The sequence below is a fragment of the Notolabrus celidotus genome, chromosome 15 (genome assembly GCF_009762535.1).
Source record: "Notolabrus celidotus isolate fNotCel1 chromosome 15, fNotCel1.pri, whole genome shotgun sequence".
In the NCBI taxonomy this organism is placed as follows: domain Eukaryota; kingdom Metazoa; phylum Chordata; class Actinopteri; order Labriformes; family Labridae; genus Notolabrus; species Notolabrus celidotus.
In genome coordinates this window covers 11916579-12161225 of record NC_048286.1, presented here as the reverse complement: position 1 = coordinate 12161225, position 244647 = coordinate 11916579, and the positions used below count along the sequence as shown (strand labels likewise).

Genomic DNA, 244647 nt, shown 5'->3' with positions numbered 1-244647 from the left:
TGATCTGTTTGGATTAGTAAGATCCAACTAAGTGAGTCAATCAGTGCCACACAAATGCAGTGTAAGGTCAAAAGTGAGCCATCACTGTGGCTAAGATGCCTTGATCAAGTAACTCAAAGGTCAAAGGTTTGATGTACACTACAGTCATATCTTTATTAGAAGCCACGAGTCCTACCAACGATTCTGTGCAAGATAAAGGCTCTTTCACTGAATGTTTACTAAAACGGATATTACAGTTGTTACACACACATTCTCCAGTACTAAACCCCAAATCATGCAGCCTAAGTAAAGGCTTTTCAACAGTTTTAGCTTACTCCCTTGAATGAGGCAATTTCCACTTTCGACCTGCAAAAGAAAACTATTGTTATTAAGGTAATATTTTTGAGTAAGTGGCTGAATGTTCAGAGCACAGTTAATGTCATATCAGAATTTCTAATTTCTCCCTCAATAGATTGCATTGTCTGTCCAGGGGTCCCAAACACAATTAGATTCAGGTATGTGTGGGTTCTTGGCCGGTTTGTCTATAAAACAAAAAAAAGGACTTACATATTTAATTCATTAGAAAAAGTTTCTCTGTCAGATTATCACTTTGAGTTAAAGTAGGCCTAGCGGAGTACTTGCTTTTAAAGATACTTAAGTATACAAAGTACATCTTAAAAAATCTCTAAACGTTGTATTTTCACAATACATAAGTGCAGTCAATAATACATAGGAGTACATTTTGTTACATCATGTTTACCTAAAAACCATTACTTGAAATCTCTAAAAACTATACCATGGAATAAAAACAGCAACTAAGTTACTCCAAGCACAGACAACTTAGTTTGAAATGTTCATCTGGAATGAAACAAATGTTACATAGCTCAACACACTTTATCAGGTTGGACTGTGAATTTTTGTTTGTTTGGGCAGAGTGGGAAACAGGGAGAACATTTCACAAGATACTTATCATTCTTAATTTCAAAAACCTCTAACAAAGGCTGAAGATATGACCATAGGTGCTCAGATGGAGAATTATAGCCATCATTACCACCTCTAAATGAACTGATCTGAGTGAAATTTGCTCTGTGTTTGCTCCACGTTCAACTGAGGGATCAGATTTCAGAAAAGAGAAGGAAATTCATGAGCTGACTTCAAGGCAAAAGTAGTGAGTAACTAGAGCACTGATAGAAATGTAGTGGAGTAAAAAATTACAATAATTGTCTTCTGAATGTAGTGGAGTAAAAGTAATAAGTTTCCTCAAAAAAATAATACTCAAGTGAAGTAAAGATACTCAAAAAATGTACTTAAGTACAGTACTCAAGTAATTGAACTCTGTTACTGTCCACCACTGTTTGTGACTGAACTACACATCGACAGAGTCTATTGTTCACCCAAGAAGGGATGAAGTGGCACTTTGGCGCTATCTAACGACAGGTAGTGATATAACTAAATCTAAATGTATACTTGTTTCAACGGGACAGGTGTTTGTGCTGATTCGGGACACTTTCAGTTTTCTACATACAATTACAAAATCAAAAGACTAAGAAAATGAGCGGTATTTACTTTCTGCCCTGACAGTATAAGTCAGAGGCATCCGGGGGCTCTGTCTCGATTATTGTACCTGAACTCATCATGCATCGACTCGTCATGTCTGCTACAGAGCCGAGGATCCGTGTGCGGTCCCGGTCCGTCAAGTAGACGCCGCCGCTCTCACTTTAGTGGCGTGGTCTTTGTCGAGGATTTTCTTTTCATTTTTAGACCTGATCAGCCGATTTCCTCGGATCAGTCATCATGGGTAAAAAAGAAGAGGAGGATATCATCAGAATTGCAAAGAAGATGGATAAAATGGCGCAGAAGAAGAACGGGGTGAGATGTGTGAGAAGAATGAATGCCGACCTGCTGGTGTTGATGTTTAGCTAACGTTGGCGCTATTAAGATGTAGGGTTAGCTGCAGACTGTCTACTTAACTTAACCCTTAATGATTTCAGCTAATGCAGTGCAATAATGCATCTCAGTGCCATTCAAGTGCAGAATATTCCCTAACTGGCAATAACACCCTTACCCACAACTTTATCCCCAAGGCTTCGACATTTGTTGTGGCTAACTGGTTAATAATAGCAGCTAGCCACATAGCAGCACACTAGCTTTCTGCCTCTCGATACAACCTCCAGCACGATTTGGTCAATTTAAGATGAACAAAAATAACTTGCAAGATGTTAGAAATTGCATTAATTTTTTAAATTTCATTTACATAGTGTTGCTGGACTTTGTAGCCGGCATAGTAAGCGTTAGTACTTAAGCTAGCTAGCTAGCTGTTGTGGAAGCTCAGCTGTTAGCCGCGCAGCCTCTGTAACTCTACTACAAATACTATATATCGTGGAAACCTTACAAAGTATGTTAATGAAAATGGTTTAAAATACTCTCCTGGTCTTCAAAATGCTGTGGGTTTGAAACTAATGATAATAATAACCCATCACATTCACTCAGCCTCACTGGTAGCACATTTCAGATGTGTTTACTACAGCAGACTAGAAGCCCAAAACCAAGAGGCATCTGATTTTATGTGACTTAACTTTCATTAATGCAGTGAATCACAGTTAGGAAGTTACTGAAAGCTTATGTTTGTAGAGTTTACTCGATTGTGGACTGAGAGAAAACATTACACTGAAATGTAAACAGTAAGTTTCATTTTCTGTTCATTGAAAAGTCAGTGCTTGAACTTGTGTATACTTTCTGACAAACAAATTACATATTTCCCCCTTCATATAAGGATTATTAATAGTCATCAACTCCATCATACATTTTTTTTCAATACTTTATTGTTTTCATTTTTGAATTCAAAACACTGACAAAAAACTTTTAACTTCCCTTTAACCCCCTACATCTCTTCACTTAAGACAGAGCATAAGAGATCATGTGTTCATACAACTGCAAATTCCATATGTGTATCTTTTAGAAATAAAGCATAACATTTTATAGAGGGATAAGCAGCCCGTAAACTTCATGATATAGTTAAAAAGAAGACATGATAAAATAAAAAATCACAATAGCAAAGTAAGTAAAGTCTATATACATATATACATACATATATACATACATATTATCACATACTTGGACACTTTTTACTCTTACTGATCTTGTTTCCTCTTGTCTAGATACTTGCTTGTGTTGTTCTTGTTCTCGTATGTACTTCGCTTTGGACAAAAGCGTCTCCTAATTAACACTGTAACATACACACATATTTATGCATATATACACACACACATACACATATATACAAACACATTAAAAGAGAAGAGGTATTTCATATATTTAGACAAAGTCCAAGTTCAATTTTCAGCTAATCAACAAGCACATTGCTCAAATCACTGCGTTCCAAAAAATGCACAAAGGGTTCCCACAACTTTTCATACAGTGTCAGTTTTCCTATATATATGTTTTTTTTTATAATTTATTTATATAGTATTGCTGTTTATAGCTCAAGTAGCAAAGGTCAGTATTTTTTTTAAAGCTGTAGGAAGAAAAAATGTGACAAACTTTTCATTTTAGTGTCTTGCTAGAAAAAGTGAATTGGTGTATAGTTAACAAGATGTACAATTTGTGGATGTGATTGCAGGCTGGGGCTTTGGACCTATTGAAGGAGCTGCGCAGTATCCCCATGACGCTCGAGCTGCTTCAGGTATATTTTCTTGTTTCTGGTGGGGTTACTATTGACCAAAGCAGTGTTTGAAGCCCTGATGCACTCTTGACTGAACATCTCTCCACAGTCCACTAGAATCGGGATGTCCGTTAATGCTATCCGCAAGCAGAGCACAGACGACGAGGTGACGTCCTTAGCCAAGTCCCTGATCAAATCATGGAAGAAGCTTTTGGGTGAATAATATTTTCCAGTTCTACTTTTGTGTGATAATTTGATCTTTTAAATGTGACTTTCTAAAGTTTTGTTTTTTTTTTACAATGTGTTACGTGACTGTGATAGATAATTATGGACCAATAACTAAACAGACACATATTGGCAGGAAATATTTTTTCAATGAAAAAGGCAGCAGTACTTCAGAGAGTTAAGGCTGATTTATACTTCTGCGTTGAATCAACGGCGTACCCTACGCCGGGGGTCCGCGTAGCTCCCGTACCTACGCCGAGGCCTACGCACGTAGCAGACGTGCACCTCCTCCAAAATGTAACTCCCCGTAGAGCCGACGCGGACCGCAAGCTCTGTGATTGGTCCGCTCGGCGGCTTTGTCCTTCCCGCATTTACAACACTTCCGGGATCCAGCACATCGGCCGTGTATTTCATCTCCTCCTCTCTATTCTTCATGTAATCATGTCTGTATGATAAACAGCAACATGTATAAGCTGTAGATTAACATAACACGCTCTGAAACTCTATGGAAAAGTAAACAGAGATCGTAGAGGGATCAGAAGCAGGCGGCCGGCTACCAGAGAGACCACACTGCCCGGCGGAGAATTGCTGCGCGACACAGACACACCGACTCACAAGTATGTGGGGCTCATGTCTGCGTCAGCCCCTGCTGCGTAGGGGCGACGCAGAAGTATAAATCAGCCTTTAAACTCAAACAGGTTACACGACACCACTTAAGTGATATTTTGCAGCTAAATTCAATTCAAAATGTTCCTGCCAGCTGTTGTTATCTGCCCAGGCTAAACAGACATAGACATTATCAAAACAGAGACGACACAGCACAACGCAATGTTTCTAGAAAAGGGAGGCTGAGCTTTTTTGCAGTGCAGAGCTTGTCAAGCTTGTAAAAACATTACGTTTGCTTTCTATCAGAATTGCCCCCTTCTCTCGTCATTTTCTTGTGTTGTTTTCTCACTTTCTTGAAACGTTACTTGTGCTCCAGATGAGCCTGGAGGTGCAGACAAATCGTCAGATGAAAAGAGGAAAGAGCAAACAACACCCGTCGTTTCTCCATCGCAGGGAAGCCCAGAAGCAAAAGAGGAAAGGTAACAAGAAAAAAAACATATATCATGATACTAATGGCACTGTCCATAGTTGACAGCTTTTTAAATCTATTTTCGATGTGTCGATTATATCCATTGACTTTGTTAAACTTTTTTTCCAAAGTTGATTCAAAGCTCTCCTCTTTTATCTTCTCACAGCAGCTCCAGCAGCAACTCCAGCAGCAAAAGTGAGCCTTCCGAAGTTTCAACCAACACATTAATCAACACTTTTCCTCGTGCACCCGGCACCTCTGACTCTGTCAGGATCAAGTGCAGAGAGATGCTGTCAAATGCTATGCAGTCTGGAGGTAATATTATTGTAGTGCAATATTAAATAATTTTCAACTTTCCTCTTCTTCTAACTATCAGCCTAAGTTTTGCCTATGTTTTTTTTTTCTCCCCTCCAGATGACTACATTGCTATTGGTGCTGATTGTGACGAACTCGGAGCTCAAATCGAGGAATATATCCTTAACGTTTTCATTTGTGTGGAATAATACATGATTTTGTAATAGAGGTAGTTTGTTTTAGATGCTAGAGAGAAATCAGATGTTATCCAAATTTTTTGGGATTAATTAAACATTTTTTGTTTAAATCTTCAGATTAGTGAATCTAACAACAAATAGTTATTTATTTGTTTTTGATTATAAGTAAAAGTCTTGATTCATAATCAGAATTGTTGTGGTTTCATTTTAAGCCAATCAATTGATTATTATTACTTTGTTACACATTATTTCATGTTGGAGATAAAGTTTATGAATTATAAATAATGTAACAGAGATAAGCCTAAAGAGTCAAATTGCTTGTAAAGTAGCACCCTCTAATATATTTCAGGAAATCAAGTAAGTAACAAATTTTTCTGACAGATACAATTATGAATTGACAGATCACCTCATTTTTATTTTTTGCCTACAATTTTCAGGCAGTAATTGGACCAAGTTCAAGACCAATTGATTGGTTAGAATCAGGTGGTGCTTACAAACAACCAAAGAAGACAATAAAGAAGTACTTATTTAAATATAAGAATTGTTTTTCACAGGATTTACATTTTTTTTTATCAAGACGCATGAAAATTGAAGTGGAAATAAATTCCTTGACCTGCTATCACGTATATTCCAGGAGTTTAAGAACACAGACATGAAATATAAGAACCGTGTGAGGAGCCGAATCTCAAATCTAAAAGATATGAAGAACCCCAATTTAAGGAGGACTGTGCTGTGTGGGAGTGTGACTCCTGAGCGGATGGCTAAGATGACTGCAGAGGTGGGTTGACTGTTCATAGCTTGGGTTTGGCATAATCAGATGTAGTTACATGAGCCTGTTCTAAAGTCTCTGCCACTGTTGAAGTTTTATAAATCCTATCTTAATCTAAAAGGCTTTACTTCATTAATGAATGTGTGATTCACTTTTCCCGCCAATTTGAACAAGTTCACTTAAAAACGTCAAAACTGATGTTCTTCTGTTTCCAGGAAATGGCCAGTGATGAGCTGAAAGAAATGAGGAAGAATTTGACCAAAGAGGCTGTCAGGGACCACCAGATGGCCACCACAGGAGGCACCCAGACTGATCTGTTCACCTGTGGGAAGTGCAAGGGCAAATGCTGCACCTACACACAGGTACAAATGTCATTTATGCTTCAAAGCAGACAAGGCAATGGAAGGAATATGTGGTTGCAACAGTTAGGGCAAAGTTACACATGTATTAATTATTATGTGTAGAGTCTCTTCATTTCCTAATATAGACATCTCATTATTGCTTGTCGAGTTGATGTAAATCCCTGTGTAGTTTTTCCGCTGGTTAGTCATATCAACATTTTGCTAATGCTTGTATGACGCTAAGGTTAATCAGGTCATCTATTTGCAACAGTTTTGCTGTATATCAAATGTTGTTACTAGTTTTTCCTGATAGTGTAGTAAATGGTTTGTGCATGTTTCTGTCATTCCCAGGTTCAAACTCGAAGTGCTGATGAGCCTATGACCACGTTCGTCTTCTGCAATGAATGCGGAAATAGATGGAAGGTATGTTGGTTAGCGTGGGCTTTCATTGACTAAGTCCTGCTCTGACTTGCAAAGTTAGCCTGCGAAGGAAAAGTGTAGCCCCTCCCACTAAGCCTAGACCTGTGTTTTTATAATACATCTTGTTTCCTCGCTTCACTCACACAAGCAGCATCAATACTTTTTGAAGGTATTATTCAGCCAGTTTGGTTCTCGTCCACTCCACAGGCAGACTGTTTACTTTCACACCTGTGTTTCAAGAGGAACCTTTACTAAACTCATTAATACTCCTCAGTCTGTAAACGATAGCCCTCATTTCTCATGCCCAAATATTGTTGCTTACGAATTCAAGCCTGAAGGGATACTTGTTAGATTGTGGGCTCGCAGAAGGAAGCAACACATTTGAGAATCATCAACATTTTTCTGTCTTTATCCAAGCACAGATAAAAACATGTTCTTCTTGTTATGTCTTTGATTGGAAGATTTGCAGTGACCTCTTTAAATCCCAGAGAATGAAACAAATTATTAGATTATAGAATATTTATAGAGGCTGATATATTCAAATAACCTTACAGGTGTGTTTTCTATATGTACGTTATACAACACAATTGGCGATACTGAAATTTTAAAAAGGAATAATTCTCAGTGGTTTTGATTTTGGATCTTGTTATCCAACTCTTATTCGTATGTCTTGATCATCAGTGCACAGTGTAAATGTTCTAATCCTTCTCCTTTGTATGTTTTGTGTCTTAGTTCTGCTGAATCGGCGGGTGCTTCCTTGGCACTCCGACAAGTAGCAAAATTCCCGGACCAGGTTTTGTCTTTCTGCAAAAGATTTTTTTTTGCATTGTGTGGTACATGGTGCACAACTTGCCATACACAGATGCCACAGCGGTTACCGTTTGAATAAATATCATGTCCATAGATTGAGCTCGTTGTCGGTTCCCACGACACCCCGCCCCCCAAAATCTTTTACTATTGTTATTAGTTGTTTCTCACTGTCAGATATATGCGATCCGTCTTGTATCATTCTTTTATCTGCATTTTTTTATATGTAGTTTTAACATTTTGGATAATGTTGTTTTGCTTTCCCCTCACAACATTGCATTGTTTTATTTAATTTCCCAATAAAAGTGTAATCCATTTGATTAAAAGAAGTGCTTTTCATTAGACTGAAGTATCTTCTGCTTACGTGAACATTATACTTGTGCAATTAAGGATCTGTGTGTATGTGTTTGTAGGAGTGTACATTTGTTGTCAGTGGAATATTCATCACATCAAAGTGAATGCTGATGAATGAATATTCATCGGTCCAGAGGCAGCATAATCTCATTGGCTTAAACAGGGAAGACACACAATTGTGTCCCTTTGCTCAAGGTTTTTTTAATTGCCAGGTGCAACCACTCTGTGTTGACCGGCTGCTGTGCTGCTTTCTCACACAGACTAAACCCAGGCAAGTTGCACATGTTGGTGTAATCACTGAACTTAAGAGAATCTGCATAGTGAAAGTTTTATACAACATGTTGCTGTATGAACACATTTTCTTATTAAGGTATCTTTTAGATGACTCACTACTACTCATCTTGTGGATTATCTAGTAAGAGTCAACTTCACATTTCTTCAAATATTCACTTTAAAAAAAACAACCCCAATTATCACTTGTTTTTCTCTCTCAATACATCTGTTGTAAAAATGTAAATTCAAACTAATACTGCCTTACAATATGTTCTCTTTTTTCACTTTACTGGAGTTTTGACTTTCAAAATTTAAAATTGGAGTAGAAACCTATTGGCTGAGAATAACAATGACACCAGACAGAGAAACGTTTTGTATATATATTGGTTATGCTTAATAATTCTCCCGTATGTTTCACAAAATGTAATTTACTGACAAAAACAAAATAAAAAGTACTTGTATAAATTGTTGTTGAACAGTTATATCAGTCTATTTATGCAGGGCAAATTAAAAACAAATATTATCTCTAGACGCTTTACAAAAAGAGCCGGCCTGCTCTGTATTCTTTTATGATGAGCCAACATCAAGTATCCTATCGTACAACAAAAGACTTCTCTCAAGTCTTCTGTCATCTTCTTCCACCATGAGCTGAGCATGTTGCAGCATTTAGCAAGTTATGGTTGCTGTGCCAGTGGTAAAAGTATGTGTACTATTTGCAGGAAAAGTCAACAGGTCTCATAAGCCTGTACAATAATGATGTTGATAACAAAGGCAGGAATGAAGGTGTCAATTATAGTAGTTAGACTTGAGCTGTTCTAAAATTGATATTAGCATTGCGACTGATGGTAATGATGAGACTGATATTTATAGTTGTAGCAGCTGGAGTCTGGCAGGTCCACAGCAGTGATACAGAGGAACCTATGAGACAAGAGAGCTCATGGACTCCCAGAAAGAGCTGTTGTCAGTGACATGCAGACAGATAGAGGAGAGAGAGCCCAATGTGCCAGTTCTCCCTGGCAGTCTAAGTCTATAGCAGCATAACTAAGAGCTGGTCAAAGCTTGAGCCAGCTCTAACTATAAGCTTTATCAAAAAGGAAAGTAGAGAGGGTGTCTGCATCCCGGACCCTAACAAGTTGGTGATTCCACTGGAGCTGGGCCTGATAACTTAAGGCTCTACCTCTCATACTAATTTTAGATACTTATGGTATAAAGTGCAGACCCTTATAATGACTTGTGTATATATATACAACAGGGTTTTTACCTGTGATTTTCTTTATATTGATTCATGTTGATTTGACAGAGGAAGCTGCTTCTGTTATTCATTGAACACACTTGAACCTCACTCTGGTAGAGAACCTTTTTCTTTATGTTCACCTTCATACCAATGTATATATGTATATGTATATATTTTTTTGCGATTCATTTTTTATTGATCTTTTATGACAGCATATACATTTATGAAGCTCATGTTTAGGATTTACATAGTTTGTAAACAACTCAATTTTTTCATTTATAATCAGGTGAATAACATCTGTGTATAGCTGTTCTTCACATAATCCATTCCCACTCCTTCAACCCGTTATATTTATCTGCTCATCTGCTTAATACTTTTTTCACCAAGTTGTGAAGTTACTTCAGTGAAAGTCTTGTTGTTTCGTTCCCAGGGAAGTTCAAATAGGCTACTTCATGTGTCTTTGTAATGAAATCACTCCATATTCAGTAAAATTATTGTGCTTTATTTTATCTCAATCAAAATGCCCACAATTAGTTATTTTCTCGGAGAGTAGCAGAAAAAAAACCTAAACCATATACTGTAAACATTCACATTATTTGTCTTTTAAAAATGTATTCTTCAGTAAACTCAGCGCAAAGTAACACATTTAATATAGTAAACAGAAGAAGAAACAACATTTATAGGCATCACTCCAAACCATTGGCTTAGATTGTGTTTTGAGGTTGATCTGCGCAGTGTACCCCACAGCTCAAATTGCACATAGTAAGTTAAAGTTAACTCTAAGACAAGTACAAGTGCCACCGTGAAGCACTGGTTGGCAAGTAGTTCAGATCAACCAGCCCTATCCATTGATCTTTATTTGCCCTCAGCAAATAGACATGTGTTGTCACCAGAGTCCTCTATATTGGTTGGTAGCTCTACCAAAAATGGACTGATGGAGTCACGACTTAGGAATTAAGACAAAACACATGCAATAATTTGGCCAAAGAGAGGGACAATATCTTGTAAACTGGCCTTGTACTCCAGTATCCACGCTTACAGCAAGAGTCTGAAAACAACTTGCCCATGAGAAAGATGTCATAAAATTGAATGTCAAGGCACTTCCCCATGTGAGGATCTTGTCTTTGAGTGACGTTTGTGAGGCAACAAAGTAAACTACAACTATATCAGAAAACATAAAAAGTATTCATAACTTGGCAACTCCAATTTTAGTCAACAGAAACACTCTTGATAAAGAGTACGGACACAGTTCACGTGGTAGCTTTGGTGTTGCTGCCAACCTGGCCTGACCCCCCCAATGAGAGTCTCAGTTGGAACTGAATATCATATTGCAGGAGAACGTTTGAAACAAAAGTTGCAGGATGATGCACATATGACTCCGGCTGCTGAGAAGATAATTGTCAATGTCAGAGATTTGGGTAACACTTTATTTTCTTTTCGTCTTGTTATAGTGTAATTTCCAAGATGTTTCCTAAAAAGAACTGCATCTATCAATTATGGTCCAATAAAGACAGCTAGTTGATATGCTTCAAATTAATTAACATAAAAAAACAATGTATTTGTCTTTAGGTGGTCAGACTTAGTCAGATAAGAATTTGTTCTTGATGACTCACCTGGTTAAATAAAGTTTAAATAAAAAAAAAATAAAAAACTAAGTTAAGCTAAGTTAAGATATCCTGTCTCTGGCTATCACGTGGAAACAAGAGAGATGTAAATCCTTCGATCGAACCCTTCACTGGCAATAAAATAAAATAAAATCTCTATAATTTGATCTAAAACTTGTAGAGCTTAAAGAAATTATAGAGGAATTGCAGACGTGTAAATTTAAGTGTTACCTAAATCTCTACATTTCTTTACACAGTGACCTAGAAGAATAGTTCACATAATATTTTAAATAAATATATTAATAAATAAATATAATTCATACTTGATGGTTTTTTGTATTGGCAATAGAGCAATAAATAATAAATACTCTTTCTGGTAAATAAAAAGACTTAAGTTCTTATATCACACTGGTAAAAAATATAGTATACCTGTAAGGTGTGCTGTGAGTAACACTTGAATTCAAAATAACGGTTTTAAATAGGCAGTTCTCTGGTTATTGTTACATAAAGAAAGCTTAAATACTCTTCATTATTGATTTCAGTTTCTTAAGAAGACAAATTGCACACTGTTACAAGAGCTATCCTCATTTTCTGTTACTTCACTGATAACCACACCTGCAGATGTTTCACTCTCACACATTTTCTACATGAACTGGAGTTGCCAAGTCGCTGTCACAGGTACCAAAGTGTGAGGTTAGATAACGAAACAAGGGGAAACCAAGGTAGAATCATACAGTACCCCACAAAGCTGCCTGCAAGTAGAGCTAACATGTAGCCTTTGACTTGAGCTTTGATTTTCATACGCAGTAAATAGAACCAGGCGTCTCTACATAAAATACCCACAATTCCATTTTTACTATTTACAAACTCATAAATATATAGTCTACAATAGGAATTGTTTTCTCCCCAAACAATCATACAAAAAAACAACGGACCATAAAAAACTCTGAACACAAATAAAATAGATTATTTCTATCAAAAGAAAGAAAACAGAAACAAAATGTAATCATATTCCTTTGGAGTGTTTTGCTATGTTGATCTGTAGCAGTACTTGTGATGTCAAGCCCTCGGGTTTTGAGACCTGAGTGTCTTCGGTCAGGTGCAGATCACAATAGCGCTAATATCCCTGGGAGGGGCCAGACCCGAGGCCCGTAATGTAATCCTACACTGAACATACAAAGAAAATGTTTTTAAAAATGGGTTAAAGGAAGGAGGGGTTTTGGGCTGAGGGGGATAAAGAGAGTTAAAAGATCACAGGTCATCACCACCCTAAGTTTCGGGGGACTGCTCTGACAGAGTGTTGAGCAGGTTTTTGTAGGCTGGGGAGTTCATATAGCGGGGATATGAGTCTCTTTGCATTAGTGTGTAGATCTGAAGTTGGGCATCGTCGAACGTTTGCAGGTTGGGCTCCTGCATGTTCCTGTTGATGGTCTCTCGCACACGGGAGTCGAGGCTCACCTGGCAGTCAAGGAGGGGGGAAAATTAGCAGGAATAGATTGTGCACCTTTTTAAATAAACAAATTTTTTTATGACATTTTGACATATATCTTTGACATATCAAACTACCATCGACAACCAGCTAGACAGGGAATGAAGAAAAACTGAGCCAACTAACCTGGTTTAGTCTAAGGATGACATAATTACACAAGAAGCACCCCTTACATACATTTTTTACATCTTATGTGTTTGATCTCAATGAAGACAATTTTCTATATTACAATGGGTTATGCTCTGACATATTTCTTGTCAGGGGTAGTTAACTTCAAGTAGGCTTGGCTATTTGCCTGGATCAACTTCTCAGAGCTGGGCAGTAAGTCAATCCTGTAACTGCCCTTAAAATGGCAAATTGTTCTTTTAACACTCTGTGCAGATGAAGCAAACCAGATCCTACATGTCAAAAAGAGAGAATGAAAGGGGCTGAGTAGACTTCTCAACCTTTAAACAGAGCCATGCCAACACTTTTCCTCTTTCCAGTTTGTTACATTAAGCTAACAGGCTGCAAGCTGTACATTTGTATTGATCATGAAGATAAGACTCTGATATTAATCATCTAATCTTTTTCTGGGTGAGATATTTGATATTAGCCTTTCCCAAACTATCAAACTTTCCTTTAATTTCAAATCATAAAGTTATCCTTAATCACACAACCCACTTTAGTAACAGTGAACTATAGAGCAGCCAGACCTCTTTAGGCGAGAGAATGGAGATGTAGTCCTCGTAGATGACCCGAGCCTTCTCCTCTACCACACTCTTATTGGCCTCTTGGCTGAATTCCTCACAGGCTAACCAGAAGAGCATGTTCTCCTCGCTGAACTCAGTACGGAGAAACTGTCGGAAGGCGTTCCTCCCAGCTGGGCAGCACATCAGCTTGTCAAACGACTGCCCCCATAAGCGAACGTCCTCCAGCGTGGGTTTAGGACTAGCAGGTAGTGTTGGACAACATGAGAGTGAGTAGTTTCAATAACTTTTTCATAAACATGATAGGTAGTCAGAAAAAAAAATAACGTACCAGTCTTCACAGTCTGCGGTCCCTTCTTTAACGTCATAGGAAGCCTTTCGATTCCTGTCATCCCGGTCTTCATTCCTGAAAATGACATGAAATCAACCATCTTACTGTACATACACATCATCATATCAAATTTTACCAAAATAATAGATGTAACATCATTCCATTGTAACAAGCATAAGCAGGTTTTAGATACAGTTTGTACTGCTGTAGAAAAATCACTGATACATCCATAAAAACACCTCTTTAAAAAGAGCTTCACTTATATGTATCCTTCACTCTTAGTCATTATCTCTTAGCACTGTAAACTGTAGAGCTGAAATGATTGCTTAAATAGCTTATCAAACACCCCGTTTTATGCAAAAATGTCAATACATGTCTGGTTTCACATTTTCAAATCTGTATATTTCTGGCTTTCAAAGTGTTCTGCGTGCTTGATGTCCAGGTTCAAAACGGAAGCTGTGACAAATGGGCCACTTGAGGATTCCACCTTGAGTATCAGTAAGTATTATAAACATTTATCACACTCTACTGACATTTCAATGACTGAATGATTAGTCACCTATCAATGATGAAATTCTCATATAATGCAGAAACAAAAATGCTAATTACACACACAAATATCTCAAAACAACTTACAGGTTTTCATTTGAGTGTTGCTTTTTTTTTTTTTTTTTTTTAAAGGCAAATGCTGATTAACAGTAGCATGTTTGTATCTGTTCAGTGCAAGACAGAAGACATCCAGCAATCACAATCCGTACAGAAAGCAGAATCTAACTATATAAATCCAACCAATAACCTCACATTTATGGAGGACCATAAAAGTGTCCTCCTCTGGTTTTACTCAGTAAAATGAATATTCTGCTGTTCAGCTCTTTCCTGTAAACAGTAGATAAGTCTGTTAAGGTTAGGCTTAGATTTTTAACATCAGCTCTTTGTCTGTATCTGTTTAGCCTCATGAAGTTCTTCACGGTTATGTGGTCAAGTATAATAAGATTTATTTTGAAACTAGGTTCAAATTCCTGGGGGGTAAATTTGTAATTTGGCTTGATTTCATTCACAATAATCTCTCCGAGCTGAAGATACGTGTAAAAGCTAACATTTCTAGTATGCACAGCAGGTAATGTATGATTTAAAAGGTGTGTTTTAAACCATAATAAAGCTGCTGCAGGTCCACATGTCACAGGCAAAAAACATAACCAACACAACACAGTAGCTGAAGCCTGCTGCTGAGTCTCAGTTGCTCAGGCTGTGCTGGCCTGTGTGCAGCAATATCGGCCATGCTGAGCCACGATGAGTGACTTCTCAGCTGGAGAGAAGACCTACCAGGAACAACTACAGCAGCAGCACCAGCAGAAGCAACACGCGTTCGAGCCCCGTTGGTTGGCCTGGCCCGGCTGGCCCTGCTGGGCCGGTGCAGTTCCCCCTGCTGCCGACTCCTGCTGCACCGACATCTGCCTCTTTCGCATCTCCATCCGCTCTGATCCCATGGGCTGCAGACAGAGCAGAGGGGAGAGGAACTGAAATGAGTGTGAAGATGTCAGGAACAGTGGTTAGCTCAGATTTCTTTTAAAGCATTTCACTGATATAAAGACTTCACTAACTTTGCTGTTATGAGACCAAAGACCAGTGTGAAATCTGGACAGTGCATCCATTTTTTACCAGGGCTTTGATCACCCTCACCATGGTAACTATTAATTAGATTTATTTAATTTTCCACCCACAAGTTGCAGTATGTATTGGTTTTGTGTGCTGTGGTGCTTTCTGGTCAGATCATGTGCTGGCATGCCCAGAGATCATGTAGTAAAGGAATGCTGTTTGCTCTATTCAGGGTGAAAGTGTGGAAAAATAATTTGCTGATTAAATTTCCTTCTGCCTCCAAATATGCACCCTCCAAAGCACATTTCCGCTCCTCTATTTAGAACTTGCTGCATGTTCCTTCTTACACTCGAACTGCATGTGTGAAAGGGACAGATGGTTGACCATGAGCTCAATGTGCATGATCTAAAACTTGAAATTTAACATTTCGGAAAGACTGAGTGTAAAAGCAATACATTTAAGGATATACATTGATCATCAGAAGGCAGTGAATTAATGTTACTGAAATTAATGTAATATTTCAGGATTATTACTCGGGAGGAGCCCATTAAGCTTTGCAGGCCTGCATGGACTACAGACACACTCTACTCACAGAATGACTTCTTGTCTGAATTTAACAAATGTGTCATCACCGGGTCAGACACTGACAAATCCTGTCAGATCATTTATGTAACAGAGCTGTCGCTCACAACACACGGCATCATCCAGCTACTACACCTGACACAAGAAACGATGCTTTCAAAAAAAAAAAAAGGGAAAAAATGTCAGGAGATTTTGTACATGGGAGGGGGGCCGAAGGCGCAGCTTGCAAATCTATAACCGCAGCATCGCTCTATCACAGCCTTTCACTGAATACAATACCATTTGGTCATTTCTAAAATGGATCCGCGCGCTGGTTTTTCACACAGATCCAGAGCTGCAGATCTCGTGCGCCTTGCCAAATGGCATATTTTACGCGTTGGCTGTCGGGAGCTTCAAAGCTGACACAATTGCAGTACGCTATGGCTTGACTCAACAGCTATAGACGATGAAATGGGGGGTGGGGGTGGTCGTATCCATTCAAAGGAGAAACCACGATAACACCAAATAAAACCATCATTCTTCTACAATCTCACTGTAGCACAAAATGTGATCGACACTTTGGGATTCAATGACTCCTAAACGATTAAACGGCAGAAAGCATTGCATTAGCAGCTCGTACATCACATCAATGGAAAGTGCCACCATGAAGAACCGTAAGAGCTTCATCGCCCTGGACAACCACCGAAAAGACACTGCCTAGATCTGTTAAAAGCCCACTGTACAGCACAGATAGTGACATGCCCATGTAAAACGCCTGGAAACGGCGTCAAACGCTCCGATCAGCAAATGTCCGTGCAATGATACATCTGTTTGCCACCAGTACTTACAATTTCACCATGTATGCACAGCGAGAAGAGGTAATTCTTTGCCTTGATTACATCCGATGGCACATAAGGCTTTTTCCCCCCCGACCGGCTGCTTCAAGTCAGTACGCATGCGTCTTCTCTCTCAACTCGTAGTAGCCAAGTGAAGAGCGTAAAGCCCGGCAGTCAGTGTGGCACAGGTTGACTGTGCTGGTCCTTTACTCTGCCTTGTGTGAGACTCCTGAAACTACATGTTCAAGCCAAAAAGGCTGCGTCAGTTTGATTTTTAAAAAAGGAGGGAAAAGACTAAGAATGACGCAAGATCCTTGAAAAACCTCCACAACCTTTAACTGAGCTCTCTTCAAATTTATGTAACAACATTTGAAGGAATATGTAGAAATGTGACATCCACAAGTCGTGTTTTCTTTGACACAGGCCCTTATGAGGCTTTGCCTGCAATCGCTGTCCAGGGTGCTGAAATAGCAAGAGTGCAGCTGAATCTCACTGAAGGATAACATGACTTTCACTGGCAGTGTTGGGTCATGTATGAAGTTTCGTCTTACATTTCTACTCTGAGTTAAGTGCATTCACATTTAACAAAGAGCTGATGGTGAATTTTAAACTGCTTGTCATACATATTGAGTGCGCTCACATCCTGTCTGCATATTCCCAAAGTCATACATAAAAAACTCAGGATCCTTCATACTGCTGATGTTAGACCCTTGCTGTTTTTATCATGGCTCTTTTGCATTCATGTGTGGTTGTTTTGTTTTACCTGAGTTTTTGAAGACAGCTCAGAGAATGGAGGGTTTTGTGGCTGCAATGTTACTTATTTTTTGCTTCTCCTTATATGCTACAACAATAGTCTGTACTAGGTTAAGACGAAAGATTACTTTATGTACTGGTTGAAGTGCTGATCATTTTTATAGTAGATCACATCAATACATTTTCAATCGGGGCAATTGTAAAATCAAGAAAAAATCAAGAAATGCTCATCATCATAATTGAATAGCTTTTTTATTCCAGCCAACAGTCAGAAACCCAAAGACTCTTCATTTACTTTAGTATGATGGAAGAAAAATAAACAAAGAACGCAGGAAGTCCTTCAGACTCACACAGTTTTAAAAAGAAAGCATGGAATCAATTTTCTTTCCGTCATTTGATTGATCAATGCAGCTCTAAAAACATGAAATCAAACCATAAGCTCCCACATGTCCATTAATAATAATTTGGATTGCATTTCAGCACATGGTAGGAATTGAGCATTTGGTGTCTTCTCTTAGAAAGTGAAGTGTGATACGCCTATGTGCTCTGTAATGTGCAGTTAAAGCCAGTAACCTGTGCTGATGCAGATGACAACACTGCCATCTAAAGGTAGCTTTAACGACACACTGGCATGATGTTCTCCATGCAAATGATGATGAAAATACTCACCTACAAAGCTTCAGTGGTCGTATGATTTTCTAAAACATGGCTTTGTTTTAAGGATACAATCTCCTAAATAAGCCCAATATTTGACATTATGAAGTGACGGTATACTGTGCTAGTGTGAATGCTATTTGATGCAAAATCAAGGCAAAAGAAGTAGGATGTACATTTTCATGCAAATCTTTGCAGAGCAGTCTAGTACAAGGCAGTAATGATCCTTTGCTTTGAGATCATATCTTGCTTTGTTCAAACACCAGATGGCGCTCTGCCTATCCTGCAGAAGTGCAGTATACTATAATGTATGTTATCTGCTTATCTACCTTATTTTCACATATGTGCATGCTCATGTCACATTGTTATTCAAAATGCTTTCTGACACCAGGAGATTTAATGTTACTAGACTCGCTCTATTAAAAGAAACAAACTGAGAGCGCCTGTAACACAAAACTGACTTGAGAACAGTTCTCACAGTGTCCGCACAGACCTTCTACTGAACTATGATACTGGAGAGACATTCCTCTGTGCTGTTCTCTTGTCAAAAGAGAAGGAAAGGAAAGGATGTGTGCTCTGCTATGTCCAGATGAGTTACTTTGTGTGTCTGTGCTGAACTGGGGGGGTTACTCTGAGCATCCACACATCTTTATCCCCCTCCAGAGATGCGGTCATGTGACTTTCCTCCACAACACTTCATTTAACACCTTCCCCTGTGTTCATGTTATGCAACACATAGCCCACAAATAGCCATGTGAGATTGATACAAACACACGCAAGCAAGGAAGGAACAAATGATACTCTCTACAGTTGTAATTCAACGATTATATGCGCACAGACTTCTCCCTGTGAGGGCAGGAAGCCAAGAGGAGGAGGGAGTCTGCACACACAAGGTCACAACGAGGAGGAGGCCAGACCTGGGTGACAAGATGAATAAAGTCTTCTCAATGTGTGATTAAGGGGGATTGAAAGCATTGTGAAGCTCTGAGGAAGATTGAATTAACTGTAGATTCAATCACTGGAGCTCAACATGCTGATAGGCACAGGAGAGGAAGTGTGTTACTGACTTAACACCTACACTGATCACGCACGGCTTCTGTGAGCATTCGGAAGGGGTGGATGAAAAGTGAAGACTGAACAAAAATCTGAGTCCCTCTGTTTGATTTGATCTCCTGCTCATATTTTTTTAAATTAATGAATTTGTTCTCTCTCGGGTGTGTTGATCAGTATGCTCTATTGGTTGTGATTGTCAGGCGCAATTTAATTAAACACAATAAGTGTAGTAATCCTGGGAACCAAATTACCCAGCCTTCTGTTCTTTTAGAAACTTTAGCATCATATTATCCACATGATGAGAGGTAAGTTTCCATGCATTGCATTCCCATCAGTCTCTTTCTCTTCAATATCACCGCTAGAAATAATGCAGGAAGCTTTGTGTTTGCACATTTTTTCTTTGTTATTCTTAAAAAAAATCCAATCTAATGTAGATATGGAATAGAAAATGAGGGTGATAACCCGAAACACCAACAGTAAAAATGCCATCCCTCGCCTTTATTTAAAAATTGTTACTCATCTTAAAGGGTTGAATATATAAAAGACACGTATTCATTGCTAAACATCTCACCATGAGATTTTATCATATTAAAATGCACAAGTGTAGGGGCGCCGTTGGCCTTGTGGTCTAAGTGCGCACCCCATAAACAGAGGCTATAGCAGAGGTCGCAGGCCTGATTCCAGCCTTGACCATTTACTGCATGTCCTCCCCCCACCCTCTGCCCCCCACATTTCTAGTCTCTCTCCAGCTGCCCTGTCCACATTAAAGGCAACAATGCCCCCCCCCCCCCCCCCCAAAAAAAAATCTTGAATATGTACCGTTCTTTAATGGGGCCTGTGTAATTTTTCAGTAGATTTTTTTTTCCACTTTTTCTTTTGGATCCCGATTAGCTACTACCAAGGTAGCAACTTCTCAAATATAAACGTGTATATGCCACATTTGTAAGTTGAATTACACATTAAGATTTTGTACAATCTTAAAAACATCTATAAAAATGTGCAGGGCAATACAAATAACCCAGAGATGACACAGTGCAAGACAAGGATGAGGTTATAGAGAAAGCAGATAACATTTTGAACCTCCCTTATGAAAGCAGTACAATAATATTTTTTTTAAAGCTCCTTGTTAGCCTTTGTTTTGCTTCCATACATTCCCACTTTCCCAACTACTTTCTTTTCAAAGATAAACGCACCGAACCCTCCAAACTGCCCAAGGGTCACCAAACCTGGACTCACAGTCTGAATAAAATCCTTTCAAATGATATCTTTGTGCATCCTTCAAATTACATGAACAAATGCCTCCTTTCAAAATGTGCGCCCAAGACCATTGATGATAATTCAGAAGAAGAAGACCTGCAGACAATTACTTTGAAATTAAGGGTTAAGAGGCATGCTCTTTATCTTGACATGGCAGTTATCTTTTCTCTAATCATGTCTGGATCGCACAAGTTATTAAAAAGATGTGATGCAGCAGGACTGCCTAATATAGATGCATGTATGACTTTAGCATGACACAACTCATGGTTGGACTGCATGGACAATCACATCTCATACTTACAACATACTTTTTATTATGTATGTACAGTTATCAGAAAAATCTGTAATTTAGTGTAAATTATACTTTCTTCATTAACATGAGAATAAAATATTCAGCTTTGTATTGAATTAATTCAGAAAATAGAACATATTTTATTTTTTTATTTAGAAAAACTTTTCTCATAAATTCGAGATAATTTTCTTTTTAATTTAGAAAAACAGATTTTTTTTTTCTCATGTGAATGTAATATGCTTCTGTAAAATTCTGTTAAGGTTTTTTAATTTAAATGAGGTAAGGTTGTGCTAAATGCCTTATGGTCTAAGATACTGACCACTGAAAAGCAGATGTTGAAATGATAAAACTAACAGGACCTTTGTTCCATTTAAGCATATGAAAAAGCTCATAATGTGAACCACCTTTAAAATATCAGGACGATGAAACCAGCTCCGGTAGTTTGAGGCCATCTGGTTTTTGCATGGCATAGGCCTACCCCTTTTCTCTGTCACTCCTCCTGTAAGCTCTCTATTGTTTTCAATCACATAAAGGCAGATATAAGTTACCTAGTGCAGTGCATGTTGTTTCACTGGACTAACTTACTGGACATGTAATAGAACTGACCAATGTTAGTGTTGTTAACTACACCTGAGCTTTCTCTGCCATTTGAGGTTTAAATATCTCTTCTTGAAATATGAATAGGAGTTTTAACCATGCATACATAAATAACTTATTAACTAAACAAAATAAAAGCTCAGAGTCTTCCAAAAAAAGTCATTAGTATCGCCAAAAGTGTTTGTGTTGTTCAGTGTGTTGTTCACCCAAATGGGAAATTGTAATTTCAGTGAGATGTTAGTGATGTCTGACAAAGTGCCTCAAGTAATGTCATTAGAGTCAGTAACAGTCGATGCTGAAAAGTGAAAGTTCAAAGAGTAAAAAGTGTATTTGTTTACCAGACCTATGCGGCTAACACCTGATCTCTGCTTCAGGCTAAATGAGTGATGCTACATCAGCTACTAGCATAACACACCTGAATGTCAGGCAAAATGTTTGGGTACATGGTGGGTATTTTTTCACACCAGGTGTTGAAGTGGATATTTGGAATGAAAAATGCAGTCTGCTTCATCTATTTAAATCCCTTATGTTCAACTTTTAATTATGAGTGAGAATTATGCTAACAAGCTGCAATGCTAACTTGGTGGAGTATTATTGGAGTTTTGTGTTGCAGAATTTCAATCCAGTTAAAGTTGTGATTTAAATGCATTTGTATCAATAAGATAATAACATTCCATCTCTGCTTCAAACAACACATTTGTGTAATGAATATGTTGATGACACTGCCTGACTCCTCTGTCCTCAAACTCATTTCTAGGAGCAGCTTCTGTGTCTCGATGGCTCTCTTACAGTCACTTCCTGTGCTATAGATAGTGACAAGGTTCTCCTTACTACAGACAGCTATTGGAAATCTTTATTTATCCATTTACTGAGAATCATTCTGCTGCCAAACTCACTGCAAAAGCCCCAACTATTTTTAGAAGTGCATACTCCTCCCTCAAACAGTTGTTTCTCATTCAGTTTTTGCTTTGGGATGTTAATCATGTATCGTATCTGTCTGTGTGACTGACTGCAAAACTGTGTTTAGAATTTTAATCACTGATATTGTACTATTTAAAGACCAACCATGTTCTTTTAATCTTCTTAAGCATCGTTCAGACAGGAGGTACTTCCCTAAATAGAAGTTAGACGAGAAGTAAAAAGAGCTGCTGCTTGTGCAAGAGCAGTCTACATAGTTGTAATTACAACACGCAGAAACAAGGTTATGACAGATGCCTCATTTAATGCACAAGGTTCATAATAAAGAAAGAAAAATAGAGAGCTTTTATGAGTTTGCGAGATGTGTAGATATATACTGTAAACGTATTTTGCTACTCTGCACCTCACAAAGCAAATTAGGCTCCTTTATTTCAAAATTTTCAAAGGCTCAGTTCTTTTATTGTCTTTTTTAATTTATGGCTGCTTTTAGAGCAACAGCAAACAAAGAGAAAGACTCAAAGTTTCTAAAATATTGCCTCTGCGCAATAACAAGTAAACTTTTCTGTATTTTTACCTGACTGCTTGGTGACTTTTACTAACTTTTACTGTATTTGCTCAGTGAATTAGTTCTGCCACAGCTCATCTGTGATAAAATGTGTGTCATAGTTGTATCATAGTAGTGCAAATTGGTACAAAATGTGAACTTGGCCATACCTCAAGGCACACCATCTCCTGCTCTTCTTGGACCGAGTCATTGTAGTTCACTCTGTACCCCACACTGTGTCTGCAGGCTCGGGCCAGTCTACGCATCCGCTGCCACATCAGGGCCCTGGTGCGTCTGATCCCCAGGAGAGCGGACGTGGGCCTGACCTCCCACTGCCTCAGTGGTCTAACGCATGGCATGCTCCGGCCATGAGCCCTCACCCGCCTTGTGAGGTTCAAGTCTCCATCCGGTCATAAGAAATCCACGCACCTTGCTCCTTTCCTCTATGTTTTCCCGATGTCTCCTCTGAAATACATCTTGGTGGAGATGGATGGTGGAAAAAAAGCATCAGTGACCCTGACGAAGAGAAGAGTGTTTACAAAGAAGAGAGCAGAAGGGGATTAGGACGGCGTTCCCACTGGATGAAATCCTGATTCCTCTGTGCTTTGCTGCGTCTCACCAGCTTAGGCCAGATTAAGCCAGGAGGTCTTAGTGTCTGACTGAGATGGACGGAAAGGAGGATAGTGTCAGACATGGATTCATTTGTGATTATATGTGCTCCTTGATGAATTCTAGTGTAATACAATGGATTAACACACATTAGTAAATTGACTATGGAGAGGAAACATATGGCTACAATGTCAATACAGCACCATTAGTATATATGAGGTGCCAGTATTAAGCTTCTGACATGCTGTAGTGTTAGGATAAACAATGATCAAAGCTCCTCAGTGTGAGAAATCAACCGACCTCAGCTCTCTGTCATCCTTACAAACATGATACAAGTCTCTGTCTACTGATTACACAGTTGATTGAAGTTGATTGGCTGAAGTCACATGTTGTGTAGCTCTCATTTTCCATCTTATCAGGGTGCTGACCAAATGTATCAAACAAAAATTGACAGTAATAATTTTGCTGCCTTACATCTTCTCTCTCTACTCTATTTGTAAGCCTACCAGAGCTTTGGCATAGACTCTCATGGTTGTATTTATTTGATATTTTACAGGAACAGCCCTCTTTCAGGGCAAAGCTTGTGCTAAAGCTGAGTTATTTAAATGCAAAAAAGGGAGTTTTGTTACTAAATGATTAACTAAAAATGCTATAATTTTTTAAGTGTTGACTAGTATGCCTTTTGAGGAGGCATATTGAAATAAAAGTAGTTCCTAAAACAGTCAATGAACATCAGCTGAAGCAACGTGACACAATAAGAATCCCCTTTACTTCTAAATGAACTCCAATTTAAACTGTTTGTTACCTTTAGAGCAGGGGTGTCAAACATGCGGCCCCGGGGCGCAGAACGACTTTGCAAAGTGAAAATTTACAGAGAAGACAATGCAATTTTGAAATAAAAGTAACTACTATTTCAAATTTGTCCTCTGGAGGTCGCATAAAATCAAAGTGCTGACGGAGCACACCTGAATGGCGCTTTTTTTTCCTGGACTTTTTTTCTCAAAGTAAGGAAATAGATGACTTGCTGTTTGCATAATCCAGTTGAGATTCATAAAGACTTGTTCGAGCACTATAAGATGATCAACTAACTACTAACACTAGCACTACACCCCTGCATACAAACTGTTACTGTTGGAGCTGAGGGGTCCAAAATAGTCAACTTTAGCTTCTTCATTATTATAATCTATCTGTTCTTTTGCTGTAAACATTACACTCTGTGTCAGGTGAATGGGTAACCTGTGTGTTTGGTGTGTTAGCAGCAGGTTTCAGAGCTTAAAGAAAAAAATATTCTGCCCACTATGAGACACATCATGGCAAAAAATACAACAACTGTTTTTGTAGAAAGATAGTTCATTAAGTGTGAACATTTTCATGTACTTGTATTTTTTTGCACTACAACAAAGGGAAAAATTCAGAGTTGTTGTTATTTATAGGTTATTATGTTTAATTTTACTGGTCCGGCCCACTTCAGATCAACTTGTGCTGTATGTGGCCCCTGAACTGAAATTAGTTTGACGCCCCTGCTTTAGAGCATATGCCCATGTTATCATGGACTTACTATACATTTGCATATTATCATGACAACCCTGTTATTTCTTTTTATTTATAGTATTTTTTTATTGATCATCCTCAAAGTCCAACAAAAGTTTAGTTTATTATGAAGTTGCAAGCCGCTTTAATGGCCTCATCTGCATATTAAGCCTTGTAACTCAATGATGTGTCACTGAAATGGCTTTAAACAACGTTGTGTGTTCAACCATTTTTACACACAGTTCTAAGATATCCCTATTTAATGATAATCCTGTTAGCCGAATTGCCAACAGATGCTTCAGTATTGATAGTTGTCATTTATTTGATGTGACAAACAATGTTTTTTGTCAATTTACTCAATGCCATTGTTGGTAAACTACCATCTTACATAACTATGATGCTGGATTGGAACTCCCTTTCCTATCCAACTTGTTTAAATGCCTGTCTTACACTAAAGGTCCACAGAGTCCACCCTGAATGTGGAAAATCTGCCATTTCCTGTAGTGATCCTGATTCTTGGAACAACCTTCAATATTCTTTAAAGAACATTCAACATTCTTCCAAACCAAGTGTATCATTCTGCAACTGTTTAAAGTGAATGCATTTGCTTTATCATGTGTTTTATCATCAATCAATCATTTTTTATCATTGCTTTTGCATTTGTGCATTTTCCTCTATTTTTACCTTGCATTTTGTATTCTGTTGTGTAATTGTGTTTTTGTATTCTGTTGTGTAATTGTGTTTGACTTGTGTGTCACTCGACGCCACTGTAAATGAGGGGCAAACTCAGTGAATTTTAGAGTTTAAATAAAGGTTATAAAATGACCATTATTAACAACCACATTAACTACATTAAAATATCCTCATAACAAATCTGTCTTACAGGCAACTCGCACTGTTTAATAAATGTGTCCAAACTTGTTGTGTCATTCCTTGTTAGGTTCAAAATATGTTGATAGAATTTTTCAGAAACCCATTTGTAAACCCAGTTTTTCACACTAAAACAATGTAAGAATAGTGGTTTGTATTCAAGCATATGTGGCTTGGATAATTCCTAACCCTGTAAGTTACACTCTTTAACTCAGGGGTGTCAAACATACGGCCCGCGGGCCAAAACTGGCCCGCCAGAGGTTCCAATCCGGCCCATGGACGACTTCCCAAAGTGAAAAAATGACAGATAAGACATTAACTGCAATTTTTCAATAAAAAGTAACTTCTATTTCAGATTTGTCCTCTGGGGGTCATATATAATCATAGTGCTGATGGAGAGCACCTGAACGGCACTCCGGGAGAATATTTGCAGTTTGCATAATCCGATTTAAATTCATAGACTTTTTAGAGCACATCAAGGTCCAATCAACACTAACATTTACATATATATGAACTTATAACAGCAGGAACGGTGGATCCACCTTTTTCGAAAAAAGGAGCCACATAACGTGCGCATGCTTACCATGTGTGTACGCCATAGGTGCGCTCCGTCACTACTAGCACTACACCCCTGCATACAACACTGTCCAGCAGGCAAACTGTTCATGCTGGAGCTGGGGGGTCCAGATAATCAACTTTACCTTCTTTGTTATTATAATCTATCTGCTCTTTTGCTCTAAACATTACACACTGTGTGGCAGGTGACTGGGAAACCTGTGTGCTTAGTGTGCTCGCAGCAGGTTTCAGGGCTTAAAGAATGATATTTGGCCCCACTATGAGACTCATCATGGAGAAAAATACAGCAGCTTTTTTTGTAGAAAGATAGTTCATGTAATGTGGACATTTGCAGAATTTACTTGTACTTTTTTGCACTAAAACAAAGGGAAAATTTAGAGTTGTCATTATTTTTAGGTTATTATGTTATGATTTTACTGGTCCGGCCCACTTGAGATCAAATCGGGCTGTATGTGGCCCCTGAACCGAAATGAGTTTGACACCCCTGATCTAACTTCTCTGTGTTTACTCAGGAGTATGGACTGTATGAAGTCAGGCTGTAGTTCATGTGACTGTCACATGACAGAGCGTGACGCCGTGTTGTAGTCAGTCAGCTGTTCACACAGTGAGAAGCTAGGTAAGTCTCTCAACCGACGTTTTCCTCCTCATTTATCGTGAGCTCTGCATTAAATTACGAGTGAAATTATTTGTTTCCTCTTATAAATCTAAATGTCATCACCTGTTCAGCTGCTGTCACTTCGACTCGGTGATAGAAAGGACCTGCAGCTGTGTTAGCAGAGCTAGTTTGGGTTAGCATCCTCGGCTTATTTTGCTGTATGTCGCTAGCTAACACGGTGTCGCTGTAAACGCTGCCATCTGAGGGGTTTAATGTTAAGTCTGTGGATGTAGGATTAAAACAGAAATCTCGAGTAGACTATGAATTGTTTTGTGTTATCACGATTCAAACAGACCCATCATGAGATGTCGTGACATTGGGTTTAGCTAGTTAACTTGCTAGGAGCTTGTGCTAGCTAACAACCAACCTTCAGAAATCATCTCAATGTTTGATGTTTAAAGTTTAATATTCAAGACTCGTGTGGAAATGTTATATTATTGGTAAAGCATTTGTAGCTCAAATGTCCCTTTATATGACACAGCTGTTCTCTTGGTAGCTAATGCTCAGTAACAGCTAAACAAGCTAACCAACCTTACCAGTTAACCAAGGAGCTTCATTCGAGTCATCAGCATTAGGAGTTATATAGATCATAATACATCAAACAGTGAATCTGCAACATATCATCTGTCCAAACCAGGGACACACCTTCTATGACGATAATGATTATCCTTGCTGCTGTTGGTTGTGTTGTTTTCCTTTCAGGGGGAGTTGAAAACATAGTCACATAAACTGTACTAGATCATTTCAAGATGGATATCCGCGGGGCTGTGGACGCTGCAGTCCCCACCAACATCATCGCCGCAAAGGCAGCTGAGGTGCGGGCCAACCTGGTCAACTGGCAGTCCTACCTGCAGTAAGTAACATCACACAATACACAAGGGTTGCAAACTTTCTCACTACCACACAAGGGACAGGTGCAGGTGCCATGGTGGTGTGGGCATGATGTGTGAATTCAGTGTATATTCATATTCTGATTCACCTGGAAATGCAGAAAGTGTGTATATTCCCTTTAATCCTTACTGTATCATTATGTAACCTAATATGAATAAACCTCAAAGAAATCACAATTTGGCTCTTTACATCAAAAAACAGGCAAAAGAAAAATGAAATGCTAAGGAGGAGTATGACTCACCAAATGTACTTTTTCCATGGATACTTTTTGCTGCTCTTGACTGACTCAAGCAGTCTTTAGTTCTTTTGCACAGCCAGAGAGAAGTCCTTACATGACAAGTCACAGTTTACACATATTTGAAGTTCATTTTTGATCAGCTCTGTGCTGCATCTGTTTCTTGAGTCTGACCATATATAATAATAATAATAATAATAATAATAATAATAATAATAATATATGTTATTTATCACACACTTTACATTTGGAACAAATCTAATTTACAAGAGTTAATAGTCAATATACGGGACAATTGAGGTCTCATATGAAACAAACCAATTTAGCCCGATATACGGGATGTTCGGCTAATACGGGACAGTTGGCAACCCTACAATACACAGAGCACTGACACTTTTGTTTTTTTACAGCGTATGACTCTACTCCTGTTGGGATGTTCACTATACTTCAAAGCCTCTCATAAGACAGGAACATGAGACTTTAAAAACTGCATGTTTTTTCTTAATAAGCTGACAATTTTGCTATTGCTCTATTGATTGTATTAAAACTATCTTAGCAACTTAATGCACTTGTTCTGTGAATCTTTCTGGGGTTTTTATTTTGGTGTAACAGTTTCAAGTTTGAAAGCTTTGAGCAAATCTAAATGCTGTGGGGAAATCTGCTCTAGTTCCTGTGTTGTGAGTCAATGTCTGGTGTTACACTTCCTCTTGAGCTCCTATCTTTTAATACAGTGATCTGAATAATGACTCACTTTAGGATTTACAAAAAAAATCTAATTATGTCAGGTTAAGTAATCCTGTTCTTGTCATAGCAGTCTACCACTGTGGGCCATTAATGGTGTTGTTTTTGCCTTAACTACAACATGTGGCATTTCCATGTTATTTGCCAAGATAGTGGAGGCCTCCCTTGTAATTAGAAGCAGCCTGTTAGTGACTAGAAAAAGCCCACTCCTTCAGTGAGGGTAGCGGCATACATATGTTGTCTTTCTCCAATTGCTCAGGATACTTTTTGATATCATCTCATGTTAGTCTCTGATTTTTCCATCTAAAGCAGCTCTAAATCACTGCATCCAACTATATGTTTTCTAAGAATCATGCTGGTAACTGACTTCATTTTAGGCTGAACTCTTAGGTGCTGCAAATTGAACCACAATAATAAAATCAATCCATTGGATTTGCTGCTGTTCAAAGTTAATAATGTTGTCAGTGAATTAAGCAGAGTAAAAAGTAAATATCTGGATTTATTCTCTTGTAGGAGTCAGATGATCTCTGCAGAAGACTGTGAATTCATCAAAAAGTTTGAGGTGGCCAGCTCTGAGGAGAAGCAGGTCATTCTCTCCAAAGAAGGACACCAGGTAAGACTTCTTTTGTGTTGTATGTGTATTTATGGGGATTTCAATTTATCAATTCAAATAGATAATAGTATCACAGCCAAAAGGCACATTATCCTCTTGTTGGGCTTGAATTAATAAATGCTAAGACTAAGTGGATACATTGGAACTGCCATACCATTAACCATACAGCCAGAGTTGCACAATGGCTGCAGAGTTTTTGACCTATACTGCAGCCAGCCACCAGGGGGCAGACACTTTGCTGTAAGCTTCACTTCCAGCCAAGCGAGATGCACCCCTGGTCGGAACGCAACGGATCAAAGACACAAGACTTCTATTTTTGCCGAATGGCGGAGCCCAACACATCAATCAACACAGAGCAGATGGAGCGGGACAGGAAGTCAGGCACCAAAACAAAATAAAAACATCCGGTTAGTTTTCAGAATAAAACACTCTGTGTTATCGTTAGATCGTTTTTAACTTAACTATGACAACAAAATATCATTTAGAGCGGAGGCAGGCCTGGAGTCAAAGGGTCAGAGGTTTTCAGAGGACCATAAAGACAACATGGATGAGGAGAGGTGGAGGAGAATCCTTGATTCAGTGATTGCTGTGGGAAAACCTAGGTCACATGACTTCAGGTGTCCGGAGGTCCTGCTCCATGGGTGTTGAGGGACAAGAGAGCACAGAGCCTGACCGCAGCTGATCGGAGACGGACCAGACACGGATCTGGTGGAAGTCCCGTGTTAGTCTAACTGGTGCACAGGGCCTACCTTTAGGTCGGTCGAAACTTTCTGACTAAAGGTTACACCCAGGCGTACGCCCAATCAGAGCACTCAGCCCCTGATTCAATCCCAGTGCCAACACGCCCAGCCTTTGCTGCCACTCACATTGTTTAGCTCTATTGTTACTGAGAAAAATTCACCATCGCAAAATTGATTCCAGTAAACCTCTGACCCAACATCTTTCATTTTACTGATCTGAATCAGTCTGCAGACTATTTTTTAGAGGTCTACAGACAGACAGAAAAGAGAAAAGCAATGGCTGTTTGCTCAGTTTATCAATAAGCACACGGGCGGTGTCTTTTTGTTTATTTCTGTTTTGTTTTATCGCTCAGTGTGCAAAGACCTTTCTGAACCTGATGGCTCACATCTCCAAGGAGCAGACGGTGCAGTACATCCTGACTCTGATTGATGACACTCTGCAGGTATGCAAACAAACTCACTGACAGTGGACAAACAGGACATGCATGCACATATATAAAGAGGATTTGAGAAGACAGCTGGACTATTGATAGAAAAGTCAAGTCAGTTTTTATTTTTTTAGCCAGATATCACTACCTCTGTCCTTGGACACTCAAAACACATCAATTTACCCAACAAAGGAAGAGTTGTGAGTTAGGTTGGATGTAACTTAAGATTTGTGGTTAAATGATTGAAAACACAAAAAGAACATGATTGTAAATTGCATAACACAAGATGAAGCATCTCCCTTTTGCTTGGACATTAGGAGCAACTGAGGGTGGTTCAAGTTATTATTGCTCTGAAACATGACTTTGAATTTTACACGTGTCAGTTAAAAGTGTTGGATTTGAGGAGCTCAACTGAGCTCTAATTTTTTTAGTGTCCTTTATTTTGCTTGTTTTTGTAAGCCACAAATTAATAGATGAAATCAGCTGTGAGTGTGTAAACAGTCAGAGAAATGCCATTAGGGAAAATGATGAAGCAGAAATAATTTTGTTATATTTTACAATTTAAAAAAGGTAAATGCTAGGTAACATATTCATGAATGCTTCCCTTCTTTCACATGTCAAATTATCATGACTTCAATTTGTTAAACATGCAGGGGAAACTCTGCATCATTGTGAAGTTTCTCAGTCTGAATCTTATTAACAAAGACCCAACATCAAGACAGGATAAGATCCAGTCCCATTTTACAGACAGGACTCAGTCTGATCTCATCTTAATCCACCATGAGCAGAGCACTTTGCAGAATTTAACAAGTTACAGCGTCAAGGACAAACTTCCTTTAACAGGCAGAAACCTCGAGCAGAACCAGGCTCATGTTAGACAGACATCTGCCTTGACCATGTTGGGGTTGGAAAGAGGGATAGAAGGACAAGAGGAGAGAGAGGTGATAGTGTGAGACGGATAGTGGTAGTTGTAGCAGCTGGAGTCTGGCACGTCCACAGCAGCAGGCCGTCTACAGCGAACGACTCAGAGGAACCTACAAGACAAGGGAGCTCAGGGACTCCAGAAAGGTCTATGGTTAGTAACTTTAATGGGACAGGAAGAGTTAAAGTTAGTGATAGGCAGAGAGAGGGAAAGACAGGATCCCAGTTTGTCAATGTTCACAGCAATAAGTAAGTAGTCCTACACACAATGGATATTAAGCCAGAGATGAGGACGTCAGACTTGTAATACAAAACATTTGATGTTAGAAAGTTCACTTTTCATTCTGCTTTTCTCAGGGATGATAATATCATTAATTAGTTACTTGAATCAATGATTCCTTAATTAGTCACTTCAGCTGAGCATAAAAGTTTAAACCTCTGTTCACAGTCCAAGAGCTCATCTCATATCTTTTATTATTATTACTCAGGAGAACCATCAGCGGGTGAGCATTTTCTTTGACTTCGCCAAAAAGACGAAGAACACCGCCTGGTCCTACTTCCTCCCCATGCTGAATCGTCAGGACCTTTTCACCGTCCACATGGTGAGTGACAGCATATTCATACTCCTGTTACTCTCTTTCAGAATATGGAGAATGCAACTGCAGGAAAAGCTGATTCATGTCAAACACAGAACAATGCCACAACCTTTTATTGTGATACGTATGATCAAATCAAAAGGGTTATTGTTGAAGTAGACAGGGATATTTAGCGGCATTGAGCTACCGCATCTTTAATTTTTGTCATAGCAGGGCATCAATAACTCCTCAGACAGCAACCTTGCACCTCTATGGTTAAGAAAAGCAATTACTGTAATGATTTATACCTGTCTTCTCTTTCTGAGCACATAAGCAGCACTTGCAAGTTAATTAAGAATATCTCCAGATGGCCTCCAGCAGGTGGCAAAAATGTGACCCAAGGCCCGTGACAATGTCCAACTGTCACACTGACTCTTGATTTTAAATTAGATTCTTGACATTTCAACACATCCTGTCCTGACAAGGGGCAAATTAGAGGGCATAATTTGTTCCTGTCTTACCTCCCGTCACAAGAGTGTGGCCGGAGGTTTTTTTATTTTACCTCATTCAGGGTCACAGGTATTATGTTCAGTTGGTTTATTGCTGGAGTTTTCAAAACAAGGTCACCGTGGAATTTAAAACTGAAGAGGCTTCAAAGCGTCAAAGGAATACTTGATTATACAGCTGGTGCCACAAAAGGGGAAAAGATGTAGCATTTCAGCTCTTTTTAAAACAAAGCACTCCTAATATACGTTTACTGTATGTTTATAAATGTCACATAAAAAGAAGAACTTTCAAAAAGATATAAACTTGCCTCCACTAAATATTTGTGCTTCATGAATTCAAAATGTCCTTCATTAGGCAGCGAGGATCATCGCTAAGCTGGCTGCCTGGGGCCGTGATCTGATGGAGGGAAGTGATTTGAACTACTACTTCAACTGGATCAAAAGTCAACTCAGTTCACAGGTATGTCGATCAGGAATGTTGCTGCTGAAATTTCTTGTAATACTTTAAACTCTACTCTCTGTATCAGATCACAGATGGTGGTGTCGTTGCCTTGAGAGGACAAAACAAAAAGTCTATAATTCTGTGTTTAACATACGCTTCAGTGTGGACATGTGGCCTGTGAAACATTCTCTCATTTTAAAGTTCCTTTTTACAACAAATTGTGTCGTGTCTGTTGTCTTGAACTTTTAAAAAAGCAGCCGTGCGGGTCGAGGGAAGGCATGTTCCACCCTGGAGACAAATTAAAAGAGGAGATGCAGGTCAACAAAATGTACAAAACGATCTTTAATAAGGTCGTAAACACCAAGATGAATACTCGCCTGGTGTTTATGCTCATTTGAAGATGAACATTGAGCTGTAATGGATCTGATGAAAGCAGGAAGGCACTCAGAACGAACACACGAGTCGAGTATCTGTCTGTGTTGTTTTTATTTCATTATATAAGTCTATGGTTTTCTTTTGTTTTACTGATCATGTAACTGGTCGATGCATTCTCAGAGGTAAGAACGTATGCTTCCTCCCACCCATACTGAGATCATCTCTACATCCCTTTTTCATGTCTTACACTCGGTGGTGTGGAGTGTTATGAGAGCTCGTCTGACTGAATGTAATCTTCCTGTATCTATTCAAATTGAGTTTGAGCAGGCTCGACAGACCTTGAGATGTCCCGATGAAACCTGAAAGTCCTGGCTTTGCCTTGGCAGATGTATAAAGTGAAGAGTGGGCTGATGATAAAACAGCTGAATATTGATTTACAGTTACTTTTGTGCTTCTGCAGAGCACACCAGAATATTTAAAAATACAGAAGGTCAGTGCAGGTGTTGCCAGCTCTTCCCTAAAGCCTGATATCTTCATCCTCTCTTTGTTTTAATACCTTTTTGTTGAATATGTCTCAAAACAAACACTGCTTCTTGACAATTGTTTTTCTCTCCTCAACAGTCAATCAGCAAATGAGTGAGCATCTGAAATGGTCTTATGATTACATCCAGTGCGTCTCTAACTGTAAAGCTGGATGGATTATGAACAATTCTGCACTTGTTTTTTGTTTGTTTGTTTATCTCTCATTAGAACCTTCATGGTACAGGTCCAGAATCAAGCTCAGGAGCAGGAACAATTTCCCCCAGTGAAGTGAGTATGAGTGAAGTGCATCTTCAGTCCTCTGGAGCTTCAAAAGAGAAACTAATACAGGGGTTTGTGGAAGCTGGGTCCTGTCAGCTGTCACTGAACTTTTACATATTTTCTTCCCCCTCTTCATCTCTCCCATCCTGTTCTTGCACTCAGTGATAATTTCAGATTTTACAGAGACCTGAGTCTGTTAACATTTTTTAGAGGAGTCCTCTATTTAGACAGCATGGTGTTTGCTGCCACTGGTTGGTTTCTAATCGTACAAGTGGAAATTGCATGCAGTAAGCCACTTTTCGTTAATGCTAAAAGCGCATGACAAACAGCTTTTCCCGTGCATTAGGGTAACGAGGGAAAATTGGAATAATATTTTCACAGCAGCAGCATCCTACCATTTTAGCGCCCATATTTTCTCAAGCATAGCGTGATTATTCTGAGAAATGTGCTCAGAATGCTGTTTGCACAAGCGCTATCTAATAACCAAACATCGTATTTTCCTCTGCATTTTCAACCAGGTAACCTCCACTCTTCTGCTCTTCTGTCGTCACTGCTGCCTGCTCTTTCTGCTGGACTTCTCTGCTTCTCTTTAACTCTCTCTCTCTCTTAATTAACAGATTAATGTGATCTATTTTCTCCTCTCAGCTTTCTCCACTCTAATCTCAATTGACATTCTTCTGCTCAGGTGTGGTGGGACACTTTTCCCCACTGTGGCACTGTATTGTTCTATTGGGTCTGTGATCTAGCATGACTTGATATCCACTTGAACACAGTAGGCTGCATGTGCAATGCGTCAGGTTTTGATGGGTGACAGTAATGCAAGTTTTGGACTGGCCTTCTTCTATGTGCTGTATCTGCTTGTCAACTACTCTGTGTGTTGCAGGACTGCACTAATTGTACTTGACCTTCTAACACTTTGTTTTCCTGAACAAAGGTTCTCCCGTCTGTTTGAGTAAATGTTTACCTCTGTCCTTCACAGAGCTCTCAGTATGTCCAGTGTGTTGCCGGTTGCCTTCAGCTGATGCTGAGGGTCAATGAGTATAGGTTTGCCTGGGTGGAGGCTGATGGAGTCAACTGGTGAGTTGTGCCTCCTTTTTAACAAAGTTTTGCATTTAGTGGCCAAAGATTTCAATGTGATGACATTATCTGTGTTTTTGTTTCAGTTCTGTTTTCCCAGTAGATTTTATTTATCAATTTGTTAAAATGACCGTAATGAGGGTCGCCGTTGGCCTAGCTGTTTAAGTGTATCTTGTATCCAGAGGCTATAGTTCTCGTTGCAGCAGTCGCGGGTTTGACTCCCAGCCTCGACCATTCGCAGAGAGTGTCTTCCCCCACTCTCTGCTCCCCACATTTCTTCAGTCTCTTCAGACAGCTGTCTCTCCTCACCTGTCCTATTGAATAATGCAAAAATGCCCCAAAATACAACTTGAAAAAATAATAATTATCATAATGACCCCAATATAAGACCATCTTCTTTCTTAAAGTACTGTACAATCCGTGTTTTGGTGCCATTTTTTGTTCACAACAGTAAAATCAATCAATCAATCAATCAGACTTTATTTATAAAGCGCTTTTCATACAATGACATTGTAACACAAAGTGCTGTACAAGAAAAACAACTTGAAATAGAATAAATTAAGAAAAAGGTCCCAGCCCCAGCCCCGACCCCAAACCCACCCCACAATCGTAAGGTTAACAACACAATATGCAACAATAGTAATAAAAACAATAAAAATAACATAAATAAATAAAAAATCTACATAATTTGCTGAACGAACTGAGGAAACGCTCTGATAATATCTTAATGAGGAAACACTGGAGGTAAAATAAGAATTTAAAACTCAAAACAGGAAATTAAAATTACCAAAGTAAAATACATATCTAAGATAATAAAAGACTAAAATATTAAACCATTAAAAGAAAATAAGATGTGAGACTTGAAATAAATAAATAAGTAAATAAATAAATAAAGTAGAATAAAAGTGACTAAATTTGAAATAGATAATAAATAAATAAATGAATAAATAGATAAAACTATTAAGAATAAAAATAAAACTTAGTTAAAAGCAAGACTTAAAAGGTAGGTCTTGAGTTTGCCTTTAAAAAAAAAGGCAAGTAAAACGACTCACCTTGTGACAGCTTTGCAGCTGGAGAATGAAAGATGGAGAGAGACAGTGATCGTGCGGAACAAAGTAGCACAGAGACAGACTAAGTTATTCATCGGCTGAGGCAGAGTTATGATACAGATGCCGCACAGTCATTTGACGGCTGTCAGTCAGTTAAGACGTATGTTGTCACAGAGAGTCATGTGAGAAATTGAAGGTTGGTGAAAAATGAGACAAAGGCCTGCACATTCACAGTGCCGTCATACACCTGATAGACTGAAGGTCGTCTTCATTTTATTTATTTATTTATTTATTTGTTTGTTCGTTTGTTTGTTTGTTTTGTTTTTAAAAATATATTCTGGCATTTTTGCCTTTATTGGATAGGACTGCTGAAGAGAGAAAGGTAATGTGGGGAGTAGAGAGCAATGGTCGAGTCCAGGAATCGAACCAACGACCGCTGTGACAATGGCTACTACCTCTGTATATGGATCATGCCCTTAAACAGCTAGGCTAACAGCACATCATTTTGTGGTATTTAAATACCAATAACAAAAGTGCTTCATTTACAAACAGAACATTTAATTTAATTTATATGTGACAATTTAATTTTGAAAGATATTGTAACATTATTGAAACATCATTTTATTTAAAATGTGTTTAAAAACAACTGCACACCTTGTGGTATTCAATATTTTAGTTCTATCATTATTTTGGATTTTAAATTATATTCAAAGATTTGGTCTTCAGACTGTCTGTTTCTTGAAGAGGAGGAGGAGGGGTCACCTTGGGTTCAAGAGTGAGAATGAAGGATGCAATGAAGGCAACATCCACTTCTACTTAACTGTCACTTAGCATTCACTAAGGTTTCAGAGCAGGTTATACCTCATTAGCCACGAGGCTCATGGTTTAAAGTACGTAAGTTCCATTAATTAAGTAGAGTTTGAGTGTCCACTGGAAGCATCCTGACAAATATGCAGCCATAAACTTAATTTAAAGTACAGGAAAAATACAACAACTGGAAAATCTCTGAGTCTCACAGGTCAGCTCCACTCGTGCCATTATCCCTCATTTAAAATAATCCAGAGAGAGCAGTCATCAATAGTAAAAAAAAAAAAAAAAACCTCAAGGGCCATCCTGTCAGATCCTCAGTGAGGAACAAGTCAAAGTACATTTCCTTAAAGAGCCAATTACTGAAAAAGTGGAAGACCTCATGTATCTGTTAATGCTGCTTCAAGGAAGTTTCACTGATGGAAGCAAATGAACCTTACTTTTTGAGTTCAATAAGAGGAACTGAACTCTCTTTATGGCTCTGAATGAACACACATTGATTCTTCAGTGTGATGCCTGGAAACTTCATAACATAGATTTGTTTGGAAATTGTATGACATCCTCAAAACAAACCTCACTTTGGCTCAATAATTATTGTACATCCACAAGCGAGACATCCTTGCACTTAGCAGCTATTTCTGTAAATGTAGGACACGCCGGCTCACTGTTGTCATTAGTACTGCGTGTTTTTTCAGTTATCTAAAGACTGTCTGATGATGGTTATGAATGAAATTTTGAGAGATAATGGACGAGCAGCATGAAGGCACATGGTTGTGAAAGCTGTTCTATTAGTAAAAAGGTGGTCGACGGAGATGTTTGTCTTTTTTTCCAGCACTTTCCCTGCCCCCTGCCCCCTCCTCCTCCCCATATTAGACATTATTATTCATTCTTTTCTTTTTTCCTCATAGCATCACAGCCGTGCTCAGCAACAAGTGCGGCTTCCAGCTCCAGTACCAGATGATCTTCTGCGTCTGGCTCCTGGCCTTCAGTCCTCAGCTCTGTGAGCAGTTGAGACGCTACAACGTGGTGCCCGCTCTGTCCGACATCCTGCAGGAGTCTGTCAAGGAGAAGGTCACTCGAATCATTCTGGCTGCCTTCAGGGTACGTGGAGAATTTCTCAATCACTCTGGAAGGCCTATGAAATACCAAAATCTCTCAAGTTTGAACAAAAATGTTTGAACGAAGCTGGTGAAATTGCTGACCTGTATTGTGGGTGTGTATTGAAAATGCATGCCTTTGATAGGAACACACTCACAGGGCATTAATGAAAATATAAAATGATCAGAAATAGATTTAAACACACTCTATTTAACCTCATTATAAATGCGTTCAGGCAGAAGCTAGGATTATGGCGAAACACCCTCTCTAACATTGGACTTCCACCAGATCCATCTCTGATCTGCTGCAGTCAGGCTCCGTGCTATCTCGTCTGTCAACACCTGTGTTTTTATAACGTAGCACAGAGCAAGACCGCATGACAGCTGGAGTCATGTGACCAAGGTTTTCCCGCGGTAATTACCGAATCAGCAATTCTGAAATTAGACTGGATGCTTTAATTTTGTTTCGGTGCATGACTTCCTGTCCTGTTCATTCTGCTCTGTGCACTTCATGCTCCGGCACCCGGCAAAAATAGACGTCTTGCGTATCTGATCTGGAGAGCTCCAGAGCTCCAGAACGCTGGAACACAACAGATCCAGTGGAAGTTAACACATTGACTGGAATAGAAACCAATCAGATCAGGTGCTGTGATGGATCAAACCGGACATGGCTCTGGTGGAATTTGGCCGTTTCAGTGTACTTTGATCGCTAAAAGCCCCTCAGAGTCCTGGGATGTGATCCAATCTGTCACTATCAATTAGGGCTCAAAAGGTGAACCATTAAGGAAAATGTCTTCACTATGAAGTGTTGCTGGGTTTTTATAATGTTGGAGGATTCTGGTCCAGATGTCCTTTTTTTGCCCAAGATTGAGCTATAAAATATTTTTAAGTTGCTTCAAAAGTTTTCAGACAATTTTCACGCCAGCACTTTTATACTGATGCAGGACACTGTGAGGGTACTTGCAAAAACTTGCAGAGCAGTCAATCTTGCATTCAATTAGGCCATATACTTTATCACAACAACATTAAACTGAAATGGGAACCCTTAAACATCAGATGTCACAGTCCATAAAACAACCCAACCCATAAAAGCTACATGAATATGATTTATGAGCTTGCTGCCCTTTCAGCTCCCGACTGGTATTGCTCAAACCATCCATTGAATATTGAATGTAGCTCTAAAAGCTGCATTCCAGACTTGCTCTGTTGGTTTGAGTTAACGCCAGGTAATGAATTCCCCATGCTCTGTTTATCTCCCCGTGCTGTGGTGCTTGTTTTACTGGAGGAGCAGAGTGAGTCTAACACGGGTCCAACGGGCATCTCAAACTTCTGAGAAAGTATCCAAAAACAAGTGCTGACTTCCAGATCCTCACAGGGTTGATTATGTTTATCAGAGGATTGAAATGATTGCTTGGTCCCAGGTCTCAAAGGCCCAATAGCACAAAAAGCGAGATGTTTTGTATGAAGTTTTTTTTTATGTCATAATCCTGAACAAGACTGAAAACACTCACCATAGAGGAACGCACACACACCAACAAGTATTAAAAATCCTTAATCATGGGTATCATGAGTATCATGAGTAAAACTTTGTATTACTTAACATGATGCACTGATACTTAGTTATGACAATGCATAGCCACTTTCAGCACAGATCATATGAACACAAACCAAATGTTCATGTCTTGCCAAAAAATCTGTCCCAGAAGAAGAATGTGTGCTTCCTTTAAGTTCTGTCTTTTTCCAGCCTGGCAACACTTTAGTGACAGACCCTGAGCACAATGGTGAGGTGAGTGGTGCTGATTACATGACTGAAACATGAGCTCAAACTTTAGTGAAGGAAAGTCAACTCTGATTCAAGCCCGACTTTAAAGTTGTCAGTGCCTCTCAGTCAGCTGCTTTTCCACTTTCATATTAACCTTGGTCAAAGGGCACCTCATGTCTTTTATCAAGTGAAATGGATAAATAAATAATATTAAAAGATAAATAAATCTGTTGGAACAATTATTTTTGGACCATGTTGTGTTTTCCTCCATGGACTGCATGTGATCCCATTCATCACTGCTCTGATGCCAGCCAAGCTGTCACATTGAGAGTTGTGAATGTGCCCATAAAAAGAAAGGTGTTCTGTTTTTAATTGGATAGACGAGTTTGTATTTCAGTTTTACATCACAGCCAGTTAAAAGAAATGGTCCGCAGTGAAGGGAGACCCTGATGCATGTTGACATTGAATGGGTTTTCACCAGTGCTGTTAAAGTTACCTCATAGTGGGTGTGTCTGTCATACTCAACTCAACTCAAACTTTATTTATAGAGCACATTTAAAACAACCGGGGTGGACCAAAGCTCTCTACAGATCAAAAACAGCACAAATGACAAAGATAACATAAAATACAATACTAAAATACGTAAATACAGTGCAAATATATAATAAAATAAGATAGGATAAAATAAATTTAAATCTAATTAAGGTTATGCCAGATGTCCACTCAACTTTGATTAAAAGCCAGGGAGAAAAGGTGTGTCTTAAGAGAGGATTTAAAAACCTCAATTGATCCCGCTGAGCAGATACGTTGGGGCGGGTTGTTCCAAGGCCGAGGGGCAGCCGCCACAAAGGCTCATTCACCACTGGTTTTAAGCCTCGTTTTGGGAGTGATCAATAACAACTGACCAGATGACCTCAATGTCCCGGCAGGGAAATGATACTGGAGGGCTAGGCCATTAAGAGCTTTAAAAACAAACATTAAAATTTTAAAATCTATTCTAAAAGCAACCGGGAGCCAGTGGAGCAAAGCTAGGTCAGGGGACAGTAAGGACAGTATGAGGGCGCACAAAAACAGGTTTTGTCAGAGGTGCAGATTTTGAGTTTTCACTCACAGTAATTTAAAATGTCTTTATATAAGAGAGGTTTTCATCCTGTGTGATACATCTTAGTTAGCGAAAAGGCTAGCTTTGGTTGTCAGTTTTATCACATTAGTTTTGAAGCATCCTCCAATGATAGATGTCACTTATAAGTAATAAAAGCAAATCAGTGCAGTCAAAAAACATGAGCAGACAAAAAAAACTCAAAGTACTCCACATTATTCTGCATGAAGCTAATTTCCCAAATGTCCTCATTATGCAAATGATCTGCTCACCACATGGGACATGAAGTGTGACTTCATTTACCCTAACTATGTGGAAGTCCTTGAACACATCCTCTAAGGCAACACTACAGTGTTTACCATGAGTTTGCCTTTACTCACCTCTGGGTTTAAAAGTAGTTACTTTATGAAAAACATGTTTTCACACTGCATTTCTTCTAGCCATAGGTTGTGTTTTCATGTCAAGCAGGCACACATCATCAGCTATAACCTGGTGAATTGAAATATCAAGCCAAACATTATGATCTTAATGAGGCTAAATGTCCTAATCAGTGATGGTGAGTTCACTTATTCCAGTCTCACTTAATGTCTTTGACTCCAAAATGTTTTCAAAGGGTTTCCTGCAATAATATATTTATTATTGCCAAGCATTCAATCAATCTTGATGTTTGTAATATGATATATAGGTTTCTCGGTGCATATGCAGTATACTCTCCCTAATCAATAAAACTCAACTTTAAAATTCTAACAACAAAGACAGAAACTCAGAACAGAGCAACTAACATATAAGCACCACTTAAGCTTCATAAAAGTGTTTCAAGATCAAATTCCATACATGAAATGTGACACAGAACTCTACATCTAGCCATCTGGATCTTCTATTGAATGAAACTTGCACAACAAGATCATCATTTAGATTCTGACCACTCAGTAATTATATATTGGGGCGTTGTGTTCCTGCAGCACAGCTCTGCATTCATCCCCTCCGTACTTCTCTCATTACACCTGAATCTGAATCCTGTTAGAAAGGGGTAATTTGCTGTATCTACTTAGGAAGAAATTCATGACTTTAATGATGGTTTCTGACATGAGGTATGGGAAATCTGGGTGGAATCTTCTATCACTGTATACTCATGTTAAATGTTAAGATAAAGAAACTGACTATTCTATGGGCTTGCACTTGAGAAAAGGAATAGATCTTCAACTGTGTCACCTCCATCTGAGAATTAACAGAGAGAGAATGACGGCCTGAAACGCCTCATTCAGAGTCGTACGTTTCCTAATAGATCTAATTTGATTTTGTCAATGAAAAAAACTCAAACTTTCAAGACTCAAGTGTGACTGAAATGTTGAACACATCATTTGGATATCGCATGTCCTGCTTCTAACAGATATTGGTTATCTTTTTGCAAGTCCCTGTCACAGTTTCTTCTCATTATTCAAACAAACTTCTCACCTATGAAAAGAGTAATTAACTTACCAAACCTGTTTTTCTTTTCGGCAGAACCTCCTGGAGAAATCAGCGGAGAAGGAGACTCGTCAGGAGTATGCTCTGGCGATGATTCAGTGCAAGGTGCTGAAGCAGCTCGAGAACCTGGAGCAGCAGAAGTACGATGACGAGGACATCACGGAGGACATTAAGTTCCTGCTGGAGAGGCTGGGAGAGAGTGTGCAAGATCTCAGGTACTCAGAGGACTTTTTCTTTATGAATAATACTCAAATACTCAAAGTTCACCAAACATCTCATTATGAGTTATGCCACAGAGAGCAGACAGAGAAGAACTGGATTATATACAGATAAAAGCATAGCACAAAGCTTCAAAAGAATGAAGCATGTGTCTGTCCTGTACTTCAACCTTTTTCTGTATGGAGGCTTTTATTTTCTGTACATATTTTTATGAATGCTATGCATTTCCTGCCCTATAAGAAGTCATCTCTTGTGTTCACTTGAAAGTATTCTTTGCCTTTATAAGCTACTCTTTACTAAGGAAGGAAAGAAAGAAGCCTTTCCAGCCAAACAAACATGTAACAGCAGTGACCTTTGTACTGTCCTTTTCCTCAGTCTTCTTTTTTTCTCTTCAACAGCTCATTCGACGAGTACAGCTCTGAACTCAAGTCTGGCCGTCTGGAATGGAGTCCGGTGCACAAGTCTGAGAAGTTCTGGCGTGAGAACGCTGTCCGCCTGAATGAGAAGAACTATGAGCTCCTCAAGTAAGCATGATGCATGACGTGTACCAGAAAAAGTGTGGTTACTCTGACAAGTAGTGTCAGCAATGGATGCATCTTTGAGGTACAAAACATTCAGGTACACAAAGGTAGGAGATAAACTTTATGTTAAAGGGATACTTCAGTTTTTTTGAAGTGAGGTTGCATGAGTTACATGTCACTATTGATTGTACTAGACATAACGGATGCCGCTCAGCTCGGGCCCTGTAATGAGAACCTGCTGGGAGAAACAGCATGCAAGCTAGGCTACAGTTTTCTGTAGATGGGGGCAATTCTGCCGCAACCTGAACAGCTGATCAGCAGAAGATCATGTGCGCAAATAGTTAACAAACCAAATTGCCTTTCTGGTGGCACAGTGAAGTCCTGAAAAAAATCCCAGTGGAGCGTACACCTAAACCGAGATGAGTGCGTGGGTTGTAGTTTCCCAAAATTAGCTAAATGACGTGACAGAATTGGCCTGTCCGCAGATAACTATAGCCTCACCTGCGTGCTGTTCCTCCCAGCAGTTTCTGACTACATGGGCTGAACTGACTTACCGTAATCCTTGTAATCGATTACTCAAGTTTCCTAATGAACGATTACTCGAGTACTCACAATTATTATTATTTTTTTTAACCATAAACAAAAATAAATAAATAAAAGTCCATCGCACACAGACCTACAAGACCAGAATTGTAGTAAGTTCTGCTGCCTTTTCTTCAGACATCTTTTCCTCTCTCGTAGTTGTTGTTCTCTGTGATGGTAGCTTGTACTCCGGCTCGACTAACACAATCAGCTCTTTGAAGCCTTCTCCTTTCACAAAACTTAATGGTAGCATATCTCCAGTTACCATTTTGGTTATTATCAGGCTAATCTTCTCCGCTCTGGTTTCATCACAACGACGTGTGTTAACAGGGCGAGCAAAAGACGTGATGCGAGACTGCCTGTTATCTGTCTCCTCTGTTTTCTCCTTGTGCTTTAAGCGTATGTGGTTAAGCATCAAACTAGTATTTCTATGCTATGTAAGTTTAACACCACATATCTTGCACTGCACATTAACTTCATCGTTTTTTCGAAGTACTTCCAGACATTACTTTTTTTAATTGACATGTCGCAGGTGTCGCAGACAGTTCTTCCTTTGTTGTGCTTTCGCTTTCGGTTGAATAACGTGTCCCTAGAGAGTTGCCATAGCCGCCGTAAAATAGTTGTTTTTGCTGAAATCTGTCTCGGTGTGTTCTAAAGCTGAAGCCGTGGCCGGAGAAGTCAAACGTTTATATCGCGTTAATTATTTTCATACCTAGTATATTCAGTTAGGCGAAAACAAAAAGCACATGGTCACACATGTAACACTGTATGATTATCTTGCCAGGTGCGCGAATAACAAAATGCTATTTGAATAATGGGGTCAACGGCGAGTACTTGAGTACTCGTACCCATCCCTATTATGAACGCTATTAAACTTCTTTTATGCATGTCAGTAGGGATTCTAAAATGTAACATGAAATGATGTTGATGAAATGAATCTCATGCAGTGTGTAGTTTATTTAAACACTTTTTACGTCCTAGAAAGTAGTGGTTTCGGAGATACAAGGTTTCTGCCTGACAGTGACGAGATGAAATAAAGCTTTGAGGCCTAATCAAATTTTAAAATGTCACGTCTAACGACTGAATAAGGGCGTTTTGTGGAGACCAATACGGACATTAATGGTCTGCAGAGGACAGCAGTTTAAGGGTTAATTTGTCAAACACTGTTGTTACTGACCAAATGAAACCTGACAAATACTGAATACATTTTTATATCTCCGTTATTAACTGTACTTCACATATGACTGCACTGGTTGCCAGTAGAACTCAGATTTCACAGCTTAGTTGAGCTGAGTCAGAACTCTGTAACTACCTTAAGTTGTTTTCACTCCATATACCTCACTTAGATTGATAGAGATAAGGTCAAAAATTCAACATCCCTTCCACAGCTACAAAAGTCACATCCGCTTTCAAGATTGCACCCTCTTAACATTGTTTTTCGTTCTATTTGTGCGTGACCAACCTGAGGAATCAGATCACAAGAGATGAAACATCAATTTGTGTCTGTGCTCTTTGTTATTCCAGTCACTCTCTCTCTGTTGGGCCTATTACCATTCAGGAGAAATCCAGATCTGCCCATCTCATTGTCTCATCACACTCCTCTCTCTATGAAAAGCTCAGGCATCATCTCAGCTTAAATTACCCTCCTTATTTTTGAGTCTCTTTCCCCTGACTCTTACTCATGCTCTGAATGACTTGAACCCTGGGGTGACACATTTTCACTCAATACTTTTTCTCATGTCCTTGGATGTCGGTTTGAAAAATTCAGTTTTACCTCACTTTTAAACTGACACCCAAAAAGGCTTTCAGTAAGATCAATGCTTAGACTTATCTGCCTGTTTCTTCATCAGGATATTGACGAGGCTGTTGGAGGTATCTGATGATCCTCAAGTCATCGCAGTGGCAGCTCATGACATTGGAGAGTATGTGCGACATTATCCACGCGGAAAACGGTAAGGCATTCCACGTAGAAGACAATTTATACTAAAGCTTTAAGCCATTATGTGCAGAGTCTTACGTTGTTACCCCGTTGTGGTAGTATCAAGGGACATTCACATACACAACAAAACAGGCTGCTTCCACATTTGAGAATCCTAAACAGCAGCTCATTAAGAGAAGAGCTGGAGGTGATACTGTCTTGCTGAGTGGAGTAACACCAGAAACAGAGTTGACAAAAACAGTGCTGTACCTGTTCTTCTGCTGCTCAGGGTGCAGAAATATGCCTGCAGTAGTCGGAACAAACTCCCACTCAAACTGGAGACCTTGATCATTTATTCTAATGCATGCATGGTCAGGCTGGTGGTGGTAGAGGTTTAAATAGCACAGCATGTCTGAGTGTTGTCCCTACAAGCTACATCTTGTGGTAGAGCATGACATGTCACAGATAACGCACCTTTTGGACAGAGTGATTTGACAGTGTGCAGCCAAGACATCTGCTGAAACTTATCATGTGAACCTGGTCCAGAATCTGCAAGCTATGTTAGAGCACCTTGTTGAAGCCACACTGAAGTGAAGCTCATCTAAAATGCGAAAAACTAGAGCTCAGAAAAACTCATGCATGTTTTTCAGAATTCATGTGAAGTGATAGCTTTGATAAACGTCTTTTCTTATGACATGAATGGTAAGAGAATTTTCAAAACCCTCTTCTGGTGTGATTCGCCCCCATTTATCTATAAATGTGATGAAAAAACACAGGCTTCAATCTGATTAGATCTGTGTTTCTGCAAAGAACCTCTGGTCAGATCACATAAAAAAATGAACTCAAAGTGGGGCAAGATTTTTCCAACGCCTCTTCATACACCCATTTGTTCCATTTAGTGAAAGGGCTGATTTAAAAAAAGAGTAAAAGGTTGCTGCGCACAATATCTCAGTACTGGACCTTATAAAAAAAAATTTCCACATGTATTCTGGTTGTTTTGAGTAACAAGAACATTTTTTTCAGGCTTTTATTCCTTCTTTTAAAGAGGAAAGTGCAGTGGATAGGGCAGGAAACAAGGACTGTTGCCTCATGTACATGGGGTGCAACTTAAGCACGAGGCCAAACCTGCACATGAGACCTGCACTTTGATAACCATTCCTCGAGTGTCTGTAATGTGCCTAAATAAAGTTTTTTTGTGTGTGGGCCTGAAGTTAAGCTTTGTTTTGCTGCGAACCCTTTCTTTGTTAATATCCCCTGCATCTCATTAGCACTTAAAGTTCACATGTTTCTCAAAAGGATGTCTAACCATGAGATATAAATAAGCTTAAAGAGGGGGCGTTATGCTTTTTTTCAGGCTTTATACCATCCCTCTGGTACCTCTGTTCCACAGCTAAAAAAAATCTCTATTTTTCTCACTGGTGTTTTAGAAAACCCTCATTTCAGCTTCTGACTGAAACTCTTTGATTTAGCTGCTGTCTCTTTAAGCCCCCGCTATTCACAACCCCCCTTTCCTCTCATTGGCTAACACTCCGGGGCCTATTGGGGACAAAGCTATGGGCAGACCGTTTCCTTGTGTGTTGTGGGGTTGTGCTGTTCTGCACTTTCAGTAGTACAGGTGAACCAGTTAGGTGATCTCTATATGATGACCTAATCATTTCGTCAAGTCTTCACAAGATCTTCTCGGGACTTGATGACTCGAGGACTGACAGATCAATCATGGTTTTCTTGTCTCTCTATCAGTGTGACTTCCCTGAAGTGAAGTCTCAGGGTTGAAATGCCCCATTTCTGGTGACTGATGAAGTCACATTGAAGGTGTGTGGACAAACATTTTGAAGTCCTGAATGTGGAATTGTACCCTAATAATGCATGAGTATAAGCTTTGATAGAAAAAAAACAGATGAGTCATTTGAAGGACTTCAGTTTTTGTGGTTCCAGGTTCAGCCTCAGTTTTCAGCCCTGAATTGTCTCTTTGTTCACATCAGTGAATATGTAACAGCGGCTGTATTGTCACCTGAGTTTCTTTCCTCTGTCACACCATGTACTGTATTATTATGAGCATTATCTAAGTCCATTTTCCTCTGCAAAGCATTACCACCACCAACTCTTACGGGGCCAGCAATCTTTTGTCAGATATTTAGAAAATTTCCAACAGGCTGGGTGCAATTACCCACTGAACTGACCTAAATGTGAAAATAGTACCTGTTTCCTGGGTGTATAAAGGTCTTCATTCATTCAGGTTTTCTTCTGCTTTTGTTCTTCCTATTTCAGGGTGATTGAGCAGCTGGGTGGAAAACAGCTTGTGATGAATCATATGCACCACGAGGATCAGCTTGTCCGCTATAATGCCCTGCTGGCTGTGCAGAAGCTCATGGTCCACAACTGGTATGAACACATTTGTAAAAGCATTTATGTTTTGCATTCTGTTCAATAGAAACAAAACAATTCATCACAGAGTTAGTGAGGAAAGTCAGACTCTAAGATTTAATCAGAACCAAGAGTTGGATGCAAATCCTTCACATTTGCATACAAATTATAAAAAGACCCTTCACAGGATTTTATCATTTCTTTTGTCTGATTAGACGTCTGATTAGGTCGAAAGTTGTGCTGGGTCTTATGTCAAGTAGGTGTATTCAGGTATTCAGTGTATACTGATAAGAAAGTTAAAAGAATATTTTTTTGCACTCTCCCTGAATAAGCCTGTGTACCAAATTATAACAAAACGTTTCCAGTCCAAAAGTACTATCAAAACATTTTTTGTACAAAGATTTAGAAAGAAATTACTATCTTTCCGTTTGGACGAATACAATATACGTTAATGCAAGTATCATAGTGTTTATAGCGGATGCTACGAACATTACACATAAATACATTATGTGCTATTTGCCCTCAGCAATAACAATAATACTTATTAATACTTATTATCATTATTTCTATTTCTATTATTATTATAATGGTTACAATTGTTATTATTATTATTAATGTTTATGTTTAGTTATTATTTGATGATTATAATAAATTATTATTAATATAATTATTATCTACATTATTAGCAATGTCATTTTCATTATTATTATGTTTATTATTATACTATTTATCATTATTAATATTAATAATATTAGTAATGATTTCTGATTATTTATGATAATTATTATTTTATGGTCATCATCATTATCATTATTTTTATTCATTTATTTATTTATTTATTTTGTTATTGTATAAAACTAAGGCCTGACTTAACACATTCAAATATTTATTATTATCTCACATAAATCTTTTTTCAAACCCCTCACCAGCACTGAGATTGATTATACTTGCCAGTTCAGATTTTCACTGGGTCCAGTCCAAGCAACAACCTCCTGGGGAAGGGTATTGTGTTTGAAATCCTACTCTGCAACTGCTTTCCTTTCTCTGCGACCATAATGTTGAGAGTAGACTGTATGTTTGCTCGAGTGTGGGCAGAAGTTAATATATTCACCGTAGCACAAATGGTTTTCAGTCTGGCTCCAATGGAAAAAGAAAAGTGGAGCTGATTGTCACTATCATGAGCTGGTAAGGATCAGCCTCCTGTGACAGCGACACTGTAAATGTCAGTTATGACATCAAATACCTGCTTTAAGCATGTTCCTATTACACAGACATGTATGTTATCAGACCCAGCAGCTTTACTCATTTCACCCTCAGCAGGACATCTGATGCTGAAGCCTGTGAAGTTGTGGATCACTTCCTTCACATCTCTGCTCTAGTGGGAGTGGAGGTCTCTCTCCCATCTCTTCTGGCGATTCTTCTTTGCCTCCCTCGTGGGAGATTTCAGTCTAAATCTAGCAGTGTTATTATGGTTCCTCGTCACCTGAACAAACTGCTGCTTTTGTGGCTTTTTATCTCTCCTTTCATTTCATCCTGGTTGGGGAACGATTTCATTCGAAGCCTGTTATCACTAAATCATCACCATTTTCTGCTTTTGATGTATTCTCCTGAAAACTGATGTAGTCCTCTTGGATGGAAGAATCTTTGATCATGTGCCGGTAAGGCTGTCAAAATGTAGAGATCCTTTCTGAGACCACATGATATTAAACGATAGGCCTTCCATTATTTTTTACATACAGTAGTATATGGATATAATGGAGCTTAACAAAAAAAAAGGTCCAAAGTTAATGTTTTAAAAACAAATCTGCAGTGAGAGAGAAATAGTAATCGAGTGAGAGAGAGACCAAGTAAAGAGAGCGAGTGCTACTAATGAAAACAATGTGGAAAAAACAGGAATAAGAAGCTTTTTTCTAAACTCTGCAAAAACAGTCCAAAACTTTGCACCAACCTGCAGAAAGGAACACAACTTGGTTAAGATGCAGCCAGAGCCATGTTTCTTCCTGCTTGCTCTGTGTCTATGTGTGTGTGTGTGTGTGTGTGTGTGTGTGTGTGTGTGTGTGTGTGTGTGTGTGTGTGTGTGTGTGTGTGTGTGTGTGTGTGTGTGTGTGTGTGTGTGTGTGTGTGTGTGTGTGTGTGTGTGTGTGTGTGTTTGTTTGTATGTGTGTGTCTCTGTGTTTGTATGTGTGTGTGTGTGTGTATGCTCTGCCCTCAGTTACGCCTGCAGCTCTCATACATCCACAAAACAGTAAAACAGTAAAAAAAAACACTTGTTAGAAAGCAAAATACTTCAATAGATATCTAACCCAAAAAAATGCTCACGGTCTGATGCTCCTATGAAAAAGTTTTGATTTGTTCTTGTTTGGTTTTGTAGCTCATGAAGAGGCATTAATATAGATTCCAGTCTGTTTCATAACCAGTTAAAGACTCCTCACAGGAGCTTAAGTGCTGTACACAGATATTAAACTACAAAAAAATAAATAACAGGGCCAAGACTTGCCCATAAATTATAGTCCAAATCGAAGCCTTGGTAATATTCACACACGCCCTCTAACTCGAGAAACTGTTCATCTGATTAGATATCAAAGTCGATATCTCTATTCACAGCTTGTTTCTTAGCAGCATTTAAAAGCTGAGTATACATATCACGACTGATTACATTTTTCTATTCTTATATCATCTTCCTCTTAAGTCTTAATTCGCCCACACATGCTCGTGTAGAAATTCAGATGTGCTGTACTTCCGCCGATTCATTTGTTTCAGTGTCAAATAAATCTCCGGTCACTGTGTCGGAAATGTGTCACCTGCTTTGCTGACGGTGTGTGTTGTTTTGAAGGGGACAAGCTGGGTTTGGACAAGGTTGCTTCATTGCCTACATGGAAACAGAAGTGCAAGAATGTGGCTGTAGAATAACACATCTGTTGTTATTATTTATTGACTGACTGATTGAATTTCAAACAACCTAAGGTCTTTCTCACTTGGCACTGAAGATTGTATTTAAGATCATTTCAAAGAAACCACCGTCCCCCTGAGTTACTTGTGTCATCACCGCTCGTGCTTTGTGAAGAAGCTCTCATCCCCGCCAATTGAAGGCCCCCGCTGTCATGACAACAGTAGAAACGAACGTGTGAAACTCTTACTTATCTCTGTGCCCTTTGGTCTACTTTGAAAAGCCTTTTTCTTTGACATGCTTGCAGAACTTGATAACTTGAGAAGAATGACATTCACGCCACTCGGCTCTGTACGTATTGATGGTTTTATGCTGTTTTAAGTCTCATCAGCTGCTGAGTCATTCTGCCCTTGTGCTGTTTGGCCCCAGAGACTCAGTCCTTTCAGCAGAAGTCTATAGTTTCATGATATATCATAAGATTACAGTTCAAACACAAGCCTAGCTATAAGGCCCAGTAGAATACCCAAATGTCGATTCAAGATCATCGTGTGCTGCCTTGAAAAAGCTGCAGGGGGGGGGGAAATGGAAGAGGGGGAAATTGACCTTGATGAGGATTTCATGAGAGCAAACGCCCTTAAACTCATGTTGCTCTCTGTAGTCTTCTTTTTACTGCACATTTCACTGAATAGGTGATCAGTTTATCTTCAGTTCTTCTGTATCCTCCGTGTAGCTGTCTTTTTGAAAAGAGACAAACATGCTCAACATGTAGGGCTTTGCAAACCAGAGGTGAAACTGTATTTTCAGTTTAAGAGGCAATTTTACGTCCGTGATCCTCAAATCTGTATGAATTGTATTATATTTCACCCCAACATCCTAATGAGACCTTTTGTGAAGGCTTTTTTTACATTTAAATTTTCATGAATAGACAGCATACACATTTCCAGATGAATTTGTCAAATCGAAGCAATATCTCTTCGACACTTTGTGATCAGGTGCCAACAAAAACACGACCACAGTACAATCTAAAGGTTAATATTTGATTAATTATGGTTTTATTCCATAGAGCCACCAACATCAATCAATCAATCAATCAATCAATCCATCAATCCATCAATCCATCAATCCATCAGTCCATCAATCCATCAATCCATCAATCCATCAATCCATCAATCCATCATTATTTGTATAGCCCCAAATCACAACAAACATTATCTAAAGACGCTTTTACAAACAAAGCAGGTCTAGACCGTACTCTATGTTAAATTATTAACAAAGACCAAACATCAAGACAGGATAAGACTAAGTGTTATCTCATCTTAATCCACCATGGGCAGAGCACTTCGCAGCATTTAGCAAGTAACAGCAGCAAGGACAAACTTCTTTTAACAGGCCGAAACCTCGATCAGAACCAGACTCATGTTAGATAGCCGCCTGCCTCGACTGAGTTAGGGTTGGAAAGAGGGATAGAGGAGATTAACATGAAAACCAAAAACAGAAGTGGACCAAACTCTAAAAACTGGAGACTTTTAAAACATCAGGGATCTAGACATCTGAATTGTATTAAAGTCAGTGTTTTAAAGGTAGATTTTTCTCCCTGTGAAGAAGTACATGTGCAAAAAAAATACGACTCTTATGAGGAACCGTGTTGAAATGGGAATTTGATTTGTGTTTTAAAAACTTCAGATATTTCCATGTATATTATTTCATTTCTTGGTGTTTTTGAGCTCCAGCCTTGAGTTTGGTGTGTTTTTTAATTAGATTCCTACATCAGAAATTCATAACGGAGGCCCATCCTTCCATTATGCCCCTTAATAAGAACCTGGCAGCTCTCTGGATTAACATAAAGCCAGCCACTGACGACTGAAGAGAAGATTTGTACTTCTTTTTTCTTTTAAGATCTAAATTTCTTCATGAGCAAATAAGGGATGGTCATCTACAGATCAGATCCTGACACCTGTTGAGTTTTATTCATCAAAAGTCAGAATTGTGTTCCATGTAGAGGATGCAGGTTTTCCATTCCAGCCTTAAACTAAGAATACTCTTTTGAAACCCCGTCTTGAATTAATCCCCAGATGTGGAAGCAGACCTTTTCCTCGCAAAGCTCTACGTATTCTAGCTTAATCTGTCTCCAAAATCCTTCACTGTTCATCAAGACAGGGTTGATAGACAGCCATGAGATGCAGTTTTGAAGTGCAGGCTTGGAAGCATTGCCGAAAGATGATTAACGGTTTGAATTTGAAGACAAAAATGGAAACATGTTAAAAAAAAAAACAAAAAAAAAACAGGATGATGAATCAGAAAAGGTCATTTTGCTGCCTCCACTGACCTCTGCATTTACTCACTGCTGTGAGTCATACTTAAATAAGTGTAAATACAGAATTAAAAAGCATGTCACAAAGAGATCCTAACAGCTGTATTTACCTGAAGAGAAGATTCTGACAGATTATATATTTATTAGCACTCACTGGTCTTAAATTTTAATATAGTTTTCTTCTCCCAGAAGATATGTTAGCCTTTTAAATTTAAAGGTTTGATAACGCACGTCTAAATGTTACCACCCCCTGAAGATATATATGACCTTTCAAAATAATGACTTTATATTTCACCTGTGGGACGAACAGCATGTCTGGATCACCAGGAGAAGATCACATTCTAAAAGAAGGGGACGTCAGATAAAAAAAATCAAGCGCTCTTTCTAACATTAAAAGATAATGAACTTCAGCACAGTTATCAGCTGGATAGAAATGAAAATGCATTTCAGATTTATGCCACTCTCATGTCTGTCCCTTTAATTTGAGGACGGACCTGGGAGCTTGTCTTCACATTAATACTAGAAATTAGGAGGGGTCAGTAGCATGCTTACCTCCCTCATGAGTCACTGATTATTGCGTCCTGTGTTTGACCCTTAATAAAGCTGCTAAGCGAATCAACACTGTGTCCAGGAAATCACAAACCTGGAATCACCAAATTGGAACCTTTTGGCTAATTTTTTCAATTTCTAAAAGGCTCCCCAAACAGACACAGAGCAAAGAGGTCAGGAAAGCTTCAGCCAGTCAAATGTAGGATGATAGGTAAGGTAGCTAGTTTGCATATTACACAAACATTTAACATAAGCGAATTCAAACCTGCTCACTTCCTGGTACATAAAACAGAATTGGTCTCTCTTTGATGACTGGACAGAGTTGAAATATGTTTTATTTTTAATGATCATCAGTTTTTATTGTTTTAACAGGGTGACACAGTATGACTAGGATTCACAGTAGATACTAAATATAAACCCCTTGAGCTATCATCACCATACACCTACTGTATCTGAGCTGTCATTAGGCGAGAGGCAGGGTACACCATTTAAACCATAACCACTCACACGCATACTTGCACCTATGGAAGACTTAGAGTGACCAGTTAACCCAATAAGCATGTTTTTGGACTGTGGGAGGACGCACAGGGGGAACATGCAAACTCCAGATAGAAAGACACCTGCTCAGCCTGGGCTTCAAACCAGGAACCCTCAAGCTGTGAGGCAACAGCACTAACTGGTTTCTTGATTAGCCTGAAGGAGTCAGCATTTCAGATATGGGGGCTACGATAAAGGGGGCATACGTAGGGCGGCTGTGGCTCAGTGGTTAGAGTCAGTGGTCCATCAATCGGAAGGTTGCTGGTTTGATCCCAGCTCCTGCAGTAACATGCCGAAGTGTCCTTGGGCAAGACCATAGACTGTATAAAATATGGAGGTAGTATCCCGTAGTATCCGTGACGTCACCCATCAGTTTCTGAAGCGCTGTTTTGAGACTAATCGTTGCAGGAGCCATATTGCTGCTGTCGAGTGATTGTGAGGTAAAGAGGCAGGCTTTGAGCCTCCTCGCCAACAGCTACAGTGTTCCCGCCTGTCAATCATGTCAGCTTTGCCTCTCATTGGAAGACTCGTAATCTCAATATCTTCAAAATTGCAGCGTTAGGAAAAAATTCACCCCCCCTACAGTGTGTGCTGATAGAGAAATTAGCTATCCAGACTACACTCATCTTTTATCCCGGCTGTAAACATGTTTATTTCTGCTGTAAAGATTGGCTTTTTTGAATTGGTGTGTATGTGGTTTCCTGTACTTCCGGAGCCAGCCTCAAGCGGAACTGCAGTTTTTTCAGCACTTCCGCATTGGACTCATATTTTTAGACCGGAGGTTGCCGCTTGGGCAAGACACTGAACCCCAAATTGCCCCCCCTGATGTTCAGTGGTGTGTGACTGTGTATGAATTAGATGAGCTAATACCGATGGTCACTTACTATCTTACTACAGGGTTCCCACACGTCCTGGAAAACCTGGAAAACCTGGAAAACAGTTGACCAGTTTTCCAGTACTGGAAAACACCTGGAAAATGGGAGAAACAGTCAAATATCCTGGAAAATCACATATAGTCCTGGAAAATTATTCCAACATGGCTGCGTGCGACCTGACCCTATTAACAAAACACATCCCCATTCATTGAAAGTTGAGTGCACGCTGTGCTGGAAAAGACAGCGACACTGCACAACTTTTTTCACATCTTTTCTCCTTCACTTCATAATCATGCATTCACAGAAAACAGGGGTATATTGTCTAGTTTTATGGTACATGAACCTTGTAGAGTGCTCTTTTGATTCAAAGAGTCTTATATTTAAGTTATAGTGTGATCAGTGGAGTCAGGCAGAGAGCTTGGGGGTCTTTGTCTCACAACTTTCTCTGCAGGCTGAGACCTCAATTACTGTACTCTAGCTCAGTTGTTCTCAAAGTGGGGTCCTGGGACCCCTGGTGGTCCGCGAACAATAGCGTGGGGGTCCGTGAAATAATTTGAATAAATTTCTAATAACTTATAAAATTGTGCTGTGTCATTACAAAACAGTATGTACACCATTGTTATGATACCATTTGGTGGCTCGCAGGGATATGTGAGTCTTGCTACTGTTAATTTTCTGAAAGCGTTTAAGATCAATTACTTGAAAAGTATAAATGCTGTCATGTTGAGTCCACAAGGAATGAAATGACCCTCTGTTTTAAAGTATCCAAGTGGTATTTACTTGATTCAAATTGAAGTGTTATCTGTTTATCACTATGGTACAGGTCTGAAGTATTTACATTGATGCGTTTTACAATACAAATAGTTCCAAGGGCAACTAAGAGTGCAAATGGTAGTAAGCATGTGCTTTAGGGATGGGAAGTTCGGCTCTTTTCAGAGAGCTGGCTCTTTTGACTCAGCCCCCAAAGAAGAGTCGGCTCTTTCGACTCCCGAACTGCTCCTAATTTAGCCTTTTGTAGCCGTATATTTTACCTTAACTTTGCAAAAAATAATGGTTTGTGTTGAAAACCCTTTTACGTACTGTGTTTTTATGAGAAGACTTATAATCGACCAATTTTGTGCATTTATTCTGTTACAAAACCATTCTTACCCTAACCCTAGGGTTAGGGTTAGGATTAGGGTTAGGGTTAGGGTTGTGATTAGGGTTAGGATTACAGTTAGGGTTAGGGTTAGGATAAGAGTTAGGGCTAGGGTTGGGATTAGGGTTAGGGTTAGGGTTGGGATTAGAGTTAGGGTTAGGGTTAGGATTAGAGTTAGGGTTAGGGTTGTGATTAGGGTTAGGATTAGGGTTAGGATTACAGTTAGGGTTAGGGTTAGGATAAGAGTTAGGGCTAGGGTTGGGATTAGGGTTAGGGTTAGGGTTGGGATTAGAGTTAGGACTAGGGTTGTGATTAGGGTTAGGGTTAGGGTTAGGATTAGGGTTAGGGTTAGGGTCAGGGTTAGATTAGGGTTAGGGTTAGGGTTAGATTAGGGTTAGGGTTAGATTAGGGTTAGGGTTAGGATTAGAGTTAGGACTAGGGTTGTGATTAGGGTTAGGGTTACGATTAAGGTTAGGGTTAGGATTAGGTTTAGGGTTAGTATTAGGGTTAGGGTCAGGGTTAGATTAGGGTTAGGGTTAGATTAGGGTTAGGGTTAGGATTAGAGTTAGGACTAGGGTTGTGATTAGGGTTAGGATTAAGGTTAGGGTTAGGATTAGGTTTAGGGTTAGTATTAGGGTTAGGGTTAGGGTTAGATTAGGGTTAGGATTAGGGTTAGGGGTAGGATTAGGGTTCGGATTAGGGTTAGGATTAGGGTTAGGGTTGTGGTTAGGGTTAGGATTAAGGTTAGGGTAAGGGTTAGGATTAGGGTTAGGGTTAGTGTTGTGATTAGGGTTAGGGTTAGGGTTAGAGTTAGATTAGGGTTAGATTAGGGTTAGGGTTAGGATTAGGATTAGGGTTAGGGTTAGGATTAGGGTTAGGGTTAGGATTAGGATTAGGGTTAGGGTTAGGATTAGGGTTAGGGTTAGATTAGGGTTAGGATTAGGATTAGGGTTAGGATTAGGGTTAGGGTTAGGGTTAGATTAGGGTTAGGATTAGGATTAGGGTTAGGGTTAGGATTAGGGTTAGGGTTAGATTAGGGTTAGGATTAGGATTAGGGTTAGGATTAGGGTTAGGGTTAGGATTAGGGTTAGGGTTAGGATTAGGGTTAGGGTTAGGATTAGGGTTAGGGTTAGGACTAGGATTAGGGTTAGGATTAGGGTTAGATTAGGGTTAGGGTTAGGATAAGGGTTAGGGTTAGGATTAGGGTTAGGGTTAGGGTTAGGATTAGGGTTAGGGTTAGGGTTAGGATTAAGGTTAGATTAGGGTTAGGGTTAGGATTAGGGTTAGGGTTAGGATTAGGGTTAGGATTAGGGTTAGGGTTAGTGTTAGGGTTAGATTAGGGTTAGGATTAGGGTTAGGGTTAGGGTTAGGGTTAGGGTTTTGGTTAAGGTTAATATTAGGGTTAGGGTTAGAACCAGAACTTATCTTAAGCAAACAGAACCAGAACCAAACTCAAGCAATCCCAACCAGAACCGCACCAGAACCGCACCAGATCTGAACCAGAACCGAACCAGAACCAAACCGTATCAGAACCGAACCAGAACAGAAACGAACCAGAACAGAACCAGAACAGAACAAGAACAGAACCAAACCCAACAAGAACCAAAGCAGAACCGTACCAGAACTGAACCAGAACCGTACCAGAACCGAACCAGAACAGAACCGAACCAGAACCGAACTCAAGCAAACCCAACCAGAACCGAACCAGAACCGTACCAGAACTGAACCTGAACCGTACCAGAACCGAACCGAACCAGTACCGAACTCAAGCAAATAGAACCAGAACCAAACTCAAGCAAACAGAACCAGAACCGAACTCAAGCAAACCCAACCAGAACCGAACTAGAACCGTACTCGAACCGAATCAGAACCAGAACCGAACCAGAACCGAACCAGAACCGAACTCCAGCAAACCCAACCAGAACCAAACCAGAACCGTACCAGAACTGAACCAAAACCGTACCAGAACCTAACCCGAACCGTACCAGAACCGAACCGTACCAGAACCGAACCGAACCAGTACCGAACTCAAGCAAACAGAACCAGAACCAAACTCAAGCAAACAGAACCAGAACCGAACTCAAGCAAACCCAACCAGAACCGAACCAGAACCGTACCAGAACCAGAACAGAACCGAACCAGAACTGAACCAGAACCGTACCAGAACTGAACCAGAACCGTACCAGAACCGAACCGTACCGTACCAGAACTGAACCAGAACCGTACCAGAACCGAACCGTACCGTACCAGAACTGAACCGAACCAGTACCGAACTCAAGCAAACAGAACCAGAACCAGAACCGAACTCAAGCAAAGAGTGGGAACCCTGTTACTACCTTACTAGCAGCCTCTACCATCAGTGAGTGAATGATGTGTGATGAGTAGTGTGAAAGCGCCTTTAGCCTCCATATCTTCTCTTTAGAAACCAGTGACATCACTGAGACTTCATCCATGTTTTATACAGTCTGTGGTTTGTTGTGACATGTAAGTTCAGGTTTAGTAATAACTGTAGGTGTTGGTTAGTGAATACACAGTTTGTTAACTACTGAAGTAAAAATGATCATATCACACACATCAGAGGTAACCATCTTGGTTGTTTTTTTAAATTCCAGCCTATCCAATACTAGGCAAACCGATGTGATTGGCTTTACTGGAAGCAGACTGGATGAAATGTACTTTGGCTAATACCTGCTGTCCCCCTCTTGTTCAGACAGAATGCTCAAGTTTGCAGAATCTTCTACAATTTCCTGAAACCTCCTGGAGTTATTGTAAACAGCATAGACTAACAACATATACTTTGTCTTATGTGGTTACATATCAGAGACTTCACTAAGCTAGGCTAACTGGCTACAGTTACATATTTAGCATAGACATGAACTCTATATCCAGTCTTCTTGTTATTTTTTGCAGAAAATCTAATAAACCAAAATGAATTGAAAGGATTTAAAAGGTTGTTCAGTGGGTGAGCAGAGCACTTTGCAGCATTTAGCAAGTTGCAGTGACAAAAACAAACTTCCTTTAACAGGCAGAAACCTCGAGCAGAACCAGACTCATGTTAGACAGACATCTGACTCGACTGTGTTGGGGTTGGAAATAGTGATAGAAGGAGATGAAGAGAGAGGGATGATAGTGGTGAGACAGATAGTTGTAGTTGTAGTATGGTCTTTTGTATAAATATTTGTGTTTTTGATATTTTCAGCTACATTTTCTCCTCCTTTCTTTCACAGGGAGTACCTGGGGAGACAGCTCCAGTCCACTGATCAGCAGCAGGCTCCAGCCGTGGCAGCTCGCAGCTGAACTGTTACCGTGCATGGATGTTTGTGTATCACTGTGTGGATGAGTGTGTATTGTCTGTATATTGTACTTCACCATTTTAATAATCAGGGCTTCATTCTGTGTAATGAATTGAAACTCAGCGCGGTGTAGTTTCCTCCCCCCACCTTCCAGCCGGATTATCCTTGATATGTGTTGATTTGATCGTTGTGCTCCGTGTTGTGCCCTCAGCTCAGTGATGTGTGGTGATTGAAGATTGAAGTCCGTGAAAATGTACAAAACTGCAAGTTATTTAAGTCTTAAGTGTAAAACATTGTATGTATCCCAATAAAGATGCTTCTCTAATGTGCTTCTGCTCTGTGTGAGCATTTATTTCAGTTACAACCACAGAAAAACAAAGAGAGATGACCAGCTTTATTTCATTAGAATGTCTCTCTTTCATGTGACTCACACAGTCAGACAGCAGATGTCAAGGCTGAGCAGCAACACGTGGTGTTCGAGTGCTTCGTTGTTGTCCTGTTGACTCTCATTGGCTGTTACAGGTTGAATGTAACCTTCATTTTGATTAATTTCTATTCATACGTGAATGTGTGCCTGAAGCAGAGAGTGAAAAATAGCTTCTGAATGGTAGTTAAAAAATGATTGACGTGTGATAGTTTCAGAGCTTTTTCTGAGGTGAAAAGCATCGGTAATTTAACTTTTCATGACTTTCATTTTAAAATACACCATTAGGGATGCAAATCAGACAAAAACAGCCTCTTTCCCAATGGATGTGCTAAAAGCATGACTCTTACAGGGGAAACAATTAGCTTCCAACCCATCATTTCACTTCTTTTAAAGTTGAATTTTGGGCTTTTATGCCCTTACTGAGAGGATGGAACAGTGGAAACTGGGAGAGAGAGAGTGGCATAGGGCTGCAAGTTGGCATTGAACCAGGTCTGCAATAGCTCTTGTATGTGGGGCATTTGATTTAACCACCAGACCAAAGCAGCAACCCTCATCCTTTTACTTTTACAGTGATTAAAGAGTTAAAAACTGGGTTTCCATTGTTGAATTTGACTGCATTTTTATGCAGCCTTTTAAAAATGTACCCAAAATAATCTACTACAATTTTTGGTGACTTTCAATTCATAAGTATTTATATTACTGAGGTCGCAGTTATGTAGATGTTATACTTGATTTATCCGGTGGGAAATTCAGTCATTATAGTATTAACAGAAAGAGCACAAATAAAATACAGAATAAAATGAATAAATGTCAAATAATAGAGTATTTACAATTAGAAATCTACCAGGTGCTAAAAATTAAAGTGATATAAACAGAGCAAATGGTACAGATATTACAAACGATAAGGATATTGCACAGAAACAAAATGGTTGGGATATTGCGAAGTAAAACAAGAACTGGTTAACAATCAGATTAAATCAGTTGTGTCCTCAAACCTCCTCTGAAAAAGAAACCAGTCCAGTAGCTTTAAACTAAAGTTTATTTATCAAGTACTTTTCCACACGGAGTTACAAGGTTCTTCACAGATAAGGAAACGAAAACTGCACATAAAGAACAGCAGATAAAGAAAAAGAGGAAAATGAAAACATCAAGAGGACTGTAAAACATCAGGAGATAAAGAAGGTGTGGAGAAAAACAACATGTAACCTTTAGATGAGTCCTTTTAGATCAAGATCTCCTTTTCAAGGAGACCTCGCCATGATAGCTCGGTATGACAAAGTTTAAGGAACAATAAAAAGGTGCCAAAACACAGACGAAGGACAGCTTTAATAAAGCGTGAACGCTAAACAGATCAATCATCAATCATCAATCAAGCTTTATTTATACAGCATCTTTCATACAAATCAAATGATATTCAAAGTACTTTACAGTGATTGAAAAAAGGAAACTCAAATATATTATGACTAATCATACACCAGAAATGGATTCAAAAGTAGAGACTAATTCACATCAATTGCAATAAAATGTATATCAATAAAGAACAAAGGGTAGTTAAGAAATAAGTAAATAAAGCACAACAACAAAGGTAAAGATGAAAGTAAGATAAATAAAAACACAAAAAAGGACATAAAGATAAGTAGGTAGATATTAAAAAATGAAGAATTCAAAATAAATAAAACTATACATAGAAACATTTAAGTTTTGTTTCTGTGCATTTTTTTTGCATTTATTGGATAGGATAGATGGAGAGAGACAGGAAATGTGGGGAGCAGAGAGCGGGGGAAGACATGCAGCAAATGGTAGAGGCCAGGAGAAGTACTGTAGCCTCTGTATATGGAGCGTGCTTGGACAGAGGCCAACAGCACCCCAACAATAGAATATTAAAATAAATGCAAAGTGACATTATATGAAGCTATAAAAACACTATATAAAAGCCAAACTAAATAGAAGGGTCTTTAATTTACTTTTAAAATTCTCAATATTCAAGCCTTTGATATTACAAAAGAGGCTTTGACAGAAACTGCCCTGTCAGCTTGTTCTAACATCAAACTGTGATGTAAAAACAAGTAAAAACCATCTCTATCTGTGTCCTCAGAGCTGAAACAAACTGCAGTATGAACACTTCGAAGACAGTAAGTGAACACACTCATCTGAAAAGGCATCATAAAGCTGACTCTTCAGACAGAACAGCTGTTCTGGCCCGCATTAAACCCAGAATGTAGAGCTGTTTATAATGAAGTAGCAGCTTATTGTACACAGTGATAGACTTGAGAACATTCACCTGCTTTGTTATGCATCACATACAGAATCTTTCCTGGAGAGCTGTGCTGAATAGAAGACAAGGTAACGAGTGGATGATTAATTTGCAACACACAAGTCATTTTTTAGTCTTGTACATCAGTGCTCAGGAGTAATTAAAACCTCACCTTGACATTATTTACTCTCTGGTAATTTTGATTGAACAATTAAGTCAATTAACTCAGAAGGAAGCAATTTCATTTGCAGCAGCTTTTCCAAACTCTGTCATTATGTGTTAGAAAAAACAAGTCTCTCCAGTCTTCTGTAATCCTTTCGTTAGTTATTCAGTCGTGATGCAATCCTCGTCCATCTCCAATCTCATCCATCTCACATCTCGCTGGCATGCAGACAAGAAGATAGTGCAGTCTGAATAAAGACAAATACAGACTGCAGAAATGATACAGTTGACATGCATGATGAGAGGACAGGATGCTTTTTAATGTGAGCTCATATGGTTTTTATTTTTTGCAAAAGTTTCCAGCTAGTAAAAGACGACTCACCATTTTTCTAAAAGTTGTATTTTGCAGAGCACCTCTATCTCACTGCAGGGTTTTGTCCCCGAGCAGTTGCACTGAAAAGCCAAAACCTTTGGACCTGACACAACATTTATTACGTCTATCTGCAATCTCCTCCCAAAACATTACACTGACCCATTTGTTGTGGATGAGTTGCTCTTGAAAGAAAACTCCTCTGGACTATCTCATTCAGCAGTGTTTTGTGTTTTGCTGTGTGCTCCATTAGAATTTAAATTAAATCCGAGGTGTTTGACCTTTATTCACCTCACCTTGACTGTGCAAATGCTTCCCAGCACTTTCTGTAGTACTTCAGTTTGTTCAGCTTGCACGGTCGAGGTAACAATCAGATGTAAACAGGCAGAGTTTTCCTCAGGGAGCATGTGTAAATGTGTCTGAATCACAGGGTGTGAAACTGAGTTTGTTTTTACATCTAAGACAAAGCTTTTAAAGTTTTTGGATATTCACTTTCAACTTTTCTCTTTACTTAATGAATCCCTCATGAACAATGCAGACCTGTCAAAGTAAAGAGGTATGACAGGCCTGCCATGGGTGTAATTACTCCCATTCTTTTCCTCTATTAAACACTCAAAATGACTTCTCCTTTATTCACTTGACTCAGCTCCCCTTGCAGCCCGATGATCTCTGCATAAATATTTTCACAGAAACGTGGAGAGATTTTATCCTCCTATACTGCAGACACACAACGATCGCATACCATATCTCTATAACAGATTCTGAATATAAATCAGCAAGCTTCGTCTGTGTGCAGGATAACTGTCTGTTCCAGCTTCTACACAGCAACTCCACAAAAGCTCTGGCACAATGAATCACACAATGCTATAATATCTCTGTCCCAGTGAGAGATTTCACTCAGCTGTACGTCACTATGAGAACAAAAAAAAAAGGAGTGACGTGTGAACTAACATCCTCACATACACTGGCATGTTGTTCCATCCTGCCTGCTTTGACATTCACAGTGATACCATTTTGCCTCTGTTGCTACCTTTGATTATGGCGGAAAAGCTTTGTGCCACTATTATGCATCTGTTCTTCTTCCATTCATACCAGACGGGGCTTGAGAGAAGTGTATCAGCCCTGATTTGAACAAGAAGTGTTACAGGTGGTAGTGTGGGAAGCTTTAGAAGTGAAATGTAGTTAGGTGTAATGTAATCATGGATCCTAAGAGCAGTCAGCTGACAGTGATTCAGCTTCAATCAGTGTCTACAAACAGATATCTTGTGATGAGTTGCATGGCACCTAATGAGGACTGCACCTTTCAATTTTGTTGTACTTGTTGCACTGACAATAAAGGCATTCAATTCAATTCTATTCTATTCTCTTGTGAGGTTTTGTTTCTTTCTTGTTTTGTATGGGTATGTTTTTGCCTTTTGTGCCATGTCTTGTGTTCCTGTATTCCATGGCTGTTTTCGAAACCGCCTGCTACATACTATCTACGAATGTAGTTTGTAGTGTTTGAAGTTAGTATGTAGTATGTCTGTTCTGTTGGATCTGTTTTGCATTATGCTGGGCCAGGCGTCGCTGGATTTCAGGTTTCGGAAATTGAAAGTAAACAACGGCCGAGCTTGATAGCGAAACTGCTTCTTTAGCATCCACAAAAAAATTCAAAAGTTAAAAAGTGGTTTATAAGGACACCGTTGGCGTGTGCCCCATGTACAGAGGCTTTGGTCCTTGTCGCAGTGGTCACGGGTTCGGCTCCCGGCCTCTGCCATTTGGTGCATGTCTTACCCCGCTCTTTACTCCCCACATTTCCTGTCTCTCTCCAGCTTTCCTTTCAATAAAGGCAAAAAAAAATCATACCTTTAAAAAAAGAAAAGTGGTTTGTATGGAATTTAATGATTTTCACAGCACCTAGACATTGAGTGTCCCCCCTCACAGACGTAAGTGGAACATTAGTGCTGTGCATTGTGGGAAACAGTATGGGAGAGAGACTGGTCCGCTGCATTCTGAGACATTTTCCTGAATCAGTATGAAATCCAGGATGTTTCGGCATACTGTAGATTTTCCTCTTGTTCACATACTGCATACATTGTGGCCTAATCAATACTTACTACTAGTATAGTAGTCTATTTATTTTCATCCATGTTTTTTAAGTCTTTAGTGTTTCCTGTTACATTTTGTAGTTTTTGCCCTCCGTGTGTTGGGTTAACCTTCTGCTCTTGTGTGTTTCCCTCCACTTTGATTGCACCTCCTACGTTTCACCTGTGTCTTGTGCCCACACCTGTGTCTGATCACCTTGTGTGTATATAGGCCCAATCTCAATGTCCTCCCTAAGCCCTAGTACCTGAGCCCTTCTGGACTTCAGCTGCAAAGTGATTGAGGGCAGGAGGCTGTGAGGGCTCAAAACATAGACTGTATAAAATATGGACGTAGTATCCGTGACGTCACCCATCTGTTCCTGAGCGCTGTTTTGAAGCAAATCGACGGCGGCAGCCATATTGGTAATGCAGAACTCAACCAGGCAGAGTGTGACGTAGTGTGAGCCTCCTAGCCAATAGCTATGTGTTCCCGACCGGGAGATAAGTCAGTCATGTCCTTATTTGGGCAAAAACTTGTACTCGTAATATCTTCTGAACCGTCACGTTACAAAAAATATAGGGCCATGACGTTTTTTGAATCAGGCTGTAAACATGTTTATTAATGCTGCAAAGATCTTCTTTTTCCCATTCATGTCTATGTGGTTTCCGGTGTTTCTGCAGCCAGCCTCAAGCGGACTTTCGATGTATTGCAGTTTATAACACTTCCACATGGGCTTCATCGTTTGAGAACGGAGTTTGCCGCTTGGAACTGTAGAACTGGGAATGGGACAGCACTTTAAGACTTCTCACGTGACCTGCATGACGTCATGTAGCTCACCTTAGCTATATTAGGAATTTTATTGCAAGATTTTTACTTTCCTCAAATTCAAGGCGCTTAAAGGACTGACTGCCTGATTGTCATGTGATCCAGGCTCTTACCATACAGACTGCTTAACCACACAATTTAATATAGACTATAGGCTATATAACCATAAATATATTAATATATAAACTTTTTTGCCTGTAAATTTCATTGCAACTTTCATGCTTCTTTTTTATTGTCGCGTTTTTGGCGCTCTTTTACCCTTCCAAGCTCGCTGGCTTCCCCTGGGAATCTCGTGTTTGATGTCACAATGCTATGAACTATGGGTAATTCCCTTACGCTAAATCTGCAAAAATGCCCACTTATGGAAAGGGGGCATAAAGGGCTTGAAAAAGTCAGTGAGAGATCCCTCACATACTTGGCGCCCTCGCAGACTTAGCAGGAACACACCTCAAAGTCAGTGAGTGTTCGAGTGTGGGCATTGAGATTGGGCCTCGATGTCCACACTCACACACTCACTGACTTTGAGGCATGTTAGTCCGTGATGACTTGGGGCTGTCTCACATTCAATTCTCAAGTGCGTGAGGGATCTCTCACAGACTTTTTGAGCCCTGTATGCCCCCTTTCCATAAGTGGGCATTTTTGCAGACTTGGCATAAGGGACTTACCCATACTTCATAGCATTGTGACGTGAAACACAAGATTCCCAGGGAAGCCTGTGAGCATGGAAGGGTAAATGCAGCTGTAACATGAAATAATAATTGAAAAATCGACAGTAAACAAGAAGTATGAAAGGTGCAACCAATGTTGGCATTTCGAAATATTTTGCCCGTAAGAATAAATAAAGAAAACAGCCGCAACCAGCCTAAATCTTTTTATCTTCACACGTATGTGTATATACAGAATAATTTATATATTCACAGTTATATATTTAGATATTTTAAATGTTGTGTTTAAGCAGTCTGTATGGCAAGAGCTGGGATCACATGGAAATCAGTCAGTCAGTCCCTTAAGCACCTTCATTTAAGGATAGTAAAAATTGTGCAATAAAACTTTCTAATGCCGCTAAGGTGAGCTACATGATGTCATGCAGGGTATGTGAGAAGTTGCAAAGTGTCGTCCCATTCCTAATTATACAGTTTTGAGCTCTCACAGCCTTATGCCCTCAAACCCTTTCAAGGTGACGTGAATAAATTCAGAAAGAGCTCAGGGTTTAGGGTTTAGGGTTTAGGGAGGATATTGAAATTCTGCCTCAGTCTCTTCTGTGTCAGTTCATCATCAAACCCGTCCCTGTGGAGTTTCTTCTGACTCTTGTTCCTTTGGATTTTTCTGTTGGAGTGTTTGGATTTCTGTGATTTGGACTTCTGAAGTACGTTTTCTTTGTTTAATTACTTCTATTTTTGTGGTCTGCGCGTGGGTCCTCCTTGTTTTCATCACTCATGACATATCTGCATGTAAGTAGGTCTAGTAATCCACTCTTAAGACATAATCTCTCAGCTCTTTCTCCATTTTTGCTTGTTGCTGAGTTTGTAGTCAAACTGTGATCAACCTCTCTTGGTTTCATATTGCATATAAACTTGCAAACATGAAGTAAATTCTCATTGCCAGCAACATCTGCATAATCAGAAGACATTAGTGTTTACAGAAGTTAGAGCTGCACAGACAGACAGAAGGCCATGCTTACAGCAGCACACCCTAGAGTACGTTGCTTCCAGAGGCAGTGCTTCAGGGCTGTTGTTAACTTAATAAAGAGGAGGAAACGTGTTCAGCCCTGAATCCTCTGCAGAAATCCTGCTGTCATACTCTCTCAGACTGTGAATGTCCACACACAGCTGAACAGACAACTTTCAATGTCACTCAGAAAACACAAGTTTCCTCCAATAGATCCTCGCCGCTCCTCTGAGTAACACTTCTCAGCCTTGGTAGATAAAGAGCGCACCTACAGCATTCACACCTACAGCCTGTTGATCATGTAACTGCCCTTCAAATTTCTTAGCAAGTATTCAAATCAGGTTTCAATCTGTCAAACGGTGCTGCACTCAGCCCTCCAGCTCTGATGTTTAAAAGGTCTTGAGCGGTGGGATGTACACAGAGTCAATATTTATGTAGAGGCTCACTGCCTCTGGTTGCAGCTGCCGGGCTCTGCTCCACTCTCTGAGCAGTATTTACAGTGGCTGGCTCTCAGAGCTCTCTGTGAATGCTTTCCTGCAACAACCCTGTGAACTCTGGACCCTGAAGCAGATGGTTTTTCTTCCCCCTGCTGCCTTTTTTTTAATATGCTACCCACAATTGTCGTTCAGGGTCAAGGAAGCAGGTGGACTGGTTGTTTGTGTGTATATTCAGCCTGTGAGGTTTATGGATGAAAATCCCCTGAGGCTATGGCTGCTGTATGTCTTGTCCCAACTTTTCTGGCTCTAATGTCTCTTGTCCCAACGTTTCTGTCTCTAATGTCAAGCATTACAGTGAATATTTAGGTAAATGTGCTTGTAAGGAGCAAATTAAGTGAAGCCATTGTTTGTGTTTACCTCCTCATCTGTCCTGCTTGGCAGACTTTTCTATGAGACCACAGAGAGGAGTATTGCTGCGCCGTTTCATCGATCAAATCCCTTTGCTCTTGTTACCACAGGTCAGAGACTGTTCGTTTCCATAGTGACAATCAAAACAAGTCTGCCTACAAAGCACCATCCTGCAGCATCTGAGGAGAATCCCAAATACCACAGTGTCTGCAGCTCATCCTGTCATAATATATCACACCTGTGTGCGTATTATCTCGTGCTGTGAAATGAATTGTGTCCGTGCACACTAAAACAAGCTGATGCCTAAATGTTTCAGCGCTGGAGTCCATCCAGGTGCACAGTTTTCCTGCTGTGTTGTGTGCAGTCACACCTTCAGGTTGTTATGCCTTTGTACGGGGCCCATATTTTTTGCGATGCCACCTGTTTAAATTAACTGTTTCGCTCATGTTGCTACAATGCAAAAAAATGACAGTGCTTTCAGTATCCACTTTAGACCTGCTTTAAAAGCAGAGGAATTGCTTCAGATCTCATGTTGAAGTGCCCATCTCTACAGCAAGATTAGACATGTTTACATCCAGGCAAGAAAACTGTTTTGTGCAAATGTAGCTCATTTATTTTTTCATACACACTGCACAGGAAGGGATTTTTTTAGGACACATCAGTTAAGATAATAAAAATGAGTTGTTCACATCAAACAATAGGAATGTTGCCTCTGTCGTGTTATTTTGTAACACTGAGCAAAAACTGCATACAATATTGTTACATTTGTTTGATACACTGATTTAGTACTGCAAGTAGATATTATTAGAGGAGACTGGAAGATGCTCAGCACACACATGCTTCATGCAATCCCTGCAGAAGTCGATGCTCCAGCTGGGCCACCCAAGTCGAAAGACTTTGGACATGTCCCTGCTGCATGAGACCCTTATTTGCACAACTTGCAGACCATGTAAATCTTGAAAAATGTAATCTTCTCTTGTGTGAACTCAGTGTCAGTACCCCATGCTGATCTTTGGGATTTGCATTTAGAGCATAAACAGGTCAACCTGATGTCAGCACAACATCCATGTTCTCGTCTGTATAAAAAGCTTCTCTCACACGTAGGAGGCGCAAACATGTGGGGCTTGATTATACTTCTACTCATTGGCTTGTGACATCCATGCTATGATCTCCACGTGACAGCATTTATTGCTGCACAGATGAGGCTATTTTTGGGCAAGAATCAGGTTCTGACAGAGAGACTGGACTATACAGGAAACTAGTTTCTTGATTGACTCTTCGAGAACCCTCTGAGGTGAAAAAAAAAAAAAAGAAAAAGAAATGTAATCTTCTTGCTCTCGTCTTTGTATCAGTGATTCACCACTGTAGCTCCTACTCCAGTGAATCCTCCCAGCATTATATCAGTTTTGGAGTGTCCTCTATATGTCTTTTTTTTCATTTATCTCCCAGTAATATAGGTTATAGTTTAAGCCTTCAAAATTCTTAAAACAAGAATATTCAAAATTCTGTTTGGTAATTTCACAAATGAGCTGTGACAAACTCCAAACTTATTGTTTTTCTGCCTTCGTGAACAAATGACACCGAGAAGATAAATGTTATCGACTGGACACTAAAAGAAAGGCAGTTTCATCCTTCTTTCTTTTTTTTTTTTACCTTCTCAGGAGACTTCAAACAAAGCCATGTGATGAATATCACTCCAGCAGTAATGAGACATTATCATGAGCTGAATGCATATTGATCTTAATGGATGTGATCTGCAGTTCAAGAACCCAAGAAATTATGCCTTATCTCGACAATAGAGACAGATTACTACTGCCTTACATCCATTAAAGCATGAAGAGAAACTTTGTGTTATAAAATGTAGTCATACAGTCAGAGGAGGATTTCTTTTATAGTGGTACTACATTGTGATAAGACATTTTTATGGGGTGTAGTAACTCCCCGTTGTAGCCTGGAAACATCCACATCACTAATTCAAAAAATGCATTCAAACCCATGCTTACACTTCTTCCCCTCTTATCCTGTAATCACTGCCAATCTCAGCTTACTACTCACATGCACCCCTTCATCAAATGCTATCTGGAGAGGGTGTGAGAAGAGGGAAATGAGTGGGTGCAGGTATGCAGAAAGAGCATGAGGCAACATCTTCACTGATTTGCAGGAGTACTGGACATATACTGCCATGAAAAGCAGAGAACTGATGGCATCTGTCAAGTAAAGGATAATGTATGGTTAGCAGGTAGTTACGGGAAATAAAATCCTGACAGGGTGAGACAAGACCCTGACACGAAGCGAAGGGGTCTTGTCCACCCTGAAGGGGTGTCGCAGCTTTTAACACTGCTGCTGTCATCCCCACCGCTCATGGTTTAAGTTTCTTTTTAGCAGCCGGTAACCTAAAGTTTCACTCACCTGCTCCCCTGACATTGCTAATATTGATGGACAGGATCCAATATGATAATGTCCGTATAGCCTGCCAATTTAGCATGCTCACTAATACTAACGTTTTAGCCACATTGTTTTGATATCAATGGAAGCTAATGGTTTTACCTCACATTACAGTCTATGGTGTCAACAAACAGAAGCAAAATGAGCCTGAACTCATTTTCCGCGGATTTATTTGACATGACATGTGTCCGTTTACCTCTGGTGTAGCTCATGTTAGTCAAAGTTAATAGCCATTTTCAAGGGGTTGTCAATGGGTTTTGACCAATCAGAATCCAGCATCTTACACAGCCGGAAGATTGGTAAGAAAGCTTGGTAATAAGTTAACATAGATTAATAATGCAATTAAAGAACCGGGAGTCAGGTCTGTAAGGTTGCACACAAGTAAGAGTTTAAAGCTTCAATACGATGTGTAAAATATGTAACAGCTCTGAATCAAAATGCCTGAAACCAACCGGATCTAAGTTAAACATTTTGTCGTGTTTTCTTTTCTCTCTTATCCCAGTTATTTTTTTTAAATTTAACTCAAACCTCCTAATTTTGACCCTAAAAACGTTTTGTTTAATTTGGCTGCCTTTTCTCCCGGTAGACCCAGGAAACACTGGATGAAATATGTGCACGAAGGAAATCACTGAACTGTGTGAAAAACTGACAGCACTTAACAACCGGACTACTGGTTTAGCTCAGTGGTTAGAGCACACGTCACACATAACCCATAGGTTAAATCCTCTCAGCATCATTTCACCCACATCTTCTCTTCTTCACATTTCCTGTTTCTCTTCACCTTCTAACAAAAGCAAAAGGCCAGAGATGTAACCGTTAGAAGAATACTCTGCAGCTTTATGATTGGAATGGAAAGACAAAGAAAGTAGGCTTTCCCCTTGGCCTTAGTTAATTCTCATTCTCAGACTTCTTAGAAGTTAACCCCTGAAGCCTGTAAGTCTATAGTCCAGAGTAATCCTGACATTTGGCTTTCAGACTCACTTTTTTAAACTTTGCAGCCATTAAAAAAAAATTGATGCCGTACCATAAACCCATAACTTCTTGGCAATAGAGCAACCCCTATGTGCTGATCTCTAAAGCTGATAGTCAATGTTTGTTTATTCACAATGGATTGAGTGACCTTGTGTAATGTGACAGGGTTTTACTCTAGAGCAGAATGTGCAGAGAAACACTAACAGACTATGCTGCTGCTGCTGCACTCATCTGTACTAGCATTCTAGCATCTTTCAGCTCATTGTTTTGGTTTTGGGACTCCAAACTTTTCTGTTGTGGCTGTCAGCCCCCAAAGGCTGTATGTAAAGATGGTCAACGCCTCTCCAACACTTCACATTGTACAAAAGTGAACAAAACACCCCCCACTGCAATCTGTGCTGATATATTATGCCAGTGATGTAAACAGAGCCATTGGAGACTGAGGTGAAGTCAACAACAAAACAGCTGCTTGTGTTGGTTTGACACACACACACACACACACACACACACACACACACACACACACACACACACACACACACACACACACACACACACACACACACGGTCATTAGGCAGAGCTTCTTATGGTTTGGCTTCATTTTGGGGAGCTGTCATGTTATGCATGTTTTATACAGTCTTTCATTTTGTTTGTTATTTACTCACTTAGAAATAGCATGTAGGTTTAATATTTGGCTCATTCTTTGCTTGAGGACTGAGGGGTTGCTGGTTCAATTCTCTGCACAGACTATGTGCTGTCCACTTCCTGGGTACTGCTTGGGTTCTCTAGAGTAAGACATCACATTCCCAACTGCTTGGGGCGCTTCATGCTTGCAGCCCCCTCACTCTAACATTCATCCATTGGTGCATGTCCATAGGATCCTGTATGTGCATGTGTGAGTGTTTTTCAGCCTTTGTGTGTATGGCATGTTTAACACCAGAGTGAAAAAATGTTTTTCACCTTGGGAATAAATAAAGAATGTCTACCTCCTCTATTATTTGTTATTTCTATTTAAATCTTTAAAATACAAGAACTTACAGCTGTGATAACATGTGGCTTACATGCACTCTGTGGGCAGTGTTTCCTCTTTATGTAAGAAGACTGGGGCGTTATTTTGACATATAATCAATAACATAGTGCTGGGATCAGATCAGTGTTGCATTGAAGATGGGTTTCATGTTGTTTTTGCCACTGTGGGAGAGAGCTTCTTTAATCCTGAAAGGCTGCAGGGAAATCACGCCAGCTTTTTCTCTTGTTGATGCAATATGGCGATGAATGTTCAACGAATTCCACAGGGAACTAACAATGCACGAGGAGGGCTCTGACAGTTTTTTAATTCAGGAGGATACATGAAAAAATGCCAAAAAAATGAGACTGTAATCAGTCGGCTAAGCTCTCCTGGCTTGTTGTAGAATCATTTGGGAGAAGTTTTTACACATGGTAACCTGTCTTTCCTGCAGATATGAAATGAGGAAGCTCTAATGAACCCCCTCTTCAGCATGAAACCATTAATTGAAGCCTTTCATTGAACAGACAGCACCTCAGGTCATTTGCAAAGGGCGGTAAAATGTAAAAAGGACTTTGTTCTCAACCTCATCAACTGAAGGTTGCACGTCAAACATTTCCTCTCTTCCTCTGAAACTCACACAAACCGGCCTGGTTCAAGTACAAGAGGAGGAACACAGCCGATGATGCACTAGCAGGCTGTTTTATTGGGGTTATGGGTAAACAGAGCAACCATCTTTGCCTCCACCTCAGCTCCCATTTTAAAAAGATATGATTCAAACTGTAATTTCTTCCAGCTCTCTGTAGAGTTGTATCAAATATTTGTAACAAACACAGCCAGCTCACAGAGTCAGGCTGCCCTTAACAATAGCAACACACCTACAAAAAGGCTTTGTCACTCAAGCAACACCTGGCCATGATGGGTCTCTAAGCAACTGGAGTTAGTGCACCAAAGGAGGGAAAGGAAACAGCAGCCGCTTAATTGCTCTGCTGGCTTAAATCTGTTGGGGGTCGAGAAAAAAAAGGGAGAATTATTTGGGAGGAATATCTTGTCATATCTGTCAACAGGGATACCAATTTTTAAAGCTAGATTTGCTTTTTATTTTGGGCTCTCAGTGCTGCTGCTTTTGTGTTTTTGGGAGGAATGATGTGTTGATTTGCTTTCTGTCAAGCAGTAAGAACATGTTTCATCAATATAATACAGAAAATTAGCATGAGGAATGTGTAATCAAGGATCAAGCAGAGATGGAAGGAAATCAGAACTACTTTTTCCTTGAAAGCTTCTGACCCAAATCAAAACAGTGAGATAATCAGCAGTTTTTATTTTAATGGCCAAAAAAAAAAGCCCCCGAATTATAGTATTAATTTCTGTCCATGTCATTTTACACAGAGCTTGTTATCTGGAGCTGATTGTGGGATCAGATGCAATCATCTGAAGGTTGCTGTTAAGTGTCCTTCTTACTTCATGCCTCTTCAACAACTGGGAGAGGACTCTGTGTTTGCATTGCAGGGTCAGTTCTTGAAGGAGTTGCTAGGGAACATCTTATTGAAGCATTGATCGGGATTTAAACATTTTGAGGGATAAATATGCAGAATGTGTAGCGTATATTTAGTCTCACTTTCGTAGTCTCTCATTTTTGTCAATTTTCAATGAATGAACTTTTATGAATGTGAAATATAGTCATAATAGTTACAGGCTCTTTGTACAGATGTAGCAAGAGATGCATTGGTTCATTTTGCCAGAAATTATTTAGGGACAAAGATCTAAATAAAGTCTTACTATATGTGTTGGATATATGTTTTCATTGTACTGAGATGTTTACAGGATCAGACCCTATCTGCCGGCTCGATCCTGTCACATCTGTTGCCTCAGCCTCTGATGTCACTGAATGAGCAGTGCGGGCTTCCAGTGCGCACCTTCGGGGACGCAGCAGTGGCACAGGCAGCGAATTCTCTCCTCTAAATCTCCTGTTTCTCCCTTAATTTCTGCATCCCGATTGCACTTTGTGGCTGCGCATCGTGAAGAAAACTCCTGGTCTGTGTTGCGATATTTGAGTGAACTTTTTGGAAGCAGAAAACACGGCTTAGGTGTTCTGGGCTGCTGTTGTCCTTGAGCGCCGGTTGTTGCGCTTTGTTTTAATTCACTGGAGCACAAATCTATGCTGAAGGAGAACTTTGCTGTTTTATTCTCGCAGCAATCATTTGATTTCAGCAGTCTCAATCGGTGTTAGTTGAGTTGATCAGTCGTCGTCCAGCCACAGCAGAAGCAGATCGGCCGGTGCCGCCAGCAGCGGTTCGGCACCATGGACAGCTCCGTGGTGCACATCTACAAAGAGGACAGGTGTCCATCAGGGCAGCCTGAGGAGTGCATACCTAACTTCACTTGGCAACCCGGCGCATCGGACGTCTTCAACTACACACCCAACGGCACCTGGGACTCTGAGCCCGAGCCCATGTCTCCCCTCATTCCCATTATTGTGGCAGTTTACTCCGTGGTGTTTGTGGTGGGCTTGGCGGGCAACTGTTTGGTGATGTATGTCATCATTAGGTGAGTTTCAGATCAAGAACTAAAAGCCAGTCATCTCTTTTAATGTGAAATAACACGCATGCATGTGGCTGAGGAAGCATCTGGAAATTCGTTGCGTTTTAATTGTGAACAACTGGAGTTAATAGAGGTGAAATTGCTCCACGCAAGTGTTTGTTCAGCTGCTATCGTGAATGTAATGGCTTAAGGGTCACTTACGGGTCCCTGCAGGGCCATAAATAAAGACAGTTGCTATGTGATGCTGAAGCTTTGAAAAAGTATACTTACATTTGATTGAGGTTTTGTCTTTATTTGGTGTTTCCTGTTCATATGCATGTATTTATTGCACATTTTCTTAGCCTTGAAAGCTGCTAATTTGGTATCGGGAGTGCCTTATAGATTGTAAGCAGGTGAGCAGGTAGCATGATGTTATTGTCAATATTTCTCATGATCACTTATTCCATTTGATGTTGAGTCCTGTTTTAAGCCTCATAAATGTATTTCCAGAATACACTATATAGCTTTAGAACATCAGTCATCTCCCCCTTTAGCTCCCCTTGTGTGTATTTATAGATAAATATTCTATACATTTATATTTGGGTGCTCTGTTTTTAATAATAATAAGTAATCCTTTCTCAAAAAAGTGATTTCATTAACCTTGCTCCTCTTCAGAAGATTGTAACAACACAAAAACTGAAAGAAATGACCCCCAACTGTACAATTTTCCCTTCCACAACAGATACACTAAAATGAAAACAGCCACCAACATCTACATCTTCAACCTGGCTGTGGCTGACGCTCTGGTCACCACCACCATGCCCTTCCAGAGCACCGACTACCTGCTCAGCTCATGGCCATTTGGCGAGGTGGCATGCAAGGTCTTCATCTCCATCGATTACTACAACATGTTCACCAGCATCTTCACGCTGACCATGATGAGCGTGGACCGCTACGTGGCCGTGTGTCACCCCATAAAGGCCCTGGATTTCCGCACCCCAGTGAAGGCCAAGATCATCAATGTGATCATCTGGGTGCTGTCGTCTGCTGCCGGGGTTCCTGCGATGATACTGGGAGGCACCAATACAAATAATGGTACCTCCAGCTTCAATAAACGTACACTTTTATACACCTGTGTGACTCCTCTTAAGATATTTTAGTCTTCCAGCTTATAGTCTTTAGATTATTTTACTATTTTTTCATCTCTGTCTAATCCAGAGACACAGATGGGAAAATAATAACTGTATACTTGTGTCATCTCATTCGACTACAGGAAGCATCCTTCAAACTTCCTAGAGGCTCTTGAGGAGAGCTTCTTGTAGGATAAAGATATGACATGGATGAAGCATGATGGGGCCTTATAGAGAATATAGAAGGGTTTTTTCTCAGGGACAGAATGCATGTTTGAACAATGAATGAGCCCCATTCAATTATCAAAGTGCACTCTACCCATGGTATGAGACTAGAGGATGAAGTGGCTTCAGGGTGTCATCACTGTTGTGACAACCTCACTGTAGGAGGATAGGATATAAGGATTTTAGCTATTCTAGTCAGTCAGTGTACATGTGTTGGTGTGTCTGTTCAAACCGATATATATTTACATTTACTGGATGCTTTTTGATTAAATTATTCTGAGCATTCATGGTACCCAGAGGATGAACCCTTCTGATGTTGATGATTCCCTGAATCAACATTTCGGGCCAGGCTGAGGTTGGCTTCTTTTGATTAGGTGTGAAACGTCTTCCCAACTATTGGATGTATTGGCATGGAACTTGATCTGACAATTATGTCCCGTGTATGATGAATTGTGTAACATTTTATAAGTCAACCTTTTGGCACCAATGTTCTTTGAGTCCCCCAGCTAAACATTACATACAAGAAACACCTTATATGTCGTTTTGAAAGAAGTTATAATGGATAGCAAAAGCCACACATAAGTCAACCTTAGAGCTCCAGTGAGGAACTTTTAGTTTGTGTCGATTTTGGCGCCCTCTGTGGACAAATTGGTACCACTTATCTCTCGGCTGGTTTTGTCCTGCATGTGTGAGAGTATTTTTTGTTAAAATCATATTTTTGGGGGGGCTTTTCACCTTTATTACAGAGGAGAGGACCGTGGATAGAGAGGGAAACAGAGAGAGTGGGGGAATGACATGCAGGAAAGGGCCTCAGGCCGGAATAGAGCCTGGGCCGCTTCCTATATGGGCGTGATTTGACCATTAGGCCAAATCCATGCTCCAAAGTATATATATTTTTTAAACAAATAACTCTTTATTTCCTTTTCTTTAATAATCAGCGTCACTCGTCAAGAATCCTTGGGGTAAAAAAGTTGTTTTTTAAAATTGTCTCTTTCATAGCGTGCAGTTAACTGCATCATCCTAGACCTAGCTGGCTCCGGCAGTTTTATGCATTAACAATAACCATATATTAATAGTCACTGTTCATCACTACAGTCTTATTTGCTTTTGCAATTCATAGGAAACATTCAGTATTAATTTCAGTCTGTTTCATTACTAGTCAAATCTCCTCACAGGATTTTTGAAATGAACTATTAAGGACTGTACAGTTACATTATAGTGCATAAAAGCAATGCGCAGATATGGCTATACACTGCTTTAGATTTACAAACTATGTAATTGATTCACTTTTAATGTAGCATCATTTCAATTTTTTTTATGGTCCCATATCTGTAAAGCCACTGCACATGCTAACAAATGTAGTCAACAAACATAATGTATTAACAATATAGCATTAGTTAAAACATTTAGCAGTCATTTTGTGCATGTAAGCCCTCAGCATTTAGCAAACTTTAAAATTTTGCATTTAGCTTAATGCACAGAGATGAAGTTAGTACAAGAGGATCATGTTTGTTTCCTCAGTACAATGGTTTGAAATGTTTCCTTCTCTCTCTGCTTCAACAGGGACTACAGAGTGTGCACTTCAGTTCCCCGAACCCTACATCTACTGGGACACCCTGATGAAGATCTGCGTCTTCATCTTTGGCTTCGTAGCACCCGTCATAATCATCACCGTCTGCTACACGTTGATGGTCCTGCGGCTGAAGAGCGTCCGCCTGCTGTCCGGCTCTCGAGAAAAGGACCGCAACCTGCGTCGGATCACGCGCCTGGTCCTGGTGGTGGTCGCTGTCTTCGTGGTGTGTTGGACACCCATTCACATCTTTATCTTAGTCAAGGCCCTGTCAGGCAACGTCCCTGAGACCACCCCTGTCATGGCCGCCTACTTCTTCTGTGTGGCGCTGGGCTACACTAACAGCAGCCTGAACCCCATACTCTACGCCTTCCTGGATGAGAACTTCAAGAGGTGCTTCCGGGACTTCTGCTGCCCCGGCGCCCAGGGACACGGGGACTGTCAGGGTGTGAGCCGGGTGAGAAGCACTCTGAGGGATCACTCATGTCCCACAGAAGGCCGAGGAGGTACTATGAGGCAGGCCAGGCCTGTATGACTAGCCATGGAAGTGTCCTCCATGCCTTATCAGGGCTCAGAGGACTCCAACGATCTGGGATTGACTCAAATCACCACCGCAATCTGAGGGAGGGGCTTCAGAGAGTACTAGATTTTTAAAAATGTAATGTATTCAGAATATTTGTTTAGGACTGGAAAAAACTGGTCATTGAATAATAATACAGTTCGATTAAACCCCATTTTGTATTGAGAACAAATCCTGTAAAATCCAAAACCATCAAAGAATTGATCCTACACGCCACATGCTGTCTGTATAGCCAAAACATTTTATTCAGTCACTGATGTCTGAAAAACAAGTTAAATCTCTAAAGACCTGTACAGAAGCTTTGGATGAAACCCCGAACTTATAAGAAAACCAGAGGTTGTATCCGAACAGCTATTCCCTAGAGTCCTACAACTCCTACACAGAATCTGAGACATACACAACCCTGTGTGTGTAACTGCACCACACCACTAACAAACCAATCCCATACAAATACTACATGTATTCATTCTTGTTTGATATATATATACAAGACTCTTCCTCTTTGAAACCACTCAATTTTGGTGATACACACGACAGACGAACAACCGCTGCCTCTGTACTGAAGGGCAGGGTGACAGGGACAGCTGAGCAGTTGTTACCTGGCTGTAATCTACAACACGGCCATTAGATAGCACTAAATCCTGCACACTGAACCTTAACAATGACGAGAACAGCGCAGATTTGTGAGACAGGGATTGTCAAAGGACACGAAGGCCTCTTTAAGAGAATTTCAAAATGTATAAATATGTATAAATCTTGTATAAAGAGTGATGTAAATAAAGCTAAAATATGTTTCATTTTTTATGATGTCATTGTCTATGGGATTATTGTCAAGATGATGAAAAGTTTCACAAAACAAACCAAAACTATTCTGCTATGTAGCGCCATCACAACCTGTTCCTCTGACCTGTAAATTGTCTCTGATATGATTCACATGATAAAGATCAACTTGTACTTTGTAAATAGAATGTACAGTCATCATTATGAGCCTTGTTTTAAATGGACTGTGATTCTAGTTTGGTGCTTTGTTGTACTGTAAAACTTTGTGAATGGTCTTAATCTTAATGAGGATTCTCTTTTAGGTAGCAAACACATGTAACTCATATTTCATAATCTCTCAGGGATCATCCTCTGTAATTCAACAAAAGAATCAAAGTGTTTTCTCCTTGACGAGCTGGCTGGTTCTAATGAGGCCTCAGAGTACAAACATCAAAGGCCTCAGTACTCAAAAGCTGGAGCTTTGAGAAACTATTATTACATCTGACACTGCTCAACTTTGAACACATTCATAACTGTGATCTTTTTTGAGCAGATGTTGATGTAGAAATGTACATAGAGCTGCCATCCTGGCGCCTTGTCAGAAACACTGGTGTGTGTGAAAAAAGGTCAGAGGGCTTGGAGGCAACATTTGACAAGACAATGACACACTTTACCTACACACATGGCTTTTGGTGTTAGTTTTTACAGCACATCACTGCTTAACATGTCATATTTGATGTTGAATATCTATGCATTTTTGAGTTTTGGTCACATGAAAGTTTCCCTCAGAAAAAAGTAATATGATTTAGTACTGTCTCTGTTTCCTGAATTACTACTGTAGCTGTCAGAGGAGTCAACAAATCAACCTGGATTCATACAATCACAGGCTTTCGAACATTTTTCTGGACTAAGAGCAAACTATCAACATTTTCTTACATAAATCTGATAATTATACAATAGTTAAAGCATAGAGTGTATTTTTGTGCCTTGTTTTGCGTGCCTTACCCCAGCTCCTTAAAGCTCCTGTACCTCTTTTTCTTCAGCTGGTTTTGTCCTGTACATGCTTAAGTCAGGTCTCATTCCTCTTTCTCTTAACAGACCAATATATAACCGTGAAAAATACATTTTCTAAAAAGGCTCTTCAATGTGTTGTTTGACACCTACCCCCTTGCAGTGTTTTGAGGCACAAAAGTAACAGCACAGAAAAAGACAGTCTCTTTGCTGATGGTCTTGTTTGCTTTTGTAGCTCAAAATGAGGCATCTATATTACTTTGAACTTATTTCACAACCAGTTGCAATCTCTTCACTGGAGCTTTAACTTTCGTTTTCTCTGAAGGATGACTGCTGATGAAATGTGATGACTTGTATTCCCTTAAAGAGTGTAACAGTATATCTGGTTATTGCTAACTGCTTCATTTGTAGCATAATATTGAAGAAAATGAATGTCTTACTGAAGAGATCCTGTTTTTGACTTGGTTACACTGTGTGTGTCTTTTCCTCCAACACTGTTATTCAAGTGACTAACATGGATGTAATTATTATTAAATAATTAGACTAGTAATTTCAGTCCAAGTCAGACCGCCATAAATAAGTAATGCCGTGTTTCATCTGTTTTGTACTTTGCTGTATCTCTGAGCTTTGAATGTAAAAACATGCTTCACACATGCGCAACTATTCAGAATAAAGCTGTCAAATGTGAGACTGATGTGGTGGATTTTATTCCTGTGCTTGATGATGTCAGGTGGGTTCAGGGAGAAAAAATATGAAACTGCATCAGAGAGAAAAACATGGAGATAATAACCCCCTCCCCTCGAGTCAATCTTTATTTATTTTATATTTTAATTCTTTTCAGCTCAGACTCAAAGTGTTTCCATGGTGAGTGCACGGACTGAACGCTGTAGTCCAAGGCTTATTTTACTAATTATGAGATGTTTTGTGTCTGTGGCCTTGCAGAGGAATTTGCATTGACTGCAAATTCAGCCTGAGATGCCTCTCTTGTACTAGGTTTATCTGTTTTATTCAAGAGTGTCACCAGAAATGATGGGCTCTTTAAATAGAATAGATTAGAATATTTGTATTGTCATTGTAACATATACAACAAAATGAAGTGCAACGCTAACTTAGTGCAGAAGTTAAAGTACAAATATGATATAAACATATGCTAAAAATACATGTCAGACACCACAACACAGACATTTACATTCAACGGTTATTGCACAAATCCCTTAGGTAAGGTTTGATTTTTCATATGAATGATTTATGTTTCAGCAGCATTTAATACATTGATGGCGGTGCGGTAACACTTAACTCAACTCGACTCAACATTCCTTAAATAGCACCTTTCATATATATACAAACTTGCAGCCCAAAGTGCTTCACAAAAGAACAGAGAGACAGAAAACAACAGAAATTGATAAGGCAGTAAAAGACATAATCATAGAAAATACTTCAAAATAAGATAAAATAAATACAGTAAAATTAATTTAATAAGTTAGAGTAGAAAGCAGAATCAAAATCATTTAAAGTTAAAAGATCAGCTAAATACAATAAATGAATAGATAACTAAATAAATAAGGTAAATAATAATAAGAGAAAACGATTTCAGTCTGTTTGTTTTTGTTTTTATGCACCTGTATCGTCTGCCTGATGGCAGCAGTTCTCATTTTTTGGGCCTTCCTGAGGCAGCATGAACTGTGAAGTTCTTCCAAAGAGGGGAGAAGGCAGCCTATGACTTTCTAACCTTTGTAACCCCTGGAGCGCTTTCCTCTGTGCCACTGCGCAGCTGGAGAACCACACACAGAGACAATAGGTCAAGATGTCTCTATTGAGCAGCGATAGAAGGACACCAGCACTTTTGGGGGTGTTGATCTTCCTTAGACCTCTTAGCAAATTAAGTCTCTGCTGGGCCTACTTCACCAGCTCGACTGTGTTCGTGCCCCAGGTCAGGTCCTCCATGATCTGAACTCCCAGGAAGTGGAGGTCTGATACCCTGTGGAAGTCCACAATGAGCTCATTTGTCTTGGTTGTATGTAGAAGCAGGTTGTCTCTGCACCACACTGTCAACTTCTCTGTAGGCGGACTCATCCTCCCAAGAGATGAGCCCCTCTATCCTGATGTCATCAGCGGCAGACTAGGTCCAATTACCACAGCCCAATTACTATAACCACACATCCATTGCACTCATGGCTCATGAACAGTTGTAAATAAATGTACCTTTGTGTCACAACAAGAAAGTTGGTGATCAAACTTATCTAATCAGCCACCCTACTAAAAGGCGGCAGTCTTAAACACCATACCACTATACATTCTAGGGGTTTCTATACCCTCCAGTTCATCACTGTGATTCAATAGCTTCAGCCACATTCCAGTGAAGGGAAGCAGGAACATTCCAGCTTCACACAGAGAATACCTTGACCTGCAGTCCACATATTCAGGTAGTTTGAAAAAAAAGCTCAGATTCCCTGTGATAAAAAAGCCAGAACACTCTGCACAAAGGTAGTGCACTAAATGGTAGTAGACACTCATTCATCCCTCCGTTATCTTTACTGCTTCTCCTGCTTGGGGTTGCAGGGGGAGCTGGAGTCTATTCCAGCTATCAACGAGCAAGAGGGCAGGGTGCACCCATGACAACTCGCCCACCAATCATAGAGCTGATGTGTTATGTTACTGAACAGTGTTTTCTTTTTCAAGTATACATACTTTCAGAACATTTTGGTGATTTGGCAGAAAATTCTAGCGCCACATGAGAGGGCTGCCTCTGGGATTTGAACCTAGCCTCTACTCACCCTGTGACCACTCTGTTTACCGAAACAGCTCTCAATTCTTCAGGTTTATCTACTTTCAAGTACATTGAAGTACTTCAAACACATGGTGGGTGGTGCAGTGATCGATAGCCAGAACTACTAGCTCCACATGAGAGGGCCCCCAATGAGATTTGAACCTAGGATCTACTTCTTGTTAGGCAACAGTGCTAACCAACATGTAGTTGTAGCTTTGCAGGTCCTTTTTCAGGTTCATCTGCTTTTGAATACACTATGTTGATTTAAAAGCTTGCTCTTTACTTCGATCAGATGCATGTTTTACATTCCTGTGGGAGGCCATAGATAATCCAAGTCAGATTACTGGCTGACCACCTGAATGCTGGTATGAGCTTTTTCAAATTATGTGAGATGTGATTATCTTCTTTTTCAAAATAAACTATGTAAAAACACATATCCCCACCTGCTTTCTCTTTGTTTCCTGTCTTCTTTCGCTCTTTTGATTGCTCTCAGAGAGAAAGACTCCACATTATTCCTGATAAAGAGTTCAGAACCATGTTTATTCCTTCACACAATGTTACTTTACTGTCAAAATGTATAACAGAGAAGAAAAAAAACCAACTTGCCCCTCTTACTCTTTGGAGTCCCACTCTCCCCTTCACTACAGCCCCCTGGATTTATTAGGTTATTTAAGTGACAGATGAGAGGAGGACCGCCTTTCTGCAAACAGCATAATATTTCCTGAAACTACTTTTATGGACTCTGAAAAAGACAGCTCTAGAGTTTCTACATACTGTATCTACCAGTCTAACTCTGTATGCATTTCAGACCTCATCACTGAAACTCTGCAATTGTGCCTCTGCCAATTTGGAAGGAAGGTAAAAAATACAACTGAATTCTGGTGGACAAGGTCTCTTTTTCATTTCTACAGTGGGAATTTGGTTGAATGTATGACATTCACTTAGTACTCTGTGCTGCAGCTGACAGCCCAAATGGAGTTCAGGGATTACTAGAGATTTGAGAGGCCAATTAAATCAGTCTGTCCTCGTGTGCATTGATGAGGCTGTCAGCGATAATGATCGAGATTGCTTCACTTTCTTCTACACTCTGTCCCTGCCTTTCAAAAGAAGTGCATTAGAAATCCATTCAATATAACAACTCCAGTAAGAGGTTCTTGTGTCTAATAAGAACCTAATGGGCTTCATTCTTATAAGGAAATCTGGCTCTCATCTCTTGCTTCTTTAAAAAAAGAAGAAGCAGTAACAGATTTTTAGTTTGACTAAAAATCTTGTGAATCTCTTCTAAACTTGTATTAAAAATTAGATTTGCATTTACTTTGATTATGTAATTCCTTAAAGCAAACTGCTGGATCTGGCTTTAAAATGTGAGGATCTGATGCTTTTACACTGTGTTGTTGTATACTTGATAGAAAGCTGAATATATCTCTGGGTTTTGGACTGATTAGCAGATCCCTCAAAAAAAGAACAAAATGCATAGCCCCCATAGGTTGTGGGTCGCTATTCTTGAATTATTTCACTTATTTCTGTCACTATGTAGACAGAAGTTAGTTTCTAACTTTAGAAAATAACAAGACCTGTTGATGTAAAAAAAAAAAAAAAAAAAGTTAGCTGGAGTCCTATTTTTTGCAAAACTGCTCAAATAGGTCAGATTATGTTTGTTTACCTGATTAATTAACATAACCTGATTGATCATATAACAGTCATTTAGACGTATGTTGTGACTCTGCGGGGTCCAAGGCTTGCTGCAATAAATTACCAAAAGGTATCAAAATTAGTCAACACTCTACATTAACATTTAAACATTGATGTCAACAGTGCTTTAATGCCACATATAGCTTAATAAAATCAATCTGAGAGTCATGTGAATTGAAAAATACACACTCATTCACACCACAAGAGACAAAATGGACAAGACAATACAATCAATACAATCAATTGTCAAAACGTATTAACAAGTGGAGAAATAATAGAGCAGAGTGGGAAAAAAAATGAACAGGAGAAAAAAAAAACTGAGTCAACAACTCAGTAGTTCATTGGTTGTCAGCTTCAATATGTTAGTTATCTATATGAAGTAAAAAGGGTTGCCAGATTTTATGGAAGATCTGTAGGGAACCTTTCAGGGAGAATCAGATTTTCTCAAGTCTTACGCATTGTAAAATTTCTTGAATCCATATCCTACATTTGTAACCTCAATATACCTGTACATATTTGTAAGAGGGACATTTACACTTGAATATAACTGAATCTGTTAATAACTGATCATTGGAGTATTGATATCCGGTGTATGAATCTGTTATAATGCTGTGAGATACAGTGTGTGAAGACTTTAAAGTGTGCCCTTTATAACAAGGTACCAATTAATCCGTACCTATGATCAGCTGCAGTACATATTTGGAATCTAAAATTGTATGAGTTAATATTTGTATTTACATTGAGGGCCTATGGGACTAAAATGTCCCATTTAACGCCCCTGTTATCCTCAAATTTTACTGAGCTGTGCATTCTTCTATATGTCAGCTTTTGTGTGAATCATCAATGTCTTCACAGGGCAATATTTCCCACCCCACAGTACAGCCAATATCAATGTTCTCATGTTGTTTGACTTATCAGAAGCTCTCAGAGTACGACAGATATGGTGATGTCAGGTTAGGGCCCTAAAGCAGAGTGAGGTTTTCCTAGATAATAAAATTGTATGTTAAAACAACCATAACAAATATGTGTAAAAAGTAGATATTGCTTATGTTTTAAACAGCTAAAACAGTCAGGAGTCAAATTGACCCCAAGGAACACGGATGTGTATAAAATGTGTGGAGGAAATTGGAACATAATCATCATATTCATTTTTAATTTTTACCCAGGTGTCCCCTTTGAATTAGGAAAAGTCATGAAATGTGAAGCAAAAAACGTCCCTAAAAATAACATAGCTAACATTCAGAAATATGGCAAACATATTTTTAGGGACGTTAAACATTGAATGGGGTCAAATCGACCCCAATGATAACAGGAGGGTTAATGTCACTATATCTCAAGAGTGGAGGTATAACAAAGAGTATTCAACGGGACAAAGCTTTCCCTCCAGCTGCAGTCCCTCTTGCTCGCCACACGGGGGCAGGCGTGTATCACAACCATGATTGGTCCGAACTGTTTACTCCAGCCAATGAGAAGCCTTCGTGTCTGAACCGTTACTTCCGGGTGTCTCTACTGTGGAAATCCTTTTGCATTTAATGTTTCTAGTATTTTCTAAGGAAAGCTCGTTACAAGTTTAGAAAATGAACAGAATATTCGGACGTGGAAAGCCGAAAGGGCCTCCTCCTAATCTGTCGGACTGTATCGGCAATGTGAGTACTGAGAGGCGGGTGTGTTGTTGTTTGTGTCTTTATTAAGGGACATAACGGCACCTTTAACTAAGCTAGCATGGCCACAAAAGGGCAGTCACATTGCAATGCTAGTCAGCTGTATGCTACAATCATTTGGCACTTTCTAGCTCAAAGAATACATGATCCAAGTGTAGCATCTCTTCCCATCTATTTCAGACGCCGCGACATTAATGCATTTGTTTACCGCAGCCACCTATTAGATTTAAGCCCTCCAGCTCCCTCCCTCTCTGTGTTTCCTTTCCACATAAACAGCACACGCACCCTGAACAATGTCTGTTTGATGTGCAACGTTACACGGACCACATTCCACCTCAAATATTGATTACCTCTTACTTCCTCAGGTGGATGCGAGGGCAGAGTCCATAGACAAGAAGGTTGCCAGACTAGATGCTGAACTTGTGAAGTATAAGGATCAGATGAAGAAGATGAGGGATGGACCCTCGAAGGTAACACACACAAAGTTAACCGTATGACCTGTGAAGGTTATAAGATGGTAATGCAATTGTTATAAAAATCTGAATAATAATTTCCCTTGTGTTTTTATACCATCAGAACATGGTCAAACAGAAGGCGATGAGAGTCCTGAAGCAAAAGAGGATGTGAGTTTTACACTGCATGAATGTGACACTTTGATGTGTTTGATACTGTGGCCCTGAAGTGCAAATCACAACAGCAAATGAGGAAACACTACGGCAATTCAGAAAACACTACGACAATTCAGAAAACACTAAGACATTAACCCAACCGGAAGAAGTAGGTACGCTCATGACTCGTTGCTGTTTGGACTGGTCTATCCTTTGACCCTGATTTGCCGCTGTGTTTCCTGATTTGCCGTTGCGATTTGCACTTCAGGGCCACCGTAGTTTGAGCACATGTACAACAAATATTAAGTTAAATAGTCAGATTTCTAAAATACTCATTTATCAGTGTTGAAATATGCAGTATCTATAGAGATCCAACAACAGGTGAGCTGTTAAAAAATACCTATATGCTCCAACAAATGTTCTAAACCCAGCTGTGTTTTGTTTTGAACAGGTATGAAGGTCAAAGAGAGCAGCTTTCTCAGCAATCTTTCAACATGGAGCAGGCAAACTACACAATACAGACTCTAAAGGACACAAAAACAACAGTAAGCTCCACACAAATTGATGACAACACTCTTTTTTTTTCACGTTTGATTACTCTCTTGTTATGCGGCTTTCTGACTTCCTCCATATTAGCAAGTTTGTTTACCAGGACAGCACATACACCTGAAAAGAGATGAAACTCAGTGATGATGATAGAGTCCTCTTTACCTGTGGCTAAGCTAACCTGTGGTGTTGCTGTGTGTTTCTGTCCCCAGGTGGAGGCCATGAAGATTGGTGCGAAAGAAATGAAAAGAGCTTACAAGGACGTCAAACTTGATCAGATCGATGTAGGTTTGTTATGGGACACTTCAATGTTTTTGTTATTACTGAGCAGTTACATATTGATGGGTGAGGCCACTCAAGGTGTCAGTACTTCCACATCCGGCTGATACAGAAATACCTCTTTGGTACATAGTATGTTGTCTTTATATAAGATGTCTATAACGTTTTCAGTATTCTCATTCCCCTTCTCAAAAAACAGTGATACAATTATTAGAGGATTTAGTACTTTACTTAAAAGCACAATAGGTTTTTACATTTATATTAAAATAAAGGCTGAAGAAGAAATATACTTTTACAATGGTGTTTAAATAGAGGTTAACTCTTTTGACAATGAATGGATACAATCCAGTGAATTTGCTGCTTTGTCAACATTTTTACAATGTTCTAAAGTAAACATCAATATTCTCTTTTTTGCAGAAAGAGATTGTGGACATTAAAGTGTATTTGTGATTTTAGGATCTTCAAGATCAGCTTGAGGACATGATGGAGGAGGCCAACGAGGTACAAGAGGCCCTGAGCCGCAGCTACGGCACTCCAGAGATCGATGACGATGATCTTGAAGCGGGTATGCCTGATTCTCTCCTACTAGTTTCTTGAAAAATATTTCAAACCAAAGAGCAACATAAAATGAAAATAACTACAACATATAAAAAAGCAGAAAGAAGTGTGGTACAAATCTGTCAGCTTACTGAGGCTCATAATACTTCGCTCATCTGTTATATGGTTGATAATTTTTCTGTACCTGGTATGCAGCATGCAGTCTGTTGCAATTGCTTACATGAAGGACAGCAATTTCGTCTTCTACATCTGGACAGAAGTTTGCATTAGAGCCCTTTGATGCCTCTTCTTTGTTCTAGAACCCTTTGTAGAAGTGTAGCCTCACCTGCATGCATCTCTCAAGTCTGTAACTCAGCTGTGTTGAGTGCTGCAGTGACAGCATGTCTGTGGTTTCAGAGCTGGATGCACTGGGAGATGAGCTGCTGCTTGATGATGACAGCACCTACTTGGACGAGGCCTCAGCTGCCCCGTCTATCCCTGAGGGAATGCCCAGTGACAGCAAAACAAACAAGGTAACAGCCATTATGGCTCTGTTGAGCACAGCTATCTCTAACTGATACACTGAGGACAGGGAGCAGTGTAGGGTAGGATAGATAATTGGGGCTGAAATGAAAAGTTATTTTTGTTTAAGATTAATTTGATGAGTAATGCTTAAATTATTCTGTGTGTAAAATCTTAGTGAAGATTTCCCAAAGTGGAAGGCAATTTCTTCACTACATTTATGTGTATGCTGGGGATGTAAATTTTAAGTAATTTCCGTGATCAATTTTTGGAAATGTTAACGATCAATAATCCATTAGTCAATAAAAAAAACATTGAGTGTTCTTATGTCAAAAACAATGCCAAATATGTTTTTTCCCCTTAAATTATATTTCTCACAGCAAAAAAAGGCATACAATTGAGGGTATTGAATATGGGTACATGTTTAACACGCTGAAAATCAACGATCAGGCTCATAAAAATATTCTCCATGGACATTGTCTTATAAAGTGAAGGCTCATAATACTAACAGAAAAGTAATACAGACTCACAGTGTCCAGTTTTCAGGTGTCAGCCAGGAGCGCAACCGGGTCATAATCAGTCCAAGCTCAGACAGCTCTGATGTTGCTGGTCTGCAAACATAGCGTATTAGCAATTCCCAACAATCTATTGGATTTGTATCCAAAGGTTAAAATGTCCTGTTTAAAGTTATCAACCTTCGTGTCCGTGTCGTTGTTAGCAGCAGTTGTGTATTGAGCCTCTTTAAAAAGCACACATGGGGACCTGACCCACAGCCTCCGCCGCCAGCTGAGCTCCTCCGCTGTGCACAGCACCTTTAACAGCTGATTCACATCGAAACATGCTTTAAACTTAAAACACCTCCCTGATAGCTGAGTGTAATATGAAACCACATGATGTTTGTTCCACGTGACAGAAAATTGAAAACAAAAATGCGTGTTTCGAGTAATTTCGTAACATTCAATTAATCTATACACGATTAATTGTTTACATCCCTAGTATACGCTATACACAATATGTACCAGAAAAGCAGGAAATTGCTGTCTGTTGGCTGTTTTTGCAGGAAATTTCCTTTTAATTTTGCAATCCATAAAACAAGTAACCGTAGCCGCCCTCTTGAAACCACAGATATCTTTGCTTGTGTTGATATCATGTCCTAAAGTTTCTCAGACCAAACAATATTTTCAAGGTTTACCCAATCTTCTTTGCATCGTTATATTCCCATTTATTTTAAAACAGAAACTTTGTCAGCATATTTTGTCCTTCTCAAGCAAATTGAGTTTCTTTTCAAGGCAGAGATCTAGAAAAACGTCATTTAGGTGTCTGTGTTAAGAAGAGTTCAGTACTCTGAATTTAACCAAAAATGATTATAAAAAGGACTTTGATAAATATAAATATTCCCCAAACCTGTTTTATCATTTAATTGGACTTTCAATTTTAGTAGCAACTCTGAAAGCAGTGAACATGTTTATTTTAGTGTGTTAACCATAATACTGGTGCCATTGTTAAGGATATGCTTCCTGTTGTGTAAATGAGTAAGACAAGGGTTTCTCAGTTGTTATAAAGCAGCTCTGACTGAGTCCATGGTGTTAGACATGAACTACGAAAGAACAACATATAAAGGTTAGGTGTGTACTGAGACGTTTGCTCCTGATCACACTCACCAAAACAATCTGCTCTCTTGTTTTCAGGATGGAGTTTTGGTGGACGAGTTCGGTCTGCCACAGATTCCAGCCACATAAATCAGGATTGGCTAAAAACTGCACTTCAAATGAAAACACTTTTATATGTAAAGTAACATTTATACATGCAGAACCATTTGACCTGAGAACACTACGGTTGTGAAGCTGTGTTTGGGTTGTGTATTGGTACCACTACTGTGCTAGCATGTGGCCTTGGAACATAAAGAATCTTTTTTAAAAACAATAATCACATTTTCTCCTCTGGTATAACAGTTCTCAGATTATCTCTTTAGCAGCATTACCTGGCTTTATTTATTTTGAATGGTTTTACTTGAGTTTTGTGTGTTGTTTAGTCATAAAACATTTGTTTAAGCTGTGGAGATGTTTCCACTGAGACTGATCAAATCTGCAAGTTATTGGAAACATGCTAAATAAACGTGTTTTAATGAAACCTCTAACTGTTGATTTTCTTTTCCTCTCATACTTCCTGCTTCATTTATGATTTTATGAGTATGCTGGGATTTTTTTACTCATTGGTACCTTTGGGCAATTGTGGATTTAACTCTGTCGACATTTTGTGATTAAAAAATCTGCAAAAAAAAGTACTTACTTATAAACTAGCATGGAGGCCCCATATGACATCTGAAACGTGAAATCTTAGTTAACACACGGACACAATTCCCCAGCTAGTTTTTGTCCCAATGTCTTCTAACAAGTTGTATTCCTTTCCTGGTGTGTGCCTCTAGCTGTTAAAATATTTAAAAATGTAAAAAAAAAAAAGTACTTTAGTAGAATTCTGTCAACTACAATTATAATTCCTCTAAACATTTTCAGACTTTTGGAAGAACAGATATCCATAGTATTCACATACAGCATCTTGAATTTCAAATTCCCTGACAAACCTCTAGTGCAGGCATGTCCAAAGTACGACCCGGGGGCCAATTGCAGCCCGAGGTCCATTTATTTATGGCCCCAAGCTTCCATCTTAAATTGTGTTATTTATAGCAAAGAAATTAATCACCTTCTGAATCATCTGTACATTTGCAGTTTCTTTCAAGCACACAAGCAAAACTAAAGTCAATCCAGAAATGTCTCAAAAAGCTTCATATGGACTACCTGTCTAAAGCCAAAGCACTGGGAATCCTGCAAGATGGCAATAAAGAAGAAACACAAGAACTCTTAAAGCTGACAGGTTTTCAAACTAATGTTTTTATCATGATGTGAAAATGTTCTTGATGAACACTAAAAGTTCAGAAGACACAAAAGAGGACACAAGACAAGATCAAAATTATGAAATGGTACAGAAAATGCTAAATTAGGTGCATAAAAAATGTTCAGAACTCAGGAAAAGAATTATTTTGTTCTTAAAATATTGTCTGCTGATCCAAACAGTCTTAAAAACAACATGAAAAAAGAAGTGTGATGAAATCCAGATTGTGATCCTGTCTTATAAAAATAATGAGAAGCTATTTTTCCCACATTGCCTGATCCTAATGAAAAACATTTTCCCCAAGAAGAAGATAACATTTGCTAATCTTTACATGGTACTTCCTAGTTACTGAAAAAACATTTAAAATAATAATTATTAAATATTTCATAGATAATTTTTATGATTCCTAAGTCACAGTAGGAGCCACTGGCCCTGAGGTATTCTGACAACATCATATGTGGCCCTCTTTGAAAAAAGTTTGGACACCCCTGCTCGTGCCATCATGAGGTTCATATTTGTAATCTGAGTACTTCTCAAGAGCTTTTCAAGATTCTTTTGAACTTTTGTACACAACAGTTTTCTCTGAAAAACTCAATTCAACTCAAACTTTATTATCATTCATCTGGATAGCTTGTATACAGCTGAAAGAAATTTCGTTCCTCACATGGCAGGTGCAAAGCAGTGCAAGTGCAAATAAAACGACAGACAAACAATACACTGACAACAAAGAAAGAATATAAAAACAAGACGAAACAACAACAACATGAGGACAGACTAGAAAGGGCTGACTATATGAGTTAAACTAAGCTAGACTAAAGGATAATGGAGTGAATAGATAAATAGTTAAAACAGTAAGTGAGGTAGTGCAGGGTGCAAATGTTGCAATATATATATATATATATTGAATAAGTAGAACAGCTAAACTATTGAATTGAAATAAAAAGGCAGTAATAAATAGTTATTAAAACACAGAAGGCACAGTGGTGGTCATTGTCAGTGTAGAGGCAGGGAAAGGTTTCCCACTTTTCACTTGGAGTGTGGGTGTGTCTGTGTGGGTGGGTGTGTCTGTGTGGGTCTGTGTGAGTGTGTGTGTGTGTCACTGATTGCCTAATGAATAGCACCTGCACTGCCTGTGAATCTGTTTTCTTGCCTAGTGCAGGGAGAGAGGAGGCAGGGTGCTGCTATTTCTGTTGACCGCTTAAACTTATTACCACCACATAGTCGAATTCTGCAAGCCTACCTTCATGAAGTATATGTTTGAATTTATGTTTATCGAGTAGGTCAAATAAAACACTCAAATTGCAGTAATGGCTTCATGTTTCCTCCCTTTGGAGTCAGCGCGTCAACAAGATCCCTGTATTCCCCTCTGTGACTAATCTAGTTTTTTGATAGTCATGCATACAGTCAGTATAAAGTGACATGTAACCAGTATAAAGTGACATGTAAAAAAATGAGCTACCCCTTTAAACATTAGTTAAAAGATTAGACGACTGGTATAGATGAATAACATTAAAACAACTTTTTCATAACTCATAGATCAATGTACTTATTTACTTTTTACTATTGGTCACGAGTTTAACTGTTTGAATGTCGGGAAGGGGGTTTCCATACAAGCGTCAGTGATAGTGGAGATGAAACGACCCTGTCAAAAGCACCGACTCTGGTGGGACTCGAACCCACAACCTTTGAATCACTTCTCAAGCGTTTTACTAGAAGTCCAATGCGCTATCCATTGCGCCACAGAGCCCGTTGGAACGATATCTGTCACGAATTTTCGATTTATATCGAAGATATACCGAATGTATTGCGTATTTAAAACTTACTTTATGAGATTTAATGACATCTCTTTGGAGATACACCTTAGTTAAATGATTGAAAGCAAGAGCAAGGGGAACTTTCAGCATTCCAGTTCTAAAGTGCATGTGTGCTTGTGTGGTCAGAAAAACGTCCTGGGTTTACTTTCTATGGTTTGTAGATAGCTAAAGTTCTGTTACAAGAACAACAGTGAAACATGAAGATGTTGTATTTCACTGGCCGAATGCACTTTTCGTAAAAGTAAAGTTCATAGAAAAAAAAACTCAACTCGAAGTTTTCTGTAATAAAATGTAACAATACACTAAAACCATTCAGCTTTCTTCACAAACCAACCCCTTAATGTTCTTCGCATTTGTGAATATTACCATTGTCCAAAATGCTTGACTTTATATCGTCTTCGTCTCCTTCTTCTTCTTTGCGGTTAATGGCGGACCGCAAACAGCTTTTAGGTGCTTTTCGCCACCTACTGTACAAGAGTGTGAATCATCATATAATTTACTCATTAAATTCTTCCTATCAGTCTTGTGTCCGATAGGAAGATGTAGAGCGCCCTCCTGACTGCTCTTATACCTTCTCCCCCTCCCTCTGTTCCCAGCAGTCCTGTGAGACTCCACTTGTGTCCTGGAGCTGCTCTCGCTCAGCTGCATACCTGCTACAGTTCAAAATCACATGCTCAACATTCTCTCTCACTCACTCCACACCTCTCACACCAATCAGTCATTATTTTGCCTAATGTATATGTTGCAGCCAAGAATACAGTCGGGCGCTGTACGGACGTTTCACTCGTCTCAACTTTATGTTACCTTCACTGAACTCTTTCGACATATTCTCCGGCTGCTCCCTGAACACTGCAGCTTCATGCTAACAGTATCTTTCAGTTACAACGAACCCTATGCAACGAACTATGCAACGAACTATGCAACAAACTATGCAACGAGCAATATCAAAACTCTTCTTCTCATAAAACGTCTGTGTATTGCTCCGTTCCTGACTCACAAGCACCGCCTTGTGGTGTAAATAATACAGCGCATGTAATCACATGTCAACATCAGCTGTGAAATGAATACCGCAGTTCAGGAAAAATACATTAACTTCTCAATTTCGAAACACAAAATGACATATATAAAACTATAACAAATTCCAGAAGGAATTATTAAAACCAAATACTTATAGGGTCCCTTATTAACAATCTCAACTCAAAAGTCCTTGTTGGATGTCTCACATATACAAAGTGTCATTTAGTCCTGTATGTCCCACTCTGAGTCTCATTATGATAATTCCCTCCCTTCTTTTCCTTTCCTTACAGTTCTTTGTTATTGATATCTATATTTTTAGTAAAAGCTCCCTCCTTTCTGGTCTTCTTCCCATCTTTTCTGCCATATTTCCATTCCTTTCTTCTTAATCAATTGCTTTCCCTTCTCCTGTCCCAAGCTTTTATACAGTCTATGGTCCCAAGAGGTATTTGGACTGTTATTCTTCCCCAGTGCCCCTTTTGCTAGTTAGTCTGCTTCCTCATTTCCTTTCACCGCCTCATGTGCTGGCACCCAACAGAACTGTACATCTACCACCCCTGTGAAGTTTAAGCAAACTGTGTTTAAATCAATGAGTAAATCTTCTCTTAGTGTTTGATGTGTGAATGCTTTCCAAAACTGCAACTGAATCTGTGCACCACCCTGTCTGGACTTGACCTCCTCCACCCACTGAAGACTGATGATTATTGCCACCATTTCTACTGTGTACAGTGAGAACTGATCAGATAGCCTTTTAGACTAATTCATTTCAAATTCTGGTATATACACACCAATTACCACACAGCCACTTGCGCTTTAGATCCATCTGTATATATTTTAAAGTAACTGTAATAATTGCCCTTCAGATACACACTTGTTTTTACTCCAACCTCATTCATTCTCCATTCTGTCTTCATTTCTATGACACTCATGTCCATTTTAACGGGGTAAAGGTAAAACCACGGGGGTATATTTTCTTTGTTGTTTAATGACGGTTGTCAAATCATAGTATAGGCGCATTACCGCCACCAAGTGGACTGGAGTGTGGAACAGGAACTATAGGTAGTAAAAATCCATAGACTGTATAAAATAAAAATCAGACTGTAAATAAAAATGAATAAATAAATAATCAAACATAGATCATTAAATTTATCAAACAAAAAAAAACAAAACAAAAAATATTTTTGACCAACCACAAGCATGTATGCACCTTTTTATTTACAGTCTATGGTATGCACATATACGGAAGAGGAATAGGGCCACTGGGAAAAAAAAGGAAGGTCAATTTTTTTTTTATTCTTCCTGTTATTCTGAGAAAAAAGCAAAAAGTCAGAGTTCTGAGAAAAAAGTCAGAATTCGGAGATTAAAGTAAGAAGTCTGAAAAAAAACCTGAATTCTGATATCAATGTCAGAAGTCTGAAAAAAAATCAGAATTCTGAGAAAAATTCAGAATTCTTAGATTAAAGTTTGAATTCTGACTTTAATCTTAGAATAATTATGATAATAAAAAATATATTTCTTGGCCCTTTTTTTTTTTTTTTTTTAAGTGGCCCTAACCCTCTTCTGTCAAGAGTACCCTACTGCAGGCAAGATGGCGCCGCCACAACATCCACACCGGAAGTCCATACCGGAAGTCCATACCGGAAGTCCATACCGGAAGTCCATACCGGAAGTTACAAAGCTAAAAATGTTGCAATAACATCCGCACCGGAAGGCCATACCGGAAGTTACAAAAATAAAAGCCTTCAAAAAAATAAAAGCCTTTGAAAAACAGGAACGTGAACGCAAAATAAAAGCCTTCTATGAACTTTTTTGCACTTACATTTTAATCGTATCAGTATTATTGACTAGTTGATTGACTCCAAAAGTGTATAGGCTGTTGAGAATTCAAGTTACTTAGAAGCCTGCACGAATCACTAAGTTATAGTGTTAACGTCTCAGCCATGCACAGCCTTTTGTTCCGAGTGTGTGTTGAAATTCTTAAAGCTGATTATGATGCTGCCGTGATGACATCTGCATATGCCTCTCTTGTTTTGTCTGGGTCATATGTTATTTTATGTTGTGTTAGCCTGACTGTACCTCACCTGCCCACCAGTTCCCTGTGGTGTGTGTCCTGCCCCTGCACACCTGCATCCCTTTGACTGATTCCCCCAGTGACCCCTCTTCCTTCCTGCACAGCTGTTCCCCACAGGTTCATTATGATAACTGTGCAGCGTGCAGGAGTCTCTTTCCATGGGGACTTGTCACATTATCTAAGTTTGCTGTAGTGTTTGTTCCAAATTACCTTGCATGCTGTCTGCCTATGTGATCACATGTATAGATTAATGAATGAATGAAATACAGATCCAGAGTAGATCCACAGTCACGAGAGAAGAGCAGAATGTTATCTATGGTGCAGGGGCGAGTGGAGGAGGAAAATGTAGAGGTGTGTGGTGACTGTTTCTTTTTTAACATAATTTGTAACACGTTACAATGACACAGTGACAGGGGTGTTCATTAACCACAAGAACAAACGGAGGGAATGGTTTCTCCTTCTATTTTGAGACATTAGATGGGCGTAAACACTCTGAGCTTCACAAACAGTTTTATTCAGATTGAATGCTTGATGCATGTACACCAATGTCTTAACAAGATCACTTTATTTGGCGTCCATGAAAACATTGAAGTTGGAACCTTCAATTAGAATGACTAGAAAAACTGCAAATGTATACATAGCTACTGTTTCTTTCCATCCAACCCCTACTTGAAATGTAGAATTATACTTTATTTTATGTTCTTTTAATGTTATATGTATGATGTCTTAACCCTTTTGTATTGATAATGTTGTACTTGAAAATGAACAATGCACTTTTGCTATTACAAACTCCAAATCAACATAAAATATTAGGACTAAAATATTTCAACTTGAGGCACCACTGTCAGCCACTGATGATAGATGTACAGTACACATTTCTGGGGAGCCTCTGTTGTTTTTGTGGTGAATATAGATCTCTGTGTACAGCTTGAGTGTATTTTCCCTCTTACTTACAGTCTTTTCCTTCTCACCCCCTCCCCCCACACACACTAACACTCTACATTATTCTGTTCTTCATACACAGCGGGATCTCTCTCACTCACTCTCTCTATCACAATTAGCTTTCTGCTAATTGATTTAGCAGCGACAGACTAATGCAATCAATACGCTACACGAAGAAGAAACTTCCAGTTCGAAGCATCCGGCATTGGGTAGAGAGGGGGTTAAAGAATCACTTCCGGTATGGACTTCCGGTATGGACTTCCGGTGTGGATGTTGTGGCGGCGCCATCTTGCCTGCAGTAGGGTGCCTCTCTCTTCTGTAGAACTTGAAAAGTTGAAAAAAATAATTCCTCATGATATTTCATTTCATACAATAGTGTGATGCATATTCAAATGTTTCAGGTTGATTACAATGTGCGCATGTTCCTGTTAGGTCAATTTTTAATTAATTTAATTTTTGTTCCATAATTTTTCATTTCCGGGTTACTCTTCTTCACCGTCTGTGCCCCGGATGTAGTTAGCTTACAGAATCTGTATCCTGCGGTCTGATTCATGTTGTGATTAAAGGACAAAATAAAACAAAATGTCAGGGCAGACGCTAACAGTGACAGTTGCTTACGGTAAGAAGTTTTTACATAATGTGAATCGATTGTTGAGACATGATGGATAGACGTATAAATCTAAGTTAGCATACATCGAACGCATCGGTGGAGCAGGAAGGGAACGATCAGCGAATGTAGCCTCGTTAGCTCTCAGCAAACATTGACGAGTACCTCAGTTTGTTAGTCAGCTTTGACTCCACACTATTCTTAATCCTCACTGAACACTGGCTTCAAAACAGTCTGATTGCATGTTCTCGAATAGAATAAAGGTTTCACAACTGGGATTCTGTGTTCATTTAGAATTGAGTCCAGGTCTGAGAGGTGTATGTATGGTGGTTCTGATCAGCACCAAGTATAATGTGGTTTATATACCGTTTAGAAAAGAAATGAACGCGCCTTTTTTCATTTTCACAATTCTAGAACTGTGTTTTCAGAAGTCTGTAGATTGTCTTATAAAATATAGTCCAGATCTGACATGTCCAGGTGAAGTGGTTTTAGATCAGGACATTGTTTCTATAACCTTCCCCGCAACTCGTACGAATAAGATGCTTTCTTCAGAGTCGCAGATTTTCATTTGGGGAGATCTACAAGTTTACTTTATTGTAGATATGATGTAGAATCAATTATAATTGTGTAACTTTTTGCTGAATAATCTATCTATCTATCTATCTATCTATCTATCTATCTATCTATCTATCTATCTATCTATCTATCTATCTATCCATCTATCTATCCATCTATCCATCTATCTATCTATTTCAAAATTTTGCTTCTGCAATATAACCTAGTAACTGTAATGTATAACCTTTTTTGTAATGCTATTATTTCTTCATTATTTTGCTGTACTGGGTGAATCAAGTCTCACAGCCGTACGTTATAGATTTGATCTCAGAATAAAAAAGAGAAAGATACTAAGGTTGTTAATCATGATAGATATTATGCTTTTGTTTTGTCAGCTTTTATAAACAACTTTCATTTCATAAAGTATCGACTCACAGTTGCGTAGGAGCAATCAAAATCCCTCTTGTACCACAAACAAAGTGTTTCCCACCTTGGGATGTGTTTATTTTTGTGATCTCAGAGTTGCAGTTAAGGTTTCTTTCTCCCACTCCAGGATCTACGAAGCACAGCATCACAGTAACTGGCCAAGATGATGACAAGAGTCCCACAGTCAAAGACCTGGCAGATGCTCTCACACAAGCCACGGGAGTCCCTCAAACCTCACAGAAACTGATATTCAAAGGTAGGCTGTAGGTCTTCCACGTCTTCTCCAGCCACGTATGCTTTAACACATCTAACCTTACCTCATTCATCCTGGTGTGTCAGGTAAATCTCTGAAGGACATGGAGGAGAGTCTGACCAGCTATGGAGTAAAAGAAGGCTGCAAACTCATGATGATAGGCAAGCGGGTAAGACCTTCACATGTGTACTGTATTGTTTTTTATGTTTGAATTTGAAGGCCATTACTCATTATACTGTTATCTGCACACAGAACAGTCCAGAGGAAGAGGTGGAGCTGAAGAAGCTGAAAGACATCGAGAAGTCTGTGGAACAGACGGCAAAGAAACTGGAGAAAGTAGACGGGGAGCTGACTGGGCTCAAAAATGTATGTTTTCTATAATGATTCTAGATATGTGTAATGTTCTCTGACATATTTACATTGAAATCGCTGTCATCAGTTTTGATTGTTAATGTTTTCTTCCTTGCAGGGCTTCCTGGCTAAAGACCTCCAGGCAGAGGCGCTGGGAAAACTAGACCACAGAGTGAAAATAGCTGCAGAGCAGTTTATGAAGATCCTGGAGCAGATTGATGCTTTGGTGATCTATTCAGATTTAACTCTTTAACTCTAATATCATTCATATGCTTATTTTTCATGTCTCATCCTGGACTGTTCCTTGATTTTCAGACTCTCCCTGAAAACTTCAGTGACTGCAGAATGAAGAAAAAGGGACTTGTGAAGACAGTCCAGGTAAACACTTTTTCAGTCACACTAAAACTATTGAAAATATTGAGATGCATTATTTATATTACAATTATGTTTCCTCAATAGGATTTCCTGGCCCAGTGTGACAAGATTGAAGCTTGTATATCAGACCACCTATCAAAGATCCAGTCGAAAAATCTCGCTCTGGCCGAGTAGAGCTAGAAAATGTCCAACTTTGTGTGATATACATTGCTCTGTGAGCAACTGCAAAGTGTACAGTAAATATGGAGCAGATCCTTGATTATTTATTGTTGCTGTGATGTGTGTGAGAGAGCCCTCATCCTAGATGTTGAAACCATGTACATCTTGGATATGTCATCAGGGTTGAAGATTGATATGAAGTGCCCCTTAAGATATTCATACCACAGTAGCACTATGAAAGGATCAGTGGTGCTTTGAACTGTGGCAGATCCCCTTGATGCAACCAAAACTGGAGCTCAATAAAACTGCCACAGTCTAATGATGATCAGCGTTCTCCATAATGATGTCAGAAAACTGTTTCCAGTTTTTCCACCCAATACCTCACCATCTGTACAGTAACGTAAAGAGAACATGTTCGGTTTTTCTTGTATGTTCAAACTGTTAAGTGTATCAAATGGCAGTTTTTACACACATGGCCAAAAGTCTGTGGACACTCTTACATTAATTTGCTGTTCAACAGCCTTTATTCCATATTATTTTTCATAATTTGGGAACATGGCTGCAGAGATAATCATTAAGAGCTGGTGCTGCTCTGAGGGTCAGGCTGTGTACTATCAGAAGCAGGGAACCCCTTTACTCATCCTGGTTTGTGCATTTTCATGTTGTTACAAGAACAGTTATTCTCAGCTTGTTTTATTTGGGGCTTATAATTAATGTAAAAGCATCAAGAAAACATAAAGAGAATTTTCACTTGTTCAATAGATTGTATTAATTGAGAAATCACTCACCCAAGCCCACAGCATAAAAAAGCCTAAGAAGAACTCAGCGCTGTTCACATACTTCTGGCCGATCGTGTATGTATTTATTTTACACTGAGAGTCAACGCCTTTTGTTTAATCCAGTGATTCCCCCTGTGTAATCTTGTAGCTCCAAATGATTGTGAACTGTGGAATGGGTATGACTTTGAACCAACATGAACACATCACATCTGTCAGGATCATTTTAAAATAAAACCTTCTGAAAATTTCAAGAACCTGTGATTCATTTCAGACCACAATTTACTCTACATGGTTGTTTTGTTTTTTTAAAGAAAGAGGTAACAAAAGCAAAGCAGCCATGAGAACAGACTTCTTGTTTAAGTTTATTTCCAGCTTTATCCATGATAGCTTATATAGACCCCTAAGTGGTGTTTTCACAGATGTGCAAATGAGCTTTGAGAGTAGGGTTGAAGAGCTGGAGGGGGGTCCAACAAGCAGCTTAAACAAATGACCTTCAGTGAGCCATACCACAGTGAAGCTTCATCATGTGCCATAATACAGGATACAGCTGTTCTCAGTAGAGACCATTTTAAGATACACATAATACAGAATGAACCTCACACAGAGCTGCCCCTGTCATTAATCATCTTTGTCTTTGGCGCCATGCTTTAGTATGCGTGTGAATGCTACATAGTTGAAGTTCCCTTTCTTGTCAATGGGCGCCTCTCTGAAGAGCTCGTCCACTTCTTCATCTGAAAATCTGTCGCCCATTGTGGTGAGCAGCTCCCGCAAGTACTCCTCCTGGATCATACCTGAAGGAGAAAACAAACATTTCTAATTAAAGGAAAACAACTTTAAACAGTCTGCATAAATGGTGTCTAAAATGCCATTTTATCAGGCAAAAAAATCAGCTTTTAATATCAATGAATTTGTTGCAGTAGCAGACATCGAACGCAGTGCCTTTAACATGTATTCTTCAACCGACCTGTGCCCTCCTCATCAAAGCAGGCAAAAGCGTTGCGGATCACATCCTCAGGATCTGTGCCGTTCAGCTTCTCTCCAAACATGGTCAGAAACATGGTGAAGTTTATCGGGCCAGGTGCTTCATTCATCATCGCCTCCAAGTACTCATCTGTGGGGTTCTTACCTGGGAAATGGGCCATCAATGAGATTTACGGCACTTGCTCCAATACACCACCCACCCTTACTTAAAGAGGTAAAATGCTCATGCCTAAATCTTATTCTAATTCCAACTCAAAGAAAACAAGAATTGTATCTGAACAAACTGCCTCTAAAGTAGTAGTGAAACTGTGTGTGTAAATAAAACATTTACCTAAAGACGCCAGCATGTCATGAAGGTCTTCTTTGTCGATGAAGCCGTCCCTGTTTTGGTCGATCATGTTGAAAGCCTCCTTGAACTCCTGAATTTGAGACTGATCGAACATAGCGAACACATTGGAGGTGGCCCGCTGAGGACGCTTCTTGGTGTTCTTTCCCTTGGCCCTTTTGCTCGACATGTTGGCAGTTGGTTGGTCCCCCCTCCTATAACACAGATCATATGAAGGCTGTCAACCAGAGATTACTACTACAAACTAAAATGAATCAAAAATAATACAATCTACTTAAGATAAACATAATCTTTATTTTTCTGGCAAGCTTTGGGTTTGAAATTAATGCAGCATGATTGAAGAGCTATGGAAGCACAATGCAGACAGGCATCCATACATTCTGTTTGGATAAATGTTTATTTTATCAAAATTTTAACTTAACGCCATTTGTTCCCAACATATATCCCACAGTTGCAACTGGCAAACAAACAGAAATAGGCTTAACTAACCTCGTATGTTAGTAATGACCTGCCGGAGGAGATCAGGCAAGTCACGTCCTTGTCCTCTTTTGAATCTCTTTTAAAAACACACTTTTTTAAATGTGCTTTTACTTCTTAACCCATGACTGACTTTTTAATTGCTGCATGGTATTTTTTATTGTCTTTTACTCAACTCATTTTGTTCTCGTAAACCATTGTCATGTGCTTTTGTGTTCTTTCTCTCGCTAGGTCTTGCACTCTGTAAAGCACTTTGTAAACCTGTTTTTAAAAGGTGCTATATAAATAAATGTATTATTATAATTATTATTATTATTATTATTATTATTATTATTATTATTATTATTATATTTATATTTTATTATTATTATTGTTATTATTATTATTATTATTATTATTATTATTATGTCGTCTGGCCTATCTTAGAGACAAGCCTCTTGTTTTGTCTACTAGATAGCAAGAAAATGATTCTGTTACCACAAAAAAGCTTTGTTGAGATAACAACAATAATGGTGGGAAAATCAGTGTTATTATTAATGACACAAAGAATCTGGGATCTCAATAAAACAACTGAAATTAGGTCGTAATCATGGGAAACTGAGTATATCAAAAGTATGGATGCTTGTCCACTTGAGGCTTCCGTAATCAACATGTTTCAGCTGTTCTTGATAAAGTAGGACTAGATATACTCTATTTGTTTATTTAAACTGTATTGAGAGTTAATATTCAACACGGCGAGAGAAGTTTAAAGAAATTAATTCAATGTTAACATCCAGCTCAATGTCACATGGTTTGCAAAAGACAAGTTGATAGCTTTAGCCTGATACACAGTAGAGCTACAAACAAACATTGAGCAGCAATGAATGAAACACTAACTGAGGTGATAAGGTGATTCTGAATTTTGGGGTTGACATCTCAAGTCCTTCACAATAACAAATACGTGTGCGTTGCCTTAACATGTCATTTATTTACGAGCATTACGAAGCGAGCTAGCCCTGTGTTGACCTTAATAACTGACTAACTAGGCTAGCTTCAGCAAGCTAACCGAGATCAATTCACAGGTAAAACATTGATCCAGGATTCACAACATTCACAGGAAAAACACCCCCCAGAGAGATGAATGACCTACCTAGAAGAAAACCGGTGTATGGCACAAGGCTGTGGACAGCTATCAGAGGAGCATCCACAGGCTGATGAAGATGAGAGGAACCATCAATGTTTTATTTCCTCTTTCTGAAACTGACCAATCAGAGCAGAGCGGGAAGGAGCCAACAGTCTGGAACATTCCATGTCATCTTCACCTTCATGTGGTTATTATACCTAATGGGTAAGTAAAATAAAGATACGTGGGACAAACGCTAAGATAATTAAGACTGTTCCATCCACACTACTATTATAGCAGCTTCATTTGATAGTCGATATTTAACATTAATTATGTAGTTTGTGTGTCCCTCCACTAGGTGGCAGCAATTGCCAACAATCGCATGACATGCCCAAAACAGTTCTGCAAGATGTCTGTGAAGGTTTTCATTCATCCAGGTCATGGTAATCCAAAGCTTGATCCGTAAGGCAACTGGACTGGTAGAAAGCATTGAAGATGTTCCACCTCTCCTCCAAAAGGCTTCTTCAGTTCAGTACATTGGTGAAACAAAACGAACCTCTCCACAGATATATGGCCCAACACAGAAGAGCCAGCTCCTCAGGCCAAGACTCAACCATACCTCTGCACCTCAAGGACAAGGGACACTCCTTTGAGGACAGCAAGGTTCAGATCTTGGACCGAGAAGAGCGTTGGTATGAAAGGGGGGTCAAGGAAGCCATCTATGTTAAGCTTGAACACCCTTCTCTCAACAGAGGTGGTGGACTAAGACACCATTTGTCTCCAACATACAATGCTGTTTTGAATTATCTGTCAAAACAAGTAAGACCACACTCAACCCAGACATCATGTGACTCTTAACGACCCACAGCTGACCCATCACCCTAACAACTGCCAGGAACTAGACTAACGACCTAGGACCCTTTTGTGACTACCTGGATACACCCACTACTGTTAGAGGCTTATATTTTCAAGCTCTTCTCCAGTCTGGTCAGAACTGAAGAAGCCTTTCATAGGGGAGGTGAAACGTCTTCAAGAATTTCTACCAGTCTAGTTGCCTTACGGATCAAGCTTTGGAATTTTGCAAGATTTATTTATTTGCGTGTCTCCCTGTCAGAATTCACTGTAGTAAGGCCAGCTGCTACATAATTACACAAAGTATGGGCTGCATATTCATGGTTTAAATAAGTTGGGCGACTGAACCAAAATGAAATGTTTAACAGTCACATTTTGTTGCAGCCCAAGTTAGGCCTTGGTTACATGTGTTAACCCTCCTATTATCCTAGGGGTCAATTTGACCCCATTCAATGTTAAACATCTCTAAATTACTGACTAATATCATTTTTTAGGCTTCATATTTCATGACTTTTCCTAATTTAATGGGGAAAACTGGGAAAAATAAAATTAAAATGTTTATGTTCCAATTTCCTGTAAAAAAAAATTCTTGGGGTCAGTTTGACCCCAGGCTGTTTTAGCTGTATATAACATAACACAACATTTTACACACATTTATTTTGGTTGTTTTTGGATGATGTTGAGGTCTCTATAACCAAGGACACTTCCACATGTGACTGCAGGAGCTGGGAACCGCCAACCTTTAGATTGAGATATAATATTTCCAGCCACCATGTCTCTAAAGATATTCAGTGATGTGTCCTGTGTCATACGTTTTGATAACATAGAAACAAGGCAGGACCTGGGTAACAATCAATTTCTGGAGGCTTAAAAAGCTGGGGTTAATTTGACCCCAAGGATAAAAGATGTTAGTAAATTTGAGGGTAACAGGAGGGTTAAAATAAGAGAAACATGGCAGCGTTTGTTTCAGGTTCTTCACCCATCTTGAAACTGTAATAGTTATACTGAAAGAAAATGCTTTGGACAAACTTATGCCATCCTATTCAACAAGTAGCGTCAACTTGATCACTGCAGCTCCTCTTCGATCCACTATGATTAAATGGATCTTAACACCCCAGGAGTTCCCACAACCCCCCTTCAGTAGCTCCTGTTCACAGTAGGAAGTCAGGCCTACTAGAGGCTCCTTGGCCTGCCCCTTCTCGTGGTCTCATGGTCTAAATTTAAATCCGTCCCAGCCTTAAAAGGTCCTGACGGTGTCTTGTGCATTCTGCCGAGTGGCAGCATTATTTTTGTTCAGTGGACTGCTCTGCTGTCCTCTGCCCCTCACCCTGCTGCTTTGCCTGGATCTGGACTTGCTTTAGCTACTTTTGGAATAGCACCCTTTCTCTTATTTTCAACTAGTTTGGATTTGGGATTTTTTTCAGGTTTGGTGAGTGACATATATTTATTTTATTATATATCAAGTAATTCTGTATCTAATAATGAGTAGCCTATGTGTTGTTCTCCTCAATGTCTTCTTTTAAACCCCTTGTTTCTTGTTTCTTGTTGAATATGATGTTTTAATTCTCACTGTGCCTTATACTAACAAGATGTGTCCTTGTAGATTAGTCTGCATGTGTCATTGTGGTGAAATCACCCTAAAAGAAGACCGGATCTATCCATTGCACATTTGCTTTGCATAAAACAAGATGTTATTATGACTCAGATCCTCTCTTCATGAGCTCAGTGCCTTTATGGCCTTCATGACAACACCGTTTACAGTTTGTGGCTCATTATAAATGCAAGGCGCTTAGTCCACTGGCTGTTGTAGGTGCTGCTCAAGGTCTTAACAATCAGAAAGTAGTTTACAATATACTGGCATCAACTGCAGTTCTTTTAATAATGTTATTGATCTGTGGTCACACCAGAAGAGGTATTCGCATTAGCTTTTAAAGATGTCAAGCTGTGTGAGCTGAAGTGATTGATCAGTTGGTTAATCCACAGGAAATTGATCAGCATCACCCTGATGAATTACTTGTCTAGATTATTTTGTAAAGCAAAAGTCAGCCAAGAAAACTGAGGGTCTTTTGTTGTTACTTTTGAATGAGCGGTGTATGTCAGCACTGGCATTAGGAAGTTAAAGACAGCATTTTTCCTATTCATACACCAAGTGATAGTTTAAAGAATGAACAGATTAATCAACATCTGTCTGTTTTATCCTGAGTACCAATGGAGTGTTATATAGATTTATTTCATTGGTAGGTGTAAAGTATTTATTTTAGCCCCAAACTACTTAAGGTATCCCAAAGGTAATCGTCCACCATCACTGTTTGACATCACTATACATTTAGATTTCCAGTTTCTCACATTCATAACTTTTATATATCTACCTACAGTTTTGATTGTCTTGAATCAAGTCAATCTAACTTCTATTACCTTTGAAGACTGAAACCAGCTTAGAAAGCAGAAGAATCAACGCTGCCTTAGTTCATTTAGGACCTGCTGCTTCTCTATGCGACAGTAGAATTAGATCTTAACCAGAGCTAACACTTGGACTACCCTCATCAACCAAAAATCATGATTCCATCTTAACCGCTTTAACATTTCCTGGTTGGCTAAACCACCATCCCTAATAGCTAATCACCATCTCCTGCCCTAAACTAACCCGACAAGGGTGTCGGTCTGTAATAATAACGATGAGATTGATTCACAGAGCTGGTTAAGTAAAGGGAAGTCGTATTTCATAAGTTGGTGGAGAGGACTTCAGGATGTCAGAGTCAATACAAGTGGCGCGGAAGCAGCTGAAGCAGCATCAACAGATGCAGATGCTGCAGCAGCATCAGTATCAACGACAAGAACAACATCAGCAGCATCACTTTGAGAGCAGCTGTTACCTGAGCTCCAAGTCGTCTCTTAGCCAGCAGTCGTTCTCAGCTTCCAAGACTTCCAGCCGTCGGTAAGAGTTTGGGAGTGACGCATAACCTAAGGATGGTTTATGTATGCTAGGAGTAACATAAAAGTGAGTTTCTTTCTGTGTAACCTGCCACATCTGTAGCCTCTGAAGAGATGAGTGCACTCAGGCTGATCTTTCAAATATTCAGCATGGGCCTGGGTGTGCTGTAGCCCTGGTGTGAAGTGAGTTCAGCAGCTGGAGTCACAATATATTGAGGACATGGATGCTGTGTCTGTGCTGGTCTTCATCTGCAGAGCTATGTTCATCATAATGAAGTCAGGGGTTTTGCATTTTAGTAATAATACATATCAAACTCCTTCAGGCTGCTCCGGAACAACCTGTCTAGTTTTTGGGGCCAAGTTCAAGTCAAGTTCTAAGTGTTTGAATGATATCTAAAAGTCTTTTTACAAGTCCTCATGAGCTGTGGGACAATGCAAGGTTTGTGCATTGTTGTTTTAGTTTAATAGCATTTGTCCGTACATTAACACGTCAGAAATTAAGATGGGAGGAGTCCTTATGCTTATAAATTTACTGTAAATTCATTTTTTAAAAGGATTTCAGTTGTAAGTAAGTGAAATCTGATAGTGGTCAATGCTAAGTCACAGGAAATACACAATAACACAAAGACTGTATCAGTTAGAAATCTGGCAAAATGAATTGTAAGCTATTTAACAGCAACAATATTCTTAACAAATGAACCCCTTTAGTATTTTCAAGTAAATACTCCTTCAAAGCTTCTCTATTGTAGAGACTTTCAAATGTTTTTATGGTGTTGTAGTTTTAAGATGTTTTGGTGTATATAATTATGATTTGAAAGTGTGTACTTGGATGTTGCAGAGAACATGAGGTTAATCAACTAAAGGGTCTTCATGTGAAAAAATCAATCAATCAATCAATCTTTATTTAAATAACGCCAAATCACAACAAACTTTATCTGAAGACTGTTTACAAACAGAGCAGGTCTAGACCGTACTCTATGTTATATTATTAACAAAGACCCAACATCCAGACAGGATAAGATCCAGTCCCCTCTTACAGACAGGACTCAGTCTGATCTCATCTTAATCCATCATGAGCAGAGCACTTTGCAGAATTTAGCAAGTTACAGTGGCAAGGACAAACTTCCTTTAACAGGCAGAAACCTCCAGCAGAACCAGACTCATGTTAGACAGACATCTGCCTCAACTGATATGGGGTTGGAAAGGGGGATAGATGTGGATAGTTGTTAAAGAGGGATAAAGACCATGGCTCTCCTGCTGCAGGAAGAAAATATGCCAATAGAACAATTAGAAAACTTGTGATATCTTATTGTACATGGCTCTATTGGTATTGGTATTTCGTCTTACTGTCAAACCTCCAAACAGGCTTATTCAAAGCAAACACAAAGTTGTGTGTATGTGTTTATTACACTTTGTTTTGTGTCTTCCACTGTGTGACAAACTCCTGTCAACATGTGATGTTTCTTTGTTTCCTTGTCCTCTGGGCTTCAGGGTTCACTGTTCATGTTAGAAGTGTGATAGCTTGTTAAACGGGGTCAGAGGAGGAATGTCAGCTGTAATGAAGGGCTGCCAGATATATTCATGGACAGCTGAGCTATTCCTGTCGACAGGACATGAGACGTTGCCATCAGGCAGACTGTAAAGCCAGTGTAAGGAAGTCATTTAACTGTAAACGGTTGCACAGTGGCTTCCACAGTCCTTCAATACTTAATGTTTCCTGGCCCAGTTTTCACAATGAAGTTGAGTAATGATTTCTAAAGATTTAAAACTCGTCCTTCACCTTGGGTCTGTTAAAAAGTTTCCATTTGGTTATTCATTATTTAAATCTTATGACACATATTGTGGCTTCTCTGATTGTTAGGGGTGAAATTCTTCCATCAGCAGGAAAACTTTTCTTTAGACTGAACTAGAGACTTCTTTTTAAAAACACCTGGTGAGTCAGCGGTAGAGAAAAACTTCTCTGCTGTGCTGAACTCTTCTGAGACTTCCTCCATCTGTCTGTCACCGTTGTGTGATCAGTCTCTTCCATCGACTTGATCTTAGCCTGACAGTGCAGACTGCAGTTTATGTTATGCCGCTTCCTCTCCAGGCTAAATGGATAGAGTTGGGCAGACTTGGCTGGGGTTAGTAGTGAGAGCAGAGCTTTAAAATGAACCTTTCCCCCCTGAAGCATATCCATCACTTCCCACTCCATTTATAAACTTGGCTGACAATACAGTGCGTGAATGAGTCAAGGTGAGATATTGTTCAGGGTCATAGATGGTAAACAGAAATACAACTGTCATTTGTGAGTAGCTGGACTCAAGCTTTTTGGAATATGTTTTAATATAATAAACAAACTTACTTAAAGTTTATAAATGCTGAGAGGCAGTGTGATTCATGTGGAGTACTTTATCATTACTTTTAGATTACACAGCATATTGAAGAAACTGCAAATAAATTAGTTCAATAGACCTCTAGTTCAACGGACTACACGAAAGTGTGTGAATCTGCCTCTGTCTAATTTATTCAATTACGGAAGTATGTCTTTGATACGATAGGACAAAGACAGATCATTATTAGAAAAATTATAAATAATAATAATAATTATTATTTATAATAATAATAATACGTATCATTACTATTATTATAAAACATTATAATAATAATAATAATGATGATAAGAATTATAATTTTTTTATAATAGCTATTTTTAGCTAATTTCAGTAAGTAGAATAAGTTATATCTGCTAACACTGAGTTTAAGCAATAGGATCTGTCACTATTAATTACTTCCCATGATTTTCATTAATTTATATTGCTGATTCTAATTTTGTCAGTTCCTCTTATAACTAGATGAACCAAAGTCATGTTCATCCTCTGATACTTTATCTCCCCTACTGTGAGTGTTGAACATTCATCTTTGAAATTGTGTCTCAAATTCGTAGTTTTATTAAATGAAAAGTTCAGAAAAACTCGAAACTTCTGGGAAATGTAGTTTTTAGCAACAGTTACTTTTACTTAATTTTGAATAGTTCTGAATAGTTGATGAATAGTTATTTTTTAGGGGGCTGTATTTACATGCAAGTGTGAACCCCCATGGTAATGTTCATGATTCTGATGAAATATTTCCTATTATTTAAAGTATTTGTAAAACATTGTAAGTCTACGGAACAGATGAGAGTTATGTCAGTATGAGTACAAATGATTCAATTATATTTTTGCCTTATTTGTTTATTGAAAGTAAGTTAAAATCCTCTGAGGAAAAGTGTAGTCTTTGAGAATCAAAGCTTGGAAATAAAAAGCCAAATGTGTTTGTTTTTAGTTCAAGTGTTCTGACTGCTTTCTCTTCCCTATAAGCCTGAAGACCTCTGTGAAGACAGAGAAAGGGCTGGAGGTGGTTAAACTGAGCCCGCTACCCAAGAGAGCCAAACGCACCTACCTGGCAATGGACAAGGACAAAGAAGTTATCGGCTATGTAATCCCCGTATTCAGAGCCAGGTGAGTGAGGAAACTGCTTTGATTTGACAAAAAGTAACCACCACTTCATTGTAAGTCTGAACTGCACTCATATGTTGTTGGTTTGTTGTGTACCAGTCATGAGGAAGTTCGTGGCCTGATAGAGGCTCGGGAGGACGATGTCACAGAGGAGGGGATTAACTACGTGGCCATGAGGAACCTGTTTGTTCGGGAATCGAAGGAGGCCATGCAGGTTAAAGTGGTGAAGAAAAGCAGAGAAACGCATGTCAGGGAATCAGCCGAACGTGTGGAACTGAGCAGGACGGTAAGTCCTCTTCATTCTTTTGTGTATTATGGCCCCTTTTCAAAATCATTAAATCTCTCACATGAAGCCTTACAAACCCGTTACATGACAATCTGGCTTCAACCTCTCGCTACAGATGGAAGAGTGGTCCGAGTTCAGGAAGAAGATGAACCCTGACAGCCTGACGCACCGTCCTGAGTTCATCGTCAAGCCCCGTGGACAGACCGTCTGGGAGGGCAATACCGTGAAGTTACATTGCACTGTGGCTGGATGGCCTAAACCTAGGATGGCCTGGTAAGATCCCCAACTTCTGTGAGTTACAAAAAAAAGAACTACAACAGAGATCAGTCGAGTGTGTGTGTCTCACAGAGAAGTTGCCATCCAAAGCTCCTGTCACCCACAAAAACTGTTATCCCTCACTCTTTTCTCTGCAATCAAAGACTCTAGGAATGACGGTAAAAATAAACCAGCTGTCTTTTTCTGCTCTCTTCAAGGTACAAAAACAATGTCCTCATTGATGCCAAGGCCCACCCTGAGAAGTTCACAGCCGAAAGCAATTACAACATGCACTCCCTGGAGATCAAGAAGTAGGTAATCATTCAGCTGCATGGCCTCAGTCAGATTTTGGAGATGTACCCACAAAAGCTCATAAATGAATGTCTTATACTAAGAATATTCCTGGACTTGTAGGTGACTCACTGAATCTACTTCTCATTTTCTTTTTAGCTGTGATTTCTTGGACACCGCAAAATATCACGTCTCTGCCCTCAATGTGAAAGGGGAATCTTCTTCTGTTGCTCATCTTGTTGTCAAAAGTAGGTGACTTTTGTAGTTTTTGTCAGCCTCCTTTTTCTTCAGTAAGAGGTCAAAGTTTATAGCAAGAGTTTAAAATAAGACCACTCTAAGCCTCACATGGTTTTAGTGCTGTTTCTAGCTCTCCAAATGTGAATTTATTAGCACATGATTTGTTGCAGGAAAGTCTCACAGCTTTTCTTCCCACTGTTTATCATGTATTACAGCTGTCAGATATGTAGCTCTTAATGCTGTTGTTATCAATACCACAAGGGTGCTGTATTGTCAATTTTTCTCCACAGGGTTCCAGGAAGGCGAGGAAGCAGGCCCACTTGATCCTAAGCCACGTGAGTAAAATAAAATATTTCCTCAAGCTTGGTAAGGTTTATTGTTTGAGGCTTTGAACATTAATATCACAGCAAACAAGTGCTATGTGAACAGACAAAGAAGTACCCTTACTTTTTCTGGTCCCACAAACGCAACATTACAAATCGTAAAATAGTAGAATACTTACTATTAATATTACATGATTGATTGTCCCTGAACATTTTAAATTCAGTCTTACAATGAGCTATGAGGTATATTGAAAAAACAAATGTCTTTGTCAATGGAGTCCAGTGGCCTAGGGGAATATTTTGGTGAGCAATCTTATTTGTTCTACTATTAATACTACTACAATTGGTTCTGGAGGTTTATTTAGAGTTTAAAGCAGCACCTACTAACAGTTGATCGAGACAGACATTGGATGGGCAACTCAGAGAGTTCTTATTTTGGCTCCAATGTCGCCCTCAGCTCTGCAGAGAGTTTTCCAACAAACAATACAGCAATAGCAAGCAGCTGTTTGAAGTGGAAAGCACCAAACCCTTTGTGAAGCACCTGCTCCCCTTTAAAAAGGCATACGGTCATTGTTTCAGACTGTGAACACAACTTTACATTTGTTGATATCTTAACATTTTACTCAAAAGCTGCTGGATTGTGATGGGCAATTTCACACAAAAAATGTGCTACCTCAACGTTAGATTCACAGCTCACATTCATAGTTATTATTTTATGTTTTTGGTCTACGTTCTTAAACTAAAAGAATTCAAGTATTCCACTAAAGAATCCCAGATATTAAGTTTAAAAGTCAAGAATATACCAATTAAATATAGGACAAAATCTACAGTTTTGAAACTTAGAAACATGCATATAACTAGAATTTGTTGGCTGAATATTTGCCTGAAGGTTCCAACTTTAACACCCAAGTACACAGGCAAAATTTGATAAAAGACAATGTGGGTGAGATGGTTTTAACATCCCCTAAAACAAGGCTTAAAGGGTAAAGAAGCACTGAAAAACACAAGAGGTGATTTTTTCTCCATTCTCAAAAGTGACACCGCTCTGAAACCACAATGCACAACATTGCTGGTGGAGACCAAAAACAGAGCTATAAATAATCAATGTTGGATCAAATGAATTAGAGCATGTTTTGGATTTGTGAAAAAAATGAATGATGACATGTTGCTGTTCTATATTGTTCAGAAGCCAAAAGTTAAATTTTTTGATAGTTGTCCTATTACCTATTTATTTTCCCTTTATAGATGGTTATAGTGCTGAGCATGGTGTTACCTTTGAAACCACCATCATTGATAAATTTGAAGTGGCCTTTGGCAGTGAGGGTGAGACGATGAGTCTGGGCTGCACTGTCATTGTTTATCCCACTGTGAAGAAATACCAGCCTGAAGTCGTGTGGTCCAGGAACTGTAAGTAGAAAAAATATCATACACTAAACATCAACTCTACCACTATATGTATTCTATCAAATATATACTGTCTGTGACTTCTCCCATCAGCTGTCCCCTTGAAACCCTCTAAATGGGTACACACTCACTGGTCTGGGGATCGTGCAACGCTCACACTTGTCCACCTGAACAAGGAGGATGAGGGCATGTACACCCTGCGTGTCAACACCAAGTCTGGCTTTAACAGCTACTCTGCTTACGTGTTTGTCAGAGGTAAGATGCTCTGTGGATATTTTAACAGTAACCTTTAATGCAAGAAATGTTTATTAAAATACATTTATAAAGCCACTTTCCCTCAAGTTGTTGTGTAATTTTAAAGCTCTCAAAAACAATGATATGTCAAATTGAGGCAATATATTACAGATGAACCCATGCAGAGATGTGGGAGGGAACTGTAGGAGGAGATGACAGTGTGGGTCGCTGTACTCTATGTTATATTATTAACAAAGACCCAACATCAAGACCAAATAAGATCCAGTCTCATCCCTCTGACAGAACTCAGTCTGATCTCATCTTCAGAAACCTCGAGCAGAACTGGACTCATGTTAGACTGACATCTCCCTCAAACGAGTTGGGGTTGGAAAGAGGGATAGAGGGAGACGAAGAGAAAGAGATGATAGTGGTGGGACGGATAGTAGTTGTTGTAGTAGCTTGAGTCTGGACCATCCACAGCAGCAGGCTGTCTACAGCAGCGATCAAGAGGAACCTGCGAGACAAGGGAGCTCAGGGACTCCAGAAAGGTCTATGGTTAGTAACTTTAATGGGACAGGAAGAGTTAAAGTAAGTGACAGGCAGAGAGAGGAGAGAGGGGAAAGACAGGATCCCAGAGTGGCAGTCTAAGCCTATAGCAGCATACCTAAGTGCTGGTCCAGGCCTGAACCAGCCCTAACTAAAAAGCTTTATCAAAAAGGAAAGATCACACTTAAAAATCAGCAGCTTCATGCATAAGTAATAATCTTCAAGAAGCCTTTTACTGTGTTGGTTACATCAGTCTTTCCTAGCTAGCATCAATGCTAACACTGTACTGTAAGGGTGTAAGTAGGTCAGAAAACTAAAACTGAATATGTAATGGAGATCTTCCTGATATAGAAACAGCATCACTCACAAGAGCATGTGTGTGTGTCCTCTTGGATTTGTATGTATGTGTGTGTGTGTGTGTGTGTGTGTGTGTGTGTGTGTGTGTGTGTGTGTGTGTGTGTGTGTGTATCTTGCCTTGCCAGATGCCGAAGTTGAGGTGGAAGGGGTTCCCGTGGCCCCCCTGGATGTGCGTTGTCATGATGCCAACAAGGACTACGTGGTGGTAACCTGGAAGCAGCCAGCGGTGGAGGGCAGCAGCTCCATTATGGGATACTACATCGACAGGTCAGTCAGACGAGTCTTCATTCTGTTATCTTGAGCAAGCACTTTGTAGTAACCCAGATTTCCTTGATTTAGACTCTACCATGTTTCAGATAGCTAAAACACATAAAAACACTCCTGCTTGTCTTCTGTAATGTTCAATTATGTATTTATTTACTGTAGAGGTCATTCATAATGCTAAACTCAGCTAAATGTAGCTTGTGCTGTTCATAAAATCTACTTCTTCTCAGGTGTGAGGTGGGCTCTCACCACTGGGCTCAGTGTAATGACAATCCAGTAAAGTACGCCCGCTTCCCCGTCACCGGACTGGTGGAGGGGCATTCATACATCTTCAGGGTGCGGGCCCTGAATAAGGAAGGAGTCAGCCGTGCGTCCCGTGTCTCCGAGGCCGTTATTGCGATGGATCCCTCTGACAGAGCCCGCCTCAGAGGTAAGGGACACACCAGACAGAGTCCTGCTGATATGTTTCATAAAGCCAACAACTGAGACTTTGTAATGTGTTTCTTTGATTTTACCTCTCACCCTCAGCTGGTCCCTCTGCTCCTTGGACTGGGATGATTAAGTTTACAGAGGAGGATCCCACTGGTATGACAGCTTCATACTCTGTTATTGATCTGCACTTAATGGAAATAGTATTAGCTTGGTATTAGTGACATCCCAAGTGATATCCTTCAACTAATAATGCTCCATCCTCCCTCCTCAGTGGGCGTCATCCCTGGAGAGCCCTCTGATGTTGTGGTTACTGAGGCAACCAAGAGCTACGTGGTGCTGGCCTGGAAGCCTCCAGTGCAGAGGGGTCATGAAGGAGTCATGTATTACATTGAGAAGGTGAGGAGGAATGGATAACTGTCTCTTGAATTGAATTAAATTGAATTGAATTGAACTATTTTTTTTCGTGACATCAAACTAAAGATCATTATTGGTCTGTTTACTGGCTGTTCATCATACCAAACAATCATTTTGGTTAGGGTTTGCTTACCCACATTAACATGAACAACAGCTTTAGGTAGCACCATATACCTCTTGTGCACTGCTTTGTGACTGATCTACAACTGATATGTGAAGACTATTGTAAGGAGGCTGAAGCATCCTCTGACCTCTCTTGTGTATGTGTTGAACACAGTGTATGTCGGGTACAGATACCTGGCAAAGAGTGAACACTAGTATGCCCGTCAAGTCTCCCCGCTTTGCCCTGTTTGACCTGGTGGAGGGTAATTCCTACAACTTCCGCGTGCGCTGCTGCAACTCTGCAGGTGTGGGCGAGCCCTCTGTGGCCACAGGAGAGACCACGGTCGGAGATAAACTGGGTGAGCATGCAAAAGATGTATAGCATTACTCATTTATAAGTTAGTTTCCAGACTGCTGCTTCTTCATTCATTACTCTATATTAGGAGTAACCATATTTGTCATCACTCAGTGTATTTGATTTCCCTTTCTTCTTCCTGTCTTGTTTAAAAACCCTTTTTTTCCCAACAGACCTTCCCTCTGCTCCAGGCAACCCAGTGGCCATCAGGAACACCAGTACTTCAGTGGTGGTCATCTGGGGAGCCTCCAAGGAGGTCACACAGCTGGTCGGCTACTATATTGAGTGTAACGTGGTGGGCACTGATGTCTGGATGCCTTGCAATAACAAACCTGTCAAGCAGACTAGGTAGGTACAATGCAAGATATCTTTTTATTTTTAATTCAAGGTCATTCAGTGTTTTAAAGATGCATAATTAAAACGGACTCATTGACATTTTTTACTAACTGTCTGAAAATCACAATTTTATACAAACATTTGCTGTTGCAATTTAATAACTGAAAAGCAAAGCTGAAAGTTCAGAGATGGACAAGTGGTAAAATAAGATAAGATAAGATAAGATAAGATAAGATAAGATAAGATAAGATAAGATAATACTTTATTGATCACCGGGGGGAAATTAGGTTGTTGCAGCAACTCAGAGATAGTAGAAAACTAGTACAAGAATATGGGTAAAAAGATTGCAAATAGAGAAAAACAATAAAGCAGAAATAAAAATAACATTAATAATGATAATAATAATTATAATACAAATAATGATATTGATAATGATAATAACGATAATGATGATAGTAGTAGTAGTAATAATAGTAATAATAACTATCATTTATTGTTATTATTATTATTATTATTATTATTATTATTATTATTATTATTATAATTAACATTAATACAAATCGTCATCATAATAATAATCATAGTAATGAATAAATAAATAAATAAATAAATATGAATTTGTGTAATTAACATTGTATATAATAACATTGTAATATATAAAACATGTCAAGTCCCACTTTGAAAGTGGGTCAATAAAGCTAGCAATTTTAGCTTCAGGACGTAGCAATTATGCTAATGCTTAAAATAATCTGTGCTGTATTTTTATTTTTATTTTTTTGGATTAATTAGAAAACAACATTATAGGATATATGAAAGGCATATCTGTTTTGTTATATATATAATTGTGAATTTCTTTTGTAGTTTTTACTTCACTGATAATGAATTAAACCACATCTGCACTGTTTCAGGTTTGTGTGCCATGGCCTGACTACTGGAACAAACTACGTGTTTAAAGTCAAGGCTGTCAACGCTGCTGGATACAGCCAGTGTTCCCCTAATTCTGATGCTGTGGTCGTGCAGGCGGCCGTCTGTGAGTGTCCTTACAAATCTCCATTATTCACTTTGCCTGTAGCATTCAAGCCATATTCTGTCCCTCTGCTCCATCCATTCTCTCCCCTTCTCTGCCACATCCTCCCAGCTATTTTTAAACATTCATTTATCTGGGGAATGATTGCTGACACAGTACAAGAATGAAAGAGCTGCTTTAAATTCAGATAGTTGAACAAATATCCTGCAGCTATCTGTCCCTGAGTTTCTTACTAATCTTATTTCATGAACTTTGTGAACTTTCAGTCACCATGTTCTGTTTCCTAACCAAAAATTATCCAGCCCCACTGTTTTATATTCTCAAAGAGTTTGTTCTCATAGACACTTAATATTTTGCCACATTAATAGAAGTGGTACATGTTAACACATTACTGCTGCTTAACTGCATGTGCATGCCTGACATACTCATTGCTAACATCGTCATTTTGCCCTTTTCCATGATTTGATTTACTCGATTAAATAACAACTAGATCATTCTTACACTGCTTTTACTGTCTGTAGGTACTGATTACTGTATACATTTGCTTTTGCTGGTGTTGTCTTTTGCTATTTGATAAGTCTTTAGGGGTGCCTCTTGGTGCATGGCCAAGGTAAAGGCTAAGAGTTTGTGTTCTAGAGAGCATGGGCCTCGACTGGCTTTCTGACGTTTTCGTAGAGTGAAAATTATCCTGCTTCTGACCTGGAGTGTAAGTACTTTATCCATTACATTAACCCTAGAAAGAAAGCGTGTTGCTTGTGTACTTAAAGCATGTAGCATGTTTAACTGTATCACAGCAATAGGTTACCACTAATGAAAACTAAGATCAGTGCAATATTTGTCTCAAGCTAGATTATATGTATGAGATTAGAGGCAGGACTGGCATTCTATTGAAGCAAATACAAACACATAGGGTGTGAGTAATTTAAAACTATCTTCTTTGAGTACACTTCTTCCCATTGTTAAACCTATTTACCTTCTTTCCAGCCGTGCCAGGAAAGCCCACAGGTGTGACCATGCTGGAGGCTGTGAAGGACTACATGGTGGTGGGCTGGACCGCGCCTGCTAATAATGGAGGGGCCGATGTCAGGGGATATTTTGTGGACTACAGGACTGTGAGGGGAGAAGTCGTCGGGAAATGGCATGAAATGCACCTAAAGGCATTGACTACTACCTCCTATAAAGTAGGTTCACTTACTTTAATCACACGTGAACCAAATTCAAATATAACTGTTTTGTTATTCTCACAGTGTGACCGCTGGCTGCTTTTTTCAAACTTAGACTTTATTTCATGTCCTTAGGAATTGATGAAGCTCAAATGAGTTTATCTTTATGACTGAGGTTTTGTGGAAGTTTTTTATGATTGCAATTTTCAAATCATTTCTCATTTTCTGCACGTGTTTCATTTAGGCCGAGAACCTGAAGGAGAACGTTCTCTACCAGTTCCAGGTGCGCGCAATGAACATGGCAGGTGTGAGTAAAGCCTCTCTGCCCAATGCAGCTCTGGAGTGCAAGGAATGGACCATTACTGTGCCAGGTATGAAATCACGACCAGACAGGTGGTTTAAGTAAGCATAAGAAAGCAAACTGATAGAGGATTAATAGATTAACTGAAGAACAGAAAATTATGATAATTTTTTTGAAGTCATATTTTTGGGCATTTCCCCCTTTAATGGATAGGACAGCTGAAGAGAGACAGGAAATGCGGGGAGTAGAGAGTGGGGGGAGACATGCGGCAAATGGTCGAGGCCTAGAGTCGAATTCACAACCACCACGGCGATTACTATAGCCTTCGTATATAGGCCGTGTGCTTAGACCGCTAGGTAGTGCCCTATAATATTGATTTTTAATCACTGATGATCGGTTGATCAGCACTGATTTTTTTTTGCAAAAACAAAAGACATTATCTTGTTCTTGCTTTTCAAATTCTTATTAATTTGATTTAATTTACATGATTTTGGGCTGTACTAAAACAGCAAATGTGAAGATATCAATTTCTGCTTTAAGAAAAGAAATGTTAGTTGCAGTGATGCTAGATTAACAATGACAACAGTTACCTCAATTTGGATTTGCCGCAATGAATTTCAAACAGAAAGCTGTTTCATGAGATCATCAGAATGCATTTAGAAATGTATCATGTGCTATTCGAAAAAAGTTTGTTTATTAATGATATACTTCCACCCTTCCAGGTGCTCCTGTTGGTCTCCATGTGCTTGAGGTACGTGACACCTCAGTGGTGCTCCTGTGGGAGCCACCCGCATTTCACGGTCGCACTCCTGTCAACGGCTACTATGTGGATGTTAAGGAGGCCTCTGCTGGAGAGGAGGGCTGGAAGGCTGTTCATGAGAAGGTCAACAAGTTGAAATACATGAAGGTAAGGAAGATAGTTTGAATCAAAGTATTACTGTTGTGTGGCTGGTGTAAAAAGCACAAAAAGTTTTTAAGTAGGTTACCCTTTGAAAGTCGTTTGTTGATGTAGGTTTCAGGGCTGAAGGCTGGAGCATCCCTTCTCTTCCGCGTGCGTGCTCAAAATCTTGCTGGAGTTGGAAAGCCTTCAGCAAACTTAGGTCCAATCCTGGCCCAGACTCACCCCGGTGAGTATGAAAGTTGTGTAACTCACACATTTAGTCACATTGTTTTCCCATGTAGGTCTGAAAATTGTTAAAAAGTAGGAAAAATCGTACTTTCTTTCACATTTGCACTGATTGTCACATCTTATATTTAATTATTTGCTCGTGTACAACTTTAATGTTTTTTCTAAAGCCGAAATCCAAATTGCTTCGAATAAACACACCCTGTAACCAATTCCTCTCTCTTTCTCAGGCACCAAAGAGATCTATGTGGATGTTGATGATGATGGTGTAATCTCTATGATCTTTGAGTGCTCTGAGATGAAAGAGGGATCTGAGTTTGTGTGGTCCAAGAATTACCAGGCTATGACAGACACCTCTCGTTTGACTATTGTCACTGAAAAAGGAAAGTGAGTATTCTTCATAGCAATGTGTCTATCCAATTTCATGTGCAAGTTTCAGGGCACAAATTGACTCTATTCCTCTAGCTCAAGGCTCACTCTAGGCTTTTCTCACAGCATTGAAAACCACCTCTCTTGTTAAATCAGCACACGTTCTCCCTCTTTCCACATCAATATCTTGTTATACCCATATGCCTCTTTCTTTAGATCCAGAGCTATCTTCAACAATCCCTCCCTGGAGGATCTGGGCACGTTCTCCTGCATGGTCACCAACACCGATGGCATCTCCTCCAGCTACACGCTCACTGAGGAGGGTGAGTCAGCCCACACTCTCAGAACCTCTGCTCTAGTATGCCTGAAACTTGATTCCCTTGTTATTTGTTTGGATGACGTCACTGCTAAAGCCTTAAGGGGGGGCTGAAGGACTGTTGATACTCCTCTCTGTTACTCTTTTCCAACAGCTGCATCAAATTGACCTCTGAGTATACGAGTGTTTGTTCTGAAAGCTGTTTCAATTTCTGTAGTCCAGTATGTCTTTGATAGTGGTTAAAACTAGAGGATGTACTTGATATCATCAGTAATGTGGTTATCAAAAATACTACTGAAACTGCTTTATTAAACAAGTAGTAAAGAGTTCATGCTGAAGGGTTTTGCAAAGCATGACGTTAACCCACTTTGCCTCTAATGCTGTTTTTTTTCCCCTTGACAGGTCTCAAGCGTCTCCTGGATATCAGCCATGAGCACAAATTCCCTGGTAATTATCCCCACAGAAACCTTGTATTCTTTTTAAATTCTCAAGACTACATTGAACAAATACTGTGTTATGTTTGGAAATACAATATCCATTTCTATACATTATCTCCTGGGATACCCATCCAGGGTTACTTGTACTGTTGAGATACTTTAGAATTTGTTGTTCTTATGTTTTCTTTTATAACAATATAGTAGTATTGCCAACAACTGGCCTTAAATAAGTAGTCAAGACTTAAAACAAGACAAGATAAAAAAAAATAATAATACTAACAAATAAGTTACATTTATATTAGTTAAAAAACGACAACAAAAACCCCCACAATAAAACACATTTCAGCTGTAAACTTCCACAGTTGTGAAGGATTAAGTTGACAGATTGTGGATTAGCTCATCTAATTTGAAGAATAGAAATAAGGATTTCATCTAGAATAGTTAACCATATATTAACTGTAAGTTTGAATAATACATATTACAATCATGTAGGAGTAGGTGAAAATAGTTGGCAAGTGCACACAGGTCTAAATTGGCAGCTGAAGGTAATGGTAAACAGCTTAAATGCTTAGCTAAAACTCATGAATTAAAAGTTGAACTAGTTATCTAAAAGCATTGGCTAAACAGTTGAGATAATTAGCTAAATGTAAAGGTTAAATGTCCAAATGGCTACCTAATGTGGAAATCATTAGCTAAAGTAATGGATACATTGTTGATGAGATAGTAAGATAAAGCACACAGTTGGAGTTGTTAGCTAATATCCAAGTAGTAAGCTAAAGTGCGGAACAAAGGGTTAAAATAAAATATAGTGATGCCTAAATGGCTGAATGAAATAGTAAGGTGAAAATAATGAAGAGAAGTTAAGATTTTACCCAAAGAAATAAATAAATTGTCTAAAACAGTCCCTAAGTAGCAACTACCTAATGGTGAAATAGTAAGCTAACAGTTGCAGTAGCTAGCTAATGGGGTTGAAATATGGCTTAATAGTAAGCTGATGTGTGGCAGTGGAAATTATTTTGAAAAAAGTAGTGGATATAGAGGCTAAATGATGTTGCTCATCTTAAAGCTGTGGATAACTGGTTGAAATAGTTGTTCAGCATTGAAATGATTAACTAAATTAATAGATAAACTGTTTAATAGCGTAGTTTGAACTTAGAATGTTAGTAACACTGGCAGCACTGTCCTTATTATTAAAACAATTTAGTGTAATTTTTCAAAATTAAATGAAAGTGACCGTGAATTCATTGGGCTTTGGAGATACCTCAAGTAAAAAATGTTGTGAAGCTACATTACATAAGAAATATTCTTAAAAAGCACAGTTTTTTGCAAGAAACATTAGTCTTAAAGTCTTGATTTCTTGCATTGCAGTGATTGAATGTGTAACTGGTATTATAAGACATTGCCAAAATGTGTTTTCCTCCAGTTATTCCCTTCAAGAACGAAATGGCCATGGACCTGCTCGAGAAGGGTCGCGTGAGATTCTGGACTCAGCTGGAGAAATTTACTTCCGCATGCCAAGTGGAGTATGTCTTTAACGATGTCATCGTTAGTCAGGGAAAGGTAGGGATCATACTCTTACAGTCTGTCTCTAAATTTCTATATTTCCGTTTCTGTGTGAGTGCTCCTGTTTAACACTATCTTCATTATCTTATCAGCTACTATATCTGGGTTGCACACACTTTTCTTTTTCTTTCCAGAAATACACAATGAACTTCGATAAGTCCACTGGGATCATTGAAATGTTTATGGACTCTCTGGAGGTCACTGATGAGGGAACATTTACCTTTAACCTGGTGGATGGAAAGGCTAAGGGTACAACCAGTCTGGTGCTCATTGGAGATGGTAAGATATCTTTTTCTGCAGTTTGTGTGTGTGTCCATCGAGGGGCAGCAGAAGACAACCTTATTTTACTGTCATGCCTACAGTATTCTTGTTGCAGCTGGCTTAAGTTCACTCAAGGATTTTAGTGCTAGTACTGAGAATTGGGAATGAAACACTTTTTTGTTGTTGCTGTATTTCCAGAATTCAGGGAGCTTCAAAAGAAATCAGAATTTGAGAGAGCAGAATGGGTCAGGAAACAAGGTAAGACATTTTACTAATTGCATTATTCCAGTTTAACACATTACAAGATAAGTATGTTTTAATAATTACCACAATTGATTGTTCATAGGTCCTCACTTTGTGGAGTACCTTGGCTTCACTGTTACTCAAGAATGTAATGTGCTGTTGAAATGCAAGGTAAGGAAAGTAACTGTGAACTTGTGTGCAGCTGTATATCTGCTTTTGAAAAGATCGATTGCATCACTACGGTTGCAATCTGGATGAGCCAACCCACTCCTACTCCCTCTGTCATCAGATAGGAAATGTCAAACCAGAGACTGAGATCACCTGGTCCAAGGACAGCATTGAGATTGCCGAGGATGACGAGGATGCCAAGAAAATCGAGAGGCAGGACGGCGAGCTGATCTTTAATATCGGAAAGGTCAGCCCATTAAACGGAGGCCATACTTTGTCAAGAGTCGTGAGCTGCTGAGTAAAGAGCTTAAAGCAATGCCTGTGATGCAGCCATGCTTCCATTGTAGTGCTATGCTAGATGCTATGCTAGCAACCATCCATCTTAAACACACAGAATAATAAATGATGAAACACTTTTGAAATGTTCCTGAGTGCTGATGGAGTCAGAACGTCAAGCAGCATTCAGGAAATTCAGGAAGTATTGTAGTATGTATTGAGTTCAGCTGACTCTCTAGAATAGATTTTTCTCGTAAATTCTTGTAATATACATTTTTATGAAGCAGAGTAATTGTCTGTATATTTCAACATTTATACCCATATAGTGTTACTACAGTATATGGTATATCTGTGTGATCATTTCATCAACCTCATCTCTAACACGGTTCAATTTAACTCCTCCGGCAACCTTATGTAGACATTTTAAATCTGGAAAACTCTCCTTTTTTCAGATGTTAATCTGGTCTGTCAATCAGGTGCAAGTGGAGCTAAATTGATGCTTAAAACTGTATGTACATTACCCATGAGAAGAGGGTTGGTGTCATTGCATGAGCTCAGGAGAGGCGGCCATCGCCATTCCTGTCATTTGCTTCTGGCATTAACTGGCTTATCTGTCTAATTCACAGTGGGTTATTAAGCAAGAGATACAGGAAGAAAAACAAAAAGGACGAAAAAAGGCTCCTGCAGATGAAGTTCCTCCACCACCAAGACCCAAAGTCTGGACATTATCTTTGCAGTCATAAGTTCCTACCTATAATTCATCCATGTGTTTTCTTACCTTTATTAATGTTTTCCCATAAACGCCTGCAGCATCCCGGGCAGGAGAAAAGCTTGCCTTTTCTGTGTAGATTGTCTCTGTCTGGCTGTTCTATTGTCTGTTATATGTACCAAAAATTACACCGTATTCCCCTCTGTTCTCAGTAGGAGGAAATTCATCCCTTTTTCTTGTTTACTAAAGTTTTTTTCACCTCAAAATTTAGATCAGCAAACAGGATGCGGGTATTTATGAGGTCTTCCTGAGGGACGACAGAGGAAGAGATAAGAGCAAATTCAGTCTGACAGATGCAGGTATTAACTGTCTCTTGAATTATATCTGTAAAAAAAATCAAGTGGAATCTAACGCTAAAAGTCTTACAAAAAGGTGATATCTGTGAAAATGCCTTTGATTGCTGTTTTTATCCTTGTTTTTCTCAGGATTACAAGCTGTAATGAATGAACTCTTCAGGGTTATTGGTGAGTCACACAGCTTCACAATTACCAAGCAGTAATTTAAGTCCACACATAGACCACACTCAAACCCTAAAAAAATGACTTTACAGTACTTTTCTAATGCATGAACTATTAGACATGAAAGAAGCCTGTGCATAAAATATATCATTAACCTTTAGGTTTATATAGAATGTGTAAACACCTTTAATCCTCTTTCTCCAGCCAACTCCTCCTCTGAAATCCACGTCCGCAGCACTGAACATGGAATCATCCTCTTCTCTGATGTTACATATCACCATGAGGATCTGCGTGTTAACTGGCTTATGAAGTATGTTAATATCCCTTAATTGTTACATATCTTTATTACGTTTCTAAACTTCTATATAGCGTCAAGCCTGCATTGGTACAACCCAATATGAACCCAACCATTTTAACCATTTGACAGTATTTTTTTCCTTTTTAGTCACTTGGTTGCTGGATTTTAAACTATGGAAAATACAACAACAAAGAATACAATAAACAATCAAAACAACACCATGGTACATATGTGGTTAAAGAACACAGCACCAGTGACAAGGAAGCTGAATAAAAATAGTTTCAAATCAGAAAAATATAGAACAAATGACCAAACTTTCATCAACAGACAAGACTAACCCTAAAGATGTATTTTCACAGGGAAATACCAAAGACATCTGCAGCACACACACTCAGGCAGGGAAGGAATCTTTGTTAAATATTGCATGTAGATATATATATATTTTTAAATACACTCCTTACTTCTCAACTGATTTACTGCAGAAATATATAAAATATTATATTAGCATTTTTTGTCCAACGACTAATGTTACAGCTGTCTAGCAAACGTAGCACAGGTTGTTTGAATCAAAACAGATAAAGTAAAACAGATTAAATATTTATGGTTATAACACAGCTTCAATGCTTGCATATTTCTATTTTAAATACACAATGATTGTGATACTTTAGCTGATAAGCTTATACTTAAGGCTTTAGGCAAGTTAAATAAAAGAAGAAAGTCGACATATTGGGGTAAAAACGTTCTCATTCTGGTATAACAAAGACATAGTTGTACGAGTGTTCAAACTTTGAGAGTCAACTGATATTACTTCTCCCCCCTATATAGATTTTGCTTTCCTTTCTACTTGATGATATGCTTTTCTAGTAATTGACACCTGTGTTACCCTTTCCTCTGTCAGAGATTCTAAGATTGCCGCCTCAGAGAGAGTTAAGGCTGGAGTCACAGGGGAGCAGCTTTGGCTCAAGATCAACGAGCCCACTGAGAAGGACAAGGGCAAATACAGCATGGACATCTTTGATGGCAAGGACGGAGTGAAGAGAGTCTTTGAACTTGTCGGCCAGGGTGAGTGAGACTGTCAAGCCCAAGCGAAGAAGATGTGACGGATCCATGGTTACACTTAACTACGGACTTGTTTGAGTATGCTAATTACAATGTATTGATTTGTGTTCTGATGCAGCATGGGAAGAGGCATTTGAGGAATTCCAAAGACTCAAGTAAGTAAACATACCGATCTTACTCGACCCCTGTGTTGTGTAACTGTATTTTTCGCCAGAGGAGGATGTTTATGGAAATTAATACTAACAGTCATCACAAACCTAAAATAAACTGTGTGTACTTTGTGAGCACTTTCAGAAGCTCTCAAAATACCTTTCCTGTTATTGTATAGTGGATAGAAAAAGGTCAGACCATTCTGCCTGCAATACCATTTTAAGATGCTTCTGACAATGTCTATCTCCTTCCTTCCGTAGGGCGGCAGCTATCGCAGAGAGAAGTGAGTGGTTATTTATCATTTTGTTGCTCCCGGGAGACTGTGCTGTGTGAAATGGTGTAACATTTTCTGGCTGTAGAGGCTATTTCAGTTTAAATAGAATTTTATACTTGGGTTAAGATGCAGGAGTCTATTTGTCATCATAATAAGATCATTCACAGGTAATGGTTACCCAGGAAGTAAAATAGCTTTATTTCTGCTATGGGGAATAAAAAAAGACCAAACCTTCTTTTAAGCGCACATTAGAGATTAGACATTGTGATGTGTTTTATAAAGGATGGTTCATTTGAACATATGCTCTACAGATTGATTTATTTGCGTGTGTCTTGGCTCACTCTTGTGTTTCTTGTTCAGACCGTGCTCGGGTTGTTGGAGGCTTGCCAGATGTGGTTGCAATCCAAGAGGGCAAGGTAAATAAACTTGACATTCAGTCTGTGTATACACTTCGGGCAACTTTTTCTCTCACCTTCTTCTTCCTTTGTCATTGTCTCACTCTTGGAACTCTCCTCTGTTTTCTTAGTCCCTGAACCTGACTGGCAATGTCTGGGGAGAGCCCACGCCTGAGGTGTGCTGGATGAAGAACGAAAGGGAGCTGGTGTCAGACGAGCGCTACAAACTGAAGTTCGAGGCCGGCAAGTTTGCCAGCATCACAATCGCCGCCGTCACCACAGCTGACTCGGGCAAATATGCACTCGTGGTCAAGAACAAGTACGGCAAAGAGGCTGGCGAGTTCACTGTCAGTGTTTACAACCCAGCAGATGATGAGAGCAAAGGGGAGACGAAAGGCTAAAGGATGATGCTGTGTGATTCAATCAAGGAGATGAATGACTAGGCTATTCCAAAGCATTTTACCCCGGCACATGCCGGTGCAACAAAGCAGTTTTAAATAAAGGATGAATACAGCTGCTTCTTCCTGCGTCTTTCATGTGCTGGGCTAAAGAGCTTTGGGTGTTGCTTGTCTGAGAGTTAATCATTGTATGTAATAAAGGGAGGATAATTGTGAGCTTGTAGTGGCTTGAGATGTCGGGTAAATACAGTAATAAATGTGATGAATGCTCATGGGAGATGGTTTACTAATTTTGCTTCGAAAAGTGCAAAAAAGCCAGCAAAATCAAAATGCTGTTTTCTTACAATATTTCAACAACTCATTCAGATAACATTTGACCTCAGGCCTGAGGTCTATGTAAAAAATAAAGTATAAACTGATAACATGAACTCCCTAGCTTTGTGTTGTCAGACATACCTTATACTATGCTAATTAGAGCTCTTGGTGTCTATTTATAGCCATTACCATGTTAAAATTGTACTGTGTGTATATATGTTATGTGCCTGGGGTGCACTGTCCGCAAGCTACAAGTGTCATTACAACAGTTTGCTGGAGAGGTAGAGCAGGAAAACCCTGATGACATATAGAGTAGTTTGTGACAACACCCACATGACTGTGGAAACCGGTTCATTCAAGGTATCTCACACAACCTAAAGAGCCCCAAGCCAGGTCCTACAGGCATAACTGGAATATTTCAAAGAGATCTAATCTGTAAAACTCAGAGACCTTGACTCTGTCAGAACTATGTGTTGAAAAAAGCGGGAATGTTGTATTTCAGGAAGAATAGATCGAAATCGTATGGAAAAGTGACCCTGCAGCACTTGGTCTGAGGCTGTGTGACTAATAAATAAAGTTAAACATACGCCTGCTTTCTCTTCATGGCACTCCATGTCGCAATAAGGGTGTGTCCACTTTAGAGAGGTTTCACTTCTTCACATAATCTCACCTAAGCACTCATTCATTGAGAAATCGTTTGTCTTCATTTAAATCGAATCATTTGGAGTGGTTGGGAATGAATAATGGCTTCTCAGAGAGAAACTGCTCCACTGACAACATAGTTTCTGTCTGCTTCTATTGCACCTGTCTTTCAACACAGGTTCAAGGGGCAGATTCCTTCATAGCCAAAATAGCCCAAAATCTGAACTATGATGGCTATTTGCCGCATACTATCGGTAGCTTTCTTTGCATTTTTTCTGTAGCAAATGTCATTCTGTAAGTATTTGAATTTGGGGCTTTGGAAACACATCTTTGTAAGTTCTTAAAGATTTAAGCTTATTGGATTTCCATTATACCACGCTGTTGACCTTCTTTTTTAAATAAAAATATACATAGGCCTATAACATCTGCTGCATACCTCACTTTTAGTCAAAGTAGAGATGATAGCACAGCAGAGGCAGAGAGGGTAAATTAATGCTTTATATTTATTTCATCCTATACAAAACCTTATTTGAGCCTCATCTACATTACTGCAATATCATATGGTGTAACACATTTCCAACTCACTTAAAAAAAACTTGAGACTCTCCAAAAGAAAGTCATACATGCCCTATCATGGTCTGAGTTCACTTCTCCTACCAGAATACTTTTCAACCGTTATAATCTTCTGAGGCTTACTGAGTACAATTACCTCCAGAATGCCTGTATAATGTTCCAGACTGTCCACAAACTGAACCAGAAATTGTGTGAGCTCACTCCAATCTTCCTACCTATGCACACACATGCCACAAGGAATAAAAACCTAATTACTGGGTAAAAACGAAGGTTAAAATGTACCAGCTTTAGCATTGTATGTAAAGGGCCCCAGATATGGAATGAGCTTGACAATGGGTTAAAAATGTCACATTACATCTCCATCTTAAAAAAAAGCTAAAATTGCCACTGCTAGCAATGTATGATTCATTTACTGATCATATCAATGCACCCACTAATCTATGTATGTAACCACAATATTAGGATTGTCTGTTGTGTGTTTGTTGTCTGTTAGTATGTTCTTGTATCTTGTCTGTTGCCACTTTATTTGTGGGAAATTGGGCCCCCTGTTAAAAGCTTTAAATAGCTTCCTTTGGGTCACCCCTTTCCACAGATCCAGCCATTGTGAAAATGTTTACTGAATATATGTAAATTTGTGATAATGTGTGTGAATACACTAAACTAAACTAAACATTTAAACATTAGAGAACCAAGAGTTAAAGCATCAGAATGACTATTTAGCCTATGGGCATTTTACTACTCACCACCTTGTGTTATCCTTTGTGTGACATAAAAGTCGTTTAATATGCTCCTAAACGAACTGCTCAGGTCATAATATTGCTAAACATGTTGAGGGTGTTCCCTTTTTGGTGTAATGTTAACCCTGCACTGAACTGTTACACTGGCTGTGTGAGTGAACCACCACTGTGCGGCTCCCTGTCCCACCAACTTCAGCGCCCTGTCTCCAGCCTCAGCAGCCAGCCACGGGGCTTCAGACACGGACACGTCAGGAGGCTTCAGATGACTTTATCTGGCAAAGATATGGGGACTCGTTAAAGAAGCAGTATCGTCCTTCTGTGGCAGCACCCCCCTGAAGCTAAGGTAAATGAATAGTTATTGATGGGATGACTGAAACCCGTTTTGATATCCGCTGCCTGTGATAAGCCATATTTCTGACTCTGCCGTCTGCTAACGTTAGCTAGCTTGTAAGCTGGCTAACATATTTTGATACGTGGGATTAACAAATATTTTAGTACAAGATTGGAAACCAAATGGTCTCGCAACAATTCAAGTGACAGCTTTTCATTGAAACCGGCGAAGTAGCGTCTCACCGTTTGTTATTGGCTAACGGTGAACGACAACATTGAAGCTAGCTGTAATGGCTAACTGCACCGTCTCCATTCATTAATTCATCTCTACTATCCTCTGATCTATCTTCAATATTAACTCATGGAGAGCAAAGCAGCTCACAGAAGACATGGGGATATGTGAATGTAGTTTCTGTACCTTTATTTCCGCAATGTTCGTCCATGTTTTGTTTGAATGCTTGTGTACTGGTGGTCAGTCACACGACGTGTCAGTTTCAGTATCTGAGTGAGTGTTTTAGCCTCATATATTCTGCTGCGACAAGCAGTCAGTGTGGAGTCAGCTCTGCAAACTCATCAAACAGAACCACCAGCCTGGAAAACACTTTAAAGCAGGGAACTAATTTCAGTTCAGGGGCCACATGCAGCCCAATTTGATCTCAAGTGGGCCACACAAGTAAAAGCATAACATAATAACCTATAAATAATGACAACTCCAATTGTTTCCATTTGTTTTAGTGCAAAAAAGTAAAAGTACATTCTGAATATGTTCACATTTGATGAACCATCTTTCTACAAAAACAGTTGTATTTTTTGTGATGTTGAGTCTCATAGTGGGCAGAATATTTTACTCTTAAAGCCCTGAAACCTGCTGCGAACACACCAAGCATACAGGTTTCCCATTCACCTGACACAGAGTGTAATGTTTACTGCAAAATAACAGATAGATTATAATAATGAAGAAGGTAAAGTTGACTATTTTGGACCCCTCAGCTCCAGCATGAACAGTGTGCTTGCTGGACAGTGTTGTATGCAGGAGTGTAGTGCTAGTGTTAGTAGTTAGTGGATCATCTTACAGTGCTCTATAAAGTCTGTATGAATCTGAACTGGATTATGGAAACAGCAAGTCATCTATTTTCTCACTTTGAGGACAAAAAAAGTCCCGGAAAAAAATTGCCATTCAGGGCGCTCCATTAGCACAATGATTTTATGTGACCCCCAGAGGACAAATTTAAAATAGTAGTTACTTTTATTTAAAAATTGCACTCAATGTCTTCTATGTATTTTTTTCATTTTGGGAAGTCATCCGGGCCGTATGTTTGACACCCCTGCTTTAAAGTGTAACCTAAAGCTATTGCATACCAAAAGTTGTCAGACATGTAATGTAAATATAAAATTAAAAAAAACAATACACATCCATTTACTTAATAATTGGCACTGAGGTAGGTCGTCACTGCACTACTTTCCCCTGTAACCTAACATAACCTGAATAACATAGAATTAGGACACATGAGTTACATCTTAAAGGGAAGCATTTGAGGACCTCAGTGAACCAAACACAACCAGCCTGTGTCTGTAAACTGTTCACATTTTATGTTCAAACTTTAAAACATATATATGTTTTAATGTTAACCTGTATCAGGTAGTCATATTCACCGTGACCTCATTAATTACATCCTGATCTTTCCAGTCAGCATTTATTCCTCTGTAGTCTTCGGTTAAACTTCTGCCACGTGAGCGCAGCTGTAAGCCTCATACACTGTGCTTGTTTATAGCACGTAGGAATGCCTTTCAAGCAGTAACTATCACGTAGGGCTCCATGGCATGTTAAGTCCACCTGTCGCAGGGGAGTGAGCGCACAGCTAGTGTCCCCAGAGTTGAAAAAGCTTAATACATCCATAGAAAGGGGCTTGGCATAGGTTCAGTGTGTGGACAATGGCGGCATGGCATGATGTGGTCTTGGCAATTTCAATAAGCAGTCTTTTTTGTTCTGTAGCTCACCATAAAGTTATCATGTTATCAGGAGAAAACCATAGACTGTATAAATAATGGACGTAGTATCCGTGACGTCACCTATCTGTTCCTGAGCGCTGTTTTGAAGCCAATTGACGGCGGTAGCCATATTGGAAATGCGGAACTCAACGAGGCATAGTGTGACATAAAGAGGCGGAGTTTGAGCCTCCTAGCCAACAGCTGTGTTCCCGCCCGGGAGTCAAGTCAGTCCTGTCCTTATTTGGGCAGAAACTCGTAATCTTAATATCTTCTGAACCGTCACGTTAGAAAACAATTCACCCCCCGTACAGTGTGTGCTGATAGACAAATTAGCTACATAGATCCAAGCCGTTTTTTGAACCAGCCTGTAAACATGTTTATTTCTGCTGCAAAGATCGTCTTTTTTGAATGGGTGTGTATGTGGTTTCCGGTGTTTCTGTAGCCAGCCTCAAGCGGATTCTCGATGAATTACAGTTTCTAACACTTGCGCATGTGCTTCATATTTTGAGACTGGAGGTTGCCGCTTGGAGAAAACAGGGTTTATTGTTTTGCGATGATGAGATAAATTAATCTATTATTATGTGAAAACAAACTTTTTCCTCCCAATATATGAATAGCAGATCAAGATATCTCTTATTTGTTTTGGAAGCAGTAGTGACGGGAGGCATTGCTGTGTTTTGAGCCATGCAGGCTTAATGTTAAATACCCATTTAACACTTTATCTGCACTCTTTGGTCTTGGATTTGATTATAGACAAGCATCTTATTTCGTCATCTTGACCGTCATTAGCTGTGCTAAGGTAGACTTGGAAATTTTGATATTTCCACCTAGCCTTGTAAAAACCAAACACCACACAGCTCTTATAATTTCCTCACTCATAGAGTGTGCTCTCAATCCCAAGTGGTCAAATTAGTGTCTCACCAAATCCACACACCAAGAAATGGATCTGGGCTGTCTTTCTCTTGCACTGCAGAATACATGAAGAAGGATAGCCAACACGGCCTGTCTGGGGTCGTTGTAGTCACGGCTTATGTTACATGCATAATAAGTAGGCTCATTTCGGTGCTCTGTGATGTTACCCAACACTCTAGAGAGTGTAACATGAAGCTAGTGTGGTCTGGTTGCCCAGCTCGGTCACACGACAGATTCTTTTGTCACTCTCGTCTAAACAAACCAGCTCTGGATCATTCCAGATGAAGATCATTATAATGCGGTCAGGGAAACAAGGCCAACAATACTCTTCTGTATTATATTATTCTAATGGGATAACTTTATTTTAAAAGTAAGGGCTCTCTACGATAATCTTGTGTCGTCCGTTACTGCTGGTGTATTTGTAACCACAGGGCATGGGATTTGTTTTTTTTCCAAAGGAAAGTTTTAATCTATTTATTCATGACTCTTCTCAAATATTCAAACATAAAACAGATCCCAGCAGAGGGGGAGGGTGAACAAACAGCCTGCACTCAGTTGGCCTCTCTGTTTTGTTTGATAGTGTTTACAAAAGGGCCAGCAGATGGGACAGTAGGGATGTGGCCTTTTTGGAAGTGCCTAGTGTATTACATTTATCTCGTGCATTCAATGAGGACCTAAACCAGGCAGGAGATTGCTTGAAGTCAGACCAGTGAGAACTGCCTGATGACAGAAACGTGTTTGAGTTCATAACCGGTGTCTTAAGTGTGCTCACTCCATCTATCATGAATGTAGAGATGATTAGCCAGAGCATTTAAGCTAATATTTAATATAGGGTTGCATTATATTGGATTTTTTGCGGATATCCCATATGACGATATCATGCATCCTTAATTTAATCCCACAGAGATTATCAATCAATCAATCAATCAATCAATCAATCAATCAATCAATCAATCAATCAATCAATCAATCAATCAATCAGTCAATCAATCAATCAATCAATCAGAGTGTCTTTATATAGCGCTTCTCATACAATGATATTGTAACACAAAGTGCAGTACAAAAAAATGAATAAAAGTACCCCCCATCCTAATCCCAACCCAGCCCCGACCCCCAAAACCCACCCACAATCCCAAGGTTAAGAACACAATATATGCAACAATAATAATAAAAACAATGAAAATAAAATGAATGAATACAAATAAAAAATAAGTTGCTGAACGAACTGAGGAAACGCTCTCACGATATCTAAATGAGGAAACACTGGAGGTAAATAAGATGTTAAAACTCAACTCAAATAAGATGCTATACTTAAAATTGATAAATAAATAAAATAAATTACTAAGAAAATAAAACACTAAAATATTAAAAAATAAAAGGAAAATAAGATGCTATGCTTAAAAAATAAATAAAATAGAATAAAAAGTGACTAAAATTTGAACTTGATGATAAACAAATAAAACTGTTATAAGAATAAAACTCAGTTAAAGGCGAGACTAAAAAGGTAGGTCTTGAGTTTGTTCTTAATGTTTATAAAAGAGGCATTTGCAGAATTGACACCTCTTTACTTTCATGATCACATTTGAAGTTAATGTGCAACTAAAGATCCACATGTTCAAGTCCATTGTTGTGAGTGTAGCCAATCAATATAATCATTCCCCCCTCAGCCCCCCCCCCCCCCCTTTTGATTAGTCATGCACAATAAAAGCACATGCAGCAACGATTGTAGCCTACATGTGACTTACTCTGCAAGAACAACACGCCGACGAGATGTGCTTGTTTTCCCTGAGCTCGTGCTCTTATCAGGGAGAAAACATTGCAAAGCAGTTCACAGTAATTAGCTGTCACTTATCAGCCACACACCACCACCCAAAAGAGGTCATCCCATTGGCCGAACCCACGGCGCTCCGTCAGCTGATTGGGTGAGCACAACTTGCAAAAAATAGCCCCAGAAGAAGCATGACAAGGTTTATGATCATGTTGCACAATTGCAGCTGGTATCAGATAGGGGTGTGCAGGTATTTACCCCTGTAAGGGTTTTTCCAATGCGATTAGGTGGGCCATGATTGAGATGGGATTCAAGATGGAAGGGAGGTGTCATCATAACAACCTGAGGGAGGGAAAACTTGGTCCAAGTGGAGTATCTTAAGGTAGGGATAGGAAGAGCTGGGACTAAACGAGATGAAGAGACAGAGATCGTGGGGGGACGAAGATCTCCTGGGAAGTTACACAGAGGACAACACAGACAACAGCGATGAGTCCTCGTCTCTGAGGTCTTCCTGGTCCCTGGTGAGTCAGCACTGACGAGTCTGTCTGTCTCTGTCTGTCACAGCTTGGGCATTCTGCTGGAGGGCCTTACTACACTGTTAGTCATCCTCCCGGATTGTTTGATTTGGCAGGTAGCTTAGCTTTGTGGTTTATTTTGACAGCCAAGCCCAATGATTTGGTACCTGACCACAGTGAATCAGGTGGATTATACAAGTCTTAGGGCTGCTGTTTTAGACTGTGAGAAAAGAGGACGGGACACTGATATAAAGTTTGTGTTTGAGATGGTTAGATATTCCTATTCCTCCTCATCATTCATCCTAAGCCTGTTCTGTTTAACTTGAAGTTTAGGGTTCACTGTGTGTCCTTCTACTTCTGAGTTGATAGTGAATGAAGGAGTAGACGCACTTAAAGCATGTTTGTCACACGTGAGCAGGTCGAGATAACTAAATACTGGCACCTTTCCAGACAGCTTCTGTGAGGAAATGTATGTTGTAAATGCATAACAGAAGTACATTACATAATTGCATTCAAAAGGATTTGTAAACTTATTGGAACAGCCTTCTTTGTATTTATTAACGCTTAGTCTAGCAGAGTTTAAGTCCTTGTGACATCCTGTGTGGTGAAAGTGAAAGTTTATTACATAACGGTCCAAATTTACACCATGCTTTCTCTTCTAGGCTGCAGCAGGAAAGGTTTTTTTCTTTGTGTCCAGAGCGACTGAAATCACGAAAAAGATACAAACACTCGTAGATTTTTTTAATCCTGTACTGTAACTTAAACATCTATCACCCCCTATTAATCTTACTTATTCAAAGGATTTAACCCACAAATTCACCACTTGCCATGTTTTTCTAGTATAGAATAATAATAAAATTGAGGTTTATCATCTGATTCATTCAAATTTTTCATGGAAAGTAAATAGACTGTTGCAGAAGTAAATCACATTGCTATCTGTCGTTTAATCCACTATTACCTTTTTCTCCAAACTGTACGTTATTTCATCACCCCGTGCAAACAAAGAAACCCTGCCACTCTATGACTCTGTTGAACACCTTAAAAACTGCACTGGTTTGTTAAACGGAGGAGTCATGAGGAAATGCTACATTCAAATTCATGCTAGTTTTCCGTGACTACCAACCCTAGCTTTAATGCGGTTAGCAAACAGCTTTAAGATGCTCTTTAGCCAACGTCTGTCGTTAATACTGTACAACATACATACACACATACATACATACACATACATTCATACATACATACATACATACATACATACATACATACATACATACATACATACATACATACATACATACATACATACATACATACATACATACATACAATACAACAACAAGGCACCAGTGAAAACAATGGTAAATTGTACTTTTAAAATGAGATGATATTGACATTAACTCTTTGATTGTTAATAAGTGAACATATTTGAAAAATATGTCCCATCCCTATTAGAGTTATTTGTAATTGAATTGTCATTGCGATATGAGCATTTGCAATAAAGGCATTGAAAAAGTCTGAATTTGCTTTCTGGCTTAACATATGTATATTTTACCTGTTAGATTGAGTAGTGGATGTAATGGCCATGCTTATACATCATTTTGAATCTGTCAGATGAGTCTCAGCTGACTCAAAGCTACCCTCAGATTAATTGGTGTCTATTAAGTGGTGAAAAAAATACTTGAGCTTTTATTTGGGATTGAGGGAAAACATGTACACACAGGATAGTGTGACATATAGTACAGCAAATAGACCTAGAAACTGTAAGTGATGGCTGATAAGCACTCTTTTTGTTCATTCATCACACCTTGTTTCATCACATACTAGAGCTTTACATTTTGAACATGTGCCCTCGGGTATCCAAAGTAAAATTAACTTTAAAATGAGACAGTTTCCCAGTGTTTGAGCATTTCTACTTAATGTTCTGTTCTGGTTTCTTTCCTGCCGCTGTAGTTTCCTTTCAGTCTTCAAAGGAATTCTAGTAAACATCAACAGAGAGCTCAAACTCAGGTGTAACGCTGCATTTTTCCACACCCCCTTTTCTAAAAAAGCGAGTGAAGTTCCTAGAAAGACGAGAGTTTCCTGCTGTTGACAGAAGGTGTTGCTCTCAGTCACATGCTCCCCTCTACAGCCCTTTGAAAAGTCAGCTCACAGTGATGGATGTGTGTTCATGTCACATCATGCCTGTCTGTCTGTGTGGTTAGAAATGTGAGTTATTCCAAACACCCTGTACATGTTAATATTGTACCGCTATCTCCTCACTTGCTCACTCGCTGGAGATACATATAATGCCAGTTTCTCATTTTCCATGATGCCATCCTTGCACAAACGCCACTATTCTCTACCCATCCAGACCCCACCCCCCACTGCTCTCATGGCTAGAATCTGAACAAAAGGTCAGTGTAAGATAGGAGCATTTCAGGTTACATAAACGCAACAAAGTCAGCAGGGGAATGTGTTTACGAGCCCCACTTAACTAGACCCTGACCTGAGCAAACGAAAATTGTGTTTGCGTTATATGCGCTCTGTATCATAGAGTGCAAATGACTGGAATCAATTTAGCTCAGTAAAAGTCAGCGGAGAAGCCAGAGGCAGGCCGGAAAGTTAGTGTGATTGTTTTCAGGTCTGATTAGCTCAGGTCTGCGTGTAGTTTCCTCCCTGATTGACTACCTTTTATTGCTTGTAAAGGAATTTACAGCCTTACAAACCATTTCTTCCAAGTGACAAAAAAATGCTCGGGAGAAAATGTGCGCGCTGCTTATCCAAGCCTGAGCAATTATAGCCGCAGAGGTCTGGTTTTCACTGCTTTATTTGATCTACTTAGCAGAGTTATGAATGTAAACAGGAAGTCAGCTGCTTCCATGGCAGCAGTGCAGTGGGAACTCTGTGTGAGGTTGTCTCTTATTGTTTGAGCCCAGCCTTCAGCCCCCCTCTCTGATGTTGCTCATGTGGGACAGCGGCCAGCGACGGGGCAACAGTGGAGCTCTGGCAGTCTGTATGCGGGTCAGGAGATAACAGACACCACAGGGCAGGCAGGCTGAGAGGGAGCTGAGGGGCAGATATACACAACACAAATGTGAAGCGTGACGGTCCGGAAGAAGATACTCAGAGAGGAGAAACAACTGAGATAGTGTGAGGAAAATCAACTAGAGATTCTTTGCGCCAATCCGATCTCTTCTCCTGGACTGTAAACAAGTCACACTCATCCTGTCTTTCCATTTACTTAGCTAATGTTTAGTTATTTTCCCTCCTCCAGGCGGACACCATGAACTACGTGGGCCAGCTGGCAGGTCAGGTGCTGGTAACCGTCAAAGAACTCTACAAGGGCATCAATCAGGCCACACTATCAGGCTGCATTGATGTTGTGGTCGTCCGCCAGAGAGATGGCACCTACCAGTGCTCACCATTCCACGTGCGCTTTGGCAAGCTTGGTGTACTGCGCTCCAAAGAGAAAGTTGTAAGTCACTTTTTTTCCCTAATATCTTTGTTACTATCATTTTTTTCTTTTGCTAATAAAGCCATGTATTTATCTCAGATACTGTTTTCTGTATCAACACCCTTCAAACCACGGCAAGGAAATGTTTCTGAAGCCATACTTGAGAGAATGGATGTTTGTTGTTGTTTCCATTTTGAGGAGCAGGTCCCATCCCTCACTAAATGCTCTCTAGGTAATATGTTTTCCAGTATGTGGCTCATACTGCATGTCCTTGTTTTCAAACGAAGTCAGGTCACAATGCAGCTTTACACAAGTACGCACAGGACAGTGTATGTTTGTACAGAACATGCTTTATTGACTTTACCCTGAATGTACAGTCACATTTCCCTTCCTTTCTGAGAAGTCTGGACATTGGTAATAGATAGATATTGAACTAAGTGAGCGACAGAATAAAGACTTGCTCCTTATTCTTTTTATATAGTGAAAAGAAAGAAAAAAATAAAACAGAAACACAAAATACTGGGATACATTGCACAAGCCAGACAGACTATCACAAACATAAGATAAAGGATACATATACACACAGGGCATCCATTCAAAGAGAAAAAGTCCATTGTATGTTGTGACTGGAATAATGCAGTGTTAAAGTAAGTTATACAGGAGATCCTGATACTGTTGGGACCTGCACAGTGTCTTGGTCAGTTTTTATGTGAGCCCAAAAGCAGTCCCAGGAGGTGGTCCCATCTTCTTTATTACCTTTTAATCTGTGCAGCATGGATTCATACGATTCACTCCTTATTCGTGATAATATTAGATTTGACGTCAGTGAACCAGTTCAATGTTGACTTAACCTAAACACTTACAGTATGTATGTTTATAAGAGTCCATTAGCTTTCACAGAGCAGGGTAAAACATTATATCTGAACACATGTTTGAAAGAAAACATTCAATTTGTGGCTCACAGAATAAAAGCTGCCAACTTTTGCAGTGAGGTGACCCATCCTAGTATCTTGGAGCAGGGAAATATTTGACGTGGATTGTATGTTCTGAGCTTTTCTGCTTCTTAGTAGTAGCTGTCACATACTTGGAGCAGTTGATCATGGTTGAGGAGCAGTGGTGCTATATTTAGCACTCGCTCACTTGAGGAAGTTGCATTTTGCACCTTTGCAGAAGCAATCTGTCAGTGATGAGTAGGTTAGGCTAGGTTACTTTGTTTATACCTGTAGGTAGATTCGTTTTGCAGCAAGATGATGACATCCAGTTACAAAACAACATAAACAAGATACCACACAAACCATTCAGAATTGGCAAACTATCACAACGCAAAACAGGATATAAAAGTACTCCGGATCCATCACTCATAATTTAAAGGAGAGAGAAAAATATCACAGAATGAGACATATAAATAATAAAAAAAACTCCAATAAATAGATAAAAACCTACAGAATAAACCAAGATTCAAGATTCAAGAAGATTCAAGAAAGCTTTATTGCCAAGTGAGCTCGCACACGGGGAATTTGAGGTGGTGAATGGAACACTGGTACTTAACAAGACAGTAAGGACAATGAATATATAAACCTTAACACAAATCCAAAAGTTCTAAATAAAAATAAAAATACTATCTGTACAAAGAAAGGTATAGAAGTGCACATGCCTAAGCCAGAGTGCACATGTAGTAGATGAATATAATAATAAAATAAAATAAAAATCAAGATAAAAGCATTTAGAAAACCAAATAAATAATGGGAAAAAGATAAGTATATGTGCAAATGTCAAGACCTCTTGTTCAGTAGGAACAAAGCTGTTTTTGTACCTCTTTGTTCTGCACCTTGGGACTGCAAACCTGCAAAGTAGTTCTGATATGAAAGCATAATGCTGTGATACATATTGTAGTGGGACATTGTAGTCTAAGAGTAGAGCCAAATATCATGGGACTGGAGAACAGCTGATCTATTTTAAGAATGAAAACGGAAAGCTCATTCAGAAATCAGAAGCAGGAAACAGCCTCTCTTGTTTGTAAAATGAAGGTTACTTGAGTTCATTAGTTTTCACAAGAAATCCGAATATACCTGGGTGATCTGTTGGTAACTAATGTCCAATACCAGACAGTGATTTTAATTTGATGAGCTTCTCCACTACACCTCTCACTGATAGTCCAGGACGTCTATTCTTAGAACAGTGAGGCTGTGCTCTGACTAGAAGAAAGCTTATTTTCTCGCGTTCGAACCAGAGTGGGAGATGATTTGCGGGGGACTGACACTGTCTCTACACCTACTCGGCATGCTGATGGGGTTCAGAGGGAGTACTGAATGAGTGGTTCCTATGGCAACAGCTCTACAACTTGAATGCGTGGGAGGGGGAGGAAACGTGAAGGAGGTCTTTAACAACAAGGGCTGTTGTGTAACCAACAGTTATGCATGATGTGCCCCTGAGTAGCTTTTTAGATCCTCAAGGGCTTCTGCTAAATATAACAGGGTTTTTTTTTTAAGTTTCAGGACCAAAGATGATGTTAAATATGTTCCTATCATACAGATATTTTAAAACAGAATCAGAGAGGGATTAAAAATGTAGACACAAGCCAAATACTAATTGAATTCTGGTTTTGGATGAAGCATCTGTCTCCTTATACTGGCAATTCTTACCATGATGAAAACTTAACTTCAGCATACATAAATAATTAATCCATTCTTTTTTTTTCTGGGCTGAACAAGGTACAAGCTTCTAAAGTGATGCTGTCACACTAAAACAGGCAGAGACAATCCTGTGCCTTGGTTCTGAGTATCTGCAGGCAGCCGTGCCTCCAGTTATTCCAGTAATCCAGCATGGTGTTGGCACATCCACAACTCAGCCACTGAAGTGAACGTAACTTGCCACTGACTGCGAAAGGTTGAAGAGGACCCTCATTTAGTCTGCCTCATTATTAATTGGGCATTAAAATTCGTTCACTATACACCCCCCCCCCACCCACCCACCCCTAAGCAACCCTGAAGGCATGAAATAGAGTCTTGGAGCTGCTGGAAAAAAAAACACGTAAACGCAACGATGCAACATGGCAGATCACAGTACGTAAAAAAAACAAACATGATGTCAGCAGCTGTAAGGTAGAATATTAAAATCGAGGATTAGGTTTCAGGTTGTCAGGCTGGGCAAGAGCACTTGTGAGTCAAATTGTTCCTCCTCTGTCTTCTCTGCCAGACGTGACCTGGTTTCTTCTTTTGTGGTGTCAAATTTCTGAATGGCTGCAGATCCACTGGGGGGTTTTCCTGGCAGTCTTCAATGGCCCTCTTCTGTTGGCAGGCTCCACAGAGAGCAAGCCCAGAGGACTATCTCTTATTAGGTTTTGAAAGCCCCAAGAGAGGGGTGTAAGTAGTTAGTAGCCTCCTTCTGTATTTGGCCTGATAAAAAGCTGGACATTGTTTTTTAATCACAATACTGTAGATAGATACAGTAGATGTTGTTGAGAAACATTTTTATTAACCTCTTTATGATTTTCAGTTCCCTAAAAGAAGTGCTGTACAGTTACTTTGTCATAATGTTGCTTGTATGTTCTGGTAAATTCTTTCAGATCGACATTGAAGTGAATGGAGAGCCGGTGGAGCTGCACATGAAGCTTGGTGACAATGGAGAGGCCTTTTTTGTTCAGGAAGCAGAGCAGCTGAACGTAAGTACAAAGTTCTCTAAACACATTTTTTTAAATACTACCCAACTTTGAAAAATAAAACAACACCACTAACAAGGATAACAACACAAAGTTGGGTACTCATTCACCAACCGGTCTTAAGATCAGATTTGTCATTAAAACCCACTAAGAAGTTTTAAAGAAGATTGTGGCATTCACCGAAGTTTTCTTATCTGGGATTTGTTCTTAGCTAAGAACAAAATCTAAGAACACTCAAGAGCACTCATGCACATTTGAGTGCTGACATGTGAGCAAAAATTGTTGAGTACGGTGTTGTCTTTCATTTAGCACCTTAATATAATTAAGACTTTTATAAATTCAGGATTTAATCAGCTTTTATTTCAACCATACAATGTTTATTTTAAAGTACAACATGTTAAATTATGAATATTTATTACCTGGCTCTCTTACTGATTTTCCTGCTGTGTAAGATGCTTGATTCTTATTCGTCGAAAACATAGACTGTATATATAATGGACAGTGTCGCTCCACCTTTTCCCATTGTACGGTGAGTGAAACTTTAAGTTACCGCCCGCTAAAAAGAAACTTAAACCCAATTAAGAACATCACGCATGAGCTTGAGCGCGTGTGTGCGTGCGTGCGTGCGTGCGTGCGTGCGTGCGTGCATGAGTGCGTGCGTGCGTGCATGAGTGCGTGCATGAGTGCGTGCATGAGTGCGTGCATGAGTGCGTGCGAGCGTGTGTGGCTTTGTAAAGCTAAGATGCAAATCTGTTCAGAGTGAGATTTTGTGATGTTTCAGCTCAGAAGACCTTAAAGTTTTATATCCAAAATGATGATCAAACAAGATTTGACACGACACCAAAAGAGCTCATGACACCATGACAAAACAACAGTTTTAATGCCTGATTCAATTTAGCCTCACCAACATAGGGGAGCTTTCTGTGACAGCCCAGAGAGAAAACAGCTTTATTCTAGTGTGTGAGTCATCGGCTTCACTATGCTGCTCTTGTTCAAACATCTCTTAAGCCCAGGGTCTCTGCGTGCCTCATTTCAACAGATTGTCCCTGCCCACCTGGCCACCTCTCCAATCCCCACCGAGAGTCACCTGTTCTGGATCTCAGAGGTGGAGAACAAAGCGCTGGAGGACGACACAGCCGACCAGGAAGACCCGCCCGATCCTCCCGCGCCAAGCACCATGGCCACAAAAAAGAAGAAGAGGCGGAGAAAGAAGCACAAAGGCGATCCTCGCAGGGAGGAGCTGACCCCGCCCATGTCAGTCACTACTGGTAATGCTAATGCTGCTAACGTATCTGCTGCTATGACTGCTGCTATGTCCAGCACTGGACAAAATGAAGAGATCTTTGAGATGGATCTGAGCTCGGATGAGGAAGCTGCAGTGCGTATCTCAAGGTGGGTTTAGGGTCAGTTCTTACTGCTTAAAAAAATCTGTTTAAAAAAGTGAATTTCTCTGATTAACGTTACTGTTTCTCTCTTGATTTAGGTCCCCATCAGTGACCACAATGAGAGATATTGACCCCAAATTACCCGCAGCAAGACACAACCTTGATGGTTATCCGCTATCTGATGGGGACTGGCCAGCAGATGACAGGCATGTGTCCAAATAAATATGTAGTCATCACCAAGGGTATTGTAGAGGCATGTAGACAGACTTCCTTATTTTTGTCTTCACTTTTTTATCCACCCTTCTAGCCATGGCTTGTCCCAGGCCTTCTCCCCAAAGAGTGACTCTGAACTGGTGGTCAGGCCCTCAGAAAGTATGCTTAGAGCTGAGTCCCACATGCAGTGGACCTGGGGAGAGTTTCCAGAAACAGCCAGGGTAAACATCGCTCTCCATTCTCAAGTACATCATCTTCAGTACGCTCTGCTTTTAGTAACTCTTTCCCTCCATGTCTTAATATTCAGGTCCCCAAAAAAGAGAAACCAGAACTACTAAAAACAGTGACCATCATGCCATCAGAGAGCACCCACTTCCGAGTCATCCTCAGTTCAGAGGCCATGGAAAACGACACAGAGACTGAAAAAGAAGTTACCACCTCCCCCTCAGTGTGTATGATTGTCAAGCCCGAGCCCCGCACCCCTATCACCACTGTAACATCCGATAGTCTCCTCTCACCTGGCAGCACCATTACCTCTGTGAGCCCTATAACCCCAGCAGATCCTCTGGATGTCCCGCCATCCCTTACATCCACCCCATCTGGCTCACAGACTGATTCACCCTCAAAGAAGAAAGGTACTTGTATCTTTTTGAAGCTGTTTCCAGGTCAGCTCTCGTTCTGGTTGTATAATTACTGACAAAGACTTTTTTGAATGTAGGTGTCCCAAAAAGGAGTCAGCACCAGGGGCCTGAGGATATCTACCTAGATGACCTGAATGTACTCGAACCTGATGTTGCTGCAAGATATTTTCCTAAGAGGTTAGATTATGAAAGAGGCACCTAATTAATGTTGCTGCTTGACCCATTTAGAAAACTGGATGTGGTCTATTTTAACTCCATGAAGCAAACTTACCCTCTAAAATGACACTTTTCTTTTTTTCTTTTTGTTGCAGTGAGGCTGAGGCGGCCGCTAAGCACTGGATGGACTCAGAGATCCACTCCGGTTCACAGTCTCCACAGTCAGTGGGCAGCGCAGCAGCTGACAGCGGGACAGAGTGTCTTTCTGATTCAGCAAGTGACCTCCCTGACGTCACTCTTTCTCTGTGCGGAGGCCTGACAGAGAATGCTGAGATATCCAAAGGTACAGCTTTCATAAAAAATGTAGAGCATAGTGCTTTACACAGGACTTAACCTCAGCCTGCTGAGACACATGAAAAATCATTGTGTAACCACAGAGTTCTCCTGACAGCAGCATCAGAAAGCAACAAAACAAGTTGTTAAAGTATCTTTACAGCTTGGAAAACAGAATCCAAGCACGCCTTTTTTCTAGTGTCTCAACCAACCTGTCTTTCTCTCTCTCTCTCTTTTAATATATCAAAAATATATGCATCAACATACAGTATGTACCAGCTGATGTGACTTATGGACTAAAAAGTCTCTTGATCTTTGTGTGGCTTTATGCAAGACACATCGGACCTTTTCATCTACCTTCCTTCATTAATGCTCGTCTCTTTTCTGTCTCTCTTTGCAGAAAGGTTCATGGAGCATATCATCACCTATCATGAATTTGCTGAGAATCCTGCGATCATAGATAACCCCAACCTGGTTGTAAAGATAGGAAATAGGTATGTAAGCATTCTTTATGAATCACAAGTGAAACCTACAAGAGATACATTTTGAGTTTGAGTTTTACTGTTTCTTTGTTTGCTCTCAGGTATTATAACTGGACTCTAGCTGCACCCTTGATTCTTAGTCTACAAGCATTTCAGAAGAATTTACCAAAGGTATGTAAAGATTGTTTTTTGTTCTATGTATCGCCAGTTACAGATCACTGGCATCTTGCTTGTTGCTAATGTCTGTCCTCTTAATGCTTATGCTAGGCTACAGAGGAGGCCTGGGTGAAGGAGAAAATGCCAAAGAAGTCAGGTCGCTGGTGGTTCTGGCGAAAAAGGGCGGATAGTACAATCAAGCAGGTGTGCTTATGTAAAAAAAAAAAAAAGTGTATTTTTTCTCACACCTAAATATTTGAATTTGAATATTTGACCTTTCTTCTTTCAGTCGGAAGCCAAGCTTGAAGCAAAGGAGGAGTCTCAACTGGAGGAGGAAGGAGCCTCACTATCTCTGGAGAAACTGCCAATGCCGTGAGTTACAACAACAGTTTGTTTGTTACTCAGTAATCCCTGAGAGTTCAACAACACATTGAACTCTGGTAATACACTGACAAAAACATTTATAGCTCCATAAACCTTTTGCTTTATGACAACTGTATTATCACGCTGTATTGTGATGAAATCAAGTCAAACAACATGAGAGTATGTTGAGGGAATTTCAATGTTATGCATTTAAGTGGCCTCAAGTTTTCACAGCTTAGAAGTGAAATAAATCACAAAAATAGAATCATAACAACTTAAAAACATCAGTTACTTGTTTCTAAAGTATTTTTTCTCCGTGTGTGTAGATCTAAAGCAGGAGACTCGTCCAGTGATGAAGAGGGTAAGGAGGTGAGTGCTGCTTCCTGTCAGGACCGACTGCAGCCTGTTGATGTTCAGCACCACCCTAGCCCACACACTTACAGGAAGTCACTACGCCTCTCCTCCGATCAGATAGTAAGTTCATTCTTATTCACATGCTTTCCTTCCTCCAAAAATACATTGTCTGAAAAGATAGGAGCATCTACTGCCCCACAATATGAGTAGTAAGTCAGTCATACTTGATTATGACAATTACATTTTGAAACATCTGATTGATGTTATCACAAGCAGAAGTGTAGTGTACTCAGATTTGTACTGTACTGGGTTTATTTAGTAGTGTACAGCTCCCTCTGGGGGCTAGTTTAGTCCTGCAGAGTGTTTGCTCCACTTACAGTCAGTAGGGGGCTCCAAAGGCCTGCACATATTCTTCATGCATGGGCGAAATAACCCATAGAAGAGAGTGATGGCTTTGCTGTGGAAACAAATGTGTAGTGAATGAAACAGCCTGTGCCACCACATGCTTTCACTGTCTTTCCTCTTGTCAACCAGGCCAGTCTGAAACTGAAAGAGGGACCCAACGACGTGACGTTCAGCATCACCACCCAGTACCAGGGGACGTGCCGCTGCGAGGGCACCATCTACCTGTGGAACTGGGACGACAAAGTCATTATCTCTGACATTGACGGCACCATTACAAAGTACGTGGCTCAAAGTCATTCATGACAGCAGTTTCGGAAGTCCTCTGAGCAGAGTAGTGAGGCTGAAATTCATTAAACTGCTTTTATGATACTACAAAGCACATGAGTGTAGAGATAAATACAGATCAGAGAAACCAGCATGTTCTTCTTTTATCTTTAATGATGCTAATTTTAGATTATTATAACATTTCACATGATTCAGAGCAATATCAAGTGAGCATCTGATTCACATTTATATGAAAGCATCAGTGTAATGAATGACACACCAGTCTTAGTGTGAGATCTGCTTCCACATTAAAAGACGGAAAGACATTTGATTCATGAAGACTGTGTTGAGTTACAGATCGTTTCATTACCTGGATAGTTCCGTGTTAAATGAAAGAAAGAGAGGAAGTGGATGAATCAGTTTCTCCTTCATTTCCCTTTTAACTCATCCTGTGAAGTTTTCTTTGCTACGTCACTGCAGTGGACAATGTCAAATTCATCTGATACTCCCCATATTAATTCCATAATCCACTTTTATTCATGATAAGCTTTTTTTAATTAGCTATAAAGGCTTGCTTCCTGTCTTCTGATGCAAACATAAAGCCGTGCTGCCTTCCTGACGCCCACTCGTAGATTCAAAGGTGCCCAACATCAAACAAGCTCAGAGTGACTGCAGCTTATTATCTCTGTGACCCTTTAGGCCAACCTGTGGCTTGTGGCTTTCTTTAAGTAACAGGGTAAAGAGCACAAGGACTATAATGAGCCCATTTACATTTGTGTCTGAAAGTACATGCAGCTATAGGCTGGGGTTGTGGCAGTGCCGCCGCTATAAGCCAGTGATCCTCATTAGTAGAGAACAGTCTATAATGTGCTCTTTTATGTGACATGGTAAAGTAGTTATGGCGCTTTATATGATTTTCTTTCCCCGCCTGGACTGTTGATTTACTTTATTCCTTTCATGCTCATGTTTTGTCTGACTGCTACTTCACATGTGGTGTTTGTGCAGTCTGTTCATAACAGACGTCTCCGTCTTTACGTCGCTCATGTTTGTGTGTGTTTGTGTAACGTTTCAGGTCAGATGTGTTTGGACAAATTCTGCCACAGTTGGGGAAGGACTGGACCCACCAGGGCATTGCCAAGCTCTACCACTCAGTAGCTGAGTAAGTGCACAACAACACTGATTAATCACAGAGGAAGGATGAATGGCCGGTCAGTGGTTAGGACTGTCTGGTTTGATTCCCAATCGTCTCCCCGTGGAGTTGATATTTCCTCCCGGTGTTTGCGTGGGGTGCTCCGAGGTGGATGACTCAGGAAGTTTAATCAAGATGGAATTATTGTAGAATCTAAAAACACCGCCAAACCCCATGTCAGTGTTTGGCCACTTTCCTTAATGTGGTTCCTTTTGTGAGTTTAAAAACTTTAATGTCTTAGTCATGCAGAGGACTGATACTTTAACACACATGTCAGGAAATAAGACAGATTGTATTGAATCCTACTTCAAATAGACCTAATATCCAATGTCAAATTTCTGCACATTATGCAAGCAGCCAAAGTATCTCATCTGGTCTAATTAAAGTGCTATTCTTGGTAGCTGCTAATGATGGTCATGATATTGAATTGTATTGGAACCATTGTTAATGAGCGCTGCTTTATTCCATTCACAGGAATGGCTACAAGTTCCTGTACTGCTCAGCCCGTGCTATTGGCATGGCAGACATGACAAGAGGTTATCTGCAGTGGGTGAACGATGGAGGCACTATTCTACCCAGGGGACCTCTCATGCTGTCCCCCAGCAGTCTCTTCTCTGCCTTTCACAGGTATAAGACTTCACAATATATCCTTACTAATGTCCGTGTTCTAAAGCCAGATGTTCCTCTTTGTATTCTCATACTTAAAATGTTCAGATTTCAAACCCTTCTATATCTGTCTATCTTGAAACGCTGACTTTCAATCATCCACAAGTTTCTCAAATCAGAATTGTCTCAAAGTCCTAGCTCTCCACAATTAGCCTTTCATAAGAGGAGGTTGATAAGGCTGCAGGAGACTCAAACTCATGAATTTCTAACTAAGTATTGATTCGCAGCCTTGCCATCAGCCTCTAGAAACACACTCATGTTCAGCGTTTTCTTGCTGCTTTTCTATGGCTTCATTATTTTCCTAGTTTTGAACACCTTTGAATTGTTTCTCCACAGACAGAGAAAGTATTGACCTTGGTGTGAGATTGGCACATTATTCGATAAGCTGTGTAGACTTGCAGATTTTTGTGTACCATTTCTCCAAAATGTTCCATAATCAAGAATCAAAGCTGCTCTCTCTTAAACATGCCTAAGATGATTTTTTAGTGTAAGTTAGCTGATAATTGCCGTAAAAGTGATTGGTCTCAGTTCACATGATCTGAACAGGATAAGACTTTGTGACCTTTTCCTGTACGTCATTATTGAGTCACCATAGCAGCACACAGCATGTGAATTTTTGTCTGATGACTTTAAGTTGTAAATTCTCTGTCATCTACAAGGCACTCTTGATTTAGTCAGAGCCTGTAAAGTCCTATCATGAGGGTTTCTTTTGAGTGTTAGCACATTATAACGTGATAACAATTCAAATGCATTAGAGAAACGGCAAAGTCCAGTAAAAGAGAGCAGAGAGAAGAAGGAGAGAAAGTAAACATGTATCCAGCAAAGTTAACTCTCATCAGACTTGACCCATGCTTAGGACATGCATATGTTTGTCTCACTAATCAAACTGTCTCTTTGCTTCAGGGAGGTCATTGAGAAGAAACCTGAGATCTTCAAGATTGAATGCCTTACAGATATAAAGAACCTGTTCCAGCATAACAAGCAGCCATTCTACGCCGCCTTTGGGAATAGAACTAATGTGAGTTAATGGATGTTTAAAGATGTCAGACTCACAGACATTAAACCTCTCGCCGTTACATGTCAGTGAGCCGTGTTTTCCAGAAGTCGATGTAGTCATGCTGTATTGCAAGATCAACATGACACTTTGGCTATCAATTAGCAGACACAAACATATGAAATCAGTACTGGGCTGAACCTGATGCTGAGGTCACTGGCTGTTGACTACAGTCCCATGTGACGCTGTCTGTGCAAGGGAGCTCAAGCCGGGCACAGCGTCTCTTCTTCAGCTGCATAAACACCAACACTGAGATGAAGCACGGGGCCAGCCATCAAACCTCAGTCTGTCTGTAACGCTCGCCAAAGAAAAGAAAACAAAAAACAACACACACAAACACACACAGGCTGGAGCCTGCCAAAACATTTAGGCTAGAAATATTACCATTACGTGCATTAGGCGGACACAAACAGGAAACCCATGTGTAATGTTATTAACATGCTTATGTCACTTTGTACCACTGTGTAATATGTATGAGAGCTACTGTCTGACAGTTCTTGTCTGATGGGTCTTAAAGGCGTAGCTGCTGATTTGTGTCACTTAAGTTAGTTTAATTCACACTTTGAGCTGTAATAGAACTAAAACATTAACATATGGACACAAACTTTGATGTGGGATCTTTAAGGGGCTTGTATCTTGATTTCTATTGCGGTGTTTTTGTGTACATTTACATCCAATAATAACTTGAAACATGTTGTATCTGCTCAGGATGTGTTTGCCTATAAGGAGGTCGGAGTTCCAGTGTGCCGGATCTTCACTGTCAACCCCAAGGGAGAGCTGATCCAGGAGCAGACCAAGGGGAACAAGTCCTCGTGAGTACTGAATCTGGTCTTGACTTCCAGTTCAAAGTATAAAACATTGGAACCATTCAAATTGGTACACATGCAAAGTCAACCCTGTGCATGTAAACCTAGAGTGGGACGGGATATTGGTTAGGCAATATATCTTTGTCCTGATTCATGGGATTGAATTATCATATTGATGGAGCCAAATATCAATATTTTAATTTAAAAATAACAAGGCCCAGGAAGCAGGTTCTGCCTGGTGGCAGATACATAAAAGTATAACAATGAGACCCTCAGAACAGATGACCCTTTGAATTTGACACACTGCGTCACTACATCATGACTCCATGCTGATGACACAATCCTACACTTGATCTTTTAGGGGCATTGTGTATTCTTCAGGTAATCAGATATTGTGATGTTAAATCATTGTCATAATTTATCAGCTATCATAGAATTGCTGTATAGTGATATTTTCATTATTCTGGGCTATGTATGCTGAAGGTCTCCAGTTTACAGGGTCACTTTTAAAACTGTAACACAGGGAGAGACATTCACGGTGGTCTCAGAGAATACTACTGTTACAAAGCTATTACATCAAGTGATTAAATCAGCTTCTTTCTTGACAATATATATATTTATTTTTAACTAGTCAAGGGAGTCACATGTGTGTGATGTTACTGTGGACTGCGGGTGGAATAAAAACACTGCAGGTAATCTACCAATCAGACATGTTCAGCATTGCAGGCCCTGCCCCCAAAGTCCCCGGACCTTTGAAAAGTACTAACCGCCCCCAAGCAGGGGCTTTCAGGCGGAGATTAACTACCCCTGAACTAAATTTGGACCCTGGTTCCTCCAGTCGAAAAGCACATAGTTCAGGGGTAAAGTCCCTAGTTCCGAGGTAAAATTACTGCAGTGGAAAAACATCTTATGGTATCATGAGTTACCCTGCTATTCCCACCTGTATTTCATACTGTAAAATATCTTGTAAAATACGCATCAAGGACGCGGATTTAGCCTAATGGTTAAGTTGCGCACCAATATAGCAGGCGGCTGAGGTTCCGCATGTAATTCCACCACTCTCTCTCGGTTCCCTACCCTATCCACTGTCCTCTCTTCTATGAATAAAGGTATAAAAGCCCCAAAATGTATCTTAAAAAAAGAACACCCATCATATAGGATATTGCTTTATAATAAAAAGCTGCACGTATACATATTTTTCTATATACGATTATTCAATTTGATGTATGTGATGTGAAGGTGGTCAGTTACATCACAAAAACCACAGAGATGAATCATGCCACTGCTGTTTGTCTTTCAGCTTGTTTTGGTCTCACAGCTCCAAACTTCTGTTTTGGTTCTTTTACATTGTTCTCATCAACCTTATTCCAGCAGCAGTTATGGTCAAAATAAAACCTCTGATTAACGGACTGTGACTTAAATAAATAGATAAGTAAATAAAATATATTAATGATAAACTAGCTGTTGCATTTTGCAGATAATATAGCAGCTAAAGAGCTCCATGTTTCCTTCAGGATTTGGTGGACAACCAAACTGAGCTAAAGGAGATAAATTAATAAATGCATTGATGTATTCTTAGACATGTCAAAGCCATGTCAGGCTCATTTCGCTGTCCTCAGTTGGCAAAAAAAAAAAAGCATTGTATTTTCTTTTTGTGCATCTTTCTAAAATAGTCACTCTATTGGTCATGTAAAGATCCATCCCTATCCAAGCCATCTTCCTGTCTTTGACCCCGTTTTTTTCCTCCACAGTTACGGCAGGCTGAGTGAACTGGTGGAGCATGTGTTCCCTCTGTTGAGCAAAGAGCAGAACGAAGCCTTTGTCATGCCAGAGTACAGCTCGTTCTGTTACTGGAGACAGCCCATACCAGCCATCAACCCTGATGAACTGCTCTGATCCAACTTGTATGGATACCAAGGTATTCATATCACTGCAGTGGGACTCTTGCACTTGAATGCATCGTTAGCAAATACGTGGACTTTCCAATATAGTTCTCAGACACGCACATACCTGACTCTGTAATAAGTGTCACGTAGTAACAGGGTTATGACCATAAATAACAAACAGCCTCTAAACTGTAATTACATCTTAGAGATGAGTGGTAGTCATTTCCAGAACAGTACATCCTTGAAGTTTCTCATCCCTGAAAGACCTAATCACTAAATAGATGATCACCTCTCCTCATGCCTGTGAAGACATCCTAACCCAGTGAGCGCTCTTTAGTCCCCTTCACATAACAAGGATTAGATCTCTGAACCCTCTAGCGAACAGGATTGTCTGTATCAGAGATATGGGGAAGTGACTGAAGCCCCACAAGAGGTCTTAGCCCCGAGCACTAGAGACTGAGCTGTGCAGGGAAACAACATTGTTTTCTTTAATCAACGTTTTTCAAATCTTCTAAATGCCTTGAAGAATTGCTCTGAAAAGTACGAAGCAGAATAAACACAGGGAAGGCGATTAACACTGACCACAATTCAAGCTTCAGCATTATTTAGCAGTAGCTGGATTATTTTGCTGAGATGCAAGTATCAAGAGTTAATTTAGAGGCTTTAGTCTGTTCTAAAACTTAAAATAAAAATATAATAATGGCTAGAAAAAAAAAGCTGCACATCTACACCTAGATCTGCTGTGGAATAAGGGGCAAAACTGCTCGAGGTTTGAAGTTAAGTTCCTGACTCTGTCCGGCCTGTTGGCAGAACAGATTTCAGATCATCACTTTTTCCCTCTGGGAGCTTTTGACGTTGGTACTGGATGAGTCATGTTCAGTATTGTTAATATTCAAGGTCACACCAGGGATAAACTTTTGCCAACAAGTATGTGAAGATCCACGCTTAGATGTGACTTTAAAACACAAAATGAAGCAGCTTCATGGTGTATTGTCTTGCTGTTATTTTTAATGTTTGTTCTGTTTTACAAGCTCTGGCAAATCAAGTGTTTTGTTAACAATGCAGTCATTATTTATGATAATTGATGTGTTTAAGTTATTGATTTCTATCGTGATGCCTTTGCTTGTCTGAAAAAAAACTAATTTATCACCGATGCAATGTTGAAATACTTCAAAATTTGTATTTTGTGTGACTGGTCACAGGCTACCATGCACTTAACAGTACCTACTTGGCCTTGTACGATCTTTTTTTGTTTGTTTATTTTTTTTTTAATCTTGTATCCCATCTTCACATTGATCTGTATTGATTTGTTTAGCAGAGAAGCTTTCAACATGTAAAGTACATTGACATTCCTTAGGAAACCTCAGAATCTGCAGCTTTAGTATTAAAAAGTGTGTAAATGTAAATTATGATGCTTGAGCAGTAGAAACAAGCAGAAGTGGAAAGAGATGAAATGAAGGATTTTGGCTTGCGAGGACTCCTATGAGAGGACTTCTGGGTGACGTATATGTGTGTATATGCGTGTGTGCGTGCATACCGAATCACTGAGTGCTGCTGTTAGGGTGACAGAATCACTCACCCTTCGCTTATGTTCCCTCAGTGGCTTTATGGAGATTTATCCAACGCACTTTTGTCTAAGCTGCACCCAGAGACACTGCTCAGAGCACCGCTCACCCACATGCACTTCTCCGAAGGTCTTCTTCGATTATAGACCAGAGTATGCAATTAAAGCAGGATGGAGAGTTCTAGACTTACCTCTTTGTTGTGTGTGACATCATGGGCAAAAATGTTCTGAATATGTCAAAAAAAAGTTATTATTTAAAGGGTGTTTGGAGGTCGTGAGGGGAAGCTGGAAGGACATAAAACAAGATAGTGTGTATATTGGATACAGACAGAGCTAGCCCTAAGCATGTGTGTGTGTGTGTGTGTATATATGTTTGTGTGTGTGAGAGAGCGATAAAAGACTGATCCCGTGCCTCTGGTGACCGGAGGAAGAGCCAAATGGGTTTTTGTTTTGGGATAAACAGGAAATACTTGACTGTATACAGGAAGCTTTTTGAAGCGCTTCAGTGGCATTATGTGTGTGTGTAATAGGAAGAGACTCGTGGGCAGATGTGCCACTCCACTTACATGGATCATACATCCTGCACGTGTTAACAGCAGCACGCTAATATGTGCTAGAGAGGATTCAAGGTGATATGACGTTTGAGTAAGACAAAACTAGTTCATGACAAACAAAGCACAATGTACCCAGATTTGTCTCTATTAGTCGTGATTTTTTTTTCACTCTGTAACTCAGAAGTTTCCGTGACGATAACGATACGTGTTCAGCTTTGATTGGTTTGCTTGTTCTCTTCAACGTTTGGTGAAGTCAAATAGATATATCTTATGATTTAACAAAAGGAATTCCATTCTTTCTATGAAAGTAAAAGCATCTTGTGTGAAAGAATCACACTTCATCCTCTATGATCCTGGGATACGTGGTATATAATATTGTTTGTTCGCACTTGATTGCTGTGTAAAATGATCCAGTGTAAGCGCTGATCATCACATTCTTCTGTTTTTCGATGCCTTTTGTTTTATTATTTTTTACAAAGTGTATGATCTTTTGTGGAACTGTGTTTCTTTCTGTTTAGAGGTTATGCTTGCTCTTTGATTGTGTCTGACCAACAGAAATACCTTATGTGTATGCTGTGTTTGATTTGTATAGAAATGTGGTTTAAGTATGTTTCAAGAACAAAACATATTGTAAGAAGAAAAAAATATATTGGCCTAATGAAGCTAACAAAGTGTGGCTTGTGGTCATATTTGTATTAAATAAAGTTTCTAACTGAATCTGTGTGTGTGTGTGTGTGTTTTTGTAGTGTCCAGTAAAAAGTTCAACAGTGACCACGGGCAAGTGGAGTGACTTTCACCCCGGAGCTGTTTTTTAAAGCAACAATACATGAAGGAGGTTATTGCAGTTTAAATCCCAAATCCTGTTTGTTTTATTGAAGCACACAAACATTAAATATTTATAAAAGCAGTAAATCACTCTATGGCTGAATAGAAATCACTATTTCTCTCTTTTTAAAGGCAGGACCTGAGGCTAAATACCCTCCTGCTGCTCCTTACACAGTGCTGCTGGAATATTTTCTCAGTCTCAGGAGTGAAGAGAGGGGAAATTTATTTTTCATCCACACCCACTTTACGTAACGACCCAAGTGGGATTTTGCCTTCCAACCTTGCCTTTCTATGACCAGTTCTCTACAGCCAGCCAAGTTTGTAACATTTTTAAAAGCTTGCTGTGTTGCTACACACCATGTTTTTCCACTTTTGTTTATTATTGATCATTTTCTACTTCTACAGTGCTGATTACACAACAAGATGAAGTGCGCTCACACTCTAACAGGTGGTTATTGCCTTGCCAACGATATTGTATTCTGCTGTTGTGATCATAAATTGAATCTCTGAGATGGTTTTGTTAGTTAAAACCATATTTTGGTGTTTTAATGTTAATTTATAAACACTTATATATACAAGACATTCACAATAGGTACAAAAGGCAACTTAAAATCAAATATATTAGAAACAAATTCTGCTTCTTGTATTCAGGTATATTTAGCACACAGCTAACAAATAGCAATGCAATGACGTCTAAGTTGAATTTCTAACTGAGGATTTTTTTTACAGTGGCCCTGTGTGGTGAAACGGTTGCATCACAGCAAATCAGTGAAAACTAACGTCAATTTTTCCTCCAGTCCAAGGGGATCAAACTAGTCTTTTCTTCCAGTGTGCAGCCGAGCTCCAGCTATCTCTTGGCCTGTGGTGAGTACAGGAAGATGGCGCTAAAGGTGGACAGGATCTCCCTGGCCTCGGTGGTGGCCAGCTGGCCCCCAGTCCTCACCAGGCCCACACGGTCTCCTTTCTTCAGGGGCAGGATCAGGCTGAAGGACACTGAGCCCCCGCAGCCGCAGTTACCAGCAGCTGAGCCTCCGTGTTGACCCGTCACAGGCCCCACCGAGGTCTGCAGCCTCTGGACGCTACGGTTAGACACGGACAAGACAGCCTGGACTTGGTTGCCTTGCTTGGCTGTCAGCAGTCCTGAAATTAAATATCTGCCGTCCTGAGGTACAGTGAAGATCCCTGAAGAAAGAGTAAAAGAGAGTAGATTAATTGTAATACGTCTATTACATACTGGCAGATGTTTGCTAACATTTTTAACTCCTTATCTGTATAGCTCTATATGAATAATTATTTCAAAAGTTCACAGTTCATTCTTAAACAAATACGTCTACCCACATGTATATTGAAACAGGTTTTGAAATAATCCCTGTGAATGTTTGTCCAAAAAAGATGAGCAACAAAATTTGAAGTCTTCAGTCCACAAAATGATTAATTTAACAGCTGTAGAAGCTCAGGCATCCAAATTAGTGAAGCAGATATCTTCCAAAGTAACATCTTTTTTGACGCCAGCCAGGATTCTTCAGATTTTACCGCTGGCTTAAAGTTAATCCATCATTACCAAACTGTTTTAGACTTATTACAAGCTGTGCCTCTTTTACATGAGCAACAATGTTAGCATCCCTTTGAATATATTTCTTAGTCTACCAAGTGAATGCAAAATAAATATGAAGTCTCTTTAAACCTCTGTTTCATACAAAGCCCCTGCAGTCCCTTTGGACTTTTTTATCTTGTGTGAAGAAGTTATTTTCTTGTAAAAACATGATTATCTTGTGCACACAAGATACTGTCCTGTGGGTATATGATAACCATCTTGAGCACACAAGATATTATATTGCAGGAACATAACTAACTTGTCTGCACAAGATACTGTCCTTATGGGAACATATTTGTCTTGCATGCACAAGATCTTGTCTTGAAGGAACGCAATTATCTTGTTGCCACTAGATATTATTTAGTGGGAACATTATAACTATCTTGTCTACACAAGATACTGTTATATGAGAACAAGGTCATTATCTTGTGCGAAAAAGATATTGTTTTGCGGGAAGGTTACTACTATCTTATTAGCACAAGAAACTGTCTTGAGGAAAATAATAATTATCTTGTCTGCACAAGATATTGTATTTTGGGAACATGCTACTTAACTTGTTGGCATGAGATATCGTGTGGAAACATGATAACTAACTTCTGTTCACAACATAGTATCTTGTAGGAACATGATAATTCTCTTGTGGACACAAAGGTTAAACCATGGGGGGGACACATGGATGAACAATAATCATATGGTGCAAACAAGATAGTGACTAGTGGGAACATGGTAACTATTTTGTGCGCACATTTTCATGGGAGCTAGATAGTTATCTTGTGCACATCTTGTTCACATTTTAAGGTAGATGGTCGAGCCACACTAACTTTAGTACTTAGGTTCACTATGTGTCTCTAAGGTGCCGACATTGCTTTCCTTAAGTCGGAGAACCCTGCAGTTGTTGAGTCATTGACCAGCTAATTAAACAAAAGTGTTGAAATATTTTTTATACCAATATGAGAAATTCCATGTCAAGATTGGCTGTAAAAGTCAATTTGTTCTTATTGTTTTATTACCAAAACAACCATCCTGCATTGATGATGTAGCTATAAGGGATTATTGGGATGTTTCAGGATGTTTTTCAAGTTGTTGAACGGTATCACAATGGCACTGCAACTTGATTAATATTGGGTCTTTTTGTTTTTGTAGTATACCTGCGTGTGGATTGTAGTGTCCACCGTCATTGACTAGAACTCTGTTGAAGCGGATAACACCAAAGTCTCCGTAGAGGGACTGCTGCGTGAGGCCAGCAGAGAAGGAGAAGGGATCTGCAAAGGCACTGTTGTCGACTGACACTAGAACAAAAAAAACATGCATGTGGGTCAATATCTGCTTTATTTCAAAGGTACATCCCTGTGCGTTTCTCTTCTATTTATTTACTGGGAAAAGAGCATTAACTGCTTCACAAATATGTGACTGTTTACATTCACAGGTATAATGGAGAAACTCAAGATGGAGCTTACCTTGTGATTCGACTGGAGTTTGAAACATCGGGTTCCATGGCACCTTTGCTGCTAATGGAACTACAAGGTACAAATATAGAGAGTGTTAATTCTAGTTAAAGCTGTCTGCAGATGAGATTACGCCTTTATTTTTAGAAATGTTTCACCCACATGAGCTGTCAGTTGTTTGTTTAAAATTCATTCACAGAATAAATTAAAAGTAGGTGTTAAGAGAAAGCTTTGAATACAAATTGGGTCTTTACATCAGGGAATAAAGCAAATGATCCTCCTCAGTAATGCAGTTTCCATGATCATTCTTAAATGTAAGAGAGTAAAACTTTCTGTTAAGTGCCTGCAAATGAGTTTAAATCCTTCCATAATCCACCCACACCTTCTTAAACTAAACACATCCAGTTCCCACTCCCACACACTCCTAGGCTACAAATTATTCACAGCTTTTTCAACTTTTTTTTTTTTTTTTTTTTACACCCATGTAGTAGGATGGCAGAGCCTGCAGACACATGCAGTCTAACTGGATGATGAACTGCTACAGTACCTTGGCGGCTCGTTGATTGAGGCTTGAAAGATGCAGGCTGCAGGGGAGGATAGCCTGCAAAAGACACACATCACAAACACATCATGTTTTTATCATCAGCTGAGGACAAGGGTTAGTGAGTACTCCTGCCAGACGCTCGTCTGTGCAGCTGAATATTGTGGAAAAGAATCCTGGAATGGATTTCCAGGGAAAATATGAAAGAACAGGTTGGAATCTAGACTGCATAATGTTGTTTTTACTAGTGGCTTTTTTTTATATTATTTGATTACAATGTATCTGTTCCTGAATATATTAGCAAGGCCATGTGTTATGAGTGTCGTCAGAGCCTTGAATTGGATTTAAAACTGCAGTTATTTCTGTCGTTTTAGCTTCAAATCAAACAAATAACTCATAAATAGAGATAATACAAACAGTCCTGTAAAGAGAGATGACGTACACAGTTTCCTCTTAATAGCAAAGAGATAAGAAATGTTATTAATCGATACCAAATCCCAAAGTTTTGTGTGTTTTTGAAATGCACCTTTTTATTCTCATGACTAGAAAATATTAAAAAGATAAACATATAACCAAAAATATTCTTTGTTTTTTTTAGACAAGGCAACTTGATAAGTCTTTGTTTCCCTTAATCACATTACATGCAGTCCAGTTAATTCACTGCATAACTGAAGGTCTCTTATTCAATGTTTAAAGTTCCGCATTCCTATATGTGCGTGACATAAAAACAAAAGCACACAGCTAATTCAACCTTCGTTATTAATTCCATGTGCGAGAAGTCTGAAAAGAACAAAACAGGCCCAGACTAAATCCTGAGTATTGTCTTACAACTTATATAATGATCTGACAGCACTGCTGAAAAGATGACACACATAAATTATGTCACACATGTGGTAATGCTGGCTCTTCTCGGCTCGCCGTGGTGCCAGACTTATGACACAGTGTCGTTAAATTTTCCTCCTTGTCATGGTGGTGATGACAGATGAAGACAGACTGTGGATCCAGGATTTATTCAGGCACATTACAGGAAGACTCTGTGCATCAGAGTGTGTGTTATAGTTAGATTATTTAGAACACTGAAATATTCTCTGGATACAGAGACAAAGGAACAACAAAAGAGGTTTGGAAGTCAGGGGGTAATAATGTTGTGTTTAGGAGGGACCTAAGTGTTTGAATCTTTAATTACTAGGAACAGAAATTGTATTATGTGAGAACAAGACATTACAAATGGGTAACACTATATTAGCAATGTGGTGAAGTTCGCCAATTAAAGCTCCTGTGAGGATTTTTTAGGAGTTATGGAACAGACTGAAATTTACAGTGACGCTTCTCTATTACCTCTGAAAGCAAACTAGACCGTTAGCACAAAGATCTCTATTTTGTCATTTTTGATGTCTGTAACCACTGCAAGGGGGTCTTTTTTTACCCTGTACACAGCAAATATTCATGATGAGTAATTCATCTGACAGTTTCAAGAAAGCTGGGTGAGATTAGTTGTTCTAAAACAGGATTTACACATGTACAGGACAAGATCAGCAAAGATATCAGATGTATCACTTTGACCAACGGGGGCGCCAGAATCAACACAAACTGAAAGTTTCTCACAGGAGCTTTAACAAAACCCTTACTCCTACTAAAATAGCAACAGCTATACTGTTTTTATGACAGTTATGCACATTATTTTTACTAGGGAACATTACGTCTACCTTATTATAGATAGAGTAGTGCTCTGTGTGTAGTATCATTTTATCAGATACATAAAATTATGGCGCAAAATACTCAAACTTCCCACTTCCTGAGGGTGCTCAGGAAGGAACATCTGAACACACAGCTGCTGGTGACCTTCTATCCTTCCTCAATTGAGAGCCTGCTGACCTACGCTGTCACGGCGTGGTACTCCAGCTGCACTGAGGCCGACCGGAAGAGGTTGCATAGGTTGCCCTCCCTAAGTGACATCTACAGTACAGCTCCCGTTGTCTCAGCAGAGTCAGGAACATCCTGAAGGACACCACTCACCCCGGTTTCCACCTCTTTGACCTGTTGCCCTCTTGCAGACGCTACAGGTTTATACGATCCAGAACCAACAGACCAAGGGACAGCTTCTTCCCAAATGCTGTCACCATACTCAACTCAAACCTGCACTGACATAACCCGGACTGATGACACTTTCCCCCATACAATGACAACTACCTCCACTCTCTGTGCAATATTCATTATTCATTTATTTATTAATTCAACCACCCTGCACTGATATCTTGTCTTGCCCTTTTTGTGTTGTCTTTGTTTTCTTTGTACAACATTTACCTTTTGTGTTGTTATATTATATCGTGTGTGCACTTTAAAGGTTGCTCTCCTAAATCTCATTTGTACTATGTACAATGACAATAAAGGCTTTCAAAGAACAGGGTTGTATTTGTTCTTCTTTTAGGTTTATGTTTCATATTGTTTTAATTCATTTCAACAAGCAGTAAGTGGTTTGGCTCCTCTTCATGACATTGCTTTAACTACTAAAGAGACATATATGCCAAACCTGTGGGCCCCTGATCATTACCCTGTACTTCCTTTTAATATTCATTGGCTGTTAAGTAGTTTAAATGCACCTGAGGTGTTGTTTCAGCAAATCCAATTAACCCCTAGTCCCTGTTCTTCTTCCCTTGTACCTATCATTTGGTAGTAGTGTTAATATCTGTAGTATGTGTTTCAGTGGTATTAGCACTGTACTTTCAGGCTGTTTTTTAAATCACCAAATCAAGTTGCGTGCATTTCATCTATTCGGGACTCAAATTAGACTCAATGCAGGGTTTTGTGTTTAATAATATAACAGCTTTAAACAGTATATTTTTGTGTGTACAAACATTAATGCTTCTCACCTGGTGCTCCAGCAAATCCTTTAACCGGGATGCTAGACGAGTCCTCAGACCCTCTGCGAACAGTCACCCTGCGCATGTACCCTGGAGGTCCAGCCTCGCCCGTCTCCACCACTGGCCTGACGGGAACCAGGGGAAGGGTGTGGTAGCCTGGTTGCTGGGGGCTGGACGGCTGGCTAGGCGGATTGGTCCTGATCGTATGTGTGTTTGTCTGTGTTCGTTGGTTGGGTCTGTACGGCTGTCTGGACTGTGGCTGTGAAGGGATGTTTAGAGGGATGTGGATTTCTTGGATTCTGGGTCTGGTCTGAGTTGAATCTGGCACAGATGCAGGCCTCTCCGGTCTTAAGTTCATTCCTTAGAAAGAGGAAGAAAAAAACATTGGCATTTGCAAGATTGTTGAAATAATTGAAGTTCTACTCTTTTGATGTGTGATATAATTTACCATTGAGGATAAAAGCTTTTATCACAATGATTCTTGGACAGTTGAAGAAAATGCTAGAAAACCACATTTATTTGACTTATTTGTTTGTAAATCCCACTTCCTCCCTCATACACAGAACACATCCCTCCCTTCTCTTGTAAATTCTCATTTTACGACTTTATTTTGATGACAGGCCAATTTAGACCTTGATTTCACTGCACCTTCGAGCAGTACTGTTATTAGCTTTCGTAAAAAAAACTTTAAAAAAAACAGGCGGACAGCGTGAGATTTAAGCAACAAGAACCATCTGAAAGGAAACCAGTTGGCGGCCTGCCATACCCCCTGTGGGCACAGACATCACCTGGGCCTCAGAGGTGAGAGTATGGATGCTGTTACAGTGTCCTGAGGACAGATAATAAAAGTAATTACAGTACTTGCTTTGTGTAAGCCCCTTCTTACAACAAGATACCCCACAGATTGTGTCATGCTTTTGATTTAAGATTCAGAGAAGGGCTTTGTTTTGGAGCAATGGCTTCTCTGATGATACATGTTTCTGTCACTTTTGTGTTGTTTAAACCTTGTATGAGAGGTTAGGCTTCAATGGAGGTCATATAACAGGATTACAGTAATGTCATTCAGCCAATGACTGTAACATAAAGGAAATGACCACTTATCCCAAATGGTTATACAGTTAGATTTGGCGTAAAAGGCTCAGCTCTTTGAGGAAGCTCTCAAAGAACACAAACAACCGATAATCTGCAGGAAGTTTGAACACATGACCTTCTATCTTTGCAAACTCAACGCCAGAAGCTTTAATGTCAGGGAGCATGCTGTGCAGAAGAAAGGTATAGCAGTATAAAGGTGAGAAGATCATGAATGGCACATTATCTGTTTCTATACTGTTACTGGTCCACCAACAGAGCCATCATGTGAAGTTTGAGCATGAACATGATGGCTGAGAGCAGATCAGCTGATGAAAGCGTTCAGGTAAAACTCTCAAAATACTCACGGGGAATAGGACATTATTTATTCTGCTGCTACAATGACGGAGAATGAGAGTCAGCAGCCATATTCTGTGAGGCTATACCTAGACAGGGCTGCTAAATACTAAAATTAGCATGGCACCCTCTTAACTAAAAACATGTAATGTTTAAAGCTGCTGTTGGTAGGAATGGTGTAAAAAAATGATTTTTTTTCTGCAGGGTTTGGAGAAAAAGTCATAATACCCATCGGTACTCATCTGTAAGTGAAGTAATTTGAGATTGTGGCGAAATCTCTCCAATGCCTTTGTATCAAGCAATGTTATTATTCCCCGTGTTCCCGTTATCACGGACCAATTGGAGCTACTCCCCAACCTTCTGTCCTGATTTGTCGAGTGGCAGCCCCACTGTGTCGCCCTGATTGGCTGGGAAGCCACTACTTCCTCATAGAACGCGCACAACAATATTTTGTGGGCGGGGTTACGGGAGCAGAGAGGGGAGGAGAAGTGTTGACATACGAAATCTCTCTCAGTACTGATGTTTATATCACGACTACCAACAGCAGCTTTAAGTCTCTGTTTTGAGTAGATGTGTACAATGTTCACAATTATAGTTTGATTTGTTAGCATGTTGCTATGTAAGACATCAAACAAATTCCAGCTAAATGCTAACATTAGCATGGCACAGTCCTTGATAAAAATAAGAATAAACTGTAGCTATGTAGCTAAAGTAGATGAGAGATGAGACTCTGTGGGTCATATCTGTAGGACTTCAGGGGGTCCATACTTAACGATATTGAATAAGAAGGTAAACATATTAATTTCCTCCAGAATAATGTTGCATTTAAGTGAGAAACACTAAATGTATACTTAACTGTTCATTACAAGAAATCGCTCCAGAGTACTTTGACAAATTGGTGACTTTTCTCTGTCAACTTACCAACTTTTTCTGGAGCTTTTAATGAAATGTCACAGTCTTTGGTGTATGGATGGACTCATTTGAAAAACATACTGGTTTATTTTAGCAGATATCCAATGAGGTTTATTATAAGACTTTTAAGCTTGTTAAACACAAATCAAACTGGTTGTAAGGTCTGCCACTGATAAATAACGTTCTGATAAATTAAAGTCAATTATTCATTTTTGCATAATCAGTCATGTAATGAGGCAAAGTATACGCAATCAAAAAGTACCTGAAAGCAGTCGTATCATATTTGAGCCTGCCTCTTGCTCTGGATTATGAAATTAATCAACCATTCAGTTCTTATCGAATAAAACATCAACCAACAACAGAATTCCTCCCTCTTACCACAAGCAACTCAGAAACCATATGCATAATTAAAAACAAATTAAACCCAGCAATCATGTTGTACTGAGATAATCAGAAATCTCTCCTTCATTTCCTCTCTGTGTCTCCTTCAGGACACAGGGTGCCTGAGTGCATATTTCCCATGAGCTCTCAGTCTGTGTCTCACTGAGGGGGCAACCACAAAGTTGGTAAAAACACACAGGAAAGCACACACACACATGCACGAGAGAACTGGTGCAACCATGAGCATCACCAAACACAGATGTTATTGGTTTGGGATTGAGACACTGCAGGGGAAGATCTGCTTTAGTTCCAGCTGCGGGTGACAGTGTGCAAGTGTTCAAAAGCGTCTAAAGTCATAGAAGAATATTGCAGCAGACAAGCCGATCATGCGATGGAAAATGGAGTCAAAGGGCACAAAGCAGGGTGTGGTGGTTTTTATGCACATACACTAATGCATCACTCACAGTCTGACATACTTCTTTCTTTTCCCTTTTTCTTCCAATGCACATGGACACAACTTTAACCTCCTCCCATTTTTTTCCTGCAGTGATATTAATGACGAGAGGTTCAGGTTGTGTGCTGCATGGCAGACTTCAGGGACTTCCATTGTGTATCTGGGTCCACTCTCCTCTGAAGACTTCCAGATGGGTCAGAGATGGAAACACCTCACCTCGCAGCTTCACAGATCTCTCTGGGTGAAGCTGATGCAGAGCTTCGTCTTTAAACTCTTGTACTGGCTAAATATATATACAGTGTGCGTTTGTGGTGGTTTCGGGTGCAATTTTCCATTCCTTCCCCACAGACACTCTTTGACTTCAGAAAGCCTTTGATATCTTGTTTTTTCTTGTATTCCCTCATCACGGTTGACAGTTAATCTCACTGCCTGTCTACCCAATATAGACACAGAATGATCAATTGCAAAGCATTGATCCATGAAATCAAAGCCTTTAATACAACTCCCTTTCTTTTCTTGAAGGCCTCTGCTGTCGATAGACTTTTACAGGACAGGGCGGAGGGAGAGGAGAGAAAAAGAAGTCCTTTGGCATTCTTGGAAGGACAAACCAGATTTGGACAGAAGGAGAGAGCGTCGAGGGAGTAAAGAGAGAGCAGTTCGGAGATAAGAGACACTGGGAGGAAAAAGACAGGGAAGTGATTTGAGATAGACTGGGACCACCTCCAAAATACAGAAGGCGTAGAAAAAAACAGCTTGAGAATCAAATGAAAAAAATCAGCACAAGAAGGTTGATTAGTCATCGTCAAAATGAGGAACAGCATGCTCAAGCTCCATGAAAACAAGCATTTTCCATTTTGCTACATTTCCTGATAAACTATTTATCAGCTTTCACCTCTTAAGACTTGCCTCACTTGCCAAATTTCAAAATAACTTTGATACATTGCTGCCCAACCACAACTCCCTATTGGGGAGGAAACAGCCAGAAACAAACACACTCAGGCTCTAGTGGTCGACCTCTCTTGCTGCAGCTGTTGTGGGCGAAGCATTGCCAACATTTTGCAACTGAAGTCACACAATTTCATTCAGCAGTCACAGTGAGTAAGGGCATAGCTATTCCACTTGAATTCTCAGTTATGTTATTACAACACCTCATCTGTTCGCAGTGTCCTCGGGGTCTTCATATGACCGAGTGGAGAATATGAGCTCAAACACAGAGCGGAAATGTTTTAGTACAATCTCAACCAAGACCACCACACCCAACAGATCTGGGAGTTTTGTTGATCTTAAAAAAAATGTCTATGATGACTTTTTCTCTCTGTCCAAGATTTTGGGGAAAACATTAAATCTTCATGCAACACACACACCAACTCCCTCTTTTGTGGGAGCAGATTACAGACTATTCACACTAAGTGAAGATGTATTATTATGTTAGCCTGGAGAGAAATAGATAGACATTCAGTGGAATACACTTTTTCACTATTGCTCAGGAAGCTGAAGGAGAAGATTAACATCACAAGCACATATTCAGTAGCATACCACTGGTAGCCTGCTAACTTAGATTAGCTTGGAGTAGGAGGAAAAGCAAGCTGGCCCTGTCTTAAGGCGAACAAGTCTACCAGAGGCACCTGAAAAGCTAATTTGTTATCAAGTAGTAAAACAATATATGATTTTTGTCCTGACTGTCTCATAAAGCTAGACGTTTCTTTGAAACCCCTGCTTTTATGCTAGGCTAAGTCAGCTGGCTACTGCTAATAGCTATAGACTGTCACAGTGTTGTCACCTATTGGTTTCTGGTGAGGTTTAATGAAACCCTTAGATGGCAGTCGTCATATTCAAAAAGCTGAATGCAGCTTTCCTACGACTAATGTAGAAACCATTTAAGAGATGTTGCTGAGTCAAATCAACAAAACTCCTAATTATGGCTTATTATACATATCTCTCAGCCTTAATCTAATCAAAGCAGATACGTAATACAAATATCTTTCCCTGTGTTGTAATCACAAATAAAGAAATTAAATATAAAGAACAACTTGTCTGATTCTGCATTTTAATATGGGCTCCAATGAGGTTCCCCTGGCCTCAAGTGGACACTTATGGAACAGCAGTTTTTTTGCACTTCTGCTTGTCCTGTTTTTTTTAATAGCAGAGGTTGCTGCTTGCTATAGCCTGGTCTCAACCTAACAAAATGTTAGAGGTATTAATCTTGTCATCCATTGGCATCATTTTTCAACACTGGTGGTTGCCACTTGCCATAAAACAGCATATTTTGGCAAGCTATAAAGTAAGCTTAATATCCAAGGGCAAACTTTTGAGTGGCCTGCTCCACTCAAAACAGACAGGTAGTGAACCGTAAGGAGATGTTTGCTAAATCTGACATTAAGTGCACTGGATTAGAATTCTCACTTTTACTGGTCACTAAGTAAGAGCCCTGATAAATGTGCTTCATAATCCTGAGGCAGAAAGGAAAGTTCTGCCTGATTTAATGCTGGGCAGAGGTGCTGTCTGATTTAATGCTGGGTAATGTTACTTTTACAGCACTGATATCAAGTATCTGAGTTTGGAAATAACAGACCATATTTGGCAAAAGTGAAATGGAAACACAATGCCTTAATGTATTTGTCTCTCTACCCAGCACCCATTAATCTCTCCACCTTCCTTCTCTCAGGTCCTTCATACCATTGTTTTGGATGACTGTCTAACAGAGGGAGGCACCAATGTTGGGGCCCCTGTGATGACATCACAGCTGAGGGCAGTCGAAGCATCTGGTACTGGGTGTGGAGCCCTGCTTCTCCCCTCTCCATCAAGACTGGCTCCAGCAGTGAGTCAGGGCCCTTAATGAGGACCAGACTCCACACATCAGGCTGAGGTCACCATACGGGAATCTCTAGAGGTCGGTATGCGTAAGGAGAAAGCGAGGAGGTGGAGGTATATTGTGTATGAGCCTGTGTGTTTATGCTGAGAGGACGGGAACTGAGAGTGAGCCTGCAGTTATGTGGTATTACTAGAAGAAGAAAAAAGCTATGTCATGGTGCAGAAAAATAGACCTCACATCTCAGCGTTCATAAAGGGAGCTGGAGAGATGGAACAGTCTACTCAGGTGCTCTGACATTTACATGAGGGAGCAGTGAGGCACAAAACAGTGAGCGTAAATCATCAGAGTAGTGAGGAAGGGCTGAGCTGGGCAATGTAAAACTTTCAGATTCTATTTACCTATCCCATTCCTCAGATAAAAAACTTCACATGAATCTAAGTCACAGGAAGTTTCCAATGTGGGCCTCTGGACATATTGAATGACATATTCAAGGCGAGCACGAGAGGCCCAGTGAACTCGTGTCCTCCCACTCCGGGAAATACCCTGTGGCCATTCGTGGGATCTGATCCTTCAGACCAAGCCTCCATGTAAACCAAGCAGGCAGACTGCATTATATGGAGGATTATCTTCAGGAAAAGTTTGTGTTTACACAGATGGCAATCACACTCAATAAACTCGTATGTTGGAATTTCTGAAAGGAAGTTGCAAAGCTGTTTTAGTCTATTTTTTCTATTCAACTTCTTTTTCGCTCATATAAGAGGCTTTGTTTGGTACAAGTTTAAGCAAAAATATAGACTTCTTTCTTTGTTATGCTTCTTTTGGCTGTTTTTAGTGCCTGACTGTGCCCTTATCTATCTTATTACTGTTAACACAGTACAGTTAATACAGTTAATAAAATACATGTAAGTGTGGCTGAAATGTATGATATAATGAGACATTTCCATATATGATCTATCCCTGATAGTTTTTTTTAAAAAAAAGGTCCTATATGGAGCAACTGCCAGCACAGGACAAGTTTAGCTAAGACTTTCAAAGGTTTCTTTGTCTTTGTATTTATACAAGTGATGCACCACAGCGACTAAGCTCCTCATCATTAAAACAGAACTTTAAAGTCTGACTAAGCGACTAGTCTGAAGGTAAAAAAAACATTCAGTAAACAGTCATAAGTGAGTGCAATTAGTGTGACACAGCTTAACACAGGCTTGCAGACTGTGGGTAAATTGTGTCAAAAGTTAGCAGAGCTAGCACCACCAGCCTTCAGTCCTCCTTGCAGGTTAACACTCACATGCTTGTGCTGGTTATGTGTTGCTCTGGTTGAGTTGTTATATGCCAATTTAACCAGACGCAGCCTACCTACAACTTTATCTCCATTTACTATATCATAATACTTCCAAACCAAGCCGTAAAAATAGCATACACACAAAACCAGCATTTTGGGCCTACAATAATCAAAATATCAATTTGTTTAGGTGGCAATTCTGGTGCTGATTAGAAAGGGTGAATTATTTATTTGACTAAATGTACACATCCCAAGTTTTTACCAAGATAAAGTAACTTATTTCTGGCCGGCATGTCATATTAAATGGGAAGTGCGGTGACTAACCAAACTCTCAGCATTAAGTGTATTAAGAAAACAATGAGCCATCACTAAAGCATTGACTCACCTGGCTCTTTGGTGGTTACATCTTTCAAAACATGTTTGGCCATCGCAGACAGCTGTCCCTGGAGCCTCTGCATGGAGTTCTGCAGTGCAGTGATGTCCGAACCATATTTACCACAGGTAGCATTCATCCTGTACGCACAGTCTCGCAGACCACCAACATGTCTCTCCAGTCCATCCTTCAGCTCTTTGATACTGTCAGAAACCCCATCGAGCCTTCCACACACCTTTTCAAGTCGGGCCACACGTCCATCCACAGCAGAAATGTCATGAGAGACACCCTGTGTGTTCTGTTTACATTGTCTTAATTCAGAAGACACCTGCGTACTGAGTGTATCAAGCCTATTCCTCAGCTCATCCACCTGACGTCTGGTGCCATCAGTTTGGACACTTGGTACACCAACGACTGGTGTCCAGTTATTCCTTGTTGGACTCCCAGTACCACCTTGTTCAGCATGGCAGCAAGTCGAGTTTATTCTGTGCATATCCTGCTTGTGCCTGCTTAGAGAGTCACCCAACCCAGTAACAGCCCCAGATAGTCCTCTCATTTTATCTTCGAGATCTATCATCATCTTGGTACTCCTCTCATTTTCGATTGACTGACTTCTAAAAAATTCCTCCATTTTCTTCAGCTTGTCTTCGTTGACACCGACATTTGTGTGAATAATGTCCAAGGCATTCCTGTACTGACTCAGGTCCTTTAAAATCATTAGCAAACTGCTAGGTGCAGCTGATGAACTTTCTGAATCTAAAGGAACTCCTGAGCCTGAGCATCCTGCAGAGCACAATTCTGCAACAGCATTGACCTTTTCATCTAAACCTTGGAGGAGGAACTTATTGTTGTTGATTTGTGTCTGGACAGCATCCATGGAGTCACCAAACATGCCAGGGAAGGAGTTGTTGCTCATTTCCACCAGCATGTTGGTAAACTGGTCCTCCATGTTGTTCAGGCGCTCATCAAGAAGCAAACGAAGTGCTGCCACTTCCTCAGCAATCTTACGCGTCAGCTTATCCTTAATATAGAAACAGTGGGACTCTGCATTTTGCTCTGAGATATTGATGCGTGCCTCCACTTCTTCAATCATTGAGCTAAAGTCATTGTCATCCTGAGGTCCAGACAGGTGCGCCAGCTCGTTGTCAATGCGGACGTTCAGGATCCGGTGTGCCTCTGCAATTCGGTCAATCTCACGCCACAGGTCACTGTGGTCATCCCCGCGATCCTCTCCCACTTTTGATGGATCTGTCTGCCTTTGGGTTCTTACTGGTCCATCGGAGGCGGCCATCTCCAGACGTAGTATCCGGATCTCTTTTCTCAAATCAGCCTCCTTTGCATCCACCAGCTTTGTAAGTCTTACCAAACCATGGTCACAGCTTCCTTCACAGGTCTTCTGCAAGGCCTGGATCTTGTTGTTGTGTGAGCTTTGAAGCTTGGCCACCTGTTCCTCAACATTCAGATCCAGTTCCTTCTTCAGCTTCTCAAGCTTTCCGTCAATGTAGTTCTGTATAATGTCAAAGTCCCCTACAGCTGGAGTCTGGGATTGGGAGGCATCCATTAGGACACGGATCTGCCCCTCATGACTGGTCATGGTTCCCCTGAGGTCTTCCAAGGCTTCTTCTTTGCTCTTCAGTGCGTCGTTGATATCATCCAGCCGGGCCACTATTTTTTCTATAGCCTTTTCTCCAGCAATCCCACCTCTAGTGGCTTGATGACCATCCAGCACTGCCGGGTTCTCATCTGTACCTGAGGCAGTTGAACTATCTGGTGGACGCATGTTGTTAAGAAGGGTCACCAGCATTTTCTTTGTGTCATCCTGCAGGTCTGTTTTGAGGTTTGCAGTTAACCCTGTCAAGGCAGACTGGAGATCCAGGACTGTTTGAGAGAGGCGCTGAACTTCACCTTCCAGGAGGTGCACCTTATCTGTCCCACCATGCCTTGTCTCATGATGCCCTGTCTCTCTCCGCTCTGGCCCTGCGATCAGAGAATAAGTTATTAGATTTTTCAAAACAAAAACAACCAATGCTCATCTCCTTATAAAGCCGTATTTGCCTTGAATATCCAGATTTGATGGTGTAGTTTTACTCATTTGAAACACAGATATTTGGCACAACATTCACACCAGAAAGTGTTGTCTTACTCTGGGTGTGTCTGGGTGTATAGCCAACATTTGGTGGGCGGTAGGGCTGAGTTCCTTGCACTATTTGTCTGTCCGGAGGTGGTTTTAAATCTTTACAGTCTAGACCTTGGTAACCAGGACAGCATCTCCACTCCAACTCTGTGACGGTCTTGAAAGCAATCTTGTATGTAGGTCGGAACCGGTTATGGTATCTGCAAAACAAATCAAATAGGATTTTTCAAACTCTTGAGCAAATATAAAAACAAAAATGGAAACACTGATCTTTATTTTTCAATAAATCATTTGTAAAGCTTTATTCTTCTCTTTTCGTGAAGCTACTTTTTCTTTCTCCTTGTCATTCCACAAAAATAAACAGTTTCAATCATATTTATTATTATTGGAAACTCTTGAGTGCTGCAATCACCAAAATGAATTCTCTTGTTGCTTGTTTATGGACAAAGTAATTTTTATGCTTCTGTACCATTCCCCCTTTTCTTACGAATGTCAACTTTCTAGCCAAGACAAACTATTCCCAAAGAAACAATAGATGACCTCACATCCCCGAAGGAGGGGATCAGCCATTGCAGAACATCTGGAAATCTAATTGCAGAAAGAATCATCTTTGCATATTTCCTAAGTGTCACTTAGAACATTTTTTTTTGTCATCCTACTAAGAGGTACTGTAAAGCCAACACTGTACGTCATAACTCAGAAATGATAACGCCTGATGTGTCTACTCATACTGCCAGTTCTTCTTGGAAATTTGCTCCCACTTCCACAGAAATATTTGTTTCCAGGATATTTTCCACGACTCATGGACTCTGTGCATGTGGGGTATTTTTGTGAGGAGATCCACAAGGTTGAACCACAGATAAGATGTGCTGTTTCGAAACTACAAATGATTCATAAAGGCTAATATATTACATTGCAACAGACCACCTTCCAGTAAGAAATGTAAAACAGTTTCTCACCAATTACCGGAAGAGACACTCCCATTTAACATTCCACTTACTCGTTTTTTTTTCTTGGGCCTTTCTGTCACTTTTGATAGGACAGCTGAAGAGAGACAGGATGTGTTGCGACTAAGGAGAGTGGTGGAGGACATGCAGCAAACGTTCGTGGCGAGGACTCGGACTCGGACTCGGACTATTGCCTCTGTGTGTGGGGTACGCGTTTAAACCGCTGGGCCAACGGTCCCCCTCGATTTGTTTTCTCAATCTTTAAAGTTTCGAAGACAGCTCTCTTCAAATGATGTTTAATTCTGACATGATTTAATATTGCATCAAAGGGAGAGAATATGTTTACCCTTGCAGTCACATCTTAAAATGTACAAAGGAATAACATACTTGCATGGTTTTTGATATATTTGGGTGGTACATTTTAAATGCATTTTTGACTCTTGGGAGACAACTCTGCCAGAAATAAATGTAGCTATTGATCACAGCTTTGATGATAATTCTTTTGATGTGGCTTTGAAATAGACTGATAGCTTTTATGTATGTACTATGATGATAAAAGCTGCAACAGAGGATTGGGCCATGTTATATTGAGGACCATGTGTCTGCTAATGACAAATCCACAGCTGGGAAGCATCTGTGAGTGTTTGACAACACATATTTGAGCACTTAGTGAAGCTAGCATCGATTTAAAAAAAAACATGTACCCTATCCAGGTGTGGAATGTTTATTTTAAAGGTGTAATTGAGTTAAACAATCTCAAGCCTTATTAGAAAATATTCAGGCTAATTTATTTAGCCCACTGAGATAGCTTTTTATGAAACCACTGACCCAGTTCTCAGATAGAAAGTCTCTGTCCCAAGTAAACGCTGATTTGTAATAGGCTTAAATAACTTTGATCCAGAACACCGCAAGCATGTTAGGAGAATGGATGGATTTAAAAAAACAAATCAAGCCCCATCGTTTTAGTGTACTTTTTAAAAAATTTGGGGACAGGGTGATATAAGGCAAGTGTCATAATACACTGTTTATCAGGGGAGCTAATCAAATTCAGTGAGACTGACTCAGCGGCCAACACAAAAACATGTAGGCTACTTCATGAAACATCATCGACAGTGTAGATTTATGTCGCTTTTTTAACATGATAAAGTAAGGTAGCCGTTTTTGAGACAAAATAAAGACATGCTGTCGTTTAGGTTTACTGTGTTATGAACAGGAAATACTTCAGGTATGTTTTCACAAAGTGTGATTACACAGTGTAATGCGTATTGAGATGTGCATTATCAGGATTTTTTGGACATATTGCCCCCCTATTATTTACACTTTGAGGAGCACCATCCTGCATTTACCATTACTTCTGGCAAAAGATCAACAAGACAAGAATAACATCATGTTTTTTTTCCATTTGTCTTCAAAATATAGAGTTGTTTTTTGTTTTTTTTTATCAAGCAGCATCTCTGCCCAAGGGTTTGACTAATACCTGCAGAAATAATGATCATTCCACAAGGTTTGACTCAACCTTCAACTTCCAGTGATGGAAAATGAAACCAAGCAGATGTGCAAAACAACACCGCAGGCCCTTGAAAGTCCACTTGAGGCTGGTTGCCTTTTCGGTCCCATGTCAAATACTCAATTTTCCATGTTTACAGCCTGGTTACATAAGCAGATTTGACCTGTGTAGCTAATTTCTTTATTCATACACACTGCAGATTGAGGAAGCGGCAGAATTGTTTCATAACGTATTCCTTAAGATATTATAAAGGTTAGTAGCTGTACAAAAAAATAGCATGATGGGCATATATATAAGGGGCATGACTGGGTTGACTGGCAGGTGGTAGAGTTGTAGCTGTGTGACAGGAGGCTAAAAGGCGCCTCAGCTTAACCTCTCCGCCTGTTTCTACTGTAGGTTGACTGAAAGTTAGGTCGAGTCTGCATTTATTTTTAGCTATCCAGTTAATCAGATTTAATTTACCCCTTGCAGCAAATCTAAACTTACAGGTGATAGTTCTCAATCTGCCAAACATGCATTGAATACTGGCTGCAACTGGCTCTGACACCTCGCTTGTAACTTGGGAGGTCACTTCAGGTGAGTAGTCATCAATATAACCTTTTAGCCACAGGGAGAGATCCAGTCCCTCTTACCTTGAGGCTATTTCTTGTTTAACCCTTTGCCTCTTCACAGGGCTTTTGAACCAGCTGGAGAAGCAATGCTTTGGTTCCTGCCAATGGAGTTTCTACAGCCACTGGGACTTTTTCTGCCTCCAGCTTTTCTCTCTCTCTACTCTCTCTCCCTCCATCTCTCTGTGAAACATTTTGTATCAGAACTCCAGTCTGTCTCATACATCTAAACATGCACCCTGAATCCCTTTTCCTCAGCTCCCCGCATGCTTACGTCACTTGTTGCTGGCAGTCGGACTGGTAGGCTGGGCAGGGGGCCAGCACGGGCTCCTGGAAGCTCTCCACACTCCCCTGCACGGCGCAGCTCACGTTCTTGCGCACCACATAGGCACACCAGTTCCTGAAGGGAGAGACAAGAAAATGAGAGCCAAGATAGATATAGAGTGCTTTATGAACCACTCTAGAAGATACTATTCAAATCACAGTGTGTTATGGAGTTTTTGGTTAGGTGGTTAACAAATGTATCCCAATTTACTTATTTTATTTTGGTCTATTAGAGAGCACAAATGCACTACAGGTCTCTGTAGATGAGGTATTTGGGTAATCACTGGCATTCCAGCGTTTATCTAACTCTTATCAGCTTTGGCAACACTCACGCCAAATTTAGCCGAAGGCTGATAAAAAAAACAGAGTGAAAGTTAACAGGCTACACAGACCATATGAGGGTAAGTCTGTAAGTCTTAAGCGATCTGAACTCATCCGGGTCGGTGAAAAGTTCGGGCGTCATCGTATTGTTATTGGCAAATATGCAACAAAAGCGCACAGCTTCCAACTGGAGGAAAAGTGGATTTAAAGAAGCCGGGTTTGAACTGGCTCATAGATGAAGACAGGAAAAGTTGAAATGGCTCACCAGGGACGAATTAAAATTGTATAACTTACCTATTCCTGTGTCTGTGCACCACTCCAGCGTATGCAGAACCCTGGAATAAGTCATAAGATGAGGGAGACCCGTACGTGAACTGGAAGTTCAAAAACAGTGTGAAAACTATCCACCTCCAGTCCATCTCTGCGTTCCTGTAACTCATACTAAACAAACGCCGCAGAATAAATACTCCTAACATAGAAAAAGAAGGCGACCTTGTAATTAACGTGCGCGAGGTCCCGAAAACCAAAGTCACATTGTCTTAGTGACTGATCCAACTCCAGAAACCAAAGTTTGGGGAAGTCCACTTTCAGTGCAACTCCCTTGGAGTGACGCTCGGAGTCCACACCCTCCTCCCAAAAACAGATGAGGGAAAAACTTCCCTTTTAAAAAAGACTCTAATGTGCATTTTGTGTGGAAATGGTTTAACTTGATTAGGCTACATTGTGCTTTTTAAACACGGAGACAGAATAATTAACGTAAGGGGAGAGTTTGCTGCCTCCAAAAAGATTTGAGAGGAGAGTTGATTACTTCTTTGTGTGCCAGCAGCCAACACTTCACACCTCACTGATGAACAGAGCAGCATGAGGTTGAAAGACTTGTCTGTAGTGATGGAGTTGATGATATTCATAGCCGGGGATAACAACAGTCATTTACATTCTGTCTGCCATCTTGGTGAGTGTCAGTGATATGGAGGGAATACACAGTGTGCAGCCTGTTGGATCCAACAGCAATCTCTATTTTCTTTAAGCTAGGATGAGCAATTTGCTGAGCAATAACTTAACATAATGGAGTTGACAGAAAGTAGCACACACAAGAGCTTTAATTCACAGTGCTTGAGGCAGGAATTCATTGTCAGAGCTCTGTGTGAAAGTGTGAAATGGAAGACAGTTACCAAACACACGGTGGTGCTGGGGATATTTTTATTTCATCTCTGAGATAGCCTTAAGCAATCCCATGCCGTTCCCCAAGGTGCAGTTGTGGGGCCTTTTTCGCCTGATCAGACAGATGCTGTCAGTTAACACAGAGATGATTATGTGCTAGGGAGAAGGACAGAAAGGGGGGGTGAGGCGTAACCGAGGGAGAGTGAGAGTTAAATAAAGACAAGGTGAGAGTTTAAGTATAATGATTCAGAAGGACGCTGTTAGGACATTCTGGGAGGAAGAGATGGATAAACAGTGCTTCCTTCCAGCAATAAGAGATGCTTTCATTGTACAAGCTCTCTCTCCTAACTGCTGTCAGACCAGAGATAGCCCTTCCAAAATAAGACTGCACTATTTCATCAGGGCCAAGGCTCGGCCAAGTGAGAGATGCAGGGACGGGTTATGTAAGTGAATGATGTCTGCAGGGATTTGAATTTCAAGCTAGTTACACCAGATGTCATTCACACCCACATAACTTCACCCGCAGGATCCTTTAATGAGATTATTGACTTTTTTCCTGAGTTTAATTTTGCTCTTCTTTTCTTTATGGTTACTTTCATGCATAATTCTAACCAATGCAGACCCACGTCATACTTCCAGTGAGCCTTGAAATCTACTTCACGCCACTCAGGCAGAGAAATGCAGGTTGTTCATGGAGTATGTGGCTGATTTTTTTTTTCAAGGCAGTTCCTTCTGCCACCAGAAGAGGGCAGCACAGCAGCAGTAAAGAAAGCCAGAGGTCTTCCTTGTAGTCATGGCAATCTCTTTCCAAAAGTGTTGGAGTGAGTGAGAAAAGAACATTTCATTAGTGAGGCTGTTGCGAGCGCCCAAATTTCTCCACTCACATTTCTATGTCCACCTTCCCATGCTGTGCTTGTGTCAATTATTTGTGAAATGCAGGAGGAATTCACTGTGTCATGTCTGCTTCTGTACATTTTATTGGATTCATTTTATCCCTCACAATATATCACCGTCAGCAGTTCTATATTTCTGCCAAAGTTAATAAAAGCAACACAGTATATTTGCGGCTTTAATTGCAGCTGGATTGCAGCCCCTTGCTTTTTTTCTTTATTAACTATGTGACGTACTAAAGCCACACACCTTCACACCTATATGGATCATGTCCAAGTTAAAAATAGTCAATAACTTCTTATACATCCATTCATGCACCCCAGGAAGTAAGATGAGTCACAGGTGAAGGAAACACCCAGACTTTTCCTTCAGTTTACAAAAAAGAGACACTTACACACACCATGATTTAAGCCATAAATTCAGGGGACATCTCCTCATTTCACATTTCTCACATTGAATCCTTATTTTTCATCTTTGCAGAAGTTGAGGGCAGATTGGAGCTGGAATAGCCTTTGTTGAACCCAGCCCGTGCGGATCCTCCACGGCACACAATGCATTTGTCATTGAGACATGTGTTTTATCAAGGCCACCCCTCACAAAGGCTGCTTTTGAATCCTTAAAATCCCACATTCTCCCGTTGAACAGTAACCTTGATCTGTTGCTTGACTTAGAATAAGTGTGCAGGTGCACCTTAGAGGGAGCGTTCAAGGCTGCTATACCAGAGCGACACAAAGCAGGTTTTTCCTCCAAAGAGCTCCCTTTGGTCTGTGATGTAGAGCTACCAGAACATACTGCTTCATATAAGGGAATCCAAATTAATTCAGCCAGAGCTAACTGTCCTTGTAGGTGCGGTAAACATGCTCCTGTATGCTTTAACAAGAAACCAAACAACACCTAAGGAGACAGATCAGTGCTGCAAATATATCGCTTCCATTTCCCAAACAACAGCTATGCTCCTGCTGCATTACTCTGTGATAGAGCTACACTTACACTGTGTGACTCAGTGTAAGCACCAAGGACTGCACACACTGCCCACACAGGTGTTTTTCAAAGTGGGGTCAAGGGGGTTGCCTTTGGGTGCAGTTGTGGGGTTGTTGCTTTAAGTTTTAAACTACTCTCTCCTTGAACTCTCTGCAGTGAAACAGAGAGTGTGAGACATGGTGTTTTGAACATGTGTTCATCTTAATATACTTATCGTAAGAACTTTTTGAGCCTGAGTAAACTAAGTATTTATGTTCTTAAACTCAGGGCCTTTTGTAAAACTTGTGATTGAAGCATGCAGGGTTTTTTTTTCTCTTTTACCTTTAGGAGTAGAGTATGTGTCAAAAATAAAGTCCAAAATAAATGCAGTTCACAATCAGGAGAACTGATTGAAAATGTCTTTGTCTTGTTTTGCTAAGGAGAAAAGTACAATGTGTCTGATTCACTACACAACCATGATTAGAGCACAGGATTAGAGAAAGTTCAAACACATGTCATGGTCAGAGGCAGACAAGGCGACAGACTGGGAGACAAGGGGAGCAACATAAACGCCTGTTGTTGTGGATGTACACAAATATCGCCTACACACACACACACACACACACACACAAAGCCCCCCTGAGTCACACACATGCACATCCACATGGGCCTGTGCATGCAGACACACACAGCAGATTAGGAAAGCTGATTTATTGGCTGTAAAATGTTAATATAGCTATAAGCCCTGCTCATGAATTGTTAATTAAGGCCGTGACAGACTCGTCACCTAAAATGTTAATGAGGTGAGATTGGGCCGGGGCCGAGAGGTCTTGGTGTGCCACACTGAGCAAATACAACAGATGAGCTGAATCCACAAGACCCCCTGCACGCTATAATAAGAAGCGCTGAGGGCACCTGAGATGGGTCATGCCCATTCGGCCATGGAGTAATTAAATTAATGAATGGCAGTGTGTGAATTAACCGCTGTGATAGTGAAAGGGAATGATGGATATGATCCATTTTTACACCACCTACTTTTTCAAACAGACTCACTGGGGGTGGATAAAGAATTCAGCTATTCTTACCCTTACACCCTAGATATAATATGATTTAATTTAATTTCACAATGATGATGCAAATTAATTTTTCTAAACTAATCAGCCTCTGTGGGGGGATCTCCTGTGACATTAAATGGTATAATCAGGATGCTTTTGGAGTTCAGATCAAACCCAGATTCAGGTGATGCTGATAGGTGCTGTAGGTGTTACAGTGAGCCAAACAGGTACATGAGAGTGCAGATATAGATGGAGACAGGGTGGTCTTGTGGGAATAACGAATGTTGAGCTGGCCAAAAGAGAGCTAATTTACAAGTACCATATATGTTTCTTATGTATTTGTACGTGAAACATATTTCCTATAGTGTTTTAAACTATTTAAAACATAGTGTTTATTATTGCCTTAAATTGGCATTGCGAAGCAGAAATCACACCATTCGAATCCAGTCTAAAATGTGGTGAAGTGCACAAAGTAAAGGTTCATTGAAGTGCGCTAAATGTGTTTTATTATATCCACCATTGCATATAAGAAGTAGGGCCTATACTTGAAAACAACTAATTAGTAACAAGGAGAATGAAGACACTACTAATTATGTATGTTTGTCTCTATGGCACACCCTTTTTTTTCCAAAATTAACTTCAGAAAACCACAAAATGGCTCGAAATAACAATACTAAAACCATTTGTTTCCTAACCATGAGAATATAGTAAAGTTCACAACTAAAAAAACAGAGCATTATGTATCTAAAGCTACTAAAAAATATCCTTAAAATATTCTACATTTAATTTGCTTTCTGATTGCTATCTGGAGGTCTAATTTGCCCTATCCATCAGCTGTGATTGCCATAAAGCAAATATGGACATTGACTTTATACATAGTTGTCAGTTTTAACAATGATGTAGATTAAGGGGGACTGTTTGTAGAGTTAATCAACATTTCTCCACAATTAGCTCTGAAACTTCATAAAATGTAGTGTGAATTTTAGGTACTTTTTAAAATCACATTTAGAGCAATATTTGTGATAATTTTCAGAATTATTTTTGTCATGACAAATATATCGAAGATAAAATCACTGCTAAATCTAAATGCTTAATATAAGAGAAAATGTTTTATTTTTTGACTGTACCTTTGTAATTTACCTCTTTTTTCTGAAAATAAAAAAGTTGAAACAAAAAAAAATAAAATGGCTGTACTGAACCAGACATTAAACGCAGCATTTCACAACGAGGCGGTCTGTTCAAACCTAGACCGCCCCCTTAAAATATACCTGTGTACGGTCGCACCTGTTAGCTTACTGTGATTTTAAACACGTGCAATGCAACGCTACGGTTGGATAACCTATTGAGCAAGCTAGCCTGCTGAAAGTCTACATATGTCGCGTTAGGACGTCTCTGTGGAGGATTTAATGTCGGAAAAACATTCTGTTTTGCTGTTTGCAAAGTTAGCTCGAAAAAGTCTTCCAAATGGACCTGGGATAGGATCAGTACTTCACTTCAATTCACCTTGCCAAGCTCAGGTATGTTTATTGTTTGTGCTTACTTTCCAAGTCCAGCTGTCTGTTTAATTGGTGATTGTGTGCAAACTATCAGGCTGGAGCAGACACATAAGCTGCCTTGTTTTCGTGGATTTGCTTGTTTGATGGTCTCTTTGGTGCTCCTGTTTGCTATCAGCATTTGCTGGGCCTAATCAGCTTATTGTGGAAGAATGCATTTAGACTGGCTGAATTTATTTTCTTTTGGTTGTTGTCACTTGTATTTTGTGCTTTCATAATATGTATGCTATGAATAATGCAAATGCTATGGTTTTAATTGGGTTTTGTACATTATATGGCAGTGATAGTCATGAAAACTGGAGATTAATCTGCCAGTTATTTTCCCAAAACATAATCAATTTTTAAGTCAGAGTAATGTGAAATAATTGGGAAGTTGAGTTCACAGTAACTTTAAGTCTTCCTTCATTTTTGTAAGTGTTAAAGACAAGCAGCAAGTCTTTCTGTTCAAAAGAAGCAAAAGTTTGCCATTTTTGCTCTAAAATTTCAGAAACTTCATGAAATATTCTTTCTTTCAATTGATTTACTTTTTTTTTTGTTGAAACTCTGTTCCCTTCCCATGCGGCATGCTGTTATTTTCAAGGCTGATCTTGTCTTTTCTAATACCACTAGTTGCATTGATTACTAGCTGACTTTTGTCTTGCACACAAACCATTCACATACTCACTTCTCTGTAGCATTGGTTTCATGAAAATCCCTGCACTTGGCACGACAGCAATATTTCCACTCAAAGCAAGTTGATGATGTGACTTCATGCTGCTTCCTGTCACAATTACCTCTAAACTGTTGAGCTCTTGTTCACTCAAATCCACTCAGTGGCAACATTAAGCTTGTATCATGTACTGATGGTCAACTGCTGCTTAGCAACATCGTGTAACATTTGATAACGAGGGGCTGCCAGCTCCCAGACATGACATTGGTGATCGTGTGGTGTGTCAGGAAGTTATTTGCTCCATAGCTGTCAAATTTTACCTGCTTCTGTGTATCAGGAGGATTTCTGGCTTTCAAGTTATCTTACACAGTTTCAAAGGACAGTGTAAAGGACTGAATTTGATGATGACTGGTGTGGGAGTGTCCACATGCTGGCTGCTGAAGGCAAGCGTCCGCAGGATGTACTGACAGCTCTCGATGAATTAAAAGATTTACCATTTTTAAAAATCTAGTCCCTGATCTACACACATTATCGCAATTGTGGTCTGTATAATTTAGGGTCTCAGATTGGACCAGTTCCACTCTCAGAGGGCGAGTATGTCAATACTAAGAATGGAAAAACTGACGCATCCATTTAGATTTTAAAAAAGTGTGGGAGTCAGTAGTGCGTAGATTTTCATAATTAGTGGCGTGTCACTGACGTGGGTGTGTTCTGGCTGTTAACCAAGAGACTAGAAGCCTTCCTCAGCTCCACCTCTTTGCCTGTTCTTAGCTCTGATCATCAAAGTTATAATTATCTTTATTTAAACTCAAATCATTGAGAGCGAAGCCCTCATTTACACTAACGATGAGCATATAAAAGAAACATCAAAATGCATGACAAGCAAATGAAAGATAAAACCTTAAAATAATGATGATCAATTAAAAACAGACAACACTTTAAAAGTAATGTTAGCACAAAGTCAGTGAAAACGGGTACAATCAGAGGTTAAAAAGTTTAAAACTAATGATTTAAAATGACTAAAAGAAACAAATGCATTCATTTCTAAAATGCTTTGAAGGGAGTTCATATAGATGGTGAAAAAAGCCAAAGGCAGATTTTCCCAGCTCTGAATTAACTCTGGGAACCTGGAGAGTGAGTCAAGTTAAGTGGAGTCAGCATCTCCCACAAGAAGACCACCATTGTTGAGCTTGAGAGCATCTTTCTAGAAACCAATGGGTGACATGACAGAGACTATGTCCAAAGAGTTAATGATTTAAGCTCTCTTTAGTTGTATTCCAGTGTTGTGATGAGAATGACTGATGTGGGAAGTTCTTTTCAAAGGTCCAGGAACTATGGGGGGGGGGCGAGGCCCGCAATGCTCTACGTTTCTGATTGGTACAGTAACCGCAGTGTTTTCATTTCACTCCCTAACCACAATAACATCGCACACATCAGTGATTCACTTTGTTTTAGAGCTGTGTAACAGTTGTCTTCTCTGAGCCTACTGTGAATGCAGCAGCTCCCGGTGTTTCAGTATTATGTGTTACCCTGTTAACTGGAGACCTTCAGCTGAATGTGTCAGTGTTTGTTGAGTTTACACCAGCTGTTGAAACACAAAAGAAGTCTTTGGTAATGCATCCTTGTTTAGTTTTTTGTAAAAATCTCAAAATATTCTCATGAGATTAGTACCTAATGAAAATCTAGAGACGTTTGTACGGTGGCCCTGAAGGACAAAACTAATTTACAAAAGATGCAAGAAAAATCTACATTTTGGAAAACACATTTACAAAATCAAAATACTTTTACCAAGGCCAAAACAAATTTACACTTAAGAAAACAAATTTAAAAAATCAAAAAACACTTTTACAAGCGGTGAGACAATTTTAAAAACGACGGAACACTTTTACCATTTCTGAAACAAATTTACAATTATTTTTAACAGAAAGGGAATGTACCAAACACCAGAAGTGATCTGGGAGTGATCGAGTGAGGGGTCATTTAGTATGTTTGGATGGGGAGAAACTAGGTGTGCAACGGATCAAAAAACTCACGGTTCGGATCGTATCACGGATTTCAGTCATGGATCTGATCATTTTTCGGATCAGCAAAAAAAAAGAACAAAAGAAAGAAGACAAGACAAATACAACTTTGTCCCTCCATTTATTTTGTAAAACACTTTGCCCAGTAAATAAAAACAACATTCAACTCAAAATGTACTGCATGTGCAAAGCACCCTATCTGTGGCCCCAGTCCTGCCTCATTCACTGTAATTCATGGCATGGCAAGTGAAGGAGCAGAGGAACTTCAAGAGTTTCACTCCACTCTTTGATTTGCTGATTTTCACCGTCCACTTTTCTTTGAGCAGCAAACTGTGAACACACCGTTTTCGTGCATTCTAGAGTCCTACAGCTGGCAAAGTGCCAATATGCGAACTGCTCCATAAATGAAAGTGAAAGTTAAAAATTGCACTTACAGCAGTGGACTCTAAGTGACCCAGCCTGTCTGTGTATCGTTGACATGGAGACAAGTCCCAGTAAACACGTGGTGACCCGACTAAAACACAGTGAAGGAATAACAGTTCGGGGGCCACAAAGAGGCGGCCGGATGTGGCCCGCGGGCCGCGTATTGACGGCCTCTGGTCTAGTGGGTGCGCAACGGAATTTCATAACATGGCGCAAGCAATTTCAGCATTCACTGTATTTCACAGGGAAACCAAAATGCTCCCATATATGTGACTTAAACGATGCAGGAGGTTTTTCAAGTTCCTTTGCTCCTTCACTTGCCATGACTACAGCTGCGCTTGACGGGTGAGTGTGGATTGAACACGCGGTCATCATGTGAACACGTGCAACTTTTTTTCATCAACTGATCCGCGGACCACGTCCGTGCCGAACCGTGGAGAGGCATCCGTACGGATCACGGATCAACGATGATCCGTTGCACCACTAGGAGAAACCAAACGGCACGACATTTGGTACTAGTACTCCGTTTGGTACTAGTACTCCGTTTGGTACCGGATCACTTCCGGTGTTTGGTACATTCCCTTCCTGTTAAAAATGAATGTAAATTTGTTTCAGGAATGGTAAAAGTGTTCCGTCGTTTGTAAAATTGTCTCACCGCTAAAAAAAAAAAAAATGTTTTCCAATATGTAAATTTGTCTCCAACTTTGTAAAAGTGTTTCATCTTTTGTAAATTTGTTTTGTCCTTCAGGGTCACCGTACATTTGTGATGGATGCATGCAGCTGAAAGTCAGCAGTTAATGTGGAGGCTCTTTTAACCGAAACACTGGTCGATCTGTGCCATGGCTTTTAAAATCACTTTAAGTTGAGTGCTCAGTGAATCCAGCTGCAATGCAATAAAACACAATCAAAAACAGCACCAGGTGTATCTCCTCCATGCTAACAGGCTCACTGTAGTGTTGCACGTGGAGATACCGGCCTGTCTGTCTCCTTCCATGGCGTCATCTTGTTGTATAGCCTTCGTCTCTGGTCCTCTACTGGTCTGGTGGTGTAGTGCAGTTTCTTTTTTTTCCTCCATGCATCACTGGCTTGACTTGCATAATCTAATCTATACAATATGCCACAGGAACCATGTAGTTCCTGGAAGACTAGTTCCTGGAACTTCTTGTGGAAAAGTCTATATACATGTAAAGACTGGAGCTTTTTCCTGTCTTATGACGACTCAAAGCGCTTTTACGCTCACCTTTTCACATCACAGTCATACAGTGATGACAGAGGCTGCTACGTATAGAGCCAATCAGTATTGATTAATCCCATTCACTCACACAGGGGGCAGGTTTGGGGTTAAGCATCTTGCTCAAGGACACTTTGGATTTTGTACAGCCTTCCACTGAGCCACAGTGAACACAAACACTGGTAAGAGATTTTTAGACCCTTTTGTAACCTCTTTTTGTTGCAACACGCCTTGCTACAAAAGAGATGGATAAAAAAAATCCACATTACTCTACACCTCTAAGAGGAGACGTAATGACGCTCGCTTTGCTGAGTTTATCGAGTGAATCTTTCTTTCAGAGAGAAGTGATACACGTATTACCTGTTTAGAATTGTCTTTTATACTTTTCATGGAGTTTTCATTAATCAAAAGGAGCCCTTCATCAGTCAACCTCCAGCATCTATCTTTCATCCTGTCTGTTTATTCCTTTCATTTCCTTTCATTTCTAAGTGTCCGTATCTGCCTCTTCACTCTTCCGTCTGTCGGCCGCTTTCCCTCAGTTCTATTTCGATTTAGTCAAGGACTCCTCTGAATCACATGTAAATGATGTAACTCTCTTTCAGACACTGTCCTTCGTTGTTTGGAGAGAACAAACATTTCTGTCACATCAGTGCTTTTTATTTTTTTCTCAAAGTGTGAACAAAAATGTAACCCTGAGCTTTGGCTTGAATAGCACGCCACCCATCAGAGGAGGAGGGTAGAGTTTTCAACAGATCATCTGACGCACTTTCTCAAGTTTTATTTCGCCTCCATCTTCAGAGTGTGAACTTGTCAGTGCGTACGGCTCTCTTCAGACCTGAAGCTGCCATTGAAGCGTTCATTAGAGGTTGATAATCATCAGTATTATTTACAGACATCAGCTTTGTATTTCCTTTTAGTGAGTATTGATTTACTGCAGTATGACTCAGTGATGTTAATGTGTTTTTGTGTTGAGTTAAAGGTGGGGTTGGGGTTGATGATGTCAGTGTGACATCAGAAGGGGCCTGTAATGCTCTGAGCTAACTCACCCTCCTCCCTCCACTCCTTTTGCCGACCCTTCTCTTCCTCCCACATACAGCACGCCCCCGTTGGGTTTCACTTTATGCCAAAGCACCCAGCAGAGATTCACACAAAAGTAGTCATCTTTAAAGAAACAAATGAATCCTCTGTTCTTCAGCAGGACTCGCAGTGGAGAGGAGAAGAGTGGGGGAAAAAATGCAGATCACCAGTGGTCTCTGATCCATATTGGTGTGAGTGTAATTGATTCCCCACTGTGTGGAATCTGTAGCTTAGAATCACAGAACAAACATAGACTGAATAGTTGAAAGGGCAGAAAAATGTGGGCTTTATCTCCCAGCTCTGACTAAGTCTAATTTATCCCAGTCAAACAGCAGACAAAGCATGGCTCTAATGGCTTTATCATGACTGTCCTGTCTGCTGCCTCAAACTTTATGTGCATCAAGTTTAAGTTTCTGTGACGACCTACTTCCTTACATAAATACACTACTCACAAAAAGTTAGGGTTATTCGACTTTTGGGTGAAATTTATGAAAAATGTAAAAAGTTCATCCTACAGTGTTATTATATCACGAAAGTAGGGCATTGAAGTAGAATCAGAATCAGAAATACTTTATTTATCCCGGGGAGGGAAGTTCGGTCATTACAGAGCTCTTATAAACAGTATGTAAGAAAGTCAAAATATTAACAGATACAAGGATGTTAAAGTGGCAGGGATATTGCACAGTTATTGCACAGAGTACAGGTTATTGTTCAGTGATCAGAGGGAAGAGTGATGATAGAAGCATACAATGGTAATTTCTTCATCTCAAACTAGTTATTGAAACAAAAGCTAACAGCGGTGGGTATACCACAACAAAAACTGTCAATGTCTCAATAACTGTCATGTGTCCTTGAGAATAAATTACAGCTTGAATGACGTTTCATGCTGTTCACAAGTCGACTTATTGTCCGCTGAGGCGTTCCACTCTTCTTGAAAGGCTGCCTTCAGGTCATTGAGGTTCTGGGGTGCAGGGTTAAAACCATAGACTGTATAAATCTGTATAGATCTGACAAATATTTTCAAAATGTTTAATTATTGGGTGTACAATCTAAGACCAAATGTGACGTTCCGTTACATTGTTAAATTTTGTCCTTAGAAAGTTTGACAAATAGGGAGTAAGGATTGTTTAGCTTCTCTTGCTGTATCTAGTAGAAATATGGGCAAATGAGATGCTGCGTTCCACAAACTCTTCCTTTTTTGTGGAGTAGTTTACAACCTCGCTACCACCACTACTAATACATTATACCATTGTCTTTACTAAGATAATCACCCACCTAATAAAGCTGCCTTCAGCATAGAATTGGTAACATTGATTTTTTTCCCGACCTATTGCTCCTCCTCAGGCTCACCCTCTTACCCAAATATGGTCACTTCTGGCGACAGGAAGTCAAGTTAGGAATAATAACCATAGTAAAAAATCAGTGGGTGAAGTCTTAGCTTCATCTTTTTCATGTTAAAAAACTGCGGGGGTCATTGTCAGGTTTATGCTTAGTCAGACTGAGAGTGTTTGAAGAGATCCGGACACTCTTGAGTTCTCCTCCATCAGATGTGAATGAAAGCTTAGCCCACGAGTCTAATAGAGTACAATGAGTCTGAATCTTATAAATCTAAAGTGCGAAGATTGTATTTCATGCCAATTGCTTGTCAGACTCTACGGTGTCTCACCTGTTGTTGTTGTTGTTGTTCCTAGAAAACTGCAGTACCTCTCAGCACCTCAAAGACTTTGGCTGCCAAAAAACTCCTGGGAGTGCAGGCACTGCTGGCATTAAAGGCTCATCTGTAACACTAGAGACAGTGATTAGAGAGGGGGAATCAATAATACATGGTAAGGGACGGCTAATGTACCACAGGGACTGTCAGACAGACAGCCACGTCTCTGATACCCCAGCCCAGCTCATATCCGCTGGTCTCCACACACAAAGCCAGACGGAGAGAGCTCATGCGGTATGAGACACAGCAGGGGAAATCAAAACTGGGGAAGAGAAAGGTTAGACAAATAGAGATAAAGAGTTTGAAAACAGAGAAAAGAACACAGGAAGAAAGAGAGAGGATCCAAAGAGTGAGTTATAAAACCATCTGTCACCATCTGAACCATGTTTTCAAACGAGGGGCCCGTCTTCTGTGCACATACATGATGGTCCAAAGATCAATACAGTGCTGTGAAACCGGCCAAAATGAAATAAATGTGCAAGCTATCCGGGAAACAAGATTGGCAGCAGACAGAAGCATGCCATCAGTCCCAGGGGACACATGCTCGCCAAGCAGTCTCTGATCCGCAAAGCTCAGGGTTAATGCCGCTCCTGCATTAGCACACTAGCACCACACCAGTCAGCTGACCTGAGACACACACACACACACACACACACACACACACACACACACACACACACACACACACACACACACACACACACACACACACACACACACAGGAGAAGATAAGCAGTATGAGAGTATTATGATCTAATTAATCAGTGATTGGAACAACTGCACGCTTCCTCTTTTGAATGCCACCCACCCACACACGCACACACACTCGCCACCCTCCTGCCCCCACCTCGCTCTCTCTTCATTACACCCCCGCCTCTCCGTCTCGTTTCCAGCACCGCTCATCATTAGGCTACAAAAACAAACACACAAACACGGTTTACAGATTCAGACAGAGAGATATTTGTCCACGCTGATGTCCCGACTGGGCTCCTGCCTGAATAAAACCTCATTATCGACTCGACACTCCAGCGGCAGACTCGTGCACCGCGACGCCACAGGTCGCTCGTTACTGCTTGACTTTCTCTCTGCAACTTGGACCAGACTCTGTTAGCTGGCCCATTCAACATCGCAGCCTGTGACCTGCTCATCATGACAAAAAAGAAAGAAGCATGGCAAAGCAATGACTCATCAGGCAAATATCCAAACTTTGAAGGGTGTTTTTTTTTTTTTGTCTGAATGTGGCATTTAGCTGCTCAGTGACTCCATTAGGTCTTGACACTTGCACAGAATGAGCTTAGGTGATAGCAAAAAGCATTTTCACAGAGGCTCAGGTGTGATGACTGGAATCTTTTGACCTTTAACCTTAACTCAAAGTTCATTGAAGTGAAGCTCACAGGCACAGAAAGCAGATGTTTGTATTCAGAGGATGTAGAGGAATGCGTCCATCTCATTCTGCTCATGAGTTAAAAACACTCAATGCCACCAAGCCTGAAAGGAGTTTAATAAAGGAGTGAAACACAAAGTATGGAGATGAAAAAGAGGAGGATGAGAGGAGATGTTAGGGCAAAGAAACTGAAAACCAACCAAATGGCAAATTTTAAAATATTTGTTTTTAATCTTAAGGCCTTACAATAGTCATTTTTCATTCAGCAGTTAATCATTTCAAAAATTCTCCTGAGACAAAAACGGCAATCACAATTTCTCAAAGCCCAGAGTGACATCATCAATTTGCTTGTTTTAGATGACCAACTGTTGAAAACTGGAAAAAGACAATTTAAAGTGAAAGGTGACATCATGCAAAATCGACTTTTTAATGGTTCTCTACCTGAACGGTGTCCCTGGCATGTCTACAAACCCCCCCGAAAATGAAAAAAAAATCCATTCTGCCCCTGTTTTGATTTCTTCACCTTTCTGTAAATGTGTGCTGAAACGAGCCGATCCAATTTTCGTGAATTTCGTACGTCACAACGTGTTCTGGTCTGTAACGGAAGTCAGAGCTCGTAGCTTGTTCAGCCCCCAACCCCTCCTCCGTTTTTCATTACCTGCACACGTGTGCTAACGAGGAGCTTAGGAGGGAGGCATGCTAGTTGTAGGCTGTCTTAATAAACACAAAGGTTGGTTTTACTCCTCACGTCTGCAGATTTGAAGATCTAGTGGATGATTTTTATTTTTCATGGAAAAGTTCTAGCGCTAGTTAGCATAGCCACATAGCTACATGTTTGTAGCTGTGTACCAAGACACGCGTCTACATACTGACAAATAAAACAACAAGAAACACTAAATATGTGACCAATCGTTCAGAAAGGTCCTGCTGCAGACGCCTCTCTGTCAGGATCAGATTCTGGATCAAATTCGGAGGGTTGAAGTAACGTGGGTCTGTGAGCAGCCATGTCTATGCAGCCAACTTGTAAACATTAGATCAACGTGCTGGAGAGCCGAGTCCACATCCACTTCCTGAGGGGGCGTGGTCAGAGAGCTCATTCTCATTTAAATGCACAGACATAGAAAACAGACTGTTCTGAGCAGGGCTGAAAAAGAGGCATGCAAAAATCTGATTTCAAAGTGTTTTTTTTGAGCAATTAACTTTAAAGACATGTTTTAGGGACCTCTTAGACCGATATATTTTGATGAAAAAGAGCACAATATGTCGCCTTTAAAACTTGAACTCTTCAGAAGTTGTGAACAGGACAAAGGAGGCCATGCGTCTTTTTTTGAACATTCAGTTTTCCATTTTGTACATTTCTTTGGTTACTTCTCCTTCTTTCAGCTTTTCAACAATTCTGAAAATGGTTATTGTAATTTGAAATTAATTTGTTGTTGATTGCCTCACATTAATAATATTCAAAGACAGTAGTAGTAGAAACAGATAATTGGGTCTGAAAGGTCTGAAAGCATCTCTACTATGTCTTTCAGCCAACATTCCAAAATGTGTGGTCTAAAATAGATACTCATCGCAGTTCTGCTGCATGTGCTATTTTCGACAGAGCCCACATCAAGTTGAACATAGAAGATCAACCTGGACAGGAAGTCAGATAAGAGATTGGCATTTAACATCCGCTCAATTTCAAAATAAAGCACCATATATGTACGCCCTAACGTTTATCAGATCGCATTGATAAGAAATACTTGCTGATTATGGATGTAATTGTTAACAGCTACAAAACAGCCACATATCTGTGATCCATGTCAGACACAAGTAAGTAAGTAAGTAAGTAAGTAAGTACAAATTTATTTATATAGCACTTTTAAAATGCTCAGTTACAAAGTGCTTTACAGGCACAAAACAATAAAACAATAAAAACAAGCAAAGTAAAAACAAAATACATGTGCAGAAATAATCAGAGAAACAAGCATTAGACAGACAACAGTAGAGGTTCGATGGGAGGTTCTATGAAGGCTTGTGTATACAACAGGACTAAGATTATAACTTTGTCAGACGATAACAGTACAACAAAGTAGAGCACAATTATTATTTTTTAAGGTTTAAATGTGTTTAATGTTAATAATTGTGCTCTACTTTGTTGTCCTGTTATCGTCTGACAAAGTTCTAATCTTAAAGTCTTACTCAGAAATTATGAAAGCACAGAAGTAACAGAATACTATCCAAATGCGCAGTAATTTAACCACAGAAAGGCTCTGTCACCTGTTGTTTGTATGTTCTCTCTATACCCTGGACCCAGCTGCTCCTGGCTGCTGTAAAATGGGCTACGTTTCAAACACGCTTCCTGTGTAGCAGGGCCCGCATTCGGACAGAGAAAAATCTGCGATGCTGACAGAACACGGCTCACCCGCTTCCTGTATAAAGTAGGCGTAACGTAACAATGGTTTACAATCTGTGAACTGTGCACAATGTCGAGCATGTTTTCATATGAGAGGGGTTTTGCTCTTTCTGTCATATTCCACACACTGTCTGTGACAATTGTCGTCACTTTCCTTACACTATCCCGTTATTCTGCAGTGTAATGGAGAAGTGCTGGGCACATGCTTCTGTACAGTGTCGCTCTTCTTTTTGTCAAACCATTAAAGCAAAGGAGTGAAAGGTCCAAACAGTGTTAATATGTTGTGCAACTATTGACACTATTCTGCAATCTCAAGTGCAAAACCTTCACCTGCCTCTGCCATGTGTATACGTTGTATTGAGCTGCAGACATCAGAGACTATATTATGTCAAACATAAGTAGTCATGGGCAGGAAGCGCTCCCTGTTGTTTTTGAAATGGTGTTAAGATTCAGTTTCCATCACACCCATGAAGTGTCTCTTGTGTACAGGTTTTTAGTTTTCCAGTGAGGTACCATGACGTCCTGATGACAACCCCATTAGTCATTGAATGGTAACGTTTAAAAGGTTAAATGATTAACTCTTTGTTTGGTCGGGGGTCTGCTCTTGTGATTGATTAATCATCCTATTGTTTAACCTCAGTGGAAAATAATTTCATTTTTCAACAATCTGTCATTTCATCTCTCTATTTTTGATCGAAGATGACTTGTGAATCATTAAGTGTGACACCACTGAGCACCTCTCTGTGACTTTAAGTGATTATAGCCTGTGAGTAACACAGTAAGATGCGTGTAAGGTTGTCACAAATGCCTTGACTGGCACCTCGTCAAATGCTCATTCACCCTCCCGTCACCACACACCCTTTCTGCTGGGGGCTGTGATTCATCATCTCACAGGCGAGAGAGGTTAAACCGTAAAGGGACGTTCGTCTGTGTCAGAGAGGGCCTCCCTCCGCTCAGCCTCTGCTGAGCCTGTGAAGACATTTTCACTTGACCCGCAGCCAACATCTCTGTAATGAGAAGCCATCAAAAAGCAATTTCCTAAAATAGAAAGGTATTTCAATTTGAAGACACCTATATTGATATGCAAAATATGTCCAGAAAAAGCCTTCCATAGATCAACCGGGCGCAGTGGAGCCACGTGTTGATGCCTGGGATTGGTTTGATGTGCTCATGCCAGAATGAAATTATGCTAATGAGAAGAGAAAGGACATTTTGAAAAGGGGGGGAAATATTAATCTGACATTCAGTTTTATTGAGGATGTGTATGAAATTGATTGCTGCTCCTGGGTGTTTGAAATCTAAATCAATTGTGTATTTTCCCAGAACTGCACAAGAAGGTACAGTAGAGCTCTGAGTCTATAAATCAGTGTGACAGTAAAGAAGTGTTAGAGGGAGAGATTAATCAACCAAGCTGTTGGAGTGAGATGCTTTTCTCAACTCTAAGTTTTTACTGTAATCAATTAAAGCAAAAAAAAGTTATATTAACTGGCTTGCTGTTACCAACCTAGCCCCATTATACTTGACCGACTTCCTCAAACACCATTCCCCATCTTGCCACCTCAGATCCTCCTGTATTCTGTCAAGTAGATTCAAGTAGTTGGAATTATCATTTTCCACTAAAACTGTAGTTTAAAGTGAAGTGTAATTAAATACAGATGACATCCTGGGGTCTTCACTTGTGTTCTGGAGCACAAGATTTGAAGGCTGGTACATCTGTATTGAACCACAGTTATTGTTTTTGTATCATCACCAATCAGCAATGAATTTTTTCATAACTCTGCAATTTCGAAGATATTAAAATAACAAGTTTTCCAATATGAGAGGCACAGCTGACTTGACTGACTGAACACTGTAGCTGTTGGCTAGGAGGCTCAAAGCCTGCCTCTTTACCTCACACTCGCTCAACAGCAGTTAGGTTGTGTTCAGTATTACCAGTAAGGCTGCCACCAACGATTTGCTTCAAAACAGTGCTTCAGAAACAGATGGGTGACGTCACGGTTACTATGCCCATTATTTATACAGTCTCTGATCATCACACATTATACCTTTATCACAACACTGCAGCTCTTATTGTGGATACTGTTCGTGCCCATATTGAGACTTCATAATGTTAAAATGTTAAAATCGGTTATGTAGCCCTAATTTTGCTGAACTACGCTTATTTCCCCGATTTCCCTTCAAGCCAGGCCTGATGGTGCTGATGACACATGGCGTAGTGTGCAAATGTCGTTGCTGTAAACACAGACTAGCTGCAGAACTGATCAATCGGCCCTATGGATTGGCCCACTGTTATCAATGCCGGATCAAGCCATTAGAGTCAGTACTGGACCTATTAGATCGGTGCATTCTTAATTCATGTACTGTTATGTGTAAGCATATAAAGAGTTAGAACCAACAGACGCCAGGGATTTAAACATAAAAAACAATTATAGTGTTGTGTCTTTAGTTTACATCAAGCACTCAGTTTCTCCAAAGAACATTGTGTTAATCATCAAAATTGTGACACAATTCTTTTTTACTCTTTTGATCTTTTCGCTCTTTTCGTCTTCATATTTCTACACACACATCTCTCTGATATCTTGTCATTACTTCACCTGATCTTATCTTTTCTCTCTTTGGCTCTCTGCTGTTTTAATGACGTTCCCGTCTGCTGCCAGGATTACTCTGAAATACACCGTTTCATTGTGTCCTGTCGAGCTGAAGAGAAAAGTCCTACTCTGATCTCTGAAACTGTCAGAGACTTGATCTAACTTCTGGACACTTCAATCCTCCGTGAATAAATGATGTATAAGTGAAATCAGAGGAGCACAGGGCTCTGAGGTTTAGTAGCAGTTGACTGCTTAGACACAACACATGCCTGGACCTTCAGGCCTACAATAACAAAATTAATATTATATTAAGAGCTTGTTTTTAATACAAATAAATAATAATGATAATGATAATGATAATGATAGTGATAATAATAATAATAATAATATTTATTTTATTTGTATTTTTATTATTATTTTGAATAATAAAACAACAAACAGTGTTGCACAGACAGCTTAATAGTTGACAAACACGGTCTTTATGTCAGAAATGACATCAAAGGTTTAGTATTTCTGAACAACTTGGCCAATAATTATGCAAAGGGAAATGTAATCCTTTTAATCAAAACATTATCAATACTTGTTGTAGGAGTCATATGTGTGTGTTTTATATGTGACGTGTTGGTAAGTGCTGTATATTGATGTGAGGGGGGTGTGTGCACTCTGCTGGCACTTGAGTGGTGGGTACGTCACTGTGGGTGTGTGCGCGGTGGTTACAAATAATTCCACGCACCTGTAGTCTGTTGGTTTTGTTAACGAGGAAGGGTGAGTCGGGAGTGACACTTTCTGTTGACCACTACGCCTAACAGCACATTAGTTTTGCCGTTCTGTACTTTGTCTTGTACTGTATGAAGCATTTGTTCAAGTTGCGCATCGCTAGAAATAAAGAGCATTAACGAGTATTAGAAGTGGATGTGTGTTTCTGTGAGTGCGCGTCACAGGTAAACTCCCGTGCTTAGCCTTCCGCGGCGTGTCGGTTTTTGTTTGGTTAAATCGTCAGCCGCAACACTTGTTGTGTTACAAAGTGTAAGGTAAGAATAACTTGCCTACCACAAGTTCTCAGTGTGTACCACATGTAACATGTTATCATTATATTTTAAAGATTATATTTCAGGCTAATTTCACCTTCATTGACATGACAGCCAAAGAGAAACAGAAAACACATGGGAGAAGAGAGTAGGGGATGACATGCAGCAAAAAGTAGAGGAAGGGAGTTGAATCTGAGGTTTTAAATGTTCAGTTTCTGATGACATATGAGTATTTTTGGGGGGCCTTCAATAGGCATTGATAACTAGCTTTTAGCCCTTTTAGTGTCTATAAATGTTGCTCCCCCTAATATTTCCAGAATGTCAGAAATAATGTAAAGATTAGCTTCATTGGCCACGGTTACATGATGTTTTTTAAATCAGAATTAATTATTCAGAATTAAATAATTCGGAATTAAAGTTTTCTCCTCCCTGTTTACATGGAAATAGTAATTCTGAATTGATGTTTACATGGAAAACACGTTTAACCGTCTTCATTCAATTTCGCTTAAGGTCTGGGGGTTAGGAAGGGTTCTGATTGGACAGGGGCAGGCGTGACGTATTTACGTTTACAGGAAGAAAACAGACTCCAGATCCTACTTCTTTTATTTTCAGTTACAACATGGAAGACCACACAATAAGTACAACTTTCGCTTTGATTTTGATTATAGTTTTTAATAAGCAGCTCGACACAAACATACTGCTTCACTTTCGTCAGCTGAGGAGGAGAAGAGAGATAGAGGACCGGAGAAGCGAACGTATACATGATAGAGAAACTATTCAATTTGGATTTAAAATCAGAATAAACCAGCCACTTACTTCGGATTTAAGTTTAATTCGGAATGATCATTTTCATTTGGAATTGGTGTTTACATGGTCATTTTTAATCTTTTTAAAAAGGATTTCATTTTAATTCTGAATTAAAGAGGAATTAAAAGTCTCATGTAAACGTAGCCATTCTCTCTGTGATGTTTTTTTTTTTAAAGCTAATGTCGATTCCAATGACAGTGTTGATGGGGTCCATCTGTAAGACAATGTACCCTGCACAGTAGCAGGGGATTGGACAGTTGAAAGCACAACAGGTAGTTGTTGAAGTGAAATAATTATAAAGATCAAGATTAGACTTTCACCTTTCCTTTTCTCTGTTGTAGAGGAAACAATCGCTTACAGACAGCGCGAAAAAAAAAAAAAAGCAACTAATTTTCGTTTAATTTTCCTCCACGGGTGGAACCAGATGAAAACATTACATGCTCTACTGTCATCTGAAGCTTTCATTTTCTCCCGAGCCTCGGATGAAATCTACCTTATTGCTGCCTCCCTCCTCGCCCACATCCTCCGTAATGAGAGAAGATTTCCCCAGAGTAAGAAAGACAATCCAAGCTGCACTTTTGGAAACTTTATTAAACCAACCGAAGCAATTATTTTTGTGTTTGCCTTCCTCCTGACGAGTGACGATCCATTCAATAAGGCTGGTAAATGTTAATGTGAGATGAATTTTCTGTGGAGTTAGTGATCAGTGATGTCTTTTTGTGGTTGCAGTAGTGCTTCCAACAATAGTTTTATATTTTCCTGCAGTGCTGTTTCAGCTGTGTGGTCCTGTGGAGATGTGAGACAGGTGTTAGAGCAACAACTGCAGAAAACCCCTGACTCAGAGGGATTGCATCTTAATACAAAATTCTGGCGACACTCCAGCTGGGCCAAACTCTTTTATTGAATTGCCCAGTTAGCCTGTGATCAAACACTGGGGTGGGAGATTGCGTTTCTCAGCTGACATTTATCTATTTATGTTTTCTGAGAAAAGGAAAAAATGTTAGAAAAAAAATCAATAAAGCTTTAGAAATGAGACATGGTTGGCTGCAGGCTGATAGATGTCTTGTCACACAATTTTACCAACAACTTCCGCACTGAGCCTGCAGAAAGGTCCGGGATTCACCGCCAAGTCGATTAGAGGCTGTGTGACAGTAAAAGGGTGATACAGGTGGTTTTATGGGCAAACACTGTAATCAAAAAATAATGTTGCTACAGACTCAGTTTTTAAAACAGCTGTCCTTTAACACTGTTACATGAGACACTTTTAGTCTTTGCTCTTTAAGAAACAAGTTGTTGGTTCTGATGCCAAGGTTAATAATGCGGTGGCAGTATTCAAGTATTTCATATCTTTAATTCTGCTGCACTGGAAATACAAAATTATTTTCAAATGATAACAAATCATAAAGCAAAGGTGGAATACAGAATTGAAGAAAAATAATGTTAAAATAAATGTTAAAAATGTTGTTTTTCACTTGATGCTTTCTAACTTGTGTTCAGTAAATGAGTTGCTTCGGGACATCCCGAGATGTCACACCTCTTTTGTTAACCACAACATGCTTTAAACGTACTGATAAGATATCAAACATCTTTCAGGTCGGTATAGTCCACAGCAGAATAGATTCTTGTGTTGTTTGAAGCAGAAACTCAGGGCTATGGGAAATTTGACTCTTTTGTTAGCATTTGTTACCTTGCCCCTTGCTGTTCTTCCTCTTGTTTGCTTACCAGGTAAAATACGCTGCAGGAGCCTGCATTTGTCAAAAGAGCTGTTAATCAACTTTTTAATGTGAGATAATGAAATAAAACTGAACCTCTTGCACATAAATCACCAGGTTAAGAAATCACTGATTGAGGAAGAAGTATTATAAATGTGTTTTAATTTTATAGTCTGACCCATAGTTCAATAGTTAACATGGGGAGGTGGGCTTAAAGATCTTTACAGCTGCCAGCCAACAGGGGGAGCAGTTAAAATAGTGGTTTCACTTTGAGGGAGCTGTTGTGCCATCAATGTTTCTATAGAGTCGTCATCATAGTCTCTTATATATTTAAAATGTAGCACAGTTATATATAGTGTATATATATCAGGGTTTACATTAGCCGGTATGTACCGGCTACTAGCTGGTTTCAAGTGCAGTTGGCCGGCATTTAGAGATATAGTCGGCCAAAATGTCCGGCTGAAAAAATATGAAATATAAATAACCATATTGCTCATAATTTAAGCTGGGGTTTTTTCCCTTTAAACTGCATGTGAAAAAGTGGACTAGTCTTATATTCAGAGTCTACACTGTTATATACCAACATGCGCCGTGAAGCAGCAGATTTTTTGAGTGTCACCCAAACGCCACACGTCATGTTTACTGATTGACAGCGGCACGGAGAAAACACTCAGACCTGAGTGCTCAAAAACATCAGGAGAACGCTTCTCCACTGATGACGGATGCGTGTAACCCATCTCCTACTTAGACAAGTTTGCAGAAAGTTATATCTAAATCTATATACTAAAATAGTTCAGTCAAGTTTAGCCTCCCAGCATGATGAGATATGAATATCAAAACAAACTCGGTGATGGCCACCTTCCATAGCGCTTAAAGGGGAGAGATAGCGTGCATGTGGATTATTCCCTTCAGTGCAGTGTGCAGAGGACGTTACCAAACATTCACCTGTTACTTCCACGCGGATTTCGGAGCGGAGTCTGGTGCAGAGCTGGTGCAGAGGGGCATGGCGGACACCGGACAGTCATGGCAGGTCACGCCTGTTGGCCCCGGACCAGAGGATGCTCAGGTTAGAGTAACAGTGCGGGGCTCACGGTATGACAGACAGGGGATGCTCTGCTGCCTTTCATTTTTACTGCAGAAGTTAGACTAAAATAAATAAACTCACCATGCTGCTGTCATACGGCCCTCTCCGACAGCTGCCGGACTTTTGAAGGTGGAGCTTTTTTCTTATTACTCAGTGCACGAATTCACGTCGTGAATCAATCGAACCACCTTAAAGATCAAAATGATTACTGACCAGTGTTCGTACTAATCCTCTTTCTTGCATGAAATAAACTTTAGTGCTTATTAAATCATGAAGCGCTCTATAATGTCCACGTGAATGTAAACTGGACAATGCAAACTGCACTTTGAGTGCTGGTCCAATGCGCTACAATGCAGTCCCCCCCCCTTTCTAAATGCCTCAGGTTGGCATTGGCGCGCTGACTCCTGTTGCTTGATCATATTATTTATTAATGAATTAATTTCGAAATTTAAATGTGATTTTCCGGGTCACCGTGTCAGTGTTTTCAGTGTTTTATTGCTGGTAAATGTAAGCTATTCAGCAGATAGGGCTTTCAGAGCGGATGTCTGACAGTTGTTCTATTTGGCCGGAATTCTGGAATGTCACCGGCCAAATTTGCCGACGTAGAAAAAGTCTACCGTAAACTCTGAGATATATGGTGACCTAGAGCTGCAGGATATGGAAGTATGGATCCGTAGTCTCTGTTGTAGCTTGTGTTCACTTGATAACAACCAATAGCAGATGGCTTACTTACAATGTGAGTGCAAAGGACATATGAACAGGGATGTTTCCGGCTGACTCTAACTAGCTTTGTTGTATTTCTCTTATCCCAAACACAACGCAAATAATTACAGCTGACCATCAGGAGTAGAATGCCTGCAAAGCATTCTGGTACTTGTAGGCACAGCTCCACATACAGGAGAACTCACTTTCCCTGCATAACACGTCACATACTAAGAATTGAATGCTTGAATTGACTTCATGAAACATCAGTACTGATTAGACATCTTCAGAGAATGTGGCTAAAATTCCTTAGTTTCCAGATGTGTGTGCAAATACTAAGCAGATCTATCACCCCGTTGCACGTGTCACCTGCTCCTTTTGAATTCCTGCTGTCAGAGTGAGTGGACATATGATAATTGAATATCTCTGGAGTTCAAAGGAACATTTCATCTAAGAACCTTTCAATACTGAGAAGGAATACGTCAAAGCAGTCATTTCTCATGCACAAGGTAGCTTTCATTTTTTATCGGCCTTTGTCCAATTGTCTCAAACTGTCACAATTCACAGTCAAACTAAGGCTCATAAGAGCGAGTGTCCGTACTGCAGAGGCTGTGGAATGGAGGCTTCATCTGAAGTTCCTTCACTTTGTTCAGAAGTTAGTTTTTTGGGGCATTTTAAAAGTGCAGTGAATCCTCCTGAGACGTAATCCCTGAGAGACCATCGATGAAGGCAGAAACAGTACTTTTGAAAACAGAACAAAGAAAAAAGTTCATTAAAAATGCCGACTGAAAGCAGCAGTGGTCCTCTCAGAGCACAGCAGAGATAGAGCTAAATTTAATTTTATGAAAAAGGGAAGACGTGTCATGTTGACCTGCTTGCTGAAAGGGATTTTATGCAGATCTTGTACTTAAAACAAGATTTTCTATCATGACCAGAAAATTGCATAACCTTTATAGTAAATATCAGAAATGACATGGCACCCTTTTATAAATAAACTGAAGCCCTGTTGTCCTTAGAGTTCTGTTAAATCCAGTGCTATGGATCCTGCATGCTTTGCTTTTTGTCAGTCAGCTTAATCACAATGTTTCCCTGACCAAGGACAAGTCCTTGGTTCATTCCTTGTTTTTGATTTTCTACGTATTGATTCTAGTCCTTTTCTGGAGATAGAAACTCAAAGCAATGGTCACCTGAAGGTTGTCTGTGATTTTATTCCACTTAAGGTAATTTGTGCACTTTTATTTTGTTGTTTCATAGTCGAGAGGATTTTCAGTTGCAGCTCTGGTAAAATCACAGCAAACGGCAAATAAACAGTCTAATTACATTGTCAAACAACGTTTAATGGCTCTAAAGTTTAAAGTAATTCACAAACATCAACTGAGGAATTGTAATAAAAGAAGCAGTATATACTTTAGTTGTTTTGAGCAGGCTTTGTATGATAGTGGCCCACAACTTTTCATCTTGTTCCTCAAACACTGACACCACACGAAACCCATGAAGCCAATCCCCTTCAATCGTGAAGCGGCATCCATCAAGCTGTCACTGTGTGATGGAGGACTAGCTCCTGTGGATCCACAAAACAATAACCCCCCCCACCCCCCCAAAAAAAACAAAAAAAACACAGCAACATTTAAAACACAGGAATAAGGCTGCTGTTTCCTTCAATCACAGTAGGGACTCCAGAAGAGTGTGCTCTTAGGGTAAACTAAAATTTTGTTTTTAATGTCACTTTTTTGTTTTTTAATTTCTCTAAAGTGTTTTCTGTGCCCCAAAGTTACAAAACACTTTAAAATAAAGACAGGGGCACAATTAAACAGTTGGAGATACAGTTAGGTTGAGCAAGCTGCCAATTAATAAAAGATGCTCTGTAAATGAAATTACTTTCAGACCCAGTGTTACCCCAAACAGTAAGACAGTACAAAACCTAATAAATGGTTTCCCTCATACATCAAAACTAATCCATTTTAACATTTTAGTATTTTAGAAGGTGTAGTTTATGCACACCTGAGGATAGGAGAGGTGAAGATTTCAAGGTAAAAGATGCATTTATATGAATAATCTAAACTTACCTATTGGAACTGACATCACTATTATTAAAACACATATAAAATGAATGTGCATTAATACACGCACTCTCCAAAAAAGACTAATTCTGACTCTTGAACTGTCTCTACATGTATGAGTCTTCATCCAGCCACTGGGCCGTCACTAATCATACCCATTGGACTAAAGTCAGAAGTCCACGTTTGTGGTAAAAACTTGTCACTCGCTTTGTTGTCGTCGATCAGAATATGAATGTGTGTGGAGGTCGGGGCTGTGATTTTGTCATTAATGTCTTTGGACTTTGTTGGTGCTAATGCTAGCTGCAGCTATCAATCAATCTTTATTTATATAACGCCAAATCACAAAAAATGTTATCTGAAGACTCTTTACAAACAGAGCAGGTCTAGACCGTACTGTTACATTATTATAAGGAGACCCAACATCAAGACAGGATAAGATCCAGTCCCATCTTACAGACGGGGCTCAGTCTGATCTCATCTTAATCCACCATTAACAGAGCACTTTGCAGCATTTAGCAAGTTACAGCTGGAAGGACAAACTTCCTTTAACAGGCTGATAGTGGTATGGACTGGCAGCTGGTAGCTATGACCACTTTTCATATAGTATCACACATAAGATTTGTTGTGTTGAAACTTCAGGACATTTTTCTTCCTTATGTAGTACTTGTGATTGTACAAGTTCTTACTGTATTACCCGCTTTGTATTATCAATATAATCAATAAAGTAAAATATTCTTTATGGATGTTGAGATTGTAAACATTCAAGAGCATTCAATTCAGATGACTGGTTGAAGGCAACATAGACCTTTTCCCCAAAGAATTCAGCTTAAACATGTAGAGCATTTTCATTTAGATGAACTATTTAATGATGACTGTCTTTATACAGTATTTCATTTGGAATTGGATGTACTAAATGTCATAATGGCACGTCCAGGCTCCAGAGACCCACCAAGGAAACCCATCCACCCTCCTTTTCTCATTAACAACTGTTGCATTGTCGAATTCACACCTTCACTCAACTTCCAAGCACAACGTACTGTTACCAAGGTAACCATGGAACATGTCGCAGTGTATTGCACCATCAAAAGCAATCTGAAACAAATGACGAGTCCTTGCCGTTGCTCACACACACGGTTAAAAGCTGCTGGCGACAAAGCCTGCACGTGTAAAAAGTTGCAAAGGAGTAGATTGCCTCTAAGTGAGGGAGGATTTCACTTCAGTGTGATTGTCAGCAGGAGGAAGGCTGTGAGGCTGATGTGATCCTGGGAAATGAGGGCTGGGAATATCAGCCATGCCTTCACCCCAGGGAAATGAAGGACTGAAATGTATGGAGATAATTATTTCCTCCAATCTTCCGGCCTTCCCCCTGCCCTGGTTCTCTGCAACCCATCTGTGACTGACCTCTGTTGTCCCCAGAGACTCATGTGTGCCTGTGTCTGTCACAGAGAAAGTGTCTGAATATTCTCAGACTGTCATTTATTAAATTATCATTAGCAGGGAAAATTTAAAACGAGAAACAGATTTGGTGAATAATTCCGATGCAAATATTTTGTTAAACACACCTATATAGGTCTGTTATTAAACATATTGACACAATACTCTACAATACATTGCATTAGGATGTGATGCGCTGAGTTACGATGCATTACGTTACGATGCGTTACGTGACGATGCGTTACATGACGATGCGTTACGTGACGATGCGTTACGTGACGATGCATTACGTGATGATGCGTTACGTTACGATGCGTTACGTGACGATGCGTTACGTTACAATGTGTTACGTTACGATGCGTTACGTTACGATGCGTTACGTTACGATGCGTTACGTTACGATGCGACACATTACGATGCGATACATTGCAATGCAATGCAATACGTTGCAATACGATGCGATGCAATGTGATACGATGCGTTACAGTGTGATGCGTTGCGTTACGATACGATGCATCACAGTGCAATATGTTGATACGCCACGATGTAAAACGCTTTTTTTCGCAACAAGTGGTGTTTTTCGCTGGTAATGTTAGCAGATTAGCCCATTTAATCATGGGTTTGTAGCAGCAAGAAATTCATTAGTCCCATATCATATTCATTGAAAGCCAGTGTTTTTGGATACAACAATCTCCCGGGTATAAAGGAGCTCTATCAAGATTTGCAAAGTTAAGCACTCCCCCGTTGTGGGATGAATAAAGGAGTATCTTATCTTAACATACACGGAGTTTGAAGAAGTGAAATGATGGCCAACAACAGCTGACCAACATGCACTGCACCTCTTTACCAAACTCCCTGGCAGTTCTGAGTGGGCAAAAGGAATATCAAGATCCATTGCCTGAGTTATTTTGATAGACCTGGAGACCTGTCATCAGTGAGAGATTATTTTCCCACTGCTATGATTATCTTGACAGCTCAGCAGAGCAATCTAACTCCAAGGCATGCAGCTTCTTTTTTTATTATTTTAAAAAGAAATCTTAACTTTCTTGTTAAGTACAAAACAAATGTTAGAATTGTCTTAGTTTTGTCCTGTGTGTGTGTTTTGGTCATGTGAAAAACATCTTCAAATATAGAAGCTGCATAAACTTCAACACATTTTCCTTCACAGTCACAAAATACTGAATCACAGCAGACTGAAATAAATCTTAAAATAAGCACCCTTTGTAACGAGGAGAGAACTGTGACTTGGTTTAAATTGATTTTGAATTGAATCATGGCCTTGAGAATTGAAATTGAACCAGGTTGTAAGATATTAAAAAATTCACTCCCCCAGTGAGTAACCTAAATAACACATGGTGCCCATGTTCCAAATAACAATAATTATTTTCTGAAATGGCTAGTCTAATTTTTCATGAATAGTACTACATATAATAATTTGCATTTATATGTATTATATTATATTATGTTATATTATGTTATGTTATATTATGTTATGTCATATTGTTCTATTCTATTCTATTGTATTCTATTAGAATATATATATTACATTGTATTATATTATATTATTACATTTATTTAAGGTATTTACAGGGAATATGGAATGTATTGTTTATTTTCAGTTAATCAAATAAATCAAATTCAGTTGCTGTCAGCTGTGTTGTTATTTTGTATTTTCCAACATGCTGTATCACTGTCCATATAATACCAGTTTCTCTCAGACCAGTTAAAACTTAAGCAAATGTCAAATTCAGTCCGAACAACTCATGGAGTCTTGAAGGTTGAGCGGCATGAGGGTGAAGGATGATGATGGGCTCCTCGTGACATTGCAGCATTGTGAATATTTCCACCGGCGCGAGGTTGAAGGGTCATCCATCTTTCTGTGGAGACAGGAAGACAAATAGGCTGACACTCTGCTGTGAGTGGCTGTCATACATCTATCTCATCATTATTGAGCTGCTGGGGGCCGGCACCCCATCAGCCCGTGTCACACCGCCAGCGTTTTCACTCAGCCGCCATCCACAGGATCAGACGCTACAACAATAGATGAGAGCTGCTTCGCGTGTTCGGAGTCCTAACAAGGGTTTTGCCGTCAGAGTTTGGACTTTCAGGCAGCACGATGCAAAAATTTGTTTTGTAGATGCACATTCAAAGAAAAATCATTAATCATTGAGGAGAGCTTTGGAAGAGTATTTTTGCCACTAATCAGCTGATCCGATAAAACAAATGCCCTCATGTGTAAAAGAGTTTCCATGCAACTATGCTGTGCGCTGGTGAGATCATTAGCCGATAAATCAATTATTCAAGTAATACATAATGCAGAACTGCAAAACAGTCACTGCATCTCTCCTTATCTTTGGATTTTATGCTGTTAGTGAAAAATAGCGGTGTATGCCTTGAGCCCCAGTGAGTGAATATTCTCACTGGGGAATCTTTCAGAGTATTTAAATAGTTGCTAGAATAAAAATGTAGTGGATTTATCCATTCAGCTTGAAAATAACTGACAAGATCATGGGTGAAGAAATCAAATATTAGTTGCAATCCTACTTGTGTACCTCTCTATCTTAAAAAAGTACTTTTATCCTGAAAGTTAAAGCTCCCGTGAGGAACATTATGTTTGTGTTGATTTTAGTGACCCCTGTAGACAAAGCAGTACCTCTTGTGTTGTTGCTGATTTTTTCCTTTACACATATTTTTTATTTTTATTTTTATTTATTTTTTAAAGTTATATTTTTTGGGCTTTTTGCCTTTATTTGATAGGATAGTGAAGAGAGACAGGAAATGTGGGGAGCAGAGAGCGGGGGAAGACATGCAGGAAATGGTCGACCAGCCGGGAATCGAACCGGCAACCCCTGCGACGAGGACTATAGCCTCTATATGTGGGGCGCTTAGACCGCTAGGCCACCAGCACCCCGCTTTACACATATTTTTAGTGCTTTTTTTTTTTTTTTTAAGTTTTTTGAGAATGCAGCCGGTGGGTGTAGAGGAGGACTGCTGGATAGCTGAAGTCACGAGACCAAGGTTTTCCCGTGGTAATTACTGAGTCAACAATCATCTCCTCATCCATGTTGTCTTTATTGGCCTCTGAAAACCTCTGACCTGTTGACTTCATGCATGGCTCCGCTCATCATGATGGTTTGTTGTCGTACTTAAGTGAAAAACGATTTGGCGACAACGCAGTGTTTTATTCTGAAAATTAATCGGCTGTTTTAGTTTTGTTTTGGTGCCTGACTTCCTGTCCCGCTCAGTCTTCTCTGTTGAGATTGATGCGTCGAATTTGGCCATCAAAGTGCTTCATCCTGAAATCTTAATATATTTTCTATGTAGACATTTCTAAAGATGTCTCACTGTGCTCTTGGATACTGTTATGGGCGTGGGTAGCACATTTTCTAACATAAAAAAATATATAAAAATGAGGAAAAACAATGGTGATATTGTGTTGTGTTTTCGTTGTAACTTTCATGAGGCTAAAGTTAGCTCTCTGAAGAATTTTCTTTGACACTTTGACCAAAGAATTAAAAAATGAATCTGTTAAGCAAGTATCAGTTAGTCAAAACTTTCTGTTTTTATCCCTCTCTTTAACATTTTCTCAGAGCATGTAATACAAAAATGCAGTGACACTCCCCCTGAAACCCTGACCCTGGAGGAAACAGCAGGCAGGACATGGCTAAGAATAGACCAGAGCTGTGAGGGTCGATCCGAGCTATAGGCCCATCAGTGGGCATATCCTGCCGTCCTGATGGGTTTCCTTTCTGGTTGGCTGCTCGGTGTAATCACAAGGTGCAAAGAAATCTCATTATCCTGGGTCCTGATCTGGGTCGGCGTACTGGACTGCATAGCAACTACATTTGTCTGGTGTATTGAAACTTTGACCCCCGCATTAATTGGGCATGACTTGAATTTGTGCGTGCACTGGGAGAGGGCGAGGGGTGTTCACTGTGAGGGATTGTCCTCCCCACGGCAGCTGGTGCGCAGGGTGCCAGGGGAACGAGGGTTCATAAACATGGTTCACGGGTCAGAGGAGTTTATATCTTCTTTCATACTTTGTTTACCCAACTTGTGCAACCAGATAAGAGCCTCCTGTATTGGAGCACTAATATAAGTTTAATTTATTGCTTTAAATGAAATGCCTATTTAATCTTCAATAATACCGACTCGTGTCTGAAAGGCCAATAAAACTCATTAAGACAAAGAAGGCAATAACAATGCCTCCCTATTAAGCAGGGGCCTTTTGAAAGGAAGAGCCAATACTGAAATTACTGTACTGTGGCTTCATGTGAAGGTGTGTGTGTGTGTAAGCTTTTATGTATTTTGTGTGTGAGAGAGAGCATCTACAGCAAAGCCTAAGGAGCAGACACGGTTGCCCCTCGAGATTAGAGTGCAATAAAGGAGGATGAACGCATCCGGAAAGCTCCAGAATGCGCTCCAGACATTGCCTTACTGGAAATCAATCCTCTCGGTCAGGCCCCCTGCGTGCCGGGGTTTAAGTGGAAGTGATGGCAGAAGGAGAAGGAGCGAGTAAAGAAAAGGAGAGAGGTGGGGGAGAGGTGGGAGGAAGAGAGGAGTGGGATCCAGTAGGAGGGAGGAGAGAAGGAGTCGAAAAGCTGAGTGAGAGGTCTGATTGAAAGCATCATGGTCAGCTGGATTAGCAGGCTGCCTCTCAGCCCTCAGCTCTGTGGAGAGGTCAGCATGAACCGAGGGGACAGGAGGGCATGAAGGCTTCAGCTTGTTTGTTTTTTACCACTCATCTGATGCTGAGATTCATTGAACGGCTGGGCTCCAAACGCCAATATCTCTGCTAGTTTAATAGTTCACAGAGGTGAGTCAACCCTCTCTAAGAGGCGAGAGGGAAGAGAGAAAGCATTTTATTTCTCAGTTTAAAAAATAAATAACTTCCTGTGAAACTTTCTTCTGCTTTTTAATTGAAGTGCTTGTTAAGGCGGGGTTAAGAGCGCTCAAGGTCAACAATCAGATCAGCAAACAGTGGTGAAGCCTGGCAAGCATAAAGGTTGACTAAAGTGTAAATTACTCTCTCTTCACATCAGAATAATAATCATTGTTCCTTGTTGTGAATGCATCAGATGTGTCAAATGTGCAAATCACACACTACCCTGTCACTGTGAAGAGTAAAAAAGTTCCCACACCAAACGCAGAGTAAGAGAACACTAAGATGTGGGTGCTCGCCCAAAAGGAGAAATCTGCTGTGGAGGTGTCACACACACATACTGTACAAAACACACATTGGAGTGGGCAGTGTCTTCTCAATTTTAAGTTTTTATTGATGTGCTTTAATCACCAGGAGGAAATAAGTGACAGATTTGTCTCGATGACTTTGGTGTACAGACATATTGACGGCTTGAAGAGTTTTACACTGCATACTGATGCCTACACATTGAACAAGGACAACAGCAAAGGACGACAGATACATCATCCAGTAAAAGCAAGGCTGAAAATAAATACTCCTTTTAAACTCAAATACATATTTTTATATATTTTTCAAGGTTAATCATTAAACTATTCAAAAGATCTGGCTGCTGTCCTCCAAAATCTTTCTGCAAAATACTGTTAAAATCTGCTACTGTGCCTTTCAGTGCCTCTTGAATACAAACATAACCCTCAAACTATCTCTGCTCTCTGAAGATGTAAAAGATTAAAACAAGCCACAAAACAAAAAAATACTGTTTTTCTCAAACAGCTGAACATTGAACATGTCACACTGTGCAAAAGACTGACTTTGTATTTTAGATGTTTTTCCACATTTAGTTTGGATAGTTTTTCCAACTATGAAGTAGGGTTGTAACTGTGCTTTATAAACCTAACCCAACCCAGTACACACAAGGGATGATTTAAATTAGTGAGATGAAAAATGAATTAAAACACCCTTTTTAAACTGCAAACTTGTTGCATGTACAGTCGTCACGATAACAGACTTTATGGTTATTATGGCCAAAAAGACTTCATGATAATGTTATCAAATAAAAACAATGCTATTGGTCAATTCAAGGAAAGGTGAGACGAGGGTGGAGCGACACATTACTTCATAAACTTTTTTAATAAATGTGACTGACTTCAGAACACTTCAACATCCATTTCTGATGATGTTCAAAGTTATATTTTATCCTTGTCTCGAGCCCTGTGACAGAAATTCCTAACTTTCTGAAAACTCACCATCTTCCTCTCTGTGGGATTCCACATCACACGTACAAAAACACCTTGTCTTTTAGAAATAAAAAAACAACAACACAAAACGACGTGGAATCTTTTTTGGGGTGAGGGTTGAGTACACATGATTTGCTCTGAAGTTGAAGTCACACACTGCAGGAAAGGCTGGCTAGCTAGCTGGTTATTGAGTCTTCTTCTGCTGCTGCTGCAACTGCTGCTTCATCTTCCCGCTGTTTTAAGATGGGTGGCAACCAAGCAGCAACCTCCGTCTGCGAGAAATGAAGCCAATGCAGAAGTGCCAAAAACTGAAGTTCTTTGAGTGTCTGCTTGAGGCTGGCTCCTCAAGTACCAGAAAACACATACACAAAAGACAATTTTAGTCTGGATAGTAGGGCTGAACGATTTTGGAAAATAATCGAATTGCGATTATTTGCCTTAATATGCGATTATTTTTTGAAGGTCCTCTTCATGTTTTTTTCAACAAACACAAGCAATAAATCAATCTGCATTATAATAAACAATATTAGATTTATTATAAACAAACTGTTCTTTCTCATAGGCTAGACTTATATTAAGATAAAGGCAAATGAAGCATGAATTAATATGAAAGACGGTTTATTTATCTACTTGAATTACAGTTGTAAACGTACTAAATACTTTTGACTTGCAGTCTTGCAAGCGTTCACCACAACTACTTAACAAAATTCTGCTAAACAAGTGTTTTAAGTTTAAAGCATGTTTCGATGTGAATCAGCTGACTGAAGGTGTTGCAGCGGAGATGCTCAGCTGGGGGCTGCGGCTGAGTGACCGGTCCCGCTGCATGACTGATTATGACCAGGTTGTGCTCCTGGCTGACACCTGACCACGTAAACATGCAATTTTTTCTCAATAAGAACCAGTAGACAGAAAACTGGACACTGTGAGTCTGAAATATGATTTTGTTCAGTTGTCCTGTTGCAGTAAATCCACATGTTGTCTGGGTCTTCACTGACTGCTTCTGCGGAGATTATTTATAAGCCTGCTCCACATGTTGATATTCAGCGAGATGATTATTTTGTAATCCTCAATATGATCGTTTTTTCTGCTGAGGCCATTTTTAAAGATGTCAACACCAAAACAACAAACCAAACTTAGCGTGGCCAAAGTTGTTTTCTTCATCCCCCGCTCGTACGCGTCTCGTTCTTCTGAGATTTTTGGCCATCGGCAAACCAGCTGAAAGGTGCATTACAGCCACCTACTGCATGCATGTCACGTAAGGTTGCGTCTGTGTACATGAAACTTTTTTGCCATTTGAAAATTGCATTCTATTATATTGCGATGTTGGTTTGAATTCGATTAATCGTTCATCGCTACTGGATAGCTAAATCCTCCATCAGTTTGGAAGATCTTAAGATTAAGAGTTTCCCATAATGAGAGGCACATCTGACTTGACTGACAGGCAGGAACACTAGCTGTTGGTGAGGAAGCTCAGAGCCCGCCTCTTTACATCGCACTAGCTAGACAGCAATTAGGTTGAGTTCAACATTTCCAATATGGCACCCGCCAATGACAGGCCTCAGAAACAGTTGGGTGACGTCACAGATACTACGTCCATTATTATAGTCTATGGTGACCACCAGCATAGAGAACCACTGCTGCCCCCACCTATGAACCAGTTGGTTACATGGTGTTACTGTATGCTTAATATTTAGAGTATTAATATTAATTTTTTTTAAAGGACAGTTATTGTCAGTATGATGTGACAGCCCTAGTTGCAGGTAGTGAGCCAGTTCACTTGTTTTCATTTATCTTGATAAATGACTTTTAAGTATTTGTCAGCTGTGCTGTCTATCCATCACTCAACTAATCGTTTAAGCAGTAATACAGCTTAATTCATGTTGTTGCCACCATTATTGGAAAGCAAAATGTAATTTAGGTAATAGCGTCTTCTATAAACCAAGACAAATTGTTCCCCGATGTAATACGACCAATAATGTTTTCCGTTTCTGGTTTCATATGACTCAGCGACAGAACCGCTTCCTTTGTGTTGACTCTTTGTCTCCTCCAAACACAGGGAGCTTCAACCGAGCATAAAGGATTGTGGTATTTGTTGTTTTCTAATTAAATTCCACAAGGTTGATCCCTACAATTTTGTGGCCCCTAATGGATGACGAAATGTCAATCTTGGCATTATGTGAAATCACAGTAATTGGATCTATTGCCACACAGGAACATTTCCGCCATTGATGACAGCTTGGCTCTCATGCCATTTTGAAGCTGACATCCAAATCAGGGCCCTCGATTATTGTCACCAATATTAACTTAATGGTGGTATTGATAAGGTAATGCTTTGTGTGTCAAGCATGTTATTTTCAGAATTATTTTAAATATTGATAATGACAGAGTTTAAAAGTGAATAAGGTGTGGTGTAGGGATGAAGCAATGGAGAGAACTTGAGGCAAGTGTGTGTGTGTTGGAAATAAAGTGATCAAAGATTCTCCATGCACCATACTGGGGTTTATTCATAAGCCAAGCTGTTGCTTGTCAATTGGCCAGGGCCACTTAGAGCTCCCAGGAAAGAAATGATCCATGGCTCTATCTGAATAGAGGACCACATGTTGCCAAGTCAATGCTTTGCTATTGAAATAGCAGACAAAGACTTCTCTGTCAAGCAAGAAAGTCTGACCTTCAAGCGACACAACTCTTTCAGCGAGCTGTAAAGAGCTCCGTCAGTCTGTCTGCTCTTACGTCTGTGCGCATGAAAGCACAGGAAAATATATTTCTGATACAACCAAGGTCTTAGCCGTACTGGTTATGCATGCCAAAGTATATCTCTACTGATGCACGATTTCATTTAGACGATTCTACTGCCACCTGATGCGCCCAAATAACATTTAACAACTTTATTGCTTTTTTATAGCCCTTTTGGAACCGAACGTATGAAGAAGAAAATAACCTATACATGAAGGTTTATTTTGTTTTTCATTGATGTATTGTTCCATGTGCTTGTAACTCTCACAAGCCTGATTATTCTCTGTTTATTGCCCCTCATCTCTAAAATTTCCTTGTAACATTGTGCACAGTCATGTACAAAAAATGCAGCTTTTTCTTACATTAACATATTTTCATGCTGTTCTATTTATAGGATTTGTTTCTGGACGTCAGGAGTACTGCTTCCAATATTTAAAAATTTGCATTCCATTTTCATCCTGTTTTTATGCACCAAAAACCCTGAGACATATTCTTATAGGTCTACTCTGCATTGAACCACAGTTCTGATTCCTTTTGAGTTTCATTGTGCAGCAAGAGGGCAGCATCCTCCACCCAAAAGCAAGCAACATTAAAAAGCACACTTTGTTTTTTGAACGCAATGAAATAAAGCCAACATTACCCCTCACTCTGCTGCCTTTTCTCCCAAACACTCAAGTGACCACAACCCATCCCCATACTCTAAGCTTTTAAACACATCACCTGTATTCCCTCAGCAGGTTTAATCTCATATTTTAAATATTTCTGAAGAAGGAAAAGCGGTTGAATACAACAATCTATGTGTCCAGTGAGTGTTGCAGCCTGTGGTTCCTCTCTGGCTCCCTTTGACCCAAGTTTAGCCGGCTCATGCGATGAGATGATTTGCTTGAGGCAAGCGCTTGGGGAAGAGCCTCAGGCAGGGCTGAGCACATCAAACAGCAAAGAAGCCGTGATAGAGGGAGAGGCATGGGAGATCTGTCATCAATCATAACTCCACTAGGACACACTGCAGGAATCCAGGCTCACAGAGATTGTAGTGATGACTACTGATTACTATTGCATGAAGAAACCATGATGCATGGTCAGATGATAGCACATCTGATGTAAGACTTTAGATTCGTTCTCCCAGAAATGTCCTGCAAGTTGATAGAAATCAGCTGCAGTGCGTGTGTCAGAGTCAAAAGTTTCAAGCCTCAACACATACAAATTTAAACAAGCTAAAGGGTTTAAAAGATGTACCTGAGAACTGAGCAATTAAAGAGTGCTTGTGTGGTTTTGTGTCACCAAAAGGCTGAGGCTGGCCAATGAAAACCACCGTGTACTGGTGCCCTGCCATGGCCTCTTGACAGTCCACCCCCGCATAGATAGGTAGCCACAAATGAGCTCATTTGAAACGACACTGTTGCTGCAAAAAAGCCAAAGCCAGACAGCAATCTCTGACAGGTGTCAGAGTGCCTGGTTGCACCCTCAGCGAGGGCACTGTGCTGTAATACTCTCACCTTCAAGTGCAGTAAGGTACGTCTTAACAGAGGGGTGTGTGTTTTAGTGTGGACAAGGGAGGATTTAAGATCTTTAATAAGTCGGAAATTGGCAGCAGTCTGAAATTGTGGCAATGGGAGTTATATAAGGCACAATATAAAGACTTTCTAAAATTAAAAAGAACATTTGTTGTCAACAGATGGCTCTTCATTTTTAGTTTATTGGTACAATTATACTTTTTATTCTTGTTCTTCATTTCCCAAACAATAGCTGACTCAGCATGTTAAATGATAAATCAGAATTGGAGCCAAATAAAAATTATGCATAAAAGCAGAACAATGGGCTTTATTCACAATGGGTTACAAAAAAATTGATTGGAAAATTTAATGAAAAATTTTGAAATTGTTTGAGAGTCATTAAATGTTGGTGGGTTTTTATACGAAGCCACAACCTCCACTGTAGAAGCTCATCTTTTTATTCCTTAACACTGTACAGGGATTCAATGTCTTGGTAATGCTTTTGTTAAGATAATATAAAAGCCAAAAGTGAGACTTGGATTTGCATGCCTAGGAGGCTTAGTTGACTGACAGGTGGCTGTGACGTAGGTGTTGGTCAGGATTCTATAAGCCCGCTTCAGCTTCACCTCTTTTCCTACCTTCAAGTGGAACCCCAAAAATCTTGAAGTCGTTCAAAGATCAATCGTTGACCTTTTTGCTTTCTAATGTGACAATGCCCAAATTATAATTTTCATTTGTACTGAAACGCCTCGTAAAGGAACAAAAGGGAGACTATTCCTTTTAGCTCCTTTTGGTCCTGTATGTGGCTAACGTTAATCAAACTACGCTGTAAGATGCACTCTCACTAACTAGCTAACATAGCTCCTCCAACTACAGAACCTGTCCGTTATATAATAACGTATTGCATTTATGTGAAACTGGATATCGTGGGCTCCAATATATCAGAAAAGGCCACAACATTTGACTAACGATGTCATGAATACGATAAGAGGGGGACGACCATTCGGTCTCTTCTAGTGAACATGGTAAACACAACCCCATTTGAAGGCACCATTTTGCTGTGTAGGTTGACCAAAAGTTAGCTTGAGTCAGCATTTCCAAATTCCATTTATATAGATAGTTATTATTATTATTATTATTATTATTATTATTGTTTTCCACTGCTGTCATTTGGCTTCAAAATTTATTTCTTCAGAAACAAATGGGTGGCGTCGCTGAGACTACATTCATGCTGTGTACTGTACAGTCTATGGTTGTTATATCTACATTGATGCATTAACACTATTCCATTGAAGCCGAGCCTTTCTGATTGAATTTTTTTATGGATTTCAAAACCTCATCTCTTACTTTGTTAACTGGGCTCATACATTAACACAGTTTGGTGAATTGAATTCAAACAAGGAACCAAACTCTCCTCAATACTTGAAAACAGAGGTGTTTGTTCTGTTAAAGGTGAAAAGAACAAACCTTTGAATTGGAATGGATTGATTGGAGCCTTTAAATGAAGAACTATCCAGGTAATGATCCACATTAGTCCACACTCTTAGTCCATAAAGCTTGTAAACTGATGGATTTCCTGTTCTTGCTTTGTTCAACAGATGAGTTGTGCTTTTAATATTGTGCTGCACCACAGGGTTCAGCCTTAGTGTTGTTTATTTGTAGTGCTGTATTGTTTTATGTTTGAGAGAGTGAAACACTAAGTAGATTGCTCATTGCTGGATGCTTTTATTGTGATGTTATTCGCTTCTGAAACTAAAACACCCTCCAGTTTCCCTATCAAAATAAGTTTTATTATGATAACAGATGGCAATTTACAATGATTAGGAGGAGGCCTGACATGATAAAAACTTGTCACAGTTGTTTGCTGGGATATTGTAAGATCATTTCTGAATTTTGGCTGGTAGATTTTGTTTGTTTATTTTTCTTTATCAAAGTTTTGAAGATGACTTTTTAGTTTTTGGTAAAACCTTTGATACTGTTGATCCCATCCTATCTGACACAGCCAGCTTCAGGGTTTTGTTAATGTATTCTTTGTTGTGTGCCAGAGGATTGATACACAACATTGTAAAATGTATTAAATCAATCAATCAATCAATCAATCTTTATTTGTATAGCGCCAAATCACAACAAACGTTATCTCAAGACGCTTTTACAAACATAGCAGGTCTAGACCACACTATGTCAAATTATGAACAGAGACCCAACTTCAAGACAGGGTAAGACTCAGTCTGACCCCACCTTAATCCATCATGAGCATTGCACATCGCAGTATTTAGCTAGTTACAGTGGTGAGGAAAAACTTCCTTTTAACAGGCAGAAACCTCAGGCAGAACCAGACTCATGTTAGACAGCCATCATGCCTTGATGACAATCAACAACAACAAAAAGTTCTATTTTAGCACAAATTATTCCTCCATGAAACACACTGGCTCCACACTTTTCACTTGTGTCCATGTGCATTTCCACTGTGACAATGTAATATGAACTGTCCCTTTCTAAATAAAGGATGTTCTGAAGTATCTAATTTCAGATGGACACATCTAAACGTAAGCCAACATTCAAATTGTGCTCAATTTTAATTATTTTCTAACAGAGCTAAACATGAGATCTCAGAGTCTGCGACTTAAGAATATCAAATTGGTTGACAGAGTGTGGCTAACAATAGCAGACCTAACACCACCAACCTTCAGTCCTTAGAGTGGGTTAACGTCCACTTGCCTGTGCAGGTTACACCTAACTCCAGGCAAGTGGTTATGCCAATTTATTTTGACACGGCCCCCCTACATTTTTGCACTGATTGTTTACATCAGGGTTGTAGAGCATCATAGCATTATGACAGTAGATATTAATTTAATCTACAGCCCTGACTAATGTTGAGTGACTGCTTCGAAAACTTGGACACCACATATGAGCAGCACTTTGAGCCTACAATAATAAAATTATTTATTGTTTGTTTCAACTGACTAGTAATTCTGTTACTGAATAGCAATAGTGGTAATGTTAAATTGTGTATAGCAGACTAAATGCACACGTTCCAATTCTAAATATCCTGTCAATAGAGATGCATAAAATATAGGATTTTTCCTTATCAGTGACATCATCTGAACGATGATGCCTCAGTTTATCTCAAAACTTTCCGACACCGATACGATAAAACATCATATAAGCCTGTAACATATTTCTGTTCCACTTTCACGTCATGTCCTGTAACTGAGTGAAAATGTGCTGGGAACATTTTACCTTCCCCATGTTTTCATGCCTGTCTGCCTTCTAGAAAACAACAATGGCAAATAACCAACTCTTGAGTCTAATTAGAGCCTTAAATGGCTGCTTAGTGAGGTACCAAGAGACTTTTTGGCAGACGTGCCGTGATATATAAATTCATTATTTACGTTTTTAATTATTTATTTATTGTTGTTTTTGCCGATTAAGTTCAAACGAATGATAAACTATATAAATAAAATAAAGAGCCATCCCATCATCCTTTATGAATTACAACTATGAGCCAGAGGTGACGAGTTGTATCCAATTAAGAAAACAACCACAACTCATTGTAATAAACACAGGTCTCACGTCAAGGAGTGCCAATTCTGTATGACAAGATAAGAGTGCTTAGTATCTTTGGCCTCTTGCCCTTACGTTAGAGATCCAGATCATTTGTCAGCTGAATGACACTTTATTTCTATTTTAAAATGCTCCATGGGAAACTGATTGTATTAAGGTTGTTATTGATTGCTCTGACTTCTGGGATTAAGAGTTGGGAGTTAGCAGCTGTTATAAATAAATCAAAAAAAGATCTAGCCTCAGACTGTGAGCAGGAACAATTCTTGAAGAATGATGAGAACTTCTCTCCTCCTAACTGTATGTGTGTGTTTGTTTGTGTATTTGTCTCTGCCAAGTTTGAGCACACATTGAGACTGTGTGTTTGGTGTGCATATGTGTGTACTCTTTTGCTCCCCTGCTGACAGTGTGTGGGTGATGGATGGCAGTTGTGTGCACCGCCTGTTATGTCACACAGAAGCACACACAGAAGCACACACTTGTCCAGCAGTCTGAATAGCTAGTTTTTATTACAGGGACATAACCAGGATGACAATGCTCTCTAATGGAGCATGCTAACGCTGTGTCACACTCCCTCCTTCTGCATATTCCCCCTAATCTGGACACATCTGCCTGTGAGCATGTTGATTTTTTGCTAATGAGACAAGCCTTTGCTGCTTTGCTTTGAACAGGGAAACATCTCAGCAGGGTATATTCATACAGTTTCTCCTCTCTGTTACAGATAACAGCTCTGTTGCAGTATAGAATTTCTTAGGCTTTTTATTTAATGTCTGCTCTGCTGTCCTTTGAAATATAGGAGACAGCTACGTCACACTGTTGCATCTACACATGCTGGATGTGGCAGATGGGGCTCCAGCAGTGAAGACACAAAGATGAGGTAAATCCAGATATCCCACCTTGTTTTCCTGCACATCCTCTGGGCGTGTCTGGGGCTGGATTGAGACAAAGAAAGATGAAGCTCCCCGGTTACCTCCAAGAATTTGTGAGAAGTGTGGAACTAGTTTGCAGTTTTGAACACTAGTCGACTGTACTTCCTGAAATGCTGAAATGAGGTGGGTGGAAAAATATAACTGTAATCGCCCACATTCTGACTTCTGACATGAAAATAACATTCTCATAATGTTATATTGAAGAACACTAAATATACAGCAATGTGTAGAATAAGGCATTATGTAGTTAATATGAAAAGATTGAAGGACCTGGGCACATGTTTGATTCAGTAATTACAAATTGTTAAAAGCTATTAACCTCATTGGCTGAATATGAATATTTTCTTTAAAAAAATCATACACCGTAGTTCCTTGAGTGCCCTTGACCAATGTGGTCTTATACACAAAGCTTCCATATACAAGAACTTGCTCCTCGTGACGAAATTGTAAGAAAATTCTTAGAATTCTGACATTTTCTTAGAATTTCCCCTAAGAGTTAAGACTAGATTTCTGTAAAGATAAAAGTTATACACAAAGCATCTTAGCCCTTAAGACAGATCCTAAGGTGAAAAACTTCTCAGAGGTTTAAGAGATTCTCAAGCTGAGGAGGAAATAGTGGAAATACGTTGAAATAAGAGAAATGCACTCTAGACAATATTTGACAGTGAGTTAATTAAATACTATAGATTAGATTATCATGTTTGTGCTCACGGCCAATGCAAAAACCCAAGAAAGGAAAGTGTTTGGAAGATATTTAGCAACTTGTTAAAAGTTTTACAGCTAAGTGAGGAGTTATTTGATATGATTCTCAAAATGTTTGTGCAGACGGGCATAGTGATGTTTGGATCGATATGTTGGGCCCACAAAAAAACTGAAACAAATATTTTGTTTCAAAACATCTGAAAATGTTTACCTTTACAATTCTGAATTCTATGAAGTAATTGTCCCTCTAGATTTAGTAAGGCACCTTGTGATAGCAACAGGTTTATGATGTCAGAGAAACGGGACAGTGGACTGCACAATTAATCGTGACTTCATTGTTATAACAATATGAGCATTCTCAATACACACGTCAAACAAGCCCGAATAATTTGCAAGCAATACTTTCTTTCGCATCCTATTAATTTGATCTGTAGGTTGGTGGCCTTTAGTGGTCATGTCCTCACACCCTAATACTACTACTACTACTATTATTGATAATGATAATAATGATGATAATAATGATAATAGTAAAAATTATAATAATGATAATACTAATACTAATGATGGCGATGATCGTGTTAACTCTACTATTACTAATACCAATACTACTACTACTACTAATGGTCATTATTATAACAACAACAACACCTACAACTACTACTTCTAATAACAATACTACTACCTCTAATAATAAAACATAATTGGTGTCAAATAAGTGATGAAAAAAAGCTGTTGGGATTTGGGGGGGTTTTGGAGGGACATGTTGCAAACATGTTTATTACATTATACATGAACAGGAGATGGACAGAAACTTAGATTCAAAAGTAATATTTGCTCTAAACTTAGTTATTATTGCCTTGAACAATGTAATCGCATATTTTTATTTTATCATACAGGCCTGATACAGATTGTATTGTACTTGAAGCTAAATCTGAAATAGGCTGAAGGTGTAAATGGTGTCAGTGTGTTGTGACTCTTTCATAATTTTAATGTTATTTACACAGGCACAGTAGTGCAGTGCAAAGTTGAAATTGAACTCCCCAACGTTGTCGTTATTTGTAGAAATGAGGATATTTAATTTCTTATTCAGGGGCGGCTGATTGGTTTAATTTTTGTGGTCCAGGAAATTTGAACGCCAAGGTCTCCCATGGGAGTTGTCCAGGTCACATGGAAGCTGTAAAGGTCATATGGAAGTACTGACAGTCATTAGTGACATTAATTAATGTGTGAATGGAAGTGCAACCACCTGAGACTGAGTGTCTGGGTGGTATAATCATATCCTGTGTTATCTCCAATCCGACTGACATCCATTTTGACTGGACAGTTCCTCTCTTTGTCACAATATCCTTATTTTTTGGGGGGTGGGGGATGGACACGGTGATGTACAAGGAGATGCTACATTAAATATGTCCTCATTTACTTGACGACCTGAAGAATCAATTTAAACCAGATGCTTCCGGGGATGGAAACCATTTTATAAGACACGTGATTAACTATGTGGCTTCCCTTCTAATCAAGTTTCAGTGTGCCTGTGTACGTCCACACCTGACCATGCTAACATGTTCTCCTCATGTGTACGTGCATGCCTTCGAGCCTGGTTGTCTTTTGATAGAGTGAATGAAAATGGAAGCTGACCTTAAAAATGTGATGGATGAGTGGGTTGGATATAGAATACTAAGTTAGGCACAGGCCCCTGTTGGCTTATAGCTTAAGGTCACCTCGCAGTGACAGAAATGAGAATGGGAAGCAGGAAAAAAACACAATTCATCTTCACCATGGCCTGGACCCCCTGATCCCTCATCACTTCCCTGTCTCGATCTTCTTGTGTTTTTGCGTTGCTAGACGTGTCATGGCGAATTTGGCGAACTCACTCTCCGGTAATTGGTTTCTGGGGAAAGGTTTTTAGGCTGACATTAGGAAAAGGGTGGCTTCCTTCTCTTGCTAATTGAGTCAGTGGTTAGAGTCAAAGAACATGGCAGAGATGTTCCTCCACAGTGACAGTGGCATTAAGAGCAGCAAAGCTTAAAAAGTTTCTGTTGCACTTTGTCAGGGTGTTGAAAACCTGTCTGGCCTGCCTTCATGTTCTGTGAGGGCATGCATGTAACATTACACAGACAGATTAAAGGATAATGGGTTGAAGGAAAGCTCCTGTACCTCCTGCTTACCATTTGCTTGGAATAATGTCGGCATATGTGTCACAGTAGATTGGCCTTGACCCTCAGATGGGAGGAACCAAGTTGTTCACAGGGGACAGTAAAGAGGAAGCTCATACTAATACGTTTGCACATGTATGCTCATTACAAATCCGTGGCGGGGTGTAAGTTCAACAGTTTTATCATGCGCTAAATGGAATTCTAATCATAGAATGATTTACTGAACGCAGCTCTCAAATGGCTGATGTGTCTGCGTCTATCTGCGCCTGTAAATGTGCTTGAGTGGATGTGTTTTATGATGTGGGTGTTCATCACTGCAATGTTTGGCTGTCTTATCTAGAATCACAATGTGTTTGTGTATATGTGAGCCATACACAGACATCTTTACTGAGAAAACACGTGCTCATGAACCGACGAGGAAGAAATCTCTAACAGACAGTGTTTTAGCTGAAAAGCTTACATGAAGGAGGGTGTTGTACAACGATCTAGAGCTGCAATTATGAGAAGATTTCATCAAATACCTAAGAAATAGGTATTTATTACAGTTATGTCTAATAGGGCATTCACACCGAATGCGAATAAAATCATTTATGTGAATTAATTACATGTAAAGTCAATGTAGAAAAGTGAATAGACGCGAGTAGTGGTCTGGCTTGAATGACGATTTTGCGAGAATGATTTGCGAGAGTCGAAATATCTGAACTCCAGCGAATCCATCGTGCTGCGATAGCCAATCAGCGTGCAGTTTACCCGGTGACGTGTGGTGTGACTTGTGGACCAGCGGAGATTCGCTCCTCTGGGATATATGGGACACTTTGATTCTATCTCCGTGCAGCTTCCCTAAACTTTGTGACACAACCTACTTTTTATGGGATAAACAGGAGCTCACTGTGAGGACAGTGAGTGAGGAGGATTATCTATTGTCTGTCACTTGAATCCAGCTGTGGGTTGTAGTAGAAAGTTAGCTCTGCCCCCTTTAGTTTTGTCGAAGACCAGGGAGTTCACCAGCTAATGGTGCATCTGAAACTGTTTTCTGAGTCAGTGCTACTTTGCAGATATCCCTACCTGCCCCTTATGATGTGATGTGATCTCTGCACATTATAAATTCACAGTCTGACTCACGACATTATTGACATAAGTGTTACCACAGACAAGGACTTCTGACGTCAGTCCAATGAGCATGCTCAGTTTGACGTCTCAGTGTGTTGATCACTTCAACATGAAAAAGACATTTGTGCATGCACAGAAGTGCTCTGGTTAACAGCAAAAGTATAAATGAGACCATCAGCACATGACAATACATTTTGTACTAGGGTTTTAATTTTTCAAAGATCAACTCTGACATGCATCTTTTTACTCCTCCATGAGGTACAAAGTCATTTCATGGCAGTGTAAGAAACTCATCTGTACCAATTCAGCCTGAACAAAAAGTACAGTTAGTGAAGTGAGTTCAGTAAGCACAGTAATTAGTGAACCTGCAGGGTGCAGGTGGGATCCATTGATCCAACATCACGCAGACCACAGCTCAACCCACAGCAGTGGTGCTCCCTGGTCGGCCCAATACAGCTCAACAGTCCAACAAGTATTTGAAGTTAACGAACAAAGTGAGCTGTTTGTCAGAGCTTTCCAAAAATGATTTATACAGCCCCTGAGGCACAGTTAGCTTTCTGTCTTTAACAGTGCACACGGGGAGGTTTAGACCTGTGTGAGTCTCGGTACACATCTGTCAGAATTTAAACATGTGTACTATGCTATACTACCTTTTGGGAACAAGACAAACTGGGGATGAAATGATTTGGTTTTGCTGAGTAACACTGTAACAATACTGCACAGTGAATATAAAAACAGGCTGTTTGATAAGATAAATATTTCTTCTCTCAGTACTTTAGGATTCTGTTCCCCTTTTATGACTGTCTACTGTTTTGCTTTTTGTTACAGCAATTGTTTAAAGGTTCATAGAGGTACAGCAGGCCATCCATGGGTGTGATATAATAAATGTGCGAGGGTAATATGCTCCAAACTTTTGTACTTTTTGGAGAGTGTGTTTGGAAGTGTTTATTATGGCTGCCCCAAAACAGTCATCTGCAAACTAGGGATGGCCTAAAGTGACTAATCTCTAAGTCTAAATTGAGCACAATTTATTTAGCACAGCTAAATACAGGATCAGTGCGTCTGTGGGTAAACAAGGTCAAATTAGTTTTTCATGAATTTGATAAATGTTAGCAAAGCTAGCAGCATCAGCCTTCAGTCCTTGCAGGTCAACATCCAGTTTAACCAGACACAGCCTACTGCATCTCCATTTTCTAGATCAAAAACTGCAGCATGAGATGCCATCTGTCATCTGTGCTTGTTTACATCCGGATATCAGAGCAGTATAGCATTATGGTAGTCACCATTACCTGGAGCTACAGCCCGGATGGAGCTCAGACAATGAAATGAAAATATTGATAAATTGTCTAACTAATCAGTCAACTAAATGATTAGATGCTGTCATCTTTGTCGGCCCCAGAATGACAAGACACTCACGTCCCTGCATACCAAAAAAAAACAAAAAACACACACCATATTTTGGCAGCTGTAGTGCACCGTTAAGACCATCATTTGGACCTGTTTGTAATGGTACTAGCCTTTCATACGGCGAAAGTGGCTTGTTGACCAGCAGATTACATGTTGATTTCCAGTAGTCAACAGAAGTGTCCACTCTCGTGAGCTCAGTTTCAAGAACAGAGATCATATAAATGATCCTCAGTACAGAAAATCACAGAATAATAATTTCCAAAGTGTGAAAACAGGAAAACAAAACAACATTGATGTTTATTTCTATGGCTCTATGAAATACCTCCCCCTCCCTTTCATTTGCACTTAATTTTCTACACACTCAATTTTCAGACATCATCATACTCAACATCTGGGAAATGATGAAGCCATGCTCTCGCTTGAGCTCGTCAGTTTGAAATGGGTATCGACCACATTCATCGTGACACCATCTTATTTCCTGTCAGTGGAGTTGTGGAAAGTGGTCGGATTAAACACTTCTGTGGAGTGAGATCATTTTGCAGCTTTAGAGATGCACCCGTAATGCCATTTGATAACCAGAGAGAAAAGGAAAAGTCGCAGACAGATGAAGGACTGATGGATAAGTCCTCAGAATCAGAGGATGGATGCTAAGACACGCTGCTTGTCAGGATTTTCAGGCTCTCATTTGGTTCTGGGTGGGCCGCTGTGCTGTGAATTGTAATTGCTGGCAGGAATGTGGGATGTGGGTCTGTTAATATCAGAGTCAGGGGAGAAACATGAACTCTGAGGGCATGGCGGATTTAAACTGTGCAAAAGAAAGTGAAATAACTCAAATTTTAAAATTCAAACATCCATGGCTGTGTCAGGAATTTGATCTTCACACTTTTAAACCCTCCTTCACTCTGCATCCTTTAACCTCTGTTATCATGTGTGATTTGTCTCAATGTGTGAAGGCTATTTTCCTTGCATAGACACATCTTGTACCTTCCAGTTGGAGCTGGTTGTTCTGAGACGGTGTGTGGGATATTTTGCTTCCTATTGTCAGTACTAAAAGTGAGAGGTGTACTTGTTATTAAAGCCATGGTGTAAAGAAGGGTCAACCAGATTCTTGAGTTATTTTGAGCTCCCAGGCTGTGGCATGATTAATCAGGCTCAGCTATAACTGTGGCCAAGTCTTTGACAGCCTTATCTTTTTTTTGGATAGCAAAACGCTGTTCACTTTTCTATATCTCCATGCAGTAGTCAGGCTACAAAATATTTAGTTTTGTAGAACTCTGGTTGGGGTCGGTCACCAGGGAACCTTCAAGCATTCATTTGTATTTGACACTACAAGATGGTAAACCACTCAATCAATCTTTATTTATATAGCCCCAAATCACAACAAGAAGTTATCCCAAGATGCTTTACAAAAGAAGCAGGTCTACACTGTACTCAGTTATATTATTAACAAAGACCCGACATCAAGACAGGATAAGATCCATTTCCATCTTACAGACATGACTCAGTCTGATCTCATCTTAATCCACCATGAGCAGAGCACTTTACAACATTTAGCAAGTTACAGCGGCAAAGACAAACTTCTTTTAACAGGCAGAAACCTCCAGCAGAACCAGACTCATGTTAGACACACATCTGCCTTGACCGAGTTGGGGTTGGCAAGAGGGCTTGAGGAGATGAAAAGAGAGAAAGATGATAGTGATGAGACAGATAGAGGTAGTTGTAGCGGTTGGAGTCTGGCATGTCCACAACAGAAGAACCTATGAGTCGAGGGAGCTCAAGGACTCCTGAAAGGTCTATGGTTAGTAACTTTAATGTGACAGGAAAAGTTTAATTAGGTGATAGGCAGAGAGAGGAGAGAGAGGGGAAAGTGTGCTCTCTCTGCCTAGTTCTAGTAGGTACTCAAGCTGCAGCGTTTTGGACCATTGAATTGATTTGAATGTCAGATTGTGCAAGCTCTATATTTTGTCCAGTGTGATAACAGTTCTTATTACCATTACTTAAAATAGGGATACCTGTTACCTGTTGCCATTGGTAAGTTAGTATCTTGTGTGACAGAAAGAGAGAGAGTGCGTGATTGTGTTTTTGAGTGAGAGTTTAAGTTTCAGAGTTGAGAGAGAGAATGTGAGTGTCATGGTAATAGCCTCATATCACAGCACTTAAATTGTATGAATTACACTATTAAATTATACTCACTCCCAATTGCAATATAGGTCGCAATTAGATAATTTCCCCAAACCTTTCAGCTTTAGTCCTGACCTCCTATAGGTCAAGGATAACATAGGCCTCTCGAGTGTTCACTGTTCTTCATAAGGAAGTTTGACTAAAGACAGATGAATGAAACATCATCAAATGCTCATTAGTCAAATCCATCTGACTGTTTCCAGTTCTGATCTGATATTTCTGGAGATAATCACGAGCACTTGTCATATCCTGTTAGTCATCGGGTGCAGACTTTTCATCATTGTCAGAATGAAATATGGCTCCTGTTCTGTTATTAGGGCTACTTTTGATTATGTTTGGACCAGGCCCAGGTCTCGACTTCTCTCATGCTGCTCTGTTTCACTGACGAGATACTACCTCCTCTCTTTTTCTCTGTTTGTTTGATCTCAGACATATTTTGAAATGAAGAAAATCTAATGCAAAGCTAACAATGGTTGGTGAGAACACTGGAAACACATGCTTAGACTTGGCTGACACGATTTTCATTTACATGATGGGAATCTGAAGGATAATGGCGCACATCTGTCAGTGTGTTTGTTCTTACGTTTAATATGGGCACCTTACAAAGAGTAATAGACCGTCAATAGGTTTTTAATAAGCCAGAAAGCCATTGTGAGGTAATTATCCACCATCTCAGCAGACTTGTAATTACTCCAGTACTACACTCATGTCTCTACTATGGGCTGCATCTGAGGAGCCAGAGCCTATCATGTCCAGAAACAAGAACTCAAATGGAGATCTGACAGGCATTTCCCAGAAATGATATGTGGTTATGTGTGTGTGTTCGTATGTGAATGTTTGGCGTGTGGTCTTTCCTTCTGCGGGCATGCTTCAATGGGGTTGGCCGTGTCAAACTAAGTGGGATCGGTTTCAGTGTTGACGGTAAAGCCTCGGTTTCATGTAGCAACTCTAAATTGCTGCCAGTCCATCCATGAAAATGGTTGCAAACAGAAGACATAGTGTGATGATAAACATGAATAATAAACAGGGGCTCTGTAGAGGCAATGCTGGGAGAGACAGAGACACAGAGAGAGAGACCACGCTGTGAAGGTGAACAAGCTGGGTTGTGATGGAATAGCATTGCCTCATAATCATAAAGTGTACTGTTGTTCCGTATCAGCAGTAGATTAATGGCTAAACTGCTTTCAGTCAGTTACTCAAGGTCCGACTATGAAATAAGTTTAACATTCCAAGAAACCCACTAGTCTAGCTTCAGTTGCTTCAATTAAGTTGACTCACAAAGCTGGTTGTCAACTCAATTAGTCAACCCTGGGTTTCCATTCCACCCAAAGGATGCTCAAAGTAGAAAGGAGCCAGTTTGAGGTTTTTCTGGAGGAGAGCCTGTGGTAGACCCAGAGCTTGCAGGAGGGATTACATGTATCCCACCTGGTCTGGTGCCTTTGAATAATCCTAGGAAGAGCTGGAGAAGGTTGTAGGGGAGAGGGATGTCTACGTCAACTTGCTTTGCCTGCAGCCAGCACAACCTGACCACAGAAGAGAAGCAGAAGGAAATGGATGGAAGGGTTTCCATTCAACTGTTGACACAAAGAAGCAGGGTCTTTTGTCAGAAGGAATTCAATCAGGATAGTCTTGGAACCCTTTGGCTATCGTCTTCAGATTTATATATGTCTCCAAGAAATGAAGGCATCTTTTTTGGGGCTTCCGGTGCAGCCTGTCTAGCTCTTCAGGAATTACTGCAGGGACTTCCTTTTTCCCACATTGCCTCTAATAACTAAAGAAGGTAGAATGGATTTTAGAGTTGATGGCGCTGATATCTGTGTAGAGATTGTAATTCTAATTCTAATTACAGCAAAGCCGTTGTTCAATTACTTTCAATGTGTTCTGGGATTGCATTAAGACTGAATGTGTCCCACCACTTTTGTTCTCCACCAAGTTTGTTTCCTGTGCAGCAATTGGCCATGGACAATACTACTTGCGCTACAACCAAAACCAGAAGTGCATGCCCCATGAAAAGTGGCCTTAGTCCTCCTCGCAGCAGCCATGGTTTTAGCTCCCTGCCTCGACCATTGGCAGCATGCCTTCCCCTACTCTCTACACCCCAAATTTCTCTCTTCAGCTGTCATATCAATAAAGGAGAAAATATCCAAAGTATAACTATAGACAAAGAGAGATCAAAATCAACGCAGCTGATTTTGCCAAATGCAGGAGGAACTGGCAAAATAATTGCTAACTGTGCAAATTAAGTGTGTATGACATTTTTTATACCATTCTTCCAGCCAAATATATGAGCTAATGAATAAAAATGAAAATGAACACACACTGTAAAGCCCTACACTTGGTTCTATATCTTGAAGCACAAGGCCTATGCACTTTATTAGCATCTGTTGTAGGATGTTATGAGTAAAGAACAATTAGTAACTTTTAGAAACATACTTAATTTCAAAAAAGGAAGATTGCTTTGGGCAAGTCTTCAAGCACTTTCTCCAACCATGATCAGCCAAAATAACCTATGTTGTCAAGATAACTGATTGGTTAGTAGGCAGTGTATCAATATCTTATCCTCAACATAACCTGCTCCAAAGCAGATATGCTTTATGGCGCAAGTTATCTTGCCGTGGTGGAGGTAAGAAGGTACCCAAATATGCAGTACTGAAAATCCTAGTTTATGTTGAAGTTACCTTAGTGACCCGAATATGAGATGGTGTGGCATTGCTAAACCCCAAAAATACAAAGTGGACGGCATCATTTGTCTGTAATGCGAGTGTATCCCCCATGACTGAGGTCAGGCGTCTCTACCTGCTACAGCTCCAGGAAGATGAAGGAAGACGGTGAGTGGAACAAAGTAGTCCAAAAGTTGGACAAGTCGCCTGATAACCAAGACAGAGTTATGATACCTGTTTTAAGAAAGTAGTTACGAATGCAGCAGAGACACTGAACAACTGTCGAACAGCCAAGAGAAATGTGTCACTGAGTGTTATTTCTGAAGGTGGCAGTAAAAATAGATCATCAAAGGTTTGTGTTATGTAGCTGAAAAAGGCTGCAAAACCTGTCCCCCCACAGGGTTCAGACAATGGTGGAGGTGTTGCCGATAAAGATGTTTGAGGTTGATGACATGAAGGAGCTGATCGAAACTGCAAAGACTTGGTGGTAATCATGAGATGGTTGATGATGTCGTCCAGGGCTGATGACGCTGATGGACTGCAAAGACTGAGCAGCGATGGTGAGATTGCTGATGATGTCGTCTACGCTGATGACGCTGCAATATCTGGACGGTGATTGGGAGGTGGATGATTGCACATATCAACCTATCCATCTCACCACTATCGTCTCTCTCCCTATTTTCATCTCCTCTATTCCTCAACCCTCACTCGGTCTCCGCAGATGTGTGTCTAACATGAGTCTGGTTCTGCTCAAGGTTTCTACCTTTTAAAGGAAGTTTTTCCTTGTCGCTGTAAGTGCTCTGCTGATGGTGGATAAAGATGAGATCAGACTGAGGCATATCCTGTCTTGATGTTGGGTCTTTGTTAATACTATGACATAGAGTACGGTTGTCGTCTTATAAACAGTGTTGTCTTATATTCAGGCCGTTGCAGTATTTTGCTGTGTTGCTTCTAGAAACCAAGACCTAAAGTGAAGTTGCCGTTCGATGTTTCTCAGTAAACTTTTCATTCAAATTTGTATCAGTTACAAACAATAAACTTTTTTTCAGACCTAGACTGAAAGCACCAAAATGAATCTCATTTAACAAATCTAATCACAGTTACTTTCCTCTGCTTGATCATCACCAAGTATTGCTCCTGTGCCTGTCTTTAAAGAACAAGCAACAGTGCAGAATTCACATCATAATTTATGTCACACTTAGTTATTGAATCTACAATTTTTGCCAAGTGAAAGCAGTTAGAGGGCTTTCAGCTGCGACTGTAATATAAGTCAGTAGTTTATGTCTGTAGCTACACTCATTAGCAAATCTCCAGGCTACCACACTGCAGATTATTGTTTTGTTTTTGAAGATTGAGATCATCTAAGCACTTTGTGTGAGCCATTAAAGTTCCATTTCCTTTACCAGAATCCCTCTACAAGTCATTCTCAATGAGTCTTTTCTGGTCGCTGGATGCTTTTATGTTTATAGTCTGAGAATGAAGTGTTTGTTTTGGTGTGGAGGAAGGCAGTAAATTCTTCTTTTATGTGTGGGATGGTACTAGATTTTCTCAACATAAACAGCTCCAACACTTGAGGCAATTATTGAAGCCATATGTCTTGTTCTGGAGAAGTAGGACCAGGGATTTGATAAGCTGATGAGTTCAGGGATGCAGCTGTGTTTCATTTCAGCATTAATTAAAATGTTCATCATTTTCTCAAATGATCAATTAAATATTTGGTGTGTAGATGATCAGAAAATGGTGAAAATGTGTTTTTTTTAAATGATGAATGAAGACATTCAAGATTATGACTAATATGATGAATAAAGAAACAATGAAATACTCATTCGCTCATATATTTTTGTTTGAGTAAAAATGACTTTTTCCGATTCAGCAATAGTCAAAATGGCTGTTTAATCATTCATTAATGGGAACTAATTGATTTAATCCCTGCAGCACTCTTCTTAGTAGAGTCAGCAGAAGCTTTATGTGACGTAAGCCTTCAAATGAACTAACAGTCTGATGGGAATAGGAAGATTAGCATCCTCCATGTTCTTATTTCTTTACACTCAACTTGACTAGTGTTCCAATAACCCCAGTGTGCAGTTTTTCCATTTAAAACAATGACGCTCAAGAGATTTACACCCCCACTTAGTTTGTTTTTCCTCTGAAAACTAGCTGGGTAACTTTTTTTTTTTTTTTTTTTTTACATTTTGAAGAAATGAAAGCCATATAACACATTTCCCCTTAGCTTAAAACTAAAAGCAGCTGTTGGCATTTTGTGGTTCAGACTGTTGCCACTAGAGCTCACTCTTAAGCAGAACAATACACCTGCACAGAGCTTAGTCTGACTCTTTGTCTCTGAAACACCCTGCTTCCTTTATTCATCTGCATAAGCATGGAGAGATATTTCAGTTATATTCAGACAACTTTATTTATGCATTGGGAGCTTCATTTACATAAAAGCATCAGTATACAGTCCACATACACAGCATTATAAAGATGTTAAAATGGGTGGTGTTATATCAACCATCTATGAGTCTGATTAATGTATGCATGAAGCTTGACATGCCATGCCAAATAGGGATGCACAATATGTCTTCACATGTCTATCTGACAACATTTTTTATTTACTTTGACACAGAAAAGCAGCAAATACTGTAAAAATAAAACCTCAAACCAGCATTTGTACACCTTTATTTGATAGGACACAACGTGGGATGCACGATGTGATGTTTTCTGAGCTGATACCAATAACTAATAATTACCTACTCCTGATGGCTAGTTCTATAAGTTTATTAATTTTTTTTTTAAGACTATCAAACTAATTTTAACCATGATTAATCACATTATTGTCCATTGAACTTGCTATTAATTCCACATTTTTAATCTCCTCTACCTTTTGTAAATAAATATTTCTTAAGTTTCTATTACGCTTATAAACGTGGGAGTGAACACAAATAATGTTGTCCAAGTTTCTTCCCAAAATGTTCATTTTCTTGACATAACATTGAACACATCATGATGAGGTTTTATTTACCTTTTCCTAATAGCCCCTTTTTACGACATGACCTTGAACACATCCTAATGTAACCATATGTCACCTCCTACAGTTAGCTTACTAGCCTCTATCCTGCTGATGTAGACACTGATTTCAGCATTGGATTACTGTTTTTGATTTATTTGGACTTTCTATGAAGTTTGCTGCTTTGAGTGGAGGAGGAGGATCACTTTCCCACAGCAGCAGCAGCCGTTGTCTTTAGACCTCTTCAGATGTTCAATCATCCTTGCGAGCAACTGGCCACCAGAACTTGTTTGTACAGTTGGATTCCTGTTATTTGAGAATTTAATTGAATTGTTATCACTTTTAACACGAATAAATAAAAGCATAGTTTTTACTCTTCAATTGTTATTTATTTGTTTATTTATTTCTTCAAACCGGCACACTTCTGTGCATGCAATCATTTCCTTTTCAAGTTGAAGTCCTTCAAACTAAGCATACTCACCTTGACCAATGCCAGAGGTCCATGTATCTGTGGTTAAACTTCAGTTTCTGACGATGTCACATCAAGCTCACATCAATCAGGGCCACGATACTGTATGTCTGCAAAGAAGCAACGTCTCAGGATTCTTTTCCAAATACAGCATTAGCTGGAGAAATCTTTGGTCTCCCTAGAAGAAAGTGGCTTATCAAGTGCTGTAAATTCAGTGATCTGTCACTGACTGCTTTAGCTTCAGGTTGTCTCCAGTGAACTTTTTGCAGTTTCTCAAGTCGGCACCATGGCATTTGCCGTTTTACCAGTACTAATGCTAGCTGCTGCTCCTTTGTATCTTGTCTTTACATCTTCTTTGTGAGGGAAACTTTTCAGGTGACTTTGAAGCTCCTCTGTGTTAAAACTTGAGGACTTTTGTCCTCCTCTTGGAATACTTATCCTCCTCTGAAACAATGGAAAACATCCACAGGAACGTTTTTTTTGTCTCTCTCATCAGCTTGCCGTGGCTGTGCTTATTATTCTTCTCTGCATGTAACACTGGCTTGCATAGCACCACTGTGTTGGAATGTGTAGGCTTGTTAGGATGTACATGAACGCAACTTTTATGTGTCGTTTTTATTGGATACAATTGAAGTATTGTTATAATGAATAATAAAACATTCCCTTTATCCGCTGGATATTTATAGCACATCCTTATTGGCAAACATGCGGAACATGATGTCTACTTTGTATTTACCTCACCTTCGGTCTATGGGGTTAACAAGCAGAGGCATAATGAGCCGGAACTCATTTCTGCAGATTGATTTGATATGACGTGTGATCAGTTTGCCTCTGGTGTTGTTCATGTTGGTAAAAGTTTATAACCATCATCAAGGGGTTTGGACCAATCATAATCAAGCATCTTACACAACCGGAAGATCAGTAAGAAAGCCAGATATTAATGTGGGATAACACTGCAGTCTGATTAGTTTTGTAACCTTTCTTAAAAAGTGAACCCCAAAGAGTTGCTTTTTGTATTCCTCTTCTCAAAGCTAGTCCAGTTCCTTGAAGGCACGTCTGTGATAATGGCTTTCTAAGCCTCTGCACTGTAATTCCAGAGTTGCACTTGAAGAATACAATATATTCGACTTCTCATGCTAATGCTGCCACTCCAAGACAATGAATATACCATAAATATGCATTACAGCTCTATGAAGATGTTTCCCTGGAACAAGCTTCCTCTCTTTTTGTATACAGGTGTATGTTTGGGGATTCAGGTGCATACTTTAAAGTTGGACAGGGACACTTTGAGGAGAGAGAACAAAGACAAGCAAGGTAAGACACTTTCTGAGCCAGAAAGAGCCACTCTGCCATGAAAGTAATATGACAAGTGTTCACTTTCGCCGTCAAAAGACCCAGGGAAACAATCCCCTGTTACAAGGCACTGGCAAGTTCGGGGAACAGCAGACAGGTAAATTGACAGGCTGGTGTATAGAGAGAGAGAGTTGAAAGCGGTTTACAGAGAGTTAGAAAACACCCAGGGGAAAGTGTGGGAAGTGTGTAGCAGGAGAGAGAGAGAGAGAGAGGGGGGGGGGGGGGGGGGGGTGAGAGATAGAGTTAGAGAAGAGTAATAATGAAGAATGAGAGCAGGTGGGAGGGAGCTGTCAAACCGGAGGGAAAGTGATCAAGTAGGTGTTCGTCTCAGAGGGAGGTAAAAGAATGGAAGGACAGGGTTGGTGAGGGAAAAAAAAAAAAGCCAAGGAGCGACTGTTTTAATAACTTCAACTTACCACAGGTCAATTGAGACGAGATCTCCCCAAACACACGGGTGCCTTTAATAAAAGCCTCGCATATCAGATTCAATAACTCAGAGGGAAAAAGCAATGAAAGGCTGGGGCAGACATATGAACCAACATATGGATCTACCTGCCGCCGCAAGGACGACGTTACAGTCATCAAGAGGAGCAAAAAAAACAATGAAGCAATCAATACCAAACAATGGCAAAGAGACTGTATTAGTTTCTTCTTAGACCGGGTTAATGAATCCCACTGCTGGTACATGAGCCCTCTGCATGGATTTTTCCCCCCTCAACCTTTCCATCACTCCACACCAGTGTTTTTCATCTCATCATTCACGTTGACTACCACAGCCGTCACCACACTCCTCTTCCACTCCCGGGTGAGTTAAGCTCTGTGTTGTTGGAAGGCTTTAACAGCTCCCCCCTCTTTTTTTTTTTTTTTTCCACTTACGTACATTGTGACATATCACAGAAACCACAGGTAGTAACACTTTAGAGGCTGTCAATCATAACAGGACATACCTGCAGGGATCAGTGTGTTCATCTATACTGTATTTTCAAAAGCAGAAATAAAAGAAGTGGCAAAACAAGGAGGTGTAAAGATAATCTAACGATCTTTACTTGTTGACAAACCACATGGTTCTCTCCTGAATTACCACCTTTACTCAAGGGTGAAGCCAGGGTTTAAAATAGCAGCTTCCAAAAGCTCCCATGTTGTTTTATCCAGGTGTATTCTGGGTAGTGTAGTGCTTCAGGGAGCTATAGAAAAAAACGTGCTGTGTTCTGTAGTTGGCCCCATGGTGAATAAAGCTCTGCATTTTAAGACAGCCCTTCTTTCCCACTGCTGCTTATGTGCAGGTGACGTATGACGGTAACCACAGGTAGTGATGCTTTAGAGACTGTCAGTCACCGCTAGAAGATAAACTAACAGAGATCAGTTGGATGATCCCCAAGTAGAAAAACAGAAACATCAAAACAGAGGCTTACTAAAGATAATCTTGCTGTTTCCATCTGTTGCCCTTGTTTTCAAAGCACATAATTTCCACCTTCAATTCAGGGCAGTGCCGGGGTTCAGAACAATAACTATATAAATAGCAGACTAGCAACTTGATGTCAACACAAGGTTTAGCATTTGGTCACAGCATGTTGGTTTTCTGAAGTCAGAGGTTGTCATATTTGAAGGAGAGGGGGGAGCTATACAGGAGTGAGGAGGTGACAAACACTAGACTAATTTCCATCATGTTTCCACCAGAGTGAGACTTTGTAGTGGTGTCGGCTTCCACTTTCAAACTCTATATTGATCAGATTAAAGACGCCAGAGCTTGTGGAACGTGGCAGGGTATAGGTCACCAAGATCTCTGGTGAGAAAGTGACATATGACTGACACATACCAGATAACCTCAAATAAGGGGTCTTCTTGTCACCACCATCTCCAGTAATGTCTCCAAAGAAAAGCCGATAACATTCCTGACTCTTATGAACTGGCCAATGAATAAATAAATGTTGAACAATGAAGAGGCCAATAGCCCAGGTATGGACAGCACAGCTTGCCTTCTCATTTTTATACTAAATATCAATACAGTGATATTATATACTAGGGATGGGAATTTACCATAATCCTTGTAATCGATTACTCGCATTTCCTAATGAACGATTACTCGAGTACTTGCAATTATTATTTTTTTTAACCATAAACAAAAATAAATGAATAAAGTCTGTCAGACACGGACCTACCAGACCAGAGTTGTAGTAAGTTCTGCTGCCTTTTCTTCAGACATCTTTTCCTCTCTTGTAGTTGTTGTTCTCTGTGATGGTTGCTCTTTGAAGCCTTCTTCTTCCACAAAACTTAAAGGGGACATATCACGCTTTTTTCATCAATATATATTGGTCTAAGAGGTCCCCAAAACATGTCTTTAAAGTTTATGCTCAAAAAAACACTTTGAAATCAGATTTTGGCATGCCTGAAAAGTCCTCTTCTTCATTCCTCATCAGAACACTCTGTTTTCCCTCTGACCACGCCCCCTCCGGAAGTGGATATGCCTCGGCTCTCCAGCACGTTGATCTAATGTTTACATGTTGACTGAATATACACGGCTGCTCAGAGATCGCGTTACTTCAACCCTCTGAATCTGATCCTGATGGAGAGGCGCCTGTAGCAGGACCTTTCTGAACGATTGGTCATAGATTTAGTGTTTCTTGTTGTTTTATTTATCAGTATGTAGACGTGTGTCTTGGTACACAGCTACGAACATGTAGCTATGTGGCTATGCTAACTAGCGCTAGCACTTATCCATGATAAATACAAATCATCCACTAGATCTTCAAATCTGCAGACATGGGGAGTAAAACCGACCTCTGCCAGAAAGGCAGCAGGACCTTTTATGAAGGATTGGTCACAGATTTATTGTTTCTTGTTGTTTTATTTGTCAGTATGTAGACGTGTGTCTTGGTACACAGCTACAGCTACAGCTACAGCTATGAACATATAGCTATGTGGCTATGCTAATTAGCGCTAGCACTTATCCATGACAAATAAAAATCATCCACTAGATCTTCAAATCTGCAGATGTGGGGAGTAAAACCGACCTTTGTGTTTATTAAGACAGCCTACAACTAGCATGCCTCCCTCCTAAGCTCCTTGTTAGCACACATTTGTGCAGGTAATGAAAAACGGGGGAGGGATTCAGTATTATTTTATACAGTCTATGGGCTGAACAAGCTCCGAGCTCTGACTCCGTTACAGACCGGATATTGTTGTTACGTAACAAAAACATGGAAGTCTGAAACGGCTCGTTTCACACACATTTACAGAAAGGTGTAGAAATCAAAACAGGGGCAGAATGGATTTTTTTCATTCTCTGGGGGGTTTGTAGACATGCCAGGGACACATATTTCAGGTAAAGAACCATTAAAAAGTCAATTTTGCATGATATGTCACCTTTAAGCATATCTCCAGTTACCATTTTGGTTATTATCAGGCTAATCTTCTCCGCTCTGGTTTCATCACAACGACATGTGCAAAAGACTTGATGCAAGACTGCCTGTTATCTGTCTCCTCTGTTTTCTCCTTGTGCTTTAAGCGTATGTGGTTAAGCATCAAACTAGTATTTCTATGCTATGTAAGTTTAACGCCACATATCTTGCACTGAACATTAACTTCATAGCTTTTTTTTCGAAGTACTTCCAGACATTACTTTTTTTAACTGACATGTCGCAGGTGTCGCAGACGGTTCTGTGTTTGTTGTGCTTTCGCTTTCGGTTGAATAACGTGTTCCTAGAGAGTTGCCGTAGCCGCCGTAAAATAGTGGTTTTTGCTGAAATCTGTCTCGGTGTGTTCTAAAGCTGAAGCCGTGGCCGGAGAAGTCAAACGTTTATATCCCGTTAATTATTTTCCTACCTAGTATATTCAGTTAGGCGAAAACAAAAAGCACATGGTCACACATGCAACGCTGTATGATTTCAAGTTATCTTGCCAGGTGCACGAGTAACAAAATGCTATTCGAATAATGGGGTCAATGGCGAGTGCTCGAGTGCTCGAAGTGCTCGAGTGCTTGAAGTGCTCGAGCACTCGAGCACTTCGAGCACTCGTACCCATCCCTATTATATACAGCCAGAGTGGCATTATTTATAGTGAGGCAGAAGCTTTGGATGGTTTTGGTGAGGGATCTGGGGCCGATGATGTCTGATTTGTTGCAGTTTAGCTGAAGGAAGTTATGGAGACCTGAACATCAGAAAACAATGGCCACGATTACATGATTTATTTTAATTCAAAATTAATTATTCAGAATTAAATAATTCGGAATTAAAGTCTTCTCCTTCGCGTTTACATGGATATAGTTATTCCGAATTGAGGTTTACATGGAAAACACTTTAAGTCGTTTTTATTCAATTCCGCTTAAGGTCCGGGGGTTGGGAAGGGTTCTGATTGGACAGGGGCAGGCGTGACGTATTTACGTATACCGGAAGAAAACAGACTCCAGTTCCTGCTTCTTTTATTTTCAGTTACAACATGGAAGACCACACAATAAGTACAACTTTCGCTTTGATTTTGATTATAGTTTTGAATAAGCAGCTCAACACATAGATACTGCTTCACTTTCATCAGCTGAGGAGGAGAAGAGAGATAGAGGACCGGAGAAGGAGGCGGAAGACCGTACTTTGGCGAATCAAAGCCAACGGTTAGTGCAACGGCTGCTCTACCTCAGCCCACTGCCACATCCCGCTCGCAAGGCCAGACAGCAGTGGATGAAAGTGCGAAGCAAGAAATAATAAATAAATAGTCTCCTGGAATATGTGCCCACCTGTGCGTTATATATGCGTCATCGCAACTTTGAAAAGGGAACGAGCAAGCGCAGAACGACCAGAGTTATTTAAAGCGGAATGAATGTATACATGATCGAGGAATTATGAAATTCGGATTTAAGATCAGAATAAACCAGCCACTTACTTTGGATTTCAGTTTACTTTGGAATGGTCATTTTCATTTGGAATTAGGTGTTTACATGGTCATTTTTAATCTTTTTAAAGAGGATTTCATTTTTATTCTGAATTTAAGAGGAATTAAAACTTAAATTTGTTAAACAAGCTTTAAAAATGTTTATTGCAGCATTAAAAATGAAAAAAAGCTGTTATTTTTTGCACATCTGTAACACCTTCATTTTTCTACACCACAGGCTGCCACTTGGTTTGAATCAGCAGCCGCCACAAGCTCCCTTACAGCTTCTAAGTAGTGTGTATTCTAGATAATGTAGTCTCACTGAAAACCAGGGAAAACCTCACTCCATGTGGGGGTTGGTGCCAGGTCCAAACTACAACACATCTGACACATCATAGATCCAACTTCTTCCCTCCCCCCACCCCTTACGCTTCCACATCATGGCTTTTTCATCAACTCCCCTTCAATTAAAGATGAAAACCTTGGCTTTACTTCTGCCAATGCACAATATCACCTTGAAATCTCTTCAGTGCGCCAGATCGTGATGAGCCCCGCTGGCAGGATCAGTCCCTATGTTTTGAAAATTTGGTTTCAGATTTGTTTCTCAGAATCACAGCTGGAGGAGTAACACTATTTGTGTAAAGCAGCCAGTCATGTCATAATTTAAGGGAATTGAGGTTAAAAATGTACCTATAACATATAGTATATTAACCTTAATAGTGACTATGGCCTCCATTACCATGAAAGGCCCTAAAAGGAGCAAAAGATTTCTGAAAGACTATTTAAAAAGCTTATATCTCCCTGGAACTAATAATAATAGAGGGATTGTCACAAGCAGTATACAGTACACATTTTGTGTGTGTATTTTTAAGTAGCTGCTGGGTTGTTATCTCAAGGGATTTATTTAAAGTTCACTGGTAAAACTTTCAACTTTTTCTTTTACCTCGACAACACCGTTTGGAACAACTACTCTGCAAATGAATCAAGATTTGCACTCAGTTGAAAATAATAACTAACATACTTCTGATGAAAAGTAATTTAAGAGTCGAGAGCCTAGATGAAATATTGACTTGTTTTACTTAACAGTTTTTGAGAAAATTTAATTGAAGCCAGCTTAAAAAAAAAGAAAAAAGAAAGAAGTCAGTTCCTCTCATGTTTGGAAAAGTGAAAAGTATTTCATTGTTTAAGGGAAAGGTGCCATAAAGGTGAAAGTGGAGTCATGGTAACAGTGACATAACCCCTGACTTGACAAGGTGTGATGTTTCTGTGAATGTGTTAGATTTCTGTAAAACCAGTAAAGAGCTCAGGTCACACAACCTGGTTTAATTAACACACTCGCCAACAACCTGTCCAGTCGTGTCCTGTTACTAGCGTTGAACTATTTTTTACCTGGCTTGGAAGTCTTAACTTTCTACAACTCCAACAGACCATTACACATACTCAGCGATGGACACCATCAGAGCTGACAGCGGTGTGACCTCACATAAGTTCTACAACTCTACACCTACAGTGGATATCAAAAGTCTACACACCCCTGTTAAAATGACAGGTTCTGTGATTTTAAAAAAATGAGACCAAGATAAATCATCTCAGATCTTTTTCCACCTTTTCATTTCAGTTTTCAAGAACTGCCTTCACTATCTGATGGATTTGGAACTCTTTTGTAAAGGAGAGTGGGCAAATATTGCCATGTCAAGATGTGCCATGCTAATAGGCTCCTACCAAAAGCAAAAGGAGTGCTGTAATAAAATCAAAAGATGCTTCAGAAAATGATTAGTTAAAGGGTGTGTACTCGTATGCAACCACATTATTTTAGTTTTTTATTTTCATTCTTACCCCTAAAAGATAAAAAAAAATCAATTGAATTGTTCATGTTATAGGTCACATTAAAGGTGGAAAAAGTTCTGACATGATTTATCTTGGTCTCAATTTTTCACATCACAAAACCTGTCTTTTTGAACAAGGGTGTATAGACTATTGATATCCACTGTACACTGTAGTGGAGCTGAGCTGCTGCAGCCTCGAGCTGAGCCGTTGGTAATGTGTGACATAATTGGTAAAGCAAATGTGTGGTTAAATCAGTAAACATGGACGATCCTCATTAGCGGGCTTCACTGCAGTAATCACCATTTTAAAAATAATGCAGCAACACAATTGAAAGGTCAACAACAGCTGTCATGAGGAATGTTTTTTGGTAGACAATTATCATATTTTTATTGTAACATATTTTACACATAAATGGACATGACACCAAAGATACCTTTGCTTTTTGTAGGTCTACCTGGGTGATGATAATGGAGACCATATGAATGCTTCTCATCCTGTTACACCATCAGCTCTCATAAAAGTAACAGCATGACATTTGTTTTTCATTAAATCAACACAATTGCACTCTTCACTGGCGTTATAGGTTGTGCCCATTTACTGTACATAATTATGGATGGCTTGGCTCCATATCCTCTCACTGTAAAGTGAAGCTAAAATACCAACAAAACGTGTGTGGCATATTGTGGTAGTGATGCATTTTGGAGCCAAAGGGTAAGAGTGTAATTTGTATTTTGTTTGACTATGCAGTTCTTCAAAAAACTAAATGGACCTGCTAAGCAAAGCTAACAATCTGAAACTTTCTGGGATTTTGAGGAAATATATGGAGCTTGAACTTAAGTAGCTGCCCGCTGCTCTGCATATGGTTCATTATGTACATTCTGCATGGAAGAGATGAGGTGGGACATATGGGTAGTGACTTTACAGCCTGCTTTCACATTCTAATGCATCAGAAACTCAGCGAACCTTGCAACATCACTAAAGGCTTTTAATGTTATTCGTGTGTTTCATGCCTGTGTGTAAAGATTCAGTCGACTAACAAAATAGTCGTTGGTTTCAACCCCATACATCAGCCAAGTATCGGATAAATAACAAGTTAAGGGATCATGAAAATGTACACAGTTGCTTTTTAGATAATCCTGAATGTTTTCAACAAATGTCAATCCCTCCTCTTGTAGTAAACATTTCAGTTCAATAACAAATATACAGACAGGTTGACAGTGCCAAACAAAGGGCCTGCCTGGTTAAAAACATGTTCACTTTATCCACAGCTGATAACATGAAATGTACGATGTTTTGCTTTCATCAGATAAAAAAAGAGAACCCAGTCTTGAACTTTAAAAGCTTCTATGTGTACTACATTGATAACGTGTGGCCTACACTTACTACTGTTCTACATGTTTTTGTAAATGTTACAAATACACCAAGCCGGCATATGTGCGTGTGAGGATATGTTTCATCGTGACACGTATTCACGCTGTTAAGAGAAAAAAGGGAGTCAAACGGACTTGTGAAAAGTTGAGAAAGCACCATTACTCATACCTCCTTGTTGTGTTATTGGCCTTTTGTAAGAGCAGGACCACCTACTGTATATATCGCTCTGTGTTCACCCATGAGTGGCTGAGCTAAGGAGGATAACTGGCTGATCTGCTGAAGGGATGACTGATCAAAGCATTGAGGAGCCCTGCTGGTTTAATGAAACTGTAAAGTGTCTAGGTGAGGAAATACACATTTGTTACTTTGTTTGTGCTTGTTAATACACTTTGTGGTCTGCAGTATTCGATATTAAAATGAAGAACTATAGCAGGTGTCGGTTATTAGGTTTATCTTGGCGTGTTTTATTTCTCTCTCTGGTGCAGTGGAGTTGGAGCTTTGTTTTGTTAGTTTGAATATTACATTTTAAATTAGCTTATTACGAATGAAGAGATATACTTCTTTCTAAATAATACAGTAGCTTTCTTAGCTGCTGTAAAATACTGTACACAGTGCTGACAGATGTGCAGTCTGCCCTGCAGGGTCATTTAGCCCAAGGCAGTCATATTTCAACCCTGTAAGGTGAATTCTGTCAGGGAGCAGGCTGTTCTGCCAGAACTGGGATTACAATTTGCTCTGTAGCCCAATTATGCCAGAATTACTGGTGTAATAATTTTGGGATATTGTCTTGCCGTGCTATTACAAACAGCAGACATCCTATGGGAATGTTTGTCTGTATATTTGTACACCATGAAAAGCAGAGTAGAACAATAATATGTGTGTTTTAATGTCATTAAAGTCACAGATGCATCACAGATGTTTGCATACCATCAAATGAAAATGTCATAATTCAGTCCCACACTCATCATAAAGTCAGTAGACGCAGAGTTTTAAGCATGTGGGAGCCAATAGATTCTCCCATGTGGAGCAGTCTATGCTCTGTTACATTAAGAGGATGGCCTTTATTTTTTACAAGGCTGTAGTATGTATACATTTTCTTCCACGTCTGGTTAAGCTTGATGAGTCCTTAGGAAAATGCACAAACAGATCAGTCGAGGTACGTGACTGTTCATAACTGTTGTTTCAGAACCATTGACAGTGCTATTAGACGTGTCTGGGGTGCATAAGCCAAATGCAGCATGAAACAAATGTGGGCTGATGTGTGTGTGTGTGTGTGTGTCTGAGAGAGAGGGGGTAAGATTTCTTGTTGTATTCCAAATCGCATACTTTATCTATGGTTCACATATCTTCCCCCCAACATAAGTTTCTTTAGAGGTCCCCATAAAGCTCAGATGATAACTCAAACCCTGGTTAGAAGTGCATACATGTAAATTGATTCAATCAGCCTGCCATCTCAAAAGTTTTCAAATAATTGAAGTTCATGCTCAGTGTTGACAAGTTGTCACTACTGAGCTTTTTATTGGTGGCACCCAATATGGCACGATAACACTCTTGTTGGAATTAAATGGACAGTTTATTTCTTTATAACCACTGTGTATGCCCCCTTTTTTTCTGTTGTCAATCACTTCAATCAATCAGTCTTTATTCATATATCACCAAATTACAACAAATGTTATCCCAAGACTCTTTACAAACAGTGCAGATCCAGGCCATACTCTATGTTAAATAACAGACAGGACTCATCTTGACCTCATCTTAATCCACCATGAGCAGATCCCTTTGCTGCATTTAGTAAGTCACAGTGGCAAGGACAAACTTCCTTTAACAGGCAGAAACCTCAATCAGAATCAGACTCATGTTAGACAGAAATCTGCTGAGACCGAGTTGGGGTTGGAAAGAGGGATAGAGGGAGGTGAAGAGAGAGAAAGATGATAGTGTTGATATTGATAGTAGTAGTTGTAGCAGCTGGAGTCTGGCACGTCCACAGTTGCAGGCCGTTCATCTATTATACTTGAAGAGCCAAGACCTGTACTTACTGTTATAAACCCTATTATCTCCATCCCTTCACAT

The 244647-nt window shown here is 39.8% G+C and overlaps 10 protein-coding genes, 1 long non-coding RNA gene and 1 other non-coding gene across 16 annotated transcripts; 7 read left to right on the top strand and 5 right to left on the bottom strand.

Annotated features, from left to right (window-relative positions):
* Positions 1 to 1585: 1585 nt before the first annotated feature.
* On the top strand, positions 1586 to 8318 carry tcea1 (transcription elongation factor A (SII), 1). Its single transcript, XM_034703247.1, has 10 exons — positions 1586 to 1848; positions 3599 to 3661; positions 3750 to 3855; positions 4848 to 4950; positions 5107 to 5255; positions 5355 to 5411; positions 6055 to 6209; positions 6416 to 6562; positions 6893 to 6964; positions 7694 to 8318. The coding sequence occupies exons 1-10, from the start codon at positions 1774 to 1776 to the stop codon at positions 7700 to 7702; spliced, it is 936 nt and encodes a 311-aa protein (XP_034559138.1). The 5' UTR covers positions 1586 to 1773; the 3' UTR covers positions 7703 to 8318.
* A 3244-nt stretch (positions 8319 to 11562) lies between these two features.
* rgs20 (regulator of G protein signaling 20) lies at positions 11563 to 27883 on the bottom strand. Of its 2 annotated transcripts, none has more exons than XM_034703248.1 (6): positions 27580 to 27883; positions 22974 to 23319; positions 15066 to 15232; positions 13743 to 13817; positions 13418 to 13652; positions 11563 to 12691 (listed from the first exon to the last, which is right to left on the bottom strand). In XM_034703248.1, the coding sequence occupies exons 2-6, from the start codon at positions 23160 to 23162 to the stop codon at positions 12503 to 12505; spliced, it is 855 nt and encodes a 284-aa protein (XP_034559139.1). In that variant the 5' UTR covers positions 23163 to 23319; positions 27580 to 27883; the 3' UTR covers positions 11563 to 12502. The 2 variants fall into 2 exon arrangements, with proteins under 2 accessions (XP_034559139.1, XP_034559141.1); XM_034703250.1 differs by having other exon boundaries at positions 27689 to 27883.
* On the top strand, positions 26877 to 60192 carry atp6v1h (ATPase H+ transporting V1 subunit H). 3 transcript variants are annotated; one of them, XM_034703243.1, is made up of 14 exons: positions 26877 to 27004; positions 27746 to 27896; positions 29424 to 29523; positions 30617 to 30706; positions 32101 to 32214; positions 33049 to 33153; positions 34261 to 34320; positions 35291 to 35388; positions 38153 to 38345; positions 42706 to 42884; positions 43287 to 43412; positions 45842 to 45943; positions 48178 to 48291; positions 59798 to 60192. In XM_034703243.1, the coding sequence occupies exons 2-14, from the start codon at positions 27793 to 27795 to the stop codon at positions 59865 to 59867; spliced, it is 1455 nt and encodes a 484-aa protein (XP_034559134.1). In that variant the 5' UTR covers positions 26877 to 27004; positions 27746 to 27792; the 3' UTR covers positions 59868 to 60192. The 3 variants fall into 3 exon arrangements, with proteins under 3 accessions (XP_034559134.1, XP_034559136.1, XP_034559135.1); XM_034703244.1 differs by lacking the exon at positions 26877 to 27004 and adding an exon at positions 27057 to 27176; XM_034703245.1 differs by lacking the exon at positions 34261 to 34320.
* Positions 60193 to 74790: 14598 nt separating this feature from the next.
* Positions 74791 to 81384, top strand: oprk1 (opioid receptor, kappa 1). Its single transcript, XM_034703337.1, has 3 exons — positions 74791 to 75449; positions 76165 to 76517; positions 78341 to 81384. The coding sequence occupies exons 1-3, from the start codon at positions 75205 to 75207 to the stop codon at positions 78880 to 78882; spliced, it is 1140 nt and encodes a 379-aa protein (XP_034559228.1). The 5' UTR covers positions 74791 to 75204; the 3' UTR covers positions 78883 to 81384.
* Positions 81385 to 86648: 5264 nt separating this feature from the next.
* chmp5a (charged multivesicular body protein 5a) lies at positions 86649 to 91446 on the top strand. Its single transcript, XM_034704004.1, has 8 exons — positions 86649 to 86802; positions 87183 to 87287; positions 87394 to 87440; positions 87877 to 87970; positions 88184 to 88255; positions 88707 to 88815; positions 89205 to 89320; positions 90998 to 91446. Exons 1-8 carry the CDS (start codon positions 86734 to 86736, stop codon positions 91046 to 91048), a joined length of 663 nt encoding a protein of 220 aa, XP_034559895.1. The 5' UTR covers positions 86649 to 86733; the 3' UTR covers positions 91049 to 91446.
* Positions 91447 to 93853: 2407 nt separating this feature from the next.
* On the bottom strand, positions 93854 to 93945 carry trnar-ucu. Its single transcript is given in 2 exon segments — positions 93854 to 93889; positions 93909 to 93945. It is a non-coding gene; the product is annotated as a tRNA-Arg (tRNA).
* Positions 93946 to 98526: 4581 nt separating this feature from the next.
* bag1 (BCL2 associated athanogene 1) lies at positions 98527 to 101795 on the top strand. The gene is made up of 7 exons (XM_034702472.1): positions 98527 to 98658; positions 99755 to 99883; positions 99967 to 100049; positions 100133 to 100246; positions 100350 to 100457; positions 100547 to 100609; positions 100691 to 101795. The coding sequence occupies exons 1-7, from the start codon at positions 98622 to 98624 to the stop codon at positions 100778 to 100780; spliced, it is 624 nt and encodes a 207-aa protein (XP_034558363.1). The 5' UTR covers positions 98527 to 98621; the 3' UTR covers positions 100781 to 101795.
* An 87-nt stretch (positions 101796 to 101882) lies between these two features.
* Positions 101883 to 104672, bottom strand: myl12.2 (myosin, light chain 12, genome duplicate 2). Its single transcript, XM_034702473.1, has 4 exons — positions 104478 to 104672; positions 102857 to 103065; positions 102509 to 102670; positions 101883 to 102335 (listed from the first exon to the last, which is right to left on the bottom strand). The coding sequence occupies exons 2-4, from the start codon at positions 103038 to 103040 to the stop codon at positions 102163 to 102165; spliced, it is 519 nt and encodes a 172-aa protein (XP_034558364.1). The 5' UTR covers positions 103041 to 103065; positions 104478 to 104672; the 3' UTR covers positions 101883 to 102162.
* Positions 104673 to 107687: 3015 nt separating this feature from the next.
* Positions 107688 to 128868, top strand: myom1a (myomesin 1a (skelemin)). The gene is made up of 37 exons (XM_034702380.1): positions 107688 to 108237; positions 111572 to 111712; positions 111809 to 111995; positions 112111 to 112268; positions 112469 to 112561; positions 112701 to 112789; positions 113069 to 113113; positions 114347 to 114508; positions 114599 to 114760; positions 115768 to 115909; positions 116137 to 116336; positions 116435 to 116491; positions 116610 to 116734; positions 117030 to 117213; positions 117383 to 117557; positions 118454 to 118575; positions 119557 to 119753; positions 119980 to 120106; positions 120759 to 120943; positions 121049 to 121163; positions 121393 to 121549; positions 121748 to 121854; positions 122250 to 122294; positions 123708 to 123844; positions 123982 to 124126; positions 124307 to 124366; positions 124455 to 124522; positions 124641 to 124766; positions 125422 to 125511; positions 125776 to 125863; positions 125990 to 126028; positions 126227 to 126332; positions 127219 to 127382; positions 127498 to 127534; positions 127790 to 127812; positions 128164 to 128219; positions 128330 to 128868. The coding sequence occupies exons 1-37, from the start codon at positions 108050 to 108052 to the stop codon at positions 128597 to 128599; spliced, it is 4572 nt and encodes a 1523-aa protein (XP_034558271.1). The 5' UTR covers positions 107688 to 108049; the 3' UTR covers positions 128600 to 128868.
* LOC117826382 lies at positions 120753 to 131014 on the bottom strand. 2 transcript variants are annotated; one of them, XR_004634027.1, is made up of 3 exons: positions 130870 to 131014; positions 121023 to 121220; positions 120753 to 120905 (listed from the first exon to the last, which is right to left on the bottom strand). It is a non-coding gene; the product is annotated as an uncharacterized LOC117826382 (long non-coding RNA). The 2 variants fall into 2 exon arrangements; XR_004634028.1 differs by lacking the exon at positions 130870 to 131014 and adding an exon at positions 128276 to 128376.
* lpin2 (lipin 2) lies at positions 130990 to 156656 on the top strand. Its single transcript, XM_034702381.1, has 20 exons — positions 130990 to 131206; positions 139631 to 139831; positions 143376 to 143471; positions 144508 to 144860; positions 144952 to 145059; positions 145161 to 145287; positions 145374 to 145701; positions 145785 to 145884; positions 146019 to 146206; positions 146597 to 146690; positions 146780 to 146849; positions 146946 to 147038; positions 147124 to 147206; positions 147524 to 147671; positions 148086 to 148234; positions 149293 to 149379; positions 149884 to 150036; positions 150979 to 151093; positions 151838 to 151941; positions 153687 to 156656. The coding sequence occupies exons 2-20, from the start codon at positions 139640 to 139642 to the stop codon at positions 153829 to 153831; spliced, it is 2733 nt and encodes a 910-aa protein (XP_034558272.1). The 5' UTR covers positions 130990 to 131206; positions 139631 to 139639; the 3' UTR covers positions 153832 to 156656.
* Positions 156657 to 156778: 122 nt separating this feature from the next.
* Positions 156779 to 177276, bottom strand: emilin2a (elastin microfibril interfacer 2a). The gene is made up of 9 exons (XM_034702379.1): positions 176977 to 177276; positions 176312 to 176437; positions 172985 to 173175; positions 170854 to 172818; positions 163215 to 163565; positions 160351 to 160404; positions 159816 to 159875; positions 159507 to 159647; positions 156779 to 157946 (listed from the first exon to the last, which is right to left on the bottom strand). Exons 1-9 carry the CDS (start codon positions 177156 to 177158, stop codon positions 157612 to 157614), a joined length of 3405 nt encoding a protein of 1134 aa, XP_034558270.1. The 5' UTR covers positions 177159 to 177276; the 3' UTR covers positions 156779 to 157611.
* Between the last annotated feature and the right edge of the window lie 67371 nt (positions 177277 to 244647).

Excerpts from the sequence above, each read along its gene's own strand:
- myom1a (XM_034702380.1), top strand. The coding sequence starts at position 108,050 with ATGTCAGAGTCAATACAAGTGGCGCGGAAGCAGCTGAAGCAGCATCAA. Across the intron at positions 122,295-123,707 it reads CCATGAGCACAAATTCCCTG|TTATTCCCTTCAAGAACGAA; the intron begins GTAATTATCCCC and ends GTTTTCCTCCAG. Across the intron at positions 124,127-124,306 it reads TCTGGTGCTCATTGGAGATG|AATTCAGGGAGCTTCAAAAG; the intron begins GTAAGATATCTT and ends CTGTATTTCCAG.
- atp6v1h (XM_034703243.1), top strand. The coding sequence starts at position 27,793 with ATGGATATCCGCGGGGCTGTGGACGCTGCAGTCCCCACCAACATCATC. Across the intron at positions 42,885-43,286 it reads GAGAGTGTGCAAGATCTCAG|CTCATTCGACGAGTACAGCT; the intron begins GTACTCAGAGGA and ends TCTCTTCAACAG. Across the intron at positions 48,292-59,797 it reads AAGCTCATGGTCCACAACTG|GGAGTACCTGGGGAGACAGC; the intron begins GTATGAACACAT and ends TTTCTTTCACAG.
- bag1 (XM_034702472.1), top strand. The coding sequence starts at position 98,622 with ATGTCAGGGCAGACGCTAACAGTGACAGTTGCTTACG. Across the intron at positions 100,050-100,132 it reads TCATGATGATAGGCAAGCGG|AACAGTCCAGAGGAAGAGGT; the intron begins GTAAGACCTTCA and ends ATCTGCACACAG. Across the intron at positions 100,610-100,690 it reads GACTTGTGAAGACAGTCCAG|GATTTCCTGGCCCAGTGTGA; the intron begins GTAAACACTTTT and ends TTTCCTCAATAG.
- chmp5a (XM_034704004.1), top strand. The coding sequence starts at position 86,734 with ATGAACAGAATATTCGGACGTGGAAAGCCGAAAGGGCCTCCTCCTAAT. Across the intron at positions 87,971-88,183 it reads TAAAGGACACAAAAACAACA|GTGGAGGCCATGAAGATTGG; the intron begins GTAAGCTCCACA and ends TTCTGTCCCCAG. Across the intron at positions 88,816-89,204 it reads TGACGATGATCTTGAAGCGG|AGCTGGATGCACTGGGAGAT; the intron begins GTATGCCTGATT and ends CTGTGGTTTCAG.
- rgs20 (XM_034703248.1), bottom strand. The coding sequence starts at position 23,162 with ATGCCATGCGTTAGACCACTGAGGCAGTGGGAGGTCAGGCCCACGTCC. Across the intron at positions 15,233-22,973 it reads AGGAGATGGTGTGCCTTGAG|CCCATGGGATCAGAGCGGAT; the intron begins GTATGGCCAAGT and ends CTCTGTCTGCAG. Across the intron at positions 13,653-13,742 it reads ACCGCAGACTGTGAAGACTG|TCCTAAACCCACGCTGGAGG; the intron begins GTACGTTATTTT and ends ACTACCTGCTAG.
- oprk1 (XM_034703337.1), top strand. The coding sequence starts at position 75,205 with ATGGACAGCTCCGTGGTGCACATCTACAAAGAGGACAGGTGTCCATCA. Across the intron at positions 75,450-76,164 it reads GTGATGTATGTCATCATTAG|ATACACTAAAATGAAAACAG; the intron begins GTGAGTTTCAGA and ends CTTCCACAACAG. Across the intron at positions 76,518-78,340 it reads AGGCACCAATACAAATAATG|GGACTACAGAGTGTGCACTT; the intron begins GTACCTCCAGCT and ends CTGCTTCAACAG.
- lpin2 (XM_034702381.1), top strand. The coding sequence starts at position 139,640 with ATGAACTACGTGGGCCAGCTGGCAGGTCAGGTGCTGGTAACCGTCAAA. Across the intron at positions 145,885-146,018 it reads GCAAGATATTTTCCTAAGAG|TGAGGCTGAGGCGGCCGCTA; the intron begins GTTAGATTATGA and ends TTTTTGTTGCAG. Across the intron at positions 149,380-149,883 it reads CTCTACCACTCAGTAGCTGA|GAATGGCTACAAGTTCCTGT; the intron begins GTAAGTGCACAA and ends TTCCATTCACAG.
- tcea1 (XM_034703247.1), top strand. The coding sequence starts at position 1,774 with ATGGGTAAAAAAGAAGAGGAGGATATCATCAGAATTGCAAAGAAGATG. Across the intron at positions 3,662-3,749 it reads TGACGCTCGAGCTGCTTCAG|TCCACTAGAATCGGGATGTC; the intron begins GTATATTTTCTT and ends ATCTCTCCACAG. Across the intron at positions 6,563-6,892 it reads AATGCTGCACCTACACACAG|GTTCAAACTCGAAGTGCTGA; the intron begins GTACAAATGTCA and ends TGTCATTCCCAG.
- myl12.2 (XM_034702473.1), bottom strand. The coding sequence starts at position 103,040 with ATGTCGAGCAAAAGGGCCAAGGGAAAGAACACCAAGAAGCGTCCTCAG. Across the intron at positions 102,671-102,856 it reads TGACATGCTGGCGTCTTTAG|GTAAGAACCCCACAGATGAG; the intron begins GTAAATGTTTTA and ends CCCATTTCCCAG. Across the intron at positions 102,336-102,508 it reads CTTTGATGAGGAGGGCACAG|GTATGATCCAGGAGGAGTAC; the intron begins GTCGGTTGAAGA and ends TTTCTCCTTCAG.
- emilin2a (XM_034702379.1), bottom strand. The coding sequence starts at position 177,158 with ATGTTAGGAGTATTTATTCTGCGGCGTTTGTTTAGTATGAGTTACAGG. Across the intron at positions 173,176-176,311 it reads GACTGCCAGCAACAAGTGAC|ATACCATAACCGGTTCCGAC; the intron begins GTAAGCATGCGG and ends TTTGTTTTGCAG. Across the intron at positions 159,648-159,815 it reads AACTCCAGTCGAATCACAAG|TGTCAGTCGACAACAGTGCC; the intron begins GTAAGCTCCATC and ends TTTTTGTTCTAG.